The 218750-nt window shown below is 46.0% G+C and overlaps 1 protein-coding gene and 1 pseudogene across 2 annotated transcripts; one reads left to right on the top strand and one right to left on the bottom strand.

Annotated features, from left to right (window-relative positions):
- Positions 1–576: 576 nt before the first annotated feature.
- PLCG2 (phospholipase C gamma 2) lies at positions 577–194022 on the top strand. 2 transcript variants are annotated; one of them, XM_030924434.1, is made up of 34 exons: positions 614–744; positions 1538–1657; positions 6793–7033; positions 79060–79203; positions 84175–84268; positions 85008–85055; positions 94505–94589; positions 96133–96216; positions 106270–106313; positions 108700–108772; positions 114662–114763; positions 117193–117311; positions 119750–119835; positions 122887–123007; positions 128302–128470; positions 133427–133531; positions 135691–135780; positions 136424–136599; positions 138521–138721; positions 140577–140696; positions 147721–147901; positions 149419–149490; positions 152039–152148; positions 155628–155724; positions 157061–157127; positions 159952–160109; positions 164796–164898; positions 166622–166831; positions 168191–168336; positions 169206–169320; positions 170276–170443; positions 176529–176617; positions 188302–188486; positions 189557–194022. In XM_030924434.1, exons 3-34 carry the CDS (start codon positions 6841–6843, stop codon positions 189597–189599), a joined length of 3798 nt encoding a protein of 1265 aa, XP_030780294.1. In that variant the 5' UTR covers positions 614–744; positions 1538–1657; positions 6793–6840; the 3' UTR covers positions 189600–194022. The 2 variants fall into 2 exon arrangements, with proteins under 2 accessions (XP_010373447.1, XP_030780294.1); XM_010375145.2 differs by lacking the exon at positions 1538–1657 and having other exon boundaries at positions 577–744.
- LOC115895266 lies at positions 82830–83639 on the bottom strand (annotated as a pseudogene).
- Positions 194023–218750: the final 24728 nt, after the last annotated feature.

The following is a 218750-nucleotide window of genomic DNA, read 5'->3' as shown; positions in this document are numbered from 1 at the left end:
TGTTGGTATTTAAGTGGTCTGCCTAAGGTAGCAGTAAGGGGTGCTCTGACTCCAGCGCAGCCTCAACCAGGGCTTCAAATTAGGGCCATGAATTGGCAATTCCTGGCGGGTGATTGTGAGTACATTTATTTTTATTATTTATTTATTTATTTATTTATTTATTTTTGAGACGGAGTGTCGCTTGGCCACACCCATCCTAGCTCATTGCTGTCTCGAACTCTCGAGCTCAAGCGATCCTCCCGTCTAGGCTTCCCAAAGTGCCGGGATGACCGGCGGGAGCCCGGGCGCCGGACCGGGAGTGTGTTAAGTATACAGCAAACACCTGGACTGCGGCCGGCGCTCCAGGAATGCTGCGATATTGGTGCATTCCCTTTGGACCTGGCCAAGTGGCCTCGGGCAGGTAGCCTCCCCTCGGGCTGCCTCAGTTTCTTCCTTGGCACGCAGAGGCGGGGCTCCAGGCCTGGGCCGCCCCACGGCGGGGAGGGCGCGGGGACGCGGCGCTCGGGGTGCGCTCCGAGAGGCAGATCAGGCTGGGCGCGCCAGGGGCGGGGCGGGGCGGTGCGGGGGGCGGCCCCCGAGGATCACGTGGCGCGGGGCCGCAGCCGAAGCAGAAGTAGCGAGAGCCGGTGGCGGAGGGCGTGAGCCGCGGGGAATAACCCGAGTCCGGACGCGGGCGGCTGCGCGCGGGACCTCGGAGCCCAAACCTGGGGCAGGCAGGCAGCTGCGCCCGGGCGGCACCGCCAGGTGAGCTGCTCGGCCGGGAGCGAGGCAAGCAGGGCGCCCCGGGACCTGCGCCCGGCGGGGACCGGCGCCCAGGGCGCTGTATCCGAGGGGGTCTGCGCCCTGGCTCAGCCGGAGCGGGCAGGGACGGGGCGCACCCTCCGGGACCCCGGCCCGCCGTGCCCGGGTCCGTTTGGTGACGTCAGGGATCCTGGCTCAGCCGCCGGCACTTCCTCACCCGGGGCCAGCGCCACCTCTCCGGTCTGTGCGGTGGGGCGGCCCCAACTTTGAATGGGGACCCGGAGGAAGGTCAGAGGTCGTGCGGGGGCTGGCGTTCAAAACTCCTCTTTCCGAGCGGCTCTACGTGGGGTGGCGCCGTCTCTCCTGACCGCCCCTGTGCGCAGAGCTCTCGGACGCTGGGAGCCACACTTCCCCGTCTCACTTCGGTGGTTGCGGGTGGCGGGTGGGAGCGATACCGCGGGAGGCGCAGTCCTTCCCCGAGACTTTTGGAGAGCTTGCAGGACACATGCGATGCCCGCTCCACAACTCTCTGCGTAATTATGCGTGTGTCTGTGCGTGTTCCTGGTTATACTTTGGAATCCTAATGAGGGCATTACCTGCACAGCAAGAGTTCAAGTTAAAGATGTGTCCCGTTTGGGCAGGGAGTGTCTGGATTCCAGCAGGAGGTTGGGGCGGGGCTCTCTTGGTACCCAAATCTCGAACTAGGGTGAGAAACTATGGGGAAGCGGTGTTAAATGGGTGACATGCTGGAGGGTAACGGGTGGCCTTGTCCATTAGAATTTAATTTGCATTTCAGTTCCATCAGTGCGACCCTGGGCAAGCTGAAGAACCTTTTTGGGTCTGTTTCCCCTTCTGGATACTGGAGCCACCCAACCTGTTTTCCAGGGCTGTGTCGAGATTATTGCTGTTCCACGAGGTTCGCTGAGAATCGGGGCGCATGCATGGAGAGTCCTCGGCCAGTTCCTGACTCTCTGGTTCAAGGGCATTCTGTGGGGGCATGGGCCCTTGTCCTTAGCTACAGTTCTGTGGGGAAGTGTTAGAGAATTTTGAAGTCTATGCCAGCCTCAAGCAGTTTCTCTTGCAAAGTTGTGTGTGCACTCACGTGTATGCCAACTCAGGGCCAGTCCTCATTGTGAGCCTCACTGATGTTTAAGTCACCTAATGATGCAGCTGCCACCCCCCACCAGCGACTGGAGTATGGGCAGTTCCTCTGGAAGAGGAAAAGCAGAGACCCCATGAGTAGCTGTTTTGCACTCATTCGGTAGAGTCAGTGAAAAACTGCTGGTGAAAAAACTTGAAAACACTTCTTGTTTGGGCGCGGTGGCTCACGCCTGCAATCCCAGCACTTTGGGAGGCCGAGGTGGGCGGATGTCTTGAGGTCAGGCGTTCCAGACCAGCCTGGCCAACATGGTGAAACCCCATCTCTACTAAAACTATAAAAATTACCTGGGCATGGTGGGGTGAGCCTGTAATCCCAGCTACTCAGGAGGCTGAGGCAGGAGAATCACTTGAACCCAGGAGGTGGAGATTGCAGTGAACGCAGATCATGCCATTGCACTGCAGCCTGGGTGACAAGAGGGAGACTCCGTCTCAAAACAAACAAACAACAAACAAACATTAATTTATAAAACAGCAAGAACACAAAGAGAAAAGTTTTCCCATTACATCATCCCTTAATATAAAGTCAAGTTGTATCCTGTACCCTCTCCCAGCCTCCAATAAATACTAACCACTCTCCTGGATTTACCAGCAGATCGCCTTTATAAAAATGGAATTGTATTATACGCATACACTTGCAACTATTGTTTGCAACTATTTTTTTTATTGACCTCACAGATCTTTCCAGATCCAATTGTTATCCATCATCCTCATTCTTTCTGATAGCAACTGAGCATTCTTCAGTGCGTGTGCACCATGGCTTATCCAGGAGGCCCCCCACATTGATGAGCAGTTGTTTCCTGTTTTTTTTTTTTTTTTTGTATTTCTATTGCAAGTATTGCTTCCATGATTTTCTGTCATACATATTGCATCTTTGTGCATGTCTTTCTGTACATGTACAATTGCAGGATCAAAGCATATGCATGTTTTGCTTTTTAATAGCTGCTCAGAGGTTGCCCTAAAAGAACAGGGGTGGAATTTACACTCTCACCTCCAGTGGCTGACACCGTTCCTTTGAGAATAGTGTATCCCCTCTGATGCCACAGGGTGGGTGTCAGGTGCAGTGGTAAATGTCCTTTGAACTGTTGGAGGGCCCTTACCACACAAGTATTTGCCTGTGCCCCATTTTAGCAGAGTTGTTTTGTGGGATTTTGGATGAAATCCTGTACCGGCTTACCATGCAGAGAGCACTGAAGAGACAGAAACTGCCTTGATTTCTGGTTTGGGGTCCTTATATCTCATTTCATGCCCTTCTAAATAAGTTTATGAAATACAAGAACATGAATGAGATTTTGAGATACAAGAAAATGTCCTTTAGAAGGACACGAAATGTAAAAATGGCAGAAATCAGTTATTCAAACTCAGCCATGTTTGTATTTACAAAATAAGTGGTTTTATAGAATTACCCATTAAGAATGGGAAACAGGAACAAAAAAGGAATTTCAAGCCTTTTTTTTTTTTTTTTTTTTTTTTTTTTTTTTTTAAAAAAAACAACAACGAAAAAGCAGAAGCAAAATGGAAGTTGCTGTGATGGCTGGTGCACTCCCCTGGGGTCAAGGCCTTGGAGACCTCCCTGCCATAGTTGCTAAAGCATGGCACGCCGGAGGCCTGAGCTGGGTGCTGGCAGGATTTGAATGGTGGACTCCAAGAATCTTATGGCCATGAAGATCTGTTTCCAATTGTATCTCATGAGCTCGTTCATGTTCTTGTATCTCATAAGCTTCTTTAGAAGGGCATTTCGTGAGATACAGGAACCCCAAACCAGCAATCAAAGAAGTTTTTGTCTCCTTAGTGCTCTCTGCATGGTAAGCCAGTACAGGATTTCATCCAAAATCCCATAAAACAATTCTGTTAAAATGGGGCACAGGCAAATACTTGAGTGGTAAGGTCCCTCCAATAGTTGAAGGGACGTTACTACTGCACCTGACACCACCCTGCAGCAACCGAGAGGATACAGTGTTTTCAAAGGAACGGTGTCAGCCACTGTACGTAAGAGTGTAAATTCCACCCCTGCTCTTTTAGGGCAACCTGTGAGCAGGTATTAAAAAAAAAATTGGTGAGAGGCAGCATGGAAGAGCTGGTGTTTATGGCTGAGCTGATCCACTGGGCTTCCAAGCTGGAAGTAACTGGAACCCTGGGGAAGGTTAAGTTCAAGGCCTTCCCAGATCCAGGGCAGGAAAGAACTGAGGAACCTGGTCCCTTCCTGGTTTCTGTCTAATTGAAGGTGTTATAATGGGGCTTGTATTTCCTACTTATGTTCCAGTGGACAATGACCTAGAGACCTGGGAGTGTGGAACTCCAGGATGCATGGCTGGGGACAGTCAACATAGTGAAGAGTTTTGTGGTTGGCACCTGGGTCAAATCCAGTTTCAGCTACTTTCTATCTGTGTGACCTTGGATAAGTCCCTTAACCTCTTTTGAGAGGGGCAAGTACTGGCAAATCAGTTAATATCTGGCCAAATTCTGCCACAGGGTTCTGGACTGGGGGCTTGGGACTCAGGTGAGGGTTTTGATCTTTGTGCTGCCACAGGTCTACGTGACTTTGATTAAGTAATGTGACCTCTTGGGATTTCAGTTTTCCCCTGCAGTATTTCCCATTGAGATAAATAACATGAACCAGACATGACGGGTGCTTGGCACCTGGGGAGGGGCCCAATAAATGGCTGCTTAACAGGGATAAAGTAGGCCATGGGGGCACCTTGTTCATCCCTTTGTCCTGGGTAATGACCAGGAAGTTGTTTTAGGTTTCTCCTGATAAGGTAAGATGCACATTAACTCTCAGCAGGGTATTTAACATACTCTGTTCTGCCTCGCGGTCTTTGCTTAAACTTCAAGCCAGTTCCTCCTGCTTCGTCTTTTTTGGAAGATTGAATTCAGATGCCTGCTTTTTTCCCCTGAAAACTTTTTCTGAGTCCTTTAAGTGCCTAGCCCCACTCCAGATTAAATTTAGGGGCCCTTCGTGATGCTGTCTGCCCGCTGCCTCCCCATGCATGCTTCTGCTGCTGCACTTGTAACCACATTAGAATTCTCAGTTAATTAGTCTGTTTCCACCTGGGCACAGGGCAGGTGTAATTATCTCCTGTTGCTGGTATGGTTGGCCGAAGAGGTGCCTTTGGTATGGGTGTGCAGTAGAGGGAGGTGGGGGCAAAGGGCAAATCCTGAGCCCCTCCCCATTCCCCTCATTTGCATCCTAGTCCCCAGCTCAGTGCCTGGCACAGAGTTGACATTTGATTAATGCCTTCCCCAGTGCCTGATTAATGTTAACTGAGACCCTGCTAAATGCTGCAGGCTGTGCATACCTTGTAGCTTTTCGTCCTCCCAGCCGCCCCTTGTGGACATTTAACTTCCATTTTACAGATGAGGGAACCTAGGCACAAATTCAGAGCAGCTTGGCAGGAGGCTGAGCCGGGCTGGAAGCGCAGACAACCCTGGCTGAACACCAGCTTCTCAGAACTCCTTCCTCTTTAGATCCTGGAAAGGTCTCTCTAGTGCTACTCTGTAACCTTGAGAGCTACAGAGTAACAGCTCCAGGCATCTACAGGGACTTGGAGGGAAAGAAGGAGATAAGAAACAGAAAAAATAATGGTAATTTTAACAATAGCTTAATCTAATGAGTGCTGACTTTGCATCATTGTTTTAAGGGCCTGAGATACATTATCTTGTTTAAGCCTTACAAACACATTTAGATGGTGGATACTGTTACCTTCTTTTGTGGGATTGGAAATGAGCCCAGAGGATCTAAGTGACTTCTTGTAGTGGCTGCAGCGTAGCTGGCAAGGGGGTCCCTGGTGGCTCAGCTCCAGGGCCTGAGGAGCTCCCTCACTCTAAGTCCTATTTTGGGGGCAGGCAATGTGTTTCTGGGGATTTGGGAGGCAGAATAAGGGGATGGTACAGAGTGAGGGCTCAGGGAATGACTATGGATTTTGAGCAGAGGAGTGACATGATTTGATTTATGTTCTAAGAGGATCTTTCTGGCTCTGGGTTTGAGAATTAACCCTAGCAGGTCAGGGAAGAAGTGGGGAGACCAGGATTAGAATAGTTCAAGTATGAGATCCTAGGAGGAGCCGGTGAAAGGGTGAGGTGCATTGGAAGTGGCCATGAGAGAGTCCACGAAAGGATTCCTCCAAGATCTTGGGCCCAAGCACCTCTTTGACACCGCCCACGAGCGTAAACAGCAATCAAGGACACCTGCTAGGTGCTGGGCATCACCCCAGGTGCTTTGCTGGTGCATTTCTGAACACTCCCGTTTTAAAAAGGCTGAAACTGAGGCACAGAGAGGTCAAGCAGTCTACGCAGAGCCACACAGTCAGCAGGAACCTTCTCTGGGGTTTGAACTTGAAGCTTCCAAGAGCTGACATTTCCTGCCTTTTATCCTCATTTCTATGCAGAGGAACCATTTTCCAAGGTCTCCATGGACGATTCTGAAGGTTTGGTTTGTTTTTGTTGATTTCATTTTTTGTGTGTGTTCTTAGTTTTGCTTAGGAAGTAAAGAGATGGTTAGCAATCTCTAGAAAGGATAGAGAAGGATATTGGAGATCAGGGGTGAGAGGTAGGAGCCAGGCTGGGCTGTTTTGGCTATTCAAATATTCTGTAGGATAAGAGTGGCTGGGGAGAGAGGAGGTCACTGCCAAGCCAGGGTGATTTGGTTATTCAAAGCCCAGGTAACGGTGGGGTCCTTGGGGCCAGGGGCTCTTCTCACACTTCAGTTTCCATTTAAACCTCTGTGTCCTGCCTGAGCTCTCTGAGTGGCCAGCAATGCCTTGCCACTAGAACCTCCTCCTAAAACTTATCCTGATTGACATGAGACAGGATTTTGGTTCCTGAAGTTCATGCCCTGTTACCTAAATCCCCTCTGTACTAAAGTCAGTTCACTCTTTAATTCTGCCCTTTCAGCCTCCTGATTTGTCCTGATTCCTTCCTTCCTCCCTGGAGTGGCCCACAATGTCCACTATGGTCAATGTGGATTCCCTTGCGGAATATGAGAAGAGCCAGATCAAGAGAGCCCTGGAGCTGGGGACGGTGATGACTGTGTTCAGCTTCCGCAAGTCCACCCCTGAGCGGAGGACCGTCCAGGTGATCATGGAGACGCGGCAGGTGGCCTGGAGCAAGACCGCTGACAAGATCGAGGGCTTCTGTGAGTACTCACTGGGTGGGGCAGTGTGGCCCGTCCTCTGGGGCCCTGGCCTGAGCACCTGTCCACCTTCCTATCTTGTCATTACTGTGGTTGTTGTTGGTTTGATGTGTTCTTTTATTCTAAAAATGAAAGCATTGCCAGTTTGTGTGGGACGCTGATGAGGTTTACAGCAGGTGGAGGAGGTTCAGCCAGGACAGCTCTGGTGAAATAACAGAAGCCGGGGTCAGCCAACTTGGAAACGACATTCGGGCAGCCCTCCTTGCCTGGTGGGTCTGTCCCCTATGTGACAGCATCAGGGATCGTCTGCTTCCCACAGCTGGTCGAGTCGTCTGTCCTCTTAAGGGCTAACTAGCCCAAGCTTGCAGAAACTCATAGCTTGGTCACCAAATGCTACCGTGTTTTACTGCACACCACAGCAGTGAGGTGCCTTCGCTTTAGTCTCCAAGCAGGGAGAGTGAGTTGTTGAATGTTTTGTAGCTTTCAAATGCAGGTCTAGTCCTGGCAGAGGTGTCCTTCCTCCCCCACCTCCTTTAGATTGGTCTGTTGGTTCAGATCCTAAAGTTTCTAAGACTGTTTTTAACTAATAAAGGCACTTAAGCAATTTTCAGTTGCAAAGATTTGCTCTAATTTGTGTTTTTGAATTAACTAGTTTTTAATTGAAATAGATATTCCTGGGGGTTAAGGAGTCAACTCAAATGTTTCTCCTCCCCAGCCCCTAATCCATGCTGCTGAGGCAAGCTCATTACAAATTACTTTTATCTTCCAGAAATAGTCTATGCTTGCATAATGTGTGGGTTAAAAAAATGGGAACTCCTGTACACTTCTGCACCTTGACTTCTTTTTGTTAATTAATAATGATGTTGGCAGTGGTTTCTTATCAGCACACATTGATCTCATTCTTTCTTTGACACATGACATGTAATGGCACAGGCCTCAATGTAACAGTTTAACTCCAGAGACGAGCATTTTGTGCTATTTCCAGGCTTTTCTTATTAGTCGAGGTGACTATCGTTGTACTCTTTTTTTAAACAAATTTAATGTTTTTGAGACAGGGTCTCTTTCTGTTACCCAGGATGGAGTGCAGTGGCATGATCATGGCTCACTGCAGCCTCAACCCCCTGGGCTCCAGTGACCTTCCCGCCTCAGTCTCCCAAGTAGCTGGGATCATAGGAATGCACCACCATGCCTGGGTAATTTATTTTTATTTAATTTAATTTAATTTAATTTTTTTTTTTTTTTTTTTTTTTTGTAGAGATGGGATCTCGCTATGTCTAGGCTGGTCTCAAATTTCTGTGCTCAAGTGATCCTCCCTCCTTGGCCTCCCAAAGCATTGGGATTATAGGCATAAGCCACCTCATCCAGCCTTGTACTCTTTTTTTTTTTTTTAAATAATAGTTTTATTAAGACATAATTCACATAATATACATAGCATTCACCCATTGTATGCAGCATGTATAGTGTGGTGGTTTTAGTATATTTATATATATGTACAAGCACCACTACCATCAAATGTAGAACATTTGTATCACCTCAAAATGACACCCAATACCTTTCACCATCGCCCCATCCCCTCTTCCCCCCTACCAGACGTAAGCCACTATTAAATTTAATTCTGTTTCTATAAACCTCCCTGTTCTGGACATTTCATAGAAATGGATCATATATATGTGGGCTTTTGTGACTAGCCTCTTTGACTCAGCGTTTTTCAAGGTTCATCCTCTTGGTTGCATGGATCAGAAATTTCCCTTTTTATGGCAGAATCATGATACGTTGTATGGATATTCTACAATTTATGTAGTCAATCATCTGTTGACGAACACTTGGGTTGTTGCCACCCTTTGGCTAATATAAATAGTGCTGCTAAGAATGTTTCTCTACAAGTTTTTGTGTGGGTGTCTGTTTTTATTTCTTTTGGGTATATACCTAGGAGTGGAATTGCTGGGTCTTATGCTAACTCAGTTTCATCATTTTAGGAACTGTCAGACTGTTTTCCCAAGTGGTTGCACCATTTATATTCCCTTCAGTGATACAGAAGGGTGATCCTTGCATTATTCTTCATGTGTATGTATGGGTGTATCCGAAGGACAGCTTCCTGGAGGTTTATTTCTGAGCTGAAGTGTATGGCATATTTTAACTTTAAAGGGAAATTTGGCAGCACCCCGCAAAAGAGGTTGCCCCACTGTATGTTTCAGCTACAAGGTGTAAAAGTACCTGTTGCCTGTACCCTCATCTATGCTGCCTGGCTGCTAAACTTGGCCATCCACAGGTAGATTTTGGTAGCTTGGTGTCATCCTTCATTTGATGTATCCTATCATGAGTGTGATCACACTGCTTTCTGAAAGGCTTCTCCTGGTTTTGGAGCGAAGTGGGTCTGTTGTGGCACAGAGCCAGAGCCCTGATTTGAAACTGCCCATGTGGAGGTAGCCATCTTCCCTCTCCACTGTTTGCATTGGTCAGCTCCACCCCCAGGTGGCCCAGAAACCTGTTGCAGCTGGGGTGACCACCCTCCCTTCCCCCACAAGGGGTGAGAGGGTTGGCACTGCTGGTAAATACAGGTGGGCTACATTGAGAGTGGACTGCAGGTTGTTCCTTTCTCTTCTCAACCTGCCCATCCCAAGCCTAGCTGCCCATCAAACACCCAGGGAGGATCTTGAAAGTATGAGGTATTACCATGGCATGTGTATACACCTAGGCAACCAACCTGAACGTTCTGCACATGTATGCCAGAACTTAAAGTAAAATAAAATAAATATATATATAAAAGAAAGTAGAGCATATTGGAACCTTCTTCTGAATCTCATTTTGATGGGCATGAGATAGGATTTTGGCTTGAAATCTATGCCCTGTCATTTTCCCCTTCTGCTAAGTAATATCACTGCACTCGCTTATGTGGGTGCGCTCTCTTACTCTCGCTCTCTGTTTTAGACACAGGGTCTTGCTCTGTTGCCCAGGTTAGAGTGCAATGCCCTGATCATGGTTCACTATAGTTGTGAACTCCTGGGCTCAAGTGATCCTCCTGCCCAGTCTCCCATGTAGCTGAGACTACAGGTGAGCATCGCCATGCCTAGCTAGTATTTTAACTTTTGTGTAGATAGGGTCTTGCTATGTTGCCCAGGCTGGTCTCAAACTCCTGGCTTCAAGCGATCCTCCTACCTTGGTCTCCCAAAGTGCTGAGATTACAGACAGGAACTACCATGCCTGGCCTCAATTCATTCTTTTGTGTATCTGTTCAGCCTCTTTGTTTCCTTCTTCTTTCTCCCTGGAGTGACCAAGAATGATATTTCACCACTTTGGCTGGGGCGCTGTATTATAATAAATCCCCCAGATGGTCTGGTAACTAGGCAGGTTTCACACTTATGCCACTGGAGAGAAACTGCCCTTCTTTCCCCTTCCCCCTCCTCTCCCTCCTTTTCTCCCTGCCACTTTCTCTTTCTTTCTCCTTCCCTTCCCACCTTTGCTCCTCTCCTTTGCCTCCCCTTTGCCATTTGAATGCCTGCTGTAGGCACTGCCCTAGGCACTAGAGATATAGCAGTTATTAAATTGGATTCAAATCTTCATGGAGCCTATATTGCTTTATCAGATATGAGCAGTGCGGGGCTTGACTTCCAGTGCCATTGGATGAACTTTGCTGTGTGATCTTGGGCAAGTTACCTCCACTCTCAGAACTTTAATTCCCTTATCTGTGGAATGGAAATAACACTGGTGTCTACCCCACAGGGTCATGGTTGGGAAGAAGCAAATGAGAAGATGCATCAGAGAGGCTCAGCTGAATTCATAGCATGTGACAGGCACTCAGTTGTTGGGAACCACCACTGTCGTGTTGTTGCTAACTAGTAGAGTCCAGCCTGTGTAGGGAATTAAAGTCTTGCTTAGGGGTTTGGACTGCGGGGGAGTAGGGTCCATTCTCAGGTTTTCAGAAGAAGGACGACGTGATTGGATTTGCATCTTTGAGCACACTGTGGAGGTCCTGTTTGAGATGACGTTGTTGGTGGAGGTCCTGTTTGAGATGACGTTGTTGGTGGAGGTCCTGTTTGAGATGACGTTGTTGGTGGAGGTCCTGTTTGAGATGACGTTGTTGGTGGAGGTCCTGTTTGAGATGACGTTGTTGGTGGAGGTCCTGTTTGAGATGACGTTGTTGCTGAAGTGACAAGGAAAGCCAATTATGTGTGAAGAGCTTATAGATGGTCCTTCCCCCTCACACCTTGAGAGAGCAGGCCTTCAGGCCCTGGGTGGGGACTGTCAGTGTCACCGCTCAATCTCCTGCTGAGAAGGGTGACATTTCATCTCAAGAAGAACTCCCAGCTCTGGCAATTCATTCACGGGGTTCTGGTTAGCAGGAACATGCTGGTTACTATGGGGTCTTCAGGGGCAGGTGCACATGAGAGGAGCACCAGCACGTGGTTTTGGAATAGTTGGCAAGTGGTGTGTGACTTTTGGACAGGTGTTACAATCCCTCTGCAGCCCTGGGTAAAACACTGGATCCTACTGTCTAAAGCAGTGCGTGGTTGTCAACCAGGGTGATTTTTGCCTCCTCCTCCCTACTCCAAGGTAGGGGGCATTTGGCAATGTCTGGAGATGTGTTTGATTTTCTCACCTGGGATACAGGGTGCTGCTGGCATCCAGTGTGTAGAGGCCAGAGAGGCTGCTAAATGTTCTACAGTGCCCAGGACAGTCCCCACTACAGAGGGTGATCCAGCAAACATGTCAGTGGTGCAGGAGTTGAGAAACTGCCGTAGAGTCATGTGTTTGCTTTGCTCACAGCAATAAAATGTCACTGGGTAAAATAGGGTTTTGCTCTGAACCCTGTTTTGTTGGAACTTTCTCATTTGTTCAGCACATGTTTGCCATCATATTGAGTGCTAAACTCTTCAGAGAGAGGGAGGAGGAAGAATGGAGTCCCAGCCTGCAAGAGGGGGAGACAGACTCAAACTCACCCTTGCAGGATTGCGTGCTTAGTACCATAGTGGAAGTTTTCATTGGGTATGGTATGAGGAGGGAAGGCTTTTGTCCATTGGGGTGTGGGGGAGATGGTGAGGAATGGGGAGGGCTCATTGTGGAAGAGCTGCTTGGGTGGAGTTGAGACAGATTTGCTAGGTAGTTAGGGATGGCTGCCCTGATCCTGTGAGAGTAATGGGTGTCATGTAATATAAACAAGTAGATTTGTGGGTTATAGACCTGGGCAGGGCTAAGCTGGGTGATTCTTCTACTCTTTGTAGCCTGGACTGAGGTCATTTGGTGTCACCTGGCCTCAAAGGTTCTGGAATTTTCACTCATACATCTGGTACCTTAGTGGTGATGGCTGGAAGACTGGGCTTAGCTGAGACTATTTTTTGTTTGTTTGTTTTTGAGATGTAATCTCTGTCACCCAGGCTCGAGTGCAGTGGTACAGCCTTGGCTCACTGCAACCTCTGCCTCCTGGGTTCAAGCTATTCTCCCAGCTCAGCCCCCTGAGTAGCTGGGATTACAGGTGTGTACCATCACATGCAGCTAATTTTTGTATTTTTAGTAGAGATGGGGTTTCATCACGTTGGCCAGGCTGATCCTGAACTCCTGACCTCAAGCGATCTGCCCACCCTGGCTTCCCAAAGTGCTGGAATTACAGGCATGAACCACCACACCCAGCCTCAGCTGGGACTGTTGACCAAATATCTACCATGTGGTGGTCTCAAGCAGAAGAGTCCCAGGCAGAAGCTATAGGCTTCTTACGACAGCCTCATAAATCCTGGGATATCACTTGCACCAACTCAGATCAGTAAGCTCAGCTCAGCTTCAAGGAAAGGAAATTTCTCTCTTAGAGAAGGAATGGCATACACATCGACAGTAGGCAGGAACTGATGGTGGCCACCAGCAGCCAAGCTCCCATATGAACATGTCGACTCTCAATCCTGATTTGTGATGCAAATCCCTGCTCTGCCACTGTATTAGTCCTTTCCTATGCTGCTAATAAAGACATACTCCAGCCTGGGTGCAGTGGCTCACACCTGTAATCCCAGGACTTTGGAAGGCCAAGGCGAGTGGATTACCTGGGGTCAGGTGTAGGGGCTGGGTGTAGTGGCATACGCCTGTAGTCGCAGCTACTTGGGAGGCTGAGGCAGAGAACTGCTTGAATCTGGGAGGCGGAGGCTGCAGTGAGCAGAGATCACATGACTGCATTACCGCCTGGGTGACAGAGCAAGGCTCTGTCTCAAAAAAAAAAAAAAAAAAAAGACATACCCAAGACTGAGTAATTTATAAAGGAAAGAGGTTTAATTGACTCACAATATCACAATATGCCTGGGGAGGTCTCAGGAAACCTACAATCGTGGTGGAAGGAGAAGCCTTCTTCACATGGTGGCAGCAAGGAGAACGAGATCTGAGTGAAGGGGGAAGCCCCTTGTAAAACTATCAGCTCTCATGAGAATTTACTCACTATCATGAGACCAGCATGGAGGTAACCGGCCCCATGATTCAATTACCTCCCACAACACATGAGGATTATGGGAACGACAATTCAAGATGAGATTTGGGTGGGGACACAGCCAGACCATATCAGCCACTTACTAGAAGTGTGACTGGATGCTAATTCTTTCGTTATATTTCTGTGCCTCAGTTTCCATATCTGTCAAGTGAGATAATAGTAGTTTCTGTCTTACTGGGTGAGAATTAAATGGATTTTATTGTATGTACTTTTTAAGATGTGGGAAATATTGTATAATAGAAACTTAATACAATAAGACCAGAAAGAAAAAGAGGCCCCCTGGTGAAGACCCCTAAGGCCTGGCCTCTGGTAGAGAAGACTGAGTCTGAAGCACACCACCTCACTTCCTGGCTTCCAGGTTCCCTGTTGCTTTCCAGGGGTTTTGGATAAGATGGTGCTGGGATTCCTTCCATCCCCGGCCTTCTGCATAGAGTTAAGGAGCTGGTTGTCTCTGAATGTAGGGACGGAGCTTGTGGCACTGTTGGGTATGTTAGTTTTCCTTCCTTTCTGAGGGACGCGGTTGAGCAGTCTCCGGGTGGAAAGGGGTCTGCTCTGGGGCCTTTCTGAGTTGAGCCCTAGGTGTCCTCTTGCATCTTGTCCATTTGAGAGGCTTGGATTTTGTTTCAGGAGCCAATGTGGTGCCACCTGTTTGTGGGTCTGGAATTTTAGGGTCAGCTGTGGTGATGAGCCCCTTTGAGGGCCTGGACTGCGTCCATCTTAACTGAATAGGCTTTTTATCCTGCCACTTTCACTTTTGCTTAGGCATATTTTCTCTGTCTGCTTATTTTTGGCAAGTTGTGGCTGCCCATGAGTGAGGGATTCTCAAACGTGGGAGCTGTCTGTTTCCTTAGTATTAGGTTCTTGGGGTTCCCACTTAATAATGGTAATAGTGATACCGTTGATGACAGCCTCTTCTCATGAATGCTCACTGTGTCCTAGTCTCTGTGAAAGCACATCAAAGAGAACTCCTTAATTCCCACAGTGGTCCAGTGAAGGGGGAGCTATCCCTGCTTTTTCATGAAGAGATTGAGTCTTGGGGAGATGAGGTGACATGTCCAAGTTTAGGAAAGGGCAGAGCTACAATTTGAACTTGTTTTTCCTACTCTCAGTCTCAAGTCTTCTTCCTGTTCTGTGTTGTTTTCTTCTCCTAAATTATCTCAAAGATGTATCAGTTGTGTGTGTCATGAACACCCTGCCTGAGACCAGGCAGCTTCGTTTAGACTTTCTTCGTGACAGCAGGATGGAAACACATGAATTCCTTATGTGTGCAGAGGACTTGCTCTGCCAGGTGTTGGAAGTACCAAGAGCAGGGAGACGCGGTGCTCATCCTAGAGGTGCCGGATTAGTGGGGAGACGGGGGATACTAGGAAAAGACCACAAACACAGCCTGGAAAAGTGCTGTTGTGGACAAGGGTGCCGAAGCGAGAGTTTGCTGTATTTTGGCTCATCCTGAAATCCACTCTTGGACTTCTTTTCATGGAAAAAATGAATGTTTTTGAAAGTTGTTATTTTATCAAAATGTTTTTGAAATAAATGTGAAAATACTACTACTACTACTACTACTAAATGAATAATAATATTTTCTTGCTGGCATCTCCTAAGAAGAAATCCATTGTCTGAGGGTGGTCCCCAAGCTCCTACAATGAAGCATCTCATCAGAAATAAGACCCAACCAATGCCTGAAGTGCCCATAAACTTATTTGCCTTTCAGTTATTGGTATGCGGTGATGGTATAAAGAAGGGCCATCAAATCCTGGCCCTGCCACTTGGTAGGGGTGTGAACTTGGGTCTCTCATGTCACCTCTTTGGGCCTCCGTTTCCTCATCTATACAATGAGAAGAATTGAAGAACATACCTCATAAGACTCTTGTGAGAAGTAAATGACGTGATATAGGTAAAATGCTTCAATAGTGTCTGGCACACTTAAGATGTGCTTAAGTATTTTTTGCTCTTGCTGTCATTGTCGTCATCATCATCATCATCATCATCCAGTGTAAAGGCAGATGGCATTATAGAAAGGATGGGATAAGTACTACATCTTCCTTTTATGTGAGGATTTTCCTTCCTACACCCAAGGGATTGTCCTGCACCCCGTAGGGCATGTGTCCTCTATATTGGAGCCTGCCAGTGTGAAAAGTAGAGTTGACCTTTTTATTCTTGATGTTGCTATAGCCCTACTCTTATGCTGGATAGTTGAGGAATTGCTTGTCTTGTTATTCAAGAGTCGTCTTCTATCCTGGATGACAACCTTAGAATATTCTTAGAATTTGTTCTTTTGTTGATTTAGCAAATACTCAAAGAGGACCTGATGTGTGTTGGGCAATGTGCTTGTCACTGGAGATAAAGTAGGGAACAGGACCCTGAAGATCTCTAGAGGATCTTACAATCTTGTAGGGAAAGCAGAAAAAGCCAAAGTAACACATTCAATCATGTTGGATTGTGATGGATGCTAGCAAGGAAAGGAACCGGGTACTGTAATAAAGAGTCATTAGCCAGGAACACTAGCTTAGCTGGGGAAGGCCTTAGGGTGGCCTCTCTGTAGAGGTGACATTTGAGCTGAGACTTGAAGCATGAGAAGGAGGGAGCCATGGAAGCTCTGTGGGGAGAGCATTCTGGCATAGGGCATAGCAACAAAGCTTTCCTATTAGTGAAGGTAGCCTAACTGCAGTAACAAGTTATTTCTTCCTATAAGTTTATCTCTCAAGTCATGATCCAGTGGGATTGGGGGGTGGGACTCTGCTGTCTGATCACAATGGGACTCTGTGCTATCATCTCCAAAGGTGTTGGAGGCTACCACAGAATCCTTTGACCACTGCATGGAGGAAGAGGAAGAGCGGCGGATGGCTCAGGGGGTTGGAGGTTTCTATGGGCCATACCTGAAGTGGATGTATCTCTTTCCTCCCACCTGCTTTATTTTTTTCCCCCAAGAGACAGGGTCTTGCATATTGCCCAGGCTAGAGTACAGTGGTGTGATCACAGCTCACTGCAGCCTTGAGCTCCTGGGATCAAGTGATCCTCCTGCTTTGGCCTCCCAAAGTGCTGGGATCACAGGCATGAGCCACTGTGCCTGACCCCTTCCCACCTTCTAATGAACAGACTTTGGCATGTGACCAAGTGCAAAGGATGCTGGGAAACATGCCCTAGCCACATGCTGGAAGAACAGGACTTAAGTTGGGGGGCATCCTTCCAGGCTCTTATGCAACCCCTAAGTTTGGAGGGTACAGAGGCAGCTGTAGGTGCCCCAGTGAAGGCTGATAAGTAGGACGATTGTAAGGGTTTGGGGGTCTTGTAGGAATCCAGGAGAATGAACAGTCTCATTGCTGGGCTGCATGGAAACGGAAGTGGTGAGCCACTGGCACTGAGGACTTTCCCGTCTGTAACAAGAGCTGCTGATGGCAATGTCTCTTAGCCTCATCTGCCCTCTTGGGTGTCTCTCACAGCTGTGGCCCTCCCCTCCCCAGCACAGCCTGTCTCCAAACCTTGGTTTTCTGTTGCTACCCCATCAGTGACAGCTTTGGTTTTGCAACCTCCCAAGGATGGACTCCAGAGAGAGAGGTCTCCTATGGGCCTTGCCTTTTGAAGCCAGCGCACATGAGTGGCCTGCTTTGGAGACCAGTATCCCCTGGCACGGCCAGTCTTTCCTGGGCATGGGGATGGATTGGATGTGGTCTCCTGTAAGAAGATATCGTCTGGCTCCTTCTGGGCTGTGGTAGGTGCCTGTTACGATTGAATTGTCCTTACCAGTTTCATATGTCAAGGTCCTAATCCCCATTCTCAGAATGTGATCTTATTTGGAAAGAGGGTCTTTGCAGATGTAATTAGTTGAGATGAAGTTATAATGGAATACAGTGGGCCCTAATCCAGAATGACTGGTTTCCTTATGAGAAGAGGAGAGAGACACAGGGAGAGAAGGCCATGTGTAGACAGACACAGAAATCTGAGTCATGCATCTGCAAGCTAAGGAACACCAGGGGTTCTCCCTCGGGAGGAACCAGTCTCGCCGACACTTTGATTTTGGACTTCTGGTATCCAGAACTGTGAGACAAATGTCTGTTGTTTAAGTCACCCAGTTTTTGGTATTTCATGAGTGGCAGGCCTAACACACAAATGCACTCTCATGTAACAGGGGCCTAAGGGCAATGGGGTGAGTACAGGGATTGACCTACCCATTTGGTCACTGATACTGTGGATGGGTTGTGGTTTGTCATCATGGAATTTAAGAGCCCTTGCTTTCTTCCATGCGTCATGTTATTTTCTAGCTGCGTTCGTTCTGGCCTGGGCCCTGAGGGTGTAAGAGGGAATACAGTATAGTGGGTAAATGAGGGAGGCAGCATTTGTCCTTAAAAATAGCGCCAAGTTCTGGGAATGCAGGTATATTTGGAGTTCCTGACAAGTCAGTGCAGGTCCAATGTCTTAGGGTTTGTGCTGAGTTGGGGGAGGGATCTAGTTAAAGATGTCCCTTGCTGAATCATTTTTGAAAAAAAAAAAAAAATTATCTCCACCACCTGCCCCCAGTCCGTCTTAGATATAAACATAGGTTTTTGCATACCAGGCTTGCAAAATGATGTGTTGTGATTTGTCTTGATGAAGAGACTTAGGTGCTGGGCAGTTTGGAGTTGAAATCAGAAATCCTGGGGTTGACTTTTCCTGCTTTCATGCAAGGCGTGATCTTGGGGCCAGGTCTTCGGCAGTCCTGACCCACAGACTATGCGTGCTGGGAGGCCAGGGACCCTGTCCATTCTGCTCATCGGGGGGACTTCCCAGCACCTGGCCCATATCTGGCCCATGGCTTGTGCTCCTCAGATACCTGGTCAACAAATGAATCAGGAAAAGGCCCTGGCTGCCCCTTTCAGCGCCGGACTTCCCATTGCTCCCTAACCATGGCAGTATCTGAGGTTGAGATAGGGCATCTCTGTGACAACTTCCTCTTTAACCATACACCATGGCTCCACTCTTGGTCCTGGCACTTAGTGACCGTGTGACCTTAGGCAATCTACTTGGCCTCTTTGAGTCTCAGTTTTCTTTTGTCTTTTTTTTTTTTTTTTTGAGATGGAGTCTCACTTCTGTCCCCAGGCTGGAGTGCAGTGGCACAATTTCAGTTCGCTGCAACCTCCGCCTCCCGGGTTCAAGCAATTATCCTGCCTCAGTCTCCTGAGTAGCTGGGATTACAGGTACCCTCCATCTTGCCTGGCTAATTTTTGTATTTTTAGTAGAGATGGGGTTCCATCATGTTGGCCAGGCTGGTCTTGAACTTCTGACCTCCAGGGATCTACCCACATTGGCCTCCCAAAGTGTTGGGATTACAGGTGTGAGCCACTGCGCCCAGCCTTAGTCTCAATTTTCTTATCGATAAGATGGGGTAATAGTGGAGCTCACCCCATCAGATCACTGGTGGGATTAAATTTGTAGGTGATCGTCACATGTCCAGTATGTACTTAACACAGGGTGCCTCCCACCCATGCTGCCATATGTCTCCTCAGGCAGCAGGTGCTTGCATTTGTGTTTGCGTGGGGTATATGGGATAGGCCGAGACATAGCTCGCGTGTGTAGGGGGTGTCCTCCTCCTGCTCTTCTGTAGCACACAGCTAGGGGTCTTCTAGGGAAAAGGGCCCTTGGATCTGAGCCTGGATAGAAAAGCAGCCCAGCTCTTCTGGGAGGCTGGGGAGGCCTGGGCTTGGAGAAGGAGCGTCGACAGGGTGATGGTGAAGTTCTGGAACTAGAATCAGTGGTGATGCCACTTCACAGCCTGGGGGCCTCTCCACTGTCACAGCGTCGTTGGGAAGAAGCTATAAGGTGCTGCTTTCATTTACACAAGTTGTGCTGGTGGCCAGGGGTAGGCGAGAGTTTTGGGAGGTGAAGTATCTGTGTGTGTGAAGAAGGATTCTGTTCTGAGAAAGAAAGAAATGGGAACTTACTAATTTGTAGAATGGAAACTAGCAAAATTAGGCAGAGCATGGTGAAAGCATGTGCAGCAGGAAGAGGAGACCCCACAGAACTCAGAAGAGGTGGAGGAGGGGCTGTCCCCCTGGCCTCGGACTTCAGGGATCCCACTGCGTCTTCTCTGCTCCTGCTTGGGCTGGATTTCATCGGCCAGGTGTCTCCCTCCTCAGGACTTCCAACCACTCCAGGCTGTCCCTGGCCTGCCACCAGCCTCCGCCAGTGGGAAAAGCCCCTACACCAGCCAGTGGCACGGCTGAAGGAGGCCCATGTCCCTAGGGAGGCAAGAAGGGCCCAAGCCCAGGGTGGTGGAGAGTGAACGTTACACCAGTTTCCTGTTTAGACAGCTCTGGGCCGCTTCCCTCCGGCCTTGCATATTTCTCCTAATTAAAACAACTGCTTTTCCCCCCTCATTATAGAAGTAATATACATTCATTAGTAGACACATTTTAACCTACTTCTGGGTGAGAAAAACAACCCTTTAGCCTGAGCCTCTCGAGTAGCTGGGATTACAGGTACCCTCTACCTCGCCTGGCTAATTTTTGTATTTTTAGTAGAGATGGGGTTCCACCATGTTGGCCAGGCTGGTCTTGAACTTCTGACCTCAAGAGATCTGCCCGGATTGGCCTCCCGAAGTGTTGGGATTATAGGTGTGAGCCACTGCGCCCCACCACCCAGACAGATGTGTGTTAACACCTGGTGTCCAGATCTTTTTTCCCCACAAAACATACTCACAAGACATTTTCACAACATGTAACGCTTTCGCAATGTACTTTAGTAATCTGCCTTTTTCATTTTGTGCTACGTTGTGACCATCTGAGTATTATAATTAACTATTTTATTTTAGTTAATGAATTAATTTTTTGAGGCAGGGTCTTGCTCTGTCGCCCAGGCTGGAGTGCAGTGGTGTGACCATAGGTCATACTGTAGCTTTGAACTCCTGGCCTCAAGAGATCCTCCCACCTCGGCCTCCCAAAGTGCTGAGATTACAGGTGCGAGCCACTGAGCCCAGCCTGTTATTAACTTTTTTTTTTTTGAGACGGAGTCTCGCTCTGTCACCCAGGCTGGAGTGCTGTGGCCGGATCTCAGCTCACTGCAAGCTCCGCCTCCCGGGTTCACGCCATTCTCCTGCCTCACCCTCCTGAGTAGCTGGGACTACAGGCGCCGCCACCTCGCCCGGCTAGTTTTTTGTAGTTTTTTTTTTTAAGTAGAGACGGGGTTTCACCATGTTAGCCAGGATGGTCTCGATCTCCTGACCTCGTGATCCGCCCGTCTCGGCCTCCCAAAGTGCTGGGATTACAGGGTTGAGCCACCGCGCCCGGCCGTTATTAACTATTTTAAACGTTGATGTTGGTTTAGAAAATAATATGACAAACTCCACATACTCAAGAGCAAAGGATCTAGGGTCTGACTGCCTGGGTTCAAATCTTGGCTATGCCTCTTATCAGATTTGTGGCCATAGACAAGTTACTTAGCTTTTCATTGCATTCATCTGTAAAACAGAATAATAGTGGTACCTATTACACTGGACTCTCATGAGGATTAGGGGAGTATGTATCATACTTTGGGTATCACAGTACCTGGCAAATATCCCAAGCACTCAATAAGAGCTACTATTGCTATTATCACTATTTTTTGAATTTGCTTTTATTGTAAGTTCTGGGATACATATGCCGAATGTGCAGGATACATAGGTAAATGTGTGCCATGGTGGCTTGCTGCACGTATCAACCCGTCATCTAGATTTTAAGCCCCGCATGCATTAGCTATTTATCCTGATCTCTCCTCCATCCTTCCATCCATACCCTGCCCCCAACAGACCCTGGTGTGTGTTGTTCCTCTCCCTCTGTCCATGTGTTCTCCTTGATCGGTTCCCACTTATGACTGAGAACATGCAGTGTTTGGTTTTCTGTTCCTGTGTTAGTTTGCTGAGGATGATGGCTTCCAGCTTCATCTGTGTCCTTACAAAGGACACGATCTCGTTCGTTTTAAAGGCTGCATAGTATTCCATGGTGTATATGTACCATATTTTCTTTATCCAGTCTATTGTTGATGGGCGTTTGGGTTGATTCCCTATCTTTGCTATTGTGATACTATTGCTATTATTATTATTTCCAACTCTCTATGATAGGCAGAATAAAGTCTCCCTGCCCCCAAAATGCCCTTGTCTTAATCCCTGGAGCCTGTGAATATATTACTCTATACGGCAAATTGATTGAACAGATCAATTTGAACAGATTGAACAGATCTTGAGATGGGGAGATGATCCTGGATTATCTGGGTGGATTTGAAATCACAAAGGTCCTTGCAGGAGGGAGGCAGGAGAGTCAGAGTCAGAGTGAGACTGGAAGATGTACCAGCTGGCTCTGAAGATGGAGGAAGGGCCATAAATCAAGGAATGCAGGTGGCTTGTGCAAGCCGGAAAAGGCAAAGGAACTCATTCTCCCCTAGAGGGTCCAGAGAGAGCTTGTCCCAGTGACGTCTCGATTTTAGCCCCATGAAACTCACGACTTTTGGATTGCTGACCTCCAGAGCTGCAAGATAGTCAGTTTGAGTGAAGTTACTATGCATGTGGGAATTTGTTAGAGTAGCAATAGAGAATGAATACCACCCCAGCAACCAACCTAGATGAGTTGTGATATTTGCTTTGGATCTTTTTTAAGAAATAAACTACAGATATAGTTAAGTTTTCATAAGTACCCTTCCCTCCCTAGAGAAATCAGTATCATGATTTAATAATTATAATTCCCATTTCTAAAACTTTCATCTATGATTAACATATAATATATTTTGCAGGTCTTTACATAGAAGACATTGCGTGGTGTGTATCCCTCAAGCAACTTGCATTTTTTTGCTTGACATTGTGAGGATTTTCCATGTTGTTGTAGATTTTAACATCCATGAGCAATTTCACTCAACAGCACACTATGATGGATTGATCTGTCCTGTCAATGCTGGACATTTAGGTTGTTTCCAATTATGATAATGCCCATTTGCAACAAACATGTCTTCGCTGTTTGAAATTACTGTAGGATTCTGTGTCCGGAATTGGTGGGTTCTTGGTCTCCCTGACTTCAAGAATGAAGCCGCAGACCCTTGCAGTGACTGTTACAGTTCTTAAAGGCAGCGTGGACCCAAAGAGTGAGCAGCAGCAAGATTTATTGTAAAGTGAAAGAATAAAGCTTCCACAGCCTGGAGGGTAACCAGAACGAGTTGCCGCTGACTGGCTCCTGCAGACTGCTTTTCATTCCCTTATCTGACCCCACCCACATCCTACTGATTGGTCCATTTTACAGAGAGCTGATTGGACCATTTTGATAGGGTGCTGATTGGTGTGTTTACAATCCCAGAGCTAGACACAGAGTGCTGATTGGTGCATTTATAATTCTCTAGCTAGACATAAAAGTTCTCCGAGTTTCCACTGGAATCGGGAGCCCAGCTGGCTTTATCTAGTGGCTTCCGCACAGGGGCTGCACCTGGAGCTGCATGCCAGTCCTGAATCGCGCCTGCACTCCTCAGCCCTTGGGCGGTCGATGGGACCCAGCGCCATAGAGCAGGGGGGCAGTGCCCGTCTGGGAGGCTTGGGCCCCGGGGGAGCCTACGGCGGGGCGGGGTGGGGGTGGGGGCTCGGACATGGCAAGCTGCAGGTCCTGAGCCCTGCCCCATGGGGAGGCAGCTGAGGCTGGATGAGAATTTGAGCGTCCGGCAGGCCGGCACTGCTGGGGGACCTGACACCCCCTCTGCAGCTGCTGGCCTAGGTGCTGAGCCCCTCACTACCCGGGGCCTGTGGTGCCACCGGCGCCCCAAGTGCAGGGCCGGTGGAGCTCACGCCCACCTGGAACTTGCGCCTGGCCCGCGAGCGCAGTGTGTAGCCCTGGTTCTCGCCTGCGCCTCTCCCTACACACTTCCCGGCAAGCAGAGGGAGGTGGCTCCGACCTCGGCCAGCCCAGAGAGGGGCTCCCACAGTGCCCTGGCAGGCGAAGGGCTCCTCGAGTGCCACCAGAGTGGTTGCCGAGGCTGAGGAGGCGCTGCGAGTGAGGGCTGCTCTATGTTGTCACCTCTCAATTCTACCTTATTTTTTAAAAACCAGTCTCCTATTTTTTCGATATTATGTAGTTGTTTTTTATTTTATTTTATTTTATTTTATTTTATTTTATTTTATTTTATTTTATTTTATTTCGAGACGGAGTCTTGCTTTGTCGCCCAGGCTGGAGTGCAGTGGCACAATCTCAGCTCACTGCAACGTCCATCTCCAGGGTTCAAGCGATTCTCCTGCTTCAGCTTCGCAGTAGCTGGGATTACAGATGCACACCACAACGCCTGGCTAATTTTTGTATTTTTAGTAGAGAAGGGGTTTCACCCTGTTGGTCAGGCTGGTCTGGAACTCCTGACCAGAAGTGATCCCCCTGCCTCAGCCTCCCAAACTGCTGGGATTACAGGCGTCAGCCATCATGCTGGGCAGACATTTCATTTTGAATTGGCTTCTAAAAATCTATGGCTGTGCAGGGTTGCCCACCAACTTTCTGTCTGGAATGAAAAGACTAGAAGCTAGCTCCTTCAGGTGGGTGCAGTGTTATTCATGTCTGTACTTCCAGCTTCTGCTACCAAGTGTTTCCAGTAGGTGCTTACTAGTTATGTGATATTGCATGTATAATTACTAACTTCACCTACCACCTTCTCTTCATGAGGAACCTATAGATTTGTTCCCTTCACTCCCCTCCCCTCACCTCTCTTCCTGTCCTCTCTTCCCATTCCTTTTCCTCCCCCCTCCCCCCGCCCCCGTCCCCTCCCCTCCCCTCCCCTTCTTTTCTGAGTAGAGTTTCACTCTTGTTGCCCCCGCTAGAGTTCAGTGGCGGGATCTCAGCTGCCTACAACTCCGCCTCCCAGGTTCAAGCGATTCTCGTGCCTCAGCCTCCTGAGTAGCTGGGATTACAGGCATGTGCCACCATGTCCAGCTAATTTTGTATTTTTAGTAGGGATGGGGTTTCATCATGTTGGTCAGGCTGGTCTCGAACTCCTGACCTCCGGTGATCCACCCACCTTGGCCTCCCGAAGTGCAAAAAAAATTAATACTTTTATTGAGATATAAACATCATATACCATATGCAGCCCTTAATGTATACTGTTAAGTGGTTTTTAGTACATTCAGAGTTGTACCAACATTATCATAATCAATTTTAGAATGTTTCATCATTTCGCCCAAATCATATAGATTAGAAGTCACCTCAACTTCCCCCCATTCCTGGCAATGACAAATCTACTTTTTGCCTTTACAGATTTGCCTATTCTGGACATTTCATGTAAATGAAATCTCACAATATATGGCTTTTTGCATCTCACTGCTTTAGCCTAACGTTAAGGTTCATTCACATTGTAGCGTATATCAACGGTTCATTCCTTTTTATCACTGAGTAATATTCCATTGCATGGCTAGACCACATTTTGTTTATGCATTCATCACTTGAGAGACATTTAGGTAGTTTTCTCTTTTTGGTTATTGTTTGTTTGTTCCCTCCCTCCCTCCCTCCCTCCCTCCCTCCCTCCCTCCATGCCTTCCTCCCTTCCTTCCTTCCTTCTGACAGTTTGGTTATTGTCTCCCTCCCTCCCTCCCTCCCTCCCTCCCTCCCTCCCTTCCTTCCTTCCTTCTCACTGTGTCACTCAGGCCGGAGTGCAGTGGTGCGATTTTTGGCTCACTGCATCCTCTACCTCCTGGATTCAAGTGATTCTCGTGCCTCAGCCTCCCGAGTGGCTGGGATTACAGGCATGTACCACCATGCCTGGCTAAGTTTTGTATTTTTAAGAGAGAGAGGATTTCACTATGTTGGCCAAACTGGTCTCGAACTCCTGGCCTCAAGTGATTCACCTGCCTCGGCCTCCCAAAGTGCTGGAATTACAGGCATGAGCCACCGTGCCTGGACTCTTTTTGGTTATTGTGAATAATAGTGCGGTGGATATTCATGTACAAGTTTTTGTGTGAATACATGTTTGCATTTCTCTTGGCTCTGTGCCTAAGAATGGAATTCTAGGTTATCTGTAACTGTTGAATCACTTAAGGAATTCCCAAGGCTGTTTGCCAAAGCATTTGCACCATTTACTTTACCACCAGCAATGTATGAGGGCTCCACCTTCCCCATGTCCTCCCCAACACATGTTAGTATCTGTCTTTTTGGTTATCACCATCCTAGTGGAGGTAAAGTGGTATCTCATTGTGGTTCTGATTTGTATTTCCCTGATGGCTCGTTGCTCTATCTTACATAGCATTCATTGTATGATTTTTAGTTGATGTAATAATTTCCTTCTAAACATTTGCTTTTTGTAGACAGTGTTCTATTTTCACCTTTTCTGGGCCCCAGCATTGCCATCTGGCATGGGGTTGGTGCTGACTATGGCGTAAATGAGTGAGGAAACTCTGGATATGTTAGCTTGAAGCACATGGGCACAGACACTGATTGGCAAGGATGTGCTTGTTGGCTTGAGTCAAGAATCATACATTTTAACCATCACTTCTGCTTTTTTTGTGGCAGCAAGGACCATTTTTTATAGTTGGTAACCTGTCTTCGTTTCCATCAGTAGATGTTTGTCCAAATGTTGCGGTGAAGCATAGCACAGACTTTTCATCATTTCAAGGTTTAATGCCTCAGCCCAGGGGGTCTGTATTTGGTAACTCTTTTCACAGAGCCCTGGAAATGCCTATTCCTAACTGTCCACTTTGAGCTCCTCTGCTTCCTGTTTGGCCATCAGTTACCTCCTAAGGGGAACCTGGAGAAATGTCATTGGGAAGTGCTGCGGACACCAGGATGAGAGAGTGTTCCTGAAAGTTTGGGAGCAGTATTGAGCATCTGCCATGCATCAACATTGTGCTGGGCACTGCAAGCACACATGTATCCATGTGATCATGTGTATGGGTATTCATGTGTAGTGTCTAGTCATTACAATCTGCCTGTGAGTTTTGCCTCTTTTACTCCTAAGTGCAGTGAGCTTCAGTGATTTGCCCAAGGTTGCCAAAGTTTTTAGAGGAACAACATCAGATACGTTTTCGCAACCACTATGTGCCAAAAAGCCTTTAGGTTAAGAGGTTAACAAGACAAGCCACAGACAGGGGAAAATATTTATGAAACAAGAACTGATAAAGGACCTGTATCCAAAATAGACAACTCTTAAAACTCAACAATAAAAGGCCAGGCGTGATGGCTCATGCCTGTAATCCCAGCACTTTGGGAGGCCGAGGTGGGCAGATCAGAAGGCCAGTAGATCGAGACCATCCTGGCTAACACAGTGAAACCCTGTCTCTACTAAAAATACAAAAAAATTAGCTGGGCACGGTGGTGGGTGCCTGTAGTCCCAGTTACTCGGGAGGATGAGGCAGGAGAATGGTGTGAACCTGGGAGGCGGAGCTCGCAGTGAGCCGAGGTTACACCATTGCACTCCAGCCTGGGCAACAGAGCAAGACTCCGTCTCAAAACATAAACAAAAACAAAAACTCGACAATAAGGAAACAACCCAATTAAAAAGTGGGCAAAGATCTGAACAGATGCCTCACACCCCCTTCCCCCACTCCGCTCACAATGCTTTGCCATCCATGTCTCCATCCTGCAGTAGCCAAAGCTGGCTGCTTCTGGACCACTGCTATGCAATGGAAATACAGTGTGAACCACCAATACCAGCCATGTGAGTAGTGCTTTTTTGTTGTTGTTGTTGCTGCTATTGTTGTTTTGCAGCATTTAGGTAGTTTTCTCTTTTTGGTTATTGTTTGTTCTATTTGGTTTGTTCTATTTGGGGCATGTTCTGGGGATAGCCAGGAGGCCAAGCAGAGTGATGGGGGCAGAGTTATGGGGAGGAAGCAGGGGTCACGTGGCCATAGCACTCCAGCTTTTCCTCCAGGGAGCCGGGGGCCATGGGAGAGTTTGCAGTGGGTGATAGATGACTGATGTGGCCCCTCTGGCTGCTCTGGTTGGCCTTCTCCTGAGTCATCCATTTTACCTTCTCGCCAAGGTTTTTAAATAGAGATGGGGTTTTGTTCTGTCTCCCAGGCTGGAGTGAAGTGACTCAAACTCATGGGCTCAAGTGATCCTTCCAGCTCAGCCTCCTGAGTAGCTAGGATTACAGGTGTGAGCCGCTGTACGCAGTCACGTGTGTAGTTTAAAATTTTCTGATTGCCACATTCATAAAGGTAAAAAGAGGTAATAAACTATCTTTATTAATAAATTTTATTTAACTCAGTATATCCAAAGCATTATTATTTCAACATGTACACAATATAATTATTAATGAGATATTTGATTCTGGTTTTTGATCTGTGTCTTTAAAATCCAGTGTGTGTTTTATACTTGTAACACATCTTGATTTAGACAAATTCAATTCTGAGTGCTTAAAAGTCACATGTGGCTAATGGCTACCATATTGGACAGCACAGATCTAGATTACATCTCTTTTCTCCTTTTGCATTATCTGCTTCTGTGGTCCCTAAGCAGCAAAGGCATTCTCCATGTGGCAGGTGCTATGATCATCATGGTGGTGCTCCTTGCGTGTGAAATCAGATAGCTTTAATTTCCCACAGAGGCTGAAAATGTAGAAGTGTGTCTGCCAGCTTTGCCATCTGTCCTAGATTTAGGTGTGACATCTGATTGCTGGGCCCAAGCATTCAGTGCCAGCTGCACTTCTGCAGATTACTGGGTAATCACAGTAGAACCTTTCTTGGGGGTTGCTTGTGTCCCAGTCAGCACTGCTCAGCTTGCGGCCAGGGAGCTTCGTGCCCATTGAGAGTAGGAGTCTGCACCATTATGTGGTCATAGGATAGCCTGCAGACTTGTGATTCGTGACTTGTAAGTTGTAACTGAGTAAAGTTTTGTATATGGAAAGAAATAGAATGCTGAAAGGGGGATCGTGGGGCTGGGGACATGGAAGGCCTCACTGAGAAGCTGGCATTTGAGCAAAGACTTGGAAAAGTTGAAGGAGTGGGCTGTGTAGGTAAGTGTGTTGAGGGCTTGAGGAATGGCCAGGGCAAAGCCCTTGAGGTGGGGCATGTTCTGGGGATAGCCAGGAGGCCAAGCAGGGTGATGGGGGCAGAGTTATGGGGAGGAAGCAGGGGTCACATGACCCAGGACTGTGGAGGCCTCCATAGCACTCCAGCTTTTCCTCCAGGGAGCCGGGGGGCCATGAGAGAGTTTGCAGTGGATGATGGATGACTGATGTGGCCCCTCTGGATGCTCTGGTTGGCCTTCTCCTGAGTCGTCCATTCTACCTTCTCGCCAAGGCTTCCTAGGTCATGTTTCAAGTCTGTTCAATGCATTTCCTTCTCCAGTTGGTCAGTGGGGACCTCACAGCAAAGGCCTATCTTGTTGAACGTGGTGATTCATTTGGTGATTTCACAGGGACAGCTGCCCATGTCTTGTCCCAGCCTTGTCCTCCTCCTACATCAGGAGAGGGAGGGCAGGGTGCCCTGGTAACCCCTCTGCAGGCTTGAGGGATGGGGGCAGTGTGCATATCTGGGAGGAGAGCACTGAGGAGAATGGGCTACTCAGAACCTGGGCTCTGCCTTCTGGATCTGAGGTCTAAGTTGCAAAGGAAGAGCTGGTTTCAGGCCGAAGCGGCATTTTTTCAGCTTCATACAAGGCAGGAAGCCCATCAAGCTCCCACATCATCATCATTGTCATCACTGTCACCAACCAACACAACCATGAGAGCTGACATTTATGTAGTATACGTTTATGTATCTGGTACCACTCTAAGAGCTTTCCCTGTATTATTGCTTACTTAATTCCACCAGTGTATATGTTCAATACCCATTATTTCTATTTTACAAATGAGAACATTGAGGCACAGCCCAGGGTCACTGTATTAGTCTGTTCTCACTGCTATAAAGAGCTACTTGAGACTGGGTAATTTAAAAAGAAAAGAGGTTTAATTGACTCACAGTTCAGCATGGCTGGAGAGGCCCCAGGAAGCTTACAATCATGGTGGAAGGGGAAGGCGGGGCTGGCATGTGACGTGGTGAAAGCAGGAGCAAGACAGAGAGGAAAGGAGGTGGTGCCACATACTTTTCAACAGCCAGCTCTCTCTCAAGAACTCACTGACAATTGCAAGGACAGCAGCAAGAGGTGGTGCAAAACCGTTAATGAGAAATTCATCCCCATGATCCAATCACCTTCCACCAGACCCCACCTCCAATACTGAGGATTACAATTCAACGTGAAACTGGTGTGGGGACAGATATGCAAACAATATTAGGTTGTTTCTACCTTTTGGCTATTATTAATAGTGCTGCTGTGAACACTCATGTGCAGGATTTTGTGTAGATGTGTTTTTCTTTCTCCTGGGTGTACACCTAGGAGTGGAATTGCTAGGCCATACAGTAACCATTCATTTAAGCATTTGTGACGACATTTAACCTTTTGAGGCACCACCAGCCTATTTTCCAAAAAGGCTGCACTATTTTGCATTTGCCAAGGCCTGTTGGCTGTTTTGGAGGCAAACCCCTCCCCTCAACTTCCAAAGAAGTGAATCCCCAGTGTCCTGAGGTCAGAATGCCCAGGGGACCCTTTTAGAGAGAGAGGGAGGAGGGTCCTGGGAGACTGTACTGGAGAGGCTGTGTGGGCCCAAGCCCACAGCACTGAGTTTGAGTCTCAGCTCTGCCACCTATCACTGTGCAATCTTTTCATTTTATTTTATTATTTTTTGAGATGGAGTCTCCCTCTGTTGCCCAGGCTGGAGTGCGGTGACGTGATCTCGGCTCGCTGCAACCTCCGCCTCCTGGATTTAAGCCATTCTCCTGCCTCAGCCTCCCGAGTAGCTAGGACTACAGGCACCCACCACCTTGCCCGGCTAATTTTTTGTATTTTTAGTAGAGGTAGGGTTTCACTGTGTTAGCCAGGATGGTCTCGATCTCCTGACTTTGTGATCCACCTGCCTCAGCCTCCCAAAGTGCTGGGATTACAGGTGTGAGCCACCACGCCTGGCCACCACTGTGCAATCTTGAGCAAACTCCGTAGCCTCTGTGGGCCTGGCCTCTGTTTCCCCCTCTGCAAAATGGGGCTTATCAGAGCATGCTGGGGAGGCTCCCAGGAGATCAGGGGAGACATGAGCTCGGTGTAATTCATGGCCTGCTGGACCTGCCTGATGAAGGTTGCTGCCTGTGAGGTTGGTGGTGTCTACCAGGCATTTTCCTCTAAAATATAATACTCTTATTCTAGGGGTAAGGAAGGAGTGTGGAGGTGTGTTGTGAGTAGCTCATGGGGGAGGGGGAACCTGTGCTGAACCAGGCCCTGGTCTCTCTGAGCCCACTGGTGACTTGGACTGGTTGGTTTTGTGGCAGGGAACTGAAACTGTTGCAGACACTCTTGGTGTCTGACCTTATCCCCTCAGCACACACCTCTGCACACCACAGGCCACTTGCTGGAAACACCTGTGACTGTGCTTCTGCTAGCCTGTGGTGCAGGATAGACTGGGAGTGCTGGGGTGTTAGTGCCTCCAGAGGTGGCATGGCTGTGTGGGGAATTGGCAGATCAATACCCCAGCTCCCTCACCCTCAGTCAGAACACTCCTGGCTTGTTCTGCACCAGCTCCCAGGCTTCCCCAATGGACTTTGGTTCTATTTGCTCACAGGTATAATAAGCTTGATGACACATCCTTTATTTGCTGTGCTTCCTTCCCTGTCCACCACCCCATTCCCCTTCCAGTGATTCCTGGGATACCCCCCAAATAAACTCCTTGCATGTACATTCTTGTCTCAGAGTCTGTTTCTGGGGGAACCCAGATGAAGACAGAGACCCACTTAAACCCTGTGTGAGGAATCACGTGGACCAGACTTGGAGCGCCCTGGGACTTGCTGTTTTCTCTGTTCCCAGTGGTATGTGAGCCTGTGTGTGTGCCTACACATGTGTCTTTCTCCTCTTACCCGTGTTGGCCAGTCTTGTCACTTCTGTTCTGATTCTAGAGAGAGTGTCTGATGCCCCAATTATCGCTGCCCTCAGCATTCAGGATTTTTTTGGCTTGGGGGCGGGGTCAGAAACCAGCTCAAGCAAAGAAAGAGAATTTACTGGCTCGTGTGGCTGAGACGCATACTGTGTAGCTCACAGCATCCAAGAAGCAACGCCTTTCCCACGCTCTGTTCATATTTCTGCCAGTTTTTGTCCTTCACCATGGTTCTCTCCCTTTTTTTTTTGAGATGGAGCCTAGTTCTGTCACCAGGCTGGAGTGCAGTGGTGCAGTCTCAGCTCACTGCAACCTCTGCCTCCCAGGTTCAAATGATTCTCCTGCCTCAGCCTCCTGAGTAGCTGGGACTGCAGGCACACACCACCACACCCAGCTAATTTTGTATTTTTAGTAGAGATGGGGTTTCACCATGTTGGCCAGGATGGTTTCTATCTCTTGACCTTGTGATCCGCCTGCCTCAGCCTCCCAAAGTGCTGGGTTTACAGGTGTGAGTCACCGTGCCCAGCGCATGCTTCTTTGCTATCCCAGATGACTCTAGTCTACAGAACAGGTAACGTGGCCATGAGCAGCCTCATAAGAGACCGTTTTTCTCTCAGCATCTATGCTTGGTCTTCGTTATTTGCAGCGTCAGTATTTGTGAATTTGCCTTTCTGCTCCAACTTATTTGCAACCCCCAGACCAGTACTTCTGGCCCTTCTGTGGTCATTCACGGTGATGCAGACTGGTGAAGAATTTGGGTCACCCATTCACACATGCCCTGCTGAGGTCAAACAGATGACACTGCCTTCCTGTTTTAGCTTTCTTTTTGCAGACAGGTGTCCTTTCTGTGGTCCACTTAGTGCCTATTTTCTGCAATTTTTGTTGTTGTTGTTGTTGGTGATGTTGCCCTTGAAAATGGCCCCGAGCAAAGTGCATTTATTTCTCATTCATTCATTCTTCCCAGTTATTGATTTGTTTAGTAACTGTTTATGGATTATTTGCTGAGGGCAAAGCACTGTATTGAGTTCTGATAGAAGGAGACAGGTTAATTTCATTGACCTTATTGTTTAGTGGGAGAGGCAAGCAAAACACTGATCAAATAATTTTGTACGTGACTATATTTATAATGAAAATGAAGGTAACTTTTGCTTCCCTCTCTAAGAGGGACCAAGGGAGGTTATGCACCTGACAGGAGCCCAGGGAACAGCAGCAAAACTGATCTAACAGTGGCCTTTCTGGCCCCAGTGGCTGTGCTTTGTGGTCCAAGGCCACAGCTAAGCTGTGTTCCCAGAGGGACATGAGTGTGCACTTCCTGGAACGACCCTGAGGTGGTCAGTGTGCTGGGGGAGGTCATGTGGCACCACGTATGACAGCAGTGTTGGGGTTGAACAAGCCTGGGCTTGCCTCCTGAGTCTCCCATTCTGTCTGTGTGACTCCCTCCTTGGGCCTCAGTGTCTACATCTGTCAAATGGGCACACCAGTGGTACCTTTCTTGTGGGTGGATGTAAAGACTAGAGATCAGGTATGTGAAACTTTTAGCTTAGTGCTCAATCATGAGCACTTTTGTTGGCAGTATCATTGATAGGGGATAGTTTTGCATATCAGGGTTCAGGACTTAAAAGGGAAGGCCATTCCCAGTGTTAGTCACCTGAGAAGATGATGCGCTCCCTAGGCCTGGAAACTGGTTTCAGGATGATGTTTCTGTTTTCTTTTTTCTTTTTTTAGGTATTTCTCCTAATGCTATCCCTCCCCTTGCCCCCCAACCCTTGACAGGCCCTGGTGGTGTGTGATGTTCCCCTCCTTATGTCCATGTGTTCTCATTGTTCAGCTTCCACTTAAGAGTAAGATAATGAGGTGTTTGGTTTCCCGTTCTTGTGTTAGTTTGCTGAGAATGATGGTTTCCAGCTTCATCCGTGTCCCTGCAAAGTACATGAATTCATCCTTTTTTATGGCTGCATAGTATTCCATGGTGTATATGTGCCACATTTTCTTTATCCAGTTTATCATCGATGGGCATATGGGTTGGTTCCATGTCTTTGCTATTGTGAACAGTGCCGCAATAAACATATTTGTGCATGTGTCTTTATAGTAGAATGATTTATAATCCTTTGGGTTTATGCCTAGTAATAGGATTGCTGGATCAAATGGTATTTCTGGTGCTAGATCCTCGAGGAATCGCCACACTGTCTCCCACAATGGTTGAACTAATTTATACTCCCACCAACAGTGTAAAAGGGTTCCTATTTCTCCTCATCCTCTCCAGCATCTTTTGTTTTCTGACTTTTTAATGATCGCCATTCTAACTGGCATGAGATGGTATCTCATTGTAGTTTTGATTTACATTTCTCTAATGACCAGTGATGATGAGCTTTTTTCATATGTTTTTTGGTTGCATAAATGTCTTCTCTTGAGAAGTGTCTGTTCATATCCTTTGCCCACTTTTTGATGGGGTTTTTTTTTTTCTTGTAAATTTGTTTAAGTTCTTTGTAGATTCTGGATATTAGCCCTTTGTCAGATGGATAGATTGCAAAATTTTTCTTCCATTCTGTAGATTGCCTGTTCACTCTGATGATTCTTTTGCTGTGCAGAAGCTCTTTAGCTTAATTAGATCCCAGTTGTCAATTTTGGCTTTTGTTGCCTTTGCTTTTGGTGTTTTAGTCATGAAGTCTTTGCCCATGCCTATGTCCTGAATGGTATTGCCTAGGTTTTTTTCTAGGGTTTTGTATGGTTTTAGGTCTTATGTTTAAGTCTTTAATCCATCTTGAGTTAATTTTTGTATAAGGCGTAAGGAAGGGGTCTAGTTTCAGTTTTTTGCATATAGCTAGCCAGTTTTCCCAACACCATTTATTAAATAGGGAATCCTTTCCCCGTTGCTTGTTTTTGTCAAGTTTGTCAAAGATCAGATGGTAGTAGATGTGTGGTGTTATTTCTAAGGCCTGTGTTCTGTTTGCATTGGTCTATATATCTGTTTTGGTACCAATACCATGCTGTTTTGGTTACTGTAGCCTTGTAGTATAGTTTGAAGTCAGGTTGCATGATGCCTGCAGCTTGTTCTTTCTGCTTAGGGTTGTCTTGGTTTTGTGGGCTCTTTTTTGGTTCCATATGAAATTTAAAGTAGTTTTTTCTAATTCTGTGAAGAAAGTCAATGATAGCTTGGTGGGAATAGTATTGAGTCTATAAATGACTTTGGGCAGTACTGGCCATTTTCATGAATTTGATGCTTCCTATCCATGAGCATGAAATCTTTTTTCATTTATTTGTGTCCTCTCTTATTTCCTTGAGCAGTGGTTTGTAGTTCTCCTTGAAGAGGTCCTTCACATCCCTTGTAAGTTGTATTCCTAGGTATTTTATTCTCTTAGTAGCAATTGTGAATGGGAGTTCACTCATGATTTGGCTCTCTGTTTGTCTGTCATTGGTGTACAGAAATGGTTGTGGTTTTTGTGCATTGATTTTGTATCCCGAGACTGCTGAAATTGCTTATCAGCTTAAGGAGATTTTTCTATAACAGTATAAAAACACAGGAGCTTAAAACAACAATTCTGTGGATCAGGAATTTGGGCAGAGCTCATTCAGTGGGTTTGCTGTTCTGTCTCACTTGGTGTTGCCTGGAGTCCCTTACCTGAATATATTCAGCTGATGGCCAGGCTGAAAGTTCCCAGGCAGCTTTTTCGGCCACCGGTGCTCCTTTGTGCAGTGTCTCTCCCTGTTCTGTGGCTAGTTTGGGCTTCCTCACGGCATGGTGGTCTCATAGTAGCTGGTCTTCTCTGTGAGGGCTTCCAAGGGACAGCAAGCAGAAGCCTGAAACTTTTGCTGTGTTAAAAGCAAGTCACAAGGCCAACCCTGACTCAAGGAAGGGAAATAGATTCTACCTGTTGATGGGAAGAAGTTTGTGGCTATCTTGAATCCACCAGAGATGGAGACCATGGTATCCAGGGGCATCTCTCTGGGCCTTGACCTTGGGTGTGTTGAGTGATAACACACTCAACACAGGCCTGGTACGTGCATATTAAGAGGCTGTCCTCCATAAGGAGAGAGGATGAGGGGCTGGGAACCCAGGCTGGGGTCTGTGTGTTTGTACCAAACTTTGGGGCTAGGATACAAACGTCTTAAGATACAGTGGAGGGGAATGGTACCAGGTCCAAAGGATAGGCTGTCTTGTTGCTTGTTTTCTGGTCATTTCACTGTTCTCCTCAATCGATAATAAGGTCTTCTGAGAGGACCTGCCTGTTTTAGCAGTGCTTCAGGAGCGGAGATGGGGCAGAGTTGTAGTCTGGGGTTAGAGTGTTCAGGAGTGGAAGACCTGCAAGGTAGGGTGTAGCGGGGATTGGATTGAAAGACATCCAGGGGGACTGAGTGCAGTGGTTCATGCCTGTAATCCTAGCACTGTTGGGAGACAGAGGCGGGGAGATCACTTGAGGTCAGGAGTTCGAGACCAGCCTGGCCAACATGGTGAAATCCTGTCTCTACTAAAACAATACAAAAATTAGCCAGGCATGGTGACATGTGCCTGTAATCCCAGCTACTCAGGAGGCTGAGGCAGGAGAATCACTTGAACCTGGGAGGTGGAGGTTACGGTGAACCAAAATCATGCCACTGCACTCCAGCCTGGGCAACAGTACGAGACTCCGTCTCAAAAAAAAAAAAAAAAAAAAAAGACACCAGGGGGATGTGAAGCACAGGGAGAATGGAAAGCAAGGACTCCAGGCTTTTGTCCTGTCTCACTGTTCCCTTGCTGTGTGACCACAGGGAGTTAACCTCTCTGAACCTCAGTTGCAGTTTCTTTGTCTCTGCAGTGGGGATTATGTATGACAATACTCTCCACATAGAGTTGAGATAAAGATTAAATGAGCCAATACACATTAGGTTTGTAGCACAGGGTTTGTCTAGAGTTCGTGCTGACTAAACGTCAGCTGCTGGAGATGGTGACGATAAGAAGTTACTTTTATTATTATCAGGACTGCTTGTTCCAGTGGCCATTCCGGCCTGAAAAATCTTCCAAGGCAAAACCAGAGTTGCTGAAGTTAATTTTTAAACGTTTCCTTTTTTCCCTGCGTTATGGAAGGAATGATAATTGGGGAATTCAGGCTTAAAATGAAGCACCTGTGATATGACGCTCCGGAACACCTGTTCATGCAGAGGGTGGTTATGCGAAGGGAGGAGGTTTTATTGCATATGGGGCCTTACTGGGCTGTGAAGGGAGGGGGTTCTCAGCTCTCCCTGGTGGGCCCAGGCTAGGGCATGGGTCTCCCAGTCCTCACCAAGGGGTCTCAGCCTCAGCAGGTTGGCAGCCACAGAATACGGTGAGATCCTTCTGCGTAGCTGAGCCTGTGATTCCCGGAGGTGAAGATGCAGTCCTAGAGTGTATCCCAGGGACCCTGTCTTTCCAGTGGGAAACTGCAGGGGGTGAGAGACCACCCTCTAGAAGCTCCCTAATTTGCATCTTTAACACTGCCACGGTTGGGGGCTGTTTTCTTCTTCAGCCTGCTCTGCCTGGGCTCTGTTGACTACTCAGCCTGTTGTTCTGAAGTTCTTCTGGCCCTTTCAGAGGCCAAGGGGGCTCAAAAGCCACTCAGAACACAAGTCCCTCTCCAGCTGCTGGGAGTCTGAGCATGGGAAAATCCAGCCTGATGTTTTTCCAGTTCCCATGCAGGTGGCTCCTTCGATTCTTATAGTCTTCTTGATGGAAATCTTTGTAGGTCTTAAGTGCACTATAACTTAGTACTCTTAAATGACCAGACACGGTGGCTCATGCCTGTAATCCCAGCAATTTGGGAGGCCAAGGTGGGTGGATCACCTGAGGTCAGAAGTTCGAGACCAGTCTGGCCAACTTGGTGAAACCCCGTTTTTACTAAAAATACAAAAATTAGCTGGGCATGGTGAAGTGCGCCTGTAATCCCGGCTACTCAGGAGACTAAGGCAAGAGAATTGCTTGAACCCGGGAGGTGGAGGTTGCAGTAAGCCGAGATTGTTCCACTGTACTTCAGCCTTCAGCCTGGGTGACAGAGCAAGACTTCGTCTCAAAAAGAAAAAAAAATGCCAGGCGCGGTGGCTCATGCCTGTAATCCCAGCACTTTGAGAGGCTGAGGCGGGCAGATCACGAGGTCAGGAGATTAACACCATCCTGGCTAACACAGTGAAACTGCATCTCTACTAAAGTTACAAAAAATTAGCTGGGCGTGGTGGCAGGCACTTGTAGTCCCAGCCACTTGGGAGGCTGAGGCAGGAGAATGATGTGAATCTGGGAGGCAGAGGTTGTGGTGAGCCGAGATTGCACCCGTGCGCTCCAGCCTGGGTGACAGAGCGAGACTCCGTCTAAAAAAAAAAAAAAAAAACCCTTCGTGGACAGGCGCGATGGCTCATGCCGGTAATCCCAGCACTTTGGGAGGATGAGGCAGGAGGATCACTTAAGGTCAGGAGTTCAAGACCAGTCTGGCCAATATGGTGAAACTCCGCCTCTACTAAAAATATAAAAATTAGCTGGGCATGGCAGTGTATGCCTGTAATTCCAGCTACTTGGGAGGCAGAGGTGGGAGAATCTCTTGAACCTGGGAGATCGAAGTTGCAGTGATGCCACTACACTCCAGCCTGGGCAACAAAGTAAGGCCCTGTCTCAAAAAACAAACAAAACAAATTAGCCTTCAGATACTGAACTATCTGGCATAGCCTGTTTTGGGGCCATGAAAAGGGTGACCTGGCAAGTCTGAGAAGGAGACCTTGTTCCTCATTATACTTTTTTCTTTGTTTTTTGAGAGAGAGTCTTACTCTGTTGACCCTGGTTGGAGTGCCGTGGTGCAGTCGTAGCTCATCTGCCGCCTTGACCTCCTGGGCTCAAATGATCCTCCTCCCTCAGCCTCATGAGTAGCTGGGACTACAGGGATGCACCACCATGCCCAACTAATTTTAATTTATTTTTTAGTAGAGGTGGGATCTCACTATGTTGTCCAGGCTGGTCTTGAACTCCTGGGCTAAAGCAGTCCTCCCATTTGAGTCTCCCAAAGTGCTGGGATTACAAGCATGAGCCACTGTGCCCAGCCAGAAATTATGACTTACCCCCTAGATGCTCGTGTCCAGAAGCAAGAACTGAAAGTGAGGTTGCACTATTATCATTAGTGGGAAAACACTAATGTGGCACCTGGGGCCACATCGTGGTTCTGCCTCTCCCAGCTAGGGTCTTCTCTGAGCTGAGCTGTTTTTCCTGTGGCATTGCACAACTACCCATTTATTGCCCAGAAGGCGACAAGCACTGGATGCATTAGATGCTGGTGTCCTTCTTGTGAGTTTTGAGGGCTGGCGGGAAGAGACAGATGGTAAACAGGGAGGTGAAGACAAAGCCCTGTCATTACAAGCGAAGTCAGCACAAGGGACAGGAAGAGCCCACGTGATGGGTGGTCAGGAAAAGGCCTCTCTGAGGAGCTCATATTTAGGTCAAGAACCGACGGGAAGAGCTCTCTAGGTAGAGGACTATGCGTCCATTTCCCGTGTATGAAATGGGAATAATATATATATATATATATATATATATATATTTGGAGACGGAGTCTTGCTCTGTCACCCAGGCTGGAGTGCAGTGTCCGGATCTCGGCTCACTGTAGGCTCCGCCTCCCGGGTTTATACCATTCCCCTGCCTCAGCCTCCTGAGTAGCTGGGACTACAGGCGCCCGCCACCTCGCCCGGCTAGTTTTTTTGTATTTTTTTTAGTAGAGATGGGGTTTCACCCTGTTAGCCAGGATGGTCTCGATCTCCTGACCTCGTGATCCGCCCGTCTCGGCCTCCCAAAGTGCTGGGATTACAGGCTTGAGTCACCGCGCCCGGCCAAAATGGGAATAATATTAGTACCTGTGCCGTAAGGCAGTTATGTTTTCTTTTCTTTTCTTTTTTTTTTTTTGAGACGGAGTCTCGCTCTGTCGCCCAGGCTGGAGTGCAGTGGCCGCATCTCAGCTCACTGCAAGCTCTGTCTCCCGGGTTTACGCCATTCTCCTGCCTCAGCCTCCCGAGTAGCTGGGACTACAGGCGCCCACCACCTCGCCCGGCTAGTTTTTTGTATTTTTTAGTAGAGACGGGGTTTCACCGTGTTAGCCAGGATGGTCTCGATCTCCTGACCTCGTGATCCGCCCGTCTTGGCCTCCCAAAGTGCTGGGATTACAGGCTTGAGCCACTGCGCCCGGCCGTAAGGCAGTTATGAAGATAAAATGAATTAGTGCGTATGAAACACCTATCTTCCACTAAAAACAAAAAGCTGTTTTGGATGTTGATATTGTTACTATTATTTTTGAGAAGGAATTTCGCTTTTGTTGTCCACATTGGAGTGCATCATCATGAGGGGTGCTGCACAAAGCACTAGAGTGGTTTTAAATGCCTTTTGTCAGCTGTGTTTAGTGTTGCTACAGCTTCAGTAAACACAACTGGTAAGAGAAGAGCCCTCAAAGTGCACCTGCCCTTCCAGAAGATGACAAAGATGTATGCAGAACATCAGAGGGTACCTTGTGATTTTTATTTTATCTATTTATTTTTAAAATTTCAAGTAGAGATGGGGTCTCACGATGTTGCCCAGGCTGGTCTCAAACTCCCAGAGTCAAACGACCCTCATGCACTTGGCCTCCCAAAGTGCTGGGATTACAGGCATAAGCCCCTGCACTCGGTTGTGATTCTTTCACTTAACACATTTATTGATAACGTATTACATGTCAGGCCAGGCCAGGGTAGGCAAAAGTGAGACAAGCTCCCTGTGCTTATGAACATGTAGTCTCCTGTCCCTTACTGTTTGGGGGAGAAGGGGATTAAGTGAACACTTGAGAGCAAAAACCCAAAGGAGAAGTCTGATTCTGGGAGGGAAGGGGCAAGATTAGAGAGACCTGGTTGTTGTCTACTCTCTGTTCCTTCCTATCATGTGGCCTGGGCCCAGTCACTTCCTCTCTGTGGGCCTGTGTCCCCCGATCTGTGAAGTGAGAATTACAACACCTATTTCACAGGGCTTTTGTGAGTATTCAGCGAGCTAGTGTGTTAAGCTCTTACTCCTGTTAGGATCGCTTTGGCCCTCTGTGCCTCAGTTTCCTCACTGATGAGGTCTTTTCTGCCTGATCAAGTCTGTGGCTCAGTCAGCTCCTCACTTTCTGCCCCTCTGGAGGACATCCCACTAGTCTGTCATTCCATTGTGCTCTTCTCTTTGGGAGTATTGTCGTATGGTGGTTATTTATATTTATTTATTTATTTATTTTTTTTTTTTTGAGACGGAGTCTCGCTCTGTCGCCCAGGCTGGAGTGCTATGGCCGGATCTCAGCTCACTGCAAGCTCCACCTCCCGGGTTCACACCATTCTCCTGTCTCAGCCTCCCGGGTAGCTGGGACTACAGGCGCCGCCACGTCGCCCGGCTAGTTTTTTTGTATTTTTTAGTAGAGACGGGGTTTCACCGTGTTAGCCAGGATGGTCTCGATCTCCTGACCTCGTGATCCGCCCGTCTCGGCCTCCCAAAGTGCTGGGATTACAGGCTTGAGTCACCGCGCCCGGCTGGTTATTTATATTTATGTGGGCATTTAATGTCTGTCTTTCTCAGACTGTCAGCTCTTTGAAAGGGGGCTGTTGGTTCCATTCATTGTTCCTGTGTCACGCGTGATGACTGGCATATACAAGGTACACCATAGATGCTGTCTGCATGGGTGAATGCCATTCTTCTTCTGCTTACGTCTTGGGGATACTCATCGGCTGCACAGAAATGGAGCTCTGAAGGCCTGAGCTTCGGGAATTATCTGCCTGGTGGGGACTGTGCTTCTGGAGGCTTCAATCGCCTGAACAATAGCCAGGACAGAGCCAACTAGCTGGGCACACCTTTTCTCTACTGCGGCACGCCTCATGGGCACTGTGGGCAGCAGGAAATGGCTGAAGTAACTTAAATGATGATGCCCCTTGTCAGGAGTTTCCATGGAAACTGAGGGCTGCTGAGCCTGTCACTCTGGCGTAAGGGAGGAATGTGGAGGGCAGCCTTATGCCAGTTGGTATTTAGATAGACTATGAATAGGGAGATTTGCTTTGTCTTCCATAAGCTAGTGTGGGCTCATGGATTTTTTTTTTTTTAGTGGGGTGGGGCTCTTTGAATCACAAAAATAAATACAGCTTTTTAGTGAGAACTTAGGGTATTTCCAACACTGTCATCTTATTTCATCCTTCCAGGCCCCCCATGAGGCAGGTGTAACTCCTTCAGTTTGCAGAGGAAGCTGAGGCTCAGAGAGGTCCAGTGACTTGCTCAAGTCTACACAGCGGGGCATGGGAGTTCAGATCCACATTCTGGTTGGCCTGACTCTGGGGTTTACTGGGGGTTGGTGGGGCTTGGGCATGGAAGACAAAGACCCTGTTGGGTGCCGGGCTGCTTCTGGAGGTGGATGTGGTGGGTGGAGGGTCGTTTGTGTCCTTTCCAGAGTCAGACGTCTGGGCAGAGTCGGGACATCCTAGGGGTGTTGTATTCCCAGGTGTGGAGTGAAAACACTGCCTCATATCCATTTTCAGAGCTCGTTACTGAGGCTTCATCTGGTACCAACCCTATTAGGCAAGGGAGCTCCTGCGAATTCCCTTGTGTAGCCAGGCTTGGAGAAGTCAAGGATTTGGTTTGGGGCGCCCAGGAAGCCTGAGGCTTAGCCGGGCAGACCTCCTGACTGCTCACTGCCCTGGGGTGTGAGATCTTCCCGGCCATCTCTGGAAGGCTGGACTCTATCCCAGCTCAGTTTTTTTTTTTTTTTGAGATGAAGTTTCGCTCTTTCGCCCAGGCTGGAGTACAGTGGCGTGATCTTGGCTTACTGCAACCTCTGCCTTCCGGTTTCAAGCGATTCTCCTGCCTCAGCCTCCTGAGTAGCCGGGATTACAGGCGTCTGCCACCACGTCTGGCTAATTTTTGTATTTTTAGTAGAGATGGGATTTCACCATGTTGGCCAGGCTGGTCTTAAAATACTGACCTTGTGATCTGCCCGCCTCAGCCTCCCAAAGTGCTGGGATTACAGGCATGAGCCACTGTGCCCAGCCCTAGCTCAGTTTTAAAAATTACATTTAGTAGGTCTTATTTTCCATTATCAGAGAAATGCAGATTCATTCTAGAACCTTTGGAAAAGATAGACAAACACAAAAGAAAAATATCTCCCATTGCTTACCCTCCAGGGAGCCCTGGACCCAAACTAGCATCTGGATGCTTTTCTATGAAGATGTCCTATTTCATCTTTAAGGATTATGATCTAGGTGATGGAAGATGTGCTTCGTATTTTAAGAATATTTTAAAATGAACCTTATTTCATATTTAATTTATATACATTAAAAGGCACTCATTTTAAGTACATAGTTTGATGCATTTTGACACATGTATAGACATGTGTAACCACCACCCTAATTGAGACAAAGAACACCTTCCATCGCAGGAGAGAGGGTTCCCTCACTTCCCTCTGCGGTCAGCAGCCCCCCACCCTCCCCAGCATGCACACACCCTGCCCCAGGCCACCCCAGCCTACTTTCAGTCATCCAGCCTTCTTCCTTGGTTTTAGAATTTCATAAACATGAAATGATACAGTAGACTGTGTTTTGCATTCAACTTCTTTTGTGGAATGTTCTCAAGATTCACCCATGTTGTTGCTGGTGTCGGTAGTTTCTTTTCTATTGCCAGGCAGCATTCCAGTGACTGAATATACCACCGCCTACTCCCCCATTCTCCTGGTGGGAGATCTTGGGCACATCAGTTTTACCCTCTATATAATGGGGAAACATTACCCACCTTTTTTTTTTTTTTTTTTTTTTTGAGACAGAGTCTCACTCTATTACCCAGGTTGGAGTGCAGTGGCACGATCTTGGCCCACTGCAACCTCCGCCTCCCGGGTTCAAGCAGTCCTCCCGCCTCAGCCTCGTGAGTAGCTGGGATTACAGGTGCACACTATCATGCCTGACTAGTTTTTGTATTTTTAGTAGAGACGGGGTCTCATCATGTTGGCTAGGCTAGTCTAGAACTCCTGACATCAAATGATCCACCCGCCTCGGCCTCCCAAAGTGCTGGGATTACAGGCATGAGCCACCGCGCCTGGCCACATTACACACTTTATCAGATTGTTATGAGGATTGAGTTAACATGTGAGTGATTAGAATAATGCCTGGCACATAGCAGATGCTAAATATCATAATAATAATGGATTGTTGTCTCTTGCTGTGGAACAAACCACCCCAAGGCATAGTGGTGAATACTGGAGGTATTTCCAGTTTGGGGCTCTTGAATAATATGAATGAATGAATGAATGAATGAATGAATGAATGAAATAATACAAATGTACACGTGTAGTTGGGCAGCCTTGGTGGCTGTTGCCTTCCTCGAGGGCTTGAATACTGTGTGTCTTGGTGGTCGGCTGACAGGCAGCCATTGCCTGTTCTAAGATGGGTGGTTTTCCTTTTGAGGTGGATCCTAGGAGCTCCTGGCTGCTCAGTGCTGGCCCTACTTGTTGCCTTGTGTCCTGCTCTGAGTCTGGCTTGGGTCTTGCTGAACTGACCAGCCCATTTAAGCCTCAGGAAGTGGCCTCTGTAGAAAAAAAATGTATAAGCAGCGGGTGGTGAACAGATCAGTGGAGCGCAGAGCCCCAAAATAGATCTTTCTCTGCTAACTCGCCAAGCAAGTGGGGGCAGTGGCAAATGCTTTGCATAATTTCCTACCCAAAAGAAAAGGTTTTACTGCAAAAAACTTTTGGGGACCCCTCCCCTCTCAAAATAAACTCAGAAAGATCCAAGATGTTTTTATTCAGAGCAGCACAAAGAGAGCCAGACAGGCCTGGGGTTCCATCCCAGATCCACCATTTGCAGGCTGTGTGATTTTGGGCAAATTCCTTAACTTCTCTGAGCCTTCTCTTTTCCTGTGTTAACTAGCGAAGATGAGACTAGAATCTCCAATGTGTATGCAAAGCACCCTTACGCTGCAGAGATGCTGTAAATAGGGAGTGTCTTTTTTTCTTCCTTTTTCATTTTTCCCCTCTGTGCTTGTCCTAGAGCTTATTTTCAGTTTCTCTTAGCTTTGTCAAGTGTGGTGGGGTGTGGGGGGTTGAAATTTGGCTTTCTTGGGAAGATGTTCTAATACTGTCTTTGAAATAATACACTCCTCTTCGTCAGATCAGTGGACAGGGTGTTGAAGGGTAGGCATAGGTGGTAGGCTTGAATGATGGCCCCCCCAGAGATGTCCATGTCCTGCTCCCCAGAAACTGTGGATATGTCATGTTACTTGGTAAAGAGGACCTTGCAGATGAAATTAAGTGAAGAAGGTTGAGATGAGAAAGTATTCTGGGTTACCCAGGTGGATCCAGTGTAATCACAGGGTCCTTTTAAGAAAAAGGCAGGGCCAGGGGTGGTGGCTCATGCCTGTAATCCCAGCACTTTGGGAGCCTGAGACAGGTGGATCACCTGAGGTCAGCAGTTCGAGACCAGCCTGGCCAACATGGCGAAACCCCGTCTCCACTAAAAGTACAAAAATCAGCTGGGCGTGATGGTGTGCACCTGTAGTCCCAGCTACTTAGGAGGCTGAGGCAGGAGAATCACTTGAACTTGGGAGGCAAAGGATGCAGTGAGGTAAGTTTGTGCCACTGCACTCCAGCCTGGGCTCTTTTTTTGAGATTTCATCTCAAAAAAAGGAAAGAAAAGAAAAGAAAAAGACGGGACATCAGAGTGAGTAGAAGACAATGGCAGAATGGTGGCAACAGAGGTTGGAGTGATGTGCTTTGAAGGCAGAGGAAGAGGCCGCACGCCAACGGTTGCAGACGGTCACTACAAGGTGAAAATGGCCAGGAAGCAGGTTTTCCCTCAGAGCCTCCAGAAAGACCCAGTGCTGCCGACACCTTGGTTTTAGCCCCGTGAGACTGCTTTTGCCCTAGGAGCTGAACCATGATAAATGTGCGTTGCTTTAAGCCACTGAGTTTGTGGTAATTGGTGCAGCAGCCAGGGCCTGTGTTGCTGTGGTTTCACAGGAAGGTGGCCTCTTGGATGATGGCACCTTTTTTATGTTTCTGCCTTTCTGACCTGGATGGATTGTTTTCAGTCCAGCCTAGGGGAGGTCTGGCTTCCCCGGGGCTTTACCTCGAGACTGGATCTCTGCAGTCAGGCCTCTGGTGAGCCCCTGTGGCTGTGGGACCTGCAGCAGAGAGGCTTCCTCTCTCGACAGAAACACAGAAGTGAGCTGCTTGCTCGCAGAGACCAGGCTTCCTGTCTGGCCAGTCCCTGAAATGCTGCTCCCCACCCCTTACCCCATGAGAGGTAAAGATTCAGTGGGGGCAGAGCTGCACTGTCTGATCTCTGAAGTGAACCCCTCCCTGTCTAGCTTGGATTCGTGTTGAAGGCTTTAAGATGACTGTTTTCTTGTTTATTTACTTTTAAGAGACAGGATCTGGCTCTGTTGCCCAGGCTGGAGTGCAGTAGTGAGATCATAGCTCACTGTAGCCTCAAACTCCTGGGCTCAAGCGATCTTCCCACCTCAGTCTCTCAAGTAGCTGAGACTACAGATGTGCACCACCATGCCCAGCTACGTTTTTTTTCCCCTTATAGAGACAGGGTCTCTCTACGTTGCCCAGACTGACCTTGAATTCCTGGCCAAAAGCAGTACCCCCATCTCGGTGTCGCCAAGTGCTGGGATTATAGGCATGAACCACTGCACCCAGCAAACTATTTTTTCTTTTGTTTTCTTTTCCTTTTTTTTCTTCTTTCTTTTTCTTCCTTTTCTCCTTCCCTCCTTCCCTCCTTCCTTTCCTCCCTTTGCTTCCTTTCCTTCTTTTCCTTCCTTCCTTCTCTCTCTCTTTCTTTCTTTCTTTCGTAGACTTTCACTCTTGTCACCCAGGCTGGAGTGCGATGGCATGATCTCAGCTCACCGCAACCTCTACCTCCCGGGTTCCAGTGATTCTCCTGCCTCAGCCTCCCAAGTAGCTGGGATTACAGGCATGTGCCACCACACCCAGCTTATTTTTGTATTTTTAGTAGAGACAGGGTTTTACCACGTTGGCCAGGCTAGTCTTGAACTCCTGATCTTTAGTAATCCACCCACCTCAGCCTCTCAAAGTGCTGGGATTACAAGCGTGAGCCACTGCACATGGCCCCATCCAACTATTTACTTGTGATTTGCCAGCAAACAGCCTCTGGGATTGTGACTGTTAGAAAGCACCTCCAGCTTTTGTGGAACCAGGTCTGGCTGGGACTTGTTGTTGGAATCATGTTTGGATCTGTCTCACGCCTTGTCACCGTGTTCCTCATGTGCCACATTGGTGAGATAGTGGGGTGTGGGAGGGACTGGGCATTCAGATTCAGCAGTTATAGTTAAAGAGCAACACTGAGGCCAGGATGGCTAGGATCCTCTCATAGCTGCCATGTGACCTCTGGCCTTTTTGTCCTTCCCATGACGTCACCTTTCATTGGATATTGACTCCCTGCATAGATCCCCAAAGGTGTTCCTGTCCTAATCCTTGGAACCTGTGGATATGTTACATTATGTTGCGAAGGGGATTTTGCATGTGTGATTAAGGGAAAGATCTTGAGATGGGGAGATTCTCCTGCATGACCCAGGTAGGCCCAATGTAATTACAAGGATCTTTAAAAGAGGGAGGTAGGAGGTCAGAGTCAGGGAGAAATTGCAGGATTCTGGCTTTGAAGGTGGAGGAAGGGGCCACAAGCCAAGAAATGCAGGTGTCCCCTAGAGCTGAGAAAGGCAATGGGTCGATTCTCCCTTGGAGCCTCCAGAAGGAACTCAGCCCTGCTGATTCCTTGGTCTTAGCCCAGCGAGACCCCTTGGAACCTCTAGAAGGAATACAGTCCTGCTGACTCCTTGGTCTTAGCCCAGCAAGACCTCTTGGAGCCTCCAGAAGGAACACAACCCTGCTGGTTCCTTGGTCTTAGCCCAGCGAGACCCGTTTTGGAAATCAGACCTGCGTAATTGCAAGATGGTAAATTTGTGCTGTTGTAAGCCGCTAGGTTTGTGGGGCCATCCTGGCCTCAGTGATGCTTACTCGGGAGTGTATTTATTTCCTCTTACTGCTCTAATGTTTTAGATTAGATCTGAGGAGAAACTCTAATCTTCTTTCTTTCTTTCTTTCTTTTTTTTTTTTTGAGACAGAGTCTCGCTCTGTCATGCAGGCTGGAGTACAATGGTACTGATCTTGGCTCACTGCAACCTCTGCCTCCTGGGTTCAAGCCATTCTCCTGCCTCAGCTTCCCGAGTAGCTGGGACTACAGGCATGTGCCACCACACCTGGCTAGTTTTTTGTATTTTTAGTAGAGATGGGGTTTCACCATGTTGGCTAGGCTGGTCTCCAACTCCTGACTTCAGGTGATCCACCCGCCTCGGTCTCCCAAAGTGCTGGGATTATAGGTGTGAGCCACTGCGCCCAGCCCGAGGTGCTCTAATCTTTTAGAGCAGTAATATTAGGTTGGTGCAAATGGAGTTGCAGTTTAATTGTAACTTGCCTTTAATGGCAAAAATTGCGATAACTTTTGTACTCACCTAATAGGAAATAGACTCCCGCATAACTGTCTCCTGAGATCCCCTTCTTTGACCTGTTCGATACATATTTACTGATCCCTAAACATGCTGGAGACTGCTTGTCACCGGACTGACCACAGCAAGGTCTTGTCCTTCATGGGTTCAAGCCTTAGGGAGACAGAGACAAGATGACAAGGCTAAGATGGCAGCCTCTGCCTCCTGGCTTCAAGTGATTCTTGTGATCCAGCCTCCTGAGTAGCTGGGACTACAGGGGTGCGCCACCACACCCAGCTACTTTTTGTATTTTTAATAGAAATGGGGTTTCACCATGTTGCCCAGGCTGGTCTTGAGCCCCTGACCTCAGGTGATCTGCCCACCTCAGCCTCCCAAAGTGCCGGGATTACAGGCGTGAGTCACTGTACCTGGCCTGCATTTATTTCTTTAAAATCCTTCTTCCTCTGTTTCAGATGAGGGATCAGAAGCACAAATACCTGAAGGAAGCTGGACAGGTGACCTAAATAAGAGAAGCAGGCCGGGCGCGGTGGCTCACGCCTATAATCCCAGCACTTTGGGAGGCCGAGGTGGGCGGATCACAAGGTCAGGAGATCGAGACCATCCTGGCTAACATGGTGAAACCCTGTCTCTACTAAAAACTTCAAAAAATTAGCCGGGTGCGGTGGTGGGCACCTGTGGTCCCAGCTGCTCGGGAGGCTGAGGCAGGAGAATGGTGTGAACCCGGGAGGCGGAGCTTGCAGTGAGCTGAGATTGCGCCACTGCAGTCCAGCCTGGGCGACAGAGCGAGACTCCGTCTCAGAAAACAAACAAACAGACAAACAAAGCAGGTTGCATCTAGGGGACAAATGACAATAAACATAGGCTGCACACTGGGAATTATCTAAGGGTGGTGGGAACAGTGGTTAGCGGGGAGCTGGTGCATGCATGCCTCCTATGATGTGGGCAGATCCTACCTCACACTGCAGGCTCAGGGTCCACAGATCTGCAGCTGGAAATATAGGTTGTTACTGTGAAATCTCCTTATTTAAAAAAAGCATTGACTCGGCCAGGCACGGTGGCTCATGCCTGCAATCTCAGCACTTTGGGAGTCCGAGGCGGGTGGATCACCTGAGGTCAGGAGTTCGAGCCCAACCTGACCAACATGGAGAAACCCTGTCTCTACTAAAAATACAAAATTAGCCAGGCATGGTAGTGGATACCTGTAATCCCAGCTATTTGAGAGGCTGAGGAAGGAGAATCGTTTGAACCTGGGAGGCGGAGCTTGCAATGAGCCGAGATCATGCCATTGCACTCCAGCCTGTGCAACAAGAGCGAAACTCCGTCTCCAAAAAAAAAAAAAGTTGATTCATTGAAACACACAAATAAGCACAGTGATCTTGACCTACCAAAACATGCCTGCACCCTGATGCAGTTCCCAGGCCGACAACTTGTGAAGTCTGTTTCACACTGTTGAGAAACGTCATATATATATACTTTTTGAGACAGAGTCTTGCTCTGTCACCCAGGCTGGAGTGCGGTGGCGCGATCTCGGCTCACTGCAAACTATGCCTTCCGAGTTCATGCCATTCTCCTGCCTCAGCCTCTCAAATAGCTGGGACTACAGGCACCTGCCACCACGCCAGGCTAATTTCTTTTTTTGTATTTTTTAGTAGAGACAGAGTTTCATCATGTTAGCCAGGATGGTCTCGATCTCCTGACCTTGGGATCTGCCCGTCTTGGCCTCCCAAGGTGCTGGAATTACAGGTGTGAACCACCGCACCTGGCTGAGAAGCGTCATTTTTTTTTTCTGTGCTTGGTGTGGTGCCTCTTCCTTTGCTTTTATGAGCTGCAATTTTGATCAGCGAGTCCTTGGGGGTCAGCAGAGGGTCTTGAGAAAACCTGCTTGTACAACCTTAAGCAAGTTGTAAAAGCATAAGACTGAGACTTAAGCATAAGTCTGTTATAAAAGCATAAGTCTGAGACTCAGTTTCCTCATATAGAAGCCAGCCGTCACAGCCTCAGCCTTCTGAAGCTGCTGTGATGATTGAATGATGTGGCATCTTCCGGAGTGCCTGATGAAGTCTGGTACATAGAAGGTTTCAATAAATGTGAAATCTTTCCCCTTAACTTGCCTTCCTTTCTCTTTTGTGAAGGCCGAGGCGGGCGGATCACGAGTTCAGGAGATTGAGACCATCCTGGTTAACACAGTGAAACCCCGTCTCTATTAAAAGTACAAAAAATGAGCCAGGTGTGGTGGCGGGCGCCTGTAGTCTCAGCTACTCGGGAGGCTGAGGCAGGAGAATGGCGTAAACCTGGGAGGCGGAGCTTGCAGTGAGCCGAGATCACGCCACTACACTCCAGCCTGGGCGACAGAGCGAGACTCCATCTCAAATAAATAAATAAATAAATAATAAGGGAACTGAGAAAGGCCAGAGCCGTGGGGCTGGTCACTAGAGACCTCTTCCCCAGGTGACATTGCACGTGTCCTGCTGTTTGGCCCACGTTTTTGGTTTCTTGCTTGTTTGTGCTGGTTTTGTTCAGACCTGGCTTTCTAGGCTCACCCAGGCAGTGGGTGTATAGGGAAGAACAGGTGCCTCCAGAGTGCGGATTATGAGTCCTGGCCAGTGCCAAGGCCCTGTGGCCACAGAGTGTGTGCTGTAGGTTTGTCTGAAAATAAAGGGCCGGGAGAAAGAGCCGCTGGGAATGAGGTCAGTGAGCTGTGGACACGTGATCATCCGACAGCCCATGCTACATTCACCTTTTCTTGTGCTTTTAAGCCTTTACATTTTTTTTGAAGCAACACGTTTTTCAGAATAATGAATAATTAAAAGATGAACCACCATAAAACAATCATTCAAATCCAGACCTAGAATGTGGCCAGCTCCCAGAAGCGTGGTGCATGCCCTCTGGGGCACCCTCCTGTCTTCTCCACTGGCTTTCCGTGCTTCTTTGTTGTTTTACCAACCATGTGTACCACACTCGACTTTGTCTTTCAACAGTGGCTCAGGAGATTTCTTCAATTCAGCTGATACGGACACTCTGACCTGCTTTTTTGCTGGTTGCATGATAGCCTGTGGTGTGGCTGAACCACCTTTTATTCAGCTACTCTTCTATACACACGGCTACTCCTGTGTTTTCAGGTTTTCGTTTCTTTAGACAATGCAGACATTGAGACAAGGGGCCTTATTCTTGATCCATTATTTTGAAAATACCTGCCTATTATAATCAACTCAAATAAATGAGTAAGAATTTAAAAAGAAAATTCTTTCTCCTTCCTCTCCCAAATCCTGGAGGTAAACAGTATTAAGTGTTCAGCGTGTGTGTGTTTACATCTTTCCTAGGTGTAAACATACATACATACACACACACATACATACATATATGCTTATGTGCAGCTTTTTAAACAAAAATAGGAATGCATGATGCATACCGCTTGGCAGCCTGGCTTTCGTTTTGCGATTTTCTGGACATCTTTCTCATCAGTACACGTGGATTGCTCCACCTCTTGTTTTTTTTTTTTTTTCCTAGTGACAGGGTCTCACTCTGTTGCCCAGGCTGGAAAGCAGTGGCACAATTATGGCTCACTGTAGCCTCAACCTCCTGGGCTTAAGCGATCTTTCCACCTTAGCCTCCCAAGTAGGTGGGACCACAGGTACGCACTTCCACACCCAGCTAATTTTTAAAATTTTATGTTAAGATGAAGTCTCACTATGTTGCCCAGGCTGGTCTAGAACTCCTGGGCTCATATATTGCTCCCGCCTTGGCCTCCCAAAGCGCTGCTGAGATTACCATTGTGAGCTGTACTCCCTACCCCAGCCTTGTTCCACCCTTTGTTTAATGCTGTCAGTGTTTCAGAGTGTGGCTGTGTTTATTTCACCAGTCCCTTACTGGTGGACAGGAGGTGATTTCCAATCACCCAGAATGGAAATCTCCTTGTATTTGCTTTTTTTTTTCTTTGAGACAGAGTCTTACTCTTGTGCCCAGGCTTGTGGGCACAAGTGGTGCAGTCATAGCTCACTGCAGCCTTGAACTTCTGGGATCAAGTGGTCCTCCCACTTCAGCATCCAGAGTAGTAGCTGTGACTACAGGTACATGCCACATGTCTGACTGATTTTTGTATTTTTTTGTAGACATGGGGTCTTACAGTGTTGGCCAGGCTAGTCTTCTTGAACTCCTGGGCTCCAGCAGTGCTCCTGCCTCAGCCTTCCCAAAGTGTTAGGATTACAGGCGTGAGCCACGGTTCCCAGCTCATATTTGCATCTTTGTGCATGTGTACCATTACGTCTGTAGGATGGGTTCCTAGAAGTGGAATTCCTAGGTACGCACATTTTATGTTTTAGTAGGTTGTGTCCTGTTATCCCCTAAAAGAGGCTGTATCTTACCAAGTGCATTCTGGTTTTACAGGAGATCATGGAATGAATTCCCTGTGTGGGCAATCCTCTCAAACATTGCTAGTCTCCAGAATAGCCGGAAAAGCATAGGACCTGGCTTTTAATGATGACGAGGACTGCTCCCTCTGCCCTGTCGTTTTTGTATCTGTGATTTTCATTCTCTAGTGGGGTAGTTAGTAGTTGTTTCTTCTTTCTTTCTTTCTTTTTTTTTTTTTTTTGAGATGGAGTCTGGCTGGAGTGCAGTGGCACGATCTCAGCTCACTGCAACCTCTGCCTCCTAGGTTCAAGCAATTCTCCTGCCTCAGCATCCTGAGTACCTGGGATTACAGGCACATGCCAACATGCCTGGCTAATTTTTATATTTTTAGTAGAGAGAGGATTTCACCCTGTTGGTCAGGCTGGCCTCGAACTCCTGACCTCAGGTGATCTGCCCGCCTCGGCCTCCCAAAGTGCTGGGATTACAGGTGTGAGCCACCACACCTGGCCCATTTCTCTATTTTATATTGCCATGATGCCTTTGCCAAAAGTGAGAAATTAACATTACCATATCACTATCTAAGTTCCAGAATTTATTTGGACTTTAACAGTTTCTCCTCGTATGTTCTCCTTCTGTTCCAGGATTCATCCAGGACACCACATTGCACTTAGTTTTTGTTTATTTCCATCAATATGTAGAGGTGTTTCTTTCTTTCGAATTGCTGTAGAGCAATCCATTGGTGACAAGAGCCAATTTGTCCACTCTCTCATGCTGAGCGTTTGTTCTGAGTCCCTTTCTCCTTTGAAGCTGCAGAGGGTGCTGAGGTAGCCATGGGTGGGGAAGGAACCTCTGAGTTGGGCGGGGGAGCATGTGTATTTTCAGCCTCAGGAGTGAGTGCCAAATCGCTCTCTAGGGGGCTTGTTTTACCTCTTGGTGGCATCTTCACTAGGTGCCAGGCACTTTCCTGTTGTGGACCCATGAATGAGCAATGCTGTCTTGCCTTCAGGGAGTGGGGAGATTAAATATATAATGGTGGCCAGGTGCAGTGGTTCACGCCTATAGTCTCAGCACTTTGGCAGGCCGAGACAGGGGGATCGCTTGAGCCCAGGGATTTGAGAATAGCCTGGATAACATGATGAAACCCTGTCTCTACAAAAGGTACAAAAATTAGCCAGGCGTGGTGGCACGTGCCTGTAGTCCCGGCTACTTAGGAGTCTGAGGTGGGAAGATCACCTAAGCCCAGGAGGCTGAGGCTGTAGTGAACTGTGATCATGCCACTCACTCCAGCAGTGTCTTGTGTTCTTCTTCTTCTTTTATTGAGACAGAGTCTTGCTCTGTCATCCAGGCTGGAGTTTAGTGATGCTGCTTCTGGCTCACTGAAACCTCCACTTCTTGGGTTCAAGCATTTCTCATGCCTCAGCCTTCCAAGTAGCTGGGATTATAGGCACATGCCACCACTGCCAGCTAATTTTTGTATTTGTAGTAGGGACGGGATTTCGCCATGTTGGCCAGGCTGGTCTTGGAACTCCTGACCTCAAATGATCCACCTGCCTCAGCCTCCCAAAGTGCTGGGATTACAGGCATAAGCCCCCGTGCCTGGTAAGACTCTGTCTTAAAAAACAAAAAAGATAAAGTGTGGTGTGTGTGTGTGTGTGTGTGTGTATATGTATGTTTGTGTGTGTGTGTGTATACGTGTGTATGTGTGTGTGTATATATATGTGTGTGTGTATATGTGTGTGTGTATATATGTGTGTATATGTGTGTGTATATGTGTGTGTGTATATATATGTGTGTGTGTATATATGTGTGTGTGTATATATGTGTGTGTATATGTGTGTGTGTATATGTGTGTGTATATGTGTGTATATATGTGTGTGTATATGTGTGTATATGTGTGTATATGTGTGTATATGTGTGTATATATGTGTGTGTGTATATATATACACACACACATATTTTATATATTTATATATATGAATAAAATGGCAAAATCAGCTGCCAAGGCCTGCAGCTGACTCCAGAGGACCCCAGAGGAGACTGAGGGACACAGTGTGTGATAGTGGAGGGGATGGGAAGGGTGAGGGGGCATGAGGCTCCTGGCTGACTGAAGTTACATGCAGGCGCAGAGATGGCGTGACTAGGATGTCCAGGAAGGAGAGGGGAGATGGACAGGCACTAGGGGCCATGAGGGTTTCAGAGAGCACATGTAGTATGTCCCAGCTGGTGATGACATTGCTCTTCCTAGAACGTACCATACGCATTTCCATCTTGGGGCCTTTGCATTTACTACTTGCTCTGCCTGGGATAGTCTATCTCAGATACCAGCCTAGATGTCACCACTCTGGGGAGGCCTCCCTGATAACAACTTCTATGAGAACCCCTCCCTCCTGGTCACCCACCATGCTTTGCTCTGCTTTGGTTTAGTTTTTGTAGCACTTCTGATTGCCAAATGTAATAAATATTGATTTGTCTCTTTCTCCCCCTATTAGAATGCAATTCTTCGATGCCAGGAATTTGGTCTATTTTATTCATAGCTGTATCCCCAGCTGCCAGAATAGTGCCTGGCACATTGGCTTTCAACTACTCGTTGTTGACTGAATGGCTGAATGAACGGACATGACCATGATCATGAGAATCTGTGGATAACAGTGGCAAACGTTTAAACACAGGCTATGTGCCAGGCACTTCACTAAGCACTTGGCCACGAACTTGGTCTCCTTAAATCTTTGTGTCAGTGCCACGAAACTGGCCCTGTCTATTTGTCTCAATTTTACAGTTAGGGACAAGGTGGGGTTGGTATTTGAACCTCATCCAACCCCATACTCCAGTTGGGACCCCTGGCTGGGTCTCTGGCCAGTGCTGGGAAAGAGGGAGGCAGGTAGATTTCAGCCTCAAGCTGTGGAGTCTGACAAGCATTTGTACTCCCTGAGTGGGACTCAGATCCTTGTGTAAGGGGGAACTTAGGCCAGAAGTGCCTGGGCTAGAGGGTAATGGGGACCCCAGGAGGCTCACCCCTCTTGCCCCAATCCTGCCTTCTCTGAAAGGGAAGGAAGGCTCTTACCTTCTAGCTGTCTGCAACAGGAACTGCCGGGAGGCCATGCTAGCCATCCCCCAACTTTGGTTTGCAAAACTCTGAGCCTGGTGGGGAAATGAAGGGCTGGCTTGCTAACCACAAATGAAGACTCATTTGCACAGGCAAAGCGGGGGCAGGGGTGACTCTTCTTGCCCTAGCGGAAGGGACTGACTTCTGCAGGCTGCTGTCTTGCTGGAACTAGTCATGCCCCACCATTGAGCCTGGGTACTTGGACACAGTTACCAGCAGTGGGCTTTGTCATCCTCCGGCCTCAGTCTTCTCCTTTGATAAATGGGGGGAATAGTGATATTGTGGCGATTCTGTGAAGCTCAAATGAAGAAATGCACGTAAAGCCTTTGCTCAGTGCCTGACTCATGGTGAATGCTTGGGGGGATATTCACTGTCATTGTTACAGTGGCAGCGGTCAGAGGTGGTGGACACCATCCAGAGCTTCTCTCCTGGCCTCCGCTGCACATGGCAGCCACAATTTAGGAATAATCCTCAGATTAAGCAAAAGAGGATAAGTGAATACTCCCTAATGCATGGTCTTCTTTTCCTTTTTGAGCAGAATCTGTCCCCACTCTGCCTTTTTTTGAGACACGGTCTCACTCTGTCACCCAGGTGGGAGTGCAGTGACACAATCACGGCTCACTGCAACCTCTGTCTCCTGCCTTCAAGCTGTGCTCCCACCTCAGCCTCCCACGTAGCTGGGACTACTGATGTCCACTACCATGCCCAGCTCGTGTATGTGTGTGTGTGTGTGTGTGTGTGTATTTTTTGTGGAGATGGGATTTTGCCATGTTGCCCAGGCTGGTCTCAAACTCTTGAACTCAAGCCATTCTCCTGCCTCAGCCTCCCTTAGTGCTGGGATTATAGGCATGAGCCATTGTGCCCAGCCAGAATCTACCATTTTGATTAGGCTTCTGTGAGTCAGTCTGATAACCAGTTGACTGCCTGAGGATCAGACCCCATTCTTGCAAAGCTAGAGAATGAGGCAGAGGCCCGCCATCCTTGGAGCTGGTGGGAGACCCCGTGGGTGACCCATTAGCCATAGAAGAGCAGGGTAAGTGCCCAGATAGGAAGGTGTCAGCGTGTGAGGCCCAGGCAACCAGTGGTCAGCCACTACTTGAAGGCCTCCTGTGTGCCCAGCTTGCTGCTGGGGCTATAACAGTAACTCAGGGAGACGAGTCACGCTTGTGAGATGTGATGAGGACCTGGAAAAGGGAAGTCCAGAAGCGGAAGGCAGCCTCTCAGAGAGGGGGTGTCGCATAGGGACTTACAGCCAAGGTGAGGGTGCTTTCCTGCTGGCACCCATCTCGCAGAACCCATTCCTTCCCTGACTCTGGTCTGTGAGAAGAGCCACAGCATGAGGATACCACGTTTGGGGTTCAGCAACCCCAGAACGAAAATCACCCCTTTAAAGAAGGAGGGCTTTACCTTTCTGTGGCCAGCTTTCCAGGCTGAGAGAGCTGCGGGGACCACAGCCTGGTTGTGCACTAGAGTCACTGGGCTCTGGAGAAGCTTCTGGAGGACTAGGGCCTTCTTTTGCAATCTGTCCACACCTTCAAGGTCTTTTTTCCTGGACTGTGGCTCCGGTCAGTACAAGGGTCCTGAGCCAGCATTCTGGCCTGGGTGGCCGTTCCCTGTGGCTGAGGAGGAGGCACCTGGAAAGCCCTGGCCTCTCCTGTTAATCACTGACAAGGTAAAAAGATACTCCTGCCTGGGTTGTTTTTTTGTTTTTTTGGTTTTTTTTTAATTTAAAAATTAAAAAAGTCTTCTTTTTTTTTTTTTTTTTTTTGAGTCAGGATTTCACTTTGTTGCCCAGGCTGGAGTACAGTGGTGTGATCACAGCTCACTGTACCTTCCACCTCCTAGGCTCAAGAAATGTTCCCACCTCATTCTCCTGAGTAGCTGGGACCACAGGCATGCACCAGCAGTCCCGGCTAATTTTTACATTTTTTTTTTTGTAGAGTTGAGAACTTACAGCCAAGGTGACGTGTTGCCTAGGCTGGTCTCGGAACTCCTGGGCTTGAGCGATCCTCCTGTCTTGGCCTCCCAAAGTGCTGGGGTTACAAGCATGCGCCACGGCTCCTGTGTGTCTTACCTAACAATTGCCTTTGGTGATGGGAGTGCTGAATGCTTCTGGCATCTCTCTGTCTGGAGAGGCTTACCTGACTTCAAAGGAAGGATTCATCTTTAGCCAGAAGCCAGCTGGTTCACTCCAAGGTTTTCTGAGAGGTCATTCAGGGAGCAGCTGCTGGAACATGGGAATGGGGACAGGAGGTAACTGGACTTACTTTGTCTCCAGGCCTCCCACTGCGGGCCACCCCCACAGATTACCCTGGTGTCTTTGGCATCAAAACCCAGCCAGGTGGCCTTGAGTGGGTGACTTCATCTTCCTGGGCTGTCTCTGGAAAATGGGGCTTTCTTCCCAAGATTGGCAGGAGGATTAAAGAGATGCTGAGGTCAACTCTGACACCTATTAAATGGTCCATAAGGGGACCTGATTTGTTCTTTGTCCGAGTAGGTGTTTCTGCCCTGAACTTGACCTTGGCAGGGCTCGGTGTTCTGCTGGCTGCTGGCAGAATTGCGAGGGCGGTCTGTGTGAGAGTCTCGGCCCAGGAGCCAGTGCGGGTGGTGTTGGAGAACTCTGGGTCTGCAGCTAGACCGGGAGGACTCAGACCCCAGCTTGCCCAGCTTACCTGAGCCTCAGTTTCCCCTTCTGCAAAATGGAGGTATGATAATGGTGGTTACTTAGGGTTGTGGGAGAGACCGCTGAGATGATGGACAGAGAGCACTTGTCACTTGGTTGATAGACCCTGGATCCGCAGAGCTGCTGCTGCTGCTGCTGCTGTTAGGGGTTTCAGTGCTGGGGCTCCTTGAGGGATGTTCCTGAGAGGAAGATTCTGGTAGGACCCACCTGGGCCAGGATGAGATCTGAGCAGGGCAGGGATGAGAGCCCATTGGACCAAGACATGGCTCCCCTTTCCAAGGGCTCCCAGGAGAGGGACAGTCTCCTTTAACAAAACCTCCTGCCAGTCCCCAGAGCTTCTTGGCCATGAGCTGAGGAGTTTTTGTTTGTTCCTTTGGTCTTTTATGGCTAACTCTGGATTCCTCTTGGGTGGATGGGGAGGCAGCCTTGGTCCATTGCGGAACTGGGTACTACTGCGAAAGTGCGAAGTCCTTGCTGTAATCTGCTCTCCGGAGAACAGACCCCGTGGGCAGGGGAAGGGCCCATTGCCCACCTCCTGGTGTTATGAACACCGTTTTTCTCAGTGGGAGGAGGTGGAGGTGCCCAAAGAGGAGGAAGTGGCCTTCCAGGTGCCACTTACTTGGTTTGGTGTCAGCTCTGCTATTGGTTCACTGAGGGACCTTGAACAAGCTCCTTGTCTGCTTTGAGCCTTAGAATTTTATGTCTGCAAAATGGGTATAATAACGACTCCTCTGTCATAGGGTGGCTGGCATGAAATGGGATGATTTAGGTGAAGCAGTTAATACAGTGCCTTACGCATAGCGAACACTTAGTAAGTAGCTGTTATAATGATAATGAAGATGGCTGGGTGCGATGGCTCACGCCTGTAATCCCAGCGCTTTGGGAGGCTGAAGCGGGCGGATCACCTGAGGTCAGGAGTTTGAAACCAGCCTAGCCAACATGGCGAAACCCCGTCTCTACTAAAAATACAAAAATTAGCCAGGTGTGGTAACCCTACTCAGGAGACTGAGGTATGAGAATCGTTTGAATCTGGGAGGCGGAGGTTGCAGTGAGCCGAGATTGTGCCCCTGCACTCTAGCCTGAGCGATAGAGCAAGACTCTGTCTCAAACACAATAATATAATAATAATAATTGAAGATAATAAGAGAACCACGTTATTACCTATATTAGTGTCCAGTGGCTGCCATAACACAAGTGCCACAAACTGAGGGACTTAAAACAGAAATGTACTCCCTCGCAGTCTGGAGTTTAGAAGTCTGAAATCAAGGTGTTGACAGGGCCATGCTCCTGCTGGAGGCTCTAGGGGAGGATCCTTCCTCGCCTCTTCCTGGCCTCTGCTAGCTGCTGGTGACCCTGGGTGTCCCTTGGCTGGTGGATATGGCACTCCCATCTCTGGCTCTGTGTGTGTCTCTATCCAAACTTCCCTCTTATAAGGACCCTAGTCTTGGGTTAGGACCCACCCTGATCCAGCATGAGCTCATCTTGACTACATCTGCAAAGACCCTATTTCCAAAGAAGGCCACATTCACAGATACCAGGGACTGGACTTCTGTGTATCTTTTTGGGGGATGCAGTTCAACCCTCAACATTACCCATTTATACTTTCTTTCCAGGGCCACCAAGGACAAGACCAGAGCCATTTTCATCCTGAATTGATGTCAGCTAGTGTTTTCATACCCTAGGGACTTTCCACATGACACAGCTCACCCAATCCCTGCATTTCTCAGATGGGGAAACTGAGGCCCAGGGAGGTAAAAATGACTCTCCCAAGGTCACTGGATCATGGATCTCCCGGTGACCCGTATTGGCCCACGTGTCAGTCATGGGCTCGTATTCCCACTACTGGAGCCAAGAGGTTCTTGCCGTCTGCAGGAGAGAGCACTTTGGATCTTGGCTTCTCATTTCATCCCTCCCTGGGTAGTGGTTAGGAGTGCAAGCTTTGGCCGGGCACGGTGGCTCAAGCCTGTAATCCCAGCACTTTGGGAGGCCGAGACGGGCGGATCACGAGGTCAGGAGATCGAGACCATCCTGGCTAACACGGTGAAACCCCGTCTCTACTAAAAAATACAAAAAAATTAGCTGGGCGTGGTGGCGGCGCCTGTAGTCCCAGCTACTCGGGAGGTTGAGGCAGGAGAATGGCGTAAACCCGGGAGGCGGAGCTTGCAGTGAGCTGAGATCTGGCCACTGTACTCCAGCCAGGGCGACAGAGCGAGACTTCCGTCTCAAAAAAAAAAAAAAAGAAAAAGAGTGCAAGCTTTGGGCCGGGCAAGGTGACTCACGCCTGTCATCCCAGCACTTTGGGAGGCTGAGGTGGGTGGATCAGCCGAGGTGAGGAGTTTGAGACCAGCCTCGCTAACATGGTGAAACCCCATCTCCAGCAAACATTCAAAAATTCAAAAATTAGTCGGGCGTGGTGGCACACATCTTTGGTCTCAGCTACTTGGGAAGCTGAGGCAGGAGAATCGCTTGAATTCAGGAGGCTGAGGTGCAGTGAGCTGAGATCACGCCAATGCACTCCAGCCTCGGCAACAGAGCAAGACTCTGTCTCAAAAAAGAGTGCAAACTTTGGAGCCCAGTCACTCAGGTTCAAGTTCTGGCTCAACTATTGTGGCCTTGGATGAATCAGTGACTCTCTCTGCTTCAGCCTTCCCACCTGTGGAAGGAAGCCAATCATCTCAGCCGCACGTGAGTGCACAGGTGTCAGGACCCCTGCCGTGCACACCGGCATGTACTTGGTGCTTCTGTGTATGTGGTTTCCCTTCCCTTTTATCCTCTTTGGTTTTCTCTGAAGCCAAAAGGTCCTTAGTAGGAAGTTGAGGACCAGCATTCTCCATGGGAAGACTCAACATCAGTTAGAACTCTAGAATTTACTCCAGGCGGTCAAAGTTAAGGTAGTTGTCTGTATTCTCAGAACCTCTTTTGCTGTAAAAAGCAAACAAAAACAAAAAAAGACAAACTAGCAAACTCAAATAACGAGAATACATATACATGCAGTGCTGCTTTGGATGGAAGTCAGAAAAGCGTGTGATCAAATGAAAGGCTCTTCTGCCAGTGCTCAGACTATCTCAACTCCTTGCCGACATTCCTGGGAATTGTGGTCCCAGCTGGCTTCTATAGCTGTGTGACCTTTGCCTTTTCCAAACGAGCGGGCACCCTGCAGGCCACTTCCTCTGGGTTTCAGTGCCCAGCTTATCAAGAGGCTGCATGAACGTCTATTTCTAGCTGGGCGGGAAATAGGACGGGTCCTGGCAGAAGGCAGAGCCTAGAGATGACTGGTAGATAATCCATTGGGAGGGTTAAGGGATGCTGTCTGCAGGGACCCCCGTGTTGTGGGTGCCACAGCAAAGCATGAACGCCAGGCGGTGCCCAGGGAGTCTGAACCAAGTTGGGAGCATGGTTTCCTTCTCAGTTCCCTTTCCATCTTCCTGATTATGACTAGAACATCTGTTTGGTACCAACATGTCTTTTTTTTTTTTTTTTCTCCTTGATACTGTGCATTTTTTTCCATTGGAATTTTTGTTGAGATAATTGAAGATTCACATAAAGTTGTAAGAAATAATACAGAGAGATCTCGTGTGGACGTTACCCAGTTATCCCCAGTGGCAATGTCTTGCAAAACTATAGTACGATATCACAACCAGGATATTAATATTGACAACATTGATAGAACTCACCACCAGTCTTACTCAGTTTTCCCCCGTTTTCCTTGTACTTGTGTGTATTTAATTATGTACAATTTTATCACATGCATAGCATCCTGTATTTACCATCATAGTCAACAGGACTGAAGCAATGTAAGGATTTCTTAGTCACTCCTTAATAGTTACACCAACTTCATTTCCAAAATTTAACATGTCTCTCTTTGAAAGATACGATATATATATTTTTTTTTCTTTGAGGCAGAGTCTGCCTCTGTCGTCCAGGCTAGAGTGCACTGGTTTGATCTTGGCTCACTGCAACCTGCACCTCCTGGGTTCAAGTGATTCTCCTGCCTCAACCTCCCAGCTTCCCAAGCAGCTGGGACTGCAGGCCCCCGCCACCATGCCTGGCTAATGTTTATATTTTTAGTGGCAGTGGAGTTTCACCATGTTTCCCAGGCAGGTCTTGAACTCCTGGCCTCTTGTGGTCTGCCTGCCTTGGCCTCCCAAAGTGCTGGGATTACAGGCGTGAGCCACTGTTGCCAGCCTGAAAGATATGAAATGTATTTATTAAAATATAACTTGCAGACATAAAAAGGAATGAATTCATGTCCTTTGCAGGGACATGGATGAAGCTGGAAACCATCATTCTCAGCAAACTAACACAGGAACAGAAAACCAAACACCACATGTTCTCACTCATAAGTGGGAATTGAACAATGAGAATACATGGACACAGGGAGGGGAACATCATACACTGGGGCCTGTCGGCAGGCGGGGGCAAGGGGAGGGAGAGCATTAGGACAAATAGATAATGCTTAAAACCTAGGTGACAGGTTGATAGGTGCAGCAAACCACCATGGCACATGTATGCCTATGTAACAAACCTGCACGTTCTGCACATGTATCCCAGAACTTAAAGTAAAATAAAAAAATACATAAATAACATAGATGTGGCAAAATGCACACATGGTGCATATAAGGCTCAAGGCTTTAAGCGTGGGTCCACCTCTGTGGCCATTCCTTGGGTCCCGGTGACCCAGTCCTCTCCTTAGGTGACACCACTCTGACTCTTGTCTCCATCAGTGAGTTTTGCATGGCTAATTGGCTTTGTGCCTGTCTTAAAGGCTTCTTCTTTCCCTTTATGACTCACAGAACCAAGCCGGGGGTTTTGCTTCCAGCAGACAACTGTTTCTAGGTAGAATTTAATAATATTGTCCTGTTTCCAATGATTGTTTTTTATTTTGCAGTTCCTGTTGTATATGGTAAGTGTTACTGGTTTTCTTTTTGCCAAAAACATAAAATCATTCTTAACATACATCAGTTCAGGTGAAAACAGTGAGTTGATTTAAAGAAAACTTCAGATAAATAGTATCAGCAGTAGGCAGATACAACAAACCTTATAAGATTGATAAACAAATGTTTGTAGTTTGAGAAATAATGTTATATGGCTCCAAACCACCCCCCAAAACTGGTCAATCCATGTGTGGGGAAAAAAAATTCTCTATATAGTCTTGGCATAATGAGAGTTTTCTGTGTAATTTTGATGTACAGTACTGGTTTAAAGAGAAGCAGAATTAGCCTATTAAAATATTAATAGGCTGTATATAAAGTAATGAGCCCTTCCTTTACTGCCTTAATAATTTTTGTTATATTTGCACACCACCAGTACTGTTTTATGTCTAATACTTATTTTAATATTGATTCACTAGTTTTAAACTTAATTTTATATAGAAAAGAAACTTGATTTCATAATTTAGAGGTGCCAGGTGTGTATTTTTTCAATATGTTTTAAAATATCCTACAGTTAAGACATAACAAAGGGTGGGCACCATTTAAATTTAGTTTCCAGCAGGAGGGTGAAAACACCAAGTTTAAATGACACTAAAATAATGAACATTTAGGCTGGGCATGGTGGCTCATGCCTGTAATCCCAACACTTTGGGAAACCAAAATGGGAGGCTCAGTTGAGGCCAGGGATTTGGGACCAGCCTAGGCAATATAGTAGGACCGTGTCTCTACTGAAAATAGTTAGCCAGGTGTCGTGGTGCATGCCTGTGGTCTCAGTCACCTGGCTTTGGGAGGCTGAGGCAGGAGGATCCCTTGAGCATAAGAGTTCAAGGATGCAGTGAGCTGTGATTGTGCCACTGCACTCCAGCCTGGGTGACAGAGCAAGACCTTGTCTCCAAAAAACATAAAGAATTATTTGATGGGCCATGTTAGGGGTGTTAGTGGTGAGCACATAAAGCTCCTCATTTTCTCATTGTCTCCTGAGTTTGGAAACGATTGAGAAATGAAACATCGGCAATCAACGAAGGGTGATGAGATGGCTGCCTGGAGAACACGCTTAGAACTGAGCCCTGACACCTGGCCCCTGACCTGCCCACCCTGTCGTGGCCTGGGTGGATGCCCATAGATGTCTCAGAGCAGCAGTCCCCAACTTTTTTGGCACCGGAGACTGGTTTTGTGGAAGATAAGTTTTCCGTGGGCCAGGTTGGCTTGGAGGGATAGTGTCAGGATGATTCAAGGGCATTACATTTATTGTGTACTTCATTTATATTATGACTACATTATAATATATAATGAAATAATTATACAACTCACCATAATATAGAATCAGTGGGAGCCCTGAGCTTGTTTTCCTGCAACTAGACAGTTCCATCTGGGGGTGATGGGAGACAGTGACAGATCATCAGGCATTGGATTCTTATAAGGAGTGTGCAACCTAGGTCCCTCACATGCGCAGTTCACAATAAGGTTTGTGCTCCTATGAGAATCTAATGCCGCTGATGATCTGACAGGAGGCGGAGCTCAGGCAGTAGTGTTTGCTAGACCTGCTCACCTCCTGCTGTGCGGCCAAATTCCTAACAGGCCACAGACAGGTACCAGTTTATGGCCTGGGGGTTGGGGACCCCTGTCTTAGAGGCAGCTCCCCTCCGAGTGGCAGGGAACAGGGCAGGGCACGTGGTCCCTGGGGAGTGGATCCGACTAGAACAAAACGAAACTGCTGAGCTGCGTATCCTCAGTTCCTTTTTCCAGAGATTGGTGCCTTCCTCCTTTGGGGAGGGAGAGTCCCAGAGGGGAGAGAAGCACCAGTCAGTTTCTTCAGCATCACTTAAAACTCTTATCCATCGAGTAGTTCTGCATTAATATGAAGCATTAGAATCACAGACCAAATTATTTGAGCGTAATGATCTGGGAAGAATCTCTTCACATGGAAGCAGGATACTGGTTCTCCCCTTTGCTATCAGTGCAGCCTCAACAACTCTGTTGTTTATTATCTTCTTAACAAAGAAGATAAGGGCAGACCCATGTTCTATCTGCAGGCCGAAAAGTGAAGTAAGTTTGTTTGTTTGTTTGTTTGTTTGTTTGTTTATTGAGATGGCGTCTCACTCTGTCGCCTAGGCTGGAGTGCAGTGGCACAGTCTTGGCTCAGTGCAACCTCCGTCTCCTGGGCTCAAGTCATTCTCCTGCCTCAGCTTCCTGAGTAGCTGGGATTACAGGCATCCAGGCACTCACTGTCACGCCCAGCTAATTTTTGTATTTTTAGTAGAGACAGAGTTTCACCATGTTGGCCAGGCTGGTTTCAAACTCCTGACCTCAAGTGATCTGCCCACCTTGGCCTCCTAAGGTGCTGGGATTACAGGCATGAACCACTGCTCCTGGCCGTAAACTTTACCTTTTGCAAATATTTTTTCAGATATATCTCTAGGGGGTGTATATTCTTTTTCCATTTTATAGATGAGAAAATAGACAGTAAACCAGAATAGAGGCTTTTTCATACAGCCGGGAGAGGAAGAGCTGGATTTAACTCATGCCTGCTAGATCCTTCTAGAACTGGGCTCTTTCTGCTCTACTGTGTGTGCCTCAGAAGCCCCTTTTGTCATTATGTGTTCTGCTGTGCATGTCACCTATTCCCCCAGCTGCCATGTCAGACGCTGCTACGTGTGTGAAATAACCTAACACCTTTGGTTTTTCTTAAAGCAGCATCCTTGGCTGAGGTCAATAAGCAATGCTGGGGCTTTTTACTTAAAGTGAAACCACCAGCAGCTGGGAAGGTGGTGTTGCAAGGTGGTACAGAAAAACATTCATCCGGCCGGGCGCGGTGGCTCACACCTGTAACCCCAGCACTTTGGGAGGCCGAGGTGGGCGGATCTCCAGGTCAGGAGATCGAGACCATCCTGGCTAACATGGTGAAACCCTGTCTCTACTAAAAATACAAAAAAAAAAAATTAGCCGGGCGTGGTGGCAGGCGCCTGTAGTCCCAGCTACTCGGGAGACTGAGGCAGGAGGGGAGGCAGAGCTTGCAGTTAGCCGAAATCGCACCACTGCCTCCAGCCTGGGAGAGAGAGACTCCGTCTAAAAAAAAAAAAAAAAAAGAAAACCATTCATCCTAGTAGCTAAACTCACCTCGGTGGAGCCCTCTTGGGACCAGGTGGTTTTTATTTCATGTTATTTCACTTGGTTTGCACGACAACTCAGTGATAGGCATCACTGCTTGTACAGAGGAGGAAAGAGCAAAGAGAACGGACATGACGTGCCCAGGTTCCTGTGCACCCCTGGGGCGCACAGCCAGGATTTGAACCAAGGTCTTTGAGCTCCAGAACTCCCTACAAAGGGAGGCTTTCTCCTCCTCTTCCCAGGTGAGCTCCAGTCTGCAGAACTCAGCCAGGATGCATGTACTCAGAGAAGCCTTTCTTCCCCTTGCTGGGGAGGAGCCCCAGTGTGGACTCTGTTGCACTCCTGATATGGATGGAGATGTGGATTTGCACGTATCTCATGCCAGCCTGGACGGGGCCTGTCCTCCCTTCCAGGCTCGGAGCTGTCTGAGGGCAGGACTGTGTCTGTCTCTGCAGCGTGGCATCCCTAGCGCTCAGAGTGGGGTTGTGTGACTGCCTGGTTGACTGAATGACTGAAAGTCGGGAAAGAGGGTGGGTTATGTGTAGGAAGGTGCCCAAGCCTTCTGTCTGTTTGTTTGCTTGAATATGTCTTGAGTTATCCAGAGAGAAATTTTTGTTAAGTAGTGGGAGGAGAAAGGAAATGGGAACTTGAAGAACAGGATCATGGCCCAGCCAGCACAGGGGTCGGTGATGTAAAGCGAGGAGTGAGAGGAAGCTATGAGATGTCTGGAGGGCCAAAAATTCCCAAGGGTGTGCCAGAAGATGATGGGTGGGCAGGGAGGGCCAAAGGGGAGGATGGCTGGAGTGGAGTGCCAGCCTTTGAGGCTAACTCCAGGGTACTGGGTGTGTGGGAGGTGGTTTACAGGGGTTGGGAGTGGAGGGATGGGCAGTGGGGGTGGGGTGCACCTGGGAAGACCCAAGGTGATGCTGGGAAGGGGGTGGGGTTGTGCAAAGATGAAGCCTCATTTCTGTGGCTGGGTTATCTCACTTTCTTAAAGCAGGAAACTCAGCCACTGAGCCCCACCATGCAAGAGTGCATGGCCTGAGGTCTGCTGACCACAGCCTACTTTGAGAATAAAGTGTTGTTTTAGTCACTATGTGCCCTTGGCAAAAATTTGAACCAGTGCAGATAAAGCCCTCCTTGACCATCGTTTGCCCATCTCCTTCTCACTAGTAGTGCCTGTTTGTCAGCAAGTTGGTGGAAATCTTTTGGTACTCTTTCTCACACCTTTACACACACACATGCACACCTACAAATAGGCACATTCCTTCTTAGCTGAATCCAGTGCATTCCTGCAAACACACTGGAGAGGAACATTTTTGGATTGCAATATATTACATCATATTACACAGAGACAAGTGCTGATGCATTACCAACTGATTGAAACACCCAGCCAATTTCCTTAGTATCACTTAACAACCTCAAATACCTAAAATCAGCCCACCAATATTTTTGGCATGAATACAAAGCATCTACAGCAACAAATACCCAATTTTGGGGTGCTTTGATGAACTCATTACTAAGCATGTTTGCAAAAAGTACATAGGATACTCTACAGTAATGGTTCTGATTTATGATATTCTTCTATCCCCTAACTACCTTGCACTGTAATGGAAAAAACAATGAAATGATCTGTTAAAAATACTAAAGGTTCATTTACATTGGACCCTGGTTGGTAGTTTGCTTGTCAGAAGCAAATGCTAGGATGAAAGAAGAACTCAATAGAATGGGCAGGATGCCAGGTTTGATGGGCCGTTCATTGTGCATCAAACTGCTTCTCTTCCATTGCAGACAGACACGCGTCCCTCCCCCTCCCCTCCCCTCCCCTCCCCATCCCCTCCCCTCCCCTCCCCATCCCCTCCCCTCCCCTCCCCATCCCCTCCCCCTCCCCTCCCCTCCCCTCCCCCTCCCCTTCCCCTCCCTCTCCCCTTCCCCCTCCCTCTCCCCTTCCCCCTCCCCCTCCTCTCCCCTTCCCCCTCCCCCTCCTCTCCCCTTCCCCCTCCCCCTCCTCTCCCCTCCCCTTCCCCCTCCCCCTCCTCTCCTCTCCCCTCCCCCCTCCCCCTCCCCTTTCCTCCCTCCCCTTCCCCCTCCCCTCCCCTCCCCTGCCCTCCCCTCCCCTGCCCTCCCCTGCCCTCCCTTCCCCTGCCCTCCCCTCCCCTCCCCTCCCCTCCCCTTCCCTTCCCTTCCCTTCCCTCTTTTTCTTTACCTTTCTTTTCTTTTGTTTCTTTTCTTTCTTCTTTCTGACGGAGTTTCACTCTTGTTGCCCAAGCTAGGAGTTCAGTGGTGTGATCTTGGTTCACTGCAACCTCCGCCCCACCACCCCCTCAACGGGTTCAAGTGATTCTCCTGCCTCAGCCTCCCTAGTAGCTGGGATTACAGGCACATGCCCCCACGCCTGGCTAATTTTTGTATTTTTAGTAGAGACAGAGTTTTGCCATGTTGGCCAGGCTGGTCTCAAACTCCTGACCTCAAGTGATATGCCTGCCTGGGCCTCCCAAAGTAGTGGGATTACAGGCGTGAGCCACCGTGTCTGGGCCACGCCTTCACTGTTTTCATTGGCACCTGCTCGTGAACCTCGTACAGCAGGTCTGTGATCTGGATGGTGCATTTCCGATAAAAAAAAAAAAGAGTTAATAAGTTATAGTAGACATTCAGATAGTGAGAATTTGCATAGTGATGAACATAATGCATATATACATAAGGATGTATATAATATGTACATGTACACTTGGGCCTGTATGTGTGTACACACACAGATGTATACATCTAGTCTCCTATTTACATAGGTCATCAAGGAGTTTTTGCCAGTTGGTTCATAAGGATCTTCCTCCTTAATGTTCATAGCAAATAAATTGAGACACTGTTTTCTTTCCTTTTTTTCCTGAGACAGGGTCTTACTCTGTTGTCAGGCTGGTGTGCAGTGTTTTGATTACAGCTCATTGCAGCCTCAAACTCCTGGGGTCAAGGAATCCTCCTGCCTCAACCTCTTGAGTAGCTGAGACTACCGGTGTACACCAGCACACTTGGCTTACTGGGTTAATTTTTTGTATTATTTTTGTAGAGACAGGGTATTGCTTTGTTGCCCAGGTTGGTCTTGAACTTGCTGGTTTCAAATGATCCTCCTGCCTCAACCTCCCAAAGTACTGGGATTATAGGCATGAGCCACTGTTCCCTGTCCCATGTTATTTCTTATGCCTTACATGTGTCCAGCTTGATTCAGTTGCTAACAAGTACAGAGAAGTTTCTACATCTTTGTTTTTTTCCCCTACATCTCTGTTTTGCCAGGTACTATTTTAATTGACAAACACATATGTACAGACACACATTTAATCCCCATAAGAGCACTGTGTGGTAAGTATCACTATCATTCCTATTGTTCACATGAAGAAGCAGAGGCACAGAGAACTGAAGTTACTGTCCAAAGCCATCTGCTATAAGTTGGGGAGCTGGGACTTCAGGCCCAGGTGAGCTGGTTCCAGAGTCTATCCACTTCATCAGTAGCCACACTGCTCCTCATGACTTGGGTAGCTCCTGGAAACATGAATTTGCAGTCCCCGCACTAGAGTCTTGTTCCCAGCCTTGGGTCAGAAAGGTGGCTTGGATGCACTGGGTTGAGTCCAGGAGGCCTGACCACTCTTCTTGCAGGTCTGCACCCCTGTGGGTAGCAGGATCATCATTCATGAAGATGCCCCTGCCTGATGTAAGATCAAGGGATGGGGGATGTCAGCAAAAATGCCCACCGACCCCCTCAGACTTTGCTGATTGCCAGATAGAAAACCATGATGACAGCTGCATATTCTTATGTGAGTTCTTAGAGTCACTTGCTTGGCTGTGAGTCAAGGTTCAAATGCTGGCTCTTCCACTTGTGTCTGGTGACCCTGGCCAAGGTACTTCACTTCTCCATGTCTCAGTTTCCTCATTTGTAAAATCAGTGCAGTCATGGTACCTGCCTCATAGTGTTCTTGTGAGGAACGATGAGTTAATACAGAGGATGCTGTTGTGCCCTACTCAGCTCCCATTACCAGGCTTGTGCTCCATTTACCAGCTGCTAGGAGTGTTGGGTGTTGTGGCTCACAGGTACCCCTTCTTTAGGGCGCCGCTCTCACTAGAAGAAAGCTGCATCACCTAGAACGTTGTAGTGGCTGTAAGCCAAGCCAATGACTGACTGGCAGGGAGGACAAGAAGGACTGGTCTCTCTTCTTTCAGGAGGACCCACTTCTCTGATGTGATTCATGCTCCAGACATCCCCCCGCCACTCTCTGTACAATCAGGGTGAAGCCCATCCCTAAGTGGGACCACAGCCTTGTTTAGCTTTATCCTCCTCCCCCACCTCACTCATGCAAGAATCCCTGACTCAGGCTCAACTTCCAGGGAACCAACCTGTGATAACATGCAAAACATTAGCTCTCTGCCTAACACAGAGTAGGTGCTCTGTAAGAGTTTTGCTATATAGCATTTACTTTTATCCTCAAGGATGAGGCTATTATATCTTCAAGACCTTTGAGGGCCAGGATCAAGTACATCCAGCAGAACGTCTGGCTTATGGCTGATGCTTAAAAGGATCATGAGTAGATAGTCCATGTTCATGAACAGGGAGACTCATTATTTTCAGGATGTCAGTTCTTCCTGGCTTGATCTATACATTCAACACAATCCCAACCAAAATCTAATAGAGATACAAGAAAAGTTTTTTTCCATTCACTTTCAATACAGCACAAAACACTTCACCTCAGAGAAAGGAAAAACCAAGGTATGTTTTTTTCTCTCTCTCTTCCCTGTTTTCTCTGTACTCAACACTTTTGACATGAGATATGTATGGTTTTCCCCCCACACGTCAAGCCAACAGTTCTCCATTAGACACCAGTTTGGTGTCCTCTAGTTCAATTCAATTCTGATACTATCTCCCTGGAACTAGAATCAGATTCCACAGGTTGAGAGCTCAGTCCCTCAAGACTGTCTCCCACTTCAGATGCCAGTCACAAGCCCAAGTTGTGGCCTATGCTTTTGACTGACTGGCTATAAATTGGGGTTCCAATAACATACTCCTTGGGTTTGATTTATTTGCTGGAGTGACTCACAGAACTAAGGGAAACATGTATACCAATTTATTAAAATGATATTACAAAAGATAAAGATGATCAGCCTGATAGAAGAGATGCATAGGGCAAGGTATGTGGGAGGGGGCATAGGGTTCCCATGTTCTCTCTGGCATGCCACCCGCCAGAAAATTCCATGTGTTTAGCAACCAAGAAGCTCTCTAAACCCTGTCATCTTGGGTTTTTATGAGAGCTTTATTACAAAGGCGTGATTGATTAAATCATTGGCCATTGGTAACCAACTCAACCTTTAGCCCTTCTCTCCTTCCTAGAGGTTGGGGGTAGGGCTGAAATTTCCACCCCTGTAATCACATGGTTGGTTTCCCTGGCAGCCAACCTTCATCCTGAGATGTCTAGGAGTCCCCAGCCATACAAAAGGATAGTTGTCACTGGAGATTCCAACGGTGTTAGGAGTTGTGTGCCAGGAAATGGGATTGGAGACCAAATGTATACAGTCAGTCCTCCGTATTTGTGGATTCTGCATCTGCGGACTTAAGCTATGGTCGATTGAAAATATTTGAAAATATTTGAAAAATTGCATCTTACTGAACATGGACAAACTTTTTTGTTGTCATTATTCCCTAAGCAATACAGTATAATTGTTTACATAGCATTTATATTATATTAGGTATTAAAAGTAACCTAGGGGTTTGAGGTTTATGGGGGATGTGCATAGGCTATATGCAAACACTCTGCCATTTTATATCAGAGGCTTGAGCATCTATTTGGACTTTGGTATCTGTGGAAGGTCCTGGAACCAATCCCCAACAGTCACTGAGGGATGACTTGTATGTCTTATTAAAAGTCACAATATTACAAAATCCCAGCAAGTTAATCTGTGGGTGTTGACAAAGTGATTCCAAAGTTTATATGGAAAGGTGGAAGACATAGAGTAGCAAACACAGTATTATAGAACAGAATCAGAGGACTGACTTCAAGACTTACTCTAACGTTCCAGTAATCAGTACCGGTGATGTTGGCAGAAGAATAGACAGATCAGTAGAACAGGATAGAGAGCCCAGAAATAGACCCACACAAATATCATCAACTGATCTTTGACAAAGGGGCAAAGGCTACTCAATGGAGAAAGGATAATCTTTTCAGAAGTATGATGAATAAGCCAGCTTGTCTTGGGAAGACACAAGAGAGGGGTGTTCAGGATGATAAAGTCCTGGCTGATGAAGGCAGATGCCTGCAGCTCTTTCCTGGGGCAGGGCTGGCTTCCAGAGGGTGCTTGTTTGGGCTGAAGTGGAAGGGGATGTGCGGATGTGCAGGGCTGCTTGTATCATTAGAATGGCTGTTAGCATTTGATTCTTTCTTTCTTACCGTGCTCTGTCTCTCTGCTTTTGTACATGTGCGTTTGCATTTCTCTCCCTCCTTGTCTGGGTAGCCTGTGGTTTTCTGTACCTGGTCTCTCTATCCCTCTCGGTCTCCCTTATCTCCTTCTCTGTCCTTCTTCCTCTCTGTCCCCTGCTCTGCCCAATCACCAGTAGTTTGATCCCTCTTGATGTCCCCGTCTCTCTTTGTCCCTCTCCTCTTTCCAAGAACTACTTATTGGGCCCTGCTGTGTGCCAGCCACTCTGATGGGTGGAGCGCAGTGGTGAGGAAGGGTGCACAATCCCTGCGTATGTGGAACTTACAGTCTAGGAAAGGAGGGCTGTGGATCTGCAGATTCCCTCTAATAAATATTTGCTTCTGTTCAAATGCTGTGGAAGAGAGGTGCTTGGTATAGCTCATAGCAGGCATCGGGAGGTTTTCTGAGTTTGATTTGATTGAGCTGAGACTGGAAGGGAGAGCTTGGCGCTAACCAGACTAAGAACATTTTCAGTGGTGCCAACGTCCTGTGGTAGGAATGAGTGTGACCTATGAGAGATGCTCGGAGGGGCCTGTGGGGTGCATGGGGAGCAAGGGCCGGGAGGCAGATGGTTAGGCCATGTGGGGTTGGAGGGGTCATCACAGGGCTGTGGTTCTTAGTCCTAACAGCAGTGGGATGCCACGGGAAGGCTTGATCCCAAGGAGTTGCATGAGCCTGTTTGTATTTCATACGATGACTGTGGGGATAATGTACTGCTATGAGAAGACAAGTCAGGAAGTAACCTCCATAGACAAGAGATAATGGGGGTTTTGATTGTGGTGTTGAGCATGGAAATGGATAGACATTGATAGATTCCAGAGCAATTTCAGAAGTAGAATTGTTAAAATGTGGTTATTGCTGGAAGACAATGTTACATTGTCTAAAAAAGTTTTTCTTTCCTTTTTTTTTTTTAGATGGGGTCTTGCTCTGTCGCCCAGGCTGTGGAGTGCAGTGGCATGATCTCAGCTCACTGCAAGCTCCGCCTCTCAGGTTCATACAATTGTCCTATCTCAGCCTCCTGAGTAGCTGGGACTACAGGCGCCCGCCACCACGCCCGGCTAATCTTTTTGTATTTTTAGTAGAGACAGGGTTTCACCCTGTTTGCCAGGATGGTCTCTATCTCCTGACCTCATGATCCACCCTCCTCGGCCTCCCAAAGTGCTGGGATTACAGGCGTGAGCCATCGCGCCCAGCCAAAAGTTTTTCTTTAGTTATGTATAATTTTGCTGTAAGGACAGATGCTCACCATAGACCAGTGCAAAGATTCTCTCTTGGCTGGGCATGGTGGCTCACGAGTATAATCTCTGTACTTTGGGAGGCCGAGGCAGGTGGATCACCTGAGGTCAGGAGTTCGAGACAAGCCTGACCTATATGGTTAAACCCTGTCTCTACTAAAAATACACACACACACACACACACACACACACACACACACACACACACATTATCCAGGTGTGGTGGCGAGCGCCTGTAATCCCAGCTACTTGGGAGGCTGGGGCAGGAGAATCACTTAAACCCAGGAGGCAGAGGTTGCATTGTGCCGAGATTGTGCCACTGCACTCCAGCCTGGGCAACAAGAGCGGAAACTGTCTCAAAAAAAAAAAAAAAAAAAAAAAAGAAATGAAAAATGAATTCCCTCTTGAAGACATTTTACCTGGAAAGAGAATTGTTAGACTAGACAGACAGAGAAAAGAATGTTTGCTTAAAGTCACTACACTTTCACTGGCAGTCAACTGGGTGGGTGAATAACTTTTGGAAAACAAAAGCCTTAATACCTTTCAAGTTTTTAGATAATTGCTAAAGCAGTTAAATCAGCCATGTTGATTTCCTCTAAAAATGAATTCCAGTGCCTAGTTTCTTTAAAAAGTCAAAGGCACAAGAGAAAACAAAAGTAAACAAGGAGACTCTTTAGGATTGAAGATGTAATGATATAACCAGATAAGATGTACGCATTTTATTTGTATTCAAGTCTACTGCAAAAAGATTTGGAGAAAACTGGGGAAATTTAAATACAGACGAGGTGTTAGGTCATGTTAAGTAATTATCATCAGTTTTGTTAGATGCAATAAAGGTTTTATGATTCTATAAGAAAATGTGATCATTTTTCTGAGATACATTAAATATTTTGCGGTGCAACACCATGAAGTCTATACTTTAAGTACTCAAGCTTCCCCCAAATAAATGAAACAAATTAAAAAAAATAAATTTCAGTGCATGAAAAGGATCTTTTTGTTTATTTGTTTTTGAGGGGTGAAGATAAAGAGAAAAGGAAGACTCAGATTTCTAGTTTGGGTGAAGAGTGGCAACATGTCCATCTTTTACTGACCATGCGTTCTTGGACTCTCAGTGTGATAGAAATTGACATGAGGCCAAAAGAGTTTTCCCAGACAAGACTTTATTGGAGCTTATGCCCAGGCATACGAGAAGCAGCACAAGAGAGAGATAATTCTCTGCCTGGGTCCCCGAAGACGGTCAGGAGAGTAATTTTAAAGGGGCTTAGGTGGACAGGGAGTGATACTGAAGCACATAGAGTTGGGGAACTTCTGACACCTGCACAGTATAATAGGATAGAGAGCCTCTTCATGTTTGCATATCTCATTAGTGTGTTAAATCCCCACCCCTGGGCATGATTTTTAGTATTAGAATGCAGCTAAAGTGGAGGACTGGTCATTCTTCAGGTCTCATGCACATGCGGGCAATAGGGTTAACTCCCTTGAGTAATATTTAAGATGGGAGCCGCTTATTTTAGTTTCCTCAATGTCTGCAATCAGTGGGCATGGCCCTTTGAACAAGATTTATATATAGTGCAAGGTCTAGATGGGGTCCCCACTAGTTATGGTCCCCCCAGCCAGCTTGTAGTAGAGGTTCTCAGTGGGGTGTGATGGGGGATGAGTCCTATCTCTATTCTCTCTCACCTTCATCCCAAATACTCTACCCAACAAGGTTTAGAGATACCACCCCCCTAATAATAGGGCCACCCATAATTGAGAAGTGATTTTATCAACTTTTTATTTTGAAATAATTGTAGACTCATGTGGACGTGGCAAAAATAGTACAGTTTCTGTGAACCATTCATTTAGCTGCTCCAGTGATAACATCTTTCATAAGCATAGTTATCAAAACCTGGACATGGATGCTGGTACAGTGCTATTAATGAAACTGCAGATCTTAATTGGTTTTCACCATTTTTTACATACACTCAGTTTTCTTGTTATTTTGCATTTGTTTTGATGTGTAGTTCCGCAAAATCTTGTCACATGTGTAGGTGGGTATATCTACCACCATACATGCACAGAATGCAGATGACATGCTGTTGTTTTAGTCTTTTCACATGGCCTTGTTGTTGTTGTGGCTGAGACAAAGTCTCACCCTGTCACCCAGGCTGGAGTGCAGTGGGGTGATTTTGGTTCACTGCAACCTCCGTCTCCCAAGTTCAAGAGATTCTTCTGCCTCATCCTCCCAAGTAGCCGGGACAACTGGTGGCATGTGCCACCAAGCCCAGCTAATTTTTGTATTCTTAGTAGAAGACAGGGTTTCACCATATTGGCCAGGCTGGTTTCGAATTCCTGACCTCAAGTGACCTGCCCGCCTCGGCCTCCCAAAGTGCTGGGATTACAGGCGTGGGCCACCATGCCCGGCTTATGTTCACAAGGCTCTTGGCCATTGAGCTGTTTCTAAGTGAGCTAGACCCATGGTGAGAACTCAGAAAGCTTTGAGTGCATCCCATCCCCTCTCCTCTAACTTAATTGTCTGCTCTCCTCCCCCAGCTCCCATTGTTGCCTGTGAATGGCCAGCAATCTTTCCTGCTCTTTCACTATGACTCTAAGATGCCTTTGCTCACCTCTGTGGACTTCGTTCTGTCCTCTTCCTTGATTCCAGGCCAGAGCCACCTCTTCTTGCTGCAAAGCTGAGATCTCCTTTCTCGCTCTCATCTCCAGGAGTGCTGGGGTTCAAAGGTACACCAGGGTTTGATAACACTTTGTTCCATGGTAGACAAGGTGATCCCTGCCACTCCCAGGCTCGTTTTACCAGCCTGGGAGCAGCAGTGGAGGGGAGGTTTTACTGGTAGTTCTGGCCAAATGAATCCCAGGAGGATGCTGATGGTGCAGCTGGGCCATGTGTCTGTCCCCGAACCAGTCACTGAGCCAGGGCACTTGGGTCATTCCCAGGCCCCTGCTGTCCCCTTCAACTTATGGTTGAAGGTGGTGAGGAGTGAATCAGCTCTAAATAAAGCACATGGAATGGGCTCATCCCATGAAAAGATTTTTGTTGTTGTTTTTCAGAAGAAGGGGAAAGAAGGGACTGGTTGAGCTTGTTGAGCTCGTGTCTCTGTGCCAGTCTAGAATTCACCGGTCATCTTGATGGGAGAAGGGGGAGTCACCTTTGAGTCAGTCAGGTGGCCATCCTGGCCCATTAGGTTTTGACCAGGAGTAGGTGCAGTCACATGGCAGCAGAGGTTGCAGAGAGGAAGGATTTCTTATTTGTTTCTATTATCTATTGCTATACAACAAACTATCCCAGTGTTTAGTGGCTTAAAACAACAATCATTTTATTTATTGCACATATTTCTACAATCTGGGCATGGGTGGGGACTGGGAGAGCTTGTCTCTGTTCCACATGTTGTCAGCTGGGGCAGCTCATTGGGGCCAGAGGATCCACTTTTTTTTTTTTTTGAGACGGAGTCTCACTCAGTCGCCCAGGCTGGAGTGCAGTGGTGCGATCTCAGCTCACTGCAAGCTCTGCTTCCTAGGTTCACGCCATTCTCCTGCCTCAGGCTCCTGAGTAGCTGGGACTACAGGTGCCCGTCACTACGCCTGGCTAATTTTTTTTTTCGTATTTTTAGTAGAGACGGGGTTTCGCCGTGTTAGCCAGGATGGTCTCGATCTCCTGACCTCGTGATCTGCCCGTCTCGGCCTCCCAAAGTGCTGGGATTACAGGCGTGAGCCACCGCGTCTGGCCCAGAGGATCCAGTTCTAAGGTGGTGCAGTGCTGTGTGGCTGTTGGCTGGGGGCTCAGCTGGGCTGTTGGCTGAGGGCATTGGTTCTTCTTCCATGGCCTCTCCATAGGGCTAACTTGAGATTCTTACTACATGGTGGTCTCCAGGTAGTCTGACTTCTTACACAGAGGCCGGCTTCCCCCAGAGCTCAAAATGGAAGGTGCCAGGCCTTGTTAAGGATTAGGCTCCAGGCTGGGCCCACTGGCTCACGCCTGGAATCCTAGCACTTTGGGAGGCTGAGGCGAGCAGATCACTTGAGGTTAGAAATTCAAGACCAGCCTGGCCAATATGATGAAACCCCATCTCTACTAAAAGTACAAAAATTAAGCCCGGCATGGTGGCGCATGGCTGTAGTCCCAGCTACTTTGGAGGCTGAGGCAGGAGAATTGCTTGAACCCGGGAGGCAGAGGTTGCAGTGAGCTGAGATCACACCACTGCACTGCAGCCTGCATGACAGAGTGAGACCCCATCTCAGAAAACAAACAAACAAACAAACAAACAAACAAACAATATGGGTTAGGCCCTGAACTGGCACAGCATCGTTTATGCCAGCGTGCCAGTGCTCCCAGCCTTTTTGGTACCAGTGACCAGTTTCCTAGAAGATAGTTTTTCTGCAGATGGTGGGGGCATTGGGGGGATTGCTTCAGGATAAAACTCTTCTGCTTCAGATCATCCGACATTAAATTCCAATAAGGACCGCACAACCTGGATCCCTCGCATGTGCAGTTCACCATAGGGTTTACGCCCCTGTGAGAACCTAATGCAGTTCACCATAGGGTTTGCGCTGCTATGAGAATCTGATGCCGCTGCTGATCTGACAGGAGGCGGAGCTCAGTGCTCACTTTCCGGTACCAGTCCATGGCGTGGGGGTTGGGGCCCCTGATTTATACTACATTTTATTGGTTAAAACAGGTGACAAAGACAACCTGGATTGAAGGGCAGCTGGCTATATAAGGGCATAAATACCGGAGGCTGTGGCCCAATAGTAACAGTCCATTACTCTAGACTGTTACCAGGGTAATAGTTTACCACTGTCTTCCCGTAGGCCCTGTGATATCCAGAACCCCTGTGACCATCCCCAATGCTGAGGTTGGCCTCTTATTATTTTTTTTAATTTGAAGCAGTTATTCATTGCCTTCATTTTCTTTTCCCCTTTCAATTGAGCCACAGAGCATTTGTAGCTTTTGGGACTCAAGGGAAAAGATGGTCAAGGTCAAGGTCAACCAGACGGTTGGAACTTTGAGGCTGCCTAGAGTGATCCCTAGTGAGCATCAATTTGGTCCATCGTTTGTTTTGGTAGAATAGTCTGTGCCTATTTCCTCAAATCTGAGTTGCATTACAAAAATGAATTGTCCTAGTTTAAAACGTGTCTGTCTGAGAAACAGGGTGAGTGGAAACCCCAAACTCTTCATACTCCAGGGGTTTGTGGGGTGGCAGCAAATGCCCGGGTAGGCTCTTGGCCCTTTGTTCATTTCCAGAAGAAGGGGGCACTGAATCCGGATGCACAGATAGCTTTGCGGGATCCTGTTGGGGAAGGAAGGAGCCAGGCTGTGCCTGGGCTGCAGGTGTGTGACTGCATCCTCAGGTGGAGTGAACTCCAGCTTCTAATTGGCTCATGTTAATTTCATTGCAGTGGATATCATGGAAATAAAAGAAATCCGCCCAGGGAAGAACTCCAAAGATTTTGAACGTGCAAAAGCAGTTCGCCAGAAAGAAGATTGCTGCTTCACCATCCTGTATGGCACTCAGTTCGTCCTCAGCACACTCAGCTTGGCAGGTAGATGCATGTTTCTGTGCCTTTCTCCTTCCCCGTGCCTTAGTCTCTTCCTGAAGAAGTTCACTAATAGCAGAATGCTCACCCCTGCCTGCTCGCTGATGTGTATTTGGGGTCATGGTTTCGAATCCCAGCTCTGCCCCTTTCTAGCTGTGTGTCTTTAGATGAGTGACTTAACCTCTCTGAGCTGCAGTGTGCTCAGCTGTGAAATGGGGAGAATAGTAATGCCTATCTCATGGGGGTATTGTGAGGAGTATGTTAAGTGTCTCTCTGGCTCATGTTGAGAGCTGAATAAATGATGATTAGATAGTCTTAACACTGAAGGCCAGGCTCTGTTGGATGAAAAATGTAGGCTGGGCTCATCCCTGTGGTCCCAGCACTTGGGGAGGCTGAGGTGGGCAGATCACTCGAGGTCAGGAGTTTCACACCAGCATGGCCAACATGGTGAAACCCCATCTCTACTAAAAATATAAGAACTAGCTGGGTGTGGTGGTGTGCACATGTAGTCCCAGCTATTTTGGAGACTGAGACACAAGAGTTGCTTGAACCAGTGAGCCAAGATTGCACCACTGCACTCCGGTCTGGGCAACAGAGCAAGACTCTGTCTCAAAAAAAAAAAAAAAAAAAAGAAAATAAAAGAAAAATGTAACCTGTTTTCCTCCAGCAGATGTGGCTCAGCAAATCTGACTGATGTGAAGGAACTGTCCTGAGATCTTCTATTGCATACGCACATGCAGTTTCCTCATTTTACTCAGGGGCAGAACCTTGTAGTTACTTTCAAGTTCAGTCCTAGAATTTATTGACTTGGAAGTATGTATACATTCATGACTCAGAGAGAAAATCAGTACGATTAAAATAGATCAAAGTGGAGGCAGCTCTGAAAGTTGAGCAATATAGGGACATTTACTTTAGAGTCAAATAACTTATTAATTTCTCATTCATTCTTTTACTACACATCTTTTGAGCCTATACTCTGTGTTAGGTTGTGTACACACCAGTGATCTGGGAAGATGAATGGCACCTGGTGCTGCCTTTAAGAAGCTCTCAGTCTACTTGGGGAGACAGATGGGTGCACTAGGATAAGACCTAGTGCAAGCATGATGCAGCGTGCTGTGAATGCTTAGTTTCAGAGAAGTTGGGCAAAGAAGGTGACTTTTACATTGGCTTCAGTAGGAGTTTGGAGGAAAGAGGGAGGGCGCTCCAGGGAAAGGCTGTGGTGTGTGCCAGGGCTTGGAGGAGGGAAATAGCATGTTAGATGTAGGAAATGAGGAGCGAATATCTGATTGATGATATGGAGGGGGTTGGTAGAGATGGGGCAGGAGGGCAAGGCCCATGGCCATGAGGCTTCACACCTCTGTCTCCTTAGCCCCACCTACAGGCTGAGCCCTGACCCCCTGTTCTTAACTTGTTAAGGAGACCACAAGAGCCCGGCCCTTGGGGGCTAGAATGTGAACTTTGATATATATCCCACTCTGGGAGCCTCTTCTGGAACCCTAAATTCAAGGTTAGCACAGTGATGGTCAAGATTTTGATTCCCATTCCACCCTCTCACTTACTTCTCTGAGACAAACTCCGCCCTTCAGAGCCTCAGTTTCCTCTGCATCTGTGTGGAAAGATGAGAGCAGCAATCTCCGCCCGGGGTGTACGAACTGGCAAAGTACCTGGTGCTTAAGGAGAGGCTTCATAGTTCCATGAGGTGTTTGCACTGTTAGCTTCATTTTGCAGGTGACATGAGGCACAGAGTAGGGTTAAGTAACCCGCTGAATGTCACACAGCCCTGAAGTGGTGCAATGGGACTTAAGCTATGATCTTCCTTTTGCCAGATGCCAAGCTCTTAACCACTCCTCAATGCTGCTTATTAGCAAGGGTAATAGCAACCATGGGTATTAGCAAGCCATACTCTCCTGGCTGTTAGCAAGCTCTACTTGCCATCCCTCTGTGCCATCTTCATTAGAAGCAGGAAAATACTGACAGCTGCTTAGGGTTGTGGTGCAGATTATTCCAGATCCTGCATCTTATTAGTTAGCATAGGGTTAAAAGCTAACACTCTTTAATAAAACAAAAAGCAGGCCGGGCGCGGTGGCTCACGCCTGTAATCCCAGCACTTTGGGAGGCCGAGACGGGCGGATCACGAGGTCAGGAGATCGAGACCATCCTGGCTAACACAGGGAAACCCCGTCTCTACTAAAAAATACAAAAAACTAGCCGGGCGTGGTGGCGGGCACCTGTAGTCCCAGCTACTCCGGAGGCTGAGGCAGGAGAATGGCGTAAACCGGGGAGGCGGAGCTTGCAGTGAGCTGAGATCCGGCCACTGCATTCCAGCCTGGGCGACAGAGCGAGACTCCGTCTCAAAAAAAAAAAAAAAAAAGCTAAATTCCTAAGCCATGGGAAGCTGAATACTGCCCTCCCACGATGTCCATGTCCTAATCCCGGGAACCTGTGAATATATTATCCTCTATGGAACAGGAGACTTTGTGGGTGTAGTTAAATTGAGGATTTTGAGATGGGAAATATCCTGGACTATCTGGGTGTCCAGTGGAATCACAAGGCTTCTTATAAGAGATACATGGGAAGGTCATTCCCAGAGAAGGAGATGTGAGGATGGAAACAAAGGTCAGAAGATGAGAGGCCATGAGCTAAGGAATGCAGGCATCCTCTGGAAGCTGGGAAAGGTGAGGAAATGGATTCTTCCCAAGAGCTTTTAGAAGGAATCCAGAAGGATTGTATGCAACCAGTCTATTTTAGAATTTTGGTCTCTCTAACGGTCTGAAAATAAATCTGTATTACTTTAAGCCACTAAGTTTGTGGTCATTTGTTATAGCAGCAGAGGAAGCTGATAACCTTTGACACACTTTGGCACCATGTGGGTGCTTCCACCTGTTGATGTCTCCCTCATCCCTCTCTTCTGGTTTAATTACTTTAGGGTGGGACCTAAGTATTGGGGTTTTGAAAAGCCCTCAAGTGATTCTCCTGAGCAGCTGGGGTTGAGAAACTCTGCTCTGGAGTCGGACACCTGGGTTTGAATTCCTTCACTTTTTCATTCCTGGAGTCAGTGTGCTGCCAGGGTAAGATAATGGGTTCTTGTTTAAAATCCTATGTCTTCCATTGTCTCAGCATACTCTGGCTACTATAACAAAATGCCATAGACTGAGGGACTTAAACAACAGACATTTATTTTCTCACAGTTCTGGGGGCTGGGAAGTCCAAGATCAAGATGTTGCATGGTTGAGTTCTGGTGAGAGCTCTCTTCCTGACTTGCAGACAGCCGCCTTCTTGCTATGTGTTCACATGGCTTTTCCTCAGGGTATGCTTGGATAGGAAGGGAGCTCTGGTCTCTCTTTCTTGTCTCTAAAAGGGCACTAATCCCCTCATGGAGGCCGCACCCTCGTTACTTCATCTAAACTTAAATACCTCACAAAGGCCCTACCTCAGGGGTTAGAGATTCAACATATGAATTCTGAAGGAATGCAAATATTCAGTCTGTAATGGCTGCTAGTATAGCAGGATGAGCCACAGACAAAACTCCTCAGACACCGGATTAAAGAAGGAAGAGGTTTTTTATTCGGCCAGGAGCGTCGGCAGACTCGCGTCTTAAGAGCCGAGCTCCTTTTAAATCTAATACCTTATATTTAATTTTCTTTAGGTTGCTCAACAGGGAAATCAGCAGGTTCTTCCTTTGCTGTTTCTTCCTCTACTTCCTCTACTTCCTCCACCTCCTCTACTTCCCCCACTTCCTCTGCTTCTTCTTCCTCCTCTTCATCCTTGTCTTCTTCAATAGGTTCCTCAATCTTCTCTTCATCCTCCTCATCTCCTTCTATTTGCTGATCCTGAGAATGGTCTTGAATTTCAAAAGGATTCTCACCCTTAACAAAACGTTCATATCGCGCCTTCACTATTGGATTATTTAAAATGCTTGTAGCAGTCAAGACACTCTCTTATTTGTTCCTTATAAGCCTGCTTCCCTTTGATATGATCAGGAGACTTTAAGTGCTGCTGAACTGAACTATGTAAAGCAGGGATATACACACTGCAAGTGCTGCAATGAACTGTCTCTACTTTCATCATGTGATCATCTGCAGTAACACCTTCCATAACATCTTTTTCAATTATTTTAACTACTTCTGTTTGATTATTTGTCTGTTGCTTATGAATAGATGTTTTCTTGAATTTATTCACCATACACTCATGCAAAAACTCCATAACTACTTTGTCAAATTTAGTTTGTTTCTGTATATGATCTAATGTTTCCTGATGTGAAGAACTTTCCAGATGCAGTTCAATATCTTTTTCTCCAAATGTTCGAAATTTACAAAATGAACACGTAAATGCCATTCTGTATCCATCTCCGTATTTCTCACTGCTTTTTCTCTTCTGCGCCTTTGTTTCTCTCGCCGAGCCTCAATTCGTCGCTTTTCTTCCTCTTCATTTTTAGGATCATTTTAGGATCAGCCGGGAGCTCGGCTCTTAAGACGCGAGTCTGCCGACGCTCTCGCCTGAATAAAAAACCTCTTCCTTCTTTAATCTGGTATCTGAGGAGTTTTGTCTGCGGCTCGTCCTGCTACACTAGGAGCTGTGTGGCCTTGGACACATCACTCAACCTGTCTTAGATTCAGTGGTTTCTCCATGTGTTAAATGGGAATATAATAGTATTTCCTTTGTGGGATCAATATAGGAAAAACACTTAGAACAGTGTCTAGCACACATATATATATGTGCTGATTCCATTTGGCACAGGAAATAACCCACTTGTCACCCCTGTGGTACAAAGCTCATCATGAATAAGTGGCCCCATCTCAGACAAAAAGCAGGTCCTAGAGCCATGAGAGTGTGAAAGAGATGCTTTCTTTGCCTCCTGCAAAACTGGAAACCAGCATAGGCTTTCCCCATCTTCGTGATCTGTATGGGGCCGGGCTTTCTAAGCAGATGTTTTCCCAGGAATTAACACAGCATTTCTGTTCCCTTTCTCCACTCCAGCTGACTCTAAAGAAGACGCACTTAATTGGCTCTCTGGCTTGAAAATCTTACACCAAGAAGCGATGAGTGCGTCCACACCCACCATTATCGAGAGGTAGTTGGCTTTTGCCTGTTTATTTACATAGCCGCTGATTCCTTTATTCTGCTGCCTTTGCCAACATGGGCTACAGGAAAAAAAAAAAAGGGACATTGGTTTTTTGAGGCTCATTGAGTGTCTTGTATGCAATGAGTGCCTAGTAGCGGTGTGAGCTGTACAGTGTTTCAAATAAGAGCAATTTCCCTATGCTAGTTTTCAGCCTTGGCCTATTGGGGTGAGTGGTGCATTGGACTGGAGATAGAAACATTCCTGGGGTATGTGTTGGGGAAAACAAGGCTTCCTTTTTAAAGGATTTAATAAGAGATTAAGTGGACTGATCAAAGGATAGATACAAGGTCTGGAATTTTCCACCTATCACTCCCTCCTGGGTTGATGAAGACCTCAAGACTGTCTCTTCAGTGTCATGGGAGTCTGGATGGGCATTGGGGTGTGAGTTATTTTCCTTCCACTAAATCAAATTCCTCTACTTTGTACTATTTTTCTTTCTAGGTTTTTGGGGATTAATGACTATCATTAGAAGGAGTTGTCAGTGTAAGGAAACCTGGCCTTTTTGAGTTGAAATCTTGGCTGAGATACTAGGAGAAAACTTCTTCCCAAGCTGCCCTTGTTAGAAAGTTGGAAAACCCCTCCTTTTGGTTCCAGTTCCTTTTGTGCACGTCCTGTAGGACTCACTTAGACTTATGCTATTTTTTAATTTTCTCTGTCTCTCTTTCTTTTGTCTCAAATTTCTTTCCAGTTGGCTGAGAAAGCAGATATATTCTGTGGATCAAACCAGAAGAAACAGGTAAGAGTCATTCAGTTTTCTTCTGATCACTTTGGATTTCCATCTTCATTCTTTCTTTAAACCTTCCAAGAGGGTGGGAGCATGACTTGTGGTGGGCAAGGTCCTCACTGAGTCTGATGTGATCTGCAGATGCCATGTTGGGTCCTGGGGTTGATGATGACAAAATCATCCTCCTGGAGGGAGCCTCTATTCCAGCAGAAAATTCGAGTCCAGCCTCAGAGGTGATCTCTGCCATGGGGCATTCGGACCTCATCACAAATATTTGAGCACCTTTAATATCCTGGGAATACAGCAGTAAACACAATCCTGATGGCACCAGCCCATACTTTGTGACAGGAGAGAGACTGACTGTGAAGAAGTAAACCAGGTGGTTCTTTATTTTATTTATTTATTTTTTTGAAACGGAGTCTCGCTCTGTCGCCCAGGCTGGAGTGCAGTGGTGCCATCTCAGCTCACTGCAAGCTCCGCCTCCTGGGTTCATGCCCTTCTCTTGCCTCAGCCTCCTGAGTAGCTGGGACTACAGATGCCCGCCACCACACCTGGCTAATTTTTTAGTATTTTTAGTAGAGACAGGGTTTCACCATATTTGGCAGGATGGTCTCGAACTCCTGACCTTGTGATCCACCCACCTTGGCCTCCCAAAGTGCTGGGATTATAGGCATGAGCCACTGTGCCCGGGCACCAGGTGGTTCTAAGGGCTGGTAGAGATGTGTTGGGTGATGTGATAATGTGTATTCAGTTTACTTGACTTTTTCACTTAAAAGTACCTCTTGGAGAAGCTCCCTATCAGTTCTGCTCAAAGCTCTATGCCAGACTATTATTATTATTTTTTAGAGGCAGAGTCTCTCTCTGTTCCCCAGACTGGAGTGCAGTGGCACAATCATAGTTCGCTGCAGCCATAAACTCCTGGGCTCAAACGATCCTCCTGCCTCAGCCTCCTGAGTAGCTGGGAACTGCAGGTGTATGTCACCATGCCTGACTTATTTTTTATTATTATTATTTTTGCAGAGGTGAGGTCTTACCCAGACATTTTTTTAAAAAAAGTAAACGCTGTTTGCCGGGCGCGGTGGCTCAAGCCTGTAATCCCAGCACTTTGGGAGGCTGAGACGGGCGGATCACGAGGTCAGGAGATCGAGACCATCCTGGCTAACCCGGTGAAACCCCGTCTCTACTAAAAAATACAAAAAACCAGCCGGGCGACGAGGCGGGCGCCTGTAGTCCCAGCTACTGGGGAGGCTGAGGCAGGAGAATGGCGTAAACCCGGGAGGCGGAGCTTGCAGTGAGCTGAGAGCCGGCCACTGCACTCCAGCCTGGGCGGCAGAGCAAGACTCCGTCTCAAAAAAAAAAAAAAAAAAAAAAAAAGTAAACGCTGTTTTGGTTTTTCCTTAGATTAATGCATTGTCATTTCAGAAATCATTTCCTGCTTGATACACAAAGAGCTGCTCCCAGTCCTTGATGATTATTGTGAATATTGCTGCTGTGGAAACCTTTGGTCTATCTTTCTGTAAACTCATTTGAGGTGGCTGTGGGTAGGATAAATTCTCAGAAATGAATATCAGCAGCACAGTGTTTGCTGGTCTAATAGTTTGATAGCTAGAAGTAGCAATTTATGTAATATTTCTACCAGTGGGGCAAGAAGGCGTCCATTTCCTGATGATTTATTGTGCCATTAGACTTTGATCTTTGTTCATCTACAACCGAGGCAACCAAGTGTTTTTGCTTAAACTTGCTTTCTTTATGGGTGAGGTTGAACATTTTTAAGTCATTTTTTTTGGAGATATGATTCAGCTCTTAATAATGTAATGATAAAAACTACCATTTGGCTGGGCGTGGTGGAGTACACCTATATTCCCAGCACTTTGGGAGGCAGAGGCAGGCAGATTGCCTGAGCTCAGGAGTTTGAGACCGGCCTGGGCAACATGGTAAAACCCTGTCTCTTCTAAAATACAAAAAATTCGCCGGGCATGGCGGCGTGCACCTGTAGTCCGAACTACTCAGGAGGCTGAGGCAGGAGAATCGCTTGAACCCGGGAGGTGGAGGTTGCAGTGAGCTGAGATCGTGCCACTGCACTCCAGCCTGGGTGACAGAGCAAGATTCCGTCTCAAAAACCAAACCAAAGAAACAAACAAACAAAAAACAACAACAACAAACCAAAAAAAAAAACCCCAAAACAAAAACAAAAAAACCCCTACGATTTATTTAACACCTGTGTATTTGGCATGTCAGGAATTGCATTGAGCACTTCAGTCCTTATCTCATGTTAGCCTCACATGAGACACCTTATTTTTTTGGTAAAATATTCCTTTCGTTCATTCTTGGTTTATTTATGTCATTATTCTATGTGGATATGTCATTATCCTATCTAGATATGTCATTATCCTGGTTCATATCCAATAACTAAACTCAGCTCTCCTATTTTGTTCCTGAAAATCTTTCCATCTTGAAGGTGACTTCATGTCTGGTCAATGTCCTCTGTTACTTGTTGGCTTCAGGGTTTGGGTGAGCTTCCCTGGTCTCTTCTCCTGCCCAGTGGGAGGATTTGGAACTCTTAACCAGGAAGTGGTTAAAAGTCTAGTAAAGTTAGGTCAGCCATTAGCTCACTCCATGTTTTTCTGTCCACCTGCCTTTCTCTCTCCTCTTCTTCTCATCCAACATGCCCTGACTGCTCCCCCATGCTGGGCCACCCTCTAATGTTACTGAGGTGGATTAAATGAGGTCCTTGTGTTGGAAGATTTGGTGCACACTGGTCTCTTTCAGCCTCGGAGGTGATGCCTTCTCTGCATTTTCTTTCTCTGTGGCTTATGGTGAATCATAGCTGAGATTGGCACAGGACTGAGGGAGGGAGCCACCCTCAGTGCCTCTCTCCACGTGGTGCTGGTATGGGGTGGCCAGTCTGGCTCTGAAGTCTGCTCTTCATCTGTGAAGTCAAGAAATGGATACCTCCCTCTTGCTCAGGAGGGATTCTGGCAAGTCCTGCATAAAGATCCATCTTCCCATCGGCTGGTCCAGGACCCTCTGCAGAGAGAACCTTTTTTGTTTCTGGACTGAGTTCATCCCTGCATGCTCACTGGTTTCCTCTCCTCCACCCCCCTCCCAGTAGGCGGAGCCCCGCTCTCTGTCAACATGTGGAAAATCCCACCTTACCCGTGGTTCTGGGAAGCCTGGAGGGAGCTTTGCAAAAGAAACTTTGACCAAGCTGCCAATGAAAGAGCAACCAACTTCTATTCTGCCAATTTCCCTCCCTTTCCTGTCACCCACGAGACTAATCATGTTTCCTGAAAGAAAACAAAGGAGCCACAGAAGCAGAGGAAAGGCTGAAGGCGAGAGGGCGCAGGCTCAGGGTTGGCCCAGCCTGGGCAATGGACAAGTCTTAGGTATTTTGCTTGGCCCAAGCACCCTGTTTCATTTTTAGACTTTTCTAGAGGCAAATGGTAGCAGCAGGCATTTGTTTATAGCCTGCTTTGCAGTCATGGCTGTAATAAGCACTTCACATCCTTAGGATACGCTCTTGGCTGATGGGTGAGCTGGGTGCTCTCAGACCCATTTTCTATGTGAGGACACTGAGGCCCAGAGAGGTTAAGTGACTTGACTAAAGTAGCCCAGGTTGTCAGGGGTGGCACCAGGGTTTGCAGACTCACTATCCCCACTGGTGTTACTTTCCCTTTTTTTTTTTTTTTTTTTTGAGACCGAGCCTTACTCAGCTGCCCAGGCTGGAGTGCAGTGGCGCCATTTCAGCTCACTGCAAGCTCCGCCTCCCGTGTTCACGCCATTCTCCTGCCTCAGCCTCCTGAGTAGCTGGGACTACAGGCACCTGCCACCATGCCTGGCTAATTATTTGTATTTTTAGTAGAGATGAGGTTTCGCCATGTTAGCCAGGATGGTCTCAATCTCCTGACCTTGTGATCCGCCGACTTGGCCTCCCAAAGTGCTGGGATTACACGCATGAGCCACCATGCCCGGCCACTTTTCCTTCCTTCCTCCTCCCTCCCTCCCTCCCTCCCTCCCTTCCTTCCTTCCTCCCTCCTTCCTTCCTTCCTTCCTCCTTCCTTCCTTCCTTCCTTCCTTCCTTCCTTCCTTCCTTCCTTCCTTCCTTCCTTCCTTCCTTCCATGTACTATTGGCTGAGCATGATGACTGACACCTGTAATCCTAGCACTTTGGGAGGCCAAGGCAGGTGGATCGCTTGAGCTCAGAAGTTACACACCAGTCTGGGCAACATGGCGAAACCCCATCTGTACAAAAAGTACAAAAAAGTTAGCTGGGTGTAGTGGTGCACATTTGTAGCCCTGCTACTTGAGAGACTGAGGTGGGAGGATCATCTGAGCCCACGGAGGTCCAGGCTTCAGTGAGCCGTGATTGTGCCACTGAGCTCCAGCCTGGGCAACAGAGTGAGATCCCATTTAAAAAAAAAACAAAAAACAAAACCAAAAACAAAAAGAATTGTGCTGTTGAGAGCTGGGGGAAATAGAGAAATCTTTCCTTCCCCACCCTGACCAATCACCTTATAATTTAAAAAAACTAAAAACAAATGTTAAAATTTGTTTTAGTGTGGTAACAACAATAAATCATAGAACAACATTGATCATTTTAACCGTTCTTAGATAGGTAGTTCTGTGGAATGAAGTGTATCATGTTGTCGTGCTCCCGTCACCACCATCCATCTCCAGAACTTTTTCATCGTCTCAAACTGAGACTCTGCAGCCATTAAGTGGTAATTCTCCATTGCTTCTCTCTTTAGCCCCTGGAAACCACCACTCTACTCTGTCTCTCTGGACTGGATTGCTCCAGGTACCTCGTATAAGTGGACTAATACAATATTCGTCCTTTTGTATCTGGCTTATTTCACTTAGTGTAATGTCTCCAAGTTTCATCGGTGTTGTAGCATGTGTTAGAATCTTCTTCCTTTTTAAGGCTGAATAATGTTCCATTGTACAGATAGACCACATTTTGTTTATCTACTTGTCCATCGATGGATACTTGAATTGCGCCCACCTTTTGGCAATTGTGAATAGTGCTGCTATGAACATGGGTGTACAAATCTGTTTGAGTCTCTGCTTCAGATTCCTTTGTGTATGTATCCAGAAGCTGAATTGCTGGATCAAATGGCAATTCTGTTTATTTTTGCAGAACTGCTATACTGTTTTCTGTTGCAGCTACACCTTCCATGGCAATGCACAGGTTTCTATTTTCTTCATATCCTCACCAACACTTACTTCCTTTCTGTCCTCTGCCCTTGCCCCGTGCCTTATAACACTGGATTTGCATAAGCAGGATGTGCACTTCCCTTTGTCCTTTAGCCCTGGCAGGGACAGAAGAGGAGGTGGCAAAGGGCAAGGGGGTTGCAGGTGGAAGGCAGGTGGGTGGGCCCATTTATCTCCTTCAACATGAATGCAAATAGGCTTCCTATTCGAGGTTCCAGAATATTAGAGTCGCCTGGGGAGCTTTAGCAGAACCACACGAGTAGAGATTCAGATTTTACTGTCCTGGGCATGGCCTCTGGCATTGGAATTTTTTTTAAATGAGATTCTACTGTGAAGCTGGGGTTGAAGATTAGGGCTGACTGGAGAGCAATTTTCAAATTTCAGCGGGCATCGGAATCCCCTGGAGGATTTGTGAGCGTGGGGGCTGCTGGGCTCCACCTCACGGTGGCTGATTGAGTCGGTGGTGGGCAGGGCTCAAGAATTTGCATTTCAACCAATCCCCAGGTGATGTAGATGCTGCTGGTCTGGGAGCTACTTATAGAAGGAGAACTCTGGGGCTGCGCGGTCGGGCGGGGCGCCCCTCACCGCAGGTGGCCATTTCAACAAAACAAAACCAAATAAAAGTACTTAGCTTCTCAGTGGAACTAGCTGCATTTCAGGGGCTCAGCAGCCCCGTGTGGCTGGCGGCTAGTACCACAGACAGCACAGATGTCTCCATCATTGTCGAAAGTTGTCAGACAGCACTGAGGTTTGAATCTCAGATCTCACAGTAACTGGTTGTGTGAATTGGGGTAAATAATTTAATTTCTCTGGGCCTCGTTTTCCTCATGTGTAAAAGATAAAAATAATAGTTCCCACCTCCCAGGGCAGATGTGAGGGTTCAGGAGTTAATATGTGAAGGGTGCGCGGACCGTGCCTGGCTCGTGGTAAGCACTTGACGAACGTTTCTTATTGCCGTTGTTGCTGCAAAAGAGCTGGGGGCAGTGGAGGTGCCGGCCCAGCCTCAGCGTGACTGGTAAGTGTCAGGGGGCTACCATCTTTGTTTGGTGATGGCTGCCTGGGTGCAGAGTTGAAGAACCGTGGGAGCCTCCCGGGCTGAGCAGGGAGGACACTGTGATTGTTCAGTGCTGTCTGCCATGGGAGAGGGAGGGGCTGTTGGTGACTCATTCAGGGAATAGTTGCCGTCCTTCCCCAAAGGTTCCTTCCCACCTTCCTTGGTTCCTAACTCACAGCTCTAGGTTGAGCTCCCAGGAAACACGATCTGAGATGTAGGTTTGTGTGCAGGAGGCTTACTGGGGAGTCCATGGGGGGTTGTGGAAAGCATGGGGGAGGGAAGGCCGCTGGAACAGGCAGTCGGGGAGTCACAGTCATGGCCCGGGCAGACCTGATGGGGAGCTCTGAGCATGGCCTGTGGAGCTGTCCTGAATTGAGACTAGAGGGCCAGGCCTTCGTTCCCGTGCGTGGACCAGGTCAGAGCTGGCTGCCTTGGAAGGGGCTTTGACCTGGGCAAGGCACTCTGTCTAGGGGATGACAGGTTGCAGAGAGGGGTGAAGCTGAGCCATTGGCTTCCTCCCCTGCAGCGCTGGGGCTCAGCCTGCCTGTGCTGGTTTCAGTCGGGCCATGCAGCAGGACACACACACACCCAGAGGCGGGAGTGAGGCAGGGGCTCGCCTAGGGGAAAATTGGGTGAGGCTGTCCCGGCACTAGGAGCCCGAAGAAGCTCTCAGCCTCCAGTGTTTACACTGTAAGGGGAGGCCTTTGGACCAGGTGGGTTCCCATGTTCCAAGTGCTTGAACGCTCATGTCCCTGGTTCCTGGTTTTTTTTCCACTGGTTGTTGAGCAGCTGCTCTGGCCCCTCAGGCCCCTCAGTCTCTCTCTTTCTGGACATGGGATGGTTCCTTTGCCCTGCTGCTGCCTGGGCTCCCGGGGGACCCTGACCTCCCCCTTGCTCCCAGGATGTGCTCCACTGGGGCACCAGCATGGTCTGGCTCCTCTCCCCACGACCCCTCTCACTGCTGCTCTGGCAGCGCCTGTTCCCGCTGTTCCTCTACCTTCATCCTGCCCTGGCCCAGGACTACCCCCAGGGCTGAGGCAGAAAGGTTTTTGCAAGCCCCTGGGGCAAATTCCCTAGCCTGCTGGCTGCTCTGCCCAGCCAGCCCCAGCTAGCCCAACAGGGACTTTTTCTGCCCTCGAGGTCTGTCTGTGAAAGCCGTGGGTGGTGTGCCTAGGGTTTGAGGACGTGGGTGGGGAGCATCTTGTGAGCTGAAGTCTCTGCTGTTAGACGCTTAGAACCAGAGGAAAAGGCTGGAGGTGGGGACACAGGATGGCCAGAGTCACACTGGACCTTCTCCAGGGCAGTGGCTGGGCAGTGACGTGGTGCTTCCTTCCGCATGCCACAGCAGAAGCTGGGAGGACGTTGCAGGGAAACAGGGCTGTTTTCTCCTATAAGCTGGGGCAAGCTTTCTCTCTTGACCACCCTGTCTTAGCTCTGCTGGACACTTGGCTCCAGCCAGAAGGGTCTGGATCTCATATTCTTGACCCACTCACCCCACTAATTTAACCTCTGGTTGTGTGAGCGAGTCGCTGGGAGGCAGTCAGGTGTGCACCAAACTGATTGGTGCCTCAGTTTCCTCACCTGGAAGATGGAGATGATCATGGTACCTGCCTTGTAAATTGTTCAAGCATCTAACAGGTGAATATGCCTATAGGGCACCACCTAGAACAATACCTGACACCTGATTAGCACTATTGAAGTTTCAGCTTTTGTTACCATTCTTACTACTGCTGCTGCTCCTTTTGCCTGGGACATGTTCTCCGTTGCTTCCCTCTATTTTTGCTTTTTTTGAGACGGAGTCTCGCTCTGTCATCCAGGCTGGAGTGCAGCGGCGTGATCTCGGCTCACTGCAAGCTCTGCCTCCCAGATTCACACCATTCTCCTGCCTCAGCCTCCTGACAGGCGCCCGCCACCACGCCTGGCTGATTTTTTTGGTATTTTTAGTAGAGACAGGGTTTCCCGTGTTAGCTGGGATAGTCTCGATCCTCTGACCTCGTGATCCACCCGCCTTGGCCTCCCAAAGTGCTGGGATTATAGGCGTGAGCCACTGCGCCCGGCCCTTTCTTCCCTCTTAAGCTGAACCTCACTCTGTGACTTCAAAGAAACACTCATGCAGATTCCTGTGACCGAGCGCTGGAATTTGATTCAGATCCAGGCTCTGCTGCCTGCCATCCAGCTCCAAGCCCTGAGTTGTGTACCCTCGTGACATCCCGCCCTTGGCTGTTCTGAGCCCTGGGGGTCAATCATGTGTACTTTGCAGAAGGTAGAATCTGGTGAGCAATTAGGCAACCTTAACACCTGGATGACCCCAGAGCAGCCTGGCATACAGTAGGTGCTCATGTAGGCCTTGTTCCTTCCCAGTTCCCCTCTCTGGCCCTTAGTGACCTTGCCTTGCTCTGAACCCCAGTGGCATTAAAAGAAACCTTTATTTTTTAACTTAATTTTGGGGGTACAGGGGGTCCCCACTTACTCTATATCCCTCTTGTCTCTTCACAGTGCCAGACTAGAGTCAAGCTCAGCTGGCTCTTTCCCGGCTGATTCTGCCAAGCCCGTTCTGTGGCTGTGGTTCCTCTGGGTGGCAGGTGGAGTCAGTGGGAGTCTTGTTCATCCCTTCATGTGTGTCACGAATTAGGTGACAAAGTGTTTGGCTACGTGAAGCATGTCATAGTTACTCCTGCTGTTTACCCAAGCTTCACTGAATTTCTTCACTCTGACATTCAGAATCCTGGGCAGAAATCGCATCATGTCAACACCTACATTGGGCCTTTGGGATTTCTGTGGCATTTTGTATTGAGATTATCTGGTCATCTGACACCATTTTCTGCTCACACTGAATCTCCTGGAGGACCTTCCTCCATGGCCATTCTCGAAGGGTGGGGACCCTCCTCATTGGGACATCACCCTGTACTGGGGATCTCCAGTGTAGGTGCCTCCTCACTGGGGCATCATCCTGCACTGTGAGTCTCCTGTGTGACCCCTATCTGTGGACATTCCTGAAGGGTGCCCTTGAGCTTTGCTCATTGAAGTGTCACCTCTACCTTGACCCAGTGTCTTGTTCCTAGTTAGTGCTCCATAAACAACTGTTGACCAGGCTCTCTTAGAGAGGGCTGCCCGAGGTGGAAACTGATGGGAGCAGCTAAACCCTGTGCTGTTGAAAACCCTCAAGGTGACAGAGCTGGGTCTCCCTTTTTTGCAGCATCAGTCTCCGAGAGTTGAAGACCATCTTGCCCCTGATCAACTTTAAAGTGAGCAGTGCCAAGTTCCTTAAAGATAAGTTTGTGGTAAGTTTCATGGCTCGGCCTGGGAATTTTATGAATGCAGTGACTTAACCTCTCTCATGAAGCTGTGACTTGCCTTTGAGTTCCGTGGAATAGTGCCCAAGAAAGTCCTTTGCCTCCAGAGTACATCTTAGTTCAGACAGAGGGATCATAGACATATCTGAGGACCATAGTCTCCATCCTCGCAGAGGATGTAATCGATAAAGACCATGTTTACTGAGCTGTTGGACTTGGAACATCTACCCTCAGACCTGTTTTTCATTAGTCCAGCTTTCCCTGTTTCCCTGACCATACTGCAGCCCATTTTTTCCCTAGTGAAATGAATGCATGTATGTCTTTTGGAAAATACTATGAAAAATTCCTTGTGTAGGGTACCAGGACCATGGCAGTTTGTATGCAAGTCCTGGTAGTGTAGCTGTTAGAGTTGGCTCTTTATTCTTCTGTTTCTCCAACCATCCATCCTTCCGTATATCATTTAATTAATTTTGTTGTGTAATCAAGTTGTTGGTGAGGCTGGGCAGTAAAGCTACTCCAGGAGTGATGGGATATAGCACAGGAGGTGAGGCAAGGATGGAGATGATGGGCACTGATTTTTGCCTACAGGGTAGTACTCATTCTTCTTAGGAAATGCGCAACCCTTCATCCCAGTAGCCCCAGTTGGAGGACCCCAGTGCCCATTGTCAATATCAGCTCCATTACAGGGTTCCTCAGTGGAAAAAGCTCATTTCATTTTTGTACTAATGAACTCCTGGAAGAATTATCCTATTTTATTGCTTATCAAGCATCCTTTGACTTTGCCCCCAGCAATCCACATTAATCCAAGAATAGAAAAAGAGAAGAGTAGGTCAGAAGAGGAGAGAGAGGGGAGAAGCATTTACCATTGATTGCTACACAATCAGCATTTAATTCTTTATCAAGTATTTACTGAACCAGGTGTTTTGCAGGTATCTTGTTCACTTTCAGGGAAGCCCTAGGAGCACAGTGGTGATTCTCCTATTTTACAGATAAAGAAAACTGAGGGTTTGAAAAGGTCAAGGAAATTGCCCAAAGCCTTAAAGCAATTAATTGGAGCTGAGCTTTGTCTGACTCCCAGTGCTTTACAAAATGCCTATATGTACGTACTCTACAAATATGTCTGAAGTTGGAAGTCCAAAGAGAGTGTTTTCTGCCCCAAAATGGAGGAGTTACGCATCATGTCTCTTGCAAACCTGGCTGAGACTCTTCCCTTTTGGGGCTCAAAGGAGGGTCTTACTTGGTAGGTGTCCTTGTGAGTATGTTTTTCCAGACCAGAGGGGTTAGGGAATGTTTGGAGAGTTTTGATTCAGAGGAATGTGAGTTTGATTTTAGCCAATGTTTTAGAAAAGCCATGTTAAATAGTGTGACTTTTTCCTTTCAAAAGCCATGATGCTGAAACAACGTGGTCATAGCTCTTCAGCATGCCAAAAAAATTGCATGCAATTTCTGAAATAAAAATTATTCTATAAATAGCATGGAGCCATTCTTACGGTGGACATCAAAAATCATGTCACTTTTTTCATATTTACAGGAAATAGGAGCACACAAAGATGAGCTCAGCTTTGAACAGTTCCATCTCTTCTATAAAAAACTTATGTTTGAGCAGCAAAAATCGGTAAGATGATTCTTGAGCAAGTGATCAAATGATGTTTCTGTTTTCCACGTATTTCCAAGTCTGGCATGTTCCTAAGAAACCCACAAGAAGTGTTGAATCACCATTTTAGTCAAGGAAATATAAATGAGAATGACGAAAGCATACCGTTTTCATCCGTTACATTGGCAAAATTCTTTAACCATGACACAGCTGTGGGGAAAATGTAGAGAAATGGTGTTCATATACCTTCCTGGCGGAAATGTGAATGGCCTTAAGTTTGACTGGAATTTGATCTGAGTCTGTTAAAAGAAAGTGCAACTCACTCTACTGCATTATTTCATTCTGAAAGGAAATTTAGCAAATGGCTGTTATTACTAATAATCATCTCCAGATTGAGGAATTATATGTGTTTCTTCTTTTTACATGTTTGTTTGTTTGAGATAGAGTTTCACTCTGTTGCCCAGCCTGGAGTGCAGTGGTGTGATCTTGGTTCACTGCAATCCTCGCCTCACGGGTTCAAGGGATTCTTGTGCCTTAGCCTCTCAAGTAGCTGGGATTACAGACTTGTGCCACCACGCCAACTAATTTTGTATTTTTTTGAGATGGGGTTTTGCCATATTGGCTGGGCAGGTCTCAGACTTCTAACCTCATGTGATCCGCCCGCCTCCACCTCCTAAAATGCTGGGATTACAGGTGTGAGCCACTGTGCCCAGCCTTTTTTATACTTTTATTCATATTTTTTATGAGGACATATTTTTTGGTTAAAATAATAGACTATTTAAAAATTAAGACGTGTGTATGTTTTGACCTGATAGTGGCATCTTGAAGACTGTATTTTATGAAAGGGAAAACATCAGGGCCTGATAATACATTATCGGATTGTTTATTGCAGTGTTACTTATGCTGGCAAAGTACCAGGGCACCATCTGAATGTCTCTCAGTGGAGGAATTGATGGGTAAATTATGGTCTGTTCGTACTGTGTGACATTATGCAGCTGATTAAGAAGGATGTGTCAGTTCTCTTTCCGTTCATCTGAGATGATATTTGTGACGTTTTTTGAGGAAAGCCAGCAGCGGATTTACATGAGGAGTTAGGTCTGCTATTTTGTTAAAAATCAGAATACAGGCCAGGCGCAGTGGTTCATGCCTGTAATCCCAGCACTTTGGGAGCCGAGGCGGGTGGATCATTTGAGATCAGGAGTTTGAGACCAGCCTGGTCAACATGGCAAAACCCCATCACAACTAAAAATAAAAAAATGAGCCAGGCGTGGTGGTGTGCGCCTGTAATCCCAGCTACTCGGGAGGCTAAGGCAGGAGAATCACTTGAACCTGGGAGGCGGAGGTTGCAGTGAGCCGAGATGGTGCCACTGCACTCCAGCCTGGGCAACAGAGCGAGATTCCATCTCAAAACAAACACAAAAACAGAGAATGCAATAATCCTCCTTTTGCTCCTTTTCATGAGTGGGGGAAGGTATGGGAGAAAGCACCTCACATTTAATGTTGATTTTGCGTGTGTGCTGGAAGGGACTGGGAAGATGGGCAGGAAGGATAGTTACCTTTTCTTTGCACAGCTCATTTTCTCTGATATGTTCCAAGTAACATGTTACCTTTGCAACAGAAAGTTCCATAGAGCATAAAGTTTTAAAACTGAGACTATTCTATGTGATGGACCTAGCATAGTACCTGGTAGGTGGCACACATTCAACAAGTAGGGGCTGCTGCTGTTGCTGTCAGGAAAGGGCTTTGCAGACTGCAAAAGAATTCCCAGGGAAAGCTGTGAGGGCATGAGGAGTACCAGGAACTTGAGTCAGGTGGCTGTGGATTCTCCAGTTAGCTGCATGATCTTGGATGAGCCACTGACTGCTCCTAGCTTCAGTCTTCTCTGTGCAATGGGAAATTGGGAGCTGTGAATAGAAGCATTTTTAAGTGATGAACGTGAATGTTTCTAGAAGACAGTCATTAATTGCTTTCTGCATGCAGGGTTGTGGGCTGGCCACACAGTGAGGCCACTTGATGGGTGATCACTGGCCTTGGGACTTTGGATGTATCTGAGGTAGAGAAATGGGAGGGCCATTTCCTATCTGCCCAGATTGGGGAAAAATGTATTTCATAGAGTGGATCATTGAATTGCAATGTGTTCATTTGTTCACATATATAATAATTAGTTATTGGTTTGCCAAATGAAATAGAAAGATTGCAGGCTTGGGAGTTGGGAGAACTGGATTCTAGACCAACTTGACCTCTAACTGACCAAGTGATGTTGGGGGAAGCCATCTCTGTCCTCTCACTTAGCCTTTTCTATAAAATGAAGGTACTAAATGAGATCAATGGTTATAAAACTTTTAAAAGTCTGTAATCCCCTCTCCTTTAAACAAGAAACCCACAACAAAAACCATGATTCATAAAAGCTTATCAGAATACTTTTGAAGATTAAAACCTGTAACTTTAAAAATAGTCCTTGAGAACAATGACATGTGTCATTGAACATAGAACATGTCGTAGAACAATGATGAGAGCGTGTGTATGAAATTCGGAATGGTGACGATTGTCATCTTATGCAATTGACCAGGATTGAGAAAAACTCGATTTACTCAAGATAAGTAGTTGCAAATAACAGTTTTTTTTTAAAAATAATAGTTTACCTTGACATTTCAAGATGCTGTGTTATCAGACAGATGCCAGGCAAAGTTTGAAATTAGGATTTGTAGATGGCTGGGAGCAGTAGCTCATGCCTGTAATCCCACCACTTTGGGAGGCCAAGGCAGGAGGATCCTTTGAGCTCAGGAGTTTGAGACTAGCTTGGGCAACATAGTGAGACCCCGTCTGTATTATTAAATAATACTAAAAATTAAAAAAAGATTTGCACAAAATCTATTTCACCTGCCAACAGATTAACCCATTCATTGATGGTTTCCACTGTGGTAAAATTCCACCTGAGAGGTATTTCAACCTGTACTTTTAATTATGGCTCTTATGAAGGCTAGTCTGGGTGTTTGTGTTTATGAGGGAGAAAAAGAAATTTGAGTCAGAGTTTTACGGAATCTCGGAACCCTCTGGGGTACCCTAGATTGCCCCATGTGGAACTTCGTATGGGAAAGATTCTGCAGATACCAAAGGCTGACCCCTGGTGGCCAGAATGCCACATTGAGCCTGCACCTGGTTGTACTTGATCTAATGGTTTAAATATGTTAATAATTAATTGCCTACATTTAAAACTTGAGAGATTATATTATGTATTAAAATCTAGATTTTTGGCTTCCCTTGGGAAAAAAGTCAAGATCTGGCTATAAAGAGGGTCACGTCACTCCATGGAATGGTCCACATTCTCTGTATTGACCCAGGCCTGTATAGCTCTGTCTGTTCATTTATGGTGCTTACCTGACCCCTAAAGGAGTTTTGCTTTGGCAACCCTCATCTCCACTGTTTGAGGGTATAACTCTCCAGTTTGGTCACTGCATTTTAAAAATTTAGTGTAAAGACAGATTTGAATAACAAAGTCCCAAGCTTATATGGATGGTTTCTGGCCAGCTCTAAGAGCCTCACTGCTGTTGTGTAGGTAAATGCCCATCCCCTAACCTGTTGTTTACTTCCTGCTCCTGGCTGGAAGCACAGGGCAGAGAAAAGTATCTGTTCTGTGATTTAAGGGGGAGGAGGGCCTCGCTGGATTTCTCAGGCTCCTGCAGGAGACAGAGCTATTTATGGTGACTCGTAATCCCCAGACCTAAATCCAGGGAGTGGGTTCACGCTTATCAGTAGCCAAATGATTTCCATTGTGAGCTTGCCAGCTCCTCTTTGTGTCTGACCACCTGCCTACGTTGCAGCTCTCGAGCCTCAAAGTTTCCAAAAGTTTGGCAGCAGCAGGAGGATAAGAAATGTAATCTCATGTTTGTGTCTCCCTGGTGAGGGGATATACCTCTAACTAGGCTGTGATAACAATATCATTAACAAAGATGATAGCCAACATTTTCTCAGGTGGGCTATATGCTAGGCACGGTCCTGTGTGGTATTTCTGTTTTTTCTTTTGTTTTTTGAGACAGAGTCTTGCTCTGTCGCCTAGGCTGGAGTGCAGTGGCACGATCTTCATTCACTGCAACCTCTGCCTCCCGGGTTCAAGCGATTCTCCCTGCCTCAGCCTCCCGAGTAGCTGGGATTACAGGCATGCACCACCACACCTGGCTAATTTTTGTATTTTTAGTAGAAATGGAGTTTCACCATGTTGGCCATGCTGGTCTCGAGCTCCTGACCTCAAGTGATCCGCCTGCCTCGGCTTCCCAAAGTGCTAGGATTACAGGTGTGAGCCATCATGCCCGGCCTGTTCTGTGTTTTGTATACATTTAATTCCCTCCAGAGCCCTGTGGAAGAGCTACTGTTGTTGTTGCCATTTTAGGGATTAAGAAAGTGAGGTCCAGAGAGGTCACTTTGCTGAAGGTCAGGCCACTAACTAGTCAGCTGCAGAGCTAGGATTTGATTTTCTGCCCAACTTCGATGCACAGCCACGGAATACTTCTTAATTTTTGAATCCTTTGTATTAAAGAAAATGTAAAGCATATACACAGAGAGAATAGCGTAACAGATGCTAAGTTAGCAGATGTATCATCAGCTGACTTCAGCCATTATCACCTTGATGATGCCCTCACCCAAGTCCCTTTTCTCACATTTTGTAGCAGACCTCACACGGCATATCACATCCTCTGCCAATGTTGTAATTTAATACCTGGCTATGTGACTGCTACCCTGCTACGTCCTGATCAAACCTGTGAAGTTCCCTGTGGTTACAGCATTCTTAAGTAAAAATAGAAGGCACTTGCCAATAATAAAAAAGGAAATTGAGAAGCCTGCCGACTTATCAGTGGCTGTCCCTATGATCCAGTAAGACACTGAAGGATTGTTCTGCTGGATTTTGCACGGTGTGGGCATGGGGGGAGTGAGTGATGAGCATTCTGTGACGATGTTTGTGCAGGAGCTCGGAGATCTTGCAGTTTATTCTCATTGTCAGCTGCTGGCGAGAGGAGAGTCCACAGTGGAGAAGTTAGCAGATACAATCGCTGGTTACCTCTTCTCCCTCTTCTCCCTCTTCTCCCTCTTCTCCTCTTCTCCCTCTTCTCCCTCTTCTCCCTCTTCTCCCTCTTCTCCCTCTTCTCCCTCTTCTCCCTCTTCTCCCTCTCTCCCTCCTTCCCTCCCTCCTTCCCTCCTCTCTCCTTCCCTCCCTCTCTCCTTCCCTCCCTCTCTCCTTCCCTCCCTCTCTCCTTCCCTCCCTCTCTCCTTCCCTCCCTCTCTCCTTCCCTCCCTCTCTCCTTCCCTCCCTCTCTCCTTCCCTCCCTCTCTCCTTCCCTCCCTCTCTCCTTCCCTCCCTCTCTCCTTCCCTCCCTCTCTCCTTCCCTCCCTCTCTCCTTCCCTCCCTCTCTCCTTCCCCCCGCTCTCTCCTTCCCTCTCCTTCTCTCTTCCTTCTCTCTCGTCTTTCTCTCTTTCTCTTCTCTCTCTCTCTCTCTCTTTCTCTCTTCTCTCTCTTTCTCTCTCTCTTCTCTCTCTCTTCTCTCTCTTTCTCTCTTTCTTCTCTTCTTTTCTCTCTCTTCTCTCTTTCTCTCTTTCTTTTTCTCTCTCTCTTTCTTCTCTTCTCTCTTCTCTCTCTATCTTTCTCTCTCTCTTTCCCTCTCTTCTCTCTCTCTCTCTCTCTTCTCTTTTTCTTTCTTTGCTTTCTCTTTCTTTCTTTGTCTTTTTCTTTCTTTTCTTTTCTTTCGTTTTTGAGACAGGGTCTCACTTTGTCACCTAGGCTGGAGTGCAATGGCACATTCATGGCTCACTGTAGCCTCGAACTCCCTGGCTCACATGACCCTCCCACCTCAGCCTCCGGAGTACCTGGGACCAAAGGCGGGTGCCACCATGCAGGTTAATTTTCGTATTTTTTGTAGAGACAGTTTCACCATGTTACCCAGGCTAGTCTTGAACTGCTGAGCTCAAGTGATCTACCCGCCTTGGCCTCCCAAAGTGCTGGGATTACAGACGTGAGCCACTGTGCCTGAGCTAGCTTTTCTATTAATGAGATTTTACCGTTGGCCTTCCAGAACCAAATGGTTCCTACAGCCTAAGTACCACTGAGTGTGTAAGAGCAGCTGCAGTTTTGAAAGGGCGTGTGCCGGAAGCCATGTGGGAAAACTCCATTCCTCCCCCTCCCTTTCTTAGTGCCCCGGTCCCTGCTTCCGTGACCCCCTCCCCCTAGCATGGCCCCTTCTCTTGTCCAGCTGGTAACTTCTCCTGGGGCCCGACTCAAAGATGACGTTTCCCTGTAGCCTTTTAGCTATCAGAGAAAATTCGTTTATTTCTTATTTTAGTCACTCATCCAGTAAATGTGTGTGTGACCCAAGAGGGCACAATGGTTAATGATATAGATGTTTCTCCTGACATCACTTGCCCTTTGCTGGGATGGGAAGGTTCCGGGATGTTGTCCAGAGTGACACAAGGCCCAGTCCAACCCCTGTCCCTTGGTTATGTAGAATCTGACCACATAACCCTCCATGGTAATGCCGCACATAAATTAACTGCTATCTCCACTGTGCACCCATAGCATCTAGAATATTCTCTGATTGCTGGAATCTCATTTATTGTATGTACATTTGCACGTGCGGTGTGGGATGCTGGAGATTTACCAAGGTGAGCCTGGGTTGAAATTCTGGCTCCTGGACTTGTGAGGAGAAAAGTCCTTGCCTCCCTGGGCTTATTTCTTGTTTCTGAAATGGGGCTTATTTTACTACCTGATGGGATCGGCGGGAGGAGCGTCTGAGACTGTGACCATCTGGCCCCAGCGCATGGAGCCCATGTTAATTTCCTGGGGCCACTGTAGCAAGTACTGCAACTTGTGGCTTAAAAACAGCAGAAGTTTACTCCCTCACTGTACTGGAGGTTAAAGTCCAGAATCAAGGTGTTGGCAGGGCCACACCACCTCGGAAGGCTCCAGGGAAGGATGGCTTCCAGGCCACTTTCGGGGCTTCTGGTGGCTGCCAGCAGTGCTTCAAGCGTTCCTCGGGGTGTGGACGTCTCCTGGCTGCTGGTGGCCTGCCAGCAATCCTGCAAGTGTTCCTCGGCGTGTAGATGCCATCGCTCCTTGGCTTGTGGATGGCATTGTGCCAGTCTCTGCCTCCATCATCACATGGCTTCCTTTTCTCCGTGTGTTTCTCTGTCTCCAAATCTCTCTCTTGTAAGAAGCCAGTCACAGGAGGTAGCAGTCATGTAGCCACCCTAGCCCAGCATGGCCTCATCTTAACTTGATTGCACCTTGCAAAGACCCTAATTCCAAAGAAGGTCATGCTCATGGGTACTGGGTGTTAGGACTTGGACACGTATGCCCGGGGACACCATCCTACGTATCATATTGACTACTATCTTTAGAACATCTTCCTTGACCACCTATGCCCCATACCCCCAGCTACAGCCCCATTTCTCTGCCCCCTTTAAAGTAACCTACTCCAAGAGCTGTCTACGCTTCCCTTCTTCCGGCTGTCTCTGGAGTCTATTCCCATCTTGTTTCCGTCCCTGCCTCCTAGGTCACTTCATTTTGGCCCGTCACCCGTTGCCTCCCTGTGTTGTGAATCCAGAAGTGTGCCCCATGGTCTTTATCTTGTCCACTCAGCAGCACACGTCAAAGCTGGTCACTCTCTCCTTGATGTTGTAACTCGCCTTTGGGATGCCACGCCATCTTCCTTCTGTTGCCTCAATGTTTGTTCTCTTGCAGCGTTTGTGGCTCTTGGCTTTCGGTTGTTCTTTTTCGTTCCCTGTCCTGCTCTGCATCCCAGGGCTGCCGATTCCTGCAAGCACGTTGCTTTAACAAGCAGAGTGTCCAGGCAGGGAGTTGCAGGGTCTGGCGGAGGAGAAGCGAGGTCTTTCCTGATTCTGGGAAGCGTCTGTGCTGTGGTGGTGCGTCTGCCATTGTCTGAGCTCCCCGAGAGTCGGGGAATGCAGTGCGGGCTGTTTCTGTGCTTCATTAAAGGAATGTAAAGGAATGACAGGGCTGAAGAACTGCATGTGGTGGTCAGTGAGGGGGGCCACACGCTGGGCTCCCTCCAGATGTCAATAAGCTGGGTGTGGGGCTTTGGGCTTGGAAGAGTTCTAACCCCTGATGCCTTCATCACCAGGCTGACCTGGAGACCTAAGCAGTAAATGAGTTCAAATAGCAGCATGCCCTGTCTAAAATCTGCACCACCACCCCTTTTTAAAAAGAAATACCTGGTCGGGTGCGGTGGCTCAAGCCTGTAATCCCAGCACTTTGGGAGGCCGAGACGGGCGGATCACGAGGTCAGGAGATCGAGACCATCCTGGCTAACACGGTGAAACCCCGTCTCTACTAAAAAAAAAAAATACAAAAAAACTAGCCGGGCGAGGTGGTGGGCGCCTGTAGTCCCAGCTACTCAGGAGGCTGAGGCAGGAGAATGGCGTAAACCCCAGAGGTGGAGCTTGCAGTGAGCTGAGATCCGGCCACTGCACTCCAGCCTGGGCGACAGAGCGAGACTCCGTCTCAAAAAAAAAAAAAAAAAAAAAACCTATGCTGTAAATTACACAAACAAAAGGAAGGACTTCTCAGTTTGCGTAAAAAGGCTGTTTGTGGCTCTTAACATTTTGGTGGGACCTACTCCTTTGAGATGCTGATTATGTTTCCAGAAGAAACACACACCCACACAAACTGCTGTGGACTTTCTGATGCTTCCCAGGGGCCTGCGATTCCCTTTCTAGAACACTGGTGTTCCCCATGATGTCCTGGGCTGCAAGGAGTTCAGCAAGAGGACCCTGGGTCATCTGGGGCAGGAGGTGTTTTGTGTCATTAGCATTGATCATGTGCTAGTGGATACATTTCCATTTCTGCGGGGGTTATTCAAGTGCTTATCCAGGCGCAGTGTCATTGAAGACTGTTGAAGCAAGGCTACCTGGGCAGCAATGGACAAGATGTGGCTGTGCAGGGTGCCTGTGTACAATGCACAGAAAATGGGCTGGTGCAAGTAGAAGCTGGAGGGAAGGGTGCTCCATGGCGCCCCCCTTTGGTGGAGGAGCCTTTTCATCATGCATCAGTTGGCATGGCAGTGGGCTGTGAAGAGAAGAGCTGAAGCAGTTCAATATTTCTTTCGTCCTCTTGCCTTCAAAGATTAGAAGTGCATCTTTGAAATATTAAAGATTGGAAATGTTGCCTGTAATCCTAGCTACTCAGGAGGCTCAGGAGGAAGAATCTCTTGAGGCCAGGAGTTCAAGGTCAGCCTGGACAACATAGTAAGACCCCCATCTCTACAAAAAGAAAAAAAATTGGCTGGGCATGGTGTCACGCGCCTGTAGTCCTAGCTACTCAGGAAGCTGATACAGGAAGATCATGTGATCCCAGGAGAGTGAGGCTGCAGTGAACTACGATTGTGCCACTGCACTCCAGCCTGGGTAACAGTGAGACCCCATCTCTAAAGAAACCTGGCAGTGAGGGTGTGGAAAAAGGGATGTGTACCCCAGTGGAGGCGCCCATGTCAACTGTTTTGAGAGCACCTTGGCAGAATTTATCAAAGCCAGTGTGCCTACAATGTGCTGTGTCTAGGTGCTTTTCCTCCTAGGACTCTACTCTGTGGACAAAGATAGAGAAATGTGCACACAGGGACACTTAAATAATACTAGATGTAACAAAAATTGAGTGACATGTATATTATGGAATACAATGGTTTTTCAAAGAAAGGAAACAGGGTTATTTGAGGTTGAAGAATAATATGTAAAGCTTGAAACACAGCAAAAAATTGTGAGATGTATGTAAATGATATAATATGATATGATACAATTAAATGAATATCCCTAAAACAAATTCTAGAAGGAAACCTATGAAATTCTTAAGGGTGATTGCTTCTTGGGAATAAAACTGTGGCGGGATGAGGAGGGCTTCTACCTTTTGCTTCTTAAGTTTCTGTTATAGTTGAATATTTACAACTAACACCAATTAAAATGATATTTTTAATGATCTTGTTGCATCTGACAAAATGATGCTTTTTTAACAACAAAAATCTTTCCGTTTTTGCATTAAGTGGCTTGTCTAAGGTTCTTTGTGTGTGCTTTCCATTTCAGATTCTCGATGAATTCAAAAAGGATTCGTCCGTGTTCATCCTGGGGTGAGGCAGCTCTGGCGTGTTGTTCGGGGCGGCTGTGCCGGACCTCATGGCCTGGTGCCCAGCCGGCCTCCTAGGCGAGGATGCTTGTGTGTGCAGGCGCTGACCTTCCAGAGGGACGGGGGCCCCCTGCTGGGGAACTGGCAATCCCACGCTTGTGGTGTGGATAGAGATGAGCAGTAGCAACAGGGGGGTGTGGAGCGCTGCGAGGATGGTCTAGAAGGTTCTGTAGAAAAGCCTGTGTGCCTCAGGCCTTCTTTCCCCGAATGTGCCTCATGAGATGTGACAGGTTAATAGTTTTTTTTTTTTTTTAATTACAAAAACTAATGTTGATGATCAAATAAGTGAAAAATACCTTGTTAAACAGGTTTAACGGAATTAAAATGAGTTCAAGTGTATAAACTGCTTCACACGGTGCTTGGCACCCATGAGGGGCTCATAAATAGTAATATTATTACTAAAAAGTCAGTGTTGCACGACTTATCGGGGCATTTACCATGCTTCATGATTCCCCAAGTGGGGAATTTCTGAGATGTTTTGTGTTTTCCCCAGCCTGTCTGACTGGGAGAAGTGTTGGCCCTGGAATTAATGGTCTGGGGTACATTGATCCAGTCCTCATTGATGAGCAACTTTTCCTTCTGTCACTTCTGAAATCAGAAACTCCAAGACTCCAAAGTTATAAATTAAATGAATCTAATTTTTATAATAAATAATATATATATATATAATATATTTGAGATGGAGCCTCCCTCTGTCGCCTAGGCTGGAGTGCATTGGTGCAATTTCGGCTCACTGCAACCTCCACCTCCCAGGTTCAAGTGATTCTCCTGCCTCATCCTCCGAGTAGCTGGGATTACAGGCATCCACCATGTCCAGCTTTTTTTTTTTTTTTTGTATTTTTAGTAGAGACGGGGTTTCACCATGTTGGCCAGGCTAGTCTTGAACTCCTGATCTCAGGTGATCCACCTGCCTTGGCCTCCCAAAGTGCTGGGATTACAGGAATGTGCCACTGTGCCCAGCCATAATTTCCACATAGTATTTTAATGAAAAGCTTAGTGTTAGACCATGAGGCTGCCAAGGAAAGGTTAGAAATGTACTCATGATTAAAGACAACAGACTCCTGGACCCTGAGTGTTTAGTAAAGGGAGAAAGCGTAGGGAACGTTTGATGTCTTAGACTATTTGAAATAGACCTCTTTTCTCCAGGTTCCTGCAAGTGCTCAGGGAAATGTACCCATTTCCCTGGAAGGCCTCAAGTAGCAGAATGTACTCCTCATCCAACCCGGATGTGGCTCATGCTGGCCCAATAAGGCCCTGTTTTTCTGGTGGCCTGCTGGCCAAGGCGGGAGTCCTGCCTTGATTCGGAGTGTAGTGTTCCCTCCCTGATACCCGACCTCTGCTTGATCCAGGGATGTGTTTTCCACACTCCAGTTAATTGTGCCCGGATGGCCTGGAGTCTAGGGGGGGGCCTCATCTGGTGCCCACTCCAGAGCCCTCAGTGACCCAGGGAACTCTGGATCATGGCTTCTGAGGAGGCCCTTGGGTCTGGCTCCTTTCCTTTCTCCAACACCAGCTCTCCCTATAAGGGTGGGTGGCGTGTCCAGCCCTGTCTCGGCATTGGGTAGGCATGCTCACGTCCCTGCATTCCCCACACCTTTCACTCTGCAATCCCTCCCTCCAGCCTGTGTTCCCTCTCTCCTAGCCCTCTTCCTCTTCTCACCTCCCTTCTGTTTTCCTCGAGGCCGCTGCATCTATGATTTCCTTGCCTGGCACTCTCTGCACCTCCTTCTGGCTCACCCCACCTCCTCCTGACTCACCCCACCTCCTCCTGACTCACCCCACCTCCTCCTGGCTCACCCCACCTCCTCCTGGCTCACCCCACCTCCTCCTGGCTCACCCCACCTCCTCCTGGCTCACCCCACCTCATTCTCTGGAACTCAAGTAGGTACCTTTTCCTCAGAAAAGCCCCTCTGGCCCTCCAGGTCTGAGTTTGGGGCCCTCTCAGCGGTTCCCACTCTGCCCCTCCCCTCCCACCCTCATCTCTTGCTACGCTGTATCCCAAATGCCTGGTTCACTTGTCTTCCCCATGGCCACACTCTGTGAAGTGCTCCTCAGACTCTGGAGGGCGCCAGAGCTCTTTTGGAGCGGCTAAATGCAGACGCCAGGGCCTGCCCCTTGAGATTCCGATGTCAGGGCCCCTCTGAATCCCTGTGGGTGAGGGACATTGTATCATTCACCTGTGTCTTCCTGTTGGCCGGTCTGGTACCTAACACAGTGCCAGTCTCAGTGGGGTGCTCTGGGTGGCAGGCTGCCCCATTGGCTGGCATCTCCTCTCGACTCCTCTGTTGAATGTGCCTGTGTCTAACCGCACCCCTTTTCCCCGAGGACAGGAACACTGACAGGCCGGATGCCTCCGCTGTTTACCTGCATGACTTCCAGAGGTTTCTCATACATGAACAGCAGGTGAGAAAGCACAAGGTGTGTGGGTGACTGGGGGAGCTGGCGGGGTGCTGCCGGGGACTGGTCTCACGCTTCTGCCACCTGTGCTCACCTGGCCACCTGTGCTCACCTGGCCACCTGTCTTCATGCCCAGATGCCAGATACTTCAGATTGTTGTCTGATGCCACTGAGACTCTGGATGAGAAGAGCCTCATGTCGGGCCTCTTTTCAAGACACACATTGAGGATGGGAAGAGTGAGAAGATTCCAGGACAGGGCAGGAGGGGTGAGGACCTGAGGAAGGGGCTGCCCTCACCTGGCTGGCGTCAGCTTTTCTGGCATCATAGCAGGTGTCATTTCCTGGGAAGCCTTCCTTGACTGATGGGAGGATGGGACCAGATTGATCAAGCCTGCCAGGGCCCCTGGGAGATTAACTAGCCCAGCTGTGCTTAAACAGATGATGCTTGGGACAGTCTCCCTGGACAGGGTTTGCCTGTGGGCCTTGAGCCCAGCTATAGACTCAAGGGGGGTTTGTGTTGTGCATTGGTCTTCCACTGCTGTGACGATGCCCCCAGAGGACACTGGGCAGTGTCCAGAAACATGGGTGGGTGTCACAGCTGGAGGCTACTGCCGGCATCTAGCAGGTCAAGGCCAGGGATGCTGCTAAATACCCTACATTGCACAGGGCAGTCCCCCTCCTTCCCGCAACAAAGAAGTATTCAGGGCCAGGTAGGGTGGCTCATGCCTATAATCCTAGCACTTTGGGAGGCCGAGGCGGGCAGATCACTTGAGGCCAGGAGTTCGAGACCTACCTGGCCAATACGGCAAAACCCCCTCTGTACTTAAAATACGAAAATTAGCTGGGCATTGTGGCGGGTGCCTGTAATCCCAGCTACTTGGGAGGCCGAGGCAGGAGAATTGCTTGAACCTGGGAGGCAGAGGTTGCAGTCAGCTGAGATTGCACCACTGCACTGCAGCCTGGGCAACGGAGCAAGACTCCATCTCAAAAAAACAGAAAACAAAACCACCCCCCCCACCAAAAAAAAAAAAAAAAACATAAAAAAACCAAAGAGGTATTCAGCCCCAAGTGCCTATAGTGCTGAGGACAAGAAACTGTGAGAGAGAGGTCAACTTGAAATCTTCTTACCAGCTGCACAGCCATGGACAGGTGGTTTACCCTTTCTGTGCCCCAGTTTCCTCCTCTTTAAGTGGAATTGAGAGCATCTACTTCTGAGAATTGTGGGGATCAGAGACAATTGTATGGATCTGTGTGTGTGTGTGTGTGTGTGTGTGTGTGTGTATGTATGCATGCATGCATGCCTCTTCACATATAAATCTAAAAATTTTGTCTGTATCAATGGAGTTCCATTTACTTTTTTCTGTTAATTCATTTGTTTTTTTTTAAAATAGACTATATTTTAGAGCAGTTTTGGGTTGCAGCAAAATTAAGTTCATTTACTTAACCTCTTGTCTTGCAGAACATTTCAAACATACACGAAAGCAGACAAATGGTTTAATGAACCACCATGTATCATCACTCAGATTAAAAATTATGAGCATTTTGCCAGTTTTTGTTTGAGACAAGGCCCCACTCACCCTGTCACCCAGGCTGGAGTGCAGTGACATAATAACAGCTCACTGCAGCCTCGACCTCTTGGGCTTAAGTGATCCTCCTGCCTTAGCCTCCCAAATAGCTGGGACTACAGGTATGTGCCACCATGCCTGACAATTCTTTTTTTTTTTTTTTTTTTTTTTTTGAGATACAGTCTTGCTCTGTCACCCAGGCTGGAGTACAATGGCTCGATCTTGGCCCACTGCAACCTCTGCCTCCCACGTTCAAGTGATTCTCCTGCCTCAGCCTCCCAAGTAGCTGGGAATACAGGTGTCTGCCACACACCTGTATTTTTGTATTTTTAATAGAATCAGGGGTTCACAATGTTGGCCAGCCTGATCTTGAACTCCTCACCTCAGGTGATCCACCCGCCTTGGCCTCCCAAAGTGCTGGGATTACAGGTGTGAGCCACCCCACCCAGCCCTGACCAATTTTTGTATCTTTAGTGGAAATGGTTTCGCCATGTCGCTCAGGCTGGTCTCCAACTCCTGGACTCAAGTGACTCACCTCTCTCAGTCCCCAAATTGCTGGGATTACACACATGAGGCACTGTGCCCGGCCCACTTTGCCAGTTTTATTTCATCCATTTCTAAGTCCACACACGTCTCCCTAACCTTCCCCTTTCTTCATTTTTTTACTGAAGAATTCTAAAGCAAACCCCAGACTTTGCGTCGTTTTGTTTGTAAATACTTCCGTATGTTTCTCTCATGGATAGGACTTTTTTTTTTTTTCCTTTTTTGAGACAGTCTTGCTCTGTCGCCCACGTTGGAGTGCAGTGGTGCAATCTCGGCTCGCTGCAAGCTCTGCCTCCCGGATTCACACCATTCTCTTGCCTCAGCCTCCTGAGTAGCTGGGACTACAGGCGCCGGCCACCACTGCCTGGCTAATTTTTTGTATTTTTAGTAGAGACGGGGTTTCACCGTGTTAGCCAGGATGGTCTCGATCTCCTGACCCTGTGATCCACCCACCTCGGTCTCCCAAAGTGCTGGGATTATAGGCATGAGCCACCACGCCCGGCTGACTTCCTGTTTTTTTAAAAAATACAGCCACAACACTCCTATTACAGCTTGTGCAATTAGCAGTAATTTTTAAATGGCATCGAATACCTAGCCTGTGTTTGGATTTCATTGATGGAAGAGAAACTTGCAAGCAGGGAAGATGTGTTTTGCACAAGGCCAGCCACACTGAGGGCTCAGGGAAGGGTCGTAGCTACCCTAGTAGACTGATAAATGGTGAATGAGAATGTTGATACATGTTGTAGGTATCATGCCTTCCCAGTGCTGGGGTTGAATGACAGTGATCAAAAGAAGGCTTATTTGCCCAACCTGAGACTAAGTCTGAGGGAGGAGGTAAAATGAAGGTAATACATTAATTTTATTGGGCACAGTCACATGTTCAGTCTAGCTGGTGCTAGGGTGAAGTAGAGAAATTCAAGCACTTTTTTCCTGTCATGATTTTCCTTCCAATAAATTACTCAGTTTAGTAGGGAACGATTAAAGTCAAATTGGTTAAATTCTTGGGGACAAGTAGCCTCACCTCCTAGAATTCACCACCTGGTACGGAGACTTGGGTATATAGATTTAGCCCCACCTAGTGGTGGTTGACTTTATTACATGCTTTCCCCAACTGGGGCCCTTTGCTGGGCTGCCCTTAGAGGTCAGGGACTTGCGGCCAGGAGAAAGTAGGAGTTCGCTGTCTCTGCATCTGAGGAGTAAGGACCCAAACAGCCATGAGCATCCATGCGATGTTTGTTGGTCACACAGATGCTCGTATGGAATAATCACTGCAGTACTTTGTGTGCAAATTAGTATGACTTTTCTAGAAAACATTTTGGCTGTATGCAATGAAAAGAAAGCTTTAAAACTAGATTCTATATCTTGAGTAAATTGTTGCCCTCCCACACACTTATCCTAAGGAAATAATGGCAGCATTTTTAATAAAAAAGAAAACTTGGAATTAATCTAAATGTCTTTAGAGGGTTGGCTAAGCACGCCATGGTACAGCTCTGGAATGGACAGGTGATGGGATAGGAAGGGAGTTAAAAGTATGTTTCCAGAATCAGCGTTTCTGGGTTTAGTCCGAGGCTCATGTCTGGCAACACTAAGTTAACGACTAGAAGCCTAGTTGTATAGGTTGTATGCATTTTGGCCCATGTGAAGCAGGGCTTCTGTTTCCCCGTTTATATGACATGGAGAATAACCTGTGCCTCCTGGGGTGGTGGTAAGTTCACGATGAGCCACTGTGTGGGGCCTGGTGTAGAGTCAGTGCCCAGTGTTGACGGCCATCACCATTTATTTTTATTTTCATCATTATTCTTTGCCATTTTCACTATTACAGGTGTCTAGTGCAATACCCCACACCAAGGAGATGCATTTTACAACCCCTAGAATATTGATATTTCCATCTCCTTTAGGCAGAAGATTTCTTTCTTTGCAGTCAGTCCAGTGCCAGGTTGTATTAGCTAAGTACCCATGCATTTTGATAAATGTAAAAACTTTGTAGGGGGAAGGAAGGAGGATACCTCCAGCCTCTTTGGGACATCTTGGTCAGGTAAAGTATTTTAATAAAATATCCCACAATTTGGGTTTCATGTTGTAGTATTCAAAGATTCTGACACCCCTGTATTCAAATGAGCTCGCAGTTTCCCAGCTTCCGGGCTGTTTTGGGCTCCTGATCCAGGTAAATTTGCAAGAGTCAACAGCTGTTCATTTTTGTCTTACACCCATGCATGTCACAAGCCTCCTGGTCACCACCTCATTTGCGTCTGTTCTTCTATTTTTCATTCTTTCAGACATCCTCATCCAGCCCTTCCCATCGAACCACACACACATCTGGTAGCATATTTGCTCCTGTTAGTCATAAAGATGAAGGTTTTAGAATATTTGAAGTGAAGAAAGCATTGATCAGTGTTGAATTTATATGATGTATTTCATGCCCTTTTCCTATGAATATTTGGGATTTCAGGGCATGGAGAGGAAAGCAATAGTTACTTCATATTATACATTCTTTTTTAAAAGGGTTTCTAGAATGTCTAGGACTGTGTAGCAGCTGGTTTGGAACTGGTCATGTATATTTCAGACGTTACCAGTGTTTTAGCAGCCCTGTTTGCCTATTCTCTTGGAAAGAGGGCATATGATTACATTCCATGTCAGTTTAGCTATTTGGAGCCGAGACTACAATTTACAAGCTGTGTGGGCTTAGGGTCGTGAGGTATTGTTCCTGGGTCTCTGTTTCCTTGTCTCTAAAATGACAATGGCAATTAATGACTTGCAGAGTTATGTGGACTAAGTGAGATGACCATAGGAGGAAGATAGATGCTTGTTTGCACAAGCTGCCATGGTCAGAGCACTTTCTTTTTTTTGAGACAGAGTTTCACTCTGTTGCCCAGGCTGGTGTGCAATGGTACAACCTTGGCTCACTGCAACCTCTGCCTCTCCGGTTCAAGCAATTCTCCTGCCTCAGCCTCCTGAGAAGCTGGGATTACAGCGCTTGCCACCACGCCCAGCTGATTTAAAAAAAATTTTTTTTTGTATTTTAGTAGAGATGGGGTTTCACTATGTTGGCCAGGCTGGTCTTGAACTCCTGAGCTCAGGCGATCCACCCGCCTCGGCCTCCCAAAGTGGGCCTGAGCACTTTCTATGCACCAGGTACTGCGTTAGGCACATAACCTATTAAGATTTCATACAATGCTTCCTACAGTATCCATTTCATACAGTGCTCCACAGAAACTGTGTGGTAGATACTCTTACTCCCGCTTCATGGGTGGGGAGGCACAGAGATGGTAGGTAACTTGCCCAAGGTCAGCTAGGTAGAATGAGAGGCCAACCCAGGTAAGGGACCTGGAAGGCTGATGTAACTACCATGCCACCAGGCTGCTTCTTACTAACAAACGTAAAGAGCTGTCATAGGGCAGGAGCTGGCAAACCATGACCTATGAGCCAAATACAGCTGACTGCTTGCTTTTATAAACAAAATTTTGTTGGAATACAGCCATGCCCATTTGCCTGCGGGTTATCTGTGGCTGCTTTTGCACCACAGCAGCGGAGTTGAGAGGTTGCAGCAGACACCATATGGCTCACAGAGCCCAAAATATTTACTCTCGGGCTCTTTGCAGAGAATATTTGCTGACCCCTGGCAAAAGGCCGTGTGCAGAATGAGGCCTCAACACGTGGTGCTCGATTGCAAGTGATTTCGGAATTGGTTGACGTTTCAGTCTTTGATCGCGACTGTCTGGACCCTGGGAAATGAAGAATTTTATCAGTACTCATTTTGGTGATCTCTTGTTCTCTTTCTCATTTTAAGGAGCATTGGGCTCAGGATCTGAGCAAAGTCCGTGAGCGGATGACAAAGTTCATCGATGACACCATGCGTGAAACTGCTGAGCCTTTCTTGTTTGTGGATGAGGTGAGTAGGCTGGGCTTGTTGTCACGTGGGGGTGACTTTTTGATTGATGTCTGTGCTTTCTGAGGTTTATTTTCTGTTCTCTTTCCTTGGAGAGCTTTGCTATTTGATGTCCCCTTGACTGACTGGTTAGTTGGGAGTGTTTTTCTGTTTTTTTTTTTCTCCCAGGTTCCAGATTACTGTAACTGTTAACTGTCCAGTGGGTTCATTTTGCCTGCTACCTAGACATAGCCAATTGATCAAGGCAGGGGAATTGAAACAGGGAAAGAGTTTAACTCACGTAGAGCCGGGTGAATGGGAGACTCGAGTTTTATTATTACTCAAATCATCCTCCCTTTCAGAGGCTCGAGTTTTGTTTTTTATGTCTTTGTTTGTTTGCTTGTGTTTTTGTTTCTGAGATGGTGTCTCAGTCTGTCACCCAGCCTGGAGTTCAGTGGTGCGATCTCACCTCACTGCAACCTCCGCCTCCCAGGTTCAAGTGATTCTTGTGCCTCAGCCTCCCGAGTAGCTGGGATTCCAGGTGCCCTCCACCATGCCTGGCTAATTTTTTTGTATTTTTAGTAGAGACAGAGTTTCACTATGTTGGCCAGGCTGGTCTCCAACTCCTGACCTTGTGATCAGCCTGCCTTAGCCTCCCAAAGTGCTGGGATTATAAGTGTGAGCCACCGCATCTGGCCGAGGCTAGGGTTTTTTAAAGATAATTTGGAGGGGCAGGGAAGGGGTGCTGCTGACTGGTTGGAGATGCAATCATATAGGTGTGGAAAACAGTGTGCTTCTGGGTGGGGCTACAGGACCAGTGGGCGGTCCAGGTAGAGCCATGCAAACGCCCAAAAAGACGTCTCAAACGGCCAATCTTAGTTTGAACAGGAGTGATGTTATCTGTAGGAGTAACTGGGGAAGTTGCGAATCTTATAACGTCCAGAAAAATGGCTGGTAACCAATTAGTCTCCACCTTAGCGGAATTCAGGCCCCTGTCATCCTGCTAACCTGGTCTTTGTTTAGCTTTACAAAGGCAGTTTGGTTTTGGGGAAGGGCTGTTATTTAAACTATAAACTAAATGTTTTCCAAAGTTACTTTGGCCCAAGCCCAGGAATAATTAACGGCAGTTTGGAGGTTAAAGGCAAGAAGGAGATTGGTTAGATCAGATCTGTTTCGCTGTCGTAATTTTCTCGTTGTTCTGATTTTTGCTAAGGCAGTTTCAAAGCCTTTTCTTACTCTTCTCCATTGACCGTGTTGCCTGGGTGGGATTATTGATTTTGCCACTAGAGGGCATCTGCCACCAGGGAGAGTTGAACCATTGCAAGCACAGAAACAAAATGCGAAGGTGTCTGGGTGCTTGCAGGTCAGAATGGTTGCCTTTGACCTTACATAGGGAAGGAGGGGAGGTGGAACTGGGGAGCGCCTGCCCCATATGAGGTCGTTCTCAGGCAGCAGAAAGTAGGCCCAGGTCGGTAAAGCATTTTTTTTTTTTTTTTTTTTAAAGGGGCCAGGAATTGTAACTTGAAATTTTCTGCCCTTTCAACATTCTGATATGGATAACACTCTGTTTCTTCAGTTGGGTAGTGGGTTCACAACTTTTCACGCTACTGTTATGCCTTAAAACATATATATGAGGCCAAGTGCAGTGACTCACACCTGTAATCCCAGCACTTTGGGAGGCTGAGGCGGGTGGATCGCTTGAGGTTAGGAGTTTGAGACCAGCCTGGCCAACACGGTAAAATTCTGTCTCTACTAAAAATACAAAAATTAGCCTGGTGTGGTGGTGCATGCCGGTTATCCCAGCTACTTGGGAGGCTGAGGCAGGAGAATCGCTTGAACCCAGGAGGTGGAGGTTGCAGTGAGCTGAGATTGTGCCACTGCACTGCAGCCTTGGCAACAGAGCAAGGCTCTGTCTGAAAAAACACCATCCTGGCTAACATGGTGAAACCCCGTCTCTACTAAAAAATACAAAAAAAAACTAGCCGGGCGAGATGGTGGGCGCCTGTAGTCCCAGCTACTCGGGAGGCTGAGGCAGGAGAATGGCGTAAAACCCGGGAGGCGGAGCTTGCAGTGAGCTGAGATCCGGCCACTGCACTCCAGCCTGGGCGACAGAGCGAGACTCTGTCTCAAAAAAAAAAAAAAAAAAAAAAAAGAAAAAACAGACAAAAGGCAACAACAATGTATATATGGTAAGCATAAGCCCTTGCAGTAGCAAATATTTTAGGATAAGCATTACAAAGGAAAATATTGTCTAGGTCTATGGAAAAAATATGTTGCTGCAGCCCATTGCAGTCTGAGCCTTCGGTATTGAAAACGTGGGCGATTGAGGTTTGGAGACTGTTGGTTTCACGCATCAGAGCTGTTCTTCCCCTGGGTGGACACAGAACAGAAACAAGCAGACACCATCCCTCCCGTCAACGTGATGATTCAGTCTTTGTGTTTGACTCTTTTAGTTCCTCATGTACCTGTTTTCACGAGAAAACAGCATCTGGGATGAGAAGTATGACGTGGTGGACATGCAGGACATGAACAACCCCTTGTCTCATTACTGGATCTCCTCGTCACATAACACGTGAGTTTCAGATGAACCTGTGATGGGTTGGGCAGCACAGAGCATGTGAGGGTTGAGGCACGGGTGCGATGCGCTGCTCTGGTGAGCCGTGTTGAGAAGCAGGTGGAGGGTGTAGCGTCGCATTCCTCAGACTAGAATACACAGAAGCTTCTGGAAGGGGCGGGGAACACACCTCCCTTTCTCAGTTGGCATTGTAATAATAATCTGTTTTCTGTGGCCCTAAAAAGCTAGTAAAACCAAAAGTAACTTAAAGTAACTTAGTAACTAAAGCAACGTAGTAAACTTAGTTTTTCATGATTTGGGCATCTCACAGTAGCCAAAGCAATTCAGTGACTCATTGAATTGATTCATAGGGACTGTGTACCCTGTGCCTGCTGGGAGCTGGGGATGTGGCTGTGAACAGATGGCAGCCACGTCCTCATGTGCTGGGAGGAAGGCCTCCATTGAAAGTTAACCTCAGAAGAGGACTTGCTGCTGTGGGGAGCAGGTGGTAAGGCGAGGAGAAGTGTTTCAGACAGAGGAGCAGCAAGTGCCAAGGTCCTGGGGCAGGAGCAACTGAAAAGAGTCTGCTAAGGCTGGAGTGCAGAATCTAGGAGAGTGATGTCAGGAGGGGAGGAAGGCAGGTCCTGCTGGAGCAGGATCTTGTAGGTCACCGTGAGAGCTGTCGGGAAGACCCTGACGACTTTTAACCAGAAAATAAGATGCTCACAGGGGCCTCTTGGGATGGTTACTCTGATTGCAACAGAGGGAGGATATAAAGGATGTTGCACTGATGTTCCAGTATTTAGTGTGTCTTATTGGGTGAGGGGTGAAGTCCTTGGGTCGTGGCTCCTGGAGCTATGGGTGGGGACTTGCCTAAGTGACATTCCAGGGGGTCATCTGGGAAAAGGCTTTTAATGGTGTTACGCTCCAGGCATTTGGGAAGGTAAAATCTCTTTCAGGGGAAACTGATTTCACAGTTCTGTCTTCCCCACCATGCCCGTCATTGTAAGAGTCTGTGTTTCCGCACGGTGAATTCTAGAAAACCCGGAAGACAGTTAAGAAATACAAACTTTAGGCCGGGCGCGGTGGCTCAAGCCTGTAATCCTAGCACTTTGGGAGGCCGAGACGGGCGGATCGCGAGGTCAGGAGATCGAGACCATCCTGGCTAACACGGTGAAACCCCGTCTCTACTAAAAACTACAAAAAAACTAGCCGGGTGAGGTGGCGGGCGCCTGTAGTCCCAGCTACTCAGGAGGCTGAGGCAGGAGAATGGCGTGAACCCGGGAGGCGGAGCTTGCAGTGAGCTGAGATCCGGCCACCGCACTCCAGCCTGGGCGACACAGCGAAACTCCGTCTCAAAAAAAAAAAAAAAAAAAAAAAAAAAAAAAAAAGAAATACAAACTTTAAAAAAACCTTTTATTTTCAGTTCAGAGGTACGTGTGCAGGTTTGTTACACAGGTCAACCTGTGTCATGGGGGTTTGCTGTGCAGATTATTTTGTCACCCAGGCATTAAGCCTACTACCCATTAGTTATTTTTCCTGATCCTCTCCCTCCTACCACCCTCTGACAGGCCCCAGTGTGAGGAACAAACTTTTTTTTTTTTTTTTTTTTGAGACGGGGTCTTGCTCTGTTGCCCAGGCTGGAGTGCAGTGGTGCAATCTCAGCTCGCCACAACCTCTGCCTCCCTGGTTCAAGAGATTCTCCTGCCTTAGCCTCCCGAGTAGCTGGGACTACAGGCACATGCCACCATGCCCAGCTATTTTTTTTTTTTTTTTTTTTTGTATTTTTAGTAGAGACAGAATTTCACTATGTTGGCCAGGTTGGTCTCGAACACCTGACCTCATGATCTGCCCACCTCAGCCTCCCAAAATGCTGGGACTACAGGTGTGAGCCTCCGTGCCTGGCCTCGGAACACAAACTTAAAAAAGAGTTGAGGTGAATCATGGTGAGGAAGAAAGCGCACTAAGGAGTCATTCTCACGGCAGTTTTGGTGGGTGTGGCTCCTAGCAGAGTCGATTCCACCGACAGTTGTTGAATGCCTGTTCTGTGCCTGGCCTTGGCCCTGATACCAAAAGAAGTGCCCATCTCTGTTTAGACCGAGGACCCAGAGGGTGGCCGCGGGGCTTTGTTAATTCATCTTCTGCAGCTTTTCTGCTTCTGACGTGCTTTGACCAACTTCTCCTCAAAAGAACACGTCCTCTCCATGCTTGCGTTGCCCAGGTGGTCAGCAGTCACCTCCTGTGATTGTGACCTGAGTTCAAAGCTCATGCCCAGTGTGACCGTGGAGTTGTGTATTTCTGTCCTAGGCCTTAGCTTGGAGTCTTTCTAGATGAAGAATTCAGAGCTTTGGGAACTCAGGCTGAGAAGTTCCCCCGCAACACCCCGAGGTGCAGGCTTGGCCCCCCAACCCCTGTGGCTGCCACCCCCTCACGGCCACCTGCCTTCTCTCCTGCAGGTACCTCACAGGTGACCAGCTGCGGAGCGAGTCGTCCCCGGAAGCTTACATCCGCTGCCTGCGCATGGGCTGTCGCTGCATTGAACGTGAGTAGCTCCTTCTTGGCCGAGGTCACGCTCACAGCAAATTGAGGATAACCATGTGGTTGCTCCATGTTTTCTTTCAAATTTTAAAAAAGTTTTAATGGACACATAACAACTGTGCATATTTATGGGGTTAGAGTGTGATGTTTCTTTCTTTCTTTCTTTCTTTTTTTTTTTTTTTTTTTTTTTTTGAGACAGAGTCCCTGCCATCTGTATCTCCTCAGCTTCCTCCTGGGCTGGTATTAGAGGAAGGCAAACAGACACCCACTGTGTTTTGGCAGCTGGGTCCTAGGTGTGCACAGGTACCCCGTATCACCTGGATTGGGGGGTCTGTGAGCAAATGTGAAAAGAACGATCGGGGTTGGATATGGTGGCTCCTGCCTGTAATCCCAGCACTTTGGGAGGCTGAAGTGGGAGGACTGCATGAGGCCAAGAGTTTGAGACCAGCCTGGGCGACACGGTGAGATTCTGTCATTAGAAAAAGTAAAAAAGTTAGCTGTGTGTAGTGGCATGCACCTGTGATCCCAACAACTTGGGAGGCTGAGGTGGGAGGATCGCTTGAGCCCAGGAGGTTGAGGCAGTGGTGAGCTGTGATTGTGCTACTGCACTCTAGCCTGGGCAACAGAGCGAGACTCTGTGTCTAAACAGAAAAGAACAGAAGGGTCAGCCGGCATCTGTGGCTGGGCAGATGGCAGAGGCCTTACTTCCCTCCTTCCTTCTCATAGCCTCTCTGGCTCTTTTCCTTCCAGCCTCTCTCTCACCAGAGGCTCATGGGTGCATTTGGTTGAGAAAAGGCAACAACCAGCTGGGCATGGTGTCTCATGCCTGTAATCCCAGCACTGTGAGAGATCGAGGCGGGCGGGTCACTTGAGATCAGGAGATCACTTGAGATCAGTTTGAGACCAGTCTGGCCAACATGGCGAAATGCTGTCTCTTCTAAAAATACAAAAATTGCCAGGTGTGATGGTGCACATCTGTAATCCCAGCTACTTGGGAGGACGAGGCACAAGAGTCGCTTGAGCCCGGGAAGCAGAGGTTGCAGTAAGCTGAGATTGTGCCACTGCTCTCCAGCCTGGGCAACAGAGGGAGACTTTGTCTCAAAAAAAAAAAGGCAACAACCACTGACTTAGGCTCCAGTGTTTCCAAAACCACTCATGATGGAAGCAATGTTTTGTAGCAGTTATTCTATAGACTTTCCTCCCGTTTATGATTTTTCTTCTCCCTCAGAAAAAAACAAATGTTTAGAAGAACAGCTTTAAGCATCGGCTTCTGTGCCCTCGGGGTCCAAAAGATTGGGGGTGTTCACCTTCCACATGACCCATTTCTGTTTGAAAATTTTACTGTGAACCTTTACAAATAAATTTCTCACTGCTCTGTATCATTTCCACGGGCAGAAAAGGTAGTCAAGGTTTTCAACAGGCAAAGTCAAAATAAAACAGGTGGTAAAGAAGCACCAGCCCCAGAACAAGTACAAACTTTTCACCCGTGAGGCCACAGCAGCCCAACCTTCAGCATCTCAAGTCTAGCCCACCTGGATTTCCATTTCCAGGGCCTCCTAATTTTCCCCCACAAAGCATGTTTGAATTTCCACCACATTTGCCACCTCCATTACTTCCCCCTCCAGGCTTTGGCTTTGCTCAAAATCCCATGGTTCCCTGGCCACCTGTTGTTCATCTCCCAGGTCAGCCACAGCGTATGATGGGTCCTCTCTCACAAGCATCAAGGTATATAGGCCCACAGAGTTTTTACCAGGTTAAAGACGTTCGGAGACTAGAAAGGCGCCATAGTGACCCTTGGGGTAGGCAAGACCAACAGCAACTGGATAGGTCATTTAATAGGGGTAAAGGGGACCGCCAGAGATTTTATAGTGATTCACACCACTTGAAAAGAGAGCGACATGAAAAGGAATGGGAGCAAGAATCTGAAAGGCATAGACGCAGAGACAGAAGCCAAGACAAGGACAGAGACAGAAAAAGCAGGGAGGAAGGGCACAAAGATAAAGAGAGGGCACGGTTATCACATGGTGATCGAGGAACAGATGGAAAAGCAAGCAGAGATAGTAGGAGTGTAGACAAGAAGCCAGATAAACCTAAAAGTGAAGACTATGAGAAGGACAAAGATCGAGAGAAAAGTAAACATAGAGAAGGAGAAAAGGACAGGGATAGGTACCACAAAGATAGGGACCACACTGACAGAACTAAAAGCAAAAGGTAAAATTTGCAGGCTGCTTCAGGATTACATTTAAATAACTGTTAAATGTTGTATCTTGTAAACAAAAGAAAGATTGCCTGCTAGGATTGTGCCATCTTTAAAATTTTTACTGTCAGTCATTTGCAGAACAGTAAATTCTGTGTGTTGGTGCAGAGTGCCCTGTACCAGTGCTCATCATCCCTTCTTCATACCAACTGTCCCTAGTTATAGGAATTTAATATTTTTAAAAGTTTTACATTGCTGTATATTCAAAGATTTGTTTTATTAATATGCAATAAAGGCTTAGAAATTTTAGTTTAAAAAAAAAAAAAAAAGAAGAAGTGTTGAGGCCGGGCGCGGTGGCTCATGCCTCTAATCCCAGCACTTCGGAAGGCTGAGGCAGGCGGATCATGAGGACAGGATATCGAGACCACCCTAGCCAACATGGTGCAAACCTGTCTTTACTAAAATACAAAAAATTAACTGGGCGTGGTGGTACGCGCCTATAGTCCCAGCTACTCGGGAGACTGAGACAGGGGAAGTGCGTGAACCTGGGAGGCGGAGATTGCAGTAGGGCGAGATTGTGCCACTGCACTCCAGGCTGGGCAACAGAGTGAGACTTCATCTCTCAAAAAAAAAAAAAAAAGCAGCATTGAAACTAGCTTGTCTTGGACAGCTGCACTTGCATTATGTAAACGCACAGGGAACCCTGCGTACACAGGGAAACCCTATGTCCTTGGCAGCTGAATGGAGGGAGTGTGGGCGTCCTTGTCTAGTAACTGAACTGGTGTGTGGGCTGGGGGCTGACCTCGGGGCTGTCGGTGAACACACGTGTTGTTGAGTATGTCACGTTTCTCCCTGTAGTGGACTGCTGGGACGGGCCTGATGGGAAGCCGGTCATCTACCACGGCTGGACGCGGACCACCAAGATCAAGTTTGATGACGTCGTACAGGCCATCAAAGACCACGCCTTTGTTACCTCAAGGTCAGTTGGCTGATTTCTGGGTGGTGTGACTTAAAGAGGAAGGCAGCTAGGATTGCACAGACAGGCAAACACACACAGACGCCTCCCTCCAAATGTAGGAAGGCCTGCGCCCCATCTTGGCCAAAGCTAGTGCCATCAAGTTCTCACCCGAGTGTTGGCGCCCCCTGCAGGCCGAGAGTGCAGGTTACTCCCGGAATCTAGAGCCCCGAGGCGGCTCTGGCTGGGGGAACCCTGTGGCTGCTCAGTGCCCACCCCGCCTCCTCATTCTGTCTGGCCCCTACTTTCAGAACCCTTGAAAGAGAAGGAAAGGCTGGGCGCAGTGGCTCATTGCCTGTAATCCTGGCACTTTGGGAGTCTGAGGTGTGATCACCTGAGGTCAGGAGTTGGAGAAGAGCCTGGGCAACATGGTGAAACCCCATCTCTACCAAAAATACAAAAAAAAAAAAAAAAAAAAAAAAAAAAAAAAAAATCAGCTGGATGCAGTGGCATGCACCTGTGGTCCCAGCTACTAGGGAAGCTGAGGTGGGAGGATTGCTTGAACCTGGGAGGCAGAGGTTACAGTGAGCTGAGATTGCACCATTGCACTGCAGCCTAGGCAACGGAGCGAGACCCTGTCTCAAAGAAAAAAAAAAGAGAGGCAAAGAAAGTTAAAATTCCCTTCTGTCCTAATTCCCTCTTTTCTGCCTAGTTGTCACCCCCACCAAACCTGTTTCTACAGGCAGAATCCAAGCAGCCAGTAGTGGTGGTGGTTGGTGTATTTCTTGAATAGCTGCCTGGGGCCAGGCTCTGTGCTAGGCCCTTTGTACATGTGATCATCTTGATTCTTTGCCGCAAAGTGGGTATGGTCATCCCCATTTAACAGATGAGTAAATTGAGGCAAGGAGAGATTAAGTGGATGAGAATATTTAGGTTTGTTTCAAGGGTTTCTAACCTCAGGTCTAATCCTTTTCTGTCGCACTATAAGATCTTGATTTGGGCTGGAGGTCAACGGAATTGTTCTATAAAGGGCCAGATAGAAATATTTCAGGCTGGCCAGGCGTGGTGGCTCACGCCTGTAATCCCAGCACTTTGGGAGGCCTGGACGGACGGATCATGAGGTCAAGAGATTGAGACCATCCTGGCTAACACAGGTGAAACCCCGTCTCTACTGAAAAATACAAGAAAAAAAACTAGCCGGGCGTGGTGGTGGGCGCCTGTAGTCCCAGCTACTCGGGAGGCTGAGGCAGGAGAATGGCGCGAACCCGGGAGGCAGAGCTTGCAGTGAGCTGAGATGCGGCCACTGCACTCCAGCCTGGGCGGCAGAGTGAGACTCTGTCTCAAAAAAAAAAAAAAAAAAATATTTCAGGCTTTGTGGGTCCTGTGGTCTCTGTTGCAACTATTCAGCCCTGTTGCTGAAGTGCAAAACAGCCGTGGACAAGAGGTAAACAGATGGGCTTGGCTATGTTCCAGTTGAAACTTGAATTACAAATTACAGAAAGAGATGGCAGGCCAGATTTGGGGCGGAGGCCATCATATACTGACTCCTGGTCTGGGTTCCTTATTATTTCTGAGAGCTGGCAGGAGGCCTTCTATAGGCTCAGTGGAATGATAGTTGTCTTTTTATCCCTTCTGGAGTACAATAGCACTTACGAGTATGGCTTCTGAATCCTTTTTGCCAAGTTTGAATCCAGCCGTGAAGTACTAGCTTGGGCAAAGCACTTACTATTCTATGCTTCAATTCCCACATTAAAAAACAGAGGTGAAAATTGTGTGCACCTCACAGGGCAGTTGTGAGGGTTAAATGAGATGCCATTACAGCAAGTGCTTAACCCTGCACCTGGCATAGAGTTAGTGTTCAGTCAATAAGATGGATTTTCTTTTTTTCCTTCTTTTCTTCTTCTTCCCTTCTTTCCTTCCTTCCTTTCCTTTCCTTTCCTTTCCTTTCCTTTCCTTTCCTTTCCTTTTCCTTTTCCTTTTCCTTTTCCTTTTCCTTTCTTTTTCTTTTCTTTTCAGATGGAGTCTCGCTCTGTCACCCAGGCTAGAGTACAATGGCAGTATCTTGGCTCACTGCAACCTCCACCTCCTGAGTTCAAGTAATTCCCCTGTCTCAGCCTCCCGAGTAGCTGGGATTACAGGCACCTGCCATCATGCCTGACTAATTTTTGTATTTTTGTAGAGACAGGGTTTCACTATGTTGGCCAGGCTGGTCTTGAACTCATGACCTCAGGTGATCCTCCTGCCTCAACCTCCCAAAGAGCTGGGATTATGAGCATGAGCCACTGCGCCCAGCCTGACTGGTTATTTTTATTGAATTTACCGCAGATGTCCCTCGAGCTGGGTGGAGGTGTTGCTCTGAGACAGTGAAATTATGGACGTCTTTTCCCACTTGGCGAAAACCTTTCAATGAAAGCATATGATGTCTCCATCGCAGTGTTCTCCCCCGTAGGACCCTAGCCCTTCTTAGTGCCAACCTCCACCAGGCAGATGGAAGGAGCCTGTATTAACAGACACTGTGGAGGGGCTGCTTACACTGCTTTGCGAGTTTGCTTTCCTTTTTAGGACATAGGTGCTTATGGTTGTGAGTTGATAGTCACTCACTGAACATTATCTCATTCATGGCTAGAGAAAGTTTTTTTCTGGTTAAAATAGGCCTGGAATCATCTAACACCTATAGGGATAGAACTCTGTAATTAAACATTAATGCATTAATGTTTTTTTAGCAAAAGGCATCCTTACTGGTATTAAGAGGGATTTAAAAAAATGATTGCAAGCAGCATTCATTTGAATGGTTCACATTTTGCTGCCAGTTAAGTTTTGATACCAACTTACTAGCCTTTGTTCTAAAAGCTTTTTAGCTGTTGTGTTCTAGTAAGGGTGTGTGGGTCAGGGTCGGGGAATGAGCTGGGTCCATGCTTCCCAGGAGTGATGAGGCTGTGATTTACTTGAGCTGGAACATGGTTCAGGATTTTATTTTTATCATCATCAGTTTATTTTCACTTTTACCTTCATTTCTATCGAGTGATGTGGTTTCCTGTTTATGGAAGTGACATGGTTACCTTTAGAATAATTTTGTTTTCGGCCGGGCGTGGTGGCTCACACCTGTCATCCCAGCACTTTGGGAGGCCGAGGCAGGTGGATCACAAGGTCAGGAGATCGAGACCATCCTGGCTAACACGGTGAAACCCCGTCTCTACTAAAAATATAAAAAATTAGTCGAGTGTGGTGGCGGGCGCCTGTAGTCCCAGCTACTCTGGGAGGCTGAGGCAAGAGAATGGCGTGAACCCGGGAGGCAGAGCTTGCAGTGAGCCGAGAGACTCCGTCTCAAAAAAAAAAAAAAAAAAGAATAATTTTGTTTCATAGTGAATGCCATCCACAAGCCTCAGATGGATTCTCGGTGGGAAAAACCCCATCTAGACACTATGTTTCTTGGATAACTGGGGAAATTTGAGTATGTCTAATGATGAGTATGTCTAATGATCATTGTTTAAAGATAATTTCCTGGGGTGACATGGTGTGGCGAAGTCGGGTATGCTCTTGTTCTTAAGAGATACCTGTGGAGGATGTCCGCGCCTCATTTCAGATGCTTCAGGAGGAAACGTAAATACACGTATAAATGAAATATAAATATAGGCCGGGCGTGGTGGCTCACGCCTGTAATCCCAGCACTTTCGGAGGCCACGGTGGGTGGATCAACTGAAGTCAGGAGTTTGAGACCAGCCTGGCCAACATGGTGAAACCCTGTCTCTACTAAAAATACAAAAAATTAGCTGGGCGTGGTGGTGGGTGCCTGTCATCTCAGCTAGTCAGGAGGTTGAGGCAGGAGAATTGCTTGAACTTGGGAGGCGGAGGTTGTAATGAGCTGAAGTCGTGCCATTGCACTCCAGCCTGGGCAATGAGTGAAACTCCATCTCCAAAAATGTAAAAATAAATAAATAAATGAGTTTTCTGCTCCCTCAGGAGGAGTGTGCATGTGTATATGTACACACACACACATAAATATATATATGCGTATATATGTATGTATATGCATGTACTAATATGTGACTGTATACATACACACACGTTCACATGATACAGACAGAGATAGGTGATCCTTATTGGTGAATTCTGTAACTGAATTGACCTGCTTGCTAAAATTGACTTGTAACCCCAAATCAAACCTCAAAGCACTCTGAGGTCATTTTGAGACATGCACAAAGTGTGGGAAATGAGACTCACGTGATGCACGCGTGTTCAGCTGAGGTTAAGCAAAGCAGCGCTCCCCTTCCTGGTCTACAGCATGAAAGCTTCAGCAAGTGTCCTTCTCACCGTCTGTCGAGTGCCACATTGTTCCTGTTTTTGAGCTTTTTCTTAGTGATTTTGCTGTTCAGATGGCCTGAAGCACAGTGCTGAGGGCTGCCTGGTGTTCCTGAGCATGAGAAGGCTGTGATGTGCCCGATGGAGAAAATACCTGTGTCAGCTGTGCTTCATTCAGGCACAAATTGCAGTGATGCTGGCTGTCAGCCAGATGTCAGTCAACAATATATACCAAATGAGGTGTCTTGAAACAGAAACACACATAAAACAAGGTCAGATTTTGATCCGTTGAGGTAAATGTTGTGACCACAGGCTCCAAAGGCCCTGACCCTGTATTTCCCCTTAGGAGCAGTGGCTCAGGTATTTGCCAATCAGTGTTGGTGGTGACTTTATGGACCATAACCTCAATAGATGAGAAAAATCAACTCTAGATGCACACACACAAATGATCTATAAATGCAGACACCTTATATAAATATACATATGTACACATACAAATAATAAATGTATGCATGCATACATAGGTAAATTACCTATGTGTGCATATGAATGAGAATATATGAAACCAATACACTTTATAAATAAAGAAAATAATAAATACACTAAAGTAGGCAGATGCGCACATGGGACAATGTCAACGCTGGTGACCCTAGGTGAAGCTTACATGGGTGCTTATTGCACTGTCTTTGATCTTTTCTGTAAGTTTGAAATTAAAAAAAAATTAGAGACTTTTTTCTGTAAGTTTAAAGACTTGAACGGATGGAAAAAAAAAGAGAAAAGGTGCATTCTGGGGTATGGGGAAGCTCCTCAATCAGACTGCAGCTGTTCTGAGTCCCAAGGCTTGTGCCCTCACACCCAGGGTGAGGTCCTCTCCTTCTGGGAGGGCAGATGTGGGGGCTGTGCCCCGAGCAGCACCCGGTTTCTGTTGCCCCAGGGCCGAGCTGCCCTGGCCCCTCTGTGGGGCAGATGCAGAGGTGCCTGCTCCCCCTGCCGAGCTGCCCACCCTCTTCCGCCTGCAGCTTCCCAGTGATCCTGTCCATCGAGGAGCACTGCAGCGTGGAGCAGCAGCGTCACATGGCCAAGACCTTCAAGGAAGTGTTTGGCGACCTGCTGCTGATGAAGCCCACGGAGGCCAGCGCTGACCAGCTGCCCTCGCCCAGCCAGCTGCGGGAGAAGATCATCATCAAGGTAGGCACCCCGGGTGCTGCTGTCAGCTGTCCAGGGAACCCAGTGGCTCAGTTCCCTGGCTCTGGGTCCCATTCACCAGTTCTGTGTCCTACTGGGCCTGCTCCAGGTCCTACTCTACAGGCTCAAACCTGCTCTCCTTACTAACACTGTGACCTCAGGCAAAGTGATTGACCTTTGGGAGCCTCTGTTCTCACCATTCTCAGGGGGAGATAATACTAGAACCCACCTGGCCAATTTGCTGGAAGCATCATGTGAGGGAAGGCGTGCACAGTGCGTGGAACTGCGCCTGTCCTGTAGTTGGTGCTACGTTAAAGGCTAACTTGTTATGGTTTCTTCGTTCATTGGTGAACCTTCCCCACCCTCTCTCGGAGTCAGCCTTATTCGAGATGCTGGAGGTGTCCAGTGACCTGGGTGCTGTTTCTGTGATTGCAGCTTCCAGTTGTGTGGGAGGCAGGCAGTTGCTAGAAAATGCTGAGTGCAGCAATAGAGCTGTTATTCCTAGTGCTACAGGGGAGATGAGTGATTATATCTATGCCTAGGGATGCCACGGTAACATTTGGATGTTTGAATTATTAGGATAAAGAGACCAGATATGCAGTGGCTTAAAGCACAGAAGAGTTTATTTCTTCCCCACGCGAGGGAGAATGTTCTGTGAGTTTTGAGTTCTAACCCACAAGGTGATTCAGGGACCTGGGACCCCCACATTCTGCTCTACCATCTCTCAGGGCAGCAGTTTTCAACTTGGGTTTTACAGACCCCCAAAGAATCCACGGTTAGAATCAGAGGGGCATGTGAACTTCAACAGAAAAAAAATTACATCTTTATTTGTTTAACCTGTACATAAAACTTAATACTTCCTTCCATTATGAACGTTGGCAGCAAGCCACTTGGGGGCTCTGTCACCAGTGGAAGTCATGAGTATTTTCATATCACATTTACAGTTACTGCAAATATTTCAAAATAATGTGCTCGTCATCACTTTGGAATTATGGAGGTTATTAGATCTGCCTCTAGATCTTATTTAAGATGTTAATAAAGAAACACATCTATTAGTGTATTGCAAATATTTATTTAATATCTTTTATTTTTTTGGAGATGGAGTCCCACTCTGTCCCCAGACTGGAGTGGAGTGGCGTGATCTTGGCTCACTGCAAGCTCTGCCTCCTGGGTTCATGCCATTCCCCTGCCTCAGCCTCCCAGAGTAGCTGGGACAACAGGCGCCACCACTACGCCCCGCTAAATGTTTTTTGTATTTTTAGTAGAGAAGGGGTTTCACCGTGTTGACCGGATGGTCTCCATCTCCTGACTTCGTGATCTGCCCGTCTCTGCCTCCCAAAGTGCTGGAATTACAGGCGTGAGCCACCGCGCCCGGCCTATTTAATGTCTTAATCATGTTTCAATATAATCGAGTTTCCTTTGTAATTTTATGCATTATTATTCTGAGAAAGGGGTCTGTAGCCTTCTCCAGATTTTGAAGGAGCTCATTACACAAAAATGGGACTTTGCTTTGTCCTTGTTTGTGTGGTAGACACTGGGTCTCAGGCACATCCGAGTTCCAGCTCAGAGCACGGGAACTCCAAGGGTGTCAGGGCAAATGGTTTCTGGTAAGCAAATCAGCTGTCCTGTCCTTTTGTGTTCTGTGCGTGAGAACTCAGTCGTGTTACCTGCAAGGGCAGTGGAATCTGAAGTCCCTAGTGGTCAGCCTTTCATGGAAGGAGCGAATGTGAATTTTGTTGACATTCCCACAAGCTCATGGGGAAGGACAAACAGCTGTTTCCTAGGTATTTCAGTGTGTTCATGCAGCTGTCACAAAATACCATAAAGTGGGTGGCTTATAAACAACAGGCACTGATTTATCACGGTTCTGGAGGCTGGAAGTTCAAGGTCAGGGTGCTGGTATGAGAGTCCTTTTCCAAGTTGTAGGCTGTCAACTTCTAGTTGTGTCTTCACATGGTGAAAGGAGTGAGGCAGCTCTCTGGGGCCTCTTTTATTTTTAAATACTTACTTATTAATAAATAACCATCTGGGTCATGGAGATATCTTTGGCCTCTTTTATAAGGGCACCGTTCCAATTCATGAGAGCTCTACCCTCATTCGCATTCATGAGAGCTCTACCCTCATTCCCATTCATAAGAGCTCTACCCTCATTCCCACTCATGAGAGCTCTACCCTCTTTCCCACTCATGAGAGCTCTACCCTCATTCCCATTCATAAGAGCTCTACTCTCATTCCCATTCATGAGGACCCTACCCTCATGACCTAATCACCTTCTGTGTTAACCCATTCTCACACTGCTCATAAAGACATACCCAAGGCATACCCAAGGCTGGGTAATTTATAAAGGAAAGACATTTAATGGTTCACAGTTCCACATGGCTGGGGAGGCCTCACAATCATGTCAGAAGATGAAGGAGGAGCAGAGTCACATCTTACATTGTGGCAGGCAAGAGCGCTTGTGCAGGGAAACTCCCATTTATAAAACCAGATCTCATGAGATGTGTTCACTATCACAAAAATAGCAGCTGAAAGACCCGCCCCCATGATTCAGTTACCTCCCACTGGCTTCCTCCCATGACGTGGGAATTGTGGGAGCTACAATTCAAGATGAGATTTGGGTGGGGACACAGCCACCACCTTCCAAAACCACCATCTCCAAATACCGTTACACTGGGGATTAGGTTTCAACATATACATTTTGGGAGGACACAGACATTCAGACCATAGCAGTAAGCAGAGAAGGGGGATGTCCTACCAGGTTGGGGGAATAGCACACACAAAGGTGTGGGTGGTGTCAGCATGTGGCATATACCCTCAATTGTCACTGGGTCACCAAGATACATTGGGCACAATCCTTGTGTTCCAAGAAGTCATGGTTTGGTAGGGAGACAAACCCATCAATAGAGAAACACCAGGCAGTGCAAGGAGCTTTGGCTAAGCCCAACCAGAGGAGGGGATGTTGGTGCCCCCATGGGTAAGAGTGTCAGTGCACAGGGAGTGTTTGGCCAAGACAGTGACCCTCAAGGTACAGATGTTTGCTTAAGCAGGAGATCAGCTGTCAATTATCTTAGCCTTGCAGATGAGAAGTGTGAGGCCTGGAGAAGTGCAGCCACCTGCTCAGGGTCATGAGTTAACAAAATAGCTCCCGCACTGTTTGCGCCCAGGCAGTTGTTTCAGAGATGCCAAGGCATGCTTCCAGGCAGGATAAGGGGTGGATGGAGCTTGGCCATGGAGGGTCCATGGCTTCTCAGGCACCTGGTTGGTGACTCTTCAGGGCAGCCTGGTTGCATTTGCTCTTCCCTGCTCCCAGCTCGTTCCTTCTGTTTCCATTAGGATGGCTTGCTCTGTGTTCCCAGGGATTTTTCAGCTCTTGTTCTAGGATGCAAAGTACTGAAGGCCCCTTTTAGAGCACCCTCTGCCCCACACCTGATATGCTGTGGCTCACTTCTTTCTATTTCAAGAGATGAGGTGGAAATGGCATTGGCCAGTCACCTCGTACCATGCACTGGTCTAGGCATGGTCATATATATCTTCTTCCTCAGTCTCGTCACGACACTGCAGGATGAATAACCTCAGCCCTTGCCCACTTTACAGATGTGGACATTGAGATTCAGAGGTTAAATAGCTCAGCCAGGGTCTCACATTTAGTATTTGCTGAGGAAATTATTCAAGGTCAAGGTGGTCTGCCTTCAAAGCCTGTTTTCCCCTGCCTGTATCATGTATCATGCTGCCATTCACAACGGGACACTGAGGTCCTGCTTCACTGTTGACACTTATTTTTCACGTTCTTTGACTTACGGGATCCCACAGGGGCTGCCACATCCCCATTTTACGAGACAGATTACTGAGACTCCGATGGTGACTCAGCCAAGGTCACATGGCCAGTAAGGTAATAGGCCCTGAATTCAAATCTGGATCTGACTCTCCATCCTGAGCTCCTTCACCAGGTTACATGACCCTCAACTTACAGACACTTGCCTGAGTGAGAGGCCAGGTGTCATCACTGTCTTAATCTTGCAGATGAGAAGTCTGAGGCTCAGAGAAGTGCAGCCACTTGCCTGGGGTCACACAGCTGGTCGAATAGCTGCAGTGCTGTTTGCGCCCAGGTCGCCTTAGTCTAATCCCCAGCGGGTCTCCTGCCATCCTGCCCAGCCTGTTCCCTCTGGACTGCAGCCTGCCTTTCCCTCTGTGTGCTGGAGAAGGCTGGGCACAGGGGGTGTTGTGTATTCACTGAGTATCAACAGAGCACTTACTGTCTGCTAAGTGCTCTTCTAGCACAGGAGACTCAACAGGAAGCAAAACAACATCCCTGCCCTTATTGGGCTTATATTCTAGCCATGAAGACAGAAGACAATCACATGGTGTGTGTAGGGCTAGAAATGTGAGACGAATAAAGCAGGCCTGGGGCTAGAGAGTGGCAGGATGGGAAGGGGAGTGTGGGCTATTTTTATTTATTTATTTATTTTTGGGACAGAGTCTCACTCTGTTGCCCAGACTGGAGTGCGGTGGTGCAGTCTCAGCTCACTGCAACCTCCACCTCTCAGGTTCAAGCATTCTTACTGCCTCAGCCTCCCGAGTAGCTGGGATTACGGATGCGTACCACCACGCCTGGCTAATTTTTATATTTTTGTAGATACAGGTTTTCGCCATGTTGGCCAGGCTGATCTTGAACTCCTGAGTTCAAGTGATCGGTCTGCTTCAGTCTCCCAAAGTGGTGGGCTTATAGGCGTGAGCCACTGTGCCCGGCCAGTATAGGCTATATTTAGATGAAGCTATAAGGAAAGCTCCTCCTCCTTGTTCAGGGTAACCTGGAGAGCTGAACAGACTAAGAGGGAAGCCGGGCAGCAAGAACAGGCAGTGCAAAGGCCCTGGGTGGGAAGAGGCAGATGAAGGCTGCTGGCTCGAAGACCTAAACTTGGGTCTCCATGGAGACAGTCTGTGTGTATGTTTTCCCCTCAGCACAAGAAGCTGGGTCCCCGAGGCGACGTGGATGTCAACGTGGAGGACAAGAAGGATGAGCAGAAGCAACAGGGAGAGCTGTACATGTGGGATTCCATCGACCAGGTGGGCCTTGGTCCCTTCCCATAGCCACTGTGGCCACCCCCCTCGCAGCTGCTGCTTGGAGCCTTGCTGGGAGCTCTGAGAATATTCCTGTCTTGTTCCCATTTTTAGTCAAGTGAGTTTTTGCCATGCAAATTTACCTTCCTACTTAAACTTTATCTATTTAGTGGGACAGGGTCTCACTCTGTCACCCAGGCTGGAGTGCAGTGGTGTGATCATGGCTCACTACAGCCTTGACCTCCCAGGCTCCAGCAATCCTTCCACCTCGACCTCCCTGAGTCTCTGGTACTGCATGTGCGCACCACCACGCCTGGCTAATTTTTTGTATTTTTGCAGAGACGGGATTTGGTCACGTTGCCGAGGCTGATTTCAAACTCCTGGGCTCAAGCAGTCCTCCCATCTTGGCCTCTCAAAGTGCTGAGATTATAGGCATGAGCCGCTAAGCCTGGCTAAATTTATTTTCCTTTTGCATTTTTAATGTTTTATTTTGAAATAATTTTAGATTCAATATAATATATTTACATACACACACAAATGGTATGGGATATTCCCATTTACCCTTACCAAGCTTCTCCAAATGTTATTAATAGCATCCTACATAACCACAGTATAATTAGCGCAATCAGGAAATTAACAGTGGTACAATGCTAATAATTAGTTTATAGACTGTATTTCAGTGTTACCACTGTGTCCACTCAGGCTGTTTTCCTGTTTCGGGATCCAGTACCTGTTGCTGTGTGCACTTAGGTTGCCCTGACTCCCTCGTATCCTCCAATCCAGGGTTGTTCCCCCAGAAAGCGTATTTTTCAGGCTCTAATGCTGCTTCTATCCCTTTACCTAATGTGTATATCCATGTTGAGTATGTTTTTACATGTCTTCTTGTATCCTAGATATAAATATAACAACGGCAATATTTATTATTTATTTTAGATAGTCTTGCTCCATTGCCCAGGCTGGAGTGCAGTGGTACCATCTCAGCTCACCACAGACTCCACCTTCCGGTTGAAGTGATTCTCGTGCCTTAGCTTCCTGAGTAGCTGGGACCATGTGTACGCACCACCATGCCCTGTTAATTTTTGTAGTCTTAGTAGAGATGGTGTTGCACCATGTTGGCCAGGCTGGTCTTGAACTCCTGATCTCAAGTGATCTGCCCACCTCGGCCTCCCGAAGTGCTAGGATTACCAGCGTGGGCCACTGTGACCAGCCAAAAATGGCAATATTTAAGTAAAGAATTAAGTTGGGCCAGGCACGGTGGCTCATGCCTATAATCCTAGCACCTTGGGAGGCTGAGGCGGGCAGATCACGGGGTCAGGAGATCGAGACCATCCTGGCCAACATGGTGAAACCCCGTCTCTACTAAAAATGCAAAAATAAGCTGGGCATAGTGGCACGTGCCTATAGTCCCAGCTACTCGGGAGGCTGAGGCAGAAGAATTACTTGAACCTGGGAGGAAGAGGTTTCAGTGAGCTGAGATCAAGCCATTGCACTCCAGCCTGGGTGACAGAGGGAGACTCTGTCTCAAGAAAAAAAAAAAAGGGCAGCACACCTATGTGGCACATGTATATGTGTGTAACAAACCTGCACATTGTGCACATGTATCCTAGAACTTAAAAGTATAATACAAAAATAAAAATAAAAACATTATTAAAAAAAAAAATTTTCTGCATACCCTGCACCCAGCCTCCTCTCACATTAACATCATGCATGACAATAAAACAGTGACCAAAACTAAGAACTTAACACTGGTACTTTACAGTAAAACCAGAGACTAAATTTTACCAGTTAAAAAAAAAAAAGTCATTTAGCAACAAGTAAATATTGAAGGTAAGATCTCTAGACAAATTGGACAGAAAATCCTGAAAGTCTTATAAGGTAGATGAAATAGAAAAGAAAATGATGACGAGTTGTACCTACCTTAGACACATGGATTTAAAAAGTCCAAAAAGAAGCTCAAATACTAAAAGCAGCTCAAAATGCATCAATGTTTTGAAAAAGAAATGCCTTGAAGAGAATTGAATTCAGAGAAGTCACCATAAATGTCTATGAAACTGGGAAAAGCACATCCACAGTAGATGCTGGGGTGATGCCCTGCAGGGCCTCTGGGCTCCAGAGTTGATGAGGTAGAGGCCTTGGGGGGCACTAATACCTGTTTCACTTTCTAGAAATGGACTCGGCACTACTGCGCCATTGCCGACGCCAAGCTGTCCTTCAGTGATGACATTGAACAGACTACGGAGGAGGAAGGGCCCCAGGTAGGGGGCACCCTAGCCACATAGGGAGGAGGTCCCCAGGGGCCCACAGGGACCAGCCAGCCCCCGGGACCTCCTTCCCATGTGGATTCTCTGGCTTCAGCTGGCAAGGGGATGCTCAGCTGAAGAAGTTGCTGCTACTCTGGGTACCATGGCCTGGTTGGCTCGTCTCTGATTGGCTGGCTGCCGCAGGTGGTTTAACCAGTGAGGTTCAAGATGCTTTCCTGCTCTCTAAAGGGCCTGATTGGCCTTAGATGGAGGCCGGTGCTCTGGCTTGGTCCCAGGCTTTCCTGTTGCCCTCTCCTCCAGCTGTGGTCATCTTTCCCGCTGTTTACTTCTGCAGCCCCTAGGGCATCATGGCTCTCAGACTTCCCATAGAACAGAATGGAGGGCTATGCTAGGAACCCCTCACTCCATGTCTCAGGATGTCAGGAGGCCACTATAAATGAGGGCTCTCAGGAGTGGGAGGCAGGCGGAGGAGGGTAGTGGGTACTGTTTTGCCAGAGCCCTTCTGGTGGGGACCAGCTGAGACTGGCCTCTCTATGCTATCTGGTGCCCTGGGTCAGGGTGAGACAGAAGGACCTGTCTAGTGATGCTGGGGTTTGGTCCAAGGCTTTCAGAAACCCCTCCTCTCTTTGCGGCCCAGGATATACCCCCTACAGAGCTACATTTTGGGGAGAAATGGTTCCACAAGAAGGTGGAGAAGAGGACGAGTGCCGAGAAGTTGCTGCAGGAATACTGCATGGAGACAGGGGGCAAGGACGGCACCTTCCTGGTTCGGGAGAGCGAGACCTTCCCCAATGACTACACCCTGTCCTTCTGGTAATGCCCCCGACCCAGGGAACACCTGCCTTCTCCTCCACGCCGGCCGGATGAGGCAGGGTGGCAAGTGGTTCCAGCTCAGGCAGGAATTGGGCAGGCTGGGACCTGAATCCCAGATTTCATTTGTCAAGCTCTTCTAGGCTGGGACAAGGGTGAGGTAGGTGTGACTCACCTGGGCACAGTAATCCAGATTAATGAAATTTCAGGGCAATCTTTTAAAAAATCAAAAGTAATGCAAAAAAGTCTGTGATGAACAAAATATGAACATTTTAGACAAAGACAAGATCTGACCCTGCACTTAGATGATGTGGCCTCACTCACTTCCCCCGGTCCTGGCCCTGGAGTGGGTCATGCAGCTCTGGATGATTCAGACAGCCTTCTAGCGTCTCCGTCTCCTCTGTAAAAGGGGGACGCTAGGGCTGTCCTTTTGAAGCCGTCATTGGCTGTGATGAGCTTGTGCATTCATTCATCCACTCACTTTTCCACGTCTCAGTGCATTAAAAGATACTTCTTGAGGGCGTGCCCTGTGCTAGGTGCAGTACTTACGCCAGACAGACAATGTCTTTGTCCTCCTGGACATTAGCGTCTTTCGAAGGAGATGGGCAATGAAAAAGTAGTCACTCAAATGATATGCAAGTATAGTTGCGACGAGTGCAATGAAACGAGGCCAGATAAAGGGACCTCCCTCCCTTTATTGGGGGAGTTTAATGTGAGTTGGGATTTAGGAAAGTCTGTGAGAGAAGGCGCTGATGTCACGATGTGGGGAATGGTCTGGAAAACCTTCCTGAAAGAAGATGAGACCTGAAAGAGGGAAATTATAATTCTGTCACTTAAAAAAAAGTTGTGATAGGGTCTTGCTCTGTCGCCAAGGCTGTAGTACAATGGTGCAATCTCGGTTCACTGCAGCCTCGAACTCCTGGCTAAAGCAATTCTATCTTAGCCATTTAAGTAGCTGGGACTACGGGCACATGCCACGACACCTGGATAATTTTTAAATTTTTTGTAGAGCTGGAGTCTCACTACATTGCCCAGGCTGATTTTGAACTCGGCTTAAGCAATCCTCTGGCCTCAGCCTCCTAAAGCACTAGGATTACAGCTGTAAGCCATTGCACCTGGCTGAAAATTAGAATACTAATAACACGCAAATAATACTGGACACCTAAATGATGTTTACCATGTGCTGGGCAGTACTCCAGACACCTCGTGTGTGCGGTCTTGGTTGCTCTTCAGGATGCCTCTTTGAGGTGGACACCGTTATCATCCCTGTCAGACCGCTAGGGTAGTAATACACCATGGCTCAGGATGGGTGACCTGCTCCAGGACACTTAGCTCATATGTGGCAGAGCTGGGATTTGAATCCAAGCATCCTGGCTCTAGAGAAGCAGTTATATAGATAAGAGGGGGATGGGGGTAGGGTGGGTGGGGTGTGGGAAGTAGAGAGAATGTTCTAGAATCCAGGCTGAGGGTCTAGCCTATACTAAGACCCTGCATGCGTTTTTTTTTTTTTTTTGAGATGGACTCTAGCTCCGTCACCTAGGCTGGAGTGCAGTGGCGCGATCTCAGCTCACTGCAACCGCCACTTCCCGGGTACAAGTGATTCTCCTGCCTCAGCCTTATAAGTAGCTGGGATTACAGGCATGTGCCACCATGCCTAGCTAATTTTTGTATTTTTAGTAGAGACGAGATTTCACTGTGTTGGCCAGGCTAGTCTCGAACTCCTGACCTCAGGCGATCCACGCGCCTCGGCCTCCCAAAGTGTTGGGATTACAGGTGTGAGGCACTGCGCCCAGCCTCCTGTGTCTGTTCTAGGAGCAGAGGGAAGGTTGTGTGGCCACATGTGATGTCCCCGCCTCTGAGGCCCTGGCTGCCGCAGTGACCCGGCCTGTGTTCTCCCAGCCCTGATGGTGTTCTCTCCCCGCAGGCGGTCAGGCCGGGTCCAGCACTGCCGGATCCGTTCCACCACGGAGGGTGGAACCCTGAAGTACTACCTGACTGACAACCTCACCTTCAGCAGCATCTACGCCCTCATCCAGCACTACCGCGAGACGCACCTGCGCTGCGCCGAGTTTGAGTTGCGGCTCACGGACCCTGTGCCCAACCCCAACCCCCACGAGTCCAAGCCGTACGTGTCTGAGGGTGGAGCAGGAGGCAGGCGGTGGTCGGGTTAGCTCCTCCAGGCAGAGAAGCTGGCCTGGTGGTTCAGCCGGGCCAGACCCCCAGGACACCCTCGCCTGGGCCCATCGGCGTCTCAAAGTTGCCGAGGTGGCGGGTTTCCAAATTCCTGGCACCATGAGCTGTGTCCTTTTCTCTTTTTTGTTTCCTCCCCTCTCTTTTCTCCTTTCCCTTTCTTCTACTTTGTCTTCATAGCCCCGAGGCTTTGGGCTTTGATTTTCAGAGGGTCATTCTGGCCCAGGATATCCTCCTACCTTTCAGAGCTCCTTCCTGTTTGTTCTGAAAATGAACAAGAAAACAATGATGGTAAAAGTCTCCCTTTGATTTTTTTGTCTAGTGAAATGAGTATCAAGGTAGGCCTTGTGAAGGGTCAGCAAATCCCGGGAATAAAGAAGAAACAATTTTTAGGCAGAAAGCTGTTAACATGTACATTTCCGAGGAGGCCGTATTACTTATAGCAACTTTTTTTTTTTTTTTTTTTTCACTTTTTCTGTCAAATTTTCCTATGGATTGCCTCTTAAAACTTGCTATTTCTTAAGAAATAACCTGAAAACTACCCAAAATCCCATGAAACTCCTGCTGTGCTCTCTGTCTTCGGTTTTCTGAGACATGTGGTAATAACTGTGCCTCACTAGGAACCTGGCCTTTCATCTTTGGGCTGCTTGGGTGGATGAACAGAAATCAGTTTTTTGAGACTGGGTGTTGCTCTGCTGCCCAGGCTGGAGTGCAGCGGAACAATCAGGGCTCACAGCAGCCTCGAGCTCCTGGGCTCAAGTGATCCTCCCACCTCAGCCTCCTATCTGGAACTACAGGTGTGTGCCACTGTGCCCAGCTAATTAATTAATTTATGTTGAGACTGGGTCTTGCTCTGTCTCCCAGGCTGGAGTGCAATGGCATGATCTCAGCTCACTGCAACCTCTGCCTCCCAGGTTCAAGAGATTCTTGTGCCTCAGCCTCCTGAGTAGCTGGGATAACAGGCGCATGCCACTGGGCCTGGCTAATATATATATATATATATTTTTTTGAGACAGTCTCGTTCTGCCGCCCAGGCTGGAGTGCGGTGGCATGATCTCAGCTCACTGCAACCTCTGCCTCCCGGGTTCAAGTGATTCTCCTGCCTCAGCCTCCCGAGTAGCTGGGACTACAGGTGCATGCCACCATGCCTGGCTAATTTTTTGTATTTTTAGTTGAGACGGGATTTCACCTTGTTAGCCAGGATGGTCTCAGTCTCCTGACCTCATGATCCACCTGCCCCAGCCTCCCAAAGTGCTGAGATTACAGGCGTGAGCCACTGCGCCTGGCCCAATGTTTGTATTTTTAGTAGAGATGGGGTTTTGCCATGTTGGTCAGGCTGGTCTCAAACTCCTGGCTTCAAGCGATCCACCTGTCTTGGCCTCCCAAAGTGCTGGGATTACAGGCATAAGCCACTGTGCCCAGTCTGTTTTATTTTTTTTATAGAGATAGGGTCTCATTGTATTGGCCAGGCTGGTCTCAAACTCCTGACGCCAAGTGATTCTCCCGCCTCAGCCTCCCAAAGTGCTGGGATTTCAGGTGTGAACCACTGTGCCTGGCCCAGTGTATTATTTTGGGCTTGAAACAGACCCACAGGGTCTCCCACTGTTGTTTTTACAAATTGCTATTTTCTGAGGTGTCTTTGGCTGGGGAAGCCCACTGCGTGATTTCCATGATCATTTCCAGGGCCAGGTTCCAGGTGTCACTGACACCGTTGTCTTGCCCTCTGTGGGTGGCCCACTGACAGCCTGGAGGCCACTCACCTGGTCGTTTTCCCTGGCCCTGTGCTGCAGGTGGTACTATGAGAGCCTGAGCCGCGGAGAGGCAGAGGACATGCTGATGAGGATCCCCCGGGACGGAGCCTTCCTGATCCGGAAGCGAGAGGGAAGCGACTCCTATGCCATCACCTTCAGGTGGGTGCGAGGGTGGGAGGCACACGCCCTCCAGAGGGGCTTGGCAAGGACAGGTGCGGAGAGGCAAGGGGGAATTTCAGGTGTAGGCTCACCTGCAGTGTTCCCCCATGAACCCCCCCACCCCACCCCGAGCATCAGCAACAACAACAACAATCACAGCAAAAGCTGCTGCAAGAATGTGTGCTCCAACGTGCCAGGCATAGTGTGTGTTCTCCAGGGCAGGATGCCCTGTAGTAACTCACTTTGGCTTCCAGTAACATGACCATGATCCATATTTCTCAGAGGAGGAAACTGAGGCACAGCAAGATTAAGTAACTTGCTGAAGCAGGCAGCCAGTAAGTGGTGGAGCTGGGATTCGAACCCAGACAACCTAGACCTGTGATGATGTAGATCTAGTTTCCTCCCATCTGCAGCTGCTGCCCAACCACCTCTAGGCCTGTGATTCTCTAATTTTACCCCCAAACACCAGATTCCCCCACCTTCACTAATGACAAGGAGTGGAGGGATGACTCAGACTCCGTGTAGCATGCTGTCCCTCTGTCTCCCCAGCACCAGGGTTTCCCTGCATATTCTTACAGTGGTAACAGTCTGCCATATGTTGAGTTCCTAACTGTGTTCTAGACACTGGGCTGCTTTTGAGGCCTTATCTGATTGAATCCTTTGCTACAGCCTGTGAGAGGGAGGTCTAGTTATTACAAGGGAGAAAACAGGCCCAGAGAGGTTAAGTGACCTGCCTGGAGTCACACAGCCTCATAGTCAAGGGAGTCTGAGGTTCAGATGCAGGCCTATTCGTCTCCAAAGTCTAAGCTCTTCACTCCAGAGTCTCCAGCCAGAGGCTTGGGGGCCAAATCAGGCCTGCGGGCATCTTTTGTACACTGATGCGAAAAACTGAGAAATTTCACTGAAAAACTCGGAGATTGCTTCTTGTGAAAAATGGGAGGCAGTGAACACTCTGGGCCTGTGTTTCACATGGGCGCAGTGGTTCTGGCTGCATGATAGTTGCTGTGGGGTGTGTGGTTTGCCCCTGCCCACTCCTCTCCCCATTCCCTGTGCCCTGGTCCCATCCCCTGGCGACCCTGCCAGGCTGCCCCCTGGGCGTTAGGATTTCCCTTCCTCCTTGCCTGCACCACTGTGCCTGAGCTACCTCCCTGGGGACCGTGGTGACAGTCATTATCACTGCAGTTTACTGAGGACCTGCTGTGTGCTGGCTCCAGCCACAGGGCAGCCTCCCACCAGCATGGCTCTTCTGTACTCTGTGTTCCCAAGAGGGCGACCTGGGCTTCTCAGCATTGGTGCCTCTGCCCTTTGCTCTTTTCCCCAAACTTCTTAGTGGTGCCTCCTCAGCCTGGATGGGGAGGGAGGTGTGTTCAGTCTGCTGTGCATGGACTGAAGGCCTGCCATGCGCCAGGCCCCAGGTGGGGTGTTGGCACTCCCACTGTGCTGTCATACTGTGCAAGTGATGGTAACTAAACTCAACCGGCTGAAACTGAGGTGCTCAAGAGGGGAGACAGCTCTGACACACCCGGTCAGGCCCTCGCCTGACGTTGGTCGGGATGCCACCTGTGTGTGCGTGCTGGCGTTACTCTCCATCAGCTTCTGTCTCAGGTGGCGGTACCTTGGGCTGCCAGGACAGTGTCCGGCAGAAAGGATGGCCCCTTCCCTGAGCCCGGTAGCATGATTCTGACGGGCCGTCTGGGGATGGGGCTGGGGTCACTTCAATGGGACCACGTGGATGAAGAGGCTGGGTGGGTCCTCAGGTTGACTGCCTGATTTTCATACATGACCCATTCAGTTCGTGAACCTGTCTTCCCCGTGAGATTGGAGGTGTCTTGAGAATGGAAGTTTTTATTTTTTAGGGGTTAATAGATGTACGGTGAACACCTACTGTGTGCCAGGGCCTGTGCTGGGCTCCAGAAATGCAGGAGTGATAAAAACAGCCCAGTCCTTGCTCTCTCAGGCTAATGGTCTGGCAGGGATGAGACGTTGCCTCACTCCAAGTATTTCTTGTTTTTGATCTGTTCCTGCTTATGTAACATTGGCTGGGATGTAGTTGGTGGTTGGTGAATGCTGGCTCAATGAATCAATCAGCAAGGATGGCAGCTCCCCACCTTCCCCACCGCCCACTGTCAGGGAAGCTCTGTCCCCACAGTGTTTCTCAAAGAGGAGGGGCGTGAGGACTGATCCTGTTGTGTTGGGATGTTGAACTTCCCTGGTCTCCACCCACTGCATGTGTATCTGGGACCCTAAGTTATTGTAACAATCAAAAGCACCACCCTCATCCCTGCCCCGGGACATACACTTTTTCAAACCTTCTGTGGTCAGGGGTTGGGGTGAAGTGTCACTGTCCTTCATTGAGAAGCACTGAGGAGGTTTGAGCACATAAGGAAATCAGTGTAATAATTTGTGGTGAGTGCTACAGAGGGATTGGTCAGGCAGGGTGGTGGAGGGTGAGTAGGGGCCCTCCAGGGGAACGGATGGGGAATTTGGACCAGGCAGTGGGGGAACGCAGGTCTGGAGGAACTTCTCCTCCTTGCTCTCTACATATTTGTAAAGTACCTCTCCTGTGCCAGGCACTGTTCTGGGCTCTGCAGATGTGTACTGAACTTCTGGATAGATTTCCCCAGGAGAGGAGAAACACCTGCTTTCAAATCCACAAAGGAAGTGTTGAGTTGTTGCCTGGTTGTGATTGGTGGAAGGCATCTCTTGGGCAGGATGAGGGGTTTCTCAGTGAAGCTGAGACGTCAGGCCGTGGCCGTGGCATCCATGCTCCAGGAGGTTGGGAGATGCAACTCGTATTCCAGCCCTGTTCCCATCTCCCCTTTTGGTTCTCTTTTCTCCCAGGGAAGTTAGTTGTGGGTTGATTTCAGTTACGTTTTCCAAACCATTCACTTACTGAGTCCTGCCTGAGTGCCAGACACAGTGCCGAGGGCTTACCCCGAAATCACCTCATAGACGATGATCCTAATGCTCCCATGAGACAGGGGTTGCGGATCCCCGAGGCTGTGGATCGGGAAACTGAGGCTTAGGGCTTCCCTGTGGAAGGGGCCAGAACCTGACCTCGGCTCTCTACCTCGGCACCCCAGAGCCCCCCTGCCCTGAGAAGCTCTTATGAAAAGTTGTAAAGTTAATTTTTAATTACATGAATATTGCAGGAAGATATTCTCTCTATAAAAAATTAAGACATTACCCTGAAGGCTAAAGCCCCCTGCGGTCCTTCTCATCTCAGTGGAGATATCCTGGTAGAAAAGCACAGTTTGCTAGTTGCTGTGTCCATGCAGACATTTAAAAAATAAATACGCATTTCTGCATGTCTGTGCCTATGGAAAATACATGGTGCCATTTCGCGTGTGGGTATTTTTGTTCTATTTTTGAAAAATACAAATGGGATCGTTCTGCAGCTTTTCTACTCAGCATTGTTTCTTTTCTTTCCTCTGTGTTTTTAGGAGGAATAAATATTTAATAAAATATCACTGCAAATAAACCACTGAAGCAGAAGTCTTCTAGCGTTTTGTTTTCACAGGCCTTTTTGAAGAAATGGCTTAAAGGAATAGATATGTATTTTTCAAAAGACTGGAAATCCTTTTTAAAAAAGAAATAAGTATTTGAAAACAATAAAAAGTCTCTCTATAGTGCAAAAAATGTCTTTTCTTGATTTTTTTCCCTGCCATGCAAAATTGTTAAATGAGTAGTATGCCCATAGAAACTACGCTTCTAGATGCTTTTCCTAATTTATTTAATTGACAAATAAAAGTTGTATATATGTATCTTGTACAGCATGGTGTTTTGAAATACGTATACGTGGTGAAATGGCTAAATTGAGATAATAACATATGCACTTCCACACATACTTAACCATTTCTTTTGTGTGTGGTGAGACTTAAAGTCTACCCTCAGCAATTTTCAAGAATACAGGTCTTTTTTTTTTTTTTTGGAGACAGAGTCTTGCTCTGTCACCCAGTCTGGAGTGCAGTGGCGTGATCTTGGCTCACTGCAACCCCTGCCTCCTGGGTTCAAGCGATTCTCCTGCCTCAGGCTGCTGAGTAGCTGGGATTACAGGCACGCACCACCATGCCTGGCTAATTTTTGTGTTTTTAGTAAAGACGGGGGTTTCACCATGTTGGCCAGGCTGGTATCGAACTCCTGCCCTCAGGTGGTCCACCCTTCTTGGCCTCCCAAAGTGCTGGGATTACAGGTGCGAGCCACCATGCCCGGCCCGGACTTTGTTACTGACTATAGTCCCTATGCTGTACCACAGATCTCTTGAACTTACTCCTCTTGTCTTACTGAAATTTCGTACCCTTTAACCAACATAACCCCAACACTCCCTACCTCCCCCTGCCCCAGACCCTGGTAACCACCATTCTACTCTCTACTTCTGTGACTTTCAGTCTTCTTAGGTTTCACATACGAGATCATGTGGTATTTGTTTTTCTGTGTCTCGCCTATTTCACACAGCACAGTGTCCTCCAGGTTCATCCATGTTGTTGCAAATGACAGGCTTTCCTTCTTTTTTGAAGCTGAATGGTATTCCATTATGTAAATGTACCACATTTTCTTTATCCATTTATCTGTTGATGGGCAGGCTGATTCTACACCTTGGCTATGGTGAATGCTGCTATGAACATAGGAGTGCAGCTTTCTCTTTGACATACTGATTTCCTTTCCTTCGGATGTATACCCAGAAGTGGGATTGCTGGATCCCATGGTGTTCCATTTTTAATTTTTTGAGGAACCTCTGTACTGTTTTCCATAGTGGCTATGCTAATTTACAGTCCCATCCACCAGGTGCGGGTGTCCCTTTTTTTCCACATCCCCACCAGCACTTCTCCTTTGGCTAATAGCCATTCTAACAGGTGTGAGGTGACATCTCATTGTGGTTTTAATTTGCATTTCTCTGATGATTAGTGATGTTGAATATTTTTTATGTAACCATTGGCCATTTATGTATCTTCTTTTGAGAAATGTCTGTTCAGATCCTTTGGTCCTTTTTTTTTTTGAGACAGAGTCTCACTCTGTCATCCAGGCTGGAGTACAGTGGCATGATCTCAGCTCAGTGCAACCGCTGCCTCCCGGGTTCAAGTGATTCTCGTGCCTCAGCCTCCAGAGTGGCTGGGATTACAGGCACCCGCCACCTGCCACCATGCCCAGCTAATTTTTGTATTTTTAGTAAAGACAGGGTTTCATCATGTTGATCAGGCTGGTCTCAGACTCTTGACCTCAAGTGATCTGCCTGCCTTGGCCTCCTAAAGTGCTGGAATTACAAGTGTGAGCTACCACACCCGGCCTTTGTCCATTTTTAGATTGGGTCGTTTATTTTCTTACTATTCAGCTGTTTGACTTCCTTATATATTTTCGATATTGACCCCTTGCCAGATGTTCAGTTTGCAGAGGTTTTTCCCATTCTGTAGGTTGTTTCTTTACTCTGTTGATTCCTTCCTTGGCTATGCAGAAGGCTCTTAGTTTGATATAATCCCCTTTGTCCACTTTCATTTTTGTTGCCTGTGCTTTTGGGGTCATATCTGAAAAATGATTGCCCAGACCAATGTTATGGAGGTTTTCCTCTCTGTTTTTTTCTAGTAGTTGTACAGTTTCAGGTCTTAGGTTTAAGTCTTTAATCCATTTTGAGCTGCTTTTTTTGTTTATGGTGTGAGATAAGGGTCTAATTTTCTTCTTTTGCAATTTTTATTTATATAGGAATTTCTTTTGAAATTCTTTTAAATTTTTTAAATCTAGGTTTCCCAACCCTACTTATTTAACAGACTGTCCTTTCCGCCTGGTGGGTTCTAGACATCTTTATTAAAGATCAGTTGACTGTAAATGCATGGATTTATTTCTTGGTTCTTGGTTCTTTATTCTGTTCCACTGGTCTGTGTGTCTGTTTTTATGCCACTGTCATGCTATTTTTTTTTTTTGGAGACGGAGTCTCGCTCTATCACCCGGGCTGGAGTACAGTGGTGCGATCTCGGCTCACTGCAAGCTCTGCCTCCCAGGTTCATGCCATTCTCCTGCCTCAGCCTCCCGAGTAGCTGGGACTACAGGCACCCACCACTACACCCGGTTAATTTTTTGTATTTTTAGTAGAGAGGGGGTTTCACCATTTTAGCCAGGATGGTCTCGATCTCCTGACCTCGTGATCCACCCACCTTGGCCTCCCAAAGTGCTGGCATTACAGGCGTGAGCCACCACACCCAGCCTGTCATGCTATTTTTATTACTATAGCTTTGTAGTATATTTTGAAGTAAGATAGTGTTATATGTCCAGCTTTGTTATTTTTTGCTCAAAATTGCTTTGGCTATTTGGGGTAGATGTTTTAAAAAAGACCCTCTTGGCTGTAAACTTAGGGTCAAAAATATTTTTCCAGATGTTTCTGTCTTGATAAAAGCTAATAAAACCAAGCAGGCTCTTCTGTTTGGATTTTTTTCTGCTTCATGTTTCAAATAGATGAAGGAATGAAAGACTTATTTCTTTTTTGAAAAAAAGTCACTGTTTTACTAGTTGAGTCACTGAAGACAAGATTTAATAATTTTGATGGGAGGGATTGGCAAACATTTTCTGTAAAGGACCACAGAGTGAATATTTTAGTTTTTGCAGGCCATATGGTCTCTGTTGCAGCTACACAACTCTGCTGTTAGTGTGAAAACAGCCCCAGACAATGTATAAACAAATGAACTGTGGCTGTGTTTCGATAAAAGCAGGTGGTGGGCCAGATGTGGCCTACTCTTGACCTAGTTCCCTAGGATGCTCCTAAAGTCAAGTCCTGTAGCTGGGGAGGAGGGGAGGGTAAGAGGAGCTGTTGAGTCACTTGGCAAGATTTCTTCTGAGACACAGATTCTTCTAGATCTGTTTTGAAAATACCCACACCATTTTCTAATTGTCTTGTATTCCATAGGAGGACTAGACCCTGTTTATTTACCCACTTCTCTAAGGCTGGATAACTAGGTTGTATCTAATCAGTGAGGTTTGTATAAAAATTGGTTGGCCACCAGGATCTTGGCATGTCAACCCTGTGTTCTTCCCCCTCCAGGGCTAGGGGCAAGGTGAAGCATTGTCGCATCAACCGGGATGGCCGGCACTTTGTGCTGGGGACCTCTGCCTATTTTGAGAGTCTGGTGGAGCTCGTCAGTTACTACGAGAAGCATTCACTCTACCGAAAGATGAGACTGCGCTATCCCGTGACCCCCGAGCTCCTGGAGCGCTACAACATGGTAAGTGGTGGACTGCCTTGTGGTTTGGTGGAATTTCTTGTCTGAGGTTGTACCTCATCTGTTCATGAATTCAGCAAACCTCTGAGTATTCACCAGGTGTCTGATACTGCTGTAGGTCCTGGGGATACAAATTGAATACAACAAAGACCCTGCCCTTGTGCTGCTTATAGTGTAGTGTTGGGGAGATGCAACAAATGAGATTTAAAATATCCATAGCATGTTCCAGGTGGTGATGAGTGCTAAGGAGAAGAACACTGGGCCGGTGGATAAAGGAATACAGAGTGATGGAGAAGGGGCCACAGTTTTCAGAGGGTGGTATAGGAAGATCTCACTGAAAAGGACTGAGCCATGTGGGTATCTTCTGGAGGAAGAGAGGATAGCATGTGCAAAGGTCCTGAGGTAGAAGCCTGCCTGGAGGCACTAAGAGGAAGTCAGCATGGCTGGAATGAAGCGAGCCCAAGTCGGGGTAGAGCTAAATAAGGACGGGGGTTCACAGGTGACTTATCATGCAGGGGTGCATAGGCCATTGTAAGGCCCTGGCTTTTTCTCTGAGTTACTGGAGAGTTCTGGGTTCAGGAGAGACCTGACGTGATTACTGTGTCTCCATTCTTACCACACAGATCATTAATTTATTGAAAAGAGATTTATGGCATTCTGACCATGTGCCAAGAACTGTTCTAGATACTGGGAGTACTATGCAACAAAATCTGCTTTGGGAAATTTAGGTTCTGGAGAGGAGAGACAGACAATATACACAATTAAGATGTTTTCACGTAGCATGAAATATAATAAACAGGATGGTGTGAAAAGGGGTGGATACTACCTTAGGCTGTGGGAGTGGAGATAGAGAGGGCCACCTTAAAAGGGGAGAAATGTGGGCTGAAACATGGAAGACAGCAGTGAATGGGCTCTTGGGAGAAGTGAATGAAGGGGTGGCTCTAGGTAGAGGAGTGGCCACACCGCAAGCCCTAAAGTCACATGGGGAACAGAAAGAGAGGAACAGAGAGGTGGTGGGGGTGGATCTTGGCAGTGGTATGCTAGTAAATGTTCAAACAGCTCTGAGCGGGGCAGTGGAAGGGACTGGTTTATAGCATTTGCCAATTTCCATGGTGTAAATACTTCCATGGTGGTCAGTGGTCAGTTTCAAGTTGTTGATGTGCTGTGGTTGAACCTGGAATGTGGAGTCACAAAGTGATGTACGCAGTGGGCTTTTGTGAGCCGGGAGGTCACTCCAGCACACCATTGGATCTTAGGATTTGTGCTTTTACAAAGGAACACGGTGCCTGGCATGCAGCAGGCCAGGGCAGGGCCTTTCTGATTTTGGGTTAGTTTCCAAGTCTGGGGACCTTCTTTATAGCTTCTTTCTGTGTCTACTCATGGGCCATAAGAAAATTCTGTGAGGTTTCAACTCCTCTATCAAAGGATAGGTAACCATAAGGAAGCCTAGAACACTTGTTATATGTAAGGGCTATTCGAGGAGCATGGGTTATTCCATTTCTTTCTTTCTTTTTTTCCAGGAAAGAGATATAAACTCCCTCTACGATGTCAGCAGAATGTATGTGGATCCCAGTGAAATCAATCCGTCCATGGTAAGTGCCGAACCTCCAATTCACACGATTTCTGAGTCACGAGGCTGATGTGGATTCCATCTTCTTCCCCTGGCAGTTATAACAGGGCAAGGGAAGACTTTGGAAAACCTGGCTAAAATAAATTTTTTTCTTTTTTTTGAGAAGAAAGGATGATTGACAATATGAAGTCTAGTGTCAGGGAAAATGTTAATAGAATTCCATCCAAATGCAACAGTGTTTTGATAAAATTCTGAGGTTTGACGAGCCACCTTTGGGCCAAATGCTTCTAATTAAAAGTCTTTCAAATGTTTTTTGCTCGCTGACGGAGTCCGTGGTGTTTATAAATTCCATTTGGTTCGCTGACCTCCTTGCAGCGCAAATGCTATCTCATATTCCCACCCTGACACTGTTGTGTAATTTCATGCAGGTGTAGGGATGGATTTTACTTTTAGCCCTTAGCTCCTCCTTGCCATGGTTTCATCTGAAATTTAGTTTGAGCCAGCACAGGAAGAACTGCGGCGAATTTTCTGTTTGGGGGTCATGTGGCACACGATTAGTGTACAATGCTCACTTAGGAAGGGGCCCTGCTTGTGGGCTCTGTTGAAATCCAGCGATGACCTTCTTTTTTAAAAATTTATAATCCTTGGCCAATGCAGATCTGTTTCAGAAAGAAATGAAATCTTGAAAAGTTGTGGGCAAATTGAGCTGTGTGTGAAATGCATTAAGAGACCTTAGTAGCAAAAACTTTTGTTAGAAGTGAAGGATGTTTTGGTGACGAGAACAATCACCTGTCTAACTGATGAGTGTTCCTTCCTGTGGCCTTGGAGACCGGCTCTGGTCCTCATATCCATCCTTGAAGCAGGATATGCAGGTAGAGGCTGCTCTGTGTGCAGGCAGGGGAGAGAAAGGCGAGGGCTCTGCTTAGCCTCTGGCCTCCAGCTGCAGATCCCTGTGGCAGGGCTTCTAGAACCCACACTGCTGCTTTTTTTTTTTTTGAGACGGAGTCTCGCTCTGTCGCCCGGGCTGGAGTGCAGTGGCCAGATCTCAGCTCACTGCAAGCTCCGCCTCCCGGGTTCACACCATTCTCCTGCCTCAGCCTCCCGAGTAGCTGGGACTACAGGCGCCGCCACCTCGACCGGCTAGTTTTTTGTATTTTTAGTAGAGACGGGGTTTCACCGTGTTAGCCAGGATGGTCTCGATCTCCTAACCTTGTGATCCGCCCGTCTCGGCCTCCCAAAGTGCTGGGATTACAGGCTTGAGCCACCACGCCCGGCCCACACTGCTTCTTATGAAACATCATGAACTATGGCAATCACTCACATTGATGGATCCAGTTCTGGGCTGAGCCACTTAAAACAGCTGGTTGATGTGGGGCAAGTTACTGTCTCTCTCTGCATCTCAGTATTCTCATCTGTAAAATGGGCATAATCATATAACTACCTACCTGTTATGGTTGTTGTAAGGATTAAAGGAGATACCTTAAGGCTTGGAACAATGCTTTCACTATACTCTAGTTAGCACTTAAGAATTGCAAGCTGTTGTCAGTTTTATCATTATACACATGATCTCATGTAATAGTCTTAACAACTCTGTGAAATACATAAAAATTTAATTCCCATTTCACAGATGGGGGAACTGAGGATCAGAGAGACTCAAACTTTTATTATTATTCAAAGGCAGAGCAATGATTTGAACCTACATATCTGACTCCGTAGCCTGTGTTCTGAGGAAAAGTTTTACTGGGTTCCCTGTGAAATGCCCATTTCCTTCCGGTGGGAGGAGAAGGAAGCCACTGATTGAAACAGGTTTGACAATGTCAGAGCTTTTCCCACTAATATTTGCTTGCCGTGTGGGTGTTCATTTATGCCCACCAGGCAGAAGGCGTGAAAACAAATTCACTGAAGAACATTTCTATACCAAGGAAGTTCTATCTTAGATCTGTGAACAGAGACCACTTTTTGATGAATTTCATGGAGGAGCAGCTCAGTGACTCTTGCAAAATGTCAAGGTCCTTCAGGAGTGTAGATAGGGGACTGCTGACCTACAGAAAAAGAGCAGTGAGGCCCTCAGGACAGGCAGGAAGAATGGGGTTGCCCTTAAACTTGTGGGAGGCTTGCTGAGCACAGGCACTGTGATGACGGTCTTGGCTTAATCTAAAAGGCATCTCCTTCCTTTGTTGAGGAAATTGAGCAATATGGTGTCACTACAATATAGGGTCACTCCCACCCTAACCCTAAGCCTAACCTTAAACCCTAACCTGTAATACCCCAACTCTAAGCCTGAACTCTAACCCTAACCCAGCCCTAAACCCTAACTCCTAACCCCTAACCCTTAACCTCAACCCAGGTACCCTTGGGTCTGCCTAGGTCAGTTCTCCTTCACTCCCTAGTGACTTTTTGGGGTCTTGGATTCTTTGCAATGCCAGTCCCTCTCCAGCAGGTGACTTTGTGACCTTGGCCTGAAGCCTCCTGCTCCTCAGTGAGAAGAACCAAATGGTGCCTGGGAGCGCAGCCGCCTCCCTCCCCTCCTGTCCCCGGCCTGACCTTTTCCTTCTTGTTTTCCCTGAAAGCCTCAGAGAACCGTGAAAGCTCTGTATGACTACAAAGCCAAGCAAAGCGATGAGCTGAGCTTCTGCCGCGGTGCCCTCATCCACAATGTCTCCAAGGAGCCCGGGGGCTGGTAAGGCTGAAGAGAGGCTGGGCTGCTTGGCATGGGGGCTTGACTTGTCCTTTCTTGGTGACTGAGACTCAGGTGCTGGCCAAGTCTGACCTCCTTTGTCTGTCATCCTGGGCTGGCTTTGACCTCTTGTGTTAAGTCCCTTTTTAGAAAGGTGGCTTGGTGCATGCTCTCTGAGAAAATGGATAAACAACAGTATTAACAGTTATCAACATATCATATCATATATTGTATATTATTATAATTACAACAGCAGCTACCATTTATTGAAGTCTTACTAAGTGGCAAGCAGTCTGCGAATTGCTTTCATGCATTGTCTAACCAAATCTTCAACCAAATCTTCATTACCCCCTGTGGTCAGGACTATGATTATCCCCACTTTAAAGATGCGGCGAATGAGACTTTCCAAGTCACGCAAATAAATACTAAATACTAAATAGTGCAGGCGCTTTACAATACACAAGACTGTGTGTTATTTCCAATTCAAATTCTTAGGCTATTCCATAGTCCCGTGCTGTATGCAATGGCCACATCCTGAATTGAAGACAATATGTTTTTAGGGCAAAGGTACCTGAGTATGCTGGGATTTAGTACCACTTCGCTTTTTAACCTTGGAAGAAAAATTCGCTGCCCACCGATAGGTTTCTGGGCAAGTGGTTTTGTGGGGTGACTTCTGTCTGAGAGCAATAAGAACTCGCTCATATTAAACCAGTCAGCACTGGTTTAAGTACCTCAGAGACTGGCATTTCTGCCTCCCACAAGATAACTAGACCTGGCTTAGAAATCTGAATAGCAGCATGCATGGAGTGCTTCTATGTGTCAAGCACTGTTTTAAGCACATTTGAAATAACACATCATTTGAAATAACTCAGTCTACATGATGACTCTAAAAGGTTGGTTCTGTTGTTACCTGCATTTTACAGATGAGGAAACTGAAGCCTTGAGAAGTACAGTCACTTGTCCAGGGCCACACAGCAGGCTGAAATCTGAACCCCCAGAGCCTACACTGTTAACCCCATTCATCTGCTAAGTCCTTCCCTGTCCTCTTGCAAGATGCCTTAATCCAGGGTTTGTCAAACTTTTTCTTAAAATCAGGAGAACCTCATTGCAAACCAATTCATACCTAGATTCCCCAGAACCAAAGATGCAGCCGAATTATCTGTTGAGCTGGAGTAGGGGCGTAGGCCTGCCCTGTTTGGCCTCCTTGCTGACATCACAGTCCCTACTGCAGCCCCTGCTGCTGCCCCTTGGAGGCTCCCGCAGTGTTGTCCATCTGCTTCTCCCAGTTCAGAGGCTTGACTTTGCCCAAGTCCCCCCACTCGAAGTGGCACAGAGTTGAGGTCTCCTCCAGGCACACTGGCTTTCCCTCATTGTGCTCCTGTTCCTGCCTTGGTCCACATTCTGGTGCTCACTGGGTGGGTGACTGTCATTTTTGGAGTTGTGGGAGGAGCCCAGGTGACTACTCCAAATCAGTTTTCCATTCTGTGTGAGACGGCTTCATGCCTTTCTATGAGTCTGACAGGCAGTTCTCTGAATTTTGAAGGCTCTTGTCTTAAGAGACTGGCAGAAGTTTCTTTGGCAAGGGAGTGTGGGCAAACCGCCCAGCGACTGTGGTCATTTCTCTCTCTGATGGCAGTAGTGGTACAGGGGGCTGCCTGTGTGAAACGGCCTTTTTTGCATACTCCCAAACTGGTTGCCCTGTAGCTAGGGGACCAAACAATTGTTGTCTGAACCAAGATGCTCCTTGAGTGAAGGGAATGCAAAGTGCTCAGTCCTGGATAGATGGTATATATCATCGCTGTAAATACAGCCAGCCCTTGCCAGAAGTGCGTCTGGAGAAATGGTGCGGGGGGTGTGAAAAGCGCTTACAACCCGCGGTTCTGTGTCTCTGCTAGGTGAATTGGTAGCATCAGTCCTCACTCTGCTTATTCAGACCAAAAAATGGTTAATTTCTTCCCACCACCATGGAGCACAGACTTGACTAAGATCCAGAAAGGTCAGCCGGGTACAGTGGCTCACGCCTGTAATCCCAGCACTTGGGGAGGCCAAAGAGGGCAGATCACTTGAGGTCAGGAGTTTGAGACCAGCTTGGCCAACATGGTGAAACCCTGTCTCTTCTAAAAATACAAAAATTAGCCAGACGTGGTGGCACGTGCCTGTAATCCCAGCTACTTGGGAGGCTGAGGCAGGAGAATTGCTTGAACCCGGGGGCCGAAGGTTGCGGTGAGCCGAGATCGTGCCATGCACTCCAGCCTGGGTGATAGAGTGAGACTCTGTCTCAAAAACAAAACAAAACAAACAAAAAGATCCAGAAAGATCTCATATAGTGGGGAAGACAGACGGATAATTATACGTTAAGTATAAGGTGTGGCTGCTCGGATGACCGTGGGGACAGGATGCCAGGGGACCACAGAGGAAGAGTGCTCAGCCTAGGAGGCAGTCAGGGAAGATTCCCTGGGAGAGAAAATGCCCAACCTGAGTCTTAAATTAGTGGGGGGAAACTGGGTACCAAGGGCATGGGCCAAAGAAATGGAAACCAGGCAGCGTGGCAGAGGCATGATGGGGACGATGGGTCATCTGGAGCAAATGTCATGGAGAGTTAGGAGGTGACGTCTGGGAGTCCTGGGGTCACACTGTGCTGTGCCGTGGTTGCCATGTTGAAGAGTCTGGGCTGGATTCCAGAGGCCCTGGGGAGCCATCATGTGGCGTGGTCAGAGGTGCATTTTGGAGAGTCCCTGGCTACAGAAAGTGGCTCAAGAGATGGACAGGTTGAAGGAGAGGGTTTGCGTGTCTGGGCATGGACTTGCCGGGAGGAATCAGTCTTACAGATGCTCACCGTCTGGTGGGTCCAGGGACATTCATAGAGGGATTATGTCCCGTGTTGTCAGTGTCGTTATGAAGATAGAGAACAGTGTTTTAGCTGAATAATAATAAGAGCTAACACTATTGAGTATTTACTGTGCACTAGGTAGGCACTGTCCCAAGCACTCAGCTTTTGTTAATTTAGAGTCCTAATAAAACGCACTGAGGGAAGCACTTGCATTTCCCCGTTTTGCAGATGGATAGTCGGAGGCACAGAAAGCCTCCACAGTCAGTGGGAGAGCTGGAATTTCATTCCAGCCTGTCTGCCTCCAGAACCACCTTCTCTCTAAATTCACAACCTCCCTGAAATGGGGGTGAACTTTTGTCATGTATAGTCTCTGACTTCCACTTAGAGCACTGAAACTTCTGACTTGGGGTATCTTTGATCAAACATTAAGGTCATGTGATAAGGAGGGAAATCAGACCCCAATAACTCATTGGTAATTAAAAAAAGAAGTTGCCTTTGAAAAGCTCCGTTGTCACAGATAGTGACACTGGTCACTTGGCCACTTGCTGCCTGTCACCATCAGAATCAAGCCAGCAGCTTGGGTGCTAATAAGCAGTAGTGGGGAGTGCATGCCACCTGGTGACAGCGCTCCATGTCCTTTCTTCTTATCCAGGTGGAAAGGAGACTATGGAACCAGGATCCAGCAGTACTTCCCATCCAACTACGTCGAGGACATCTCAACTGCAGATGTTGAGGAGCTGGAAAAACAGGCGAGTCCCCCTCTTTGATGCTGTTACAGGAAGAAGGGATCTGCGGGTCCAGTTTTTCAGGGACCTGTGCCATCTCGGTGGTTGAATGTTTCCATGTGCTGCTTGTGGTCTCTGTGGAGCTCTGGATCAGGAAAGACAGAGTGATAGGGAAATTGAGATTGAGTTGTTGCGGGTGAGTTGCTGTGACAAGCCAGCCGTGTTTTAATCAGGTTGTGCTGGGTTTGGAAGGGTTTGAATATGCAGGGAGAATTCCCACCGGAGTGAAAGTGGCCAAATGGGGAATTTGTCCTTTGCTTAAGCAACTTGCAAATGAAACACATGTATGTTGGGCAGCCAGACAGTGAGAACGTGCTCGGGTTGAGTAAGCCAAGTGGGTCTAACCAGAAGGTGAGATGAGGCCTTCCTGGTGACTTTGTAAACCTGGTGGTTGTTCCCTTGCCGCCTCTTTTTAGAGAGCAGCCACATGCAGCGTGCCGGCATTACAGCCCTAGGTGTTTATTTTCTAAGGGAGGTAGGGCAATCTTGGAAGGCTTCCTGGAGGAAGGAGTATTTGAGCCTTACAAGTCAAGTTAAGAGTTCAATAGCGAGAAACTGGCAGAAGGGAGTTCCAAATGGGAAGTACAGTCTAAGCAAAGGTGTGGCAGTGGGAATGTGGTTGTATTCTGTGTGCTTGGACTGAGACAGAGACATGAAGCCCTTGCTGCGTCTGTATACTGCGCTGCCCTTACCTGAGCATCAACATTTGCCTGGTGCCGGGCCTGGGGGTTGGGGTGGTGCAGGCAATGAGTGGATGCCTGGTTCTGCCACCTCTCCTAAGCCCAAGATATTCTTCATCTCAGCCAGACCCTGGGATGGTTCGAGTGTGCCATTGGAGGCAGAGCTGGAAAGGGTGATGACGGCTCTGAAAGTCTTAAAAGCCAGATCACAGAGCATGGGCGTTGCTTCCACAGGACATGGGGAGCCACAGAAGGTTCTTGAGCTGGGCTTTAGTAGGCAAAAGAGTCTCATTTTGTAATAAGATCAGATAAATGGTCTAGGATGTGTTTTGAAACCAGATCTGAGGAAGCATTGTGAAACCTGTTCTAGAATTCACAAAGCACGTTTTTACGGATTGGAAAATGAAACTCCTAACCTCTTGGCACCCTCTGCGCGCCAGGTCCCTATCAGCTCCATGCTTCGTTATTTAGCTCTCTCCCCGTAGACGTATCTGGTAATGAAAATGCATTTTAAACAGTTCCACAGGCAGTGTCTCTGCTAAACGGTGTGCTTTGGAAACAGGTTGTCTTTTTATTATTCCCGTTACAACTAACGTGAGTTATGTCTTGTTTCTTCATAGATTATTGAAGACAATCCCTTAGGGTCTCTTTGCAGAGGAATATTGGACCTCAACACCTATAACGTCGGTACGTGCGCACATCATCTTAGCCTGGATTCCCACCCCTATCCCCCATGGGTTGACCTCAGCCCCGCCCTACACCGGGAGGTGGCTGACACAGGGTCCTGTCTTGAATGCCAGCTCCTTCCCCGGCTGTAGCTGAGTATTTAGGTCAGGCTGGTCAGTGAGTATGATGCCATGTCTGCTATCAATCTCTGCTAAAACTGTAAATGCTAAAACAGGGTCTGGTACATAAGTGCTAGATGGTGGTTAGCGGACATTATTACCAACATCACTCTTACTATCTCAGGATCCGCCTGTATTTCCCATGCGTTTCGAAGGAAAGCTGAGCTGTCAGCCTGGCTGAAACGCAGCATGGAGTTGGGAGTCTCGGGTTCTAAGCCCAGCTCTGCCTCTCTGTTGCTATGAGACCACAGACCTGTCACTTCTCTTTGAACCTCTGCTTCCTGGTTGCTCTGCTGGGGCCCAGGAAACTCAGCCCACCCATGTTGACTGTGCTGTAAGGGGACATGAAGGCGTGGCCCCGAGGCCAGGCTTGTCCAGTGGTGGCCGGGGTCTCATGTGTGCTGGGCTTCCTGGGTCTTGAGCCTGCCTGCTTTGAAGTGCGTGTGGTGCGGCTCCCATGTGAATGGGCTCTGTAGCAGGCCTCCTTGTTCTGGGCAGCCCATGACCCTCCCTGGGAAGGCATGGGCATGGGTCCCTAGGACTCACGTGACAGCAGCCCCAGGAACCTCGTGCTTCTATTGCCAGTTCTCTGCTTTACACATCAACTAATTATTATTATTATTTTTTGCGATAGAGTCTCTGTCACCTAGGCTGGAGTGCAATGGTGTGATCTTGGCTCACTGCCGCCTCTGCTCCTGGATTCACGTGATTCTCCTGCCTCAGCCTGCCGAGTAGCCGGGATTATAGGCGTGTGCCACTGTGCCTGGGTAATTTTTGTATTTTTAGTAGAGACGGGGTTTTGCCATGTTGGCCTTAACTCCTGACCTCAAGTGATCTGCCTGCCTTGGCCTCCCCAGGTGCTGGGATTGCAGGCATGAGCCACCATGCCCAGCCTACTTGCCACATTTGTTACCTGCTGCTTTTCCTTTACAACGATCCAGCAGGATAGGTCGGAGAGGGAGTCTTTGCTCCCATTACCAGATGAGAAAATCAAGGTCCTAAGTGACCACCACATGTGCTGAGGTCCTGTGTTCACTTCTGGTGCTCTCTGCATCATCTTCCCCCATCCCTGTATTTGCAGAGCAGAGGCACGTGGCTCAGTGGTTCTGAGTGGAAATCTTGGAGTCAGGTTTGAACTGAGCCTCGATTTTACTACTGCTTGCTGTGTGACCTTCCACGTGTTACTTTCTCTTAATCAGCCTCAGTTTTGCCTCCTGTAAAATGGGCCTAGCAAAAGCAGGGTGCCTGTAGTCCCAGCTACTCAGGAGGCTGAGGCGGGTGGATCCCTTGAGCCCCAGGAGTTGGAGACCAGCCTGGGTAATGCAGCAAGACCTTAAAATCTTAAAAAAAAAAAAAAAAAAGAAAGATGCAGTACATATAATCTGCTTAGAATATTGTCTGGAATATAAGAGCTCAGAAATCTTAGCTACTGATACTATTTGGCAGATAAGCTTCCCTGTCATAATCTTTTCTTGTCTGTAAGATGCTTTCTCTGTGTCTAGAGAAGCCATGCCACATTTCTCTCCTAGCTTCTGGTGACTCCTTGGTGTTTTTGGCTTGTGGCTGCATTCTTCAGTCTCCACATTTGCCTGCACGTGGCTTTCTCCCTTGTGTCTGCATCTGTTTTTAAAGCCATTTAGCTGGGTGTAGTGGCTCATTCCTGTAATCCCAGCACTTTGGGAGGCCAAGGCGAGTGGATTGCTTGAGCTCAGTTCGAGACCAGCCCTGGGCAACATGGTGAAACCCTCTCTACAAAAAACACAAAAATTAGCCAGGCTTGGTGGTGTGCACCTGTGGTCCCAGCTACTTGGGAGGCTGAGGTGGGAGGATTGCATGATCTTAGAAGGTGGAGGCTGCAGTGAGCCAAGATCGCACCACTGTGCTTCAGCCTGGGTGACGGAGTGCGACCCTGTCAAAAAAAAAAAAAAAGCCATTTGAATTATTTATTCTTTATATATAAAATATTATACATAACACAGAAAATTATGCACAATATCCTAAGTGAAACAATCAGTTCATAAAATTTTATGTATTGTAGGTAAACATTTTGTAAAAATACCAAGTTGCTTAGTTATATTTTAAATCTTTTTAAAATGAACGTGTATTGCTTTAGTAATTTGTAAAAAATATTTATGATGAGTGCAAAGAGCATTTTCTGATTGGTCAATCAAAAAGATTTTCAATGTTTCTTTTGGTCAAGATGAACATGTGTCTATAAAGTGGACAAGAGGGTATTTTTTTCAGGTTCTCTCATGCATTTTAATGTTTTGTTTTTTTTTTCCCTGCATCTTAAGTGTCCCTTTCCTTTCTCTTACAAGGATACTAATAGTTGTTGGGTGTTGGAATTGCCCTAAATCCAAGATGATCTCATTTTGAGATCCTTAACCTAAGTACATCTGCAACGACCCTACAAGGTCCCATTCACAGGTACTGGTGACCCGACACATCTTTTTGGAGGACACTACTGAATCCCCCGCATCCCTTGAGCAGTGACGTGTGTGACGTGTACCTACCCCGATGGAAAGTAGATGTCCCCATCAATGCTAACCGCATTGATCACAGCAGTGGCGGTTGGTCCATGAGAGAAACGGCTCAGGCAGGGTGCAGTCTGGTCTTTGTGGCCCTCTAATAGGCTGACTGGGACATTTCTTACTCTCTCCCCCAAGTGAAAGCCCCACAGGGAAAAAACCAGAAGCCCTTTGTCTTTATCCTGGAGCCCAAGAAGCAGGGCGACCCTCCGGTGGAGTTTGCCACAGACAGGGTGGAGGAGCTCTTCGAGTGGTTTCAGAGCATCCGAGAGATCACCTGGAAGATTGACACCAAGGTAGGCACCTGCTCACCGGGTGCAGGTGGGCCTGCATGCTCAGGGCTCTGGTGCTCCGCTGAGGCTGTGGGTGGGTCCAGGCAGCAGGATGAACAGAGATCCAGGTGCTATTCAGAAGTGGGAGAGGAGACCAGGTGGGTTCAGACAATAGGAGCACCTCTTGTTAGGGAGAGGCAGGGATAGTGGAGCTGCCCTGGGAAGGTGGGTCTGGTCGTCTGGTTCGAAACTTCAGAAGGCTGAGTGCGTGCAGCAATGCTCAGTGATGGTGTCTGTGCGGCCCTACATATCTTACCAAGGAAGTTACTGCCTTCCGCATTTTGAATAGTTTCTAAGGATCATATAAAGCAGTCTGGATCCTCCCCACAGAAAATGCTCACTGAGCTCACCTTCCTGGACCTGGAATGGGTCTGGGAACACAGCAAATCCGTGAGACACGGTTCTTGGCGGTGGAGGAACTTCCCTTCTAGATGGGAATGACCTTTTTGGGGCTGTGCTACCTGAAGTACTAGTCTCTGGCTGGAAGTGTTTTGGGAAGGTGTGAGCTTCTGGATAAGAATAGGAGGTCTGGAGCTGGGCATACTGGAGTTTGCATCCTGGCAGGGCTGGACCCTGGGCAAGCAACCACACTGCTCTGGGCCTCAGTTTCCTTGTCTGCAAAATGAGGAACCAAATTCATAACTCAAAAGTAATCACTGCCTTGTCATTATACCAGAGCGACATGGGCAATGCTCTGTCTTTGATGATGGAGTAAGGGCTGTCCTTGTGGCTGCAGAACTGGAAAGAAATTGTAGGGTTTCCCATGGACCCATTTGCTTCTAAGGTAGATCTTGACCCCAAGGGCTGATTAAAGCCTTCCTGGGGCCTCTCGTGCCTTCTGACTTCTGGCTAGCGTCAGTGAGTCTGTCCTCCAAGATACTTAGTCATCCACCAGTGGCCAGGTCATTTTTTTTTTCCCCTTGGGAGGGCCTCACATCTTGGCCAGTCCCTGGTCACGAGAGGATCATTGTGTCCTCTTTCGGAGACTTTGCAGAGGGGGCCAGTCCATGGGTACCCTCCCTGGTGGGACATCGTCTTTCTCTGACCTAGGATCTCCTGGGGGCCTTCCCTAGGGCTCCTACTTCTTCCCATGGCTTTTCACACCACCAGCCATGGGGGAGGAACCATGAGCTTGTAGCCAGCTGTGCTGTCCGTCTGGCTTTCCCAGTGAAGCCATCTCTTCTAGGCCCTCGAGTGCCTCTGATGCTGCAGTACAGCTCTGAGGCACAGGGGGGCGCCACAACCCTGAGGTTTATTTGAAAAATCTCCAAATAGCGTATTCCGTCTCTCTCTGCTTTGCTTTAATGGGGAAAGGTGTTATTTTCCTAGAAGGCTCTGTCTCTCCCCTGCCTTGCACCTCCTCTCCTGCTGCGTGAGGGTTTCTGAAATGAAGCTGAGCTGTTCAAGGCTGCTGTTGGCGGCCTTTGGTCTACATTCCTTCCGAATTGGTTTTTATATTTGCTGAGATTTCATGAGAATGATTTTTAAAGTTCTATTATTACATCTGAGGGGTAAAGAAAAAAACGGGACAGCAGAGTTGACGGAGTTCCTGCACTGAGCACAGCTACCCCTTTTGGGGAGCTGGTGTTGGGGGGCAAAGGAAGAAGGCCCCATTCCACTCTCGGGCAACCAGCGGCAGATAAACTGTCTGCTCACTGCCAGGACCTCTGCTTGTCCCTAAGTGCCTGCATTGTTACACGGTCTGTAGCCACCTCATTGATGGTGGAGGGCAGTCACAAAATCCTTCTAGTTAGTGGGTTTCCAGAGTCTCACCAACTGTATTGTGACTTCCCATTCTGAGATGACAGCTGCAGGCCCAGAGAGTAATTGTCATGCAGTTTTTGTGTTTTGTTTTTTTGAGACAGAGTTTCACTCTGTTGCCCAGGCTGGAGTGCAGCAGCGGGGTCTTGGTTCACTGCAGCCTCCACCTCTTGGGTTCAAGTGATTCTCCTGCCTCAGCCAACCAAGTAGCTAGGATTACAGGCGCTTACCACCATTCCCAGCCAATTTTTGTATTTTTTAGTAGAGATGGGGTTTCACCATGTTGGCCAGGCTGGTCTTGAACTCCTGACCTGAAGTGATCCGCCCACCTCAGCCTCCCAAAATGCTAGGATTACGAGCCACTGTGCCTGGCCTTGTCATGCAATTTTGAAGCAGCAGCTGGCGTTTCTTCCTGAACTGATATTGTCTTCTGCTGAGGTTGGGAGGAAACAGAAAAAGTGAAGCCCCATACCTTGCCATAACGCTGTAGTTTTGTGTGAGGCCAACATTCCAGAATTCGACAGGCATGCCCACTCCCTCATTTTAAGCAATTCTGTTGTCATTGGAGGTGAGCTGTGCTATTTCTGGGGTTTCCTGTCTGCTGACAACCCCGTGGTGTAAACTGTGCACTAAGAGTACAAAGTCAAGTTAATTCAAGGACCAGGAGAAAACCTGAGGTTTGGAAAAGAAACATGGCTTTGGTTTCTGTTCCAGCACTTGGCTATTGACTGCTTGGCTGACACCTTCTTTACCTGTTAGTTCATGCACTTTCCACCCACCACAGCCCTTCCAGCCTGACCCCTAGAGCTTGCTGTGTCCACAAGGACATTCAGGAAGGATGGAAAGGGCTGACAGAAGCTGGGGGTATGTGGACAAGCTAGAGCCAGTATCAGGGGCTTAGAGTCACACTCGAAGCTGTCCTGATGATGTGGTCACAGCTGGAGCTCACGTTTGCTGGTCACTGCCAAGGTCCACTTTGGCCCTGGGAATTGTCAGCACTCATGCGTGAAGGCGTTCTTACAGAAGAAATTGGGTGCCTTCACCTGCTTGTTTACAAAACATGACTTTCTGGTTGTTTGCCTAGGGGAGGTGTCTCCTGGGGCAGTATGAGTAGCTACCATGTGCCCAGAGAGTGCGAAGGCCTCTTTGTTTAATTTTTGCAATAGCCCTGTGAAGTAAGGATTCATAACGGCCTCATTTTACAGCTGAGAAAACTGAGGTACGAGGAGACTGTATGGCTTGCCCAGCTGGCACAGTCTGAGAACAGCCGGGCCGGCTTTCAAACTCACGTTCCAGTTCCCACTGTCTTAACAACTGGGTCATGTTGCCCCTCTCACCTAGTGACCACCATCACCTGAAGACTTGCTATGTGCACAGCCCTGCCATCAAGGGCCATATCTCAGTGGGGAAGTAAGGTCTGTGCACTGGCACTGAATGGCATTAATGTAGGACAGTCAGGCAAGGGACGGTGAGAAGCAGAACCCACCAGCTGAGGCAGTGAGTGATTTGGCAGGTTCCAAGAGGGCAATATCCCTTCCCAGTCCTGGCTGGAGCTAATCCACAGATTAGTTCGTTTTTACACTGCTATAAAGATATTACCCTAGACTAGGTAAGCAAGAGCAGGGAAAACTGCCTTATAAAACCAGGAGATCTTGGTGAACTCGCTGTTCATGAGAACAGCATGGGGGAAACCGAGCCCATGATCCAGTCACCTCCCACCAGGTCTTTCCCTCAACACCTGAGGATTACAATTTAAGATGAGAGATTTGAATGGGGACACAAAGCCTAAGCACATCAGCTTCCCAGAGAAGGAATGATTTGGGCTGGGTCTAGAAGGAGGGATTTGATGGACCAGTGGGGTGAGGGTATATGGGCAGCAGGACGAGTAGTCAGGAGGGCATTGCTGTGGTTCAGTGGCAGCCGGGATAGGAAGTCTGGGTCTGGATGCAGGAGGCATTTTAGTGAGATTGTCTCCAGAACCTGGCAGCTGACGGGGTGTGAGGGACAAAGCAGAGCTGGAGCATGTGGTGGGCGGGGCAGGAGCCCACCCCGTGTTAACAGGGCTTTGGCAGCATCTGGTCTCGACACTGGTTGGCTGTGAAGGCTGAGATAAGCTACTCAACTTCTGTTAAACGGAGATAATTCTCCCTGTCAGGGTGTGGACTGACTTAGGTAGTATCCATCCAGTGCTTAGCCTGTGACGCCTAGAGCTAAGCACCCCCCAAATGGTGACCGTTATTATCTAAATATTCTCTCAAGGTCCTCCCTTGGCCAATAAAAGTCTGGTAGAATTTGGGGAGGCCCAACAGGGTTGCCTGCTTTGGGGTGAAGTGAGAAGCTCATCCTTACATGCAAGGGGTTAGATTTGGCGGTGGGTCCTCTGAAGGAGGCACCTCCTGAGTCCATGGCACATAGTCTGGCCACTGGGTAGTGTGGTCCCTTGGACAGAGCCCTGATGGGCAGAGTTGGGGAGCAGTTATGACAAAGATGCTGGGGTCCACAGAGCCCACGAGGATTTGAAGAACTAGAATTTGAGACACTCTTAACAGTGTGGCTTTAGGGGAGGGGACAGGAGGCAGAGTTAAGGACAGAGGGGTGGTGACAGAGAACAGCCCCCTTCCCCTGCCATCCTGACCTCAGCTATATTTGAGGGCTATGGCCAGGACTGAGCTGGACACCAAATCCTCGTGGAAATAGCTTTGTCAAGAATTTTGACAGAGGAAGAAATGAGAGGAGCAGGGTTGTCTTCAGGAAAGGAAAACATTCAACCATATTAAAGATCCGAGCATGCGAGAAAGCAAAGTGGGGATGCAGGAGAAAAAACACAGGGCGAGCTGGGAAGATGGGATTTCTCAGGGGCGGGCACTAAAGACGGTGAACTCCAAACAGGAGAACAACATGAAGTACTGGGAGAAGAACCAGTCCATCGCCATCGAGCTCTCTGATCTGGTGGTCTACTGCAAACCAACCAGCAAAACCAAGGACAACTTAGGTAACATCTTCCCTAAGAATCTGCCCTATAACTGCAGTGAAAACTTCCTTCCTTTCGAGTTTGCTATTTTCAGAGAGGGCAGAGTGGGTGCGTGCTCCTGTTCTTAACTGCTCCCGGGAGATGGCCTCACCTCGGGTTTGTCCTCCAGGTGAGGGAGCTGGTGGAAGCAGCTCTTTTGGTGTCTCAGTAGGAAAACCCACTGTATTAGTCCATTTTCATGCTGCCGATAAAGACATACCTGGGACTGAGTAATTTATAAGGAAAAAGAGGTTTAATGGACTCACAGTTCCACGTGGCTGGAGAGGCCTCACAATTATGGCAGAAGGTGAAAGGCACATCTTACCTGGCAGCAGATGAGAGAGAATGAGAACCAAGCAAAGGGGAAACCCCGTATAAAACCATCACATCTCGTGAGACTTACTACCACAGGAACAGTACAGGGGAAACCCCCATGATTAAATTATCTCCTACCAGGTCCCTCCCGTAACACGTGGGAATTATGGGAGCTACAATTCAAGGTGAAATTTGGGTGGGGACACAGCCAAACCATATCACCCACTTAGTGGGTGGATTAGTTCTTATTGCCATTACCACAAATGTGGTGGCTGAAAACAATATTTATTCTTGCACATTTCTGGAGGCCAGAGTCTGAAATCGGTGTCGGGGTCAACATCAGGATGTCAGCAGGGCTGTGTTCCCTCCAGAGGGGAAAGCAATTCCTTCTTCCAGTTTCTGGGGGCTGCTGGCATTCCTTGGCTTGTGGTCACAGTGGGCTTCTCCTCTCCTACTTCCCTGTTATAAGGACCCTTGTGGTGCATTAGGTCTACCTGGATATTCCAGGCTAAGTCTCCCATTTCAAGCTCCTTAATCACACCTGCAAAGTCTATTCTGCCATATCAAGTGACACATGCACAGGCTCCAGAGATTAAGGCCTGGACATCTTCAGGGGCCATTACTCAGCCCACCACAGATATAGTTAAAAAAGGGGCCTTCCACCATGTTCTGCAGGTAGCAAGTTTTTGATGATGCCGTACATATTTTTTTCTTTGGGGTGCTTCCTTATCTTTCATCTTAGAAGAGAAGACCAGCCAGACAATACTAGACCCCTGAGTTAACTTGCGGGGAGGCCAGTCCCTAGGAACCTCTGTTCAGGGACAGATGTCAAAGCTCAGGACTCAGCAGGCTCAGCGTGTTGACTGCCTGCTATCCCACCACAGCTGGATGGGAGGGAGCCAAGATGAGGCCTGTCCCTTTCCCTCTCCTTTTGTTCTCCCTTCCCCGCCCAGGCACCCACATCGCAACTCTACCTGTGGGCAGTGGCAGGTGATTCTCAGTGTGTTCATCTTGTGTCTGTGATCTCTCTGGATCTTCCACTCCCAAGATTTTCTCTCACCTAAAACCATCCCCATATTCCCTCTTCTATAACTACTGCTTTTGTGTTTTCTTGTTCAAGGATGTTGGTAGTTTAAAAAAAAGTAAATTACAATAATTCTAGACTAAAAGGCGGTGGGAAAACTAGGTCCCTTTTTAATACCTGGAACCCCCAGAGGGCAAAAGTCCGTAGTGACACCAATTGGGACAATATCATCAGAACCCCCTGAATGTCAAAGAGGGAGATTCCTGGTTTCCTTTTATAATCGGAGCATCCAGCCATTGCACCGAACATTAAGAAAATGCAGAGATGAGACACAGAAGTAGCGTTGACCTTTTTCTCTGTGTGCAGAAAATCCTGACTTCCGAGAAATCCGCTCCTTTGTGGAGACGAAGGCTGACAGCATCAGCAGGCAGAAGCCCGTCGACCTCCTGAGGTACAATCAAAAGGGCCTGACCCGCGTCTACCCAAAGGGACAAAGAGTTGACTCTTCAAACTACGACCCCTTCCGCCTCTGGCTGTGCGGTTCTCAGATGGTGGCACTCAATTTCCAGACGGCAGGTAAAGGCAGACTGAAGGTAGTCCAGTCCCTGCAAGGTGGTGGTGGCAATCACTCCAGGCCAAGTCAGCTTGGGTCAGAGATGCCAGTGGTTTGTCTGAGGGACTGCACGGTTGAGCAGAGTGCTGGTTCGTATGAGGTCCAGCAGCTGAACGGAGGGATGAGCGGACCGAAGGGTGCTTGGCTCAGGCAGGCTTCATGATTGCAAGTAACAGAGGCTGAGTTAGTCTGGCTTAAGAGAAATAGAAAATGCATTAGCTCATGTAATTAAAGCATCTTTGGAGCCCTCTTCTCCTGGCCTGTTGCTCTGGGAGGGCATTCTGCTCAGACTTTCTTCCAGAGACATTCATATGGTGGCACAACCAACATACACAGACTTCTGGACACCAAGTGGTTGCATAAATCATGGGGCTTTGTGCTTTTGTTGTTGTTATTTAAAACCTCTTTCGGGGATCTATTCATCAGTAGCCTCCTTTACATTCTTTTTGTAGCCACCTTGGATTCCATTGAATGGAACAATCATTTATTTAACAAGTCCCCGTGTAGGCACATGTAGGTGTTCCCCATTATTTGCGTCACAGACAGCACTGCCTTCTGTACCCTGACGTGAGCGCCATTCCACAGATGTAGGAATATGTCTGTGGGACAGAATTCTCAGAAGCGCAGGGAGGGTCCAGCAGCACTTGCATTTTGATCCACTTTGCCCTGAAGAAACCACTGAAGATGTGCCTGCAGGTGTGCCTGAGCTAAGCCACGCTGCCAGACTGCCCTCCAGAGAGCTTGTGGGCGGAGATGCAAATAGGTGGAGGTTGGAGTCCACTCTTTGTATAACTTCACTGAGTTTCGTTGAACTTGTTGGCGTTTGCACAACTGAGAGGTGAACACTGACATACTGTAGTCCATTAGAGGTTCTTCTTGTGACATTAACCAGTTTTTCTCTTATTTAAGGAGCAGTGACTTTTCTTTTCTGCAAAGTGTTTGTGCTTCTTACCCGACGTATCTATGCAGTAGGTATTTATAGCATAGATGTATCAGAACTAAGAGGTTAAAAATTTATATTCATGTATTTGTCATTTGAATTAAAATAGCCTATGCAATTTGTTTCTACATAGATACTTTTCACTAGTTTGAATCTTTTCTTTTGATTCGGGATTTTGTGACATACTTGGAAAGGTGTTCCCCAGTCTGGGATTTTGTTGTCTAGAAACCCTATATTTTCTTCGAGTGAGATACTTACTTTAACAGCTGCCTCACATTCATGGTGGGAAAAGGTGTAATTCATTCCCCACCTAGGAACTCCTGGCCTAGGAGGCCAGCATGCTTATGCCTGACTCACAGCAGGCCTTCACTTTCCTTCCCAGATAAGTTCATGCAGATGAATCACGCGCTGTTTTCTCTCAATGGGCGCACGGGCTACGTTCTGCAGCCTGAGAGCATGAGGACAGAGAAATATGACCCAATGCCACCCGAGTCCCAGAGGAAGATCCTGATGACGCTGACGGTCAAGGTAAAGCCAGCCCTCCCTTCCTGCCAGGGGAGCCAGCTGCCCTCCCTGGGGGCTGGGCCGACGCTGCCTTGAGAGCGGGGAACCCATGGCTAGGAAGGCTTGTTGTCTTGTTTAAACTAAACTACCCACATTCAGGCAGTGTGTGAGGATCTTTTTCTTACAGTACACTCCACGGTCGTTTGGGAGAAAGGGAGGGGAAACCTCCCCTTGTCGTCTGTGGGGGTGAGGTGTGACCCTGTCTTTCTGGGGTCCCGGTGAGGTCAGCCTCTGGCTGGAAAGAGAAAGAAAACATGGGAAACAGCCATTTGGTCTTAATGGAGACATTTTTTTCCTTACTTTGTCCAGTTCCAGCGCTTGTTAAAATTCATCTGATTTTCAGAGAAAGTGCTGTTACTTTGTAAGAATTTTTGAAAAGTAGAGAAATGAATTGCATTTCTCATGAAATTAAGGGCGGTGGGGGGAAGAAGCATATGTAAACACAGGCCTTTAAGTAAACTGCAGTTACAAAAAGAATGCCACGTTGTCCCTCAGCCTTTCCTGGGGGTGGGGAGATCCAGTGATTAAGCTCTGCCTTGATCAGAGGCACCTACTTGGGCATGGATGTGCATGCATGAGCTCAGGTGAGTTTTACCTGTTGAGTCAGGTGGCATATGGGGCTGAGACCCAGGCTGATGCTGAGGAACTGTGGGATATACCACAGTCCACCTTCATCCACCGCAGAAGGTTGCTCTGGCTTCTCCAGTGAATTTGGGAAAATTAGGGCTGGCATTGAACTCATCCAGTGTCACTCTAGAACCCAGTCGCAATCCATGCTAGGCTGTTTGTTCAGGACCCCAGGAGGGTTCCAATGCTTCCCTTCGGTGTCCCAGGTTCTCGGTGCTCGCCATCTCCCCAAACTTGGACGAAGTATTGCCTGTCCCTTTGTAGAGGTAGAGATCTGTGGCGCCGACTATGACAACAACAAGTTCAAGACGACGGTTGTGAGTAAGTCGCCTTGGCCCCTCTGCTTTGAAACGTCCGGCCAGTGACTCCTTTGTGGGAGTGCTCTTCCTGGGGTATTTTGCAATGCACTTTAGTGGTCCAAGGTTTTCTTTCCTCCCTCTTGCCCATGTGGCTCAGCTTGAGGAGGGGATACAAAGGGCCACTTTATTAAATCCTCAGACCTTCCCCCAGTGCTGTTTGCCTGCCTGTAACCCAAGTCTGGAATCCTAGGTGAGGCCCTGACACTAGGTTCGTCCTCTTTGTGCAACAGCCCAATCTGATTGATCTACTGAGTCAAAGGCCAAGAGGCAGAGACACGGAGAGAGGGGGTGAACCTACATGGCTGACCTGACCAGAGGATCAGCCTAACCTGGGGGAGCTTAGCCCCTAGAGGGCAGGAGGAATGCTTGCTCTTCCAGGAAAAGCCAGGAGGGAACCGCGAATGGTGGGCCTTCTAAGGCACAGGAACCTTGCCCCTGGTAAAAAGTAGCCGAATGAACAACTCAGATGCTGACCGAGTAAACTGGCATTTTTGGAGAGTTGCAGGATTGCTGCTTGCTTGCTCTGTGAGGCTTGGGCTCTCACCTGCAGCTGTAGAATCCCCTGCTGGTGGATGTGGCTTGCAGGTTCTCTTCTCCTCTTTCATTTTTTCCAAATTCCACCTTCCTGCTCTGCGAACACCTCCCCTCTTCCCTTCTCCCCCATCCTGGGGAGGGGAGATGGAGGTGGTCTCCTTGCTCTGCTCACCAAGGGACCAGCCTGCAACAGCAGCTTCAAGGATTGCTCAAGGTGGGGTGGGGGAGTGAAGAAAATTACTCAGATTTTCTTAGATCTTGGCATAGATGCATATTTATTTACATGGTTGCTAAGGGGATTCACAGCTGAAGGATGCAGAGATTGTCTTACCAGAAGGGGGCAGCTCCAAGGCGGCCTCTAATGAGCTTTGATCTCCTTCCAGATGATAATGGCCTCAGCCCTATCTGGGCTCCAACACAGGAGAAGGTGACATTTGAAATTTATGACCCAAACCTGGCATTTCTGCGCTTTGTGGTTTACGAAGAAGATATGTTCAGTGATCCCAACTTTCTTGCTCATGCCACTTACCCCATTAAAGCAATCAAATCAGGTAAGAGGCATTTTAATTAAGATGTTCAATCTGGGCTGGCATTGTACTTTGGTTTGGCTGCTGGCTTCAGAAAGAATGAAAAATCATTTTTCCTGGTTTGGATGGAATCACTGTAAAACCGACTGGGTGGCTTGGAGAGCTGGTGCACGTACAGCCTGTCATGTAGCACACAGGTGGGAGGAAGCGGGTGACAGGGGAGGCTATGCCCCTCGAAGTGGGATGTCTACATGCAAAATTGGATTGTTAGTGGATCGTCAACCTGGCACTGCAGTTTGATTTCATTTTGTAATATTATACACGGTTTGCTTCTCCCTAGCCAGGGCTAAGTCTGGGTTGATCTCCCTCCTGCTCTCTGGCTGGCAGTGTGAGAGGGTGGCAAGGGAGAGACCTTTGGCATCTTGGGAGGGGGAGTTACAATCTCGAGAGTCCAACTCCCCAAATCCTTCAGAATTCACCTTCCTCTTGTATAAAATTGGGCAGGGTTAATTTACTTCTTTGAATTGTTAGTTTTCTTCCCTGCTGAAGAAAACACAAAACCCCGTTCATGGTATGAGGAGGGTCATTTCGTATTTTTCTGCAACCAAGCCAAGCTGGGTCATACGACCAGCTCTTAAGAACACTGTTGAATTCCAGATGACTGAGCCCCTCCTGCACGGCGGAGAGAGACACCTCCAGGTGAGGGGATTTGGGACCCTGCTGCTTCTAGAGCCAGTCGTTTACAAAAACAAACCGGCTCTCCTTAGCTTCTATATATTTACTTTCCCACCGGATTTGAGGTATAATGTTTGTCAAATAGGCCCTTCCTTGCTGGATGTTGAATTTCCTTCTTCCTCTTCCTTTAGTATTTCTGATGCATGGTGCATGAGATCATAGATTCTTCCGGATTCCTCAAGAGGTCACTGTTCCCTTGTTTTCTGAGGATCATTTTTCAAGAGAAAGATGACTGTCATTTTTAGTTACTTATATAAAAATACAGTCTTTTGATGTTGTTTGGAAACCTGGGGCTCAACGAAGAGCTGAATTGGATCCTTTTTGTTTTCAGACATTCCCTTCAACCTCCACCTTTCTTAGTATAATATCATAAACCTGACCATTTCTGCTACTGGGCAGGAGCCCAATTTCTGAGCAGCAGGCATGCTAGAAAATCCAGGTGCTGGCCGGGCACGGTGGCTCACACCTGTAATCCTAGCTACTTGGGAGGCTGAGGTTGCACCACTGCACTCCGGCCTAGGTGACAGAGCAAGACTCAAAAGAAAATGCAGGTTCCTGGACCCACCACAGGGTGCTGCGTCAGCCCAGGATGGGGCCCAGGAGCGTGCATCTTTAGGCAGCTCCCCAGGTGGTCCTTGGATGGCACTTTGAGAAAACCAAACTGTGTCAAGGCTGCCTATCTTACCATTGAGGAAATGAATTCCTCAGCAAGTTAAGACTTTGGGAAAATGTTTAAACTTTGATTTTTTTTTTTTTTTTTTTTAGCACTCTAGAAATGTTCATTTTCATGAATATTGCTACTCTAGCAATAAATAATAAGTATTCATCTGTAAGAGGCCTGATATTTGGCAACCCTTCTGGGTTAACTCACCCACACTATAAACTACCTTTTTTTTTTTTTTTTTTAAGAGAGAGTCTTGCTCTGTCGCTCAGGCTGGAGTGCAGTGGGTGATCTCAGCTCACTGTAACCTCTGCCTCAGTCTCCTGATGTAGCTGGGACTCCAGGTGCACACTACCACATCTGGCTAATTTTTGTATTTTTAGTAGAGATGGAGTTTTGCCATGTTGGTCAGAAAAAAAGTGATGAGATTACGGCAGTGAGCCACTGTGCCTGGCCTGTGAACTACTTTGAACCCAGCACTGAGGCTGATTCCTTAATTTGCTTCTTTTAGATTAGTCTAATAAGGCGTAGGAATGCAACCAATTCTGCTGGTGCAGGAAGTATAGCTTCTGGTACATCTTTAGCTTCCTAGCGTTGATGCTGTAACAGACTTCTTGTTATGGTAACTGCCTGCCAGTTCCTCTACTGGACTCATCCAGGTAGCTGTGCTGAAACCCCCTGGTTACCCTGACATCCTCTTGAAGGATGAAGGCCGTGACCCTCATAACCCCTCCCAGTGCCTTGCAGAGATGTCAGAGTTGATGATAAAACCTCCTTACCTTACTGGGCATCAAAGTGTGTCAATTCATCTGCAGAATGCAATGACTTAGCTTGGAGATTTAGAAAAAACAAAGGTCAAAACCTCAAGGGAGATTAAAAATGTGACCTCATCCTCCCCCGACTGTGAGATACTCTCAGCAGGGACCTTTCCTCGCTCCTTTCTAGCGCCTAGCAGTGCCTGGCACATCCATATTCATGGGAGGAATGAAATAGAGTGAACAGAAGGCATTGAGGGGCTTCCAAACTCAAAAAATAAACTTCGCCCATTGTCATTAGAGATGCACTTAAGCTTTTAAACCAGCTGGAGCGCAGGAAGGAAAGAAGCAGCCTTTATTGTGTTAGGTACCTTAAACTTTCTCTTTTAATCCTCACAGTAATCCTGTGAAAGGGGTTTTATCTTTGGTTTTAAAATTCTGAGCACTTTGAGGCCTAGAAACTATGACTTAACGTGCTCAAGGTCACACACCTGTAGGACCAGAGCTGAGATTCAAACCCAGGAATGTCTAATTTCGAACCCCGTGTTCCTCCTCTGCAGGCTGCCCTCTCACTGGGCCCTCAAAGCCCGAAGCATTGATCTTACTTTAAAACGTGTCTGTATTTCCCTTTCCCCTGTGAAATGACTAGAAATAAGAAGAAAAATGATTCTGTTTTGGGTGAAATTGGGAAACACCTTTGAGCAGACTCCAGTATACAAGGAGGGCTGCCCAGTGCGTAAAAATGGGACTTGGGCAGTGAGAGAAGTTACACAGAGCTGGAGATAGCTGGCCATGGGGGCAGAGCTCACGTCTCTGATTTAAGAGGCACTTGCCTAGTGTCAGATAGTACTGTCTGGCCTGGAACCATGCTATTGGAGTATACAGGCTACCTGATAGCCTCCCAGGAACACCATGGAGCCGTCATTCCAGTTCATCCTAACAGTCAATCAGCAGCTAGACTGTATTAGTCCGTTCTCACACTGCTATAAAGACATACTTGAGACTGGGTAATTTATGAAGAAAAGAGGTTTGATTGACTCACAGTTCTGCAGGCTGTACAGGCTTTTGTTTCTGGGGAGGCCTCAGGAAATTTGCAATCCTGGTACGAGGGGAAACCAGCACATATTTACATGGCCAGAAGGAGGAAAAGAGAGCGAGTGAAGGGGGAGGTACTACACACTTTTAAACAACCCCATCTCATGAGAACTCACTATCATGAGATCAGCAAGTGGGAAGTCCACCCCCATGATCCAGTCACCTCCCATCAGGCCCCAGCTCCAACACTGGGGATCCCAATTCAACATGAGATTTGGGTGGGGACACAGAGCCAAACCATAACATAGACTTAATTCTTCCCCACTGTCCACAGATTAGCTCATTAGAGATGCAGAATCTCAGGCTTCACCCCAGACTTCCCAAGTCAGAATCTGCATTTTAACAAGATTCACAGGTGATTCATATTTGCATTAATGTTGGTCTGTCACTGGGCTAGACTGCAAGAATTCTGTGAGGCTTGGTCAAGGCAAAAAACAAACTAGCAACAAAAATCACATTGTATCCGTAGGGAAAAAATAGGTCAGAAGACTTCTTCACAGCAGTATATTCAATGAGAGCAGTGTCCCCAAAACCCTACCAGGAAAAGAGTGGGTATAAAATATTCAGATTTTATACCCACTCAAACTGTCATTCAACTATAAAATCAAAGGACGGATGCTCTCAAACATGCACAGCTCAGGAATTCTGTGTCCCATGGGCTCATTTTGAAGAGAACAAAAGAGGACACATTTAGCCAATGAAGGCATCCACAGAGTTCAGTAAGATGATGAGCATCGAGCCATTAAAAAATAGGAATCTGTACATTTCCTTATGTATAAAATTGTGTATCAGAAGACGAACACTGTAAACCAATACTGAGCTCTGGGTGGCGAGATGCATGCTGGGGAAAATATAATGATGTCTTTGTCATACTTTGAATTGTATACATAAATAAGATGGATTGATGGGTGGATAAATACATGACAAAACAAGCACAGTCGGCCCTCTGGATCTGTGGACTCAACCAGCCAAGCTTGGATTGAAAATATTTTTGAAAACGTTATGTATCAAACATATACAGACTTTTTTCTTATTCCTTAATACAGTATAACAGTTACACAGTATTTGTATTGTCTTGGATATTAAAATGATCTAGAGATAAAATATATGGGAGGATGTGCATAGGTTATATGCAAATACTACATCATTTAATTATTTAGAGACAGGGTCTTCCTCTGTCACTGAGGCTGAAATTCAGTGGTGTCACACCACTATGATCATCATAGCTCACGGCAGCTTCAGACTCCTCGGCTCAAGCAATCCTCCTGCCTTAGTCTCCCTAGTAGCTGGGACTACAGGTGTGCATCACCGTGCCCAGCTAAATTTTTTATTTTATTTTTTGTAGAGATGGGGTCTTGCTATGTTGCCTAGGCTAGTCTTGAACTCCTGGCTTCAAGTGATCCTCCTGCCTTGCCCTCCCCAATTGCCAGGATTACAGGCATGAGCCACCATACTTGGCCAACTATGTCATTTCATATCAGGAACTTGAGCATCCAAGGATTTTGGTATCTGGGGAAGTCCTGAATGAGTCCTCCATAGATATCAAGGGGACAACTGTAGAGTGAAAGTTTCATACAATCTAGGTGGTGGGTATACAAGTGTTCTTTGTAATACTTTTTTAGTGTTGCTGTATGTTTAAGAATTTTATATTAAAATGCCAGAAAAACATAAGCCTCCCTTTGTGGGAGAATTATGGTTACAAAATGGAATGCAAATATTATACACCATGTCCATACAGAAATCATACACCTTAGGGGTGTAAAAGGAGAAGTTGGGGGAAGAAAAGGAGAAAAGGTACAGGTTTGTGTAAGTATGCGACTTTCCTCTTCATAAGCAGTGGAAAGGGATTCAATGGATATTGTTTGAAGGTGATAAATGAACTGAGAGTATAAAATGTTCCAAGAGAAATAAGCCCAAAATCTGAATGGTGGAAGGCACAGAGGAAACAGTGGGAGGGTCCTATTTTGGGCATTGCTTGTCTTGGAGAATCAGTAGATATGATATAAATGCTTTCAAGACAAACTAGGACCACAGAAACAATCTCTAAGATACAATGCTAACTGGTAAGGCACTCTCATTTGTGATTTAAAAGCAACTCAAACATATGCATAGGCAATCTTGGGAAAGATACTGTTAACAATGGTTCCTTTTAGGACAGAGAGGAGGATTGGGTGGGAGTGACAGTTCTGTTTTAGCCCTGTGTTCTTTTATACTAAATTAAAAGAAGCCAGCAAACCAACCTTTGAGATGTGTTGCCTTAAACATGACTGAATGGGGGTGGGGGTGGGGAAGATTCAGCTCCAACTCGCCCCCACCCTTCAGCCCTAAATAAAAATAAACATTTAAATGACTGTCAAACATAGGTCCTACTTGTAAACAGGGAATGGCTTTCGGAGGAGGAAGATCAATACTGCTATGAACTACTAAGGGACAGAAAGATTTCCTCCCATTGGAAATCTTTAAAGATAAAACACACTCCCTGGTCCTGTGCTTTCTAAGGCTCTAAGTGGAGGAAATGGATGAGGATTCACTACTCTTTTGGTCTCAGGAGTATTTAAGGAATTGAACCACAGCTGCAACCACTACACTCAATGTGGAATGTTCTGTGGGTTTTAATTTCTTCTGAGTGATGGTAGATATTTTTAAACTTGCTTCCCTGTATGGACCAGTCAGTCATAGCTGTTGGCCTGTATCCCTAACCATCAGGATAGGACCTCCGGCTTCCACAAAGTCAGCCCCCAGCAGGGGGCACTGACTTCTCTTCTCTTTGAACTAGGCCTGTGATCCCTGGGCATCCTCCAAAAAAATCTAAGGTCTGTCATTAATTACCTGCCTTTGCATTTTCCTCCTTGTTCTGCTTCAGGATTCAGGTCTGTTCCTCTGAAGAATGGGTACAGCGAGGACATAGAGCTGGCTTCCCTCCTGGTTTTCTGTGAGATGCGGCCAGTCCTGGTGAGTGGAGATACGCCAGTAAGGGTTCCCTGAGCTATGCCTGCTGGTGGGGGTAGAAATGGCCTATGAATACCATTGGCTGAGGGACTTAAGCCCATTGAGAATTATCTAGCCCAAGCATGAGACATCATACAAGAATTCCTTTTTGCGAATTCCCCAGAGTTTCCTGGGTTTTCCCTCCCAGCATCCTCCTTTCTTGGAGAATGCTGTGTGATTCTGCGTAGGCAGTGAAGGAAAGGGTGCTGGTACTTGTAAGTTCCTCATAGTTTCATTTCAGCAAGAGCCAGGCCAGATGATGCCTTCCTAGATAGACTCATCCTTTCTGGATGCTTTTTTGGTGCCAGTGGGTCTTTAGGAATCCTGTCAAAAAGTCTGATAGCCTCCAGTGAGGGCCTGTCTTGGCCTGTCCTGGGGACAAAAATGCATGAACCCCAACTTCTCTCTAGAGAAGACTGAAGCAGACTTCCTTCCTGGTTCTTTTGATTTTCCCAGGCCTTGAAGATACTGAGTCTCTCCTTTGATTAATCAGTTTGGATAGGCTTGGTCTTGAGCTATATTTAAAAATGTGGCAAGTTTGCTCAGGATGAAGGGTTAGGAATGGAGCTCCCTGCTGTGTGGAGTCAGGGCTTGGGTTTGGGTAGATGACTGGGTATTTACTTACTGTGATTCTGGAGCTCCAGAGACTCGATGATGGCCTCTCTCATAGGCTCAGACCCACATATCAGGCCTATGTTTTTGCAGTGCCTGACCTGTAGGCAGTACCATCTCCCAGGATCTTTTCATTCCCCCTACTGCAGAAGCACAAAGCTCCACATGGGCTAAAGCTCGACATGGGCTGAGTGAGTTCTGTGGTCAGATTCTCTCTGGCTGACCTAAAAAACTGTAGTTCTGAATCTCAGTGGGTTGATGTGGGCTTGGTTAGTACCCCCCAATACCCATCTTGTTTTCTCATTTTGGTTGTTTTCCAGATAGAGAAATCAGGGTCTGTAATTTGGCTATAAAAACTAAACAGGGATATTCAGACCTTTGAACAGCCATAACAACAGTCCATGCAATAAAAATTCATGAACTTGACTCAGAGGAGGGAATATTAGGCTTTTCTGCATAGCCATTTCCCTATGTGCAGCTTTTGCAACTTTGATAGTTTTCCACTCCCAGAGCATTTTTAGGAGCACTGAGATGAAAGAAGATGCAATAAGGGAAGACCCAGGCACGGTAGCTCAGGTCTGTAATCCCAGCACTTTGGGAGGCTGAGACAGGAGGATAGCTCAAGCCTGGGTGGCAGAGGTTGCACTGAGCTGAGACTGTGCCACTGCACTCCAGCCCGGGTGACAGAGTGAGACCCTGTCTCAAGGAAAAAAAAATAAGGGAAGAAAGAGCAGGAAAAACTGCTGAGAGACTTAAAAAGCACAGCTGTTAGGGACCGAAGAACCTGAGACAGTCTCACTTTTCAATGGCCTAAAATAAACTTCACCAGCATTTAAATGACTGTGTGAGTCTTCCATCAAGTAGAATGACCATAAATGAATCACACCTCAAGCCGAGCATTTAGATGGAATCCATTTACAAACAAGGCGATCATGCACAGCTTTAGGTGAGTACCCTTTTCCTCCTTTATGCCAGAATTCTTTCCTTAGGATCAATACTCAGATATAGAATTAGTGGGATCAATTAATTTAGCTGAATGGTAAAACTATAAAACCTGGGCTTTAGCAGAAGCCTTAAACCAGTGAGCACGAAGACCCTTTGCTTAGTTAAGCTTATCCCTTCCCAGCTCACCAAAGGATCTGGGATTTGCACATCTGTTGCCTGGGGAAAGGGAACCGGTGCTGTTCTCTCTATACATAAAACCCCTCTGCAGACACGTCACAGAAAAGTCAAGTGATAAAAATGGTTTTAGATGGTGGTAGGGCAGCATTTGCCTAGGCTCAGCTGCTCTGCAAGGCTGCTGTAAACAACCGGAAACATCATAAATAATTTAAGTGATTAGGTATCACCAGCAGCAGAGAAAATTAGTATATTTAAAAGAAAATTGTGTTGAGGCAGATTTGACTTCCTTGATGAGGGAAGCTTAATGCCGGGGCTGCCACTGTAGGGAGTCAGGGGCGTTGTGTGGCGTTCTAAATGGAAAGTCAATGCTCGCAAATCTTCTTTCTGAAAGTGTTCTTTAGTTCAGCTGCTAGCTCTTGAGATTTCATTTAATTCCACATCTGTCACCTGGTTTTGTGCCACTCACAGGTGCAGCTTGGCATTTCTGTCCACACTGGGATAAGAAGTCGCTCTTGGAAGCCGAGCTGAATTGCATTCGGTAGACCTGGGCTTTCTCCTTAATGCCCACGGTCATACCTTTTATTTATCACCACATCCTCTGGAAGCCAGGGAGAAACTCTGGTAAACAACCTCAAGACAGCGTTTTCTGAGCAAATGATTGATCCAGTAAGGGCTAAAATGGAGTTTACTCATAAAACATTTGCTGAGATAGAGTTTACAGCCCCAGAAAACTGTCAATAAGCACTTTAAACACCTTCTGAAGAAGCCATTTACATGTCACAATTACTTTATCAAGTCACAGTCCTTTACTTTGTTAGCAGTATGTTTAGTTTATAAAGAGTATTTTCAGCACCATTTTATTACCTACTGTATTTTAAGATGTAAGGAAAGGAAGGTGGGGGAGTTGAAAAGAGTCCTCACAAACAGCCTGTATCTAACCACCGTTACCATCTTGGTAGATTTCCATTGCCTTATGATTTTTTGTATATGATATTTCCATAGTCAGATTCATACAGGTGCCCTTTTCTACTTCACCGACGACTTGAAATGATTTTCAAAGCCATTGATGCCTGTTTCATCACGTGTGGGTCCCTAATTCACTTATTCTCCTACTAATGGAGAGTTAAGTCATTGGCAGTTTTTTACTTTATAAATAATATAGGTCTTCATGTAACATTTTCTGATTAAAAATTATTTCCCAAGGCTAGATATTTAGCAATGGAATAATAAATCAAAGAAAAAAGGACCATGTATTTTTACCTGCATGTCAAATTGTTCTCTGAAAGTAAATAGTTTCTCTTAAGTTGATGTATTACATCCAATCTTGCCATTAACTGGAATAGGACTTCACTGGAATGATTTAACATGGTGAGATCCTGAAGAATGGGACTGGGGAAAATAGGAAAGCTTAATTATCCATTATCTTCCCTGGGCAAACCGGCCATTTCTGGAGGGCACACTTGAGAAAACTGGTTGCCCCAGGACCTGTTTAGTACTGATCCTGGGTGAACCGGGTTCTGTTTTGTGCTGGGTAGGAGCTACAGTGCAAGGGGTACAGAAGCCCTTCCTTAGAGTGAAAGAAAACCCAGGATGCTGTTAACTAGATTAAGGCTTATCCTAGATCAGATGCCTGAATCCCTTTGTAGAAGAGTGCACACTTTAGAATCCTGGAGGTCCAGGACTGGGAGCTGCACTCTGGCACTGAGCTGGTCCTGGTTTTTGAGGTTGGGAAATATTTCCTCACACTTGGGGAGAACTTGGGGGACACAAAGGCCTGCCTTATGCCTCATCAGCTAAAGCTGGTCAGTTTGCCCAGTGCTGGCTCCAAAGAGCAAAAACTGCTATGTTTACCATCCATGACCCAACAGTTTGACATGACTACTGAACAGACAAAACCATGAGCATGCAGTGGAAAAAGAGGACAGACTAAGGTACGCACCTGGAACAGGTGGCTGGCAGTTGAAACTGAGCCAATGGAAGCCTCAGATGATGAGAATTGTAACACATAACTCATAGGATCTTTCAAAGACATCCAAATGGAGAATTCAAAGACAAGACCTGATTTGTTGAATTAAAACATTCGGTATGTAAAGAGATCTGCATTAGTGACCCCAAAGATAATATGAAGGAAATGTTTCACAATCTAGGGCAACCCCACCATGAGATGGAAAGAAAGGAAAAGGTGGGCTGGGAGGACAGATGCCAAGGACCTAATATGAAAGCATGTCCCAAAGGACAAAGTGAAACAGATGGTGCAAAGCTATTAATGAAACAGCGAATAAAGGAAGTGTTTCTCTGATCTGCTGTTTGTGAGGGCCCACTTGGTTGCCCCACTGGGATGAATAGAAAATACATCCATACCCTTAGTAATATTTTAGTAAAAATGTTAAATTCCAAGGAAAAATTTAAAAACCTCGACTTGCAACACACTAGTTGTGTATAAAGGAACTGTATAAGTCTAATATCTGACTTGTCCTCTTTGGCGCTGAAAACTAAAGAACTCCCCAAAGGGGTAGAATGTGGACTAGGAAGACAGAATAATTCAGTGTCCAGCCCCCAACATGTCAAGGAATTTCAAAATATGCAATATTTTAGATATGTATCCTACTCAAGGGAAATCTTGAGGCAGCCCTGAATCAATGATATTTTAGTCAGAAGAGAAACTTTTAGATAGGGAGGTGAAGAGAGGGAAACCAGTGGATAATTAATTTTGCAGTACAATTACATCTTCCAGGAGGATGACAGTGTGATTAAAATTTTGTCATGGTAAATATTAAACAAGAATTTTTGAATTGGAAGAAATATACCATAATGAAAAATGCTAATCAAAAGCTGAAAAATAATCAAGTATCGACAAAGCACAGGCACGGAAAGGTAAAAATAAAGGTATCCTAAAGGGTATTTCAACTTTGATGACTAGGGAATCAGACAATAAATAAACTATACTGCAGAGGGAGAGTTAATGCTACATTTGATATTAAAGGAAACTGTGATTTTAGTTAGCATTGTTAAACTGAGGGTAACCACTGTCAGAATTGAAAAGCAGAGAAGAAATTAGGAAAAAAGGAGATCAACATAAACTTCACAAAGAGAATAAAAATAAGGTAAAGAATCAGAAGAAATTAAAGCAAAGTAAAATGTATTTAAGTGAAATGGATAAGAACTTACATTTAATTTGGTGAATAGGCTGAATCCTCCTATTAGAAAATAAATGTAACTGCAATGTTTATAAGAATAGGCCTAAAGGCAAGGTAAATAAAACAAATAGGAATGGATGGAAGAGTTACTGGGAAAATTGGGAAGGAAAAGTTAACATCAAACTAGAATTTAGGATCAGAAGTACTACAGTGTATTAAGATGAACAGTATGTAATGATAAACTGCTTGTTTTCTAAAGGGATATAAAAGTCATTAGCAAATAGCATACCACCTAAGTATATAAAACAAAAGTTCCTACAAAGACAACTGTATAAAGAAAAAATCTTTCAGAATTTGGAGAGTCTAGTATATAGGAAATCAGCGAAGATATAACATCAAAATAATTTGCCTTAAGAAATATACAACATTGTGTCCTACAAATGGCTAATATATACTATTTTCTTCTATTTCTCAAACTTTATAAATTTGATTGCATCCTTTCTTAGAAAACCTTAACACTTTAAAAAAAATCATAATTTCATAGGTCATTGGCTATAACTTGACAAGATTCGAAAGATATAAAAAGATGGTAAAATTATTCACGATTTGAAGATAATAATTTTCTAAATATAGTAAAACAAGTAAATGACCTAAAAGTAAAACATTTATGCCATAGTTACATTGAGAAGAGGAAAGTGCTTGCCTTAAAACTTCACAAAGACTGGGCCGGGCGCGGTGGCTCAAGCCTGTAATCCCAGCACTTTGGGAGGCCGAGACGGGCGGATCACGAGGTCAGGAGATCGAGACCATCCTGGCTAACACGGTGAAACCCCGTCTCTACTAAAAAATACAAAAAACTAGCCGGGCAAGGTGGCGGCGCCTGTAGTCCCAGCTACTCGGGAGGCTGAGGCAGGAGAATGGCGTGAACCCGGGAGGCGGAGCTTGCAGTGAGCTGAGATCCGGCCACTGCGTTCCAGCCTGGGCGGCAGAGCAAGACTCCGTCTCAAAAAAAAAAAAAAAAAAAAAAAAAAAAAAAAAAAACTTCACAAAGACTGAAGACATATGTACTACGAACTATTCATCTTAAGAACTTTTAAAACACCAATAAAATAGAACAAAGGAATAAAATAGAGATAGAAGCCAACTGAATAAAACACAAATCAAAAAAAAGAAAGAATAAAACATTCTGGTTTATCAAAAAGGCCAAATTTTGTTTTGAGACAGTGTTTTTTCTTGTCACCCAGGCTGGAGTACAGTGGTGTGATGATGGCTTACTGCAGCCTTGACCTCCTGGGCTCAAGTGATCTTCCTGCGTAGCTGCGACTACAGGCATATGCCACCATGCCTGGCTAATAAAAAAATTTTTTTGTGTGTGTGGAGACATAGCCTTGCTTTGCTGCCTAGGCTGCTCTCAGATCCTCCTGCCTTAGCCTCCCCAAGTGCTGGAATTACACGTGTCAGCCACTGTGTCCAGCCCCCAAAAGACCAGTTAAACTCTTTGCCTACTTAATAAAAGAACAAAGAGGAAAAACATGTTAGGGTAAACACTGGAAAGGAGACTGAACCCCAAATAATAAAGTAGAGCAAATGGATGATTGCCTTAAAGAATGTAAATAGGCTAAAATTATTCTGAAAAGCAGTAGAAAAGTTAAAACACCTATTAAACAGGTTTAGGATCTAGATGGTTTTATAGCTTAGTTTTGTCTTCATTTAAATAATGTAATTCCAATTTTACTCCACCGAAGTAAAAAGAACAATGGAAATCATTCCTGTGTCTTGAAGCTATACAATGTTCATATCAAATACTCCTAGCTTTCGCCCAACCTCATTCAGCCGTAGATCAATGTCATGTGTGAATATAGATGTTAAACTAACTTAAAAAAAAAAAAAAGCAAATGTCCAGCTGTTTACTAGAAGAGCAATATATTACAACTAAGCATTTATTCCGGGAATGCAAGGATGGTTTAACACTGGCACAGTTAGCAACAAATTAAATATGAAAACATAAACTAGTAGATGCCATAAATGTAATCAGCCAAATGAAATAATCAGTATAATTGTAGGAAAAAAGTCAGGTGATCTCTATTCTATACAAATTTAAACTAGACAAATTCTGATTGTATAGTTTACAAAACAGAAGACTTCAATTTTAAAGAGACTGATGTTTGTCTTGTATTTATTGAATGTAACCACTTCTGTCAGTTCTAGAAGTAACAAACAGAAATGTGGTGTGGGAGGAAGGGACAAATGGGAAATCCCATTTGTGATACTGACAAAAACTATAACACATTTAGGAGTAATTTAAGTAAAGGTATAGAACTTACATAAGGAAAAATATAAAATCTTATTAAAAAACACCATGTGAACAAGTAGAAATTTATACCAACTCTTCCAAAATTAATGTTTGATTTAAATTGGAGGTATCAATATAAACTCACTTAAGTTACATATATACTTATATATAGATTCACACATAGTTACATGAATAAATGTGTGTGTTTACATGTTATTACAAATACATATCCTAGCTCACTCTGCTGAGTGCCTAGAATTAATGACACCCCAGTCATTGGTTTCTAAATTCCAGATATTGCCAAATATCATATTCCAATAAAAAGAAATCAGGGCTCCTTAGACAAGTGGTTGATTTCCAGACTTGGGATAAATAACATATAAAAAGAACCTGGAGCATCTTAACGTTTCAGTAAATAAAGAAGTGCTGAAAGAATGGTGGCATCAAAGGGGCCTAAGAACCAACCAGGGAGAGCTCCCAATGGCCACAGCTGGAACAATTTGCAAAGCAAAATAATAATATTGGATTCTAGCACACGGAATGAAATAGCCACGTGTCTGTGAATGACTGAATACATGAGAGAGAAGGGACAGTCCTCCTTACAAACGAATTCTGATTAATAAATGTTGAAGGAATGAGGGAACTAGAAAATCACTGTTGAAACGGCATAGCACTAACTGCTGCAGTAAGACCTACTGATGAATGCTAAATGAAAGTTGGAGGAGAAATATATTCCCATTGTCCCAAAAGTGTCTTCCTCCAAGAAATGTATCAATTAGAAAGAAAAAAATAGCAGCTTTACAGCGGAGAGACCCTGCAGGCACCATCTTAATCAGATGATCAATGTTACCAACCACCTGGAATAAGGCATGTTGAAATCATGTCCTTCCTGATGTGAGACACTGAGAAAGGTACATTGCTTCTGTGACATTCTTGCCAAAACTGCATCTCCTCGAACAAAATAGAAGACACCAGACAAATCAAAGTTGCTGGACATTCATACAAAATAACTGACTAGTACTCGTCCAAAGTGTCCTGAGGGAGGAATGAGGAAACCATACCGATTGTAGGAGACTAAGGTAGCACAATGACTAAGGGTTGTGTGGGATCCCAGATTTGATGTGGGAACAGGAAAAGGATGTTGGTAGAAAACCCAGTGAAATATGAGTAAGATCTGTAGTTTTATTGCACTGATATTAATTTCTTAGTTTTGATACTTGTACTGTGGTTGTGCGAGATGTTAACACTGTGGAGTCTAGGTGGTTGGGGTGTGTAAGAACATTGTACTATTACTGTACCTTTTTTGTAAGCTTAAACTTCCAATATAAAACAATTTAAAAAGTATTGGTGGGGGAAAAACTTTACTTTTGTGTATTTTCTCCCCACCCAACAAACAGGAAAAAAAACTAAAGGCAGAGAATGCCATAAAGATTTTGTCTCAGGCCAGGTAAAACTTATTACCAAAGGCTTCCTTTATTTTCTAATAAAACAAACTAAATTTTTAAGTGAAAACTCAGACTCAAAAGAAATCCAGGAAATAAGTATTACAAAATGTTTTCTCTTGACTAGAGTGGTGGTTCCTCAAGTCAAGAAGAGTGGTTCACTTGCTGTAGAGTTATTCAGTAAATGGTTTCTTTTATGTTCTTTTCTGAATGTGCATTCTATTTCATATCTATACAGTGTACCCAGGACTACAGTATGTAATATAGCTGTAAATATTTTGGGACTCAGAAAAGGTGATAAAGGGCTGCAGTTATAGAAGCATTCATAGAAAAAGTGAATTTTGAACTTGCACCTGAATGACAAATACTCATTATATAGAATAAAACAATAGAAGCCATTTTCTTGTAGGTGCAGACAAGGGAAAGAGAGACCTTTCACGGTATAGAATTAACACTTAAATGGGGTTTTCGTTTTGCTTTATTTTTCGAGACAGGGTCTCATTGTCTTACCCAGGCTGGAGTACAGTGGCATGATCGTGGCTTACTGCAACCTTAACCTCCTGGGCTCATGTGATCTTACCCCCTCAGCCTCCTGAATAGCTGGGAGTACAGGATATGCCACCATGCCTGGCTAATTTTCACATTTTTTATAGAAACAGGGTCCCACTATGTTGCCCAGGCTGGTCTTGAACTCCTGGTCAAGCATTCCTCCTACCTCAGCCTCCCAAAGTGCTGGGATTACAGGCCTGAGGCACTGCGCCCGGCGACTTTATTCTTTTTTTTTTTTTTTTTTTTTTTTTAACTTTTCCCTGAACTGTATTCTTTAAATTTTTACTTTAAGTTCTGGGATACAAGTGCAGAACGTGTAGGTTTGTTACATGTGCCATGGTGGTTTGCTGCACTCATCAACCTGTCATCTAGGTTTTAAGTCCCACATGCATTAGCTGTTTGTCCTAATGCTCTCCCTCCCCCATCTCCCGACTAACCCTGGTGTGTGTTATTTCCCTCCCTGTGTCCTCATTGTTCAACTCCCACTTATGAGTGAGAACATGTGGTATTTGGTTTTCCATTCCTGTGTTAGTTTGCTGAGGATGATGGCTTCCATCGTCATCTATGTCCCTGCAAAGGACATGATCTCATTCCTTTTTATGGCTGCATAGTATTCCATGCTGTATATGTTCCACATTTTCTTTATCTAGTCTGTCATTGATGGGCATTTGGGTTGGTTCCATGTCTTTGCTGTTGTACATGGTGCTGCAATAAACATACATGTGCATGGGTCTTTATAGTAAAATGATTTATATTCCTTTGGGTACATACCCAGTAATGGGATTGCTGGGTCAAATGGTATTTCTTGTTCTAGATCCTTGAGGAACCACCATACTGTCTTCCAAATGTATTCCCTTAGGAAGGGAATACATTTAAGTGAAGTCATTGCTGACTCTTCCCAATGCCTTGACACATTCACTTAATCACCAAGGACAGCCCATTTTACCTTTGCTTACTCTTCAACCTTTGCAAACAGCTGGAATAACCATTTTCTCTCCCCCTTCTCCAAAGTCACAGTTCTAGCTGTTACCCTGGGGACTGTTAGGTCGTTAAAGTAGGAAAAAAACCTTGCAGAGTATGGTCTGAGTCCATGTTTTTCTAAAAGTAAATGACAAAGGATCTTGTTTGTGTACCTTGACACACGTTTTTGTAGCACAGTAGTCTTTCACTTGAATTCCATCAGGAAAGGCCAGTTGACTTGACCTCCTGCAAAGCCAAGCTTCACACAATAGTCAGTGACCCTCTGAAACAGATGAAATACAACATCCTCATCCTCCCTCTAGCACTGAAACCCAAACTCCCTACCCTGAGTGGGTTTTATCTTTTTGTCTCCCTTAGCATAATGTACTATTTTGGCTCCTGCAACTGAAAAGGTTAGCAGTAGGTCTTGTTTCAGTCATGGCTGAATCTCTGTGCTCACACAGTGGCTGTTTTCCTTTTTTTGGCACATTCACAACTTCTTGACACAATAGCAATGTGGCCATTACAGGACCACACTCACTCTTTCACCTGATCCCAAGAAAAGAAACTCTACCCAGAACACCAATGAAAGTCCCACGGATGCGTCTAGTTGGCCTTGATTGGGTCATGTGCCTGGAGGTGGTACTGGTGGGGGAAGTAGAAATCATTACTGGCTACAGGTGAGGCACATGCCCATCTCTGCAAGGTGTAATTTATGATACCTTGGCTTTTTTGGGTAACAGCTTTGAGAGATAATTTATATACCCACATATCATATCATCACTCATTTAAAGTGTACAATTCAATGGTTTATAGCCTATTACGTGTTGTACAGTCATGGCCACAATCAATTTTAGAACATTTCCAACACCTAAAAAGGAATCTCATGCTCATTAGCTGCTGCCACTCACTCCATCCCCCAGACCCTGGTAACCTTTAATCTACTTTGTCTCTATGCTTTTGCTAGTTCTGGACACTTCATATAAATGGCATCGCGCACTATGTGACCTTTTAGAGTTGGGTTCTTTCACTTAGAATAATGTTTTCAAGGTTCATCCATGTTGCAGCTTGTTACCTTGCCTTTTAAGACCCTTAAAAGATGTTAAATTATCTGCCTCCTGCCTGCCTTGTTGCTCTCATCTCATGCTGTTTTTTCTCCTCTGCTGGGTTCCACTTTAAGCATGCAGCTGCTTAGATGCTTTTGCAGTTAAAGACCAGAAGGTGACATGTAGACCAAGGGAAAACTGGATTAGATTAAGAAATAGGATCTACAGGCAAGGTAGTAATTATTTCAATGTTTTGCAATAAAGCGACAGTGTAAAGAGCAAGCACTTTTTAGACGGCGTGCCTCCCACACTATAAATAATTGTGTTTTATCTTTGGTTCAAATAGGCTGTGGCTCTTCTGGGCTAATCCAAGTTGCAAAACTTCTGCCCCATGTTCCCTTCAGGTGTGCTTGTGAGATGCCATGTTCACATTTTGGTTTGGAAGGTGTAGTCACCACATGGTTGTTCTCTCCCCCACATCCTGCAGGAGAGCGAAGAGGAACTTTACTCCTCCTGTCGCCAGCTAAGGAGGCGGCAAGAAGAACTGAACAACCAGCTCTTTCTGTATGACACACACCAGAACTTGCGCAATGCCAACCGGGATGCCCTGGTTAAAGAGTTCAATGTTAATGAGAACCAGCTCCAGCTGTACCAGGAGAAATGCAACAAGAGGTAGGTCAGCCCCTCCACCTGCAAACTTTTGGGGGTCTCTAGGCACAGCGATATTGGGCACCAGGGGCCAGGCTTCTGGAAAGCCCTCTGAGTTGTTTTCTTCAGAAATCCTTGGACGGGCATGGTGGCTTATGGGCCAGGCATGGTGGCTCATGCCTGTAATCCCAGCACTTTGGGAGGCTGAGGTGGTCGGATCACCTGAGGTCAGGAGTTCAAGACCAGCATGCTCAATATGGAGAAACCCAGTCTCTACTGAAAATACAAAAATTAGCCAGGTATAGTGGCAGGTGCCTGTAATCCCGGCTACTCTGGAGGCTGAGGCAGGAGACTCGTTTGAACTTGGGAGGCAGAGGTTGCAGTGAGCCAAGATCGCGCCATTGCACTCTAGCCTGGGCAACAGAGGGAGACTCCATCTCAAAAAAAAAAAAAAAAAAAAAAAAAAAAAAAAATCCTTTGGTACCCTTGACTCTAGTGCTCTTTGTTCTATAAATTAATTTAAAGTAATACCTTAGGCGCTTGCCACTTCCCCTAAGTAGAACTATTTCCTCTAGAAGGACACTTCAGTTTAATAGTGAAAATAAATGGTGACCACCGACTTTTAAGGAGTCCTTATTGTGTTCTCAAGAATGGGCTAGTCCAGTGGCTCTAGATTGGGTCAAGATCCCCCAACAGGGATGCTTCTGGTTGTGCTACAGGCATGTAATGGGATGCGGGGCGGCCAGGGTTGCCAAGTATTTCATAATGTGTCTAAAGGTACTAAGAATCATCCAGACAAAAGTCCTAATAGTAGCCACCAATGAGAAACTGTGCTGCCTGGCTTACATTATTCTCATTTAATCTTCATGTCAGCCTGCAGAGTAGCTCTTACTCTATTTTACCATTGAGGAGATTTAACCTTTCTGAGTCTCAATGTCTTACCAGGAACTTGGAGCCTGCCTCTCTGACACTCAGCCCTATACCATCCAGCTATGAATGACTGGCAAATGTATGGATAGAGAAATGTTACAGAGTTCAATGCACAGCGCATTTCTCATGCTCCAATGCTGATGGTGAAATCTGTTTTATTTCAGGTTAAGAGAGAAGAGAGTCAGCAACAGCAAGTTTTACTCATAGAAGCTGGATAATGTGTGTAAGGGTATTCTGTGTGTGCACATGTGTGTTTGCATGTAGGAGAATGTGCCCTCTTCACACTCTGGGAAGACGCTAATCTGTGACATCTTTTCTTCAAGCCTGCCATCAAGGTGACATTTCTGAAGACCCAGCTGGCATGAGTTGGGGTAACTTCCTGTCACTGTTTTCATCTTGGACAACTTCCTTAACTTATATTCTTTATAGAGGATTCCCCAAAATGTGCTCCTCATTTTTGGCCTCTCATGTTCCAAACCTCATTGAATAAAAGCAATGAAAACCTTGATCAGTTAAGCCTTCTGTTGCACAACCTGTACACAGTGAACAGGATTTCTTTTCCGGCCAAGAAGATTCTACCTCTAATGATCCAGGTAATTGACGTCCATGGAAGATGAGCTGGAAATGTAAGAAACTATTCATTAGATTCTGAAAAGGATTTTAACTAAAAGGCAAATGATTCCATAAGGGCCTAAAGAGAAGCCCTACCCAAAGGCAGCCTGCTCAGTTCAATGTACTTTAACTACCACTGGCTGCCTGCTGCAGTCCACAAGAAAATGGCTGAGTGATGGGATCTCTTCATTAAGACAATTTCTAATTAGTGGTGAGGGCTTGTTTTGTGACTAGAGTTACTGGGATGGAGGTGGGAATCTTGGGGCCTCTTTGTTTTAAAAAGCCCACCAGAGAGACCAGAGCCCTGCTGCAGGGGCAGGTTCTCACTTGCCCCTGGCTTTGCCAGCTGCTGGTAGGCTGTGGCCCCAGTAATCCCCCATGGCCCTACTGAACTGGCTGGGAGGCTGCTGGAAAGGCCCTCAGTCCACACATCTCCCCAGGCAAGAGGTCAATTGCTGCTTGAAAGAGGTAGACAAAAGTTAGGTTGATGGCGAAATTTCTCTGGGTTACCCACTTTTCTGGAGCAGCAAGCTGAGCTTTAATGGGCTAAGCATTAGGGTGTTACAGAAAATTTCAAATGCAGCCATCTCCCTTGGGGCAAACCTACCTAGTTCATGATAATATGTGCGGCTGGTGAGGGCTTCACACCTCTGCATCTTAAGATATTAATAGATACCAGTGATGTAATATGGCTTTTTAAAGGAGAGGAGAGTGCTGGGTTGGGAAGGGAGGTGGTTGGTAGAGTCAAAACTTCTCAATGAGTGAATTTACAACTGATGGGAAAACGGGTGTAACTGTGAAAAGCAATGGCTGTGGTGGGGAAGAACAAACCAGCAGTAAGCCTGATGCTTGATGTGGATGGAACTGGCCCCTAGAAACCCATCTGGCCCTCCTCTTGTTATCTGAAATGCTGGGCTTAGCATGCATGTACTGCTGAAGAGCAGGGCAGAACAAATCAGGCTCAGACCAGAAGACCCTCTGGTCCCGTACTCTACAAAAACTTACTGATCACCTCCACATGCCAAATACAGTGCCAAGATTTGGGGGTGCGATGTTAAAAAAATAAAAAGCTATGGGTCTCATCAATCATCTCCATCCACGAGCTCCTAAAAGAAAGGTATTTACCTTGCCTGAAGCCAGGAATACAGGGAACAGCAGTCTGGCCAAGGAAGGACTGTTATGGGGTGCTATTACTCCAGTTACTCCTCCAACTGGGAGTTGCTATTTTATTTGGCAGTCAGCAACTGAAGAAAGAACATTCCTCTTAGTGGCAGATGTTCAAAGCAACTTTCAAGAAAGGCTGGGTGAAAAGGCACTAGGATGAGTGCTACAGGCACTCTGCAGCCAGGGCCCCATTAACCTTTGGCCAGGTAGCTACCAGAACCTATTTTTGCTCCTGGCACTCCCCCAACCCCTCAGCTCTGTCATGACTTCTACACAGTAGAGCTCAGGTGTTGCTGTCATTACCTCCTTTCAATTTCCACTTCATTCTACTCTAAAGCCACAGTACTAAGGCCTGCATCCCCTTTCTGCCCAAAATGGATTTTTCATACCTTATCAAAGAAATTGACATATGGCAGCACAGGAAGCAGAAGCTAAACTTCTCTCCAGCTGCTGCTGTGTAAAACCCATGCATGGCCAAAGAGCTGTCAGGGGATTATGACATAAATGGTGCTGGGAAGAACCCTCTGCCTAAAACTGTCTCCTCCTCCTGGTGCTACAACTGGAATCCACCATTAGAAAGTACTTGCTTTGGTTCCTTCCTCCTGCCCTTGACAGAGTAACACGTTGATCTGGTTCTTGGTGGTGGTAGGGACTGATTGTCTCAGGAAAGGCACACATGGTATTGTGGCTGTTTCCAGAGTCTATTTGATGCTACATAACCTCAGTACCTAGCTGAGATATGCTTCCTACATGACTATTAAAGCACAGGCAATCCAGGCCAAGAAGACTCGGAACAGGCACGTTCTGAAAGATGGAAGCAGCACTTATAGATCAAAACCACCACTGCATATGTGTTCCATTGTTTTTGTTCCCCATTTTCCTAAGCGTGTTATTTAGAATATTGGTGATTACATGGAAAAATAAAGTGGGGAGGCTGGTTAGGCCTTGTGAGTTTGGGAAACGTAGGTTATAAAAGCTAAACAGTTTTTCTACTGTGAGACTAGATGTGCAGGAGTGAAAGGTGTAGAGGGTGTTGTTTTCCACATTTGTTCTCAGAATCCTTTTGCCAGAAGTGTCTCGTGGGACTTATCTATAGTGGAACACATTTGAAGCCCTGCTGCTCTATTAAGTAAGGCAGCCGGGCAACATGGTCTAATACTTCGTATGCTTTCTGACCTAGTTAAAATCTAAACTTAAGTTGCCACGGCCAGTGGTCTTTAGATTAAGCTACCCTTACCCCTGGGAGTATACCAGAGCTTTCCAAGGAATACACAGACTCCAGTCCTCTCAGGGGAGCAGTGCTCAGAGCCTCATCTTCCTGTTGTATTCTTCTCTAAGACCCACTTGCCTGAGAAAATGCCCTTTTCTCACCTTACAAAAGAAAATATGGCTTTCTCCACCTCTAGTCTTATTGTAGAGCATGACCCAAGGTATAAAATTCAAAATGTGGATATTTGGAAAGTGAAAGACTTAACAGGGTGCAAATCTTTTTGCAAATGGATTTTCCAAAATTTTCTGGTGGTTCCAAATTCTCTGCTTTCAACAAACTGGAAGGAAGAGCCTGTAGATTTCTGAGTCTCTTAGCATGTAACTACAAAGGGGTTGGAAGAATTCAGTGATTCTGCTATCACTGATGTATCTATGTGAACAAGGATCAACACCTCCATAAATGAAACTGAAAAGGGAAAACAGAATCGATGATGAACTTTGGCTCAATCTTAAGATGTTACCAATCCACATAGATGAAATAATTGTGAAGAAGAGCCCTCTTTATCTCGTTAAGTGATACATTTCCAATGAAGTTTTACTATGTTTAATAATTTGGTGAAATTTGTGCTATGTGTTTATTGATTGAGCTCAATCCAGAAGAACATTTTTAAAGGCTTACAGCCTTAAGATTATAGGATACTATATAATACCTTTGGTACAGAGATAGAATTAAACAACATAAAAATAAAAAATTTATTAGGCTAAAATTTTGAGGGAGAAGTGGTATGAAAATACAAATTCAAGGAGTAAAAGGAAAAGTGGGGCATTCCCTGCTACTAAAAATTGCCTTGTTCCAGGTAAGACTGATCATAAAAAAAAATGGCCCTGTTCATAAAATTTTTAAAAAGATCAAAGTATCTATGAAATAACTTATATTTAGAACCTCCTGGGCTAAATTTAAAAAGGAATACAACAGTTTTATTTAAACATGTAGTGTCTATAGTATGCCAGCATTTTGCAACTATTTATGATGAGAAATTTTAGATGTCACTATAGCAATATGCAAGAAGATACACAGATTTTCAAAATTCACTTAAGAGGTATCTGAGCATAAAATGTTAAGATTGCGGATCTAGGGCCACTAGTGATGAATTGTATTTGGAAGCAAAAAGGATGGCTAAAAAGGGCCTCAGGCCTTTTAACTTTAAAAGGAAAATAACTTAACCTTCAACCTGTGTGACATTTAGCTTTTTGAACCCAACCATAAAAGCTATCTTCTAATCAACAAAAAGTTAATACTTAGATTTGGAATTATACAGAATTACAAAATTGGCATTTAAAAATACTTAATAATTTGTCCCTGGTTTTTAATTTTCAAAATATTTGCTTTTTGAATAGCCAGATTCCACAGTGATCATGCCTCTCGGAAATTTCCACATTTCTTATTTTTCATTAGGCCTTAAGAAGCTGCGTTTGTAAACTTATGTTTCATTATTAAAGCTTAATTTATTTTTTATATAAACAGTATGTGCTTTCTGTACACAGAGAATTAAGTGAATGAGTCACACAGATGTTGGCTATTGTTAATGTGAAAATTAAACAGCTGTATCACATTTTGAAAAATAAAAGTTTCATCTGAATGAATATAGCAATCTGCCCAGAACTTTTTTTAAAAAATTGCTATTCACCTTTTATATTCCCAAATAAAGTACACACAAAAAAATAATTTAGTCATGAGATAGGTAGTTACAGTTATTTTTTGAAATGTGTTTTACTGTCCTATTTATCCCACATTTCTCTAGGTTACAGGTTTATCTTACCTTCAGCAAAAACTCACTCTATGTTGAAACTCAAGTTTGTAAGATTAATACTTGAGTGCTCTTCAATTTATCAGTTTTGAAAGAATGTTTAGTGTTGGAAGGAGCAAGGACCTTATAATAAGTCCCTGTATTTCTCAGCTGAGTGATGGGTTCCCTAGAACTGTCAATCACTGCGTTTCTTGCCAATAATCCCTGGTTCACAGGAAGCCATGTTGTATCTCATACCTCTGACCCCCAGCCCCCAGCCCCCAATGGTTGGATTAGTGACCCTGATCCAAAGATTTAAGAATAGCCTATGACAAACCTCTGCATTAGAAGATGAGCAAGGAATATTAAAAAGCAAAGATGAAATTAGAACTGCCAAATGACCACTTTTTAAATGGATACAACCATAACTCTCCTAAAGATATAAAATGAACATATATCAGAAATCTTATTAACAAGGGAACCAGTAAGATGTTCCAGCTTGTTTAAAGGAGAATTCAAAGAACAAAATACATAGAGAGGGTATAGGTTATCAACTGTCCAGATTATCTGATTTTATATGGTTTCTCCACGTTTTATTGTCTGAATAATGCAAATTATTCTTGTCCCTAGAAATGCAAATTGTGTCCTGTGGAGATTCAATTGAACATTGCCTTGTGGATACTGACCACTGGTTTTACCAGTTTTCTATCTATTAAATTTATTTCAGCATCGCTGATGGATGTGAAATCTGACTCCTATCTCACTCCACACGCAAAAACCAAGTCAGTTATAGATCAAAATGTACAAGATAGAACAGTATTTCTAGAAGGTCTTCACAACATAGGAGTAGGGAAAGGTTACTTAAACAAAACTGCAAAAGCAGTATCCCTGAAGGAAGACTGCTAAATTTGACTCCCCTAAAATTCAAAGCTGGTCTTTATCAAAAGATACAGTAAGAAGACGGAGAGAAAAGGCCACAGAATAGAGGAAGATATTTGCAATAATTTATCTGACAAAAGACCTCAGCCAAAAAATAACTCCATCCTTCCAAGTCAATAAGAATAAGAGAATCCATCTGAGAAAAAGGGGCATATTTCATGAATAAGCACCTCACAAGAGTATATCCAAAGGGCTGATACGTGTATGAAAAAGTTCGCTCATTATTCATATGGGAAAAATGAAAATTAGAACTATGAGATACCACTACACTTACTAAAGTGGCAACAATGAAAAACCTAATGTTCTGGCAAGAACGTAGAGCACCTGGCACACTTGTACAAATTAGTACAAAACTACATTGTAAAAAATGTATGACACTCTCTGCTGAAATTAAACATATACGTACCCTGCAACCCATCAATTCCACTCCTAAATATATACCTAATACTGAAGCATATATATGCACACCAAAAGACATATACAAGAGTGTTCATAGTACTGTTATTCGCAATAGGCAAAAACTGAAAAGAGCCTTAAATGTCCATCTACAGAAGAGCTGATACACATATACAAATGTGCATTTCTGTAGTGGAGCACCATACAGCAATGACAAATGACAGAGCTGTAACTACAGTAACTGCGCGGTTGGATCACACAAATACAAGTTGAGTGAAAGAAGCCAGACACACACACACACAGCAAAGAGAAGAGTGAAATGATATAAATTAGTAGAGAGACATATAGATAAAATGCAGGATATTTGTAAGACGGAATAGTATAAGAAAGTAAAGTGGAGTGGAACACAGCTCATATATTTAACATGGATACATTTACGTAATACTGTGTGAGAAAAGGGAAAATACAGAACAGTGCTACCCAGTGATGCCATTTACACACATTTAAAAACTGCACATAAAACTGCTTCCAACATCCACACAGCTAAGTAGATAATACAGGTATAAAAATGGACTGAAAGGAACATCTTAATGTCAAGAGAAGGATTGAGTCAAATAGTGGGAAGGCAAAGGCAATGTGACTGAGGCAGGGAGAGGTAGTTTTAGCTTGATTATGGGTTTTCTTTCTTTTCTAAAGATCGGGAAGTGGTGTAATGTAAATGCAGCCTGCTGTACCAAAAAAGGGATACAGGCATGCTCAAGCTTTCTGGTCCATAGATGAACAGCTAGACAGAAGAATAAAAAATAATGAAAATGAGGCTGGGTGCGGTGGCTCATGCCTGTAATTCCAGCACTTTGGGAGGCTGAGGTGGGTGAATTACTTGAGGTCAGGAGTTCGAGACCAGCCTGGCCCACATGGTGAAACCCTATCTCTACTAAAAATACAAAAATGAGCCAGGCATGTGGTGGTGCGCGCCTGTAATCCCAGCTGCTCCCGATGCTGAGACAGAAGAATCGCTTGAACCCAGGAGGTGTAGGTTGCAGTGAGCCGAGATTGTACCACTGCACAAAAAAAAAAAAAAAGAAAGAAAAACAAAAGAAAATGAGAGAGAGGGGAGAAGGGAAATGAGGGGAAAGGTGGGGCAGTGGGGAGAGGGGTGACGGAGCTGGGGAAGAAGGCGGTGGGGAAGATGGCAGGGGCGAGGGAGTGGGAAGAAAGGCTAAAACAGCACAAATGTTAGCCAATTATTCTGGGTAGTGAAAAGTGGCTGTTATATTCTTTCCTTTATTCATTTTTATTTTTTAAAAAAAGGAATAAAAAATAAAGTTATAAAAAAAATGTATCAGGCAAATTCTAATAAAAATAAAGCTACTGCAGCATTGCTAATATCAGACAAGCTACAAAATCAAGGTAGATATCGCTAAGAAGGGCAATGTTTTACAGTTGTAACAATAATACTGCACCAGCCGATTGTGAAGGACCCAAGCTTTTGTGTGTCTCACAACATAGCTTTGAGAAGCATAGAGCAGATTGGGAGAACAAAAATCAACAAGTTCACAATTACAGACAGGGCTCAGAGTGTTTTCTCAGAACAGCACAGATTAGGAGGGCACAAAACAAGGACAAGGGAAATCTGAAAAACACAAATCACCAGCACGATCAAAGGCACGTTAGGCTTCTGCAAACACAGAGTGAACTCTGGATCCAGAAAATACCAATTTTCTTCAAGCACAGAACATTTACAAATATTGACTGTACAACAACAAACCACAGAGGGGGAAATAATTTTAATTGCTCTCATACAAGATTAAATTCGGTGCCACATGAAAATCACAAACAAAAAGATGCCCCCTAAAAGCCCTATGATGACAAAGTTTAAAAGCTATTTCTAAACTATTTTTAGGGAATATGTTATGGAGGGGACAAATGTATCTCAGGAAAGGGACAAAACTGCCCAGAAAAAAATACTAGAATTTTAAATGCATTTATTGTAAATTGAGAAAAAGTGAAAATAAATGACCTACGCTTTAACTTAGAAGGTAGGGGAAAAACTCTAAAAAGGAAGAAAACAAGAAAACCCAAAAACAAAACTAAAATGGATAAAATCGTTCTTTTACAAGTCAAAGGGAAAACAAGCAGCACAGATCAACACTACCAGGAGTAAAAATGATTTTATAGTAAGGCTTTTGGAAGCCTAGACAAAATAACTAATATTATATTAAAATAAAAATGACCAAATGTTTAAGAATCACTAAAAATATGACTAATCCAATTATCATCCAAGAAATAGAAGAAACAAAGACATGCACCTCCCACCCCATGGCATCAATTTCAGATGATTTTATGGGCAACTTCTACCAAACATTCCAGAAAAAGTTTTTTGTTTTTTTTTTCATTATTGTGGCCAAAAGAAAAACAAACCCAAAACATGACACGAAATTTACCCTGTTTTTAAAGTGTACAGTACAGTGTTAACTACAGGTACAAAGTTGTACAGGTCTCTAGAACTTTTTCATCCTGCACGAGTGAGGCATTATATCCACTGAACAGCAATTTCCCATTCCCCCCAGCTCCTGGTAACCACCATTCCACTTTATGCCTAGATGAGTTTGAAAGCTTTACATGCTTTATACGTAAGTAGAATCATGTGGTATTTGTCCTTCTATGACTGGTGTATTTCACTTAGCACAATGTCCTTCAAGATGCAAGTTGTAGCATCTGGCAGGATTTCCTTCTGTTTTCTAACTAATACTCCATCGTATGCCTATACGCCATGTCCTTTATCCATTCATCTGTCCATGTACACAACTGACTATTGTGAATGATGCTATGATGAACTGGAGAGTGCAAATCTCTCCTCTAGATCCTGATTTTCATTATTTTAGCTAAATATGCAGAAGTGGGATTCCTAGAACATGTAGTACTTCTGTTTTAATTTTTGAGGAACCTCCACACTGCTTTCCATAATGGCTGCATCATTTTACATTTCTGCCACCAACAGTGCAGAAGGTTTCCAATTTCTCCACATCTTCATCAACAGTTATTATACATATTTTTTTTCTAATAATGTCCATCCTAAAAGGGTGTGAGGTGATATTTCACTGTGGTAAAAAGGTAAAAATATTTTACCTTTTTTTTAAAATTAAATTTTATTTTATTGAGACAGAATCTTACTCTGTTGCTCAGGCTGAAGTGCAGTGCCGAGATCTTGGCTCACTGCAACCTCTGCCTCCTAGGTTCAAGAGATTTTCCTGCCTCAGCCTCCCAAGCAGCTGGGATTACAGGTGTACACCACCGTGCCCGGCTCATTTGTTTGTATTTTTAGTAGAGATGGAGTTTCACCATGTTTGCCAGGCTGGTCTCAAACTACCGACCTCAAGTGATCTGCCTGCCTTGGCCTCCCAAACTGCTGGGATTACAGGTGTAAACCACCATGCCTGGCCGGTTTGCATTTTCTTGAAGATTAGTGATGTTGAACATCTTTTCATATACCTGTTGACCATTTGTACGTCTTTTTTGGAAAATGTCTGTTTAAGTCATTTGCCCATTTAAAAAACTGTGGGTTTTTTGCTATTAAGTTATAGGAATTCCTTGTTTTTGATATTAACTCCTTATCAGATGTACAGTTTTCAAATATTTTCTCAGTCCAGAGGTTGCCTTTTTACTCTGTTGAATATTTCCTTTGCTGTGTGCAGAAGCTTTTTAGTTTGATATAGGTCTACTAATCTTTGTTTTGTTGCCCAAGCTTTTGAGGTCATATCCAAGAAATCATTGCTAAGACCCATGTCACGAAGCTTTTCTTCTGTTTTCTTCTAGCAGTTTTACGGCTTTAAGTCTTACATTTAAGTCTTTAATCCATTCTAAATTGATTTTCACACCTAAGAGACCAATTTCATTCTTTTACATGTGGATTTTCAGTTTTCCCAACACCATATTTTGAAGAGACTATTCTTTCCCCACTGCATACTCTTGGAAGCTTTGTCAAAGATTGGTTGATCTTAGGTGCATGGGTTTATTTCTGGGCTCTCTATTCTGTTCCATTAATCTATATGTCTGTCTTTTGCCAGTACCATAATGTTTTATTACTGTAGTTTTGAAGTGTGTTTTGAAAGTAGGAAGGATGAAACCTCAAGCTTTGTTCTTTTTCAAGATTGTTTTGGCTATTTGGGATCATTTGTGGTTCCATATGAATTTTAGGATTGTGTTTTCTATTTCTGTAAAAAACGCCATTAGGATTTTGGTAGGAATGACATTGAATCTGTAGATCACTTTGGGTAATATGGACATTTTAATAATATTAAGTTTTCCAGTTCATGAACATGGGATGTCTTTCCATTATTTGTGTTTTAAATTTTTTTCAGCAATGTTTCATAGTTTTCAGTGTACAAGTTTTTCATTTCTTTGGTTAAGTTTATTGCTAAGTGTTTTCTTTTTGACACTGTTGTAAATAGGATTGCTGTAATATCCTTTCCAGATTGCTTGTACTTGGTGTACAGAAACATAACTAATTTTTGTATGTTGATTTTGAATCCTGGAACTTTACTGAATTTATTAGTTCTAACAGTTTTTTTCCCCCCTTTGGTGGAATCTTTAGGATTTTCTACACCTAAAATCATGTTATCTGTGAGTATATATAATTTTTCTTCCTCCTTTCAAGATTGCATGCCTTTTATTTCTTTTTCTTGTCTACTTGCTCTGGCCAGAACTTTCACTAGTATTATGCTGAATAGAGGTGGTGAGAGTGAGCATCCTTACCTCTTTCCTGATCTTAGACTAAAAGCTTGTTTTTTACCTTTGAATGTTAGCTGTCATGTTTTCATATATGGCCTTTATTATGTTGATGTAATTTCCTTGTATTCCTAGTGATATGATTTGGATATTCATCCCTTCCAGATCTCATATTGAAATATGATTCCCAATGTTGGAGGTAGGCCCTGGTGGGAGATGTTTGGGTCATGCGGGCAGATCCCTCATGAATGGCTTGGTGCCCTCCCTACAGTAATGAGTGAGTTCTCACTCTTAGTTCATTTAAAGCTGGTTGTTGAGAAGAGCCTGGCATTTCTCTTGTTACCTCCCTTCCCACATGACACACTAGCTCCCCTTCTCTTCCACCATGACTAAAAGCTTCCTGAGGCCTTACCGGAAGCATATGCTGGCACCATGCTTCACAGTCTACAGAACTGTGAGCCAAAATAAATTATCCAATTTCAAGTATTTCTTTATAGCAATGCAAAATGGAATAATACACCTAGTTTGCTAAGCTTTTTAATCACAAAAGGGTGTTGAATTTTGCCATATGCAATTTGTTTCTATTGATATGATCATGTGATTTTTATCCTCTGTTCTGTTCATGTGGTATATCACATTTTTGATTTGCATATTTGTAATCATTCTTATATCCCAGGGATACTCTTTAGTCACTTAGAATACTAAGTGACTAAATCCCACTTAGTCATCATGGTGTATGATCCTTTTAATGTGCTATTGATGTGGTTTGCTTGTATTTTGTTAAGAATTTTTCATCTATATCTGGGATATTGGTTTGCATTATTTTTTTCTTGTAATATCTGTTTTTGGCTTTGGCAGTGGGGTCATGGTGGCCTCATAAAATGACTTTGGAAGTATTCCTTCCTCTTCTACTTTTTAAAAGTTGAGAAGCATTGGTCTTAATTGTTCTTTAAATGTTTAATAGAATTCATCAGCAAAATCTTCTGATCCTGGGCCTTTTTTTGAGATGTTATTGATTACTGATTGAATCTCCTTACTAGCTAAAAGACTGTTCAGATGTTCTATTTCTTTATGATTCAGTCTTAATTTTCTATTCTCTACTTTGATAACTTCTATTTTAATTTTTATTTTTCATTTCTTCTGCCAAATTTGGGCTTAGTCTGTTTCTCATTCCTTGAGGTATAGAAGTTAGGTTATTTGAACTCTTCTTTTTGAATGCAGGAATTTATCACCATCAATTTCCCTCTTCCTACTGCTTTTTTCTCCATACCATGAGTTATGTTTTTGTTTTGTCTATTTTATAATTTACCTTTTTATATCTTCTTTGACTCATTGGTTGTTCCAGAGTAGGTGTTGTTTAATTTCCACATATTCATGAGTTTTCTAATTTTCCTTCTCTTACTGATTTTTAGTTTCATTTCATTGTAGCTGGAAATAAATTTGAGAATTCAATCTTCTTAAGTTTGTTAAGACTTGTTTTGTGATCTATCCTGGAGAATATTTCTGTGTGCACTTGAGAAAATATGTATTCTGCTACTATTGGGTGGAATGTTCTGTATATGTCTATTAGGTACATTTGATTTATAGAATTGTTCAAGTCCTCTGTTTCCTTATTGATCTTGTGTCTACTTGTTCTATTCATTAGTGAAATCTCCTACTATTATTGTGATGCTGTTTTTCCCCTCAGTTCTGCCGATGTTTGTTTCATATTTTTAAGTGCTCTGATGTTTGGTAGATACATATTTATAAATATTATATCTTCTTGGTGAACTGACCCATTAATCATTATCTGTCCTTGTCTCTTGTAGCAGCTTTTGACTTAAAGTCTATTTTGTTTAAGTATGGTCACCCCTCTTTTAGTTGCTTAGCATATCTTTCTCCATCCTATCACTTGCAGTGTATGTGTGTCATTAAACTTAAAGTCAGTCTCTTATATACAGTAGCTAGTTGAATCTTGTTATCCTTCAGCTACTTTGTGTGTTTTGACTGGGCAGTTGAATACACTTACATTTAATTATTGATAGGAAAGGACTAACTACTGCCATTTTGTTAATAATTTTCTGTCTTATAGCTCTTTTGTCCCTCTTTTCTTCTTTCACTGTCTTCCTTTGATTTTTTGTAATTTTTGTAGCTAACACAGGGCTTACATGAAACATTTTATAGTTATAACAATCTGTTTTAAGCTGATAACAACTTTAATCATATTGAAAAACTCTACACTTTTACTCTTTCCCCCAATTGTCATTGATGTCATAAATTGTATCTTGTTATACTGTGTATCCATTACATATTTTCAGTTTTTAAATACTTTTGGCTTTCAACATCTGTACCAGAATGAAAAGTGATGTATACACTAACAGTACAGTATTCTGTGTTTTTCTAGATACTTACCTATACCAGCAAACTTTATGCTTTCATATGCTTTTGTATGGCTGCTTAGAGTATGCTTAAACTTCAAGGCCTTTAGTATTTGTTGTTATTGAGGCCTAGTGGTGATGAACTTCTTCAAATTTTATCTGAAAAAGTCTTTATTTCTCCTTTGCTTTTAAAGGACAGTTTGCCAGATGTAGTATTCTAGTATCCTCAGCCTTTATTCCCCCTCCTTTCAGCACTCCCAATATACTGTCCCATTCTTTTCTGGCCTGCAACGTTTCTGCTGAGAAATTCACTGATTCTTATGGGGGTTCCCTTGTATGTAATTAGTCACTTTTGTTGCTCTCAAAATTCTGACTTTTGACAACGTATGTCTCAGTATGGACTTCTTTGAGTTTATTCCCTTTGGGTCCATTTTCTCTGAGATTTGGCAAGTTTTGGGCCATTATTTATTTAAAGAAGCTTTCGGCCTCTTTATCTCTTCTACTTTTGGAACTAACATGAAGGAGCATTTTGGTCTGCTTATGGTGTCCTATAAGTCTGTGAGACTTTTTTCTCTTCGTTTTCCTTCCTTCTCCTTCCCTCATCTTCCTCTTCCTCTCCTTCCTCCTCCTCTTATCTCTCCTTTTTTCCCCCTTCCCCCACTTCTCTTCTTTTTCCTGTTTTTGCTCCTACTGGCTAGATAATTTCAATGACCTGTGTCTGGGCTTTCTATTCCCAAAAGAGAAGGAACACACACACACACACACACACACACACACACACACACACTTGAAAACCTGAGTCAAGGTCTTGCTCATGTCACCCTGGCTGGGGTGCAGTGGTAGGGTCACAACTCACTGTAACTTTGAACGCCTAGGCTCGAATGATCCTCCCACCTCAGCCACCTAAATACTGGGACTAAAGGCATGCACCCACATGCCTGGATAATTTATTTTTTAATTTTTGTAGAGATGGGGTCTTGCTATATTGCCCAGGCTGTTTTCAAACTTGGCCTCAAGATATCTCCTGCCTTGGCCTCCCAAAGTGCTGGGATTACAGGCATGAGCCATTGTTCCTGTCCACAGAATATATTTTTATTGAATAAAAATTATCAGGTGACAGACCAAAAAAAGGAACCTCCTAAGCTCATTTTAGGAGGGTAGAGGAGAATAAAGGAAGAGAGGGAAAATCAAGAAGAGTGAAAGGAACAGAGAGAAAGGGAGGGAGGACAATGCCAATCTCATTATTGAACAGAGTAGAAATCCTGAAAAAAATTAGTAAACCAGTGTTCACTTGTTCATAACATAGAGTTAATCTCAGGAATCCAGTAATGGTTTAATAATTGGAAAACCTATCAATGCAGTTCTCTACATTAGTAGATTATGCTTTTCCATAAGGAAGTTGATAAAATGAAACACATATGCCACATAAAAACTTTCAGTGAATTAGTGAAGCTGTTTTTCCCGAGGTGGTGCATTAGAGGCTTTAGCAAGCCTCAGCCACTTGGAAATACCAAGGTAGTGTATAAACTCCCTGAGCTTTAATTCAAGAAGGAAAATGGGAATCCACTAGAATTGTAAAGAAAACCTCAGATCCTGGGTAGAAGAACACAGGCAAACAACCCCTGTGATGGTGTCTAGTTCATAAAAAGATTGTAGTGCCCCAGGACCTTCTCTGCTTGACATCCAGGCAGATCTCCACTGACCTGGATCAGCAGCCGGAGTTGCCCCACTCTTCCTTTGCAGACATTGTGGTGAAGCAGGGCCCTCTCAGCTCCATGCCCAGGCAGATGTCCAGGCATTCAGAGCACCTCCTTGCCTGAATGAGTAGTCTGAGCCAGCCCACCCTTCCTGTGTGGAGACAATGGTAGAGCGAGGACGTCTCTGTCCCATGCCCAGGCATATCTCTAGGCAGCTGAAGCACCTACTCTCCTGAATTACGAATTTAGGCTGTACCCGATTTGTGCAAATAACCTGGGGCTGAGGAGGTTTTCCAGCTCCATGCCTAGGCCCACCTCTGGGCATTTGGTGGCTGCCCACTGGATTGTCCCTCAGCACTGGTGCTTGTGCCTGCCACTGGGGGACCTGTAGGTAGGCCTACCTGGTCTGGTCCTGCCCATTGTGTCCCCCTCTTTCTTGGGCTAAGCAGGGAGCTCAGAGGACTGTGTACTCCATGTATCAGCCCATTTCCTGAGGCAACAGAGAGCTTCTAGTAGTAAACAAAGAGCAAGTATATACCCAGCATGTTGGCTGTAGCTGCCTCTTACCCATAAGTACAGGGTAAGTACTGGTTTGTAAGTCGAACCGTACAGCCCAATATAAAACCTGCCAAAAGTAGTGCATAGGGTCATAGAAGCAAAGCCAAAAGACCCTACTGACATTCTCTACAGTCACACCTCCTGGGGGCAGGGGTGTGGGGAAGCGAAAAGGAAAGAAGAAAAACGCAATATATAATAATTTTCTTTCTCTATAATAATATAGAGAAAGAAAAAGAGAAAAAATCCTATCCACATGAAAATAATTACAAGAATTAGAAGAGTCAGCATCTTCAGATGAGAAGGAACTAGCACGAGAATTCTGGCACCATGAAAAATCTGAATGTAGTGACATCACACTAGCTCTCCAGCAGTGGTTCCTAACCAAAGTGGAAATGCAGAAATGACAGAGAAAGAATTCAATGCATGAATTACAAGGAAGTTCAACAAGATCCATGGCAAGACTGAAAATCAACACAAAGAAATTTTTAAATCAATCCAGGAAATAAAGGAAGAGATAAATATCTTAAAAAGAAATCAGGCCGGGTGCAGTGGCTCACGCCTGTAATCCCAGCTTTGGGAGGCCGAGGTGGGTGGATCACGAGGTCAGGAGATAGAGACCATCCTGGCTAACACGGTGAAACCCCGTCTCTGCTTAAAATACCAAAAAATTAGCTGGGCGTGGTGGCGGGCACCTGTAGTCCCAGCTACTCTGGAGGCCGAGGCAGGAGAATGGCATGAACCCAGGGGGCGGAGCGTGCAGTTAGCCGAGATTGCCACTGCACTCCAGCCTGGGTGACAGAGCGAGACACCGTCTCAAAAAAAAAAAAAAAAAAAAAAAAAATCGGAACTTCTGGAATTGAAAAACTCACTTAAGGAATTTCAAAATACAATTGAAAAGTTTATCAATAAACTGGACCATATGTAAGAAAGAATTTCAGAACTTGAAGACTGGTCTTTCAAACTAATCCAGTAAGACAAAAATAAAAAAACAATTTTAACAAATGAACAAAAAGTCTTTGAGAAATATAGGATTACGTAAAGTGACCAAACCTATGGATTACTGGTATTCCTGAGATAAAAGGAGAAAAAGTAAGCAACTTGGAAAATATATTTAAGGGAATAATTCAAGTAAATTTCCATAAACTTGCTAAAGTAGTAGACATCCAGATTTTAAAAATCCAGAGAATACCTGTGAGATACTATACAAGACAAACATCACAAAGCCATACAGTCACCAGATTGTTTAATGGCAATGCTAGAGAAAAAAAATCTTAAAGGCCACTAGAAAAAAATGTCAGATCACATACAAAGGGAACCCCATCAGGCTAACAGTAGATTTCCAGCAGAAACCTTACAAGCCAGGAGAGACTGGGGGCCCATTTTCAGCATTCTTAAAAAATTCCAACCAAGATTTTCATATTGCACCAATCTAAGCTTCATAAATAAAGGAGAAATAAAATCTTTTCCAGACAAGCAAGCAGTAAGGGAATTTGTTACCACTAGATCAGCCTTACAACAGAAACTTAAGGGTGTTTTAAACATAGAACAAAAGAAAGATACCTCCTACCCAAGAAACACACGTAAGTACACAGCCCACAGACCCTATAAAGCAAGCACACAAGTAAAAACTACAAAACAACCAGCTAAAAACCTCATGATAGGATCAAAACCTTTACATTTCAATATTAATCTTGAAGGTAAATGGTCTAAATGCCCCATTTTATAGGCACAGACTTGTAAATTGCATTAAAAAACAAGACCCATACATCCGTTGTCTTTAAGAGACCCATCTCACACGTAACGACACCCAGAGGCTCAAAGTAAAGAGATGGAGAAAGATCTGTCATGTAAAAGGAAAACAACAAAGAGTAGGGGGTCATTATTCTTAGATAAAACACACATTATACGAGCAACAACAAAAGGACAAAAAGGGATTACATGATAAAGCGTTCAATGTAACAAAAAGACTTACCTATCCTAAATATATATGTAACCAACATTGGAGCACCCAGATTTATTAAAAAAACAAACAGACAAACAAAAAACCTACTACTAGACCTAAGAAAAGACTTAGCCGCGTGATAATACTGGGAGGCTTCAATATTCCACTAACAGTCTTAGACATATCATAAAGGCAGAAAATAAATTCTGGACTTAAATTTGACACTGGACCAACTCAATCTCAGACATTTACAGAACTCTCCACCTGTTAACCACAGAATATACATATTTTTCATCTGTACATGGGGCATATTCCAAGATCAACCACATGCTCAGCCTTAAAATGAGTCTCAATAAATTTAAAAAAATTGAAATAATACCAGCCATACTTTCAGAACAGGAGTGGAATAAAATTATTAATCAATACCAAGAAGATATCCCCAAACCACACAACCACATGGAAATTAAACAATTTGCTCCCAAATTACTTTTGAATAAACAACAAAATTAAGGCAGAAATCAAAAAATTATTTGAAATAAACAAAAACAGAGACACAACATAAAATTTCTGAGATGTAGCAAAAGCAGTGTCAAGAGGAAAGTCTATTGCTCTAAATGCCTACCTCAAAACGTAAGAAAGATCTCAAAGAGATTTTTAATCTAACATCCCATCTTGAGGAACTAGAAAAACCAGAGCAAACTAACTCCAAATATAGCACAAGAAAACCATAATCAGAGCAGAACTGAATGAGACCCAAAAATTCACACAAAGAATCAATGAAACCAAAAGTGCGTTCTCTTTTTTTTTTTGAGACAGAGTCTCACTCTGTCACCCAGGCTGGAGTACAATGGCATGGTCTTGGCTCACTGCAACCTCCATCTCCTGGGTTCCATCAATTCTCCCGCCTCAGCCTCCTGAGTAGCTGGGACTACAGGCGTGTGCCACCACACCTGGCTAATTTTTGTATTTTTAGTAGAGATGGGGTTTCACTATGTTGACCAGGCTGGTCTTGAACTCCTGACCTCATGATCCACCCGCCTCGGCCTCCCAAAGTGTTGGGATTACAGGTGTGAGCCACCGTACCCGGCCTGAAAAGTGGGTTCTTTGAAAGGATAAACATGATTGATAGACTGCTACCTAGATTAACATAAAATGAGAGAAGATCAAACTAAACACAAGCAGAAATGACAAAGGTGACATTACAACCAATCCCACAGAAGTACAAAAGATACTCAGAGACTACTATGAACACCTCTATGCACACAAACCAGAAAATCCAGAGGAAATGGATAAATTTCTGGAAATACATAAACTCCCAAGATAAAATAAGAAAGACATTGAAACTCTGAACAGACCAATATTGATTTCTGAAATTGAATCAATAATAAAAATCCTATTAGCCAAAAAGAACAATGGACCAAATGGATTCACAGCCGAATTCTACCAGACATATAAAGAAGAACTGGTACTAATTTTACTGAGATTATTCCAAAAAAACTGAGGAGGAGGGACTCCTTCCTAACTCATTGTGTGAAGCCAGTTAGCACCCTGATACTGAAACCTGGCAAACACACAATGAAAAAAACCTACAGGCCAACATCCCTAATGAATACAGATGCAAAAATCCTCAATGAAATACTAACAAACTGAATCCACCAGCACATCAAAAGTTAATCCACCACAAGCAAACAGGCTTTATTCCTGGGCTGCAAGGTTAGTTTGACATATGCAAATCAATAAATGTGATTCATCACATAAACAGAACTAAAAACAAAAATCCTATGATCATCCCAATAGATGCAGAAGAAGCCTTTGGTAAAATCCAACATCCTTTCATGTTGAAATTCTCAAGAAACTAGGCATAGAAGGAACATACCTGAAAATAATAAGAGCCATTGATGGCAAGCCCACAGCTTTAACGTCATACTGAATGGGTGGACGCTGGAAGCATTCCCCTTGAGAACTAGAACAACATAAGTATGCCAACTTTCACCACTCCTATTCAACACAGTATTGGAATTCTGTCAGTGCAATCACGCACGATAAAAAAAAAAAAAAAAAAAAAAAAGCAATCCCAATAGGAAAAGAGTAAGTCAAACTATCTCTCTTTCTGAATGATATGATTCTATACCTAGAAAACCCTAAAGACTCCACCAAAAAGGCTTCTGGAATGGATAAACAACTTCAGCAAAGTTTCACGATACAAAATCAATGTACAACAATCAAGCATTTTTATACACCAATAATGTTCAAGCTGAGAGCCAAATCAAGAATGCAATCCCATTTACAACAGCCACACACACAAAATAAAATACCTAGGAATACATCTAACCAATAACTTGAAACATCTCTACAAAGAGCGCTACAAAACACTGCTGAAAGAAATCACCGTTAAAACAAACAAATGGACAAACATCCCATGCTCAAAGGTTGGAAGAATCAGTATCATTACAATTGCCACACTTCCCAAAGCAGTCTGCAGATTTGTTGGTATTCCTATCAAACTATTAACATCCCTTTTCACAGAATGAGAAAAACACTATTCTAAAATTCATATGGAACCCAAAGAGAGCCTGAATAGCCAAAGCAATCTTAAGCAAAAAGAACAAAGCTAGAGGCACCCTCTTACTCAACTTCAAACTGTTAAGACTACAGTAACCAAAAGAGCATGGTACTAGTACAAAAAAAGGCACAGAGACCAACTGAACAGAATAAAGAACTCAGAAATAAAGCCTTGCACCTACAGCCATTGATCTTCAACAATGTTGACAAAAGCAATAAGGAAAGATGCAATAAATGGTGCTAGGATACCTGGATAGCCATATGCAGAAGAAGGGAACTGGACCCCCTTACCTTTCACCATATAAAAAAATTAATTCAAGATGGATTAAAGACTTACTTACATGTAAGACCTCAAACTACAAGAGTCTTGGAAGAAAACCTAGGAAACACCATGCTGGACATCAACACGGGGAAAGATTTATGTCTAAGTCCTCAAAAGCAATTACAGACCAATCTACAGAGTGGGAGAAAATATTCACAAACTATGCATCCAACAAAGGTCTAATATCCATAAGAAACTTAAACAGTTCGATGAGCAAAATACAACCCCATTAAAAAGTGGGCAAAGGACATGAACAAACATTTCTCAAAAGAAAACATATGAGTGGCTAACAAACATGAAAAAATGCTGATCCCTCATCAGAGAAACGCGAACCAAAATCATAATGAGATACCATCTCACGCCAGTCAGAATGTCTATTATTAAAAAGTCCCAAAACAACAGATGCTAGTGAGGCTGCAGATAAAAGGGAATGCTTCTAGTTCAGTCACTGTGGAAAGCAGTTTGGAGATTTCTCAAAGAACTTAAGAGTACTACAGGTTGACCACAATCCCATTACTGCATATGTACCCAAAGGAATATAAGTCATTCTGCCATAAACACACACACACTTGTACATTCATTGCAGCACTATTCACAATAGCAAAGACATGCAATCAACCTAGATGCCCATCGATGGGGGACTGGATAAAAAATGTGGCACATATACAACATGGAATACTACACAGCTATAAAAAGAACAAAGTCACATCCCTTGAAGAAACATGGATGCAGCTTAGGCTACAATTGTAAGCAAATTAATGCAACAACGGAAAACCAAATACCACACATTCTCACTTATAGGTGGGAGTTATAAGTGAATACCCATGGACATAAAGATGGCAACAATAGACCCTGGGGACTAATAGAGGTGGGGAGGGTAGGAGGAGGGCAAGGGTTAGAAAATTAACTGTTGAGTACTGTGCTCACTATCTGTTTTTTGTTGTTGTTGCTGTTTAGTTTTTTGAGAGAGAGTCCCACTCCGTCACCCAGGCAGGAGTGCAGTGGCACGACCTTGGCTCGCTGCAACCAACCTCTGCCTAGGCTTAAGCGATTCTCATGCCTCAGCCTCCTGAGTAGCTGGGATTACAGATGTGTGCCACCACACTGGGCTAATTTTTGTATTTTTAGTAGAGATGAAGTTTTGCCATGTTGGCCAGGCTGGTCTCATACTCCTGACCTCAAGTGATCTGCCCACCTTGGCCTCCCAAAGTGCTGGGATTATAGGCGTGAGCCACCGCACCTGGCCTGTGCTATCTGGATGACAGGATCATTCATAATCCAAACCTCAATATCATTCAATATACTCATGTAACAAATCTGTAAATGCACCCCTGAATCTAAAATAAAAGTTGAAATTATTTTAAAAAAAAAAGAAACAAATTTATTTTAGCAAACTAAGTAAAGAATACTGCCTTAACCTCATGAAGGGTGCCTATCAGAAACTTATCTACACAGAACTTAATGCCTGATAAACAGGGAAACAATTCCATCATTCAGAATAAACAAAGGTTGTCCACTATACTGCTTTAATTTAATAGTATACAGGATACCCTGGCCAAAGTAATAAGCAAGAAAAGAACTAAGATAAAAATTGGAAAGGAGACAAAATTGTCATTATTTATGAATGTCTATAACCATCTACCTAGAAACCTCAAGAAAGATTAGCTAACTTGCAGAACCAGTAACAATATAGTAAGGCAAATTAGATATGAAAATCAATGTATAAAATTCAAATATGCTGCCATTTACCATCAGTAACTCATTAGAATAATTCTAATAAAAAGATATTCACAACAGTAGAAATAATAACCTTAAATTACCTAGAATAAACTTAACAAAAGATATTCAAGACCTTAACATAGAAAGCTAAGAATCTTGGCCAGGTGTGGTGGCTCCCACCTGTAATCCCAGCACTTTGGGAGGCCAAGGTGGGCAGATCACTTGAGGTCAGGAGTATGAGACCAGCCTGGCCAAAATGGCGAAATGCTGTCTCTACTAAAAATACAAAAATTAGCTGGTCACGGTGGCATATGCCTGTAGTAGTCCCAGCTACTTGGGAGGCTGAGGCAGGAGAATCGCTTGAACCCAGGAGAAGCAGGTTGCAGTGAGCTGAGATCGTGCCACTGCACTTCAGCCTGGGCGACACAGTGATACTCCGATACTCTGTCTCAAAAAAAAAAAAAAAAAAGATCATTTGCAGAAGATTCATAAATGGAGAGTCATAAATGGACACAAAACTAAATGGAGAGGTATAACATGTTTATGAAGGCAACACCTCAAAACTGTAGATGTCAATTGTCTCCAAATTTAACTAATATTAAAGCAAACCCAGTTGAAAAAAATCAAGATTTTCCTAACACTGTAAAACCTGATTCTAAAAGTCACACGGAAAATGTATATAAATAGCCTGCAATTATGAAATGAAATTGAGTGGGAGATATGTCTTAGCAAATATAAAAGATCTTACAAATCCTTAATAACTGAAGTTGTGTTATCTTCACAGTAAAAGATAAACTTGAAGAGAAGAGGGAATAGGGAGAATTTGAATTTAGTAGAAAGATAATTATTAATAATATTATGTTGAGACAATTGACCGTTCACTTAGAAAATACCAGGTTAGATCTTCACCTCATGCACAAAACTAAATACCAGATAAAGGTAAACAGTAAAAAATAAAACTTTAAAACTATGAAAACATACAGTATTTCTTCAGAATGGGAAAGACCTTCATAAACATAATTTAGCAACAAAATTAAAAGTACTATGTAATTAAAAAGACATTTGAAACTAAGTTAAAAAGCAACCGTTTGAGAGAGAAACTATCCATGATTTATATGATAAAAGATGTTATGTCTTTTACATCCTACAAATCCATGCAAAGACGAAGAGCAACCCAACAGAGAAGTAGGGGAAAATATGACTATGAAATTCACGTAAGAGGAAACTCAAGGTCTAACAAATAACTGGCAAGATGCTCTCTTGAGTAGTAATTACAAAGGGTAGGTTTTAAAAAATGAGATATTAAAAAACTCATGAGATTGGCAAAAATGGAAATGTAAGGTAGTTCTGGAAATGGTATGGAAGAACAAGGAACTCTGGTGGGAGGGTAAATTTGTACAGCCACTTTGGAAGCGGAGGGTAAATTTGTACAGCCACTTTGGAAGCAGATGAATAGTATGGCTGATCCAAGCCCCACCTATAATCCCATCTTCCTTCCTAATTTCCAGTAGAAGAAATTGGAGTGGGCTTTCAAGAAGGCTTTTTAAAAGAAATAGACCCAGCTGGCATTTCCCTTTGGCCTTGTTTATCTTCCCTTTTCTTCTTGTCTGTAATAATGCGTGAGGGTGCAGCCATCTTCTCAGAATCACGAGGTGAGAATCATTAGAATGAAGATCTAACAGAGCCGAAAGATGGGGCCAGTCCCTGATGTTACCACTGAACTTCATCATTCCACAGATGCCTACTTCTGGACCCCTTGTTACATGAAAACAACAAACCACTGTTCAAGGCACTGTTAGATAATTTTTAAATGAGCAGCTGAATGCATGTCTGATACAGTAGTCCCTATTGCAATTCTAATTCCACTTCTGGATGTCTATCACAGCAGTTCATTTCCATGTGGATGTAAGGAGATATATATAAGAGAATCCATGCCTGTGCTGTCTGATAAAGTGGCAAGCTAGAAACAAATGGAATAAACACCAATAAGGAAATGCCTTAATCTACCACGGTATATTTACTCTACGGAATGCTGTTCAGCTGTTAAGAAGAACTAGGTATATCTACCTTATTTGATGGCCATAAATAAGACATATTCTGTGCCATTGTTGTATCAGAAAGTAGCAATCATCTAGTGTTCTTACAAAGGCAAGCTCTAGGCCAGGCGCCACCCATCTCACATACTGAGCCTCCTTCCTTGGCACCAAGTTGTGCCCTGAATGTGTGCCCAGGGTGGGGAATGGAAAGGCAGTCCAGGCGTTAGATCTACCAACTCAGATTTCAACTTTGCTGGTAGATGAGTCATGCCTATGCCTGGGATATAGGCAGGGAAGTGGGGGCGATACGTGAAGCATAATCAGAGGTAGGTGAACAGTGGAAGTTAGGAAAGTTCTGATGTGGCACACAGGACTCTTCCAACAGCTGGGGAACAGGTTTCTTGGGCAGCCTGAGGTAGGGGTGGGAGCTGGCAGTGCCACCTCTTCCTAATCTCTGTTCTTAACAGGGCTGGCCCAGACAGAGCCATGTTATTTGTTTCCCAGATTTGAGGCAAATTACTGAAGTAATAACCACAATATTGTGAAGGACAATTGAAGGACGTTGTTTGAGGCTGTTATTGACTCTACCAATAACACAATGATGGCCAATTATAAGGAGAATTACCTATACTCAGGCATTTTAGATGGCTTTTTAGGTTTGGAGAAAATGAAAAGTAAAACATCTATGATGCATTTTACAAATGCTTTTGGACTGATGTTGCTATATTTACTGGAAAATCAAGCTCCATTTGAATTCACCAAAATGTTTTCCTTTCTGCTTCTTGAATACTGTAGTGTTCTGTGATACAGTTAATTTCGCTGCCTTTGCAAGGTTGATATTGGAATTCTTTCTAGTGTATTATGCTGCATAAGTGGTACCAATATTGACTAAATATTTATTCTTTTACATGTTCAATGGCTACTTGCAGAGGAATTTATTCAAATTTATTATAGTTTGCTACTGATATTAGCTGTATTTTGCATGTAGTGTAGAGGAATTTCTTCAGATATATATTACTTTGTCTTTACTAGTTACCAGTATTCAGTGAACTATGGCACTAATGTTTGCTTTTATACGACTGCGCGTCACATCATCTACTCTTCCACCAGTACATTTATTTTGCTGAGGGATACACAAAAGCAGCACTGAAAAACTATACATAAGATTTTCTTTAGGTAATTTAGTATTAACATTTCAATGTTAGTAGAATACTGCTACATACCCAGAATTTAGGATTTTCTACTATATTCTATTCTAGTACAAAATGAGATTTTTTCCCCTCAAAATCAGTTCACAATAACTTCTAATACATGTGTTATGAAAAATGCTTAATTCTTCATATAACTATATATCTTTTTTTTTTTATATACTTTAAGTTCTAGGGTACATGTGCATAACGTGCAGGTTTGTTACATATGTATACTTGTGCCATGTTGGTGTGCTGCACCCATCAACTCGTCAGCACCCATCCATTCGTCATTTATATCAGATACAACTCCCAATGCAATCCCTCCCCTAACTATGTATCTTATATATAGGGTGATCACACAATTTATTATACAAAATGGGACATATCTGAGAGTGAAAGGAAGCAGTATTAAAAATTAAGACGGGACTACAGGCATGAAACCGGAACTGTCTTAGGCAAACTAGGACATATGGTTATCATCTTTATATACCCAGTGACCTCCTATGTCAGCAAATAAGGAATACATGCTAACATCAGCAGATCACCATGCTGTACTATTGAGTGAGAAACCGTAGTAGCAGAAGGAACTGCGAGGTGGGGGACAGTAGTATGGGGAAAGACATGAACACCACAGTCCTGTTTTCTATACAAATATATATATATGAAATTTGGGCAACATTAGTAAAAGGGATCTTTGGCGTCATCTGTAATATTTTAACATTATACAAGAAAAATATATCCATGCATTATTTGTATAGTTACTTTTTAATCTAAGTTAAAAAGCAGTGCTCTAAATGTGTGGAAATAAGAGCTTGAGCATTTTGGGTTGGCTTTCTAGCCCCACAGGATCTAAAACGAATACACACCTCTGTGGGTGTTTATAGACATCAACATTTAGAGCAGAGGGGCATAGATGCCTACTTGTTCTCTAACATGGTGTAATTGACTCTGCAATCTCAAAAAATGAAGAACTCATTTTCAGGTTAGAGCTCAAAACACAATTGAATTGAGGAATTTAAAACCATGGTATCACGCCTGTAATCCCAGCACTTTGGGAGACCGAGGCGGGCAGATCACCTGAGGTCAGGAGTTCGAGACCATCCTGGCCGACATGGTGAAACCCCATCTGTACTAAAAATACAAAAATTAGCTGGGCTCGGTGGTGGGCACCTGTAATCCCAGCTACTTGGGAGGCTGAGGCAGGAGAATTGCTTGAACCTGGGAGGCAGAGGGTGCAGTGAGCCAAGATCACACCATTGCACTCCAGCCTGGGCCACAAAAGCAAAACTCTGTCTCAAAAAAAACAAAACACCACCACCAGCACCAAAAAAACAAACAAACAAACAAACAAAAAAAACCCCAAGAAACAACAAATCAAAAAAGCATGGTAGGCTAGGCACCGTGGCTCATTCCTGTAATCCCACCACTTCGGGAGACTGAGGAAAGGGGATCGTTTGAGCCCAGGAGTTTGAGACCAGCCTGGGCAAAATGGCGAGACCCTGTCTCTACAAAAAATATAGAAAAATCAGCTAGGTGTGGTGGTGTACCTGTGGTTCTAGCTACTCAGGAGGATCACCTGAGCCCAGAAGGTGACGGCTGCAGTGAGTTGTGTCCACAGTGCTACACTTCAGCTTGGGCAACAGAGTGAGACCATGTCTCAAAAAAAAAAAAAAAAAAAAGCCATGGTAAATAAACTAGCACCTGTTATATGGCAGGAAATCAATGAAACATTTTCACTGAACCATCTCTATCTGCAAATCCAGTTGTTCTTTTCAAACTCAGTCTTATGTTGCTAATTACTTACTGAACATTCCATCTGAATGTCTCAAACTCCAGTAGCATGTCTTGCCTCTCTTCCTGTAGACACCAGCTTCCCCTCCAAACCCTTCCATCTTTCCCAGCAAAAACACTATTAAGGATCCATGTGTATAGTTCTTGTGTAGGTTACAAAAGGCCTCTGTGCCATTAAATCCATACAAGTTCCCCCAAGAGATAAGCGGGGAATGGCTAATCTCCACTTTATAGATAAGAGGCATTTGTTCAAAGTCACATTGCAAATAAGAGATGGCTCCAGGACAGGCCTAAGGAAGTGCAAGCAAATGCATGCGTCCCTTGAGTACTGAAGGGCTATAATCACACACTGCCAAACATTTCTTTTCCACATGGGCCCAAACTTAAGGTATCTGCTGTGCTCAGAGGAACTTCCACTGTGAAGTGCTTTGAAAAAAGTCCACCCTTCTTTGGGAGAATGTAAACATCTAAGGGCACCTCTACAAGCTGGACTTTGCATTTTCATTACTTCGAAAGATTTTTATTAGGTCTGTGCTCCATGCCCAGAATAGTGTAAGACTGCAGGGGATGCTAAGAGCCATCAGCAGTGAGTAATACTTGGGCTCTGCTCTCAAGATACTGATTTAGAGGAGAGACTAGGACATGTGCAAGGTGACCAATATCAGTATTTGATTAGGTATGAAAACAAGTTAAGTCTTTCTAGAGGATGTCCTCTGGGCTACTAAGCATGGCTCTAACATCCATGCTCCTCACAAAATACATGGAATTGCAGTAGATTAACATCGCCCCCCACCACACACACACCCCAGCTCTACATAATACATACTCACGTGGTAAAATAATGGTTTGTTTCTGTAACTTAGTTTGTGTAGCAGAAGTCACTATTTACAGTTACTCATTTTTTTGGTAACAAAATAGTTCACGTTAATTGCAAATGCAGTTCGAGTAACACTTAGCCTTGAATGATGTTATGCTAACAAGATAAAACCACCTCAAACAAGGTAGGAGTTTGGGCCAGGCATGGTGGCTCACACCTGTAATCCCAGCACTTTGGGAGGCCGAGGCAAGAGGATTGCTTGAGGCAAGGAATTCAAGACCAGCCTAGGTAACATAGTGAAACACCGTCTCTACAAAAAATAAAAGCTGGATGTGGTGGCATGTACCTGTAGTCCCAGTTACTTGGAAGGCTGAGGTAGGACAATCATTTGAGCCCAGGAGTTCGAGGCAACAGTGAGCCATGACTGTGCCACTGTACTCCAGCCTGGGTGACAGAGGAAACTCTCTCAAAAAAGAAAAAAAAGAAAAAGAAAAAAAAAAATTGGGTCTTGGATTCAAGTAAACCTGGCTCAAATTTAAGCTGTGCCACTTCCTAGCTGGTGACTCTGGGTACCCTTGGGCAAGGTACTGCATCTCCCTAAGCCTCAGTTGCCTCCCAGGTAAACTAGAGATAATAAACGGATCTGTTTCCTAAAGACATTGAGAAAGCTAAATAAGCCTAAGAAATATAGAAAGTCTCGGGTGGATCACCTGAAGTCAGGAGTTTGAGACCGGCCTGGCCAACATGGCGAAACCCCATCGTGTTAAACAAAACTTAGCCGGTCGTGGTGGTGGGTGCCTGTAATCCTAGTGACTCAGGAGGTTGAGGCAGGAGAATTGCTGGAACCCAGGAGGCGGAGGTTGCAGTGAGCTGAGATCACGCCACTGCACTCCAGACTGGGCAACAAGATCAAAACTCTGTCTCAAACAAAACAAAACAAAACAAAAAGCCTTACACAGAGTAAACTCTCAACAAACAGTAGCAATTAACTATCAAGAATGTTCATCTTTGAGTAATTTAGTTAACTAGGGTGACAGGTTAATATTGATCATTAGCTTCATGTTGAACATTCCCAGAGCTAAATCCCCTATGAAAGGCATAGGACTATAAATCAGTGGAGTTGGGGTGTTGTAATTGCCCAGCAACGTGCAAATAATTCCCCTTAAAACCTGGGCAACATTTCAGACTCATTATTAGCTATTCAGGACACTAACTCCTAGTGACTGTTAGGAGCAAAAGACGACTCATTCTCATAACAAAATCTTAAAAATATATATATGGGTAAGACAACATTTTACTCTCAGATCTGAAACACGGCTCCACTGGGAGCTAGAGAAAAAGATATGTAGAATATTTGCCAGGATTAAAATCCCACATATTAGTAATGAAGAAGTTTTTAATTACTTGCATGCTTTAACCAGCTGTTAAAAATAAACATTTTGAATTACTGATGATAAATCCCGTTGGTTGAAAGACACTTGCCTGGATCACTTCGCTACATGCAATTTCTTCGTAGGGAACTAGATTTGGCC

Source organism: Rhinopithecus roxellana, chromosome 20 (genome assembly GCF_007565055.1).
Source record: "Rhinopithecus roxellana isolate Shanxi Qingling chromosome 20, ASM756505v1, whole genome shotgun sequence".
In the NCBI taxonomy this organism is placed as follows: Eukaryota; Metazoa; Chordata; class Mammalia; order Primates; family Cercopithecidae; genus Rhinopithecus; species Rhinopithecus roxellana.
This window is presented reverse-complemented; position numbering and strand designations above follow the sequence as displayed.

Bases quoted from the DNA above. Each gene is read 5' to 3' on its own strand.
- PLCG2 (XM_010375145.2), top strand. From the start codon at position 6,841: ATGTCCACTATGGTCAATGTGGATTCCCTTGCGGAATATGAGAAGAGC. The intron at 155,725-157,060 runs GCGAGTCCCCCT...GTTTCTTCATAG, and splicing joins TTGAGGAGCTGGAAAAACAG to ATTATTGAAGACAATCCCTT. The intron at 170,444-176,528 runs GTAAGAGGCATT...GTTCTGCTTCAG, and splicing joins CATTAAAGCAATCAAATCAG to GATTCAGGTCTGTTCCTCTG.